Source organism: Dermacentor variabilis, chromosome 1 (genome assembly GCF_050947875.1).
Source record: "Dermacentor variabilis isolate Ectoservices chromosome 1, ASM5094787v1, whole genome shotgun sequence".
Lineage (NCBI taxonomy): Eukaryota > Metazoa > Arthropoda > Arachnida > Ixodida > Ixodidae > Dermacentor > Dermacentor variabilis.
This window is the reverse complement of record NC_134568.1, coordinates 28,736,966-29,023,959: the sequence shown is the minus strand read 5'-3', so window position 1 is coordinate 29,023,959 and position 286,994 is coordinate 28,736,966. Positions and strand designations below refer to the sequence as shown.

General features: G+C 47.2%; 3 protein-coding genes, 68 non-coding genes and 1 pseudogene across 71 annotated transcripts in view; 30 read left to right on the top strand and 42 right to left on the bottom strand.

Annotated features, from left to right (window-relative positions):
- The window catches only part of LOC142570598 (uncharacterized), a 5,590-nt gene extending 2,843 nt beyond the window's left edge, over nt 1–2,747 (top strand). The window contains exon 3 of the mRNA XM_075678985.1: nt 2,460–2,747. Coding sequence (XP_075535100.1) covers nt 2,460–2,747 — 288 coding nt within the window. The remainder of the gene's footprint in view (nt 1–2,459) is intronic.
- Nucleotides 2,748–84,179: 81,432 nt separating this feature from the next.
- Nucleotides 84,180–268,900, top strand: LOC142576106 (peroxiredoxin-6-like). Its single transcript, XM_075686059.1, has 6 exons — nt 84,180–84,307; nt 161,222–161,378; nt 257,485–257,628; nt 263,153–263,226; nt 265,512–265,584; nt 268,472–268,900. Exons 1-6 carry the CDS (start codon nt 84,222–84,224, stop codon nt 268,604–268,606), a joined length of 669 nt encoding a protein of 222 aa, XP_075542174.1. The 5' UTR covers nt 84,180–84,221; the 3' UTR covers nt 268,607–268,900.
- Nucleotides 97,774–97,844, bottom strand: TRNAG-CCC (transfer RNA glycine (anticodon CCC)). The gene has a single exon. It is a non-coding gene; the product is annotated as a tRNA-Gly (tRNA).
- Nucleotides 103,033–103,103, bottom strand: TRNAG-CCC (transfer RNA glycine (anticodon CCC)). The gene has a single exon. It is a non-coding gene; the product is annotated as a tRNA-Gly (tRNA).
- Nucleotides 103,407–103,477, bottom strand: TRNAG-CCC (transfer RNA glycine (anticodon CCC)). Its single transcript has one exon. It is a non-coding gene; the product is annotated as a tRNA-Gly (tRNA).
- On the bottom strand, nt 104,150–104,220 carry TRNAG-CCC (transfer RNA glycine (anticodon CCC)). The gene has a single exon. It is a non-coding gene; the product is annotated as a tRNA-Gly (tRNA).
- TRNAG-CCC (transfer RNA glycine (anticodon CCC)) lies at nt 105,264–105,334 on the bottom strand. Its single transcript has one exon. It is a non-coding gene; the product is annotated as a tRNA-Gly (tRNA).
- TRNAG-CCC (transfer RNA glycine (anticodon CCC)) lies at nt 105,638–105,708 on the bottom strand. Its single transcript has one exon. It is a non-coding gene; the product is annotated as a tRNA-Gly (tRNA).
- Nucleotides 106,377–106,447, bottom strand: TRNAG-CCC (transfer RNA glycine (anticodon CCC)). The gene has a single exon. It is a non-coding gene; the product is annotated as a tRNA-Gly (tRNA).
- Nucleotides 106,752–106,822, bottom strand: TRNAG-CCC (transfer RNA glycine (anticodon CCC)). The gene has a single exon. It is a non-coding gene; the product is annotated as a tRNA-Gly (tRNA).
- On the bottom strand, nt 108,975–109,045 carry TRNAG-CCC (transfer RNA glycine (anticodon CCC)). Its single transcript has one exon. It is a non-coding gene; the product is annotated as a tRNA-Gly (tRNA).
- Nucleotides 110,096–110,166, bottom strand: TRNAG-CCC (transfer RNA glycine (anticodon CCC)). Its single transcript has one exon. It is a non-coding gene; the product is annotated as a tRNA-Gly (tRNA).
- Nucleotides 110,470–110,540, bottom strand: TRNAA-CGC (transfer RNA alanine (anticodon CGC)). The gene has a single exon. It is a non-coding gene; the product is annotated as a tRNA-Ala (tRNA).
- TRNAG-CCC (transfer RNA glycine (anticodon CCC)) lies at nt 111,591–111,661 on the bottom strand. The gene has a single exon. It is a non-coding gene; the product is annotated as a tRNA-Gly (tRNA).
- Nucleotides 112,711–112,781, bottom strand: TRNAG-CCC (transfer RNA glycine (anticodon CCC)). The gene has a single exon. It is a non-coding gene; the product is annotated as a tRNA-Gly (tRNA).
- Nucleotides 113,819–113,889, bottom strand: TRNAG-CCC (transfer RNA glycine (anticodon CCC)). Its single transcript has one exon. It is a non-coding gene; the product is annotated as a tRNA-Gly (tRNA).
- TRNAG-CCC (transfer RNA glycine (anticodon CCC)) lies at nt 114,195–114,265 on the bottom strand. The gene has a single exon. It is a non-coding gene; the product is annotated as a tRNA-Gly (tRNA).
- TRNAG-CCC (transfer RNA glycine (anticodon CCC)) lies at nt 114,566–114,636 on the bottom strand. Its single transcript has one exon. It is a non-coding gene; the product is annotated as a tRNA-Gly (tRNA).
- On the bottom strand, nt 115,304–115,374 carry TRNAG-CCC (transfer RNA glycine (anticodon CCC)). The gene has a single exon. It is a non-coding gene; the product is annotated as a tRNA-Gly (tRNA).
- Nucleotides 116,415–116,485, bottom strand: TRNAG-CCC (transfer RNA glycine (anticodon CCC)). Its single transcript has one exon. It is a non-coding gene; the product is annotated as a tRNA-Gly (tRNA).
- On the bottom strand, nt 118,272–118,342 carry TRNAG-CCC (transfer RNA glycine (anticodon CCC)). The gene has a single exon. It is a non-coding gene; the product is annotated as a tRNA-Gly (tRNA).
- On the bottom strand, nt 119,393–119,463 carry TRNAG-CCC (transfer RNA glycine (anticodon CCC)). Its single transcript has one exon. It is a non-coding gene; the product is annotated as a tRNA-Gly (tRNA).
- Nucleotides 119,767–119,837, bottom strand: TRNAA-CGC (transfer RNA alanine (anticodon CGC)). Its single transcript has one exon. It is a non-coding gene; the product is annotated as a tRNA-Ala (tRNA).
- Nucleotides 121,260–121,330, bottom strand: TRNAG-CCC (transfer RNA glycine (anticodon CCC)). The gene has a single exon. It is a non-coding gene; the product is annotated as a tRNA-Gly (tRNA).
- Nucleotides 122,013–122,086, bottom strand: TRNAG-CCC (transfer RNA glycine (anticodon CCC)). Its single transcript has one exon. It is a non-coding gene; the product is annotated as a tRNA-Gly (tRNA).
- On the bottom strand, nt 123,131–123,201 carry TRNAG-CCC (transfer RNA glycine (anticodon CCC)). Its single transcript has one exon. It is a non-coding gene; the product is annotated as a tRNA-Gly (tRNA).
- On the bottom strand, nt 124,982–125,052 carry TRNAG-CCC (transfer RNA glycine (anticodon CCC)). Its single transcript has one exon. It is a non-coding gene; the product is annotated as a tRNA-Gly (tRNA).
- Nucleotides 125,358–125,428, bottom strand: TRNAG-CCC (transfer RNA glycine (anticodon CCC)). Its single transcript has one exon. It is a non-coding gene; the product is annotated as a tRNA-Gly (tRNA).
- Nucleotides 125,729–125,799, bottom strand: TRNAG-CCC (transfer RNA glycine (anticodon CCC)). Its single transcript has one exon. It is a non-coding gene; the product is annotated as a tRNA-Gly (tRNA).
- Nucleotides 126,473–126,543, bottom strand: TRNAG-CCC (transfer RNA glycine (anticodon CCC)). The gene has a single exon. It is a non-coding gene; the product is annotated as a tRNA-Gly (tRNA).
- On the bottom strand, nt 126,842–126,912 carry TRNAG-CCC (transfer RNA glycine (anticodon CCC)). Its single transcript has one exon. It is a non-coding gene; the product is annotated as a tRNA-Gly (tRNA).
- On the bottom strand, nt 127,948–128,018 carry TRNAG-CCC (transfer RNA glycine (anticodon CCC)). The gene has a single exon. It is a non-coding gene; the product is annotated as a tRNA-Gly (tRNA).
- Nucleotides 128,316–128,386, bottom strand: TRNAG-CCC (transfer RNA glycine (anticodon CCC)). The gene has a single exon. It is a non-coding gene; the product is annotated as a tRNA-Gly (tRNA).
- TRNAG-CCC (transfer RNA glycine (anticodon CCC)) lies at nt 130,912–130,982 on the bottom strand. Its single transcript has one exon. It is a non-coding gene; the product is annotated as a tRNA-Gly (tRNA).
- TRNAG-CCC (transfer RNA glycine (anticodon CCC)) lies at nt 131,280–131,350 on the bottom strand. Its single transcript has one exon. It is a non-coding gene; the product is annotated as a tRNA-Gly (tRNA).
- TRNAG-CCC (transfer RNA glycine (anticodon CCC)) lies at nt 131,652–131,722 on the bottom strand. Its single transcript has one exon. It is a non-coding gene; the product is annotated as a tRNA-Gly (tRNA).
- On the bottom strand, nt 132,027–132,097 carry TRNAG-CCC (transfer RNA glycine (anticodon CCC)). The gene has a single exon. It is a non-coding gene; the product is annotated as a tRNA-Gly (tRNA).
- Nucleotides 134,996–135,066, bottom strand: TRNAG-CCC (transfer RNA glycine (anticodon CCC)). Its single transcript has one exon. It is a non-coding gene; the product is annotated as a tRNA-Gly (tRNA).
- TRNAG-CCC (transfer RNA glycine (anticodon CCC)) lies at nt 135,371–135,441 on the bottom strand. The gene has a single exon. It is a non-coding gene; the product is annotated as a tRNA-Gly (tRNA).
- Nucleotides 135,746–135,816, bottom strand: TRNAG-CCC (transfer RNA glycine (anticodon CCC)). The gene has a single exon. It is a non-coding gene; the product is annotated as a tRNA-Gly (tRNA).
- TRNAG-CCC (transfer RNA glycine (anticodon CCC)) lies at nt 138,376–138,446 on the bottom strand. The gene has a single exon. It is a non-coding gene; the product is annotated as a tRNA-Gly (tRNA).
- TRNAG-CCC (transfer RNA glycine (anticodon CCC)) lies at nt 139,119–139,189 on the bottom strand. Its single transcript has one exon. It is a non-coding gene; the product is annotated as a tRNA-Gly (tRNA).
- On the bottom strand, nt 139,491–139,561 carry TRNAY-GUA (transfer RNA tyrosine (anticodon GUA)). Its single transcript has one exon. It is a non-coding gene; the product is annotated as a tRNA-Tyr (tRNA).
- TRNAG-CCC (transfer RNA glycine (anticodon CCC)) lies at nt 139,857–139,927 on the bottom strand. Its single transcript has one exon. It is a non-coding gene; the product is annotated as a tRNA-Gly (tRNA).
- Nucleotides 184,004–184,076, top strand: TRNAK-UUU (transfer RNA lysine (anticodon UUU)). Its single transcript has one exon. It is a non-coding gene; the product is annotated as a tRNA-Lys (tRNA).
- TRNAK-UUU (transfer RNA lysine (anticodon UUU)) lies at nt 191,482–191,554 on the top strand. Its single transcript has one exon. It is a non-coding gene; the product is annotated as a tRNA-Lys (tRNA).
- TRNAK-UUU (transfer RNA lysine (anticodon UUU)) lies at nt 191,742–191,814 on the top strand. Its single transcript has one exon. It is a non-coding gene; the product is annotated as a tRNA-Lys (tRNA).
- LOC142573964 (uncharacterized) lies at nt 198,853–199,911 on the top strand (annotated as a pseudogene).
- On the top strand, nt 204,255–204,327 carry TRNAK-UUU (transfer RNA lysine (anticodon UUU)). Its single transcript has one exon. It is a non-coding gene; the product is annotated as a tRNA-Lys (tRNA).
- TRNAK-UUU (transfer RNA lysine (anticodon UUU)) lies at nt 204,518–204,590 on the top strand. The gene has a single exon. It is a non-coding gene; the product is annotated as a tRNA-Lys (tRNA).
- TRNAK-UUU (transfer RNA lysine (anticodon UUU)) lies at nt 209,744–209,815 on the top strand. The gene has a single exon. It is a non-coding gene; the product is annotated as a tRNA-Lys (tRNA).
- On the top strand, nt 210,004–210,076 carry TRNAK-UUU (transfer RNA lysine (anticodon UUU)). The gene has a single exon. It is a non-coding gene; the product is annotated as a tRNA-Lys (tRNA).
- Nucleotides 210,264–210,336, top strand: TRNAK-UUU (transfer RNA lysine (anticodon UUU)). The gene has a single exon. It is a non-coding gene; the product is annotated as a tRNA-Lys (tRNA).
- TRNAK-UUU (transfer RNA lysine (anticodon UUU)) lies at nt 210,525–210,597 on the top strand. Its single transcript has one exon. It is a non-coding gene; the product is annotated as a tRNA-Lys (tRNA).
- Nucleotides 210,785–210,857, top strand: TRNAK-UUU (transfer RNA lysine (anticodon UUU)). The gene has a single exon. It is a non-coding gene; the product is annotated as a tRNA-Lys (tRNA).
- On the top strand, nt 211,045–211,117 carry TRNAK-UUU (transfer RNA lysine (anticodon UUU)). The gene has a single exon. It is a non-coding gene; the product is annotated as a tRNA-Lys (tRNA).
- Nucleotides 211,301–211,372, top strand: TRNAK-UUU (transfer RNA lysine (anticodon UUU)). The gene has a single exon. It is a non-coding gene; the product is annotated as a tRNA-Lys (tRNA).
- TRNAK-UUU (transfer RNA lysine (anticodon UUU)) lies at nt 211,560–211,632 on the top strand. The gene has a single exon. It is a non-coding gene; the product is annotated as a tRNA-Lys (tRNA).
- On the top strand, nt 216,470–216,542 carry TRNAK-UUU (transfer RNA lysine (anticodon UUU)). The gene has a single exon. It is a non-coding gene; the product is annotated as a tRNA-Lys (tRNA).
- On the top strand, nt 216,730–216,802 carry TRNAK-UUU (transfer RNA lysine (anticodon UUU)). Its single transcript has one exon. It is a non-coding gene; the product is annotated as a tRNA-Lys (tRNA).
- TRNAK-UUU (transfer RNA lysine (anticodon UUU)) lies at nt 216,990–217,062 on the top strand. Its single transcript has one exon. It is a non-coding gene; the product is annotated as a tRNA-Lys (tRNA).
- LOC142573953 (uncharacterized) lies at nt 217,286–218,393 on the top strand. The gene has a single exon (XM_075683157.1). The coding sequence runs from the start codon at nt 217,299–217,301 to the stop codon at nt 218,391–218,393; it is 1,095 nt and encodes a 364-aa protein (XP_075539272.1). The 5' UTR covers nt 217,286–217,298.
- On the top strand, nt 222,363–222,435 carry TRNAK-UUU (transfer RNA lysine (anticodon UUU)). Its single transcript has one exon. It is a non-coding gene; the product is annotated as a tRNA-Lys (tRNA).
- On the top strand, nt 222,623–222,695 carry TRNAK-UUU (transfer RNA lysine (anticodon UUU)). The gene has a single exon. It is a non-coding gene; the product is annotated as a tRNA-Lys (tRNA).
- On the top strand, nt 222,883–222,956 carry TRNAK-UUU (transfer RNA lysine (anticodon UUU)). The gene has a single exon. It is a non-coding gene; the product is annotated as a tRNA-Lys (tRNA).
- On the top strand, nt 223,144–223,216 carry TRNAN-GUU (transfer RNA asparagine (anticodon GUU)). The gene has a single exon. It is a non-coding gene; the product is annotated as a tRNA-Asn (tRNA).
- On the top strand, nt 223,404–223,476 carry TRNAK-UUU (transfer RNA lysine (anticodon UUU)). The gene has a single exon. It is a non-coding gene; the product is annotated as a tRNA-Lys (tRNA).
- Nucleotides 223,677–223,749, top strand: TRNAK-UUU (transfer RNA lysine (anticodon UUU)). Its single transcript has one exon. It is a non-coding gene; the product is annotated as a tRNA-Lys (tRNA).
- TRNAK-UUU (transfer RNA lysine (anticodon UUU)) lies at nt 238,631–238,704 on the top strand. Its single transcript has one exon. It is a non-coding gene; the product is annotated as a tRNA-Lys (tRNA).
- On the top strand, nt 241,222–241,294 carry TRNAK-UUU (transfer RNA lysine (anticodon UUU)). The gene has a single exon. It is a non-coding gene; the product is annotated as a tRNA-Lys (tRNA).
- On the top strand, nt 251,524–251,596 carry TRNAK-UUU (transfer RNA lysine (anticodon UUU)). Its single transcript has one exon. It is a non-coding gene; the product is annotated as a tRNA-Lys (tRNA).
- Nucleotides 251,798–251,878, top strand: TRNAR-UCU (transfer RNA arginine (anticodon UCU)). Its single transcript has one exon. It is a non-coding gene; the product is annotated as a tRNA-Arg (tRNA).
- Nucleotides 268,901–286,994: the final 18,094 nt, after the last annotated feature.

Here is a 286,994-nt window from a genome sequence, read left to right as displayed (position 1 = left end):
CAAGACCGTAAAATGAATCACTTGTGTGATAAATGAATCACTATGTTGAGCCTTTTCGTTTAATCGTGTCATAGCGCTATCGGCAGCTCCCCTCTCTCTCCCCTGTCTCTCCCCAGCGTAAGATAGCAAACCGGATCGACCCATCTGGTTAACCTCCATGCATTTCCCCTTTCTTCTGTCTCTCTCTCTCTCTACGACGATTAGCAAAACGGTCAGGTTGCTGTTCTTGCTTTACTGTCTTGTGGGAGTGAGTGAGTGAGTGAAACAACTTTATATGGTCCACAATTGAGGCTAGCAATGTCAACGTCACCTGGCTAGGCCCACTCGGGGACCATCAGGTGAAACCTGACGGCCCTTTCGCGAACCCTATGGACTGCCAGGATTTGAGAGGTCTGGTCCTGGGCCCTAATGAGCTTCATCATTTCCTCTTGGGTTAAAGGGGGACCGGCAGAGGCGCAGCCCCACAGGACATCACCACACAGAGGGCAGTCCGGGCTTGGGAACAAAGTTCCGACACAAAACTGTTTCTTTGCGCATCTTATATATTTCGATGAGCAACTATCTACCAAATATTTAGTGAAGCAAAGCACAAGTGGTCCAACGCGACAAATAATTATTCATAGAATCGTTTGGTGTGAGTAGTCCTGTCTTTTTTCAAACGAGAGCCAAATGACGTAGCCAGCGTAGCGCCACACGAAGTCTACCTAAAGGCGACAGATGTCAACCAACAACAACAAAAAAATTCTCCCCCGAAACGTGCAACAAAGTCCTCCACCTGTGGCTTTACTGTCGATAAGGAACGGAAGAAAATGAAAAGGATATATATATATATATATATATATATATATATATATATATATATATATATATATATATATATATATATATATATATATATATGTCAACGTCAATAAACAGGCCAAACACTATATTCGAAAATGCAATGGTAATGGTTAACGTAATGGTCGGCAGTTCGTTCCAAGAAGCGCCGGGCTGCTGGTTCCACGCCGTGGTGCTCGCGGTCGAAGCCTGTGGTGAACCTGGGCCGCAAGTCGTTTTTTTTACGAGGAATCCGGCTTGGTGAACCTAGCTGTCCGGTCACTGTTTGATCGAGTCCCGAGATAAGCTCGCTCACCCAGATTTCCAAACGGGTTCTGCCCCTGGCTACGCGTCGGCGCTACCTCAGATGAGGAACCGGTCGAGCTGCTTGCGTAACAAAAGGTAGCCTTCCCTTATTTACTGTCGGAACGGCTGTCGGTGGCGGCAATGCCGAGGATGGCACACACTTTGTGGCACACTGGCGCTCAATTTTTTTGCCGTGTCGGCCCTCAGGAGGAGGACAGTGTGGAGACTGGCACAGATTTAATAATAGAACGCAGCTCGAATTCGAAGCTTCCGAGTCTTGACGTCTTTGCTTTGGGTCGTCACAAACATATCAGTGTGGACCAGCTTACTGCGAACATATAAGGCAACCAGGGTTGCAGAAAACAGGCCCAAACACTGACCAACTTTGGGGATCGTCATGGAAGAATACTTACTCCGGGTAGCTTTGGCGTTGCGCTGCTAAGTCTGAGGCTGCGGAATCGAATCCCGGCTGGGGTTGCCGCATCTAGATGAGAGCGAAATGCAAGAACGGCCTTGTACTGTGCACTGAAAGCGCATTAAAGAAAACCAGGTGGTCAAAATTCACCCGGAATTCGCCGCTACAGCGTGCCTCATAAACATGTCGTGGTTCTGGCAAGTAGAACTCAGAATTAGATTTTTTTTAATGCAGGGATACCTCATTTACAACAACTATAACACTACACAGTATCTTTGTGAGCTCTAAAACACTCTATTGAAAGCCTGGACAAACGCAACTTTGCGGGAATTGAGAGAGAGAGAATGAGATACATGTTTGTTGAGGTACTATACGAAACTGTAGCAATGTTCCCAGCACAGAGAGCAATAAAGTTGTCTTAGCCTGACTCTGCACTTGGGCTTACTTTCGATGGAAGTATGGAAGTTCTCATCTCGTTGCGAAAGAAAATCTCGCTGAAGCTCTTCTGTCTTCTGTACAGTACAATGTTTGACTGAGGTCGTCGAAGTTCCGTAAATACGGATGGTACTACATTAACTAGGCGACCTTTCTGTGAATTTTACTCCAATTAAATTTGTACCTTATCCAAACAAGATTAGATATAAATAAATGGAAATGCACTCAAACGGCTTAAACTGCAACAATGTTGTGCATAATCCGAGCACAGGCATGACTGTACATGGACGTTCTAAATCGGCTCCTGCATGAACAAAAACGGTTCGATTTCACTATGGTGCGCATCCTCAAAGTCTATTGAGATTCGACGAGGAGAAATATGGGTTGCCTGAACCGTGCCAGTGCTGCAGCCTACCATTTGAGAAACGCTCAAATGGTCGCCTGATAGACCACTCATTCAGCTCAATCATTTTTTTCAATGCAGAAACCGAAGACGGCATTTTTCAAGCAAATCCAGAGACAAGTGGAACTAGTGGCGGGAATCATTGTCCCCGCACCCCAACAGGATGCATTTTTCGACCGCGTCGAGCGCGGAAGTCACGTGGTCCTCCACGAGCAGAACTTCCAGGATGCTATCCTGGCCAGACGCTTCGCCGAGCGCGGTCGCTGCAGGTTCCGGCGAGCAGGCCAGAGCCTCAGGCTGCAGCCCTTGGCTATGATTTTGTGGAATGGCCTGAAACCGCAAGTGAAAAAGACCATAACAACTATGTGAGCCGCCATGATGGTGACATCCAATGCCATCGTAGATTTTCTCTCAGAACTATAGAGAAATTACTTCCCTGCGATCAAGGTCGTATTAAAGAGCATTAGAATTATCGCACTCAAAGAGCATCCGTACGCTTCATGGCCATTAGCGTGCCCAGAAATAATGTCCGCGAAGCTGCGGATGTGCAGAACACTTTTTCTTTATCGTACGCAGTGGTGACAGTAGTGTCCCTAGGCTTGAGTCGGCTATTTCTAAATATCCCTAATCTACATTTTCGGGATCGAAACGCATCTGTGAAAAGCTTTCTTCGCATCAATTGTTTTTTTTTCTTTTATTCGTTGTATTCGTTCCTGGGAGACCAAAAAATAATGTGACAGGAAAACAGCACATTCAACGTACCGCAAGTGCAAGGCTCACTGGCGCTATCTCTTGGGGCTCGTAAACAACCTTTGAATTTTTTTTAGACATTTCAAACAAACGCACGCATCGTGTAGAGAATGCCGTGAGCACCATGCCTGGCTAATGCGGCAACGTTACGCGTTGCGCGAACGCAATAATAATAATAATAATAATAATAATAATAATAATAATAATAATAATAATAATAATAATAATAATAATAATAATAATAATAATAATAATAACCCCGCGCTCCTCACGTGGTCTTTCGGGTGCCTCCTTCGCGCGTCGTCAGGTCAACAGGGCGCTACAAGGAGCAAAATGTGTCGATTGGTTGGTCGTCTAGGAAATACAGTACCAACATGACAAGAACAGACTGTGTGTTCCGAGAATAGAGGGGGGCTCGCCTATTGTGCGGCACTGAACCTTTCAGGAAGCATCTATTTAGACAGGTTCAGCGATTAAGCTCAGACAATGGAGGAGCCTTACTTCTGGCGCACGGACGCGAACCGTAGCTCTGGCTGCACTGCGTTGAGTTGGTGAGCGTACGTGGCAAAGAGGATAGAGCAGGAATCTGCAGGGTAGTGAGGGAGAGCGAGAAACAGGGGTGGCCGCATTCCCGTTCTTGAGATGCCTGTAATTTTACTCTTTCAGCACCATTTAAAAATATTTTTGCACCTTTATGTTCATAGTAGACTAATACACGTCAACCACTATGTAACTAATTTTTCAAGTTCAGGATGGTTTAGGGGCCCTTGAAGGCGACAAAAACATCTCGACTGCAGACCAGACGTACGTGCAAGTTGGTTTTCGTTTTTTCTCTCTGTTTCTTCGGGCTGCTGAACTTCCATACGCGTGCAAATGCTATCGGAATCACTCCTCAATATAGCTATCAGCACTAGATACCTTACTGCGAAGAAAAAGAAAGTAAGGAACGGGACAAACTATGTATCCGCTCTGCTACGCAAGCGGCACCTTTGCCACCTGCATAATCTTGGCTTACAGCGTTGCGTTGACATGGCTAGGCCTCTATTATTAAACAACTATCAAGCCAAGTATATGGCTTTAAGACGGGTTTACAGAGTTATCAAACATCATAAATAGAGTTTTAGTAAAGTGCACTTGCTGTTCCAAGTGAGTGGATAATTGAGTCTTGGAATGTTCTTTTAAAAATCTTAATGCTCTCCACTTGCAGCTAATACGGGAACCAAAATTCCACACTCTCGCTCCGTGTGCTGTGGTAACTACAATAATGAGCATATGCTGCATTCAAGAGTCGCAGACTTTCAGGCGGCATATGTGGTAGAAAACATCTACAGCTTCGTACTGACTGCTTGCGCATTACAATCGTTCTCACGTACATCATTCCCGTGCATGTAGCACTAACCATTGACTGCAAACGTAGATCTTAGACCTTCTGGGCTTCAGTGGCAACTTACCTCCACATTTCTTCGGTTTGACGTTGATCCGATGTAATCCTATATAGGTAACGAAAATAAGAAAAAAATTATAGCAATCGTGGTTGTTACTTTTGCAAGTAGTGTCACAGCGAACATAAAAACGAGAATCATGTAACTTTAGAGAAGTTTCCCTGAAGAGGGCGTAGCTGGGGCCAGTACTTTAGTGTTATCACAGCTAGTGCAATCAGCACGTACGCTCGTACTCTACAGCTTTACGAAAAAGAGAATTGCAGCATCCTTGTGAGTGAGTGCACTTTGCTTCGTCTTAAAGGAGTACTTACGATATTTTCGAATCATCTTTTCTTTTGCTTTAAATGTAGGTCCGATACTTTTGTACCCCGAGAAAAGATCTGTTTGGTGCTATGAGGTTTCTCACTATTTCTTCTAGGGTACAGAGGCCTAGGAGCTTCATTTAACGCAAAAGACATGTATAGTCGAACATATTATGCCACTATCCCTTTACCCATGAAGGGCACTTTGGACGCCCGACGCTGCACGCAAACCATTTTCTCCGAAATCAATGCGAATGGTTGCGGATAACGCAACATAGATCCGGAATTTAAAAATTGAAATTCCGACTTAATATTTGCCCAAAGTGAATTGTGATTGCAAGGCCTCGCTCCAACTGCCCCATGTTCAAGTTCCATGTTTCATGCCCCATGTTCCAGAGGCACAACTAGAAGGAAAAGAATAGGCAACAATAAAGATTGAGAAGTGAAAGGAGGGAGCATAGCGGAAGGTGGGGACGCACAAGACACCTATGTGATACTTAATTTCTCGGCCTACTTGTATACAAAACTGAGACGGCTTCTACCATGAGTAAATTAAGCACAGTATTATGAGTTCACGCTTGCGCTAATACCTGGCTGCAGAGTAAGTATTCGGATTGACAAAGGAGCCATGCTTGCGGGAAACTTCTGACGTTTGTCGCTCAAGAACTTACGCCGTGGCAGTTTGCTGTCAATTTCGCGATGTACTCTCACGTGTGGGTAAATGTATTTACACAAAGTGTTTTGCTCATAGTAAAAAGATTTTGTGAAAGTGGCCGCTCATCTCGTAGCAACAGTGCCAAACAATAAAACTATCATTCTTAACTTCTCGAATAAACTCTATCCTCACTACTTACTTTAGGACTCAATGAAGATAATTCGGCTATAGATGCGCTAGTTAACAAGTGGACCCAGCAGCAAGTGTCAAGTAATAGGAAGTTTTAGACGCTGCGTACGCAAAAGGGTTTTGTGCCCCCAAGGACTTATGCGTACACAAAGCGCCACGCACGGCTTGCGTTATTTGGTGCTCATCTGGTGTTCTTTTGTAAGCCCGGCGGTTCGCGTCCTCTTTTCCTTGAGTACGCAAAATCTAAAACTCCATAATGTTCTAGTCTGACTACGCGGAATTGTCTTCAGTGCCGATTGACAGAGGCTAGACTTATTCCGTGGAACTGACGCGGCTACTAAGGCCGGATCCAAAACGTCAGGTTTCAGTGTACGTGTCTGTCATACCTCTGGTCCCATAATTCTCTTTGTTCTCGTCTTTGACTACGGGATAGTTAACGTGTCCCCAAAACAGTGAAGCGCTTAGGCTGCTCTCAGCTGATATTCTTTCCCTTCTACCGCGCCACCTTGGCCTTTTCTTTTTTCATACATTATGTCAATAAACACTCTTCGAGTCTCATTCGATACATCAATAAATGACATCGAAGAATAGCATTTATCTAGTAAACTGCTTCCGTTTTTGCATAGCCTGTTGTGCTGCTGCAGCCCACATTGGCAGCAGGTTTCAGCCCAGGTTTGATACAGTCAATTTTTTTTCTCTTCCAGGATGAGGAGGGCTTCCGAGATGGCACTGCCCGAAAGACCGATGCAACGTTACACCTTCAATGCCTCTAACTGCTTCGCCGAAGATCCCGACGAAGCCGCTGCTTACCGCATTGAAGACCTTCAAGGAGCGTTCGTGTCACTAGCGCTTGGTCTATCACTTTCATTGGCCGTTTTCGTTACCGAGATGGCGGCGAAAAAAAGCTCTTCCTAGTGAGCGAGCTTGCAGAAAGGCTGATTGAGGCCGGCTTGAAGTTTCTGATGGCTTTCGAAGGTTCGTGTTTTCCCGTGTCACTGTCTCACCACATTAATAGAGACGACAAAAAGTGCTTAGTGCCGTCCTACGATTTCTATTCTCAAATCAATATAATGAACACTCTGAATGTGATCACTAGTTTAGTAATCTTTTCCTGCCCTTAAGTGCATACGTTCACTTGTTCACACTAAAAGTAATAGGGAGACCTGCTATCCCATTTAGGCGCGAATTATGGACGACTGTGTATCGTTGTGTCAAATTTACACTTGCTTCCAAGGTGCTCGAAAATCCACTGTTAGAAAAACAAGGTAGCAGGATGGTGTCTTGTGTATTTTTTGAGTAATAGTAATTAGAAACAAATTAATTATCTAATTATTGTGCAGCTAGTAACTCTCCTTTCTTGGAATAAAAAAAATCAATCACATATGCTTGAAATGCATGCACTGTTTCATTATTGACTGCATGTGTTAAGAACAAATAATTTTTTTAGAGCGCAGCTTTCAATAGCCCGTTCCATCGGCGAACGTCGGCGGTGTCGACGTAACCGAGCGAACGAGCGCCGAGAAGAATGAAAGCGAACGCGGAGCAGAGCGATAGATGAAAGAAAGGCGCTAGTGGAGAGAGGAGCAGGAAAGCGCAGGAAGAGGGTGCAGCGAAACCATAAAGCAGAAAGCGGAAGAAGAATGGAGGGGAGACGGGCTTCGCATGCACTGAGTTACCGATGGCCACGACATCTGCAGCCGCGTGGGCGATCTCATATGGGCTTTCGAGGGGGCCCAGGGTGCCGTGAGGCGGCGGGGGCTACGCTCTTCCGGGGCGTCTGCTGCTGAGGTCAGTGCGCGGTACCAAAGGGAATCACTGCTCCTGCAAGGGGCGATGGCTAGCGGCTGCGAGTGAGGCTCGATGTGACGCTCCCTTGGATGTTATCTCCGCTGGCACTGGTGGCAAGACTTCCCCGCGACGAGGGGCCGCTGTCGTCGTTGGTGGAACGAAATCGTGAGAAGAAAAGCGTAGTGCAGCACAATATGGGCTGTGCGGCGACGATGGCTACGTTTGGTGCCAGAGTAGCGCGCATCGTCTCTGTGGAAACAAAGCGCTGCATGAGCGGAGGTCTTTGTGTGGCGGCTACTGTGAATTGCACCCACGCGTCCCCACCGCGCTGTTTGTTTTGTAAGAAAAGTCCCCGTGTTGAAACCAGTCTTGGCTGAGGCTTCTCTTGCTCGCCCACTGTTTGTCAGTGCTATTTCTTAGTCCACAAACTTTAGTCTCAACTGTTTTTAACAGGTTCGAATCCTAAGATATAAATTGTTTGTATTTATTCGTGGCCGGGATACCAGTGCATATATATTACCATGGTCACCAGCAGGAACAAGGCCTTGAGAAAACATTCAACTTCTTCGCGCTTGTTTAACTACGTCCACATTTCTTTATCTTTTTAGCCGGCGCATATTGCATTTAGAACGCGACCATCAACGGTTTGGATACTGCTTTAGATATCTCTACTCCACGGCCCAGCACAAAAGCAACAGTTTCTTCAGGGCAGGATTGTACCTAGATTTGTTTATACATGTGTACACCAGAGCATCATTCGAGCAGCGCTAAAGGACACACTGCATCAGCTTATCGCGGCGATGAAATAATGCGTAGCGTCAAGCGCGTTGTCCCTAATCTTCAGTACTGCGGCTCAAGAATTGGCGTGCAAACGCTGCGCAATAAAAAGATATATATATATATATATATATATATATATATATATATATATATATATATATATATATATATATATATATATATATATATATATATATATATATATATATATACTGCCTGATTTAGCAGCTTGCTTGAGTAGGTACATCAGTTGTCGCTGAAGGAACCTGCATATGAAGCCGACCGACGGCAGGAGTCTGTCTGACATGCGTTTTTGACGAGTAACCAGCACAAATTTCACGCATGTAACACATATTGATTGGCCTATGCCAGTATTACCTTGCAGCTCGGCACGAATGAATATTATTGCCTGTGTATGCTTTTCTCTTAATGAACAGCGCAGAAAAAGACTGACACAATGTGGTGCGTGACTTGTTTAATTTGCTTGTGTGACAGTTGCCAACTTTTTGCCATTTTTGGGTGCGTGCTACCACTGGCAGTTGACTTTTGGCTTGCAAGTTCAAAACACATTTTTTTTCAACGTACATGTTACATGGATGCTCTTACCTGTCGCATTTTACCTTATTACGAAAGCTGCTATTGCAACGTATACAGGGAAGAAAGAGAATTGAATTCAGGGAGAAATTGGCGCATGCTTAAGTGCGCATTCCGTGTTGCTGGCGCTCGACGACCATCATGTGTGGTAGTAACGAGGGGGTAGCAAGTCTACACTAATGCCAAAGCAGTTCTAGGAATTTGATTTACTAATGTAGAGTGCATCCATGTGCGGCTTTTTTGAAGAAGGTAGAAGGGAGCGGGGAGGAGTAAGTGAACATGGGCGCTCTAGAAGTCTGTCCTGCTGTCATAGAAGGACGAGTTCCAGTGGCAGCAACGGCAGAGGCTTCGCTTAGAACAGCCTGGGGAACGCGAATACTGCGCGTTGACTCCCACAAGCATTCAGCCCCAAGTCCGCGCTACTCTTAGGTGCCCTCTACCTCGGCGCGTAGAACATCAGCACGATGCCTCAAGGTGAGATGCGCTTGAAACATCAGTACAGTAGTTAGATAAGTTGCACCGCCCAAGGTATGGTAGCACGATAAGTTTTGTAATAGACTCTAAGATCTGTCTTGCCAGGTACGAAACTGGGGTTTCTGATATTTGCATATATGTTTTATTAAGACAACACAAGATTTAAAAAATGTTGCCCAAGAGGCTGGATAAATGGCTCGGGTGTCGGACAAGGCAGGCACAGATGCCATATCCCATTATGACGCAGTTATGTACAAAACCTGACTTTAGTGAACTCTACCAAGCTCAACAAGCAGTGGAAATTTCACGCTTGTTTCGTAAAACACTTGTACTATCGGAGTCAAATGAAACGCGAACAGTAGAGCGCGTGGCCGAATCATAACTGAAGTTACAGTCCGCGCCGTCCAGTCATTACCGTTGTCAGGCGCGCACATGTGGTCTGACGTAAAGCCCCTTTATCCGTTAGTCTGACCGTACTTCGTGGTGATGCTTTCCGTATAATGAGATACTTTCTCTTCTTATTTGTGGTTCTGTTTGAAAGCGAGGAAATAAAAATTGAAGAAAACAGAAGCTTAAATATCGCAGTAGGACGAGCATCTCCTGCCCTTGCAGACGAACTGGATGTGAGAATCTATCTCGAAAGAACCGCACCTTGTGCATGTGCTCTTCCGGCTCTTGGATAACACGAGAATGGGGAGTTAAAGAGCGTAATTTTTTACGCGCGGCCGATAGCATCCCCTAACTTTGGGTCCCCTAGCTATTTCGGAAAACAACTTAATATTATGAAGAAAGTGGCCGGCAGACGCAAGCTTGGATATTCCTTTTTTTCAATTTATAAAGGTAACGTGTTGCTCGTTCTTATTGTGTGCAATAGATAGGCAGACAAGCGATAGGCGCCGTTCGAAATTCGCCGCACTTTCGCAGCCCACCTTTCGAAGCTTAGGTCCCATAGGTTCAAAAGCCAGCGGCGATTCGTCCTTTGCAGCTGTGTACGTTTCAGACGGCGCGGGTGTGAAATATACCAGCTGACTGTACAAACGCACGTACAGAGCGCGGGGAGTCGTGTAGCCGGGAGTACACGCAGCTAAGTGTTTAGTAAATGAACCGCATTCAAACGTCGGTGCGGGTTCTTCGAAGTAACGAGTACGAGTTACGAGGCTGCGGTTAAGCTGAACCTCATAAATTGTGTTTAATGTAGTTATACTTAATTATAGGAAAAACCTAACCGCATTTTAATATACGCTGCCTGCATGGTTGGTGAAACGACTGTGGTTAAGAGAGAGAAAGAGAGAGCAATGACAGGAAAGGCAGGGAGGTCAATGAGACGAGCATCCGGTTTTCTACACTACACTGGGGGCGGGGGAAAGGTGAATAGAAAGAGGAAAAAAGGGTTATGGTTTCAGTGTAACTATAGGCTGTAATTGAGCATAGGCTTAACTGTGCTTATACCACAGTCGTGTAACTATATAACACAGAACACGCTCAGACAAACGCTCACCATTTTAGACCTTTCCAATGAGATCTCCCTGGGTGTGGCCATAATGTCCCCTGGAATGTTATGAAGTCCTATGGCCCCCGCTCAAAAACACTGCCGAAGCGACAGCAAGGCGCTTTCTAATCATGTGCATCAACCCAGAGAAAAGGAGCTCTCGTCTCCCCGATGGAAATAAAATAGTAAAGCGGGAAACCGCGATTACTATATATAGCGAACACACGTGCAGCAATGATTGGCGATTAGGGCCGCGTAATGAAAGAAACGCTGGCACTGTTGATATGACGGATCCTCTCACTCAGAGAAAAAAAAAAAAACTGTGGGCGAAGGTGACGCATATTCGGTAGGTTACCGGTGGTGAATTGGACGGAGACAGCTGACGGCGCGCGACGAAATGTCATGTGGAGGCTATCCATCGCGGGCAAGACGAAATCACTATTTACGAGAATATGAATAATCATTTATGGCCCGAGTACTGTACATCTGCACATCCTTCATATTGAAACGCGGATGAACCCTTATTCTGAGCGTGGCGTGTTCGTCACGTCAGTCAATCAAGTATTGAGTGAGTGAATGCGTGTGCTGTGTGTGTGTGTGGGTGCGTGGGTGTGTGATATCTTTTTCCATCAATTATACTTAGAACTTAACACTACTGCGGACAATATGGACAAGCCCAGTTCTTTCCTGCAAGGAACTTGAACAGATCTACACTGTCGGATCGACTACATAGACCAGTTTAAGTAATGCAGTGTTTTTATACCGACGCGAGGATTAACACTACTATTCAAGACATCAAATGTCAAAGTCAAATGTCACGACGTCAACCGTCTGCAGAACGCACGGCTGTCCGCAGTGCACTTCAGTGTATTAACACAGAGAGTTCTGGTAAATGGACGTTTTTTTTTACCGACTGAAGACCGGCTTTACAGTTTATGCGGTCAGTCCTCCGACGCGTATCTCACGAACAGCTGACGTATGAAATCGTCAGACTTCACCACGACGTTAAACAAAAAGGCCACGAAGTTACTTTCTAGTGGGTATCTGGTCAGTGCGGGATCATTTCCACTGATTCCACAGACAGAGCTGCCCGAGTATCACCTCAAGAAGAACGCGGATTTTCCATTCCTTTTTGCAGTGCAGACAGTGCGAGGCAGCTGCGTCCCCTGGTACGCACGCTCCCGTTAGCAGAGTGGAACATCCCAAATAGAAGATGCACAAGATTGGACCCTTCGCTCCAGCTCCTACCTCCACCCGGACTTCATCGACGGGAGGCATCACCTCGGTACCAGTTGAAATTGATAGGGCCCTTTGCGAAGGCTTACACGACATTGATTTGAATGACCGACCATGTTGCATGCGTCTGCGGCCGCGAAGATAACATCGAGCATTCATTGTGCCAATGTCGTCGATTTCAATCACAGAGACAAACACTCTCTATTGCATTGATGATGGGCCGCTGTCCGTGCAAGCGCTAATCGATCGCCCTCTCCGTCATCCTTCGGCATGCAAGGCTGTGAAGGCACTTTGGGTTTCTTGAGGGCGACTGGCCCGTAGGAATGCCTTTGACTTAGTTGTGCGTGACCTCATCGCGTCATTCGTTCCTCGCTCTCTCATCTTTCTATTTCTTTTTCCCTTCCCCCAGTGCGCGGCAGCCAACCAACCGCATTTCTGTTTAACATTCGTGCCTTTCCCCTTTCTTTCCTCCTCCCCCTCCTAGTACCGCTCTGTTTTCCATGACGAATAAGCGCATTGTTTCGAACATTTTTTGATGAATTCTATATTCACGTGCGGTTGAACTGAATTGGGCGTTTTTCAGCAATAAAGTTATCAAGGTCTCCTATCAAGATCTCGCGGGTACATGTAAGATTGTGTTGCGAACTTTTATTATGAATAATAGGTTCTTTTTTTTCAGTTCAGCCGCGCTTTCTGCACTAGTTGCCTTGCGGTACCGTGTGAGGGCAGCGGAGTGCAGAACAAATTCAGAAAGTTCCAGTGCGGTGCCTGCAATAGCGCTGCACGTGTATTTCGAAAATGAATCGGAGAGTGCAAGCTTTGCTGTCTGCTCGGCGCATTGCACTCGCTTGGTGCATTGTGTCGCACCGTCCGATCTTGTAACGTGCCACAGCAAGCTGCGGGACGCGTCGTACAGTGTGGGATGTTGTCGCCACATCGTTCTATGGGCGCTTTTTGAGTTGGTGTGGCTCCTCGTGGTTCGAAAAATGTTTTGCTTTCAAGTATGCATTTGCTAAATGTTTGGTTCCTGTGTGGACGTGCGTCAGCAATCTGGCAGCAATTGTCATCAACATAGTGCGGGCCGGTCGTGAAACTTTTGGCCATATTTGCATGTAGTAAAAGGGAAGGCATTTTTAAAGCGAAGCTTTCTTTGTCTCACTGATTTGTCCGTGAGCGCAGAAAACGCACTGCAGGAAAGCCAACTTACACATCTGCGCAGAACTCTACAGTTTATATTCGCAGTACCGCGCCAGCGTCGACTGCCTGCCGGTCAGGGCCTGATGACGGCGCGAAGCGACGAGCTCAGCAAGAGTAGCGCGTGCGCACAAAGTTAACTGGAACCGCATGTTGCGTCTACTAGGCGTGACACCAACCCTGTCGCGATTAACCGGGCTTGTCTTAGCGTCTGGAAAAAAAATTAGAATCTCCTTTTTTAAAGAAAGATGGTTGAACGCCACGCTACCCAGATGAACTGTATATCTGCTTACTGTATTACGTGCGTCGCGCAATGCATTCCTGGCCGTCACCATGAGTAGGCCGCGGGGGCAGCGCACGGCAGAAGAGGCTGCCGTACGCGAACGTAAGCGCAATCGTGCCAGTAAGGCCGATCCCGTGTATCGGCGACGGCATGCAGAAGCCATGTGGGCGACACTTGTGCAGTCGAGATGCCTACTGGTCTTGTGATCGTCAGCGTGTACCTCAGACCAAACACATCTCGTTGTGACGCGGAAACGTTCCTGGCGGAAACAGTGAAGACCTTAAAGCCACATAGTGTGCCGATCCTCGTGTGCGGTGACTACAACATCGATGTGGGGAAAGAGCTCGGCAAATGGATCGAGAGTTTCATGCTAGATCGCTGAAACTGAAGACGCTACAGAAACCCACGACGCAACACCGTTCCTACATTGATCTCACGTTTGCAAGCAGGCAGTGTCATGTTACGATGGCAGAGCCTCCGACCGCCTACCACAGCGATCACAAGGCAATACTGTGCAAGTGTAGAGTCCTCCGTGAAAGTGTGAGTGTGTGCGTGTGATCAACGGCTACATCATCTAAAATAAAGGCTATGCAATTTAACTGAATGTATCTTCATTCAACTTGAACGTTAAAAAAATACAATCCTAAACAAGCAATCAAATCACATATGCATAGCATCGGGTCGCTCAGCATTTCTTGGGTTCGTTGCGTGGTCGTTGGCCTTGGACTTTGATCCAGTTTGCATTGGGGAAAAGCTTCGCGTTCAATCGTGTTTCTTTAAGAAAGGGGCGTTAATTTTCTTCTTTCGTTGTCGCAATAATCGCTATTACGACAGTAATACGTCGTGAGAAGGGAATGGTGGACATGAATGCTGTTTTTTTTTGTGAGTCAACGCGTTCCAAGAAAAACACATGTGATCGCAAGCAAAAAGCAACTTAACGCCTTACATAAATTGACTAACGTGGCCTCACAACCATTCAGGCATCAAACTTGAACCTAACACTCTTGTGCGAACTCTTGTAACCATAGCGGGATATATTTACGTCTGTGCGCCATTATTTAACTAGTGCTGCGCAATGTCGCCTACTACCGAGAGCTTGCACGATGCGCGCACTTCCAAACTAGCGAGGGCACGAGAACCGTGAACTGATGCAGAACTTGCCTTGCACGGAGCCAAATTGAAGAGCACGGTGAAGTTGGCGCGCGCTGCACTGCAAAACGGAGGAGAAAAGTGCTGCACTCCCTGAACTTAGCACAGAAAGTGCAGCCAAATCAGAGAGACCAAATACGTGACAGCGAATGTGCAAACTTATTCAACCATGTGTTTTCCATTTGCTTCTCAATCGCTGTCCACTAAGTCTGCCTGAAGTGTGTATTCTTAACTATTGGCCGATGTATCCTGTGCTGATCGACCCAGACGGTGTTGTTAAGGTTACCGAGAACCTCAAGTCATCTTCTACGCCTGATGTTGATTGCATCAACTCAAAATTTCTGAACATTACAAAATTATATTCTGCGTTGGTTTTAACCAAGATATTTCAACAATCCTTACTTAAGAATGACGCGTCGACTGACTGGAAAATATTGATCGTCACTCCTGTACTTAAGTCAGGTAATGAACACCAAACTACCGGCCCATATCTATCACAAGACTCCCATGCAAGGTTTATAGCCCATACTCTTTCGACACATCGTTAATCACATGGAAGCTAGATTTCTTCTTTTCACTTCTTCACCGCATGGGTTTTGGAAGTCATAGTCATGTAAAACACAGCTGCTTTCGTTCACTCACAACCTTCACACTATTCTTAATTGCTGTTGCGTACAGCTAATTGCATATGTTTAGTGTTCCAAGGTATGTGAGGTGAGAAGGTTTCTCATTGTCTTCATTTGCTAAAACTTCTCAGGATATGTCTACATGATAATATACTAAAATGGCTTGAACATTTTTTTGTCAACAGCTTGTTTCTGCTGATGAGATTAACTGCACCCTGCACTTTGTACTCTCTAGCGTTCCCCAAGGCACCGTTCTCGGGCCTCTACTTTTCTTTATCTTTACAAGCTATTTACCTAACTTCCCGCTTCATCTTCTATACATCTATTCCTTCGCAGCTGATTGCGTTCTCTTGCGAGAAATAAGAGGTGAGACTGACACAAGCATTATTCCTGCTGTTAACAACGCTATCTCCTCTTGGCGCGAAACCTCACAAATGACGCTAAACGCACTAAAAGCGTCAATTCGTGCGCGTGTATCGTACTACCCCTCAAATACCACTATGCCAATTAAAGGGCGCAATACTAGAGTCTTTCATGATATTAATATGTGGGCGTCCACATCACTGCTAATCTTGACATGGACCACCCATGTAGACTATATCATAAACAAAGCTAATCTCTGGCTAGGCTATCTAAAACATAACTTATGTTCAGCCCCTACCGACATTAAGGTTCTTTTTTACAGTACCGTTTTTCGTTCCCAACTTGAATGCGTGTCGTCAATCTGGGATTCGGTCTTGAAATTCTCATTGCCCAATTAGAAATACTCCAAAAAAAATCTGTCCGGCTTCTTTTCTCTGTCGACGTACAGCAAGCGCAACACGTATGAAATATCGCTTAGGCCTAAAAACACTCTCCCACGGCGGAAAGTTGCTCGACTATATTTGGTTTATAAAATGTTTGATCATAAAACATTACGCTATGATCTGGTCGTTCCGCCTTCATAGATATCCTAACGGCTTGATCATCGAAATAAAGTCCACAATATAACACGTAGAACCAAAAAATATTTTTTGATTCATTCATTGCGCGAGTATGCCTATTATTGAAACAGCCTTTCCTCTACCATTGCCACAATTGAGGACGTTTTGTTACACCATTCCACCATTCGTAGCATAATAGGCTAACGAACTTGCGTTATTTTGCGCTACTCCGTTCTTTTATTATTTAAATGCCACTGTTGCTGGTGTTGTAAGCTTTAAAATTAGCTACATTTTTAAGCCGCACCCCTTGAACTGTGATGTTTCACCTCAAGAGTAGAAATAAAGAAATCCATACATTAAAAAATTGTATTCTGTCTCCTACCATCTGCGCGGTATTCTGATGTTTGGCCTTTTAGTGCTCAAAAGTGCAGAAAGCAGCCTCTGCGCAAGTTACGACAGCGTGTTCAGCTGACATTCACCGCGCGACTTCTTTCCCTAGGCTCATGTAATGCTGCGTCATTTTTACAGCTATTTGAGAGTGGCTGTGGTGAGCAGAGGATGCACAAAGCTCGTTTTACTCTTTTCCCGCAACGACTTCGTTACACAGCTTCCCTCCAAAGCTATCACTGAAACATCGTTGTTGTAAGGTGAGTAATAATTACTAGTTTTACCAATACCGGTCGCAAGGCAGTGCAAAGCAACGCTGTGCACTTTAGCACAGAGCGTTGTGGCAATGCGGAGTCGGGAAATTGTCTGTAGGAAGGCAAGGTTTGGTACCTGCAAAACCTTTAAAGGCTCAGCACTCGGAAAGTTAAAGTTTAATTAATCTAATTAAAAGAAGTGCAAACGTCCTCAGGTTAGGTTAATCAAACCCCGGCCCTCAGTCTCCAGCAGCTGCGAAGCAACTGACCACGGCGGCGGTCAGACCTGCGACGCAGCAGAGGGTGCTAAGAATCACTGGCTCCGGACAGGCCGCCATTGGAATATGAACCTGGCAACGTTTAACGCTAGAACGTTATCTAGTGAGGCGAGTCTAGCAGTGCTATTGGAGGAATTAGAGGGAAGTAAATGGGATATAATAGGGCTGAGTGAAGTTAGGAGGCCGAAAGAAGCATATACAGTGCTAAAAAGCGGACACATACTGTGCTACCGGGGCTTAGCGGAGAGACGAGAACTAGGAGTCGGATTCCTGATTAATAAGGAAATAGCTGGTAACATACAGGAATTCTATAGCATTAACGAGAGGGTGGCAGGTCTTGTAGTGAAACTTAATAAGAGGTACAAATTGAAGGTAGTACAAGTATACGCCCCTACATCCAGTCATGATGACCAGGAAGTCGAAACCTTCTATGAAGACGTGGAATCGGCGGTGGGGAGAGTGAAAACTAAATACACTATACTAATGGGCGACTTTAATGCCAAGGTAGGCAAGAAGCAGGCTGGAGACAAGGCAGTGGGGGAATATGGCATAGGCACTAGGAATAGCAGGGAAGAGTTATTAGTAGAGTTTGCGGAAACGAATAATATGAGGATAATGAATACCTTCTTCCGCAAGCGGGATAGCCGAAAGTGGACGTGGAGGAGCCCGAACGGCGAGACTAGAAATGAAATAGACTTCATACTCTGCGCTAACCCTGGCATCATACAAGATGTGGACGTGCTCGGCAAGGTGCGCTGCAGTGACCACAGGATGGTAAGAACTCGAATTAGCCTAGACCTGAGGAGGGAACGGTAGAAACTGGTACATAAGAAGCCGATCAATGAGTTAGCGCTAAAAGGGAAAATAGAGGAATTCCAGATCAAGCTACAGAACAGGTATTCGGCTTTAACTCAGGAAGAGGACCTTAGTGTTGAAGCAATGAACGACAATCTTGTGGGCATCATTAAGGAGTGTGCAATGGAAGTCGGTGGTAACTCCGTTAGGCAGGATACCAGCAAACTATCGCAAGAGACGAAAGATCTGATCAAGAAACGCCAATGTATGAAAGCATCTAACCCTACAGCTAGAATAGAACTGGCAGAACTTTCGAAGTTAATCAACAAGCGTAAGACAGCTGACATAAGGAAGTATAATATGGATAGAATTGAACATGCTCTCAGGAGCGGAGGAAGCCTAAAAACAGTGAAGAAGAAACTAGGAATTGGCAAGAATCAGATGTATGCGTTAAGAGACAAAGCCGGCAATATCATTACTAATATGGATGAGATAGTTCAAGTGGCTGAGGAGTTCTATAGAGATTTATACAGTACCAGTGGCACCCACGACGATAATGGAAGAGAAAATAGTCTAGAGGAATTCGAAATCCCGAAGGTAACGCCGGAAGAAGTAAAGAAAGCCTTAGGAGATATGCAAAGGGGGAAGGCAGCTGGGGAGGATCAGGTAACAGCAGATTTGTTGAAGGATGGTGGACAGATTATTCTAGAGAAACTGGCCACCCTGTATACGCAATGCCTCATGACCTCGAGCGTACCGGAATCTTGGAAGAACGCTGACATAATCCTAATCCATAAGAAAGGGGACGCCAAAGACTTGAAAAATTATAGACCGATCAGCTTACTGTCCGTTGCCTACAAAGTATTTACTAAGGTAATTGCAAATAGAATCAGGAACACCTTAGACTTGTGTCAACCAAAGGACCAGGCAGGATTCCGTAAAGGCTACTCAACAATAGACCATATGCACACTATCAATCAAGTGATAGAGAAATGTGCAGAATATAACCAACCCTTATATATAGCTTTCATTGATTACAGTAATTGGCAGACAATGCTACCGCAGGCTAGTTCCTGAAGCATTGTCTTCTTCAGTCCCAAGGTCGTGCTCCTCAGCGTTGTGCAGAGCGGTGCAACGTATTTCCACCTGGCGTGGAAGCGCCATGCCACTGCTTTTTATGCGCAAACGGACTCGTAGCCTTTTAGGCGGCTGACAAGAATGACGCCATGGGACGTCTGGATCGAACGAGTAGTAGGTGCGACCGGAGAGATCTCGTAGGTTACGTCACTTACCTGACAAAGGACCCGGTAAGGCCGGAATAGCGGGACATTAGTTTTTCCGAGCGGCCGAAGCGGCGGGTGGGAGATCGCAGAAGGACAAGATCCCTGTAACATAATCGGCGTCCCGGTGACTAATGGCACAAATGCTTTTCTGCTTTTTCTAAAAAGCACAAAGGTGACGGTGAGCAACTTGGAATGTTTCTTGGGCTCGAGCAATTACATGGCGGGTATACTGAAACACGGGCTCTTGAGTGGTAGACAGTATTGTATAAAAGGCAATACTGGATCTCGGCAGTACAAGGAATAAAATGGCGAGTAACCTGTAGTGCCGTAGCGTGATGAATTGTACGCGAATGTTACCAAAGTGAGAGCAGTATCCGAATCATGATAGTCATCAGAAACACACACGGAGAGCTCGTCCGTTATTGTTCGAATAAGCCGCTCCGTAAGATCGTTCGTCTGAGGGTGGTATGCTGTACGAAGTTTGTGTTTTGTAGAACAGGAGCAGAGCACGCAGACCACAACTGTAGAGAGGAAGGAGCGACCCCTGTCGGTAAGAAGTTGACGAGGAGCGCCGTGGTGAACATGATGCTGTGCAACAGGAAGTAGGCCACGTCTGTTGGAAGGACGTTGGTGAATCCGAACCAAGTTGTATAATCAGTTGTGACGGCAATACATTTGGTGCATCAGTCACATGTGGGGAAAGGTGCCAAGAGGTCTACACCAACGCGATAGAAGGGTTCGGCAGGAATGCCAAGAGGTAGTAGTAAACCAGCAGTGAAAACAAATGGCTTCCTCTCTAGTTGACATAACTCACAAGAAGCGACGTAGCGGCGGACCGATCGGTACAGACCAGGCCGAAAGCATCGTTGCTGGACACGCTCGTACGTACTGATTCCCCGAGGTGACGAAAAGTTGGTAGATCGTACAGCTTGGACACAACAGTGGTGCGAAGATGCCTGGAAATGACCAGCACCATCTCATATCCACTAGAGTACATGCTGCGCCAATATAAAGTGCCGTCCTGGAATAGGAACATGACATGAGAAGGATCACATGATCTAGATGTAAGCTTGTACATGCATGATACTACGTATACCGGAGCTCAGCGCTGTTCGGTGGCGAGGTCAGCGAAGCACATAGCGAAAATACAGAAGCAGAAGGATAGGTCGCAGAAACATCAGGAGCATCGTCTAGGTGGTAGTACAAGCATGCAGTTGGCATGTTGATGTAAACTCGTACACGCAACTGTGTACGAGTATTCCTGTAGGCGCAGTGCCTAGTGACCTAGGCGACCGGTAAGGTTTTAAAGGACGAAAGCCATCAGAGCGCATGGTGGTCTGTGGTGAACATAAAGGGCCGGCCATATAGGTAAGGGCGAGATTTCGCCACTGCCAAGAGAAGTGCAAGGCACTCACGTTCGGTAATGAAATAATTACGCTCATATGGAGAAAGCAGACGGCTGGCGTAGGCAATGACGGGGTCGTGGTGTCATTGACGTTGGCAAAAATGGCACCGATTCCATGACCGCTGGCATGAGTGCGGACTTCTGTAGGAGTAGTCTGGTCGAAGTGCGCAAGAAGGAATGGAGATGTTAGGAGAGGGATAAACTTCGAGAAATCAGTTTCTTGTTCAGGTCTTCAAGAAAATGAAATGTCTGCCTTCACAAGAGCAGAGGGCGGGTGACCTCCGCAAAATTGTGCATGAGGCGGCGGAAGTACGAGCGCAGGCCCACGAAGCTCTGGACATAATTAGCACATGTTGGCACGGGAAGCTTCTGTACGGCGCGAAATTTGCCCGGGTCTGGGCGCACAACAGAAGAATCGACAAGATGATCGAGGAAAGTAATTTGGCGGCGTCCGAAGTGACATTTAGACGAATGAAGTTGAAAGCCAGCATTGCTAAAAGCATAAATAACGAGCGAGAGGCACTCCTGGTGCATGGCAAATGTAGTAGCAAAAACGACGGCGCTATCTAAGTAAAAAATACAGGTGGACTACTTGAGGTCATGAAGGAGTGTCTCCATCATGCGTTCACAAGTAAATGGAGAATTGCATAAGCCGAAGGGCATAAGTTTGAATTGCTATAAGCCATCGGGCGTTACAAAGGCGGTTATCTCGCGCTCCATGTCATCGACGGCAGTCTGCCAGCTACCGGAACCGTGGTCGATGGAAGAAAAGTACTTCGCACCGCGGAGGCAGTCGAGGGCGTCATCAAGGCGTGGTAGAGGATAAACATCTTCCTTGGTTATCTTGTTGAGGAGCCTATATTCCACGACGAAGCACCAGCTGGCGTCCTTTTTTTAACTAGAGCGACAGAGGACGCCCAAAGGCTAGATGATGGTTCAACGATTCCTCGAGAGAAAATCTCGACTTCCGCTTCAATTGTCGTTCGTGCAAGGACAGACGGTATGGTCGCCTGTGAATAGGGTGTGCGTCACCAGTGTAAATGTGGTGTGTCGTGAGAGAGGTCTGGCCTGAAGGGTGACGTAGGTCAAAAATGTCGCTCAACGCGTAGAGCAGTTGGCATAACTAGTTGGCGTGGTTAGGTGGCAGTTCGGGAGCAATTACGTTTGTGAGCTGAGGAAGGACAGCGGCAAAGCAGAGTCAACGGGAGACGACGTAATATAAGCAGCCAAGGCTGAAAACAGGCAAACTTTGGAGGAAGACAGTTTACCTAAGGCTATGACTTTTGTAGGAAGTGGTCACTGATTCCTAAGTTAACGAGATGAAGGCTGGTGGAGTTGGTGATACCGACGACCACGAGAGCCCACGAGAGGAGACACAGGACAGTCACCATCAGGCACAGGTGGAGCTTTATAAAGCAGGACGCTGTTCATGGCTTGCGGGGCGAGTCGAATGTACTCAGTGAAGCAGAGACTGCAGGGAGGAGGGGGAGGATGGAACTTAATTATTGCAGAAACCGTTGCGCGGATTATTCCTGCGTGGTTCTCTCTGACAATGCTCCAGTGGCTATCGCGGCTCGCCAGCCTGGTCGAGGGAACTTCCTCAAGAGGGTCAGGACAAAGTGTGAGGATTGGGAGGTCAATCCCACCGTTCGTAACCAGTTGTCAAGATTGGAGTCGGGCATGAATTAGGTGGTAGCTGGCCCATGCCATCGTCCAACGTTTCCACGCTGAGGACGTTGTTGAAGGGAAGGACTGCTTCTCATCGAGAGCGAGGAATATGGGTTTATTTACAGTATCTACATAAGGACGTTGCAGTTCATCAGTCCAGCATGACTGCGAGAGAAAGTACACTGAGCAGCTGCACAACAGCGGTTTATAAACACTCGGTCCTCCCTCGATCCCTAGGTGAGGGAAACGTTCGCCCAGTAGACGAGCCGCCTCTCTGCGGGAGGGCTTACACACACACACTTCCGCACAGGTTCACGGTCCCCACCGACGTCAGACGGTCTTCGCAGAACTCGGGGCTTACGTCAGGAAAGGCGCATCTTATTCCCCCAGCTGACGCCCGCAGTGCGGCCGCCGGTGCTCCATTGTCTTGCGTCTTGAAATGCGCGTGTGAAGGGGCCTCCGAAGACGTTCCCTCGGCAACTCCCCCGCTCGCGGCAGACCAGGTCGGCGGTGGCGTGTTCAGTCATAAAGACTGGTTCGTCGAACTCATCTCGGCAATCCTGCGACGCAGAGTGGCATTGTCCTGCGGACACAGTAGACTTAGTGACGCCATGTTGCTAGAGGGTTGCGGTGGCGTCCCAGGAAAAGTTAACGCCGCTGTCGCAACTGGCTGGCAAAATTTGCACCTCAGCGGGCCGTTCTTAACAAAAGTAAATCAAGTGGAACAAGTCCAGCAGAGCCGTAGATAAGGGCGGAGTCATCAAACGCTTTCTCGTAATCAATGAAACCTATATATAATGGTTGGTTATATTCCGCACATTTGTTTATCACCTAATTCATAGCGTGAATATGGTCTATTGTTGAGTATACAAAATCCTGCCTGGTCCTCTGGTTGACAGAAGTCTAAGGTGCTCCTGATTCTATTTGCGATTACCTTAGTAAATACTTTTAGGCAACGGACAGTAAGTTGATCGGTCTATAATTTTTCAAGAAGTTGGCGTCCTTTTTCTTATGGATTAAGATTAAGTTGACGTTCTTCCATGATTCCGGTACGCACGAGGTCATGAGGCATTGCGTATACAGGGTGGTCAGTTTTTCTAGAACAATCTGCCCACCATCCTTCAACAAATCTGCTGTTACCTGATCTTTCCCAGCTGCCTTTCTCCTTTGCACAGCTCCCAAGGCTTTCTTTACTTCTTCCGGCGTTGTTTGTGGGATGTCAAATTTCTCTAGACTATTCTCTCTTCCATTAGCGTCGTGGGTGCCACTGGTACGTTATAAATCTCTATAGAACTCCTCAGCCACTTGAACTATCTCATCCATACTAGTAATGATATTGCCGGCTTTGTCTATTAACGCATACATCTGATTCTTGCCTATTCCTAGTTTCTTTTTCACTGCTTTTAGGCTTCCTCCGTTCCTGAGAGCATGTTCAATTCTATCCATATTATACTTCCTTATGTCAGCTGTCTTACGCTTGTTGAATAAATAGGAAAGTACTGCCAGTTCTATTCTAGCTGTAGGTTTAGAGGCTTTCATACATTGGCGTTTCCTAATCAGATCTTTTGGCTCCTGCGATAGCTTAATGGTATCCTGTCTAACGAATTTACCACCGACTTCTATTGCACGCTCCTTAATGATGCCCATAAGATTGTAGTTGATTGCTTCAACACTAAGGTCGTCTTCCTGAGTCAAAGCCGAATACCTGTTCTGTAGCTTGATCTGGAATTCCTCTATGTTCCCCCTTACCGCTAGCTCATTGATCGGCTTCTTATGCACCAGTTTCTTCCGTTCCCTCCTCAAGTCTGGGCTAATTCGAGTTCTTGCCATGCTATAGTCCTTGCAGTGCACCTTGCCGAGCACGTTGCCGAGCACTTCAAATGATGCTTGCCATTATTGATTTTACAGCCCTTTAAAATGTGGCGGAGAGTTTAGATGTGAACGAAAAGAATGGGAACCGAGGGGCTCAATTTTGGTTAATCACAACCGTATGAAGGAAACAAATAATGAAGCCAAGGAAAGCATACGGGAAGTCATTTGCACTTTTTATTTTGAAGTGTAGAAAAGTAATGAATTAATGGGAAATGAAACTGGAAGAATAAAGGGGGGGGAACTTGCCGCCTGGGGGAGCCGAATACACATCCAGTTATGACGGTAGCGCGGCAGCCTCTAAGCCAATGGGAAATGGTGCAAAGAATAGAAGACAAAATGAACTCTTGTAACATACTGTCCGAGGCTATGCAACGATTCGTTGCTTGTTGAAGGCAAGGTCTTAGTTTACTTCAGATGGGTTTAGCGTATCTGGAATCTGGGTATTTTGTGACCACTTCTACAAAGAATAGGGCGTTTAGGTGACTTGTAGGTGTTGTACGAATATGTAAATTGTATTAAATGACACCTCGTCATGCGGAGAATACGTAGCCATAATCAGAAACTTAAGGTATAATAAAGAAAATGTGGCGGTTCGGCACGAACATAGATTGCATAGATTGCATAGCATATATTGCAATAGCAAACTATTAGACTGCTAGACGAAGTAAGGATAGCAGTTTTATCGGCTGCATAAACTTCTAAACATTCGCTAACTACTTAATGAGCATGGAGTCCTGTGCGCACAGGTAAATGCGAACACATCTCGCTTGATGACCGCGGTCACTCGGTAAATACACTCTCTGCTGCCTTGCGCGCGACGAAAGACGGCGCGCTTCCTTCCCGCCTTCCTCCCTTGCGCACGCGAGATTGAGCCAACGTCCTCGGCTCACCCTCGCACGTTTTCAATCGCACCCACAGCACACAACACCTGGCGGCGATGTTATCGCACTCGGACATTATACGGAACATCACGGTGACGGCGATGGTGGAAATGCACCTAGAGTGCCCTTATAATTGGTATCGCAATAAAATGCGTAACATTATTGTATGCTTAACAGCACGCGTATTCTGCCGTTCTGTTGCAACCCGATTCCTGCCTTTGAACGCGGCGCCAGGTGCCGCGATAGTTCCTGCTAAGATATGCTTTGCGGTAAGGGCTAGTCTAATGTACCACAATCGTTCACCAGAGGCCGTTTTTTTTAATAACACTTTTTTCCTTAGTTCTTGTTTACATTTGTTGCCACGCGTTGCAGCAAGTGACGCTACAGCAAAAACTTGCAGCATCATGCCAGGCAATGATGAAGATCAAAATGAAAAGACAATGAAAAAAAAAGTTTCTTAAGGCAATACGCCCTGAATTCTTGATTCTTCCGTTGCACACGAAGCAAAGGCGTGCGAAAGCGAATACGTAGAGGGACCGAGCGAGAAAAAAACGACCGACGGGAGACCCTATTCGTTGATTTTCGATTCTTCTTGTCCTTCATTGGCTCGCACGACTGCACGCCGCTGCGATTGAAAAATCAGCCACTCTTCGTGAGGATGACGAGAAAAATAGTAAAATCGAATTAGGAGAACTCTTGTGTACCTTCTCATTTCCCATCTTTTTCGTATATTACGGTTCGCACCTAATGGTCGATCTGGAAGATGGCGGCAGCGTGGCAGCGTCTAAGCCGATGATGAAGCCGGGTCGCAAAGAAAAGAAGACGAAATGAGTCCTTGAAAAATACGGCCCCAGGCTATGGAACGATTCCTTTTATTCATTTATCTGCGGCTCGCAGGCATGCTACCCGGTTATTGTCAACTTCGACCGCTGGGCGCGAGAGATACTACGAAACGAATAGATTCGAAGGAAGACAATCTCCATAGTCGTCACAGTATGAGCTTGTTAACTCGAAACCGGGCACGTTTGCAGGGCATACAAGCGCTGTGAAGAAAACACCGTTTTTTTTTTGCCATTGATGCCTCTGGTGTAGCCGCCCGGCATCATGCCGGCGGTCGTATCAGTAGCCGGCAGAGCGGAAAGAGATAATCGATTTGAACAGCAACGGTAGAACACACATGCATGTATGCACAGTAGGAGGCAAACACAGCTTTCAAACGAACAAGATGTAGCTGCAGACAGCGGTAGCGCAATTGCGGCTTGTCTGGATAAACAGGGTACTTTTGTCGGCGGTAGTGCTTTCGGTGTGCGAGAGGCAGGACTACAGCTGAACCTTTGGTATGGCTGAAGATTGATCTATTTATCTTCCAATCAATTATTAATCGTTTAAGCGCGAATAACTGTTTTGGTCGCTATTAGATGGTTTATGTTAGACGAGCATAATCACGACTCAAGTATCGGCACCGACGTCCCCACTTCGCTTGCTTAGGAGCGAAGAAAACATACGGGCTATTTTGTTTAGAGTCTAAAGATAGATTATAAAACGGCAATTAGCGTAAGGAAATAATACGGATTTTAAAGTGAGGCGGACATACGTTGCCGCTCATAGTTCAGAAGACTAATTAACAAGTTTTTAGGAAATAACTTTTCACTCGAACTTTGGCGGCAGTTGTTAGTTGTTAATGTGATATAACTGGCGGCCGTCAGATGTGATTGCGCTCTCAAACGATATTTGAAATCGCACCTAATTCAATTATTCATCATTGCATTTCGACGCTCAATCAATGCAATATGGAAACCGAGCGTGCCGGCACTGCAGAAAAGGCAGTCTCAGCAGTCTTATGTTATCTTCGACTGGTCGCCTGTATGCTCCGAAGCAGAGTCGGGTAGATCGGTCGTTTCCCGAGCTCAAAGGTAGGGGACAAGCGCGCAAGCCGAACGTGCGACTCGCTTTCGGAGGAAATTGCTGATGCGAAACCACGTGACTACTGCCAACGTCCGATGTTTCGCCTATCCAAAGCTCCCGGCGCTGCCGGAAAAACCGGCGGACGTGCCGGCGGGACGAACGTTCGTCGAGACGCCAGCATGCAGTGGCCTAGGTTGCCAAGGTTACGGTGGGCCCTCGCCAACAGCAGCGAAGTGGGGCTGCGATGACGTTTCAATCTCGATGACTGCTCCGACGACAGGGCTCGGAGCGCCTCAGAGCGCTCCAAGATAGAGGAGAGCAATCGAGAAGAACCAGCCGAACGCAGGGCGCGCACCCTCTTTCAACCAGCCGAAGACAACGCCGCTCGCGAGAGCGCTCCAGAGTGCTCAGAAACGACCAGCTGAAGATAGCATTAGTATTACGTCGGATGGAGACGTCTCGTGACGACGTTCATGGCGTAGTTAGAACGAAGGCGTATCGGGGTAAATACTGATACGGCGCGTCGCGACGGATGATTGCCAAGCGAAACTTGCCGTGCCAGTATCAGCCGCGAGTGGCCGTTAACGTTCAGTTTCGAACTTGACGCTTTTCGTCGCAGGGCGTTCCGAGAGTACGAGAGTTATGTATTCTGCATAATAATAAGGTTACAAGTGGGGAGGTCCTACAGTCAACAGACTGTACAGGGGACCTCCCGTTACAAATGAGTATAGGATATGTAAATACAAAGCAGCTACATACAAACACACAATACGCTGTATTAAGTTAGTCACTGGCTAACGCTGCGAAATAGTTAATGACGCAAAGCAATTATTATTTTAACGATAACGATGAAATTATTACCCTGAGTGCTAAAATTTACGAAGGTTTGATTTGAATGTAAAAATGAGAGAGTATCTTAATATGACACGGTAATGAGTTCCATAGTAGTGTGGCTGAAAAATTTGTGGTAAATTGACCATGATTAGTTCTAGGTTTTGGTAGTAAATAGTTGTTAGTAGAAGCGAAACGGGTAGACGTGGAATGTGAATACTGGCTGTTAGTAATTATAGGGAATGCATAGATTTATGAAGATGTATTCCAAGTGAGTATTTATTTAGTTTCTGTAACGATAACATACCGTTACAGCTGAGCAATGGAGATGCTTCCGATGTGTAGCTGCTACATTGTAATGATGCGAATTGCTTGATTTTGGGTATGCTGTAGTGGTGATAAATGTGTGGGATACGTGTTCCCCCAAGATGATATGCAATAATTATTATGCGAGTGAATAAAGGCGTAGTAGAGGGAGATGAGTGTCTTCACAATAAAGAATTTGCAAGCATTAAATAATATTCTAATCCCATATGCTGCCTTCTTTGTTAAGGATAGAACATCCTCATCAAATTATAGGCGTTTATCTAATATACAGTACACTATCAGTAGGATAAGGTGTGCTGGAAGCAAAGGTTAGCGATGGAAGCACTGATATATGCTTTTGTTTAGCTGAGAAAATGACGAAGTTAGATTTTGCAGCATTATAGTGTAGCCTGTTTAGTCGGCGCCAGGTTACCATATAAGCCGCGTCGTGGTTAAGCTTGCACAATAATGAATCAAGACTTTTGTCTGAGGGGAAGATAGTAGTGTCGTCAGGGTAAATGATACAGTCAGAGGATTTTAGGCACTGTGAGAGGTTGTTAATGTCTATCAAAAACAAGAGAGGTCCTAATATACATCCTTCTGGTACACCAATGTTAGTTGTTTTAGGGTGTGAGTAAGTGCTAGATATTGATACAGTATATTCTCCATCTCGCAAATAGTTACGCAATAATCGCAGTGCCGGGCCAGTTATACAAATAGACTCTAATTTAGCAAAAAGTATGTTATGAACAACTGAATCGAATGCTTTAGAAAGGTGAAAAAATAATGCGCCAGCAAAAATTCCAGTGTCAATTGCCTGGCGAATCTTGCTTGTTAGAAATATTAATGCCAAATCAGTTGAGTATCCTTCCATAAAGCCAAATTGGTTTGTTGATAGGATACAAATTTTGATAAATAACTTGATAAACGTATTACGATTAGTGTTTCGACAATTTTACTACAGAACGAAAGTATAGCTGTGGGACAGTAGTTAGATGTTAGACGCTTATCTCCCTTCTTGAAAACAGGAATTATTTTGGCCCTTTTCAAAGAACTTGGATAGATTCCTGTCTTAAAGATAAGGTTCACTATGTGACAGAATATTTCAGATATTAGGTACGCTATCACTCTTGTGAGAGATATGCTGAAGTTATCAATATTATCATAGCTATCATTATAGTTATCAGTTATCATATTGTAATCTGACATGGTAACTATTTGAATTCTGGGGTTTTACATGACAAAACCACGATATTATTATCAGGTGCACGCCGTTGTGAGAGGCTCCGGAATAATTTCGATCACCTGGGCTGCTTTAACGCGCCCCCTGTGCATGGTACACGGTCGTTATTGCATTTCGCGGCCATCGAAACGCGGCCGCTGCGGCAGGGATGGGACCCCGTGCTCTCGGGCGCAACGTCATGGCCATTACGTCACCACGGCGGGTATGATATTATAGCGGGGCTGCCTTTGCTTTACTCCTGGAACACTCGGTTTTCATACTGAGTGGGCTTAGCGTTGGAATTCGATCATGAATATATCAAATTAGGCGCGATTTTCAAGAATTGTTTTCTTGTGTGAGGCGCAATTAAACGACTGCCTCCAAATCTGCCGTATGTACAACTGCCTGCAAGGTTCTAATAAAGGGGCAGCTTCCGAATTTTCGTTAATCAGTCTTTTGAACCTTACCTCGTTCGGGACAAAGTATATCCGCCTCCCGTCTGAACTCCTAGCTCTACAAAAGCCTGATAAGAAAAAAAAATCAAAATAACGGTGGCCGAAAGAACAACTTGCCGTCGACGCCTTGCCGTGTGAGCTACGTCGGTGGCTCGCCTCCCATGCAGTTTCCGGGGTACTAGATCAGGTGCTAGGATTATTGGCTGGTGCCACTCATGGCCATCACGTGGCTACAGGGACAATGGCAAACACTCCCTGCGCACCGATGTAGTACACATACGAGAATACTCAAGAAAGTGGACGGGAGGACAGGCGCTGCCGTAAATGAATCCGTAGATCATCGCACACGTCGCTGAAGAAATGGCTTAGCTCTCTGCGGCGGCAAGTTGTCTTTTCGTCCACTATTTGTCCATTTACTTATTATTTCTACATTTCCATTGAAACCACAGTGATTTTCCTCTATGTTTTCCTTCGCTTCGTCGTCCATCGGTCTCGTACCGTAGTGATTAACAAGATATTCCAGCCGAAATCATCCGTCTGGCTGACTGTCGGACTGACATCTGACCGTCATCCAGAGTGATATCTGGATGACTGTCGACCTCAATGCGATCAGCACTGAAACAATTATGCAGAGACGCACCGTAAAATCGCCACCGAAACGTGTCATGTATGAGGCCGTGTACTGCAGCTGAGCTCTCTCGCACTTTTTCATCTGCATACGCTGCGACATGTAAGGGAACGGCTGCGAAGTCTGCGCGTAGCACATCCACAAGTATATTTTCGGAAAATATTGTCTTAATATATATATTTACGTTTTTATCGAGCCATGTAATATTCGTCTTTCTTGCGTTTCATTTTTTGAGCTATTTCGCTTTAGCCACTTCTTAAAGGTCAGGGCTTCTTCATCGGTATCCTTTCATCAGACCTGGCTTTCGCCAGCGAGACGAACGGTTCAATACACCTATAGCCGTTGTCATACCGGCACTTCCCATAGCAAACAAGCCCGAACTAGATGGAATTGTACTGCGATAGCAATTATATGGACAATCCAGGCGTATTTCTGCATGCTGTCGCTGTTTCCGTATAAAATCCAAGTGCGATAAAGTCGTCGCCACGCGTCGTGTGCTGTATGTGCGAGGGAAAGCGTGCGAGGGTGAGCCGGCGAACGCGGCTCAATTTCGCGTGTGCTAGCGAGGAAGGCGGGCCGGAAGCGCCCCCTATGTTGTCGCACGCGGTGCTCGAGGGTAATGCGAGGTAGGTGGGAGGGGGCGCTCTTCTCCGGCAGCTGCTGCGCACTTGGCGGCCGTGCGGGCACCGTATCTTGAAAGCGATCTGCGACGTGGCCAAGTGCGCGCCCGCGCGGGCCTAATCTTCGAAGCGATCTGCGATATTTGCAGAGTGTGCGTAGTGCCGGTAGCTTAGTGTGCGCTGCGCTTTCGACTTTCGTTGGCGTTCAAGCGAGAGATGCACGAAGGTGCATTCGATCGCTGCTGCTGCCGCGATTTCTCATTCCAGCATTTTGACAGCCAGTTTACGCGCTTATCGAGCTTGTTAACTTAGTTCAAACACTTTGGCGGGCTAGTTGATTTGAAATAATGATCGATTGCGTAAGCGCGACTGAACGAGGTCGTTGAAAGAAACATACACACAGACACAGCGCTGTCTCTCTGTGGCTTTCTTTCTTTCTACGTCCTCGTTCAATTGCACTTACATATTATATCATTGTTAATTTAGTTAGCGAACCTTTACAAGCTTGTACGTCTAATAAAACTACTATCCTTACGCCGTATAGCTATCTCCTACTTTGCTATCCAAATCGGTGCCTTTCAAGCGAAACTGCGACGTTTTTTTTAAAAACAATTTGAGATGATCGCTGATACGCGGTCTAACAATATCAATAGTTGGTTGAGGTCACTGAGCATCTAGGTGCCGACGACAACCTACGACCGTGACTGAAAAGTTGGATGGCGGTGGGCGGATCAAAATTGAGTAGATCCAGAAGTAGCTATACATTGATCTAAAGTGCCCGTGTAGGAGCATTCGATTTGGATCAAGGCCAATTGTAATCGAAATTAAATGTCCCTGCGACAAGGAAGCAGTTCCTCACAGTACGCTCCACAGTTCATTTCAACCTTCTAGAATGTGCTAACCTTCAGAAAAATTCAGTCAGAAAGTTTAACGCATGCATATGAGTTCAATTTCGGTCTTTTTGGGCTAATTACTCATTGTAACTGCTTCATACATAACTCTACGCTAACTTGGAGTATCTTTTTCACTCTGAGCTTCATTTTGGCCTCTTTTTCGTTGTCGTAGGTTCACCAGAAGGCCTCACATCTCCTTATTTTGACGAAAGTTGTCAAAAAGTGCCATCTAGATGTCCAGATCACACGAACCTCAAATCTATCTGAAGTCGCCAAAGAACACTTTGCCTTCAAAAACGAGACAACACTGCGCCTGTATGCAACAATTAGCTCAGAGCATGGAAGCTTAGATGGAAGGCACAAAAAGTAGACGGATGCATAAAGTATCTTCTGAGCAAATGTGCAGGCGGGTCGTTGATTTGGGCCACATCATCCCTTCAATGATTGTTGCATTCATATAGGAGGTTGTGGGCAAGTAATGCACCAGCTTGGCCAATCCTGCTCTGATGAGGGAGTGCGTTACCGCTTCTGGTCACCGGGATCAGGTCGCACACCAGGCAAGTTTATGCAATTTTATCAACAGACTGATTTTTCTTTATCCGGTGGAAAATTGCACGGCACTGGGATTTGAACCACGGTCCTCTTTGCACGCGAGGCGGAAGCTCTACCTCTACGCCATCGCTGCACACGCTGCTATCTGAACCAGGCAACGTTTAACGCTAGAACGTTATCTAGTGAGGCGAGTCTAACAGTGCTAGTGGAGGAACTATCGGGCATTAAATGGGATATTATAGGGCTCACTGAGGTTAGGAGGACAAATGAGGCATACACAGTGCTAAAACGTGGGCACGTCCTGTGCTACCGGGGCTTAGCGGAGAGAAGAGGACTAAGAGTCGGACTCCTGATTAATAAGGATATAGCTGGTAACATACAGGAATTCTATAGTATTAACAAGAGGGAGGCAGGTCTGGTTGTGAAACTTAATAAGAGGTACAAATTGAAGGTCGTACAGGCCTACGCCCCTACATCCACTCATGATGACCAGGAAGTCGGAAGCTTCTATGAAGACGTGGAATCGGCGATGGCTCAAGTCAAAACAAAATACATTATACTGATGGGCGACTACAATGCCAAGGTAGGCAAGAAGCAGGCTGGAGACAAGTCAGTGGGGGAATATGGCATAGGCTCTAGAATAGCAGGGGAGAGTTAATAGTAGAGTTTGCGGAACGGAATAATATGCGGATAATGAATATTGCTACGGGATAGTATTTCCAATGACGAAGAGCCGAGCAGTAAGAAGACGACGACGACGATTTGAAGCTAGCGCGGGCTGTTGCCTCTTGGCCAAGCGCAGCGTATTTTCTTGTAAATATAGTGGTACATAGCTTTTCGTCTGCGTCGTCCTCCGTAACATACCTGGTGGAGGTGGACGTTCCCTGAACCTCGTCACAGAGCTTCGCAGTGGACGGTACGTCGAGCCTTCCTTCATGGCTCCCGGCGACGACAACCAGACTCCGCCGGCCCCGACACCTGCTGCCACCTCGACGACCTACATCACTCTCCCCGCTCCCCGTGATCCTGGCGTATTCTTGGGCAAAGATGGGGAAGACGTTGATGACTGGATCAGTCTGTATGATCACGTCAGCCGCAATAACCGGTGGGACCCTACTATTATGCTCGCCAACGTAGTCTTTTACCTCGGTGGCACACCTAGAGTTTGGTATCGCACGCACGAAGAAGAGCTCACCAGTTGGGATTCACTTAAGACACAGCTTCGAGACTTGTTCGGCAACCCCTACGGTCACCAACTTGCCGCGCAGAAGGCGCTTTCCGGCCGTGTGCAGACGTCAACAGAGCCCTATGTCACGTTGATTCCGCCGCTGATTCTCCTGCACCGAACCGCTCCTATTCTCGTTCTCCATCGCCCCAGCGACGACAATCTCGCTCTCCCCAGCCCCATCGCTCCTATTCGCCGACTCCCTTCGGACGCCGCTCCCAGCCGGAAAACTAGACGATGCAGCGCCTCGAGGTGACGCTGCATTGCTCCCTACGCCGCCAAATCCTCTACTGACGTTGCCCACTCATCTGAAGCTTCTTTACGTGCAAGTCAACGGTGTTTCTGTGTCTGCACTCATAGACACTGGGGCGCATTTGTCCGTAATGAGCGCTGACCTTCGTAACCGGCTCAAGAAAATTATCACGTCCGCCACGACGCCTGTTGTCCGTGTCGCCGATGGCGGAACAGCCCCCGTAATTGGTATGTGTACCGCCCGCGTCTCCTTCGCCGATCGCTCAACAATCGTGCTATTCACAGTCATCGCTCACTGTCCCCACGACATCATCCTCGGCTTAGAAGTTCTCTCCGCACATTCTGCTCTCATCGATTGCTCCGCCAGTACTCTCCGCCTCGACCTGCCTGTTCTGGATCCCGCTGAACAACACGCTACTCGCCTCAGTTTCGTTGACTTCGTTCGCTTGCCACCTTCGGCACTGACTTACGTTGACTTCGTGTCATCCCCACCAGTCCCCGACGGTCACTACATCGCGGCTCCTATGCAAGACGTCCTCCTTACACACGGGATCACAGTACCTCATACTGTTTTATCTATTACGGCGAATTACGTCTGCCTGCCAGTGGTCAATTTTGGCTTGACGACACAAGTGCTGCCACGCGGGATGTCTCTGGCCCAACTTTGCTCAATCGAGGATCACTCTGTAGCATCAATTTCAGTTGACGACCATTCAGCCGATCTTCCTCTACCGTCGCAGTCGGCAACTTGTACCATCGCCAACTTACAGAAAATGATTGCACCCGACATGCCCTCCGAGCACGCTCGTGCGCTCTACCGCGTGCTGATTTCCTACCAAGATATTTTTGACTTGAACGATCGTCCTTTGGCCCAAACAACAGCTGTCAAACATCGCATTAATACCGGCGATGCCCCTCCTATTCATGGCCGCCCGTATCGAGCATCACCCGCTGAGCGTCAAGTTATTCACAGCGAAGTTCGCAAAATGCTTGCCAAGAACATTATTGAACCGTCATGTAGTCCATGGGCGTCACCTGTTGTGCTGGTAAAAAAGAAGGATGGGTCATGGCGCTTTTGCGTGGGTTATCGGCACCTTAACAAGGTTGCCAAAAAGCACGTGTATCCCCTACCTCGGATTGATGACGCCCTTGACTGCCTCCACGGTGCTCGCTATTTCTCCTCTATTGACCTTCGCTCCGGCTATTGGCAGATTGCCGTGGACGATCTCGACCGCGAGAAGACTGCCTTTGTAACACCTGACGGTCTTTATCATTTCAAAGTGATGCCGTTCGGTCAATGTAACGCTCCTGCCACTTTTGAACGCATGATGGACTCCCTTCTTCACGGTTTCAAATGGTCCACGTGCCTGTGCTACTTGGACGACGTTATAGTATTCTCCCCAACATTCGCTACGCACCTCGAGCGCCTCTCAGCAGTCCTGGACGTTTTTCGGCGAGCCGGTCTGCAACTCAACGCATCGAAGTGCCAATTCGGCCGTCGCCAGATTACCGTCCTTGGACATCTCGTTGACCCGAACGGAGTGCAACCGGACCCAGGCAAGATCCATGCTGTTAGGCACTTCCCTGTTCCAAAGTGTGTCAAGGACGTGCGCAGCTTCATCGGCCTTTGTTCGTACTTCCGCCGTTTCGTGAAAAATTTCGCGGCCATAGCACGACCACTAACCGAGCTTTTGAAGAAAGACGCCCCATTCAAGTGGGGCGATAACGAGGCCTCTGCATTCTCGCTTCTAATCGACCTTCTCACAACGCCTCCCGTTATGGCCCATTTCGATCCTTCTGCGCCTACCGAAGTCCGTACTGATGCCAGCGGTCGCGGAATTGGCGCAGTACTGGCACAACGTCAGCGGCCACGACCGTGTTATCGCTTACGCCAGCAGGCTCCTCACGCCCGCGGAGCGCAACTATTCCATCACTGAGCGTGAGTGTCTGGCCCTAGTTTGGGTGGTTGCGAAGTTCCGCCCATACTTATATGGCCGACCCTTTTCCGTTGTCACAGACCATCACGCGCTTTGCTGGTTATGCTCATTGAAAGACCCTACAGGAAGACTTGGTCGCTGGGCCTTACGCCTCCAAGAATATTCGTTCTCTGTCACCTACAAATCTCGCCGACTACACAAGGACGCTGACTGCCTGTCTCGCTACCCGGTAGACGAGCCTGACGACGCCGACAGTAGTACCGCCGACGGCATTTTCTCTGTGTCTGCCTTCGCTAACATCGCCGATGAGCAGTACCGAGACCTATCGCTGCGAGTACTCATCGAGCGTCTGCGCTCTACACCTACCGACGCATCCGTTCGCCGATAGGTCCTCCAGGGCGGCATTCTGTACCGAAGGAACTTCCTCCCTGATGGCCCTGATCTTCTTCGTGTCGTGCCAAAACATCTACGACAGACTGTGCTCTTTGAGATGCATGACGCACCCACTGCATCTTGGGGTAACCCGCACGTACGACCGCGTCCGCCGCCGCTTCTATTTGCCTGGTCTCGCTCGCTCCGCCCGACGCTATGTTGCTGCCTGTGATCCCTGCCAGCGTCGGAAAACACCTCAGGTGCTACCTTCCGGTTATTTACAGCCGATCACCGTCCCTGTGGAACCGTTCTTTTGTGTTGGATTAGACCTCCTCGGTCCCTTTCCCACGTCATCCTCTGGGAACAAATGGGTAGCCTTCGCAACTGATTGCGCCACCCGATACGCTATCACGCGAGCTCTCCCTACCAGTTGCGCAACTGACGTCGCGGACTTTCTCTTGCGGGACATTATCTTAGTCCATGGCGCCCCGCGACAGCTGCTTACTGACCGCGGTCGTAACTTCCTCTCGAAAGTTATCGCCGACATTGTGCGTTCCTGCTCTATTCAACACAAGCTGACTACCTCATACCATCCTCAAACCAATGGCCTGACAGAGCGGTTAAACCGTACTCTTACCGACATGCTGTCCAAGTACTACGTTTCGAAGGACCACCACGACTGGGACGTTGGCCTTCCTTACGTCACATTTGCTTATAATTCTTCCCGGCACGACACCGCCGGATTTTCTCCATTTCACCTGCTCTACGGTCGCGAACCGACCTTGCCCCTTGACACGGTACTTCCTCCTGCTGCGATCTCAACAACCGAGTATGCGCGCGACGCCATCGCCCTCGCCTACCATGCACGCCAGCTTGCCCGTGCTCGACTGACGGACTCGCAAACCACGCAGCAGCGTCAGTACAACGCCCGCCACCGTGACGTACAGTTTTCGCCTGGTGCACTCATGCTCCTGTGGTCACCCTCTCGTCACGTCGGACTTTCCGAAAAGCTCCTTTCGCGATACACAGGGCCCTACCGCGTGCTGCGCCAGGTGACGCCTGTGACTTACGAAATTGCTCCTGTGAGCTCAACCTCGTCATCTACTCTGGCATCTACTGATGTCGTGCACGTCAGTAGGCTCAAGACCTACTAGACTGCTTCAGACTCCGGCCTTGAGTCGCTCCGGGACGGCGCTCTTGCCGCCGGGGGTAGTGCTACGGGATAGCATTTCCAATGACGAAGAGCCGAGCACTAAGAAGACGACGACGACGATTTGAAGCTAGCGCGGGCTGTTGCCTCTTGGCCGAGCGCAGCGTATTTTCTTGTAAATATACTTGCACATAGCTTTTCGTCTGCGTCTTCCTCCGTAACAATATTTTCTTCCGCAAGCGGAATAGCCGAAAGTGGACGTGGAGGAGCCCGAATGGCGAGACTAGAAATGAAAGAGACTTCATACTCTGCGCTAACCCTGGCATCATACAAGATGTGGGCGTGCTCAGCAAGGTGTGCTGCAGTGACCATAGGATGGTAAGAACTCGATTTAGCATAGACTAGAGGAGGGAACGGAAGAAACTGGTACATAAAAAGCCGATCAATGAGTTAGCGGTAAGAGGAAAAATAGAGGAATTCCGGATCAAGCTACAGAAAAGGTATTCGGCTCTAACTCAGGAAGAAGACCTTATTGTAGAAGCAATGAACGACAATCTTATCGGAATCATTAAGGAGTGTGGAATAAAGTCGGTGGTAACTTCGCTAGACAGGATACCGGTAAGCTGTCGCAGGAGACGAAGGATCTGATTAAGAAACGCCAACGTATTAAAGCCTCAAACCCTACAACTAGAATAGAACTGGCAGAACATTCGAAGTTAATCAACAAGCGTAAGATAGCTGACATAAGGAAGTATAATATGGATAGAATGGAGCATTCTCTCACGACCGGAGGAAACCTAAAAGCAGTGAAGAAGTAACTAGGAGTAGGCAGGAATTAGATGTATGCGTTAAGAGACAATAGCGGCAATATCATTACTAATATGGATAAGATAAATCAAGTGGCTGTGGTGTTCTATAGAAGGAAGGAAAGAAGGAAGGAAAAAGGGGAGAAGGAAAGGCAGGGAGGTTAGTAAGTTTAGCTTAACCGGTTTGCTACCCTAAAACGGGAGCGGGATGGGGGGATGGATTTATACAGTACCAGTGGCACCCAGGACGATAATGGAAGAGGGAATAGTCTGGAGGAATTTGAAATCCCACAAGTAACGCCGGAAGAAGTAAAGAAAGCCTTGGGAGCTATGCAAAGGGGGAAGGCAGCTGGGGAGGATCGGGTAACAGCAGATTTGTGTAAGTATGGTAGGCATATTGTTCTAGAGAAACTGGCCACCCTGTATAAGGAATGCCTCATGACCCCCAGCGTACCGCAATCTTGGAACAACGCCAACATAATCTTAATCCATAAGAAAGGTGACGCTAAAGACTTGAAAAATTATAGACCGATCAGCTTACTGTCCGTTGCCTACAAAGTATTTACTAAGGTAATCGCAAATAGAATCAGGAACTCCTTAGACTTCTGTCAAGTAAAGGACCAGGCAGGATTCCGTAAAGGCTACTCAACAATAGACCATATTCACACTATCAATCAGGTGATAAAGAAATTTGCGGAATATAATCAACCCTTATATATAGCTTCCATTGATTAGTAGAAAACGTTTGATTCAGTCGAAAGCTCAGCAGTCATGCAGGCATTACGGAATCAGGGTGTAGACGAGCCGTATGTAAAAATACTGAAAGATATCTATAGCGGCTCCACAGCCACCGTAGTCCTCCATAAAGAAAGCAACAAAATCCCAATAAAGGGCGTCAGGCAGGGAGATACAATCTCTTCAATGCTATTCACAGCGTGTTGACAGGAGGTATTCAGAATCCTGGATTAAGAAGAATTGGGGATAAGAGTTGATGGAGCACACCTCAGTAAGCTGCGGTTCGCTGATGATTCTGCCTTGCTTAGTAACCAAGGGGATCAATTGCAAAGTATGCTCACTTACCTGGACATGCAAAGTAGGAGGGTGGGTCTAAAAATTAATCTGCAGAAAACTAAAGTAATGTTTAACAGTCTCGGAAGAGAATAGCAGTTTACGATAGGTAGCGGGACACTGGAAGTGGTAAGGGAATACATCTACTGATCCGGATTATGAGAGTGAAATAATCAGAACAATAAAAATGGGCTGGGGTACGTTTGGCAGGTATTTCTGAGATCATGAACAGCAGGTTGCCATTATCCCTGTAGAGAAAAGTGTATAACAGCTGTGTCTCTCCAGTACTCACCTACGGGGCCGAAACCTGGAGGCTTACGAAAATGGTTCTACTTAAGTTGAGGACGACGCAACGAGCTATGGAAAGCAGAATGATGGGTGTAATCTTAAGGGATAAGAAGAGAGCAGATTGGGTGGGGGAAAAACGCGAGTTAATCACATCTTAGTTGAAATCAAGAAAAAAGAAATGGCCATGGGCTGGGCATGTAATTAGGAGAGAAGATAACCGATGGTCATTAAGGGTTATACGGGCTGAATTCCAAGAGTAGGGAGGCGTAGCAGGGGGCGGCAGAAAGTTAGGTGTGCGGAAGAAGATTAAGAAGTTTGAAGGGACAACATGGCCACAGTTAGCACATGACCGTGTAGTTGGAGAAGTATGGGAGAGGCCTTTGCCCTGCAGTGGGCGTAGCCAGGCTGATGATGATGGTGGTCACTTGTGTAGTTTTCAACGGTTTCACGAAAGTCCACAAAGAACTGCTGCAGTCTAGATGCTGGATTCTGAAGGCGAAGAAGGCATCGAGGAGCCGTTAATCAAATACGTACGATATGCTTCACTTGTTCCTAACAGGCCAGACGAGAGTCATTTGGAACTAGTTTTAGAATTGAGTCCTACATGCACCATATTACCCAGTATGTTTCAGCTGCTGCATATGGGTTGCGAACCGTCTAAAAAAGTCGCTGTTTCGCCAGAAAGGCGAAACATCGATTGTGATAGCACATTAGTAGACAGCTATACCAAGTAAGGGTAGTAGTTTTATAGGCCGTATAAACTTGTAAACATTCGCTTACTAGCTAAATTGACAAGCATGGTGTCCCGCACGCATAAGCAAGCATGAACACATCTCACTCGATGACAGCGGAAACTCACTGTCAAAACGCTGTAGTGAGGAAGCGTGGCAGCAGCAGGGAGCGAATTGACCGTCTTGATGCCTCTCGCTTAAACGTCAACCAAGCGACGAAAGCACAGCGCGCACGAAACTATTAGCAGTCGGTGTGTACTATTTCCCTATCGAAGATCGCTTTCAAGATAGGGCTGGCGTGGCCGTGCGCATCTGCGCCATACGCAGCAGCCGCCGGAGTAGAGCGCACTCCTCTGCCTCCAGTACCCCCGGTGCCTTGTGCGCGACGAAAGACGGCGCGCTTCCTCCCGCCTTCCTCCGTCGCGCGCACGAGATTGAGCCGCCATCGTCGGCTCAGCCTCGCACGCTTTGACTCGTACATACGGCATACGGCGCGCGGCGACGATGTTATCGCCCTTGGATTTTATACAGGACATCATAGTGACGCCGACCGCGACGGCGATGGTAGAAATGCACCTGGAGTGTCCAAATAATTGCTATCGCAATAAAAACGTACTGGCAATCGAAGTTTGTTCATCTGGCTTATAGAACTCATGCCGACAATCTAAAAGAACTTTTTCTTTCTAAGCCAGAATAAGCCTTTGGAGACTATACAAGTGATGCTGTCTATAATCACGAAAATACGGTGCTTAAAAACAATAATAGCCCAAAATCTTCTGGGCATAGATAAACTTATGCCGCCTCCTGGAATTCTGCATGAAGAACACGTATTTTCCGTTTAACGAAGAATTTTACAAACAGCGGCTCGGAACAGAAATAATAGCTTCCGTATCCGTCACCTGTACCAACATCGCCCTAGAGGCACTTGAAAATTCTGCGATAACCTCGTAGAAGACAGCTCCAAAATTTTCTGCCCGATACACAGACGACTGTTCTTGAGTAATTCGTCGCCAAGGCGTAATGCCTTTCATTGAGCGCCTCAACTCTTTTATACCAAGTATTCAGCTCACCAAGGAAGAAGGAAACAATGGACAGATTGCCTTCCTTAACCTCCTCATAAGACGCTGGGCCAAGGGTATTACAACCAACGTGTATCGGCAGCCAACCCACACGGCGTTCGACTCTGCGCATCCTATAGGACAGATACGCTCCGTCGCCGCTACACTCTTCTATGGCGCATTGCGCATCTGCTCCGAGCCTGGACTGCGCAAGCAAGAGCTGGCCTTGGTAAGGAAGGACCTCTCTAATAGTGGCTACCCATCACAGCTGCTGAAGACTCAAGAATTGCGGTCTTCATTTGCTAATCATGCAAGAGGACAAGAAAAAGAGAAGCATAAACTGGCGGCTGTCCCCTACGCGCAAGGAATCAGTGAGGCACAGGCAAGAGTTTTTCGCACACACGGCGTAAAAATCGCACACGTGCCAGTAAACAAAATAAGACAGAAGCTCGCATGCGGGAAAGACCCTTGGGTAAAGTCAAGATTTCCAGGGGTAACCTACAAGATTCCGTACAGGCGTTGTGATGCATCCTGTATAGGCAAAACTAGGAATTTTAAAAGAAGGATTCAGCAGCACTAGAACCGTGTGAGGAAAGGCAACGCGATTGGGATGCTTCGAGCATAATCACCACAAAGAAGCACATACCTTCAAGGAAATGTTAGAATCGTTACATATTCAAACGACTAAAGATGCGATTAACCGGACACGGGGTAATCTCGGCGAGATGTTGATGCGCACTCAGCGCTGCTTAACGCATAAATAATTGATCACTTTTGCGCTCATCTTCATTGTGAACAAGGGACCCTAGCGGTCTCGAAACATCATTATATGTTTTATTTTCTTTTGAACCTTAGGCGAGTGTCGGTTTATTTGACAATATAAAATTGACTGTTCCAACAGAAGTGGTACCTGACACAAGATTTACTCTAATCACCAGAACGTTTAATGAATGTCTAAACAAGGACCACAATAGAGTTCCTTTTTTTCAATTTTACTATAGAGGGTGTTTCAGCCAACTTTATGCAGAGTTGAAAGATATGCCGATGCACTGTAAGACGACGCGACCAAATGTATGTTGCTCGCTTTTGTGTGTAAGGTGTCACGCTATTTTCCGTCTTTTGCTTAATTAGATAATTAGTCAAGATTAATTAACCAACTTTTGAAACTACGGAGCTAGGAAACAAAATTCAGTTAGAAAGTCGAAGAGCGGCTTGCAAAATGTCCGAATAAGCAGTTTCTGCTTTTGTATATCTGTGAAGTATTAATGTTTTTCGGCTTACCGCGAATACCCGCGAGATACAAAAAAAAAAAAAACACCACGTGACATCCCAAGCGTCAAACAAACTTAGCCTTTAATCGGGTGTGCTGCCCCTGCGTCTGCTTATCGCTATCATGAACGGCCGCGATGGAAGCGGATCGCTGGCGTATATCGCACAGCCAACGGCTTCGTCACTGCCCTGTCGCCTTTTAAGCGGCAGCACGCCCTGCTATACGCTATGTTCATTTCTACGCGGACAGGTTGGCAGCGCTGCAATCACAGCGCGCAAGCGGCTATGTCACATGGCATTTTTTTTTTGTGCTTCGCGAGAGTCCGCAGTAAGCTGAGAAATACTAATTAATAGATAGAAAGTTATAAACTGTCTAATGGGCCGTTTTGCTAAGCGCTCAACAACTTTCAAATTGGAATTTTTGCCTAACTTCGTTGCTCCAGAAGGGGGTTAATTAATCATGGCTGATTATTTAATTACGTAAATTACAAAAGCTAGCGTGACAGAGTACTTACAAAAGGGAGCAACATGCATTTAGTAGCGTCGTCTTAGAGTGCATTAGTGTATTTTTTAACTCTGGCTAAATTTAGCTGAAAAACCCTGTATAAGCCATGGCCTCACTCGGCATATTTCCAACTAAACGAAATTTGCAGTGAAATGCAGGATTCGTGGAGCTTGACTTAAGATCTTAAGTTAAGGATTAAGATGGCGCATGAAAACAAAGGAACAAATCTGATAACTAAGTTACAGGGTTTAACCTCCAGAAATTGCTCATTGGGTTCTCATTGGGGGCTCATTAGTACGCTGTATAAGCGGACTCAGGACTAATTTTGACGTTGCTAGGACATGTGAAACACTTCGGCACCTTCAGAATGCTCACAAGCATTGCAAGGCAAGCGCCGAGGTAATGCATTGCAAGCATTGAAAGCGCCGAGGTACAATTCGAAGTACAATCAGAAGTAGAAGGAAAGCAGGTATTTTATACAGGGATCGTTACTGATCACTGTGGACAAAGAAGCTTCCAAACATAACAGCCTTCGCGTCTGTTGTTCGTTATGCTCACTTGACTACAATGGCCAGTTGAACGTTTCATGAACGAACAATGTTCTTTGGATTCATCAGTGATAGAAACGTGACTTGATAATGTCTCTTGCTCGATATCTTGCGAAACGTGTCAGTGGAATGTACAAGGTTTCAATGAAGCACTAACGACACTGTTATCCGGATCTCCATTGCGCGTTTTACTAGCAGTATCTCCTTTTTTTCTATTCTGAGTGCTGAGTAGGGAACTCCGTGTTGCTAAACCAATATACGTGTCCAGCACAAAGATAAACATCTACTTTGCATGCGTTAGCCTCTTCGAAGATTTCGTATTATGCGAAAGTGCCTCGAAAAGACAATATATGGGCTGCATGATCCGATCTACGCGCTAATTAGTGTTCTTGCGAACATGGATTGCCATTTCTTTCATCAATTTGTAAATCTCAGAAGCAGCTTGCAGCTTAATGTCCTCGATGCGCAAGTATCTGAGCAGCTACGGTAAACAGTGAAAAAGCATTAAGTTCGGAAAATGTTTCACCCTTTACGGCATTTCTCCGAGCAGTCACAATTGCTAGTGAACGCGAACGAGTTTTCGCATTTACGAACGCGACTGCGCCCGGTCGCGTTTTTAGACGCTCCGACCGAGATGAAAGCAGATACCGCAACGGTGGGGCATTTGAATTCGCTCTCAGAGACGTCTGTCAGTGTGGAAAGGTTCATTACGGCATCCATACTGGAGCAAACAGTCTGCGCAGACCATTTGCAGACCAACAAACGTAGTCTTGCGGCCGATGGGAGATGCACAATGTTTGAGCACAGGGAAGCATCTGACGATGCATCAAACTGAGACTCCATTAACCCTCCCCCTTGTTTTCCTTACGATGACTGGGCTCTTTTACAACCTTGCACAGAGCATTTGCCATGCATCACTGCCTGAAGAAAACAGGCATATAAGTCTCACGGGACCGCATAGCAAGCTTACACCGTGCCGAGGAAAAAGCCGGCTTTGTGGTTGCCTCGCAATGTCTGAATCCATTTTCATGCCCAGTGTGCCAGGCGCATTCAATGCAAGTGAAGATACATTAAGATTCTCCGTGCCACATGTAAGTATTTTATAAGGTAGATTCCAAATACAAAGTTTACTACCACTTAAGTTTGATTAAGCAGCCTCCCGTTTGCGTGCTATTGAAAATTCTGGTTACTTCCCTTCCAAATAAGAGGACATCTAGATCCTCGTGACACAGAAAATGACGATGAATGCTCATGTGCCTTTGTATTAAAGGTTTCTATACTAAGCGTGGAAGACCTGTTGCTCCTAATGCGTTGCTTATTAATGTTGTTTTTCTTTCGTGTATCTAAGAAACTGCGCTAAACGCGGAAGCACTTTATGCAATATGGTGGCAGTGGTGGTGGTGTTACTGCAGGCGGGGTTAGCTTGGCATACGTAGCCGGCAATTGTTCCGCCTGAACCTTCTGCGAGTGTCACTATGTGAGCCACAAGGTGTGAAGAGTTCCGTGTCTCGCATGAAGGCAATCAGCAGTCGTTGCACTGTCTTCCTGAAAGCCCCAGCCCCTCCAGTGAAAACGACGTCTTGAAAGGTCCTGTGCGAAAGGCCATTCTTTTGCAGGCTGTCGACCATCGCTTTTCTTTTTGTGTAGAACTGCGGGCATAGCCAAATGAAATGTTCGATTTCGCCGATATCACCACAGAAGGCACAGAGTGGAGAAGCGCATCGTCAAGTCTTTAATAACCAAGGCGGGGTGTACGCTGAGTCAATTCGGATGTGGTAGAACAGTGTTGCTTCTTCTCGAGTAAGTACATGTGTCACACAGGCTTGGTGGAGAGTCCCGTGAATCGCCCTAAAGTTAATACGGGTGGCATAATTAGGGTTCTGAAAAATCTTTGACGCTCTTACTTTTGGGGCACATGTCAGTGCTAGGCGTGCGAGAGCGTCAGCCTTCTCATTTGATTCAATTCCTACGTGGGATGGGATCCACTGAAAGTTTACGTAAAATTTCTTCCTCATTAGATCTTTGATCAGTGCCAGAGATTCTCTTGTAAACGTCTCTCGTAATAGGCCACGGTGTAATCGTTGTAACGCTGACTTTGAGTCCGTCAGCAACACGTCGTCACGTGCGGAAAAAGCTCGGAATTTTCACAAGGCCGCGGTAATTGCGGCATTTTCTGTTGTTCTAGACATAACTGCGTGATCCTGGCCACCAGATCGTGACACATCAAAGAAGGGCATGCAGAATGCCGCTGCACAGCTATCTGTTTGTGCACACCCTGACCCGTCTGTTTACACTTCGGTGGCTTTGAAAAGCTGCGCTCAAATGGTCTAGCACGAGAAACTTTGCTTCGGCAGTTGAAATGGTTGCGTTTCGCCGGTAGGTGGGATACACTGAGGCTGCAGGCAACGTCCGAAAAAGACCATGGTGGGTCGAGGCGACGGCGTTTAGGCCATTCCACTCCTAAAAATTGATAGGTGTTCGGCACCGCATGGAAATGGGAGCGAGTTCTTGCTCTTAGCTCTGGAGAAGCGCCTCACGTGCGGGTGGCTCGATCAGCCTTAATAGCTACGTCAGCAAGGCCTGGGATGCCAAAAGGTGGAGTGGAAGGGACTCTGCTTGATTAGTAACCTTCTTGTTTGAAGCCACCCGAGGAACTCCCATCGCCAAACCAAGTCCTTTTCTATATTTGTAATTCCTTGAACGCACGAATTAACTCTGTGATTGCCGGGGAGGGGGGGTCTTATGGGTCTTCAGCCCCCCACCCCCCCTACCGTAAAATTTTTCGTGCTGTCCATGCACCGCAGACCAAAACAACCCCCGGCGCCGGAAATTATTCCGGATTTTGTCTAGAATATCTTTTTCGCGCTCGCAAAGAAATTTAAACGCGCATTGCTGGATTTCGCGACAACGCCCACGCACCGGGAGTCACATAACGCAAGGACACCCATCCGAACACAAAGTTTCCAGGGCGCTTTTATGGCGAGCGGGGTCGTCACGGTATCTCATGGAGGCCACGGAATCTACGGAGCGCATGGATTTAAATTCCGGAACTTTACGGGTATAAAGTTCTCATAAACGTCTGATTCGGAAGGTGCCTTGACATTTTCAATGTTATGCTTTCATTGTTTAGTTTCAATGTTTCAATGTTTAGCTTTCCAATGCCGGAACCTTGTGGGTTTAATATTATAAACATTTGACGCCAAAGGTGCATTTATTTTTCTAAAGTCGCGTACATCGGAACATACGAAACAAGCCAAATCAACACACTTTCGGACAAGTTGACTAAGCACGCAGCGCCGTTCGATGAGACGAAGCGTTGTGGTGGTTCAACTGTGCCATCATGTAACATAAAAAAAACACCAATATCTTTTTTCACTTATGACAAAGCATCCATGTCAAGACACTAAAGCCAGCAAAAGGTAACTACGTTATTAACGGTAACTACGGAGGTGTCGTGGTTGAGCCGACGATGGTGGCTCAGTCTTGTGCACGCAATGGAGAACAGCGGAAAGGAAGCGCACCGCCTTCCGTCGCGCGCGATACATCGGGGGGAGTGGAGGGAGGGACTGGGCGGGCCTTAGGAGTCGGTGATCTGTGAATCTGTGATTGCGCCACATGTTTATTTGCCTTGTTTGACGCATTATATACAATGACTTTTTTAGATACGTAGGTTTATTGCAGACTTATACGTATATTTAAATATCTTATTGCGAGGTGCAGTGAACTTTGTTTCCAGTAACATTTTTTTTTGCCTTTTATCAAGCTCTATTTTTGGATTTGTATATTCAATTGCATCTTCACATTTCTAATGTACGAGGGCGAGTCATATGAAAGTGAGCCAACCACCCCGCGCAATAATGGTTCGCTTCATTATCTGCGAGCCTTGCGCTTGGCACACAGGCATCTCTCATTTACAAAAGTGACACGCAGGTGTGAGGATAAATGTTCTTTCATGCTCTCATATACTGTGTTGAACATGGTTGCATGACATAATGGACGCTACAAAAGTTGAACAGCGTGGGGTCATCAGGTTTTTAAACGCTGAAGGTGTTTCTCAAAAAAGAAATTGGTGGCCGTATGGCTGCCGTGTACTTTGAACATTGCATATCATGGGCTACTGTGCAACTTTGGAGGAAACGGTTCAAAGAAGGACGTGATAGTTGCAAAGACGATTCAAGACAGGGCCAAAGCCACCGTGCAATCACCCCCAACGCAATCGCAGGGGTTTATGAGCTGATTAGACAAGAACGGAGAATAAGCATCGATGAACTGGCAGAGCGTGTGAACATCAGTCATGGTTCCATTCACACCATAATGCATGAACATTTTGTTTATGGGCTCGTGTATGCGCAATGGATGCCCAAGATTTTGAACCACCGTCAGAAGTTGGAGAGGTTCGGCACTGCGCTGACTCATCGGATCCGGTATCACAATTATGGAGACTTGGTTGGAATTGTGACCGGGGTCGGGTCATGGTGCTGATCCTACGAGCCTGAAACACGACAGTAAGGCTCACAGTGTAAACATTAAAATTCACCACCCCCAAAGAAAGCAAAAGCCATCATTTACACCGGAAAAAATGTTGTTGACTTTCTTTTTCGATTGCCAGGAGCCATCACTGATCGAATTTGCTAAACCTCAAGAGACTGTCAATCGTTTCCGAGATTGCGAAACGCCGGATCGGCTTCGTGTCGCAATCAAGAACAAACGACGCGGAAAATTGACAAATGCGGTCATCTTGCTCCACGACAATGCCCGTGCTCACGTCGCTTATGTGGTTAATACAAAACTCGCCAAGTGAAAGTGGGAAACACTGCAACATCCGCCATAAAGCCCTGACCTGTCCCCTTGCGACTTCCTCATTTTGGGGCAAGTGAAGAAACAACTCAAGGGAACCTGATTCGTGTCGGACGATGACGTGAAAGAGTCAGTTACAGACTTTTTGAAGGAACAACCCAAAGAGTTTCATGAGACGGGAATCACGCAACTCGTTAGCGAGTGGGGCAAGTGTGTAAATGGTCGTGGAGGCTTACTTTTCAATAACGTACCCCGTTTTCCACATATTGGCATTGTGTTGCGTTTCGCCTGCGACACGTGGTTTTGCCGGCGCGACTGCGGCGGGGCGGCAGACATTTTGGCCCGATCGTCGTCGCCGCAACGCTCATCGCCAGGTGTTTCCAGGCGCGACTGCGGCGATGCGACCGCAAAGGATCACCCTCTCCTTCCAGTCATTGTGCCCGAACCAGGCGATGCGAAAGCAGGGATCATCCTCTCATTACAGTCATTGTGCCCGACCGGCAGCGCTACGACAGTGTGCTACGACATTGTGCTACGACATTGTGCTACGACATTGTGCTACGGCAGCGCTACGACAGTGTGCGTCACCATTAGCCCATTGTACATTCACGTGCTCGTCTATTGAGGGGTTCCTTCTTGCCCTCAACTGCGAGAGTATAAAAACAGCTGCCCCCGGACGCCAAAAGGAGGGCTCCGATTTCTTCTGTTGAGTAAAGTGCTCTCCCGTCTCTCTACTTCGGTCAACCTGACCGCCAACTCTTTGCGATGTTAAAATAAACAAGTTGTTTTGTTGTTACCAGTCGACTCATGCTTTGCCGGGACCTTCGGATGCTTCCAGTTGTACCCCAGGCCGCCAGGCCAACGCTACCCTTGGGGCTTGCGACCCAGGTACAACCACGGGCGTCAGCGCCGAGTTCCCAACAACCGATGCCATCGGTGGGGATCCAAACATCTGGTGGCAGCGGTGGGATCGCCTCCGACTTCAAACAACTGTCTGCCAGCGGTGAGATCGCGACAACGGAGGCCAGCAGCGAAGAGATGCAGTTGACTGTATGCTGAGCAGCTCAACGACGATCCGGGAGCAGTGCAACGAGCCCTGTGTGACGACTGGTTGCCTGCAGCGGAACGACTGCGCGGAATTCCTGCCTGCGAGGTTTGGTGAGTGCGGGACTTTCTTCTTCTGAGCTTTGCCAGGCTTTTGTTAGTGTCAGAAACAGAGCTGGTAATTGTGGTTGTCGTTGCTGCCGGGTTAGTTTGCGGCAAGACAATAGTAAGCAGTAGAGAAAGCAGCATTCAGAGCAGCCATGGATTTGAAGTCGTTGCGCAAACCGAAATTGTTGGAGCTTGCAAGAGAGTTGGGTCTGGATGTCTCAGACAAACTAAGAAAACCTGAACTGCTAAAGGCTATTCTTGAGTTAGAGGCTGAGGATGACGAGCTGTCGGAATGCCTTGAGACCATTGAAGAGAGGGAGACTGCAAAAGAAAAAGAAGAGCGTGAACGTAAAGAACAGAAAGAGCGAGAGCAACAAGAGCGTGACCGTCAACTTGCTTTGGAAATGAAGCGTCTTGAGGTAGAGATGGAACGCGCTCGTAATGGAAGTCAGGCACACGGTGCAGGAGAACGCGTATTGTTCAAAATGACTGACCTGATGCGGCCGTTTAAGCTTGGAGAGGACATTGGTTTGTTCCTGGTTAACTTTGAGCGAACGTGCGAGAAGCAGGGGTTCTCTCGGGAAACGTGGCCACAGCGCTTGCTCACTTTGTTACCCGGCGAGGCGGCCGACGTAGTCGCTCGCTTGGATAGAGAGGAGGCAGAGGATTTCGACAAAGTAAAATCGAGTCTGCTAAAAAAGTACCGGCTGTCTGCGGAAGCGTTCCGTCGGAAGTTTCGGGAAAATGAGAAAGGCAAAAGTGAGTCATATACAGAGTTTGCGTATAGGCTTATGTCGAACATGCAGGAGTGGCTCAAAGAAGAGAAAGCGTTTGGTGACCACGATAAAGTTCTGCAGTGTTTCGGGCTAGAACAGTTTTATAGTCGGTTACCGGAGAACGTGCGATACTGGGTCTTGGATAGGCCAGACGTTTGTACGGTGGCTAAAGCCGCTGAGCTAGCCGAGGAGTTTGTGACGCGTCGGGCTCGCGGAGCTAAGGACGGTCAAAAGGGTGAATTTGGCTCGAAGTTTGAGAGGCCGAAGTTCACACCCATGAGAGCAAAGGGGAACACGCGTAGTGCGGATGCGAGTGGAAGCAGTGCGACCGAACCTAAGGAGACGGCGGCAGCCGAAGCCGAACGCAGAAAGCGGTTCGAGATGAGGCGAGCGGGCGTTTGTTATACGTGCCAGAAGCCGGGTCACTTTTCGGCGCAGTGTCCGGAAACAACACCAAAAGTTGTGTTTTTTTCAATAGGCAGCACTGACGAGAACATGAAGCTTCTCGAGCCTTACATGCGAGACCTCCTCGTGAACGGGAAAGAGTGCCGAGTGCTTCGCGATTCCGCAGCTACGATGGATGTAGTTCACCCGTCTTACGTAGAACCCCATATGTTCACGGGCGAGTGCGCATGGATCAAGCAAGCCGTGGAAGCTCATAGCGTGTGTCTGCCGGTAGCAAAAGTGCTTATTGAAGGACCTTTCGGAGCGCTTGAGACGGAGGCGGCAGTGTCATCTATGCTGCCACCCCAGTACCCGTACCTATTTTCAAACAGGTCCGATCACCTCCTGCGCGAGAAGGGGCTTTTGTTTGGTGAAGCTAGTGTTCAGGCCTTAACCAGATCGAAGGTTCGGGAGCTCGCTGCAAAGGCGGTAGTTGCGAGGCCGACGTTATCAAACAACGAAAAAGGGTCAGAGACGCAGCAAGCTGATATTCAGAGCACGCCCGAACTGAATAAACTTGAGTCTGTAACGTTAAAGGCGCCAGATACTGGAGAGGAAACGCCCGACACGGGAAAGTTAGAAGAGCTATCTACTGATTTGCTCATCGCGCCTACGTCAGACGGACTTGATAGGTTGCTAAAAGTCAGCCGGTCGGCTTTGATAGCCGAGCAAAAGAAGGATGGTAGCCTAGAAAACATACGCTGCAATGTCAAAGAAGGTATCGCCAGGAAAAATGCGCGTTTTGTGGAAAGAGGTGGAGTCCTGTACCGGAAGTATCTAGACCGCCGAGGAGTGGAGTTCGATCAGCTGATCGTGCCTCAATGCTATCGTCAGGATCTGTTGCGCTTGTCACACGGGGGTTCGTGGTCCGGACACCTAGGAGTTAAGAAAACTAAGGACCGTCTCTTGCAAGAGTACTATTGGCCAGGGTGTTTTCGGGACGCAGACCATTTCGTGAGGACATGTGACACTTGTCAGCGGGTGGGCAAACCAGGGGACAAATCGAGGGCGCCGTTGAAATTGGTACCTACCATTACGGAGCCTTTTAGACGGCTCGTTATTGATACAGTGGGACCTCTGCCGGTAACAGCCACGGGGTACAGACACATTTTGACTGTGATCTGCCCAGCGACAAAGTTCCCTGAAGCAGTGCCGCTTAAAGAACTCAGCTTAGTTGAGATAGTTAATGCACTACTGTCCATATTTGCGCGAGTTGGTTTCCCTGCGGAAATCCAATCAGATCAGGGCACAGTGTTTACTAGCGCTTTGACGACAACTTTTCTCGAAAGGTGTGGGGTAAAGCTGTTACACAGCTCAGTGTACCACCCACAGTCGAATTCCGTTGAGAAGCTCCACTCCGTCATGAAGCGCGTGTTGAGAGCGTTGTGTTTTGAACATCGAACTGACTGGGAGCTGTGTCTGCCTGGGGTGATGTTTGCTTTAAGGACCGCGCCGCATGCGGCTACGGGGTTTTCGCCAGCTGAACTGGTGTACGGTCGCTCGCTTCGGTCTCCGCTTCGCATGCTTCGAGAATCATGGGAAGGCAGGGGCGACGACCCAGTCGTGGTGGAGTACGTACTTAAGCTCCTCGAACGCTTAAGAAGGGCACAGGAGTTGTCAGGTGAAGCAATGACAAAGGCCCAGCAGAGGGCCAAGGTTTATTATGATCGGACAGCCAGGGCCCGTCGTTTTGAGGTGGGCGATGAGGTCATGATATTGCGCACATCGCTAAACAACAAACTAGACGTGCAGTGGGAGGGCCCAGCACGAATTGTTCAGAAACTGTCGGACGTTAACTACGTGGTAAGTCTGCCAGGAAAGCGGAAAGCACAGCAAGTTTACCACTGTAATCTGCTCAAACCTTATAGACAAAGGGAAGCAGTGGTGTGCATGATGGTAAACGTTCCTGAAGAGCTTCCGGTCGAGCTTCCGGGACTAGGCTCAGTGACGAACAGGGAAGACACTGGTCAAGTCATTAGTGACCTTATCAGTAAAGCACCGCTGTCGCCTGAGCAGAAAACCGAACTACACCAGCTATTACAAGAGTTTCAAGGTCTGTTCTCTGAGAGGCCTGGTAGGACTTCTGTACTTACTCATGATATAGAACTTACCTCCCCAGAGCCAGTACGATCCAAGGCGTATCGGGTGTCACCCCGCCAGAGCGATATTATGGAGGCTGAGGTAAAGAAAATGCTACAGCTCGGTGTTATTGAGGCAGGTGAGAGTGATTATACCTCCCCTTTGATTTTAGTTGAGGTACCGGGCAAGGAACCTCGTCCTTGCGTCGACTACCGCAGGCTTAATTCCATCACTAAGGATCAAATTTATCCGATCCCTAACATCGAGGAGCGCCTTGAGAAAGTTAGTAGCGCTCAGTTTATTTCCACCCTAGATCTTGTCAGGGGTTATTGGCAGGTTCCACTTACAGAAGAGGCTAGTAGGTATGCGGCGTTCATTTCACCAATGGGAACATTCCGTCCTAAAGTGTTGAGTTTTGGTTTGACGAACGCGCCATACTGTTTTTCAAGCCTCATGGATAAAGTGTTGCGGGGACAGCAAGAATTCGCTTTACCGTATCTAGACGACGTAGCGATATTCTCCGCATCCTGGTCTGAGCATATGACACACTTGCGGGCAGTGCTAACCCGCCTGCGCGAAGCGGGCTTGACAGTAAAGGCTCCTAAGTGCCAGTTAGCACAGGCCGAGGTTGTCTACCTCGGTCACGTGATTGGTCAGGGTCGTCGCCGCCCCTCTGAAATAAAAGTGGCCGCTGTGCGAGACTTTCCGCAACCGCGCACAAAGACCGATATTCGGTCGTTCTTGGGTGTCGCCGGCTACTATCAGAGGTACATCCCTAGGTACTCTGATATCGCGGCTCCCCTGACGGATGCTCTAAGAAAAACAGAGCCTCAAACAGTCGTCTGGGACGAGACAAAGGAAAGAGCTTTTAGCGCCCTAAAGAGTGCCCTAACAAGCCAGCCTGTGCTACGATCGCCAGACTATTCAAAAGGGTTCATTGTTCAGTGCGATGCTAGTGAGCGAGGCATGGGTGTTGTACTGTGCCAACGGGAAAAGGGAGAAGTAGAACACCCCGTCCTGTATGCTAGTCGTAAGCTGACCAGTCGTGAGCAGGCGTATAGCGCCACCGAGAAAGAGTGTGCATGTCTCGTGTGGGCCGTTCAGAAATTGTCATGCTATCTAGCCGGCTCGAGGTTTATCATTGAGACGGATCACTGCCCTCTCCAATGGCTGCAGACCATCTCTCCCAAAAATGGCCGCCTCCTGCGCTGGAGCCTCGCTTTACAACAATATTCCTTTGAGGTGCGTTACAAAAAGGGGAGTCTCAACGGTAACGCCTATGGCTTAAGTCGAAGCCCCTAACGTAGGAATCAGCCTCAAAATTGTTGGTTACTGATGTTTTTCTTCCTGAGGCAGGATTTGTTTTAACATATTGCTTTTGTTTAGTGTTTCAAAGTGATGATATGCTTTCTAGTGCAATTTTCCAATTTGTGGACGCGTTCTGAGTGATGCTAGACTACTGTAAGGAACTAGGCAGTGGTATAAAAAGGGGAAAGAGCCTGGCAGGGCTTAGGGAGGGTTGTGCCGTGCTTGCTGACTGAGCGGTTGAGTTTCAGCGTAGTTCTAACGCTTGCCGGGAACGAGAACAAAAATGTGAACTCTCCCGAAGTCACTTTGCAGTGTCCCGTGCGAACCTGAACAAGAGAACGAGGCCTTCTCTGTGCGCTGCGCTCAAGAAACGTCGAGGGACGCCCGACTTCGGTTATGAGCATCATCGAGCGACATCCCTCCGGACAGCGGATGCAGTCCCCTGTCCATCGGGATCTCCTTTCCCCGGCGGGGCGGTCTGTTGCGTTTCGCCTGCGACACGTGGTTTTGCCGGCGCGACTGCGGCGGGGCGGCAGACATTTTGGCCCGATCGTCGTCGCCGCAACGCTCATCGCCAGGTGTTTCCAGGCGCGACTGCGGCGATGCGACCGCAAAGGATCACCCTCTCCTTCCAGTCATTGTGCCCGAACCAGGCGATGCGAAAGCAGGGATCATCCTCTCATTACAGTCATTGTGCCCGACCGGCAGCGCTACGACAGTGTGCTACGACATTGTGCTACGACATTGTGCTACGACATTGTGCTACGGCAGCGCTACGACAGTGTGCGTCACCATTAGCCCATTGTACATTCACGTGCTCGTCTATTGAGGGGTTCCTTCTTGCCCTCAACTGCGAGAGTATAAAAACAGCTGCCCCCGGACGCCAAAAGGAGGGCTCCGATTTCTTCTGTTGAGTAAAGTGCTCTCCCGTCTCTCTACTTCGGTCAACCTGACCGCCAACTCTTTGCGATGTTAAAATAAACAAGTTGTTTTGTTGTTACCAGTCGACTCATGCTTTGCCGGGACCTTCGGATGCTTCCAGTTGTACCCCAGGCCGCCAGGCCAACGCTACCCTTGGGGCTTGCGACCCAGGTACAACCACGGGCGTCAGCGCCGAGTTCCCAACAACCGATGCCATCGGTGGGGATCCAAACATCTGGTGGCAGCGGTGGGATCGCCTCCGACTTCAAACAATTGTTTCACTTTCATTTGACTCGCCCTCGTATATATTGCAGAACTGCTGCTTTTTATATGTGCTCTATGTTGCGACTATAATTTCAGTGCAATTACTCACAATGCACGACCCTTGACAGCTGCTCCTGCGCAATACACTTGAACAAAGGACAGCGTCACTGAGATCTTTCCCTGGCCGTTGCATATGTAGAATAATGTAAACAGGGTTCTTGAATGACAAAGTTTCATTAACATATTTGTCCTGAAGTTTTTCATTTTATGGCCTTTACATTATTCATATCAGCGGCATACACTGCTTTGCTGGTCTAAAACTCATATAGTTCTAAATTTCGGGTGATATTGCGTTTAATTATTAAATCGACATAAAACACGGAAGCATTGATACCAGCTATTTCGGGCACAATTATTCGGACATACGAGTATACTCTTTTATGAAAAAATACATATTTTACTTGCCTTGACAGTGCGTAGCGTTCAAGAATTCGTTTGCAGTATCTATGGAAATGTCAATACAATTATTATTCATGTATTTGATCCCTTGACAAATTCTACAAGAATGGGCCGAGCTTCAACATGAGCTCCCCCCGAACGAAATTTCTGGCTACGCCACTGGTGATAGCGATATCAGTGGCAGCTATTAGAGGAAGCGGCTTGTTATCAGTGTGGTGTTCAGTTTAAGCATATCCGTAGGATTGTTTCCCCGACGTACACCTGCCATGTGACCAAGTGCGTTGACTCTTTCCACTGATGCAGCTACAACACTTTCAACTACGCGTCGCCATAGTAGCTTGCTGTCGATGGTAATGCCCAGGAGTCGAACACTAGTTGCAAGGCGAATTGGATGGCCTCTAATACTCAGCGTCAGACGTATTGACTTCCGCTTCACTCTAGGAAAAGGCCTGAAGGCAGATTTTTTCTTTGATAAAGATAGGCCAAGCATCGATAAGTGGCAATCGTTGACGGAGATTGCGGCCTGGGCTATCTGGGCCAAAGGTTTGTGTTGGTACCTCGAGGTCCAAATGCAGATGTCATCTGCGTTGGTGGACATTTTAACTGCCGTCCAACGTACCTTCAGTGCGTCTGGAAGGGTGGCCATGGCAACCTTAAAAACAAGGGAGATGGGACACTTCCTTGTGAGACGCCGATGGAAATGCGTCGCTTTTCACTCATTATATTTCCGAGCTTAACCTGAACATGTCGCTTTCTAAGAAATTCATGGACGAATCGAAGAGCACTTCCAAAGACACCCATGGCTTGGAGTCCGTTGATGATGCCACTATGAAGCACACAGTAGTATGCTTTGGCAACGTCCATAAAGATGTCGAAAGGCCGTCGACGCGATGGTGCTCGATGTACCTTAGTAAGTGCAAGACACTGTCCAAGGCACTCAACCGTGGGTACAATGCGGTGATACAGGATGACAGTATACTTCCGTGCTCAAGATACGAAGTTAGCTGCGCACATATTGCGCCTTTCCGTCAATTTTGGTTCGCGTGATGTCAGCGATACCGGCTGATGGGAGTCAAGTTTCGCAGGGTCCTTTTCAGATTTCAGCACTCGCCCCACTCATACTGTCTCGCACGCTTCCGGAATCTCGCCTGTGCTCCATACGCGATTAAATATGTCCAGAAGGGCTCGTGTTTGCTCGTTTGGCAGATTTGTCAGCATATGATTGCTGATCTAATCGGGACCCACTGCACAGCGTCTTCTTAATCTGCTAAGCGCCAAATCCAACTCACGAAAGGTGAATGGCGTATTAATCGCATGGAATAATTGAGATGACAGAAGGTTCGCCATTCCAGATGATCTGCCAGATTTTTATGCATCTGGAACATCTTCTGCAAGGATTGGTAAATCTTTTCCTTTCTTTAAAGCAAGTGCTTCGAATGGCTTGTGTGGGCGAATATTTCCGGATGGGCTATTGATTACTCCTCATATCCTTGTCGTGGGTGTAAACGCCGATAAGCTCTCACAAAAAACAGCTCCTTGAACACGCCTTAACCTTTTTGTGTGGCGACGGATGGCAGCGTTTACCCTATTGAATTCAGTACCGACGTCTCTCACATGGGCTCCCGCTTCTCGTGCTTCTGACCCCGGAACAAGGCCAGTGACGAACCAAAGTTTTGCCCCGGTGCGACCGGCAAGACGAGAGAAACCGGCGGACACTAGTCGCTTTCGGGTGAGTGCACCTTATCACAAGATATCAAGCGTTATTCCCGACGACCGCCCGCCCGGCCGGTTAAGCCTAACGCCAGAACCAGCTCCAGGCGCCGCGTGAGCACGAGCACACGAGCGCTCGCCCACGCCGCGACGAAGAGCCCCTACGATGAGCCGAGAGGCAGCTGCTGCAAGCGAAATGTCAAACCAGAAAGAAGATGAAGCAAATGCAATGCAAACAGACCGGACGGAAGAAAACACCGGGGAACGTACCTGGAACTATGACGCAGAAAGCGGCCGAACAATCGAAGCGGAAAGCGCCTGGATCACAAGAAACAAGAAAGCCAAGAAGAAGCACCGGCACGATACACCGTTCTTCACGCCCGATTGATGGGTCAGTCGACCGCGGCAGTCGTATTCTTCGACGGACCGCACGTTCCCTACTACATCATCTTCGAGAGCGTAGACTTCCGCTGCAGACCATATCGCAAGTCAGTGCAGTACTGCCGCACCTGTGGCAACATGGGACACCGCCAAGACGTCTGTCCGAAACAGATCCCAGATTTTTGCTACAAATGCGGCAAGACTGGACAACCACAAGACCATGACTGCACACCGACCTGCAAGCTCTGCGGAGAAGCGCACGAAACTGCAAGTACAGAGTGCAAGAAGAGACTGAAGCCAAGTCCTCCACCCTACAATATACGGCAACAGCGCCTTAACAGACTACAAGAAAGAGACAACCTTTGGAGCTCCAGCAGTGAAGAGTTCCTGGAGCTGGGCACCTCGGCCACCAGCTCGAGCAGTGTCAGTGCGAGCAGCTCCTCTAGACGCAGCAGCTCCAAGCCAATACTGCGAAGTGCTTCGCGCTCACGTTTCCGCTCTCGCTCCTGCTCAGTCAAGCGCGCGAGCTACGCCGACGCGGTAAGCGGCTCGAGCGACTCGGGTGGTACGAGCAGCTTGGATGCATCGGCCCAAGCCGCAGTCATACGGGTCCTAGAAAACAAAAAGCAGAACCAGCAGAGAAAACTGGAGAATCAGCGCAGCCAATTGCAAAGCCAACAAAACCTCATGGACAAGCTACTCCGCAGTCAAGAGAAACAGCAAGAGCTCACCGATAAACTGCTTCAAAAATGCAAAGAACAACAAGAACTCACAGACAAGCTGCATAAAAAATGCCAGGAGCTCGAAAACTTGAACAGAGCGTCGGGAACGACATTGACCAAGGCCGACGTTGAAGCCATAGTAGATGCAAGGTGCCTGATATTTCAAGAAGCCTTTATGAAGAACATTCACGCCACAATGGAAAAAGTTGTACAATCAGCAGTCTAAAAAACAGCCGCTACCTTCGAAAACAAGATCGCCACGTTAAACGCCAAAATACATGGGACTGCACCACAGCACAACAATTTTATTGCGCATGTAAAGAACAACTGCATCACCAAGGCACAGCTCGACAATTCGCGCCCCACGAGTCGGAAGAAGTACGGACGAACAGCCAAAGCGATTCTTGCTCGGTCTCGCCCACTCGCGATCGTCGACGCGAATTCGAATCCATCAACGATGGCGATCCCTAACCACAAGGCAAAGAACCAGCATTCTACTATACGCATACGGCAATGGAACTGTCGATCATACCACCCTCGACACGCCAATCTACAAGAATTAGTCAAGCTGAATCAACCCGACGTCATAGCACTACAAGAAACCAACACGCAGAACGTCCGACTGCAAGGATACGCCACATATGCGCAAACCCGACGAACTGCCATACTGGTGAAGAAAACTCTGACAGCCCAAAAACATGACATAGAGAACACCCAGATCGAACACACCTTAATCGAGGTTTTACCGAAACGAAAGACGCAGAAAAGCCTATTCGTGGCCAGCGTGTACAGCCCGCCTCGCGACCAGCTACCGGACTTAAGTTGCACAAAAGTTGTTAACATTACATACCGGACTATAGCACAAAAGTTCTTGACATTACATATGCGTTCATTTGAGATAATTCTCCATTGACATCATATGGGTAACACCTGATTACAGATTCATCCACACATTTCCATTATTTTTACATTATGGCAATGCTCTGTGATATTCCAAGTGTGATTGAGATTCAGATAACGAGGAAATAAAATTTAAGAGCAATACTGATGCAAGGTTATGTGGGTATATGAATTTTTTCAGATAAGGTTGTTGGTTTAGGAACCAAACTTGAAGGTGCTCTTCCTTACATGTCACATAGGCACATAAAACGCATCTTAACCACAACGTGTGAGAGAAGCATTCAGTTGCTGCAAACTTTTGCTCAGTAAAGTGACGTGTTTGTGGGACCAATGATGCCTACGGTCGAACGACTCGAAATAAGTGAAGTTACGGCGCCTTACGTCTACACTGAAATGTTCTTGCTCACGAGTAAGCAAGGAAAATACGTTGATCCCTTTGCATTTGCCATATCCTTTAGCGTCGAGGTGAGTGATTATATTCATTTTATAAGTTGAAATGTCGCGAGTAATTGGTGATCTCAAAGGCATACATTGTCAACAAATCAATGTGGAATATATATATGAATGAATATGAATGAATATATATATATATATATATATATATATATATATATATATATATATATATATATATATATATATATATATATATATATATATATATATATATATATATATATATATATATATATATAGCATGGTTCCTTTCAAGCCAAAGAAGATAAGCAATATAGGTGCACACTGTCAGCTCACACTCAGTGCACAAACCTAATGAATAGGGAAATGTAACTCAGGACCGTGAAGTATTTCTTACTACGAGATACGTTTTCTTTATATTTCGCAAACCTAATGCTATCTTGACGCGCTGACGAAGATGCTTAAGTCATCGTCGGAAGAAGACGATGTTCTGGTCTTCGCGCTGTCTACCAGCTTGTCAGCTACTCTAATTATTGTAAATATTCTGTAAATACACGTCTGACTGTTTTAACCCCGTAACATTTTTGGTGTAGGTTGCGGGATCATTATCAAGACGGATTTCCGCAGCGGGTGCTCCTTGGCTGCATCTACAATGCCAGCTCAAGGAGAGGATGCTTCTGGCCCGTCGGCACCCATGCCCACCGTCATTCTAGCACAACCCCGCCATCCAGGAACCTTTTCTGGCACCGACGACACTGATGTTGAAGACTGGCTTCAGCTGTATAAGCGGGTGAGCGCCAGCAAGCACTGTGACCGGACCATTATGCTCGCTAATCTGATATTTTACCTCGTGGGCACGGCACGCGTCTGGTTTCAGACCCACGAGGAGGAACCTACTAGCTGGGGCATTTGTAAGCAGAAACTCAAAGATTTGTTTGGCAAAGCCTATTGGACGTCAGCGCGCCGCCCAAAAAGACCTCGCTTCGCGTGTCCAGACGTGCACTGAATCCTATCTCACGTACATTCAGAACGTGCTCGCTCTGTGCCGCAAAGTGGATCCGAAGATGTCCGAACCTGATAAGGTAGGTTGCAAAGTTCATTAAGGGCATAGCAGATGATCTTTTCGTTTCCTTGCCTTCAAGAAGTCTTCCCCTGTGCAAGCCATCATTACCGAATGCCGGCGGTTTGAAGAAGCCAAGAGTCGCCGCATTGCCCAGCCATTTTCCTCTATATAGCTATATTCAGTGCGCTGGGTCGGCCCCATCGAAGCCCTCTCCACTTGACCGTGCTCCTCGCCTCCTGGTAGCCAATTACAAACGAAAAACCACTCAATGTAGGCAATATTGTTTTGAAAGCAAACAGAACTGACCTCCTATAAATTAAGATAGCGTTTGATTGAGCTGTTGAGGCAACGCTGCGGGTCAGCGCCCGAAGCTTGCGTTGGTGGTTACGCAAATTTGACGTCAGCAGATTGGAATAAAAAACATCTTGGAATAGTTTTACGTTATAGGGCCATAGTTCAAGTGCCTGAGGAGTTCTATAGATATTTGTACAGTACCAGTGGCACCCAGGACGATAATGGAAGAGAGAATAGTCTAGAGGAATTTGAAATCCCATAAGTAACGCCGAAAGAAGTAAAGAAAGCCTTGGCAGCTATGCAAAGGGGGACGGCAGCTGGGGAGGATCAGGTAACAGCAGATTTGTTAAAGGATGGTGAGCAGATTGTTCTAGAAAAACTGACCACCCTCTATACGCAATGCCTCATGATTTCGAGCGTACCGGAATCTTGGAAGAACGCTAACATAATCCTAATCCATAAGTAAGGGGACGCCAAAGACTTGAAAAATTATAGACCGATCAGCTCACTGTCCGTTGCCTAAAAAGCATTTACTAAGGTAATCGTAAATAGAATCAGGAACACCTTAGACTTCTGTCAACCAAAGGACAAGGCAAGAGTCCGTAAAGGCTACTCAACAATAGACCATATTCACGCTATCAATCAGGTGATAAAGATATGTGCGGAATATAACCAACCTTTATATATACCTTTCATTGATTACGAGAAAGCGTTTGATTCAGTCGAAACCTCAGCATTCATGGAGGCATTACGGAATCAGGGTGTAGGCGAGCCGTATGTAAAAATACTGGAAGATATCTATAGCGGCTCCACAGCCACCGTAGTCCTGCATAAAGAAAGCAACAGAATCCCAATAAAGAAAGGCGTCAGGTAGGGAGATACGATCTCTCCAATGCTATTCACAGCTAGTTTACAGGAGGTATTCATAGACCTGGATTGGGAAGAATTGGCGATAAAAGTTAATGGAGAATACCTTAGTAACTTGCGATTCGCTGATGATATTGCCTTGCTTAGTAACTCAGAGGGCCAATTGCAATGCATGCTCACTGACCTGGAGAGGCAAAGCAGAAGGGGGGGTCTAAAAATCATTCTGCAGAAAACTAAAGTAATGCTTAACAGTCTCGGAACAGAACAGCAGTTTATGATAGGTAGCGAAGCACTGGAAGTGGTAAGGGAATACATCTACTTAGGACAGGTAGTGACCGCAGATCAGGGTCATGAGACTGAAATAATCAGAAGAATAAGAATGGGCTGGGGCGCGTTTCGCAGGCATTCTCAGATCATGAACAGCAGGTTGCCATTATCCCTCAAGAGAAAAGTGTATAACAGCTGTGTCTTACCAGTACTCACGTACGAGGCCGAAACCTGGAGGCTTACGAAATGGGTTCTACTTAAATTGAGGACGACGCGATGAGCTATGGAAAGAAGAATGAGAGGTGTAACGTTAAGGGATAAGAAAAGAGCAGATTGGGTGACGGAACAAACGCGAGAAAATGACATCTTTGTTGAAATGAAGAAAAAGAAATGGGGGGGCATGGGCAGGACATGTAATGAGGAGGAAGATAACCTATGATCATTAAGGGTTACGGACTGGATTCCAAGGGAAGGAAAGCGTAGCAGGGGACGGCAGAAAGTTAGGTGGGTGAATGAGATTAAGAAGTTTGCAGGGACAACATGGCCACAATTAGTAGATGATCGGGGTAGTTGTAGAAGTATGGGGAGGGGTCTTTGTCCTGCAGTGGGCGTAACCAGGATGATGATGATGATGATGATGATGATGTTAGGGCCACAGCTTACTGATGCGAAAGCATTAAATGGCCCATTGAGCGAAAGAGCGGGCGTCTGCAGAAGCGAAACGGAACCTGAATTCTCATTGGCTGGGACGTCACATACGCGCGTCGACGGAGCAGAGCGGGCGAAAGGGGACACTTGCTGCCGCGCCAGGTAGTGCCTGAGTGGAGAGAGCATCGCTGCGACGCCACGTCACCTTCGCTCTCGGAGGCCTGTGTTATCCGTGCGTTCCTTGTCCGCGCAAGCTCTCGACTGCATTCTAGCTTCGCCTATGTAATTTCTATGAAGAAAATAATACATAAATAAACAGAAGAAATTTGAGAGGGAAAGGGTTGGCTGTAGTGAGATTCGAAGATACGACCCTACGCTCAGAAGTCGAGCGTCTTACTGAATGGACTAAAGAAGCGTCTCCTAGATAGCAAGCCTGTGCACTCTGCTTTATGACGACATGCCACAGGGCCCGAAATTTCCATTGCCAGGCCCGGCATTACGGAAGCGGTGACTACGGAATCACCGTGGCTTACTCAGGAGCATCCCCAATATATTCCATGTCAGTCGGGCAAGGTAAAACGTGTCACGGATCGGAGTCCACCGACCTTGTGCTATATAGGAGGGATCGGACAAGCATTCACTTGGCCGTGAGGAGTTCCTAACTCGAAGGGATGCTCAGAAGCGTTCAATTGGACAATGATGCTTTCGCATTCACAGGTCATAAGAAGTGCTTAGGTGTCTTCGGATATTTTGACTACAACAGAACTAAAACCAAAACCGAAACAAAACCGCTTTCATGTAACGGAAGAAAAAAAGAAAGGAATGTGTAACCGAGCTATCACGCTTTATAAAAAAGAAATCCAGTTAATTGGTTGATATTGTCACGAAGATAACTAAGACGAACTTGCCGAAACAGAACATCCTTCTTTAATGATGGCTGATGCCAAAAAGACCCGGCGCACAACTGCGCCTTTCGTCGTCCTTGTGTGATCGGTGCCTGTAGTGGGCAGCTGACTCCTGGCGATCGGGACTCTTAGTGAGCAGCTTACTTCGCGTCATTACTCCCCACGGGAAAAACGACCATCCCGGTCACCGGCCAGAAGGAGTAAAGGCGACAGAAGGCGCGGGAGAATGTTGATCAGAGGGACACTTCTTCGCTGGCGTAGTGCGATTTAATCCGTATTACTTGGACAATCTCGGCTCGTGGCCATCATCTGCTCGAGCTCATAGTATTCTGAGAGATGACCTCGTAGTTCACGTCGCTGAGTCACTTGACGATCTTGTACGTGCCAAAGAATCTGCGCAGTAATTCCGACAGCCCCTGATGATGGACGAGTGTCCACACCCAAACGTAGTCGCCGGGTTCGTACTGGATATTCCTTCGGCCACCGTATCCGCCGCAGCACTCTGCTGGAGGCGGATGTGGTTGCGAGTAAGCTGTCGAGCTTCTTCGGCCTTCTGGACGATGTCGTCAGCATTCTTGCTTCTTGTTGTATCATTTTCTACCGGGAGCATGGCGTTAAAGGTGTTGTCACACAGCGCCCAAAAACCAGTTCAAATGGTGCGAATCGGATTTTTTCTTGAACAGCCGTATTGCACGCAAATCTCACGTATGGTAGAATCTTATCCCATAACTTGTGCTCTACGTCAGCGTAAATCGAGATCATATCGGTGATAGTTCTATTGAGGCCCTCCGCAAGTCCATTATTTTGTGGGCGATAGGCCGCAGTTTTCTGATGATTGGTGTGGGTCAGCGTGAGGATCTACTGCATTAAGTGAGCAGTAAATGCCGTCCCTCGATCGGTTATTAAGACGGAAGGGGCCCCGGGACGTAGTACGATTTCATGGACAAACAACATGGCGACATCTGTAGTTGAGTTGTTGAGAGTTGTTCAGTTGAGTGGTTGTAGGCTACTGGTGGCATTAGCCTTGCAGTTGCAGCCGGCAATTGCTCCACCGTAGCGACACTTAAATAAATCACATAAATCAGTCACAGACCTCACAGTTACGAATAGTCACTCCTAAGATCACCATGTGGAGGCCAAATTTGTGTCCTGCAGGTAATTCAAAAGAAGGCGAGAAACCTCCTTCCTACACAACTGGTTTCCGCGCGGGAAAACAATGTCCTGAAGAGAACTGTGAGGAACTCCTGTGGAGGTTCCACGGGGTACAGCTTTTGTTTCCACGTAGCGCCTCAAGTAGTCCGTTCTGACGACTATCCATGTGTTGCCTGCGGACGTCGCAGCGAATGGACCGAGAAGGTCCATGCCCACCTGTTGAAACGTTGGCCATCAGGTTTCAAAGGTGGAACCTTGCGCCGCTGGCATTCACGACATCTTCTCACGTAACGCTGAACGGATGAGAACAGCTGTGGCCAGTAATAAGTTTGGCGTATGCGTGCTAACGTCCTGGCGAAGCCTAAGTGTCAGGCACACGGGCCTTTTTGACACACTTGCAACAGTTCTTCGCGCAGTGAAAGGGGACGACGAGAAAGAACGCCTCTTGGCTGTTTGGAAGTTCTTTTTGTAGAGAATGTTGTTGCCGAGGCAGTAAGAAGACAGTCCTCGCGACTTCGGTCGTGGCGGCTCCCTGGAAGCAATGTACTGTCTGCACGTTGGAGGTCAGCCATCTCGACAGTGTCTACTACACCAACAAACGGGAAGTCTTGCTCTAAGTCACTTGGCTTCAGAGGTATAGATGCACGTGAGAGGCAGTTGGCGTCGCGGTGCTTCTGTCTGGATCGATATACCACTGTGACGTCACGCTCCGACGTCACAGTGGTGAGCGAGGCAGCCTGAAGAGTCCCTAAGATTCGCGAGTTAGCATAGTGAGTGCGAAGAGGCACATGCTCGAAAAGGTCGGCCGTACAGGTTGGGGCGAAACTTACCGATGGCCCAAACGACGGCGAAACACTCTTGTTCAGTCGTGAAATAGTCGACCTCCGCCTTTGTTACGCAGCTGCTCCCTTAGGCTACTAATCGTTCGGCGCCGTCTTGCCACTGGACGAGTATGGCACCGAGCCCCACGTTGCTGGCGTCTGTGTGGATTTCTGTGTCAGCCTTGTCGTCGAGATGCGTGAATACTGGGCCTGTTTCCAGTCGCTCCAGCAATTCTGTAAAGACTGCCTGTTGCCCTTCCCTCCACTCGAAGGGTATAGCTTGGCGTGTTTATGTCTGAGGTTTTTTAGCGCACAAAAAGGGACGAAAGACAGTGGCAAGACGCGGACACAGCGCTAACTTCCAACAATTGTTTTATTCCACGAAGCGGTGCATATATATATACATATATATATATATATATATATATATATATATATATATATATATATATATATATATATATATATATAGGTAGCACACACCACCGTACGCATGCGCATATGTACTGAATTCTAATCAAATGAGACAGCAACGAGACATGTGTAATGGAAAGTTAAGATGATATCAAAGATGAAAGAACGACCATGCATAGCCAACGAATTTTTTGTAATTGCAAGATCAAAATGTCATCTCCATCAGTCCACCCTGTGTGTCACGGTTAAAAAGTCGAATTCTTTTTTTGAAAGATCGATTGAAGGCGCGCTAACACACGCGCTTCCCAAACTAGCGATCTTCGCCGCTTCAATAGTCATACCGTACAACGCGCAATCATACCGTACATCCACGATATCTCGCACAGACTGAAGAAGATTGGCAATAACGCAAATGTAAGCGTCATCTTCTCAGCTCCAATCAAGCTGTCCAAATTGTGCAAGGCCAGCTACTGTGGTTCTGAGAAGCCCAGTTGCCGGACAAATCACAAAGAATGCTACGTTCATTGTGAGAACAATATCGTGTATGAACTGCCCCTGTCGTGCGGCAAAAGCTACATCAGCCAAACGGGAAGGTGCGTCAATGACAGGTTGCGGGAACACGCAAATAATGTGCGAACTGGAGGATTGGGGCATCTGGCTTTTCATTGCAAAAAGCATGGGTGTAGTCCCATTTATAAACAGTGCACGGTGATAGGAAGAAGCCGAGCGCAAACAACACGTGAGATTATTGAAGCGGCGAAGATCGCTAGTTTGGGGAGCGCTTGTGTTGGCGCGCCTTCAATCGATCTTTGAAAAAAAGAATTCGATTTTTTAACCGTGACACAGAAGGTGGACTGATGGAGATGACATTTTAATTTTGCAATTACAAAAAATTTTTTGGCTATGCATGGTCGTTCTTTCATCTTTGATATTATCTTAACTTTCCATTACACATGTCTCGTTGCTGTCTCATTTGATTAGAAATCAGTACATATGCGTATGCGTACGGTGGTGTGTGTTACCTGTATATATATATATATATATATATATATATATATATATATATATATATATATATATATATATATATATATATATATATATATATATATATATATATATATGTACCGCTTCGTGGAATAACACAATTGTTGGAAGTTAGCGCTGTGTCCGCGTCTTGCCACTGTCTTTCGTCCCTTTTCGTGCGCTAAAAAACCTCAGTTATGGAATGCCAACACGCCCTAACCTACGCTCTTTCGTATTAATGTCGTTAATGGTTCGGCAATCCTTGAAAATCCTTCAAAGGAACGGCGGTAGTAAGCGGAGAGACCTAAGAAGCGTTGAACTGACATTTTTATCAGTTGGACGCGGGAACTCTGCGATGGCAGCTAGCTTCTCGGGGTCTGGTCGAGCACCGTGAGAGCTGACTATGTGTCCAAGACACTTGAGCTCCTGAAAGCCAAAATGACATTTCTAAGGCTTCATATAATTGCTTTGCTTATTGCGATCAGTACGTTTGAGTCGTTCTAGATGTTCATCAAACGTTCTTGAAAACACCACAACGTCGTCTAAGTAGACTAAACACGTCTGCCATTTCTGTCCAGAGAGAACAGTGTCCATCATCCACTGAAATGTGGCAGGTGCGCAACACAGGCCGAACGGGCTGCCGTCTAAATTAGACCCACGAAGACAATGCCGCTTCATGGTTATACAACCACGTCCTGGCAGAGTCGTGCTGCGCGAAGTACACGTTGCGCAGCTTGCGCTCTTCGTTCCATCCGCTGCATTCGGTGACTCGCTCGAAATGGTCTTCCGCGTCTTAGGAAGCATCTCCGTGGAATGCAATCGCCGTCTGTGGCTGGTTGACGATGAACTGCACCGGCACTACAGCCGCAGCAGTAGACTGTGGGCACAGGTTCATCGTCCGGATACGCTCGGGCAACAGACCGTGCTCAGGTTGGAGCCCATGCAGACGGCGGCTGGTACGTACGTGTACAGGGGTAACCTCTTCCGGACTACTCACTGGAGACGAGTCAGGAATGCGCTGCGTCTCCGGCAATGGTATCATGCACCAAGCACCTCCACCAGTAAAATGTCATGAAGGTAACTAAGATGAGCTCACCGAAACAGAACAGCCTTCCTTAATAATGGCCGACACGCAAAGAAAAAAGAAAAAAATACCCCCTTCCCCCTCCCCCCCCCCCTACAACTGCGCCCTTCGTCGTCATCTCTCAGGCGATCGGTGCTTGTAGTGGGCAGCTGACTTTTGGCGATCGGGACTCGCAGTGGGCAGCTTACTTCGCGTCAATATACAAAGGGGAAAACGAAAGCCAGGACATTGTCCGTCCAGACTGCGGGGTCTTTACTCAAACCTGGGGGCTGTCTAGCTCAATTGAGGACTGTTGGAAATGGTAACTTCGTACGTTTCTCTCGCTATCTATTCACGAAGGAATCTTTTGTACTGAGATTCAGTACGTATTGTACATCCTGAGATTCTGTAGGTATTGTACAAACTGGGGGCACGTTAAATGAGACGTTTTCTTTTCGTTTCCGTTTAATTTCGACCGAACCCTTCCTCAGCGGGGGTGGTCGAATAAGTGTGCTTGTATTTTTACATCGTGTTGTCAGTGCGACATGTTTATTTAGAGCTTTCTAGGTGCAAAACGTTTTACTGTGTTGTATTTAACCCATCGCAGTGGCTCAGGGGCCGTGGCATTCCCCTGCTGAGCCCAAGGTCGGAGGTATGGCTCCCCTTTTATTAGTCCGCAGAACTCCACGATGCATACGGCGTCACATCCCACAGTGCACTTTCGGCACGTAACACCCAACAATTTAATTAACGGTAGCTGTAATGGTAAGTGCATAGCGCTATGTTAAAGGCTGTCTATTTATTCGTTTACGCTCTGTAGGACAATTTCAAGATTGGTTGTGCGGGTGACGCAGTTACGCAGTGGTGTGAATACGGATCAGACAGACCAACAAGTCAAACATTTTATAGGTTAGAAATTAGGGGGCCGTGTTGTTTCACTATAGTTCAATACATATCAGCTGCTCGTGAACGGATTGCGAGGTACACAAGAAATATTCCCCCAATATCTTCCTTGTTTGGACTGATTTTCATTTCGCATTTTCATGCATGTAACATACGACACGACAACAAAAAAACACTACAATGCATAAACAGTCAAGCAAGTATGACTTTAAACATTTGGAATTGCATGAACCATACAAGCCTATGTATTATCATCCTTTGACGTTTCAGTGTCAGTCTATTCGGTTCATAAAGAGATCATACATGCGTACGTGAATATCAAGGAGGTCTCATAAATCATGGCCGAGAGGCGAATATAATAATACAGCTCGAATTATAGTGTATTACGACCCCTTTAGGTTACATTTGTCGAGGAATGTGATAAGGTTTAAAATGGTATACTGCAGCAAACTTTATATACGAGAATCATATACCTGTGCACGGAATACGCAATTATGGCGAAACTGTGCTGCTATGCCGTCGGGGTGTAGCCATTTAAACCTTGCAAGATCTTTTTACATGGCGGCTTCCCATACCACCATTGCACAGGCCGTGATCATATTAAAAAAGGTCGCTTCGCAAGGCGTATCTAATCGCTCAGTCAGCCTGTAACGAGAGCCAGGCGTAGCTCATCGACACCAAATTATGACCAGCAGAACTGCGCTGCCAGCTTGCCACGGCGTGACTCAGTGCCGCCGAGCCACGTCTCGCTTGGTCTACGAAGTGAATCAATGATTTGGTGTACTTCAAGTTAGAAAGAATGGGCTATACAAGCACAAGACTCGTTGTGCCCAAGCACATGCCTCGTCAGCGCCTATCGAAACATCACGCGCATGCCTTGTATTTGTCACTGATCTTGCTTTTCTTGTTCTATCCCTCAATCCGAACGATGCAAGTCAGGTGCAAAAACTGCGAGATTCGAACTCCTCGCTGCGCCATTTGTAATTGCTCTAATCCAAATGCAATATATAGAACAAGGAAACTCGGAACTTTCGGGCATTAGGAGATCATCAAGGAAGATTGCGGCTCCTCATCGTAGATGAAGTCACGGGTTATTAAGTCGGCTGGACCGGGGTTTTTCCTTGGGTGCGCAAATGGTCCGTAACGCGGCGTATTTGAATATAAATATTGAACATTGCTGCTGCGTTTGCTTCTCGATTTATTTGCGCCATGACCTGCCATGTAGTCTTTCTTAAAGCACTGACAAATGATTTTATTTATTTGAAACGGAAGACGCTAAGCGCTCGCCGACAGCTTGTGTCCGGAGGAAGAAATAGGAGTTATTTCTGTGGTTGTTAGCGCTTTTGAGATGCCGAAGTTATGTTCTTAATCGATATTATAGGAGCATTTTCCTTGAGCAGAGAGAATCGCAATCGCGAATAATAAATTTGGTGATTTGTGTTCTTCAAGCCCGCCGATTTCTTTGAAAGCAGCGGGCTATAGCGGTTTGTATAGCATTAATGTGATTAAGATTCTTTGGGAAATTCACCCAGTTTACGGCATGTTTGCCTGTATCCAACGTCTTTCAATCTAACTTGTGTCTGTGGGCAGTAAGTCCATGATCGAATGGGTAGAGCATATGACTGCTTCGCTGAGGGAACCGGAATCGAAATCAACCATGGAACCAGCTTGGGTCACGGCGTTATGTGGCACTGGGTATGCGCTGCCTCTTCAATGAATCTATCTTGTGCCTGCTCGAGTCAGTGGATGGGTTATGTGCCCCTGGGTTACGTGCCACTCTTCAATGCACCTCTTTCCCGCCAACTTTGTTTGTTCACTGAGCATACGCCACTAAGCATCCGCTCTTCAATGAGAAAAACAAATTGTTTAAAATTTCTCCGGTGCTGGGCGGAATCGAACGCGCATCACATATATATTCGTAGTATCTTGTGTCAGTATAAATGTATATATTCACGCACACGTCGACTTCGCGCTGGCACCTATGCATGGCGCAGCGTGTCCAGAGGGAAGCGCGAGATAGGAGGCCGGCTGCAGTACATGCGTCATGTACGACGCATTTCGGTGGTGGCAATACGGTAAGCCGCTTCGTTCCTCCAATGCTAACCTCGCTGCTGGCCAACCTCGCCAGCAGCCGTGAGGCCACAAAAGTGCTCGTTCACCGCATGCTTGAGCACGACATCTCGTTTGGGCTGATATCTGACCCGCATACGCGCGACCACAAAGTACCCAACGTGCCCCACGTGTTACACCCTTTTCACGCAAACGAGCAACCGTGTGTGGTCCTGCTGGCACGGGCTTCGTGCTTACAGATGTTTCTTCTTTACGTGTTGCAATTGGCGGTGGCGGTCCATTGCGCGGGTGCGGGCGTTCATTTTGTGATCGTTGAAGACTATGCCCCGCCCCATCATCCTCTCGGACCCATCCTCGACGAGCTGAACCAAGTGTTCACGCGTTTTCCATCTTTCAGTTTTGTCTCGGGCGGCGATTTAAACGCGAAGCACGCGCTATGGGGGCCCGTATATAGCGGGGGATGAGCGTGACGTGCAGCTCGTTCAATTTGCATGCAGCAATCAACTTCACATTCTCAATCTTCCCTACTCGCTCCCAACATTTGAGACGCCCTATGCTCGTTCTTGGATCGACGTGACCCTTGCGTCCGACTCCATCGTAGGCAGTGGATATCGATGGTCGGTTTCAGATGAGGACACCCTATGGGACAACCGATACATCGAGTTCACGCTGCGGGATGCCGCGAGCGCGTCCGAAAAGCGGCTCACAAATTACGCGCGGGCGCAGATCTTGGAGGCTTTCAGGCACGATCATTCGTTCGTTAACATACACGCGATGTGCTCGCACATCACGTCCCGCAACCTCTTCGGCCGGCCTTTCTAGTCGGCGTTTGCCAGGCTGCGCTCTCCTACCTGTCTTCCCACGCTAGAGACTTCGCATGGCGCCCTCACCACCTCGATTCAGGCTTCCGCTGCGCTCTTACTGCGCACGCACGTCGCGGTTGACGGTCCCGCAGCGGATAGTGAACTGCACAGTCACATTCGTGGGCGCTCGCGGGCTCTCCTTATCCGGAGATACCAGACGATCACCCATTCACACTTCTGGAGCTAGAACATTCGCTGCTTCTGGGAAATCTGCGTGCGGCTCCGGGAATGGACGGGCTAATGGGTATGCCTGTACAACACCTTTTTGATCTCCACTCTCATTCCTTTTTACACATATTCAACACCGCCCTTCGATTGCGACACTTCCCTTCTACCTGGAAGACGGGCCGCGTAATTTTTATCCTTAAACCTGGCCGTCCCCCTCACCTTCAATCAGCCTATTGTGCGCTGGTCATGAATTCACTCTTTGGTAAAATTCTCGAACTCCTGCTTAATTCTCGCCTTTATTATTTCCTCAACTGCCATCACCTCATCCATAACAACCAATTTGGCTTTAATCATGCCCGGAGTGCCCCTCTGGCCCTACACGCCCTCAAGCAACGGCTCAGTGCGTTTAAGGTCACCAAGGCGCCTGCGGTGTTAATCTCACTGGATTTCACTGGCGCTTTCGATAGTGACTGGCACGATGCCGTGTTGTTTTTTCTTCCTAAACACCGTTGCCCGGCGAACTTGTATCGGCTACCTCAGCCCTTTCTCACTGATCGTACGAATGTTCTTCGGACTAAGACTGGAGACATCTCGGCCCACCCTTTCATTGGCAGTCCGCAGGGATCGCCTCTTAGCCCCCTGCTATGAAACTTAGTCATTCACTCATTACTAAGTCTCCCACTGCCCGAGGGCGTACATATACAGGCCTATGCTGACGATACCATCGTATTACTTTCTGGTTCATCGCGGTTGCAATTGCCGGCTTTAGCGGAATCGGTCTTAACCTTGATTTGCGATTGGGCCAGGTAAAACAAGGTCAAAATCAGCAAATCAAAATCTTTCTTTGTCTTTTACAACAACGGGTATATTGGCACTTCTAAGCGCCGTCCATCTGTTCGACTGGATAGCGCTTTTCTAAAATTAGATTAATTACATGCCACATTAAACTCCTCGGCGTGGTCTTCGATGACAAACTAAACTTTCACGCCCACATTCACTATTTTAAGGCTAAAGCCGAGATATTGGTAACTCGATTGCTAAATTTCGTCAGCATGCATTTTACGCTGCGTCCAGTACATTTACGTAGTTTATATAGACAGGTTCTGCTGCCTGCGGTTGCATGCGCATCGCCGGTATGGTGACCGCCTTTCCCGACGACGCACCTTCAGACACGTGTCCAGTCGGTGCAACGGTCTTTGTTGGTGGCGTTGAGTGGAGCCTACCATACGACCAGAACTTCGGCACTACAGATATTGGCAAACTTTCCGCATCTCACTGCGGAGTTAGAACGCCTGAAAAGGGAGTTTTCGCTTTTCACACTCCGTCAGATCACCCACTACGGGTCTGACGCGTTCCATGCGAGCGACATCGACTGCCCGTTTAACCAATGGTCCCGTCACCCTCGCAAAATATGTCGCTACACCTTCACCCGCCTCCCTCCAGCAGATGCTGCTCGAATCGCCGCCCGCTCAGCTTTTCAGATCTACACTGACGGCGCGTTCACGAGTGTCTTTGCGGGGGCGGCTCTTGTTGTGTTCGACCCTCGCGGACTTGACGGCTGTACGCAAATTCAGGGTTGTCGACGCCACAAGCGCGTATAGCGTTGACGCTGTCGCCTCCGCCGTGGTGCTCGCGTACATAGCTTCGTTGCCTGTGGGAGCGCCCGTACACGTCGACACGGACTGCCTCTCTTTGCTTTCAGCGATCTCGCATCTTCGCGACACGGACTCCCGCGTGTGGAGGTGCAAACGGGCGCTCACCTTGCTCGCCGGCGAGGGTTGATGAATGTTCCTGCATCACATCCCTGGACACCGGGGCGTTGTGGGTAATGAGTTGGCCGACATCGCTGCGTCGTCGGCGGCTCGAACGGGCACGCTTCGAGCTACCACTGCATCCATCAAGACAGTGCGCGCGCGCTATTACCGCATCCAGCGAAACCAGCGAAGCAGTTATTGGCAGCGAGAGGGCTGCGACACATGCCTCTACCACTGGGTTGCCAGTGTACACGCTATCCCCGATTGGTTCGCTCCAAACAAACTTCTTGGTCACTTATTCACGGGACACGGCCATTTTGTATCACGCCTCCATAGATTCCACCTTCGTGCTTACAACCTGCGCACGTGCGGCGCAGTGTGCGACGGCGTGACGCACTATTTCACCTTGTGCCCTCACACGGCGCACGTGGCACGACAATTGTGCGACGAAGCCCAAGTTCAGTCTCTCTCTTCTGACAGTTACTCTGTTTTACTTCATTCTCAACGATCGCGAGCATTGCTCTTGCAGCTAGCTAGCGCGTCTCACCATCCTTTCCGTCTCTCCTTCCTCTCCCCTTCCCTAGTTCCCGACACCTCCTAACTTCACTCTATCATTCATTTATCTTATTCATTATTTTAACTCATGTTACTTTTGCATGTTTGCTCGTGTCAAATGCACTGTTTCAGCCTACAATTGGCGGGGCTTCCCGGTGTCAGCTGACTCTATAGAGTCAGCTGACACATGCAGCTATAGCTGCATGCTTCATCTTTCTTTCCTCATTTCCTTGCTTTTCTCTTCCCTGGTTATGTTTCGTGGCCATCCCTTGGTCTCAATGGACTCTCTGGCCGTTCCATATAATCTGTCTTTAGCCAAGCGGGCAACCCAAGGCATCGGCTCCACCTGCCTGGCCTGTTCTTCTGGGCTCTGCTGGCGTCAACTGCCTACCCCTGGCCTACCCTGAAGAGCGATCGGCGCCTGCGACCTGAGGCCTTCTTAGATGGCTACGCTGGCGACACTGGTCTACTCTTGGACATGCACAAACTTCGAAGAGCGCTTTGCGCCCTCGACTCGATTTGTTTTAATAAACTTCTCTCGTGCTGCGGATGGCGGCCGGAGCGGTGGCTGGGCGGTTTTGGGGGATTGTGGGGTTCTTAAATAGGAGCACGGCTTTCCACTATGTGAAACAATTCTGTTTCCCTACGCGAATACATTTTCTCCTGACCACCTGTGCAGGTTAGCCTCCGATTTTTTTCTTTTAATCATTGGCTTTTACGTAAATTTCGCTTCGGATAGCTCAGGCTTCCCCTATAGTTCATTCAGTTTTTATTGGTTTTTACGCCTGCTATATACCTTACTGGTGGTTCGGGCTTCCCCACTTTATTCTTTATTTGTTTTCCTACTTTTGGGGACACACAAAGCAATACTAAACGCATGAACGTCAATATTTATCGTCAGATGGGTTCTGTCGGAATTTCGTTTTGCTGGTATAGCCAAATCGTCCTTTTGGCACGTAAAACCCCAGAATCGAAATTCTGATATAGACGATGTCATACACGGAAAGGTTTATAGGTTCCGTCGGGGCGGAGGGGGGTGGGGATGCTCGGGCCCGACCAGCTTTCCAAACACCACATATATATATATATATATATATATATATATATATATATATATATATATATATATATATATATATATATATATATATATATATATATATATATATATGACGAAGGTAGGACCTGACGAAGGCCGGACTCCGGCCGGAACGTCAGAAATAAAGCATAGTTTAAAAGCATCGACCATCGCAAAGCAACTGTTATTAAAGGTTATATATATATATATATATATATATATATATATATATATATATATATATATATATATATATATATATATATATATATATATATATACAACCTTTAAAAACTGTTCCAGTTGAAGAAACTTCGTGTGACATGGAAGAATCGTTCACATATGAGTATATAGAAGACCTCATTTTACGAGACACTTCAGCAAAATGTGGCGCTCTCGGTGGTGTAAACTTCTTTCGCGAAATTGTTTTATACTTCACTATCACTAATACTGCTTCACCTCTTGGAGAAACTGCAGCATCTCTCGTTCTCTATATGTTTTTTTTTCTGTGAGTCCGAGCATAAGCGCTGCTGCGCATGACTGCTATTGATTCTGATTTCGAGTGAATCTGGCTTGGCCTCATTTCGGTTACTCAGTGAATTATACAGAGTGCCCCAACTATCATGCACCAAGAATTAAAATGAGCAATTGCGTTACTCGAAGAAAACCTAGTGCATATTGTTTCCAGTACAGTGGAGTAGCAGCCAACAATTTTTTCGTTATTGAGATTTAATAACGTAATTATAATTTATTATCTAACAAGAGAAGTGCTGTCGGAAGGATAAAACCCTCAATGAGGTATTTGTAGGCACGCCCATATGACATTTAACTGCGGTGTTTTCAGCGACGTAGTAATCGCGTACAATTTTTTGCGACTGCTAAAGAAACACCACGAGAAATTTAAAAATAGCACGGGACTGCGCTCCCACCCGCATCATAAAGCAGCGCCCTCGAATCAGCTGATTGAAAGCAACAGCTTTGCCTGTCGCAAACTCGAAGAGACAGCGTGTCACGTTGATAATAGTACGGAAGAAGCACCAACGACACGTTTCGCGGCTTCGCAGCTATTCCTTCCTCTCATTTCTACGTCACACGTACTATACGTCTCTCAAGGCCGGCTGATCACATGGATAACAAAAGCCCCTTCAAAACGCGGCCGAAGTGCCGCTCTGACCACGCACGAAACGCGAAAAGCAATGGAATGGGCACAGAAGCTTTCAAAATCCCGGCTCTGCTCGCACCGCATCGAAAGAGTGCGCGCGCAGCTATATTTCGCGCCAGAAACTTGCTTCGGACCAAAGCCAAATTAAAGTAACGATTTTATTTTTCATGAGAGTTTACACATGCTGCAGGAACATGTTCGTGACAAAAAAGTAAAAGCGAAATAAACAGACCGGGAAGCGACTCACGTGTAGAGAAAAGGCAAAAGCGATGCGTTCAAGGAAGCAAATTTCTAAATGAGCCGAATTGGCAATCAGGAAGTCCGCACAAAATATAAATAAATAAATAAATAAATAAATAAATAAATAAATTAAATAAATAAATAAATAAATAAATAAATAAATAAAGGAGTCCACGCAGAATTTTCTCTGTGATTTATCTGAATGAGCGTAAGCACTTCGTAGAACTGACGTGATGTTTCGTGGTAGTATGCTGCTGTAGAATTGCGAGAACGACAGTAAAATAATCGCGAAACAGCGAAGCGCGATTGCAACAACGAACTCTTAAGTGAGGCCTACACGAGACGACGTAGAGTAGAGACGAGTAGAACCAACGTTCAGTGGTGTTATAGACAGCCCGCAGCGGATGTGGACGTGGGATGAAATGACCAGGGAGATGTAGCAAGTGAAGGAAATCCACGCAACAATTATTAGGTGCACTGAACAACTATGAACTGCGATCAACTGTGCTCTGGCGGCGGCTACGTCTGGCGCGGCGGCGCGGCCGTTATTTTCAAAGCGATCTGCGAATGCGGCAGAGTGCGGCATGTGCTCAGAGCTCCGTAAGCGCTGTGTCCTCGCCGCTTCGTTGGCGTCGACGAGACAGGCGTAGCACGCAGGTGAATTCGCTCGCTGTTGTGGGCTCTATACTGAAAACGAGCATCTTGTGGGACGGACCGAGGGACGGTTCTTCCGTCGGGTAAGGACAGAAATGCTTATGCATTTAAAAGCATCAGATTTCAGTGTGCCCTTATTATCTATGAATTCGTCAGCGCCGTTTAACACCAGCTGCTGCGTAGAGGACGTGTTCGAATAGGTCTTCTTCTGCAGCTACGCACTGCTGAGTTCGCTTTGTCACATCTTCAGGGGCTTTCTTGGTGACCGACGCTGGAATTCTGCGGCGGACATCCGTTATCCTTGCCTTGAGCTCATATGACGTCCGTCTCAATCATATAAACCCGATATTTCGCATAACCCTAAAGAAATAAATCGAGTGGAGAGAGGTCAGGTGGCTTAGCCGGCCAATTCACAGGCTCGTGCCTTCCAACCTATTGTGCACGAAAAGTCGCATCCAACAAGTTTCGTGCTCAGCTGTTTCTTTGTGCTGGAGCCACGTCTTGCTGATACCACAGAAGTGGGAGACGTGAGAGCGCGACTTCACTGAGAAACTCATCCGCCACTCCTTCAAGGATTTCTTCCACTTAATACTGTTCACTCAGTGCGTAATCGAAGAAGATCGGACCGATTATAGCACCGGCATAAATTCCGAACCACACATCGAACGAACACTGGTACTGGTCAGTGTGGATTGGAGTCACTCCAATAGCGTGCATTATGTAAATTTACCTGATAGTTTTTGCGAAAATTGGCTTCGTCTGTGCACATGATGTTGCTCAAACAGTCCGGCGACTCATCGGCTTTTGTGAGGATCTAATTCGAGAAATCTAGAAGATTCTGCCGGTCCCTATCTTCCAAGCATCGGGGCAGGTTAAGGTGGTACAGGTGAAAGGCCGAGTCATTTACAATCCTTCATACTGATGCCTTGGAAAATGATACCTGAGCGGCCACGTACCGCAAGCTAGCATGAGGGTTTGAGGCTATAAATGCTAGAACATCCGCACTTAGGCTAGGACTCAACGATGTAGTCCTCCCCCGATGTTTCTGGAAGCTGCCGGTTTGGCTCAGGTTTTCATATTTTGTGATGATAGTCGATGCATTCGTTCCACCGCCACACTTCCATGACTAATTAATATATGCTATCTTCCTCTTGTTGCCATTTGCAGCTGCCAAGGCAGAACCATGTTTTCCTTTTGCTAATTAGGGAAAGATATGGCGACTGGGACGAAACAAAACTTACCTTCAAACCTTTGCACCAACTTTGTCAATTCGCTTTCGTGGTAATAGGTTTTGCGGCAAAAAGAAAAATATCTGTGCCCTTTATTTACGTTACAACAACAGCTCTCGCAGCTTGTCTCCAGCTAACACCAAACGCAACGTGTTACTCCAGCCGGGGCGCAGCGGATAAGGAACTAGCTCGATCATGATGTTTTTCTTTATTTCCTTTATTTCGTTTTGGCTAATTCAGAAGGAGCTTGTTCGAGGGCGCTGCTTTATGATGCGGGTGGGAGCGGAGTCACATGTATTTCTTTCATATTTCGCGGGGCTCATTTATCAATCGAAAAAAGTTAGTACGTGATTAGTACGTCGCTGCAAATACCGCAGTTGGAAGTCCCTTGGTTGTGCCCACAAATGCCTCGTGAACACTTTGATAATTAGGGTAGTACGTCTCTAGTTAGATAATTATTTACAATTACCTAATTAAATATCAGTAATAAAAAAATTACTAGCAGCTACTCCAGATACCGGGAACAATATGCACTAGGTTTTCTTCGAGTAACCCAATTGCTCTTTTTGGTTAAATCTGGGTGCATGATAGTTAATTGGGACACCCTGTGTATATTTATGACCTCAGAGGTCAAGTGACGATGTTTCCATCTCTAATAAATGTATTAAATTATTAGAAGAGTTCTTTTTTTCGTGAGTCGTTAGCATTGCTTACTGGGAAGAGAAGCAATACTGAGACACATATCAGTCGCGTGCATTTCACGCGCCGTCGATAGATGACTCTGCCGAAGGGGTCACTCAACTCTGCAGGTTTTTTTTAAAGAGTTATAGAAGCACGCAAGGCAATTTGAAACTAGGTGAACATACAGCATGATATTCATTCTTAGACATAGGCTGTCCATAGCTTTAGAAATAACTTTTAATTGGCTACCTCCTCCTCTTTCAAAAAATATAATAAACTTTGTCACGTGTGTAAACTCAAATATATTGCGTATGTGCATGCTGTATACAGTGGACATTTAAAGAAATGTTGAAGTGAGAAACTGCGGATGAGGCAGGCGCCGCTGGTGCTTCTAATGCGCTTTTACTCCTATTGTCAGGATTTGCAGGAATAAAGCAAAGTATGAATTAAAATCCGTGCACGCCTGCGCCAACAATGATGCAGTAAGCTATTAGCTCCAGTAAAATTTTAAGTAAAAGGTCAAGGAAACTCAAAAGAAACCTCAAATGATGTAGGTGAAAAAACTCTGGTAATGACTATTTGGGTGTGGGGGGGGGGGGGAGGGGAGTTCGACTTAGGCTTCGCGGGGGGGAGGGGGGAGCTCAGCCCCCTCCGGAAAACTCCGGAGGAGGCTCGGGCCCTGGAGTCACCTCCCCCCCCCCCCCATCCCCGCAGTCGGCACCTGTGGCCGATGCTGTTTTTTATTTGAGGAAGATTAATTGCTTTTGCGAACAAGTCCTGCTTGTTTAAGCAAAAAAAAAAGGAAGCAATAAAAAAGGAAAACAACTTATTTACTAGAATTTCATTAGGTTCAAAGCACGCTAGCAGCAATCATTTCACCGTGTTCAGTTAACGGTGAAAGGTACGGTGAAGTTCACGGTATGTACCTGTTGCCGAAAGGCAAGATTTTGCGCCAGTTAGCTCCGCGTTGAGATAAACAGGGAGGCGGATCCTTGCAGGTCATGCGAAATGCCTAGTTACCTGTTAGGGTAATAGGAACTGTGTCTAGGAAGGGAAAATTAGTCGATGAGCGTAATAACCTCCTAGGACAGGAACGTAGTAACCCCCTATACGATATACAGTGTGTCCCAGCTAGCTTTAGCCAGAGTTTAAAAATATGCGAATGTCACAGAGCTGGAGAGAACAAAGGTAATTTTTAGCCGTCGCTTGGAGATACAGAAATTATTTTTTTATTCCGCCTAAGTAGATTCTTAGTCTTAATTAATTAATCAACTTCTCAAATATTACAATTAGATGAAAATGTCAATGAGAAAATAGTAGAGCGACATGAAAAACTCCCGATACAGCTTCCTGGTGTTCAATACGTATTACATAAAAGTGCTTTTCCGAGCGTGAAAGAAGCCCGCAAATGCACGCAAAATTGACGCGCGAATGGCCGCTCGATGCATCTAGCGTGTATTCGGGGGCTACTTTCACGTTCGGAAAAACACTTTTATGCAGCGCGCATTGAGCAACAGAAAGCAGCATCGGGAGTTTTTCATCTCGCTCTACAATTTTCTTGTTGGCAATGTTAATCTAACTATAATATTTGCGAAGTTGATTAAATAATTAAGACTAATTATCGAAATCACCGAAATGAAAAAAAAAATAATTTGAGTAGATACAAGCGACGACAAACAACATTACCTTGGTTCTGTCCAGCAACGTAGCATTCGCATATTTTTAAACTCTGGCTAAAGTTAGCTGGGACACCCGGTACATATAGCACATTGCCTTCATTTTTTTTTTACAATTTACTCGTAAGCGATTACTGAAAATGTGCATTCTAGATATTTCGAATTATGTTTGGAATTCTTTGAGATCGCGGGAAAATCCAGGACGCAGCACCAACATGACAAGTGGTACACGCAGTTGTATCTTCATATCTGCGTTTAGGCAATGAAATGTATTTTTTACCATAGCAAACGCGAGGCCATGGTTGCTTTTTCTACGAACGGGAATATGCAACTTTTGGCATCAAACCATGTTACTTAAATTTTTAAAGAAATTCTTGTTCGTAAGACACCAGCAGAAAATTAAGACCAACTCGAGGAGCGATTATATCCCATAGCTGCATTCGAGTCTCAGGAAGATAAAGCGATGAGAGAGGAAATTTCTGGTTAGAAGGGGGGAGGTTGATTTGGCTCACGCAAGGCCGGATTGACTCGAAATCTTATTGTGATGCCTCTGTCCTGCACTGTAAGCGAATATTCCGGTGGGGACGACCTCTTCAGGAGCGAGTCGAGAACATATAGATATGAATATAATTGGGCCACTTTTGGTACTTTATGTTTATTTTGACTGATTTTTGACCAGCTTTTGTCTTCTTCATGGGTCACAGTTAAGGGACTCGGTGCGTCAAGATGCTGGTTTATACTCGGAGACACTGTCCACGTTTACATGGCTGCAACACAAACGCCGCGAAGCCTCCCGTCGCAGTGATCACGTGCAGTGCGTGCACCGATGTCTTGGCGAAGGTGCCGCCATACGGTGTTGCAGTTGGGAACGCGTCAGCTTCACCTAGGACAATAGGGGGCGTGGATGGTAAGAGCCACATAGTCACTGGAAACGTGACTTTCAATGAAAAGGGAAAAGCCAGATTGCTGCGGCTTGACGGCGCTTTCCTATCCTGTGGTATTACAATGTTCCCATTCAGTCTGGTAAAACAAAATGCCTGTTTTGTTCCCGTGGCAATTCTGAGAAATCCACTATAAGTTCCGTGCACATGAGATACGTTTTATAAGAACAAATAGTAGAAAATTCAAGTGCAGTTGTTTAGGCTACTAATTGTCTAAATATTTTCAATTGGTGATAAAATGTGGATTTATGATCATTTTGTCTGTTACTGTCATCCCACATTTCTTGCCAAATTTGAAGACTGAGCGTGTTGGTATAGCATATTATAGGTTGGATTGCAAAACTGGTGCCATCATAGCATTGCTGACAGCTTTCGGGAGCTAATACGCAGGCTCACGGCGGTGGGTTATCGTTTACGTGTATTAGTATCTGTGGCGCAATCATTGCTCATGGAAATCAGAACCAGGGCACCATTATCTGGCAGGGAGCCTTGCGGTCCAAGCACACGTGAAAAAATAGTGGTGATGCCGTACATTCATTCGATCGCCCACCGTGTAAAGAAAATTGGTAAAAGATGCAATGTAAAAGTGGTGTTTTCTACACCGGGAAAATTCCTGAGCATGTGTGCGAAAGTAAACCGAGGAGTGACATAGAAACGAGGCTGTGAAACAGAACACAGAAAGAAGTTCGTCGAATGCACTGAAGGAGTGGTATATTCTATTACACTTCAGTGCGGCAGAAAATAAATCACACATAGTGTACGATGTATGAACGAAAGATTAAAGGAGCATGAAAAGCAGTCGCCGGACACCTTGGGATACATTGTAGAGATTGTGGATGTGTGCCATTCTTTAAGAAATGCAAGATTATGAGCAAAGATGGCAGCCAAATAACGCGAGAGATAATCGAAGCCCCTGAGATTGCGCGTGTGAGAAGTATGTGCGTAAGCATGCCATCCGTCTGCCTTGGTGCAAAAGAAATAGATTTTCTCACGCACTAATATGAAATTTTGTATCCTCGTTCCTTTGTTGCGATGCCGAGTGCAGCAAAAATGATCACGTGACAAATCCGGCTTGGCATTGGTGGATTGCCCTGTTTGTAAAGTTTTTTTGTCGCTCTCCCCCTTTGAGTATCTTCCTGCATTTATTCCAATGACAAGGGAATAAAACGATAGTTGCAAGTAGTGCTCTGGGGTGTGTGTTTCTCTTCTGTGTGTTTCATCAAAATGTTGCGCAATCCAACCTCTAATAAAACCTACCATTCTAAAGCGGGCGTTGCTGACTTCCGTCACAAGTCAACCTACCCAACCAAAAACAAGATCAGTCATCTTTCTTTCCATGTGGGCCCAGCCCAGCCGTGAAACAATCACAACGACAACAGCAACACCAACATTAAAGTTAAGCTTTGGGAATATACAATGGGTTTTTAGGACGCTCTCGTGTTTTGTTTCAAAGTGACGTGGTAAACAGTCGGAAAGCCGCGATCGATCGGTCGAGTAAATGGCTGTTGGCGTTCAGGGGGCCATGACGACATTATGAGGTGGTATGCGATTGGTCAGTTCCTTCCAGCGACTAATCGAACATGGCTCAACAAAGGACAGCCTCCACTCTGCAAGTTTCGCTCTCAAGCGTGAAGTCCAGTTCACGGTGCGACCGTTTCTTGGCTGGCTTTGGGTTTCCCGCCCCTGCTTGGCTTCGACGAGATGGTGAACCTCGGGGACACGTTTCCAAACTTTACCGTCCAGACGACCATGGGCACTTTAGACCTTCATGAATTCTTTCAGAACAGGTGAGAATCCGGAAAAAAAGGTACGTGCGAGGAAGACGGAAGCCAATCACATCATTTTCTCTGTTCTCGTCACTTCCTTGAGGCTTTCAGCTCGCGAAACCTTTTCACTCCTGCGCTGTGAAAATATTTGGCCCCAACTTAATTGGGCTTGGCGTGTAAGAAGGAAAGAACAATCTGAACGCGGTAACAACGGCAGCAACCTCAAAATCTCAGACGTCCACTTGTTGCCTCTAACAATGAGATGTCTTTATGGTTTCGAGGGACAATTGGCCAGAGTAGCGAATGCCGTAATCGAAAGCATCGCTCGCCCATTGCTTAACGCAACCGGAATCACTCAATGACGGAGTGCAAATGAGTTGGCGGGTTCGGTTGCAGCTCGTTCCAGGAACTCAGAAAAATATGCGGTAGTATGCAGAAAATTCCTAAGACAAATTCCGCATCCACGTGGATCAAGTTGACCCACAATGAACGTTCCATCCAGTCCGCACTCACCTCTTTCACTACTCGGTGTGACGATTGAGTTCGTTTACTTCAAATAACTTTAATGGCAGTTTTCAATGCCCGATCTCGTTCACGGTCTCAATTGATGCACGCGTAAGAGGTAGTGGTCAACAGCACCATCAAACAGCGACGTGTCACAAGGGAAAGAGAACATCAAGCACCCAAAGCGCTGCACGCAAGCGTGCTTGACTTTCCCGTCGGCGCCATCTATGCAAACACAGGACAACGCGTGTAGGTGTGAATATATTGGAATGACAATAGATTGCGTACAGTAAAGTTTATAACTGGTTGCAGTGATGGTGGCGATAATCTTTTTTGAAGGTGGTCATTTAAGTGTGTGTCGGGGGGTATCGGCAACGAAGGGAATGATTAAAATAGATCGAAGTAATTTGAAAAATAAGTTCACATGGTAGAACTAAAGCAGAGAAGCATATATGTAATGTAGATGACCAGAGCATTAATGAGGGGGGGGGAGGTAAGAGAATCTAAAGAATGTCGGTAGTATGTACAAAATATGATGCTGATAAAAATGTGTTTATGAAAGGTTGTTTCTGTGGTCTATCAGGCGGACTAGAAAGGGAAGACGCGTACTCAGAGCCGTCGCGGGAGTTACGCGTCCCTGACGAAAGCCAAGAGCGAGTCCAGGATGACTTCGTCGGAGTTCGCCGATCCAGTCGACGACCTAATCCAATCCTCGTAGGACGATAGTTGCACCACTCTTAGGTGGCGGTCCCAGGGCTGAGCGTGGCGGTCCCAGGGCTGAGCGTGGCGGTCCCAGGGCTGAGCGTGGCGGTCCCAGGGCTGAGCGTGGCGTTTAGCGCCCCCAAAAGAGATGGGATGTGGTCGGTCGCACGGCTAGGCCACAGTCCGGTTGCTGTGCGGCCCTTAATTGGGGCACTTCCTAATTCATGGAGGCTCCTCAGGGGTTCAGTTCCTGCGACAGAAAGAAGTCAGGAGAGGAAGGTTCGCAACGTTATAAAGCGTTCATTTCCAGTTCTTGTTTATTCCATATTTTATTAAAGCTTCTGTAAAATAAATTCTTTGGTCTTTGCGTAGGTTTTAGCAACGCATCTTCTTTGACGAAGGTGGCGGGCGTGAAATGCAATTTATGATTGCGGCATCATCACTGCCAAAGACACGAAACTAGTCTAAGTATCCCGGGCTTGGTTCGGCTGCCGAAAGCAGAATGTCACTACACCAGAAGAACCTCGGAACATCGCTCATAATAATTAAAACGTCGATACTAAAGTAGAAAAAAAATGAACGGAGAAACATTGCGTCGCCCGGAAATCTAACCCGGGAGGTGAGAATGGGAATCTCACATAATACCACTGCACCAGTGGCGTTTTTTTTCTCCTTTATTGCTTGCTTGGCATACAACACAATCGTATACAGTGCATTGTCACATATAAAAGTGCTGTCACATGACCTTTAGTACGTAGGGTGTTAGAAACGCAATCGCTTCCTGGTAACAAACTCTTTCGCAAGGAGGTACCACTGAGGCTATTCACTTCTAACCTTGTACACTTCTCTTAAGAATTCTATACTCTAAATGAAATACTCTCGGGCTGATCGGGGATTCAAGTCCTCGTTGCGCACGGCCATCCGCGTCATACACACGCTGTAGAGTACTAGTGCCATGAACATAACGTAAACACACGCCCTAGGTTTTTGACAGGCAGAGAACGGATGCAGTACGGTGTAACGGGCAAGTATTTCCAACGGGGGCTGGTGGATCATGCCCGACGAGCAGCCACGCTAAGTGGTGGCCTGGAATAGGGGCGCCAACCATGTAGGCCGGAGATCGTCATCAACCAATAGAAGATGAAGACATCCCGCCTGACCGCTGAATTACTCTTTCTAAAGCAATAAAGTTTACTTCTTCTCCTCCTCCGCAAGGGCTTGTGGAGGACAAATAAAGGACGAAGAAAGAGCAATGAAAGGGCATCGCGCAAAAAGAAATAGAGGAAACATTGCGCCACCCGGTAATCAAACGCGGGACGCAAGAATGGGAGTCTTGAATGATACCACTACACCACCGGCGCCTTTTTTCTTCTTTATTGCCTTTTGCGAACACAAACAACATAATAAAATACAGGACATGTACATACTCTAAGAACATCAGTCACAACTAGCCCTGCGAATGTGGTTTGAAGAGGCTTCGCAAGAGCCAATTGGTCTAGTACAGGTAGCCACTTTGGGGGTTCACATTGTGCTCTGAACAAGTCTCGTGCGTATGTCATACAAAAAAAAAGCGTCTGGCTGAGTGAGCCTGTAATGAGCACACCTGGCAGCTATCCTCGTATTGAATATGTTATGCATGCAAAAAAAAAACAATAGCATATCACTCGGCACCTCCCCTGTATCTGCACGTGGAAGAAACTCGATTTCAAATGGGCTTATCGGTAATTCTTGAAGAGCTCTTTGCAGGGCGTCCCACAGGAATACTGCATCATTGCACTGAGAAAAGTATGCTCTAGTATTTCCGGTGGGTCACTAATTAAGCAATTTATTCACCAAAGTACAAGAAGACTTTTACTTTGTAAACACGGCTTTACAGGAAAAGTATCGGTATGTATCCGAAAAAAATTGAAACTCCATTCCACCCTGTGAAGGTAGTTAACGAGCGAAGCTGTGTTGGGCAGCACGGCGGTACGACTGTAGGTACAACAGAGTTACAGGAAAATGTTTTGCACCAGCACGCGCACACGTGCTACGAGAAGAATCGCGCCGCGTGCCGTTTCGGCGCCCCCTTTATGCCGAGTGAGGGCACCCTGGTGGTTGCAATTCCCACTTGCATGATACCACTACACTAACAGCGCATCCGTGCAAGGATAATAATAAGGATAGGATCGATAGTGAAGGAGAATGAAGAGCAAAATGATGCAATCGCGAAAAAAAGGGAAACAATGCGCCGCCCAGGAATCGAACCCGGGACGCAAGAATGTTGCATGATACCACTACACCAGCGGCGTTTTTTTACTTTATTGCCCGTATACATAACGCAGAAAACAGCATGAAAAGGGATTTCAAAACCTTCTGAAAGTGATCAAATCATCAAAGAGTGTTACCCCATCAGGTGGTTCTGGCTGGGCCCGGTAAAGCTCTCGCACATACGCTACATGTTCAATAAAATTTTCCCTTACAGGCCGAGCGTTAGTGTCGACATGTCTTACTGACATTCTAGTCTTTCATATACTATGGAGGCTGAGTACCATTATCAAGTCGTAGGGAATGTCGCCGTGATTCTCAACTGGTAAATATCGGATTCCACGTGGTGTAATACGCAAGTCCTTTTTGATAGTTCACTGAAGGATGTCCCAGTGAAATATGGGACCCCAGCATTCAATAAATACACGTTCTATTGTCCCTGGTTTTTGGATAGTATGCAGTTGACTGTCCAAGGTAAAATGAGTCCTTTATCTTGTAGCCACGTTTTTACAGGTAAAGTGTTTGTATGGAGCTTGACAAAAAAGGATTTTACATGCGGCCGTATCGGCATTCCTTTAACTCGTTTTAAGACGTCACGTCCACAGCCTCCACTGTATATGGTTCTGTACTTTGGCAGAGGTAATGTAACATCCAGTAAATCCCTGCGGAGCTTTTTTTAGCGTACTCAAGTATTCTAATGAAAATCGTATTACCTTAAGCATGCGAAAGGCAACAACAACCTCGCGCCAATAACCTTTTATACGATGCTTCGCAGTCTTATTTGTAGAAACGATGAATTCATCTAGTGCATTGGGTAAACAAACTTGCATAACTGTACGCAGAAATGGGTCACACTGATCTCTTAAAAATATAAAACGCGACACATTTTCTTTGATAAAGAGGTGCGACAGACCAAGCCCACCTTTTCTGACGGACAAAAACAGGTTAGTTCGACTAGTTCGCTCCCAACTTCCTCCCCAAATAAACACTGCAAAGACTATGAATTTTTGTAGGTTAGTACGCGACATGAACAATACTTGTATCACATACCATAACTTGGCAACTAAGAATAGATTACAAGTAGTTACACGGGCAAACATTGACAAATTTCGACCTTGCCATTCCTGTATCTTCTCTTTCACGCGTTCTGTTTCCTCGTTCCAATATAGTTCGGTGTCTTCACAACATTGTAATGGAACACCTAAGAACGTTGTTGGCATTGCTGTCCATTGGATGCCATCGAATAATTCAGGCTTTTCGCTCCACTCTCCATGCCAGAAACCTGCGTTCTTCTGCCAAGTAATCTTACAGCCAGATTCCTTGCAAAATTCACCAGTCAACCTAATCACCTCTTTGATGCTTTCTTCATCTTGGCAAAAGACAGCAATATCATCAGCGTATGCGAGTACCTTGACTTCTGTCGTTTCAGGCATAAAACCGCGTACACTTTGACTACTAATTAAACTCAAGCAGAAAGGTTCTAGGTAAATATCAAAAAGTAATAATGAAATTGCACATGCCTGCCTCACACTGGAGAGAAGTTGGATTGGTTCACTTCTTGTTTATAATGCTGAGTGTGCTGCACTCTGAGTAGGCCATTTTTACTCCTTATAATATCACTCCGCCGACATTAACATATTCTAATTTTGAAAATAGTACTTCATGTGACACCCCCCCCCCCCCCCCAATTGTCAGACGCTTTCTCCAAATATACTTGCAATACTGCAACCCGACATGAGACAGCATCACAACACTCAAGAACACAACGAGCTACATGTGTATTGGTGGAAATTGTTCTGCCTTTGATTCCACATGTTTTATGCGGTCCCACTAGTCGTGTTACAACACTTTGAAGTCGTCGTTGCTAACACTTTCGTGAATATTTTGTAATCACAGTTTGTGAGGCTTATTGGTCTATAAGATTTTACTGACAACACTTTAACCAGATCCTCGCACTTAGGGATTAGTACTATATGAGTGGTTCGGAACGATGGCGGCATTCGCTGTGTTGCATACATTTCCTTGAAGACATTATGCAATAATTCGCCGAGCTGAAATTTGAAAGCCTTGTAAAAGGGTGCACCTAAACCCTCAGGCCCGGAACTTTTCCGGCACCAAGTCCATCTATGCGGACTTCAATTTCTCGCAGTGTGATTGGAAATTCAAGGCTTTCTTTAATGTCATCTTCTAAACGTAGCATAAGATGAAGAAAATGCCGCTCAAACCATTCGATTATTTTTTTTTGTTCCCAGGCAGTTCACGATAATGATTTGCGAATGCTCGCTCTATCGTTGTGGGTTCGGACGTTTCCTAGTTTTGATATACTATTGCTTGTATTTCATTTTTTGTCGCGGATCTCTTTTAGTCACTTAGAGCCCGTTTAGTGGGCGTTTCCTCATTCCACAATCGTTCCGCTCGCGCTCGTACCATGGCTCCCTTGTATCGTTCTTGGTCGATAAGTTTGAGTTTACTTTTTGTTTCTTTTATCTGCTTCATGCAAGATCCAGCGTTCTCACACTCTGTTGACAAGAGAAATTCTAGTTCGCTAGTTAATTATTTTTCTTCTTGTTTTAGAGCGCAGCTCTTTGGCGTCCGTTCCTGGGTTTCGCGTCGTCGTCGGCGTCGTCGTCGGCGTCGGCCTCGTAACCAGCTCCGCCCCCCTTTCATCCCCCCAGCGCTAGCAGCGACCGACTGATACCGCTGGATGCCGCTGACGCCGCTAGAGAGTCAAGATAACGTGACTGCATAGAACACCGTCGCCGCCATGCAGAAAGAGGAGGAAAGGGTCCCCCCCCCCCCTGTTCTTGTGTGGCGGATAGCTGGGGTTGACTCACTATCGCCGTCAGCGGCATCAGTCAGTCGCTGCTATCTCTTCCCTCCTCCCTTTATCGTGTTGTCCGCTTGCTGCGCGCGCTTCTGCCCCCATCGTTTGCCGCTGGGTGTACACGCCGCCCCCCTCCGCTTCCGCTTACTGCTGGTTGCTCTCGACGGCGGCGATGAGCCTCCGCTTCGGCGGCGCGAACTGCAGGGTCTTCTCGGCGGCGGCGATGAGCTTCTGCTTCAGCCTCGCTTACTGCTGGTTGCTCTCGACGGCGGCGATGAGCCTCCGCTTCGGCGGCGCGAACGGCAGGGTCTTCTCGGCGGCGGCGCTTAGCCTCTGCTTCCCCCACGGCTGCGACAACCTCGCGAGGCACTTGTATAGATCTCGTCTTTGAGAATCAAGCATTGGTGTACCAAGTCGAACATATATCAGTCTATTTCTCCGACCACAAAGCTTCCTTCATGACTGTCAAGAACTGTTAGTGGAGTCTTTGTTTATACGTGTGAAAAATAAAAAAAAAAATATGTGATAGCGCATACATGTGTTGCTCGATTTCTTTGCCTCAATCTATCCAAAAGGTGAAACAGCTTATTTGCTGCGCTCAAATTTCGCATTAGGAAGTAACGTAATCGTCGGTAATTTTTTTCCTTGCGGCGCAGTGCAGTTGCCTTTTCTATCGCTTTTATCTTAACCTCAGTTTTGAGAGCTTCCCATGTTTCAATACTGTGATCAGTCTGCGCTGTCATAGAGGAGTTAATCCGTTTCACTTATATCTCTCAGAAAAACTTTGATCATTAAGCAGTTTAGTATTAAACTTCCAAAGATCCCAATTAAATTCCGATTCTTTTCGTTTTTGCCCTAAATCAAACGTCACTAGACTATGACCAGAAAAGGATACTTCTTTAATTTCGTAACTTTGACACAATGGCACGAGCTGCAATGCAATATAAGCTCGGTGTAATCGCGCATGACTTTCACCTTGATAGTGCGTATAAACGGAAGCTTTCCCCGTCGATAACAGAATACCGCCATCTTCCAATTCATAATCATTCACAAGTACATTTAAAAACTGCGTGCTTGTGTCCCTTCGTTTAATTTGTTGAGGTCGGTCTAGCGTTCTGCACAAACAATTAACCCCCCCCCCCATCAAAATTAGGAATTGCTCGCACTTCAGGTATTCTTCTAGCCGTTGAAAAAAAAAAAAACTCTACGTGCACATTCGTCATTTCGAGCATACACGCACAAAATGCGCTACTTAAAGCCGGCAAAAGAACAAGTATGACAAATAGGCCAGTTCCACATATAATAACTTGTTCCTCTACAATACAGCACTGTTACGAACTAAGCGTGCGCAGCTTCCAGAAGTGCCAACCGCATGACACTCGCAGACGTTATACAGTGCTCTAAATGGCTGCACCATGCGGTCCGTCCGTCTGTTCCTGGCCTTCCACCTTTGTCGCTTGCACGGCGACAATATCTAAATAATTTTCTTGAATAAGCCGGCTAAATTGGTACTGGCGTCTCCTGCTTGCCAAACCGCGAACGTTTAAAGTGCCAAGACGAAGGGGCTTCTTAAGGCTAAGTGACATGGTTATACCGAAACAGGTAGACCGCATTGAGTTAACCTCGATCATTTAGGTTGCCAGACGGCCGATTCTCTCCTGCGACGGGCAACATCGCGTCCAGCCAGCAGTTCTCGGGTCGATGCCACTGTGGCTCTGTTACTAGGTGACTTGACGCCATGGTAGGTGCTCGTTGATCGTAAGTTGTGGAATCGTTGCGCTGTGCGCTGACGCTCGTTGTTACGAGGGCTTATTTCCTTCAGTTTTTCTGGTCAGGAAGGAGGCTGGGTTTCGGTTTGAAGCTGGTTCGTCTGCCCACTTGAAGGCCGGCCTTCATGACTGTCTTGGTGGGCGGTTCTTCTCCGCTACTTGCACTGGTCTTGCCCATTTTATTGCCTGCATCGTCGCGCGGTCTCTTGGTCGAACCACCAGGCTCAAGTTCCATGGCCTGCGCGTCGGCTTCTGCTTCCGCACCCAGCACTGCTTCTACCAGTTTGACTTTGTCCCTCTCTTCTGTTTCCCCCGTCGCAGGTATTACGTTTATCTGGGGTGTAGGGTTATCACCAAAAACACCTTTCCACGCGTCGGTAGGGGAAACTTCTTGTTTTGCGCCCTTTGTGTTGGCCTGCTTTCGTCCCCCAGCGGCTTCTTCGGCGTCTGCTCCATCCATTATGAGCACTTCGTCCGCGTCCTTTCCTTTTCAGGTGATGCTTGCATATGTGGTCACGCAGTCCAGGTCGGTGTGGCCGAAGCGCCTACACTGGGAACAGCGAGGCACACGACAGTCACGTCGAATATGGCCGGTTGTGTTGCAACGGATGCATAATGGTGCTCGGTTCGGCACATCAACTAAGGCGAGTTCGCTTTCCACACGCAACTGGTGAGGTAGGTCGTCGATAGTGACGCCGGCTCCCGGGTCGTAGCATGTTGTAGATGCTCTTTCCGTGATACCAAATACGCGCCATTTTTCCTTCGTTACTTCCGTAACCTTTCCATACGGGCCAAGGCAGCACGCACTTTATCATCCCTGGCCCCGTAAAGAAGCCAGTGCAGCTTCATTCGTAAGCCTTGGTCGTTGGGGTTAACTGCCCAGTACGTCCTGCCCTGGCGCTCCACTTTATATGGCTCTGTATAACGGCACTGGGAAAACAATGTCGCACACATCGTTATACACTGTTTTCCTTTTCACTTCACAAAGGTTTCACAAAGGTTTCACTTCACAAATCATTTGAAAAACAAACTGAAAGGAAACGCACACTGTCGGCCACTTCCTTGAGATAACCACGAAGTTTTCCGGTCATGCTTGCCGTACTAACAACATTTGCCGGTAATGCGTCGCTCAACCTGATTTGACATACGGTGCGCAGAAAAGGATCGCGCACATCGCGAAAAAACAAAAAGCGGTTGACAAGCGGTGGAAGAAAAAGATGCATCAAGCCCACACCCCCATCCTTCACTCTCCTGAAAAAATTTGTTCGGCTACATCTATCTCATGCTGAACTCCGGATGAAGACCGCAAACACTCTGTGCAGCCTTTGCACATTCGCTCTAGAACAATGCAGCACTTGCATAACATAATATAGCTCCGCTATAAAGAACATATTACAGATTGTCGCTCTAGAAAAAAATAGACAGGCTATTGCTTCTCCATCTTTCCCCTTTTTCTTTCGTTTCGTTAGTTTGGTTCCTCCAGTACGCATCGCTGCTCTTGTACCTATCGAGGGGAACACCAAGATACCTCGTCGGAGTTTTCGCCCAGTTCACATTCGCGAAGTAGCCGGGTTTCGAAAACCACTCCCCATGCCACAGCCCTAGGGATTTGCTCCAATTTACTCTGCTACCCGTGACGTCACAGAAATGTTTAACTAGAGCTATTGTTTCGGTTACACTTGGTTTGTCTGTGCAACACACTGCAACGTCGTAAGCATACGCTAGCAGCTCTACTTCGGTGTCTGCTAATCAAAAACCACGTATATTGTTATTTGCAGTAATGGCCACACACATTGCTTCTATGTAGATAGCAAATAACAGAGGACTGAGGGGACAGCCTTGGCGCAGTGAACACATGATGTTAATGGGGGCCCCCATAGACTTATTAACAATTAACCTTGTAGTGCAGTTCTGGTACGCCAAGGCCACGCCCTCAGTGATGATGGCACCGATATTAACATGATTCAAGATGGTGAACAAAATAACGTGAGAGACACAATCGAACGCTTTCTCAAGATCAAGCTGAAGAACTACAACGCCGCCACCGGTGACGTCACAGCACTCGAGCACACACCGCATCTTATGGATGTTCGAAAAAATTGATCGCCCTTTGATTCCACAAGTTTGATGGTCTACGACGATTTCCTTTATGACGCCTTGAAATCTGGTCGCTAAAAATCTTCACAAATATCTTGTGATCAACGTTTGTTAGTGATATGGGCTTATAGGATGATACGAATCTCAGTTTCTCTATTTTATCGCTCTTAGGTATTAAAATGGTGTGCGCTTTCCCAAAAGAAGGTGGCGATGATTTCTGCTCGTATACTTCATTAAATACTTCTGCTAATAAAGGTGCCAGTTCTCTTTTAAAAGCCTTATCTAACGCAGCGCTGAGTCCATCTGGTCCTGGTCACTTGCCCAAGTTCAAATCGTCGATTGCCTTTTCGAATTCCTTCTCCATTATTCTCCACTTCTCCTAATCGCTCCTTAGCTTCATCACTCAAACGCGGCATGTGGTGCAGAAAATCTGCTTTGAAACCCTCTAAACTCGCTTCCCGAAATGAAAAGAGCGACTGGTAGTACCGGAAAAAAGCGTGTGCTAAGCTCTCGTTGTCATCAACAACAGCTCCATTCATTAAAATGTGATCGACGTGGTTTCGACGTCCGTGCGCCTTCTCTGAACCGAGCGCCCTTTTAGTGGGCGTCTCCCCTGCCGCTAGCGCATCTGTTCTTGCTCGCGCGATGGCACCTTGATAGCGCGCCTTGTCGAACTGTTGGAGTTTTTCCTTGACGTTCCGCACATCGTCTTTGCACAGACCAGGCTCTCTGCTCTCAAACATTATCAACTTCTGAAGTAGCGCTCGCAAACCCTTTTCTTTATTTTCCCTCTCAAATAGGAGGCAGCTTGACCTTTCTAATGCTTTCATTTTTACTTTTTCTTTAAAACATTCCCACTTTTCTGCTATTGTTTCAGCTCGATCTTCTTGTATTTCATTAACCGCATCCCTACTGCCTTTACAAAATATTCATCATTTAATAACAAAGCATTAATTTTCCACAGATGCCAATTAAAAGCATGTTCCTTTTTCCTTATACCTACGTTACACTTTACCAGGCAGTGATCCGAAAATGACACGGGTATAACGCAATAACCGTGGCATCTTGGAATCGTGTCCAACGAAATGTACGTGCGATCGAGTCGCGCGTGACTACTGCCTTGAAAACGCGTAAATGTTACTTGACGCCCCCCTTCCAGACACTCAAGAACATCATCGAGTTCATTTCCATTAATTAGATTTGACAACACTTCACTGCTTCTGTCAGGCACACGAGCATTATTGACTGTCTCTAGAGCTCATTACACAATTAAAGTCTCCTAACCGCATAACGCGCTTATCGCATCGAACATACTGCGAAAAGTTGGAAAAGAAAAGGGCACGCTCATCCACTGAATTCGGCGCATATATGCATATGACGTGGAACTCAACATCACACAAAACAATATCGCAAGCAACAATTCTTCCAGACCGACAAAAAAACATACTTTGAATCTGCAGTCCAGCCAGCTTCTTCACAAAAAGAACGCACCCTTGAGCCGTGCCTAACGCATGGCTAACCACCGCAAAATACCTAGTCGTGCAACGTCGCATCATGCTCCCGGTCTCCTCCTCTCCGTCAACCTTAGTTTGCTGGACGGCTAGTACGTCTATGTTGTGGTCAGTGACCAACCGTAGGACCTCACTTTGCCTACGACTAGCCGCCGACCCTCTCACGTTTAAGGTGACAATACTAAGGGCCGGTATTTGAGCCATCTTGATCTAAAGAAAAGTAGGCCGGAGCATGGAGGTTACCGCTCACGACTAGCCCTGGGCTAGCCGCCTCCGGGACCTCGCAGCTTGTTATTGTCGCTAGGCGTGGCCGCTTTGTCCACAAGCTTCCTTTCAGGCGGTATATTGGGCTTTGGGTTGTAGCCCATCCGCTTCCCTTGAGGCGCCTTTGTCGGTGCTCCCTCGCTGGTGCTGGTCGCCCCTTCGTCGCGGTCATTCGCCTGGTCGTGGGGGCGCTTGACGGAAGCAGCAAGAGCCGCAGTCCGGTCGCCGTCGGTGACGCCCTCGTCCTGCTGCATCGCCGCCGCGTCGCCAGGTGCATCTTCACTGATGCTCCCCGTCGCCTGCCCTTCGGTCGTAGCGGCCTGTTCTGCCCTACTCACCTTCTGAGTAGCCTCAGCCTCCTTGTCGTCTAGACAGCCTCCTCAGCCTCCTTGTCGCTATCGACACCATGTCTCCGGTTCCTTTAGCCGCGTCGTCCGCCTCGGCCACGTCCATGAGGTGCTCTGCCGCAACATCATTCGCTGGTGGGCCTGTCACAGCAGTATAGGACATCACGCATTCAGCGTCGACGTGGTCGAATCGTCTGCACCGGGAACAACGAGGGACTCTGCACTCATGGCGGACGTGTCCCGTGCCATGGCAGCGCAGGCACTGCATCGTTCGACAAGGAACAACGACCAAGGCTAACTCTCAACCGACGCGGGTCTGATGGGGGAGGCCCTCCACTTTCATGCTGCCCTTCAGCTTGAGAAGGATGGTCCTGGTGGTTGAGGTCTTAGTTCCCATGCCTTGAACGCGCCACCGCTCCCGGCTCAACTCCTCCACCTTACCAAAAGCCGCGAAAGCCGTCCGGACGTCCTCGTCGGGAAGGTCGTACAGCAGCCAGTGAAGCCTAAGCTTCACCTGTTGGTCCTGCGGGTCAACGATGAGGCATCGTCGTCCCTTCACTTGAAGTTCCTTCAGGGCAAGCAGCCTTTTCGTTGCAGTTGCATCGCAGAGGGTCACTGCCCAGACGTGGCTGATTTGGTACGCCCCTATGCATACCACATCAGGCAGCAGGCCCGTCAGCAGAAGGGCGTCCCTGAAATCTTCCAGCTTGTACGGCCTCGCACGTACATCACCGTGCAAGAAGACGGTGTTAATCACCAGTTGTCCATTAGGCACCTGCGGCAAAATAAAAGCGTATTCCTTATCATCGCTGCGCTTGTTTCCGCGGCTGAAAGTGGCCGCTATCGCTGCCTCGGAAGACGCCATGACCCTACGATCCGAACAGCTCGGCTGCCGGATGCAGAATGACACCAGCGGTGCATCTTATCCTTTTCTTTATTACATGGAAAACAAAACTGAAGGTATTTTATAAAGTGGACACAATCACACACTTAAAACTCAGACAAACACACACATGCATCCAACGAGTGCATCTAATCTGGCGGAGGTTCCTACGCAGCGTACACACTTCTTGCATAAGCAGCACTTTCGCGAAAGAAGGATTTTGTAGATCGCGGGCTTTCGGCAGCGGCGCCTCCGTGCATCGCTCATGATAAGGATAGCGTCGATAATAAAATAGAATGAAAAGCAAAAGAACGGAATCGCGAATAAAAAAGGAAACATTGCGCCGCCCGGGAATCTAACCCGGGACGCAAGAATGGGAATCTCGCATGATACCACTACACCAGCGGAGCATTCTTTTTATCTATTACCGATTTTAAATATAACATCGCACATATGAATTTCACACTCATGACGCAAATGCAAGCCTCTGGCAAAGGGAAAAAAGGCAAGAAACAAAACGCCGCAACAAAGCCGTCCTTCCGCATAGGACTGACATTGTCAAATTAAACTTCCTTCATGACTGTCAGATGTTCGAGCCTCGACAACGAATCCGGTACACAGTCTTGCATTTTCTGCAGTTCAACAAATAGGGACATACACTCTCTGAAATATATACGCGCTGGCCGAGCGTCGGCGTCGCACTGGTACCCGGCCATGCGAGCCCGCCATATAGAGTCGAGCGCATTCAACATAATAAAATCATACGGCACTTCGTCTTCACTTTTAATTGGCAGATACCTGATTCGTTGGGGGTCCACCGGTAACTCCTTTTTCAGCCTTCGCTTTAATACGTCCCATAAGAAAACCGCCACCCAGCACTGCAAGAAAACATTATCTATGGTCTCCGGCTTCTGGCAGATCAAGCAGTGTGATCCCCACGGCACAAGACAGCCTCGTTCGTCCACAAACGTCTTCACAGAGAGCGCTCCTGTGTGGAGCTTTAAAAAAGAAAGTTTTTAACCCCTGGTGGCACCTGCATGGGTTTCACCCGTTTAAGGACGTCTTGTCCTGGCTCTCCACTGTATATGGCTCTGTATAACGACACTGGGAACACAATGCCGCACACATCATTATCCAGTTTTTTTTTTCCTTTTCACTTGACACAAATAATCGTTTGAAAACGAACTGTCAGGAAACAACACTGTCGAACACTTCCTTAACATAAACCCGACGTTTTCCAGTCATGTTTCGAGTACAAACAACATGTGTCGGCAATGCATCGCTCAACCTGATCTGACATACGGTGCGCAGAAAAGGATCGCGCACATCGCGAAAAAACAAAAAGTGGTTGACAAGTTGTCGAACAAAAAGATGCGCCAAGCCCACACCCCCGTCCTTCACTCTCCTGAACAAATTTGTTCGGCTACATCTCTCCCATGCTGAACCCCAGATGCAGACAGCAAACACTCTGTGCAGCCTTTGCACATTTGCTCTAGAGCAATGCAGCACTTGCATAACATAATATAACTTCGCTATAAAAAACATATTACAAATTGTTGCCATTGAAAAAATGACTGCTTAGCGCTTGTCCATCTGTCCACTTTTTCTTTCGTTTCATTAATTTGGTTCCTCTAGTACTCATCGCTGCTCTTGTACCTATCGAGGGGAACACCAAGATACTTCGTCGGAGTTTTCACCCAGTTGACATTCGCGAAGTATTCGGGTGCCGAAAACCACTCCCCGTGCCACAGCCCGAGGGATTCGCCCCAATTTACTCTGCTGCCCGTGACGTCCCAGAAATGCTTTACTACAGCTATTGTTTCGGTTACACTTGGTTTGTCTGTGAAACACACTGCAACGTCGTCAGAATACGCTAGCAGCTTCACTTCGGATTCTGCTAGTCTAAAACCACGTATATGGTTATTTGCGGTAATGGCCCCACACATTGCTCCTATGTAGATAGCAAATAATAGAGGACTGAGGGGACAGCCTTGGTGCACTGACCGCATGATGTTAATGGGGGCCCCCATAGACTTATTAACAACCTTGTAGTGCAGTTCTGGTACCCCAAGGCCACGCCCTCAGTGATGATGGTACCGACATTAACATGATCCAGTATGGCGAACAAAATAACGTGAGCGACACAATCGAACGCTTTCTCAATATCAAGCTGAAGAACTGCAACGCCGCCAGCGGTAACGTCACAGCACTCGAGCACACACCGCATCTTATGGATGTTCGAAAAAATTGATCGCCCTTTGATTCCACAAGTTTGATGGTCTGCGACGATTTCCTTTATGACGCCTTGAAGTCTGGTCGCTAAAATCTTCATAAATATCTTGTAATCAATGTTTGTTAGTGATATGGGCCTATAGGATGATACGAATCTCAGCTTATCTAATTTATCGTTCTTCGGAATTAGAATGGTGTGTGCTTTCCCAAAAGAAGGTGGCAATGTTTTCTGCTCGTACGCTTTATTAAATACTTCTACTAATAAAGGGGCCAGTTCTCTTTTCAATGCCTTATACAACGAAGCGCTGAGTCCATCTGGTCCCGGTTACTTGCCGAAGTTCAAATCGTCGATTGCCTTTTCGACTTCCCTCTCCATTATTTTCCCTCCTAATCGCTCCTCAGCTTCATCCCTCAAACGTGGCATGCGATACAGGAAGTCTGCTTTGAAAGCCTCTAAATTCGCTTCCTGAAATGCAAAGAGCGATTGGTAGTACTGGAAGAAGGCGTGTGCTATGCTCTCGTTGTCGTCAACAACAGCTCCATTCATTTAAAGGTGATCGACATGGTTTCGTCGTCCGTGTGCCTTCTCGAAACCGAGCGCCCTCTTAGTGGGCGTCTCCCCTGCCGCTAGTGCATCTGCTCTTGCTCGCACGATGGCACCATGATAGCGCGCCTTGTCAAACTGTTCGAGTTTTTCCTTGACGCTCCGCACGTCGTCTTTGTACATACCAGGCTCTCTGCACTCAAGCGTTATCAGCTGCTGAAGTAATGTTCGCAAACCCTTTTCTTTATATTCCCTCTCAAATTTGAGACAGCTTGAGCTTTCTAAGGCTTTCATTTTAACTTTTTCTTTAAAACATTCCCACTTTTCTGCTATTGTTTCAGCAGCATCTTCGCGTATATCATTAACCGCATCCCGTACTGCCTTTACAAAACATTCATAATTTATAACAAGGCATTTATTTTCCACAGATGCCAACTAAATGCATGTTCCTTCTTCCTTATACCTATATTACATTTTACCAGGCAGTGATCCGAAAATGACACGGGCACAACGCAATAACCGTGGTAGCTTGGAATCGTGTCCAACGAAATGTACATGCGATCCAGTCGCGCATGACTACTGCCTTGAAAACGCGTAAACGTCACTTGACGCCCCCCTTCCAGACACTCAAATACATCATCGAGTTGATTTTCATTAATTAATTTTGACAAAACCTCACTACTTCTATCACGCACCCCGGTATTGTTGGCTCTTTCTATAGCACTCAACATACAATTGAAGTCCCCTAATAATACAACGCGCTTATTACAACAAACATACTGTGAGAGGTTCGAAAAAAAAAAGGACGCGCTCATCTACAGAATTCGGCGCATTTGCGCATATCACGCGAAACTCAAAGTCACAAATTGTAAACTCGCATAAAACAATTCTTCCTTACAGACAGGACCACACACTTTAATATGTAGTCCCGGCAGCTTCTTCACCAAAAGAATGCACCCCCGGATGTGCCTACCGCATGACTGACCACCACAAAATACCTAGTCGTGAATCGTCGCACCCTGCTCCCGGTCTCCTCCTCTCCGTCAACCTTGGTTTCCTGGACGGCCAGTACGTCTATGTCATGGGGAGTTACCAAGCGTAGGACCTGACATTGCCTATGACTAGCCGCCAACGCTCGGACGTTTATTGTGGCTATACTAAGAGACGGTGATTTCAGCCATCTTCATCTAACGAAAAAAGCAGGCCCGGAGCATGGTGCTTACCGTTGAAGACCAGCCCTCGGCTAGCCGGCTTCGGGGCCTTCCGGCTTCCCGGCATTGTTTGTCGTCGGCGCTTTGACCGCAGGCTTTCTTCCAGGCGGCACATTCGGCTTTGGTTTCAAGCCCATCCTCCTCCCAAGAGGCGTCTTTGTCGGTGGCCCCTCGCTGGCGCTGGTCGAACACTCGCCCCGGTCCTTGGTCTCGTCGTGGGGGCATTTAACCGGAGCACCAAGAGTTTCAGTCCGGTCGCCGTCTTTGAGGGCGTCGTCCTACTGCATTGCCGTCATACCGCTGTCGGGCGGGTCTTCACTAATGGTTCCCGTCGCGGGGCCCACATCAGTCGCGACCTGTGCCTTCCCACCCCGCTTCTTAGTACCTTGAGCAGCCATGCCTTCTGCGCCGACAGTCGACGTCTCACAGACTGTCGCTGTCGGTACCAGGTCTCCGATGCCTTTAGCGGCTTCCTCCGTCTCGACCACGTCTATGACGTGCTCTGCGGCCAAGTCATTCACTGCTGGGCCTGTCACGGCGGCGTAAGATTTGACGCAGTCGGCGTCAGCATGACCGAACCGTCTGCAGCGAGAACATCGCGGAACTTTACACTCACAGTGGACGCGCCCCGTGCCTTGGCAGCGCAGGCACTGCATGGGTCGACCAAGGGCGACCATCAAGGCCAGCTCTCCGCCTACGCGGACCTGATGAGGAAGGACTTCCACTTTGACGCCGCTTTTCAGCTTTAGAAGCACAGTCCTGGTAGTCGACGTCTTGTCGCCCATGCCATGGACGCGCCACCTTTCCCGGCTTACCTCCTCCACCTAGCCGAAAGCCATGAAAGTCGTCCGTATGTCCTCGTCTGCAACGCCATAGAGCAGCCAGTGAAGCCTTAGCTTCACCTGCTGGTCTTGCGGGTCCACGATGACTCACTGTCTTCCCTTCACTTGCAGTTCTTTAAGGGCCATGAGGCGTTTCGTCGCAGTGGCGTCAGACAGAGTCAACGCCCAGACGTGGTTTATCTGGTACGCCCCTAGGCATACCACGTCAGGCAGCAGCCCCGTCGGCAGTAGGACGTCACTAATTCTTCGACCTTGTAAGGCTTGGCGCACACATCACCGTGTAAAAACACGGCGTTAAATGAGATTTGTCCTTCCGGCAGCTGAGGCAAAATAAACGGATACTCCTTATCGTCGTCCGTGATCCTGTTTCCGCGACCAAAAGCGGCCGCTGTCGCTGCCCCGGAAGAGGCTATGACCCTACGATCCGAACAGCTCGGCTGCCGGTAGCAGAATGACACCAGCGGCGCATCTTTCCTTTTCTTTATTACATGGAAAACAAAACTGAAGGTATTTTATAAAGTGGACACAATCACACACTTAAAACTCAGACAAACACACACATGCATCCAACGAGTGCATCTAATCTGGCGGAGGTTCCTACGCAGTGTACACACTTCTTGCATAAGCAGCACTTTCGCGAAAGAAGGATTTTGTAGATCGCGGGCTTTCGGCAGCGGCGCCTCCGTGCATCGCTCATGATAAGGATAGCGTCGATAGTAAAGGAGAATGAAAACCAAAAGAATGAAATCGCGAATCAAAAAGGAAACATTGCGCCGCCCGGGAATCGAACCCGGGACGCAAGAATGGGAATCTTGCATAATACCACTCCACCAGCGGCGCATCTTTTCCTTTTTCTTATTACATGGAAAACAAAACGGAAGTTATATTACAAAGTGGGCACAATTACACACGGAAAACTCTGGCAAACACACACATTCATCCAACAAGTGCATCCAATCAGGCGGAGGTTCCTGCGCAGCGCACACACTTCTTGCATAAGCAGCACTTTCGCAAAAGAAGGATTTTGTAGATCGCGGGCTTTCAGCAGCGGCGCATCCGTGCTTCGCTCATGATAAGGATAGCGTCGATAGTAAAGGAGAAGGAAAAGCAAAAGAATGGAATCGCGAATGAAGACGGAAACATTGCGCCGCCCGGGAATCGAACCCGGGACGCAAGAATGGGAATCTTGCATGATACCACTACACCAGCGGCGCATCTTTTCCGTTTTCTTTACTACATGGAAAACAAAACTGAAGGTATATAACAAAGTGGACACAATTACACACGTAAAACTCAGGAAAACACACACACGCATCCAACGAGTACATCCAAGCTGGCGGAGGTTCCTGCGCAGCGTACAGACTTCTTACAAAAGCAGCACTTTTGCGAAAGAAGGATTTTGTAGATCGCGTGCTTTTGGCAGCGGCGCATCCGTGCTTCGCTCATGATACGGATAGCGTCGATAGTATAGGAGAATGAAAAGCAAAAGAATGGAATCCCGAATAAAAAAGGAAACATTGCGCCGCCCGGGAAGCGAACCTGGGACGCAAGAATGGGATTCTTGCATGATACCACAACACCAGCGGCGCATCTTTTACTTTTCTTTATTGCATGGAAAACAAAACGGAAGGTATATTACAAAGTGGACACAATTACACACTTAAAACTCAGGCAAACATGCATCCAACAAGCGCATCCAATATGGCGGACGTTCCTGCGCAGCGCACACACTTCTTGCATAAGCAGCACTTTCGCGAAAGAAGGATTTTGTAGATCGCAGGCTTTCGGCATCGGCGCATCCGTGCTTCGCTCATGATAAGGATAGCGTCGATAGTATAGGAGAATGAAAAGCAAAAGGATGGAATCCCGAATAAAAAAGGAAACATTGCGCCGCCCGCGAATCGAACCCGGGACGCAAGAATGGGAATCTTGCATGATACCACTACACCAGCGGCGCATCTTTTCCTTTTCTTTATTACATGGAAAACAAAACGGAAGGTATCTTACAAAGTGCACACAATTACACACTTAAAACTCAGGCAAACATGCATCCAACAAGCGCATCCAATATGGCGGAGGTTCCTGCGCAGCGCACACACTTCTTGCATAAGCAGCACTTTCCCGAAAGGACGATATTGAATATCGCGCGCTTTCGGCAGCGGTGCATCCGTGCTTCGCTCATGATACGGATAGCGTCGATAGTATAGGAGAATGAAAAGCAAAAGAATGGAATCCCGAATAAAAAAGGAAACATTGCGCCACCCGGGAACCCAACCCGGGACGCAAGAATGGGAATCTTGCATGATACCACAACACCAGCGGCGCATCTTTTCCTTTTCTTTATTGCATGGAAAACAAAACTGAAGGCATATTACAAAGTGGACACAATTACGCACGTAAAACTCAGGCAAACACACACATTAATCCAACAAGTGCATCCAATCAGGCGGAGGTTCCTGCGCAGCGGACACACTTCTTGCATAAGCAGCGCTTTCGCGAAAGACGGATTTTCTAGATCGCGGGCTTTCGGCAGCGGCGCATCCGTGCTTCGCTCATAAGGATAGCGTCGATAGTAAAGGAGAAGGAAAAGCAAAAGAAAGGAATCGCGAATGAAGACGGAAACATTGCGCCGCCCGGGAATCGAACCCGGGACGCAAGAATGGGAATATTGCGTGATTCCACTACACCGGCGGCGCATCTTTTTCCTTTTCTTTATTGCACGGAAAACAAAACTGAAGATATATTACAAAGCGGACAGAATTGCACACGTAAAACTCAGGCAAACACACACATGCATCCAACGAGTGCATCCAATGTGGCGGAGGTTCCTGCGCAGCGGACACACTTCTTGCATAAGCAGCGCTTTCGCGAAAGACGGATTTTCTAGATCGCGCGCTTTCGGCAGCGGCGACTCCGTGCTTCGCTCATGATAAGCATAGCGTCGATAGTATAGGAGAATGAAAAGCAAAATGATGGAATCCCGAATAAAAAAGGAAACATTGCGCCGCCCGGGAATCGAACCCGGGACGCAAGAATGGGAATCTTGCATGATACCACTACACCAGCGGCGCATCTTTCCCTTTTCCGTATTTCATGGAAAATAAAACGGAAGGTATATTACAAAGTGGACACAATTACACACGTAAAACTCAGGCAAACACACACACGCATCCAACGAGTGCATCCAAGCTGGCTGAGGTTCCTGCGCAGCGTACAGACTTCTTACATAAGCAGCACTTTCGCGAAAGAAGGATTTTCTAGATCGCGGGCTTTCGGCAGCGGCGCATCCGTGCTTCGCTCATGATAAGGATAGCGTCGATAGTATAGGAGAATGAAAAGCGAAAGGATGGAATCCCGAATAAAAAAGGAAACATTGCGCCGCCCGGGAATCGAACCCAGGACGCAAGAATGGGAATCTTGCATGATACCACTACACCAGCGGCGCATCTTTCCCTTTTCCGTATTTCATGGAAAATAAAACGGAAGGTATATTACAAAGTGGACACAATTACACACTTAAAACTCAGGCAAACATGCATCCAACAAGCGCATCCAATATGGCGGACGTTCCTGCGCAGCGCACACACTTCTTGCATAAGCAGCACTTTCGCGAAAGAAGGATTTTGTAGATCGCAGGCTTTCGGCGTCGGCGCATCCGTGCTTCGCTCATGATACGGATAGCGTCGATAGTATAGGAGAATGAAAAGCAAAAGAATGGAATCCCGAATAAAAAAGGAAACATTGCGCGCCCGGGAAGCGAAGCCGGGACTTAAGAATGGGAATCTTGCATGATACCACTACATCAGCGGCGCATCTTTTCCGTTTCCGTTACTACATGGAAAACAAAACTGAAGGTATATAACAAAGTGGACACAATTACACACGTCAAACTCAGGCAAACACACACACGCATCCAACGAGTGCATCCAAGCTGGCGGAGGTTCCTGCGCAGCGTACAGACTTCTTACATAAGCAGCACTTTCGCGAAAGAAGGATTTTGTAGATCGCGGGCTTTCGGCAGCGGCGCATCCGTGCTCCGCTCATAAGGACAGCGTCGATAGTAAAGGAGAAGGAAAAGCAAAGGAATGGAATCGCGAATGAAGACGGAAACATTGCGCCGCCCGGGAATCGAACCTGGGACGCAAGAATGGGAATCTTGCGTGATTCCACTACACCGGCGGCGCATCTTTTTCCTTTTCTTTATTGCACGGAAAACAAAACTAAAGATATATTACAAAGCGGACACAATTGCACACGTAAAACTCAGGCAAACACACACATGCATCCAACGAGTGCATCCAATGTGGCGGAGGTTCCTGCGCAGCGCACACACTTCTTGCATAAGCAGCGCTTTCGCGAAAGACGGATTTTCTAGATCGCGGGCTTTCGGCAGCGGCGCATCCGTGCTTCGCTCATGATAAGGATAGCGTCGATATTACAGGAGAATGAAAAGCGAAAGGATGGAATCCCGAATAAAAAAGGAAACATTGCGCCGCCCGGGAATCGAACCCGGGACGCAAGAATGGGAATCTTGCATGATACCACTACACCAGCGGCGCATCTTTTCCTTTTCTTTATTACATGGAAAAAAAACGGAAGGTATATTACAAAGTGGACACAATTACGCACGTGAAACTCAGGCAAACACACACATGCATCAAACAAGCGCACCCAATATGGCGGAGGTTCCTGCGCAGCGCACACACTTCTTGCTTAAGGAGCACTTTCGCGAAAGAAGGATTTTGTAGATCGCGGGCTTTCGGCAGCGGCGCATCCGTGCTTCGCTCATGATACGGATAGCGTCGAAAGTATAGGAGAATGAATAGCAAAAGGATGGAATCCCGAATAAAAAAGGAAACATTGCGCCGCCCGGGAAGCCAACCCGGGACGCAAGAATGGGAATCTTGCATGATACCACAACACCAGCGGCGCATCTTTTCCTTTTCTTTATTACATGGAAAACAAAACGGAAGGTATATTGCAAAGTGGGCAAAGTTACACACTTAAAACTCAGGCAAACATGCATCCAACAAGCGCATCCAATATGGCGGAGGTTCCTGCGCAGCGCACACACTTCTTGCATAAGCAGCACTTTCCCGAAAGGACGATATTGTAGATCGCGGGCTTTTGGCAGCGGTGCATCCGTGCTTCGCTCATGATACGGATAGCGTCGATAGTATAGGAGAATGAAAAGCAAAAGAATGGAATCCCGAATAAAAAAGGAAACATTGCGCCGCCCGGGAAGGGAAGCCGGGACGCAAGAATGGGAATCTTGCATGATACCACTACAATAGCGGCGCATCTTTTCCGTTTTCTTTACTACATGGAAAAGAAAACTGAAGGTATATAACAAAGTGGACACAATTACACACGTAAAACTCAGGCAAACACACACACGCATCCAACGAGTGCATCCAAGCTGGCGGAGGTTCCTGCGCAGCGTACAGACTTCTTACATAAGCAGCACTTTCGCGAAAGAAGGATTTTGTAGATCGCGGGCTTTTGGCAGCGGCGCATCCGTGCTTCGCTCATGAAACGGCTAGCGTCGATAGTACAGGAGAATGAAAAGCAAAAGTATGGAATCCCGAATAAAAAAGAAACGTTGCGCCACCCAGGAATCGAACACGGGACGCAAGAACGGGAATCTTGCATGATACCACAACACCAGCGGCGCATCTTTTCCTTTTCTTTATTACATGGAAAACAAAACGGAAGGTATATTAAAAACTGGACACAATTACACACATAAAACTCAGGCAAACATGCATCCAACAAGCGCATCCAATATGGCGGACGTTCGTGCGCAGCGCACACACTTCTTGCATAAGCAGCACTTCCGCGAAAGAAGGATTTTGTAGATCGCAGGCTTTCGGCAGCGGCGCATCCGTGCTTCGCTCATGATACGGATAGCGTCGATAGTATAGGAGAATGAAAAGCAAAAGAATGGAATCCCGAATAAAAAAGGAAACATTCCGCCTCCCGGGAAGCCAACCCGGGACGCAAGAATGGGAATCTTGCATGATACCACAACACCAGGGGCGCATCTTTTCCTTTTCTTTATTACATGGAAAACAAAACGGAAGGTATCTTACAAAGTGCACACAATTACACACGTCAAACTCAGGCAAACATGCATCCAACAAGCGCATCCAATATGGCGGAGGTTCCTGCGCAGCGCAAACACTTCTTGCATAAGCAGCACTTTCCCGAAAGGACGATATTGTAGATCGCGGGCTTTCGCCAGCGGTGCATCCGTGCTTCGCTCATGATACGGATAGCGTCGATAGTATAGGAGAATGAAAAGCAAAAGAATGGAATCCCGAATAAAAAAGCAAACATTGCGCCGCCCGGGAAGGGAAGCCGGGACGCAAGAATGCGAATCTTGCACGATACCACTGCACTAGCGGCGCATCTTTTCCGTTTTCTTTACTACCTGGAAAAGAAAACTGAAGGTATATAACAAAGTGGACACAATTACACACGTAAAACTCAGGCAAACACACACACACATCCAACGAGTGCATCCAAGCTGGCGGAGGTTCCTGCGCAGCGTACAGACTTCTTACATAAGCAGCACTTTCGCGAAAGAAGGATTTTGTAGATCGCGGGCTTTCGGCAGCGGCGCATCCGTGCTTCGGTCATAAGGATAGCGTCGATAGTAAAGGAGAAGGAAAAGCAAAAGAATGGAATCGCGAATCAAGACGGAAACATTGCGCCGCCCGGGAATCGAACCCGGGACGCAAGAATGGGAATCTTGCGTGATTCCACTACACCGGCGGCGCATCTTTTTCCTTTTCTTTATTGCACGGAAAACAAAACTGAAGATATATTACAAAGCGGACACAATTGCACACGTAAAACTCAGGCGAACACACACGTGCATCCAACGAGTGCATCCAATGTGGCGGAGGTTTCTGCGCAGCGCACACACTTCTTGCATAAGCAGCGCTTTCGCGAAAGACGGATTTTCTAGATCGCGGGCTTTCGGCAGCGGCGCATCCGTGCTTCGCTCATTATAAGGATAGCGTCGATAGTATAGGAGAATGAAAAGCAAAAGGATGGAATCCCGAATAAAAAAGGAAACATTGCGCCACCCGGGAAGCCAACCCGGGACGCAAGAATGGGAATCTTGCATGATACCACAACACCAGCGGCGCATCTTTTCCTTTTCTTTATTGCATGGAAAACAAAACTGAAGGTATATTACAAAGTGGACACAATTACGCACGTAAAACTCAGGCAAACACACACATTCATCCAACAAGTGCATCCAATCAGGCGGAGGTTCCTGCGCAGCGGACACACTTCTTGCATAAGCAGCGCTTTCGCGAAAGACGGATTTTCTAGATCGCGGGCTTTCGGCAGCGGCGCATCCGTGCTTCGCTCATAAGGATAGCGTCGATAGTAAAGGAGAAGGAAAAGCAAAAGAATGGAATCGCGAATGAAGACGGAATCATTGCGCCGCCCGGGAATCGAACCCGGGACGCAAGAATGGGAATATTGCGTGATTCCACTACACCGGCGGCGCATCTTTTTCCTTTTCTTTATTGCACGGAAAACAAAACTGAAGATATATTACAAAGCGGACAGAATTGCACACGTAAAACGCAGGCAAACACACACATGCATCCAATGAGTGCATCCAATGTGGCGGAGGTTCCTGCGCAGCGGACACACTTCTTGCATAAGCAGCGCTTTCGCGAAAGACGGATTTTCTAGATCGCGCGCTTTCGGCAGCGGCGACTCCGTGCTTCGCTCATGATAAGGATAGCGTCGATAGTATAGGAGAATGAAAAGCAAAAGGATGGAATCCCGAATAAAAAAGGAAACATTGCGCCGCCCGGGAATCGAACCCGGGACGCAAGAATGGGAATCGTGCATGATACCACTACATCAGCGGCGCATCTTCCCCTTTTCCGTATTTCATGGAAAATAAAACGGAAGGTATATAACAAAGTGGACACAATTACACACGTAAAACTCAGGCAAACACACACACGCATCCAACGAGTGCATCCAAGCTGGCTGAGGTTCCTGCACAGCGTACAGACTTCTTACATAAGCAGCACTTTCGCGAAAGAAGGATTTTGTAGATCGCAGGCTTTCGGCATCGGCGCATCCGTGCTCCGCTCATGATAAGGATAGCGTCGATAGTATAGGAGAATGAAAAGCAAAAGAATGGAATCCCGAATAAAAAAGGAAACATTGCGCCGCCCGGGAAGCGAAGCCGGGACGCAAGAATGCGAATCTTGCATGATACCACTACACCAGCGGCGCATCTTTTCCGTTTTCTTTACTACATGGAAAAGAAAACTGAAGGTATATAACAAAGTGGACACAATTACACACGTAAAACTCAAGTAAACACACACACGCATCCAACGAGTGCATCCAAGCTGGCGGAGGTTCCTGCGCAGCGTACAGACTTCTTACATAAGCAGCACTTTCGCGAAAGAAGGATTTTGTAGATCGCGGGCTTTCGGCAGCGGCGCATCCGTGCTTCGCTCATAAGGATAGCGTCGATAGTAAAGGAGAAGGAAAAGCAAAAGAATGGAATCGCGAATCAAGACGGAAACATTGCGCCGCCCGGGAATCGAAGCGGGGACGCAAGAATGGGAATCTTGCGTGATTCCACTACACCGGCGGCGCATCTTTTTCCTTTTCTTTATTGCACGGAAAACAAAACTGAAGATATATTACAAAGCGGACACAATTGCACACGTAAAACTCAGGCGAACACACACATGCATCCAACGAGTGCATCCAATGTGGCGGAGGTTTCTGCGCAGCGCACACACTTCTTGCATAAGCATCGCTTTCGCGAAAGATGGATTTTCTAGATCGCGCGCTTTCGGCAGCGGCGACTCCGTGCTTCGCTCATGATAAGGATAGCGTCGATAGTATAGGAGAATGAAAAGCAAAAGGATGGAATCCCGAATAAAAAAGGAAACATTGCGCCACCCGGGAACCCAACCCGGGACGCAAGAATGGGAATCTTGCATGATACCACAACACCAGCGGCGCATCTTTTCCTTTTCTTTATTGCATGGAAAACAAAACTGAAGGTATATAACAAAGTGGACACAATTACACACGTCAAACTCAGGCAAACACACACACGCATCCAACGAGTGCATCGAAGCTGGCGGAGGTTCCTGCGCAGCGTACAGACTTCTTACATAAGCAGCACTTTCGCGAAAGAAGGATTTTGTAGATCGCGGGCTTTCGGCAGCGGCGCATCCGTGCTTCGCTCATGATAAGGATAGCGTCGATATTACAGGAGAATGAAAAGCGAAAGGATGGAATCCCGAATAAAAAAGGAAACATTGCGCCGCCCGGGAATCGAACCCGGGACGCAAGAATGGGAATCTTGAATGATACCACTACACCAGCGACGCATCTTTTCCTTTTCTTTATTACATGGAAAACAAAACGGAAGGTATATTACAAAGTGGACACAATTACGCACGTGAAACTCAGGCAAACACACACATGCATCCAACAAGCGCACCCAATATGGCGGAGGTTCCTGCATGCGCAGCGCACATACTTCTTGCTTAAGGAGCACTTTCGCGAAAGAAGGATTTTGTAGATCGCGGGCTTTCGGCAGCGGCGCATCCGTGCTTCGCTCATGATACGGATAGCGTCGAAAGTATAGGAGAATGAATAGCAAAAGGATGGAATCCCGAATAAAAAAGGAAACATTGCGCCGCCCGGGAAGCCAACCCGGGACGCAAGAATGGGAATCTTGCATGATACCACAACACCAGCGGCGCATCTTTTCCTTTTCTTTATTACATGGAAAACAAAACGGAAGGTATATTGCAAAGTGCACACAATTACACACTTAAAACTCAGGCAAACATGCATCCAACAAGCGCATCCAATATGGCGGAGGTTCCTGCGCAGCGCACACACTTCTTGCATAAGCAGCACTTTCCCGAAAGGACGATATTGTAGATCGCGGGCTTTTGGCAGCGGTGCATCCGTGCTTCGCTCATGATACGGATAGCGTCGATAGTATAGGAGAATGAAAAGCAAAAGAATGGAATCCCGAATAAAAAGGAAACATTGCGCCGCCCGGGAAGGGAAGCCGGGACGCAAGAATGGGAATCTTGCATGATACCACTACAATAGCGGCGCATCTTTTCCGTTTTCTTTACTACATGGAAAAGAAAACTGAAGGTATATAACAAAGTGGACACAATTGCACACGTAAAACTCAGGCAAACACACACACGCATCCAACGAGTGCATCCAAGCTGGCGGAGGTTCCTGCGCAGCGTACAGACTTCTTACATAAGCAGCACTTTCGCGAAAGAAGGATTTTGTAGATCGCGGGCTTTTGGCAGCGGCGCATCCGTGCTTCGCTCATGAAACGGCTAGCGTCGATAGTACAGGAGAATGAAAAGCAAAAGTATGGAATCCCGAATAAAAAAGGAAACGTTGCGCCACCCAGGAATCGAACCCGGGACGCAAGAACGGGAATCTTGCATGATACCACAACACCAGCGGCGCATCTTTTCCTTTTCTTTATTACATGGAAAACAAAACGGAAGGTATATTAAATACTGGACACAATTACACACATAAAACTCAGGCAAACATGCATCCAACAAGCGCATCCAATATGGCGGACGTTCCTGCGCAGCGCACACACTTCTTGCATAAGCAGCACTTCCGCGAAAGAAGGATTTTGTAGATCGCAGGCTTTCGGCAGCGGCGCATCCGTGCTTCGCTCATGATACGGATAGCGTCGATAGTATAGGAGAATGAAAAGCAAAAGAATGGAATCCCGAATAAAAAAGGAAACATTCCGCCTCCCGGGAAGCCAACCCGGGACGCAAGAATGGGAATCTTGCATGATACCACAACACCAGGGGCGCATCTTTTCCTTTTCTTTATTACATGGAAAACAAAACGGAAGGTATCTTACAAAGTGCACACAATTACACACTTAAAACTCAGGCAAACATGCATCCAACAAGCGCATCCAATATGGCGGAGGTTCCTGCGCAGCGCACACACTTCTTGCATAAGCAGCACTTTCCCGAAAGGACGATATTGTAGATCGCGGGCTTTCGCCAGCGGTGCATCCGTGCTTCGCTCATGATACGGATAGCGTCGATAGTAGAGGAGAATGAAAAGCAAAAGAATGGAATCCCGAACAAAAAAGCAAACATTGCGCCGCCCGGGAAGGGAAGCCGGGACGCAAGAATGCGAATCTTGCACGATACCACTACACTAGCGGCGCATCTTTTCCGTTTTCTTTACTACCTGGAAAAGAAAACTGAAGGTATATAACAAAGTGGACACAATTACACACGTAAAACTCAGGCAAACACACACACACATCCAACGAGTGCATCCAAGCTGGCGGAGGTTCCTGCGCAGCGTACAGACTTCTTACATAAGCAGCACTTTCGCGAAATAAGGATTTTGTAGATCGCGGGCTTTCGGCAGCGGCGCATCCGTGCTTCGGTCATAAGGATAGCGTCGATAGTAAAGGAGAAGGAAAAGCAAAAGAATGGAATCGCGAATCAAGACGGAAACATTGCGCCGCCCGGGAATCGAACCCGGGACGCAAGAATGGGAATCTTGCGTGATTCCACTACACCGGCGGCGCATCTTTTTCCTTTTCTTTATTGCACGGAAAACAAAACTGAAGATATATTACAAAGCGGACACAATTGCACACGTAAAACTCAGGCGAACAAACACATGCATCCAACGAGTGCATCCAATGTGGCGGAGGTTTCTGCGCAGCGCACACACTTCTTGCATAAGCAGCGCTTTCGCGAAAGACGGATTTTCTAGATCGCGGGCTTTCGGCAGCGGCGCATCCGTGCTTCGCTCATTATAAGGATAGCGTCGATAGTATAGGAGAATGAAAAGCAAAAGGATGGAATCCCGAATAAAAAAAGGAAACATTGCGCCGCCCGGGAATCGAACCCGGGACGCAAGAATGGGAATCTTGCATGATACCACTACACCAGCGGCGCATCTTTTCCTTTTCCGTATTTCATGGAAAATAAAACGGAAGGTATATTACAAAGTGGACACAATTACACACTTAAAACTCAGGCAAACATGCATCCAACAAGCGCATCCAATATGGCAGACGTTCCTGCGCAGCGCACACACTTCATGCATAAGCAGCACTTTCGCGAAAGAAGGATTTTGTAGATCGCAGGTATTTCGGCATCGGCGCATCCGTGCTCCGCTCATGATAAGGATAGCGTCGATAGTATAGGAGAATGAAAAGCAAAAGAATGGAATCCCGCGGATAAAAAAGGAAACATTGCGCCGCCCGGGAAGCGAAGCCGGGACGCAAGAATGGGAATCTTGCATGATACCACTACACCAGCGGCGCATCTTTTCCGTTTTCTTTACTACATGGAAAAGAAAACTGAAGGTATATAACAAAATGGACACAATTACACACGTAAAACGCAGGCAAACACACACACACATCCAACGAGTGCATCCAAGCTGGCAGAGGTTCCTGCGCAGCGTACAGACTTCTTACATAAGCAGCACTTTCGCGAAAGAAGGATTTTGTAGATCGCGGGCTTTCGGCAGCGGCGCATCCGTGCTTCGCTCATAAGGATAGCGTCGATAGTAAAGGAGAAGGAAAAGCAAAAGAATGGAATCGCGAATGAAGACGGAAACATTGCGCCGCCCGGGAATGGAACCCGGGACGCAAGAATGGGAATCTTGCGTGATTCCACTACACCGGAGGCGCATCTTTTTCCTTTTCTTTATTGCACGGAAAACAAAACTGAAGGTATATAACAAAGTGGACACAATTACACACGTAAAACTCAGGCAAACACACACACGCATCCAACGAGTGCATCCAAGCTGGCGGAGGTTCCTGCGCAGCGTACAGACTTCTTACATAAGCAGCACTTTCGCGAAAGAAGGATTTTGTAGATCGCGGGCTTTCGGCAGCGGCGCATCCGTGCTTCGCTCATAAGGATAGCGTCGATAGTAAAGGAGAAGGAAAAGAATGGAATCGCGAATGAAGACGGAAACATTGCGCCGCCCGGGAATCGAACCCGGGACGCAAGAATGGGAATCTTGCATGATACCACAACACCAGCGGCGCATCTTTTCCTTTTCTTTATTACATGGAAAACAAAACGGAAGGTATATTGCAAAGTGCACACAATTACACACTTAAAACTCAGGCAAACATGCATCCAACAAGCGCATCCAATATGGCGGAGGTTCCTGCGCAGCGCACACACTTCTTGCATAAGCAGCACTTTCCCGAAAGGACGATATTGTAGATCGCGGGCTTTTGGCAGCGGTGCATCCGTGCTTCGCTCATGATACGGATAGCGTCGATAGTATAGGAGAATGAAAAGCAACAGAATGGAATCCCGAATAAAAAAGGAAACATTGCGCCGCCCGGGAAGGGAAGCCGGGACGCAAGAATGGGAATCTTGCATGATACCACTACAATAGCGGCGCATCTTTTCCGTTTTCTTTACTACATGGAAAAGAAAACTGAAGGTATATAACAAAGTGGACACAATTGCACACGTAAAACTCAGGCAAACACACACACGCATCCAACGAGTGCATCCAAGCTGGCGGAGGTTCCTGCGCAGCGTACAGACTTCTTACATAAGCAGCACTTTCGCGAAAGAAGGATTTTGTAGATCGCGGGCTTTTGGCAGCGGCGCATCCGTGCTTCGCTCATGAAACGGCTAGCGTCGATAGTACAGGAGAATGAAAAGCAAAAGTATGGAATCCCGAATAAAAAAGGAAACATTGCGCCGCCCGGGAAGCCCACCCGGGACGCAAGAATGGGAATCTTGCATGATACCACAACACCAGCGGCGCATCTTTTCCTTTTCTTTATTACATGGAAAACAAAACGGAAGGTATATTACAAAGTGCACACAATTACACGCTTAAAACTCAGGCAAACATGCATCCAACAAGCGCATCCAATATGGCGGAGGTTCCTGCGCAGCGCACACACTTCTTGCATAAGCAGCACTTTCCCGAAAGGACGATATTGTAGATCGCGGGCTTTCGGCAGCGGTGCATCCGTGCTTCGCTCATGATACGGATAGCGTCCATAGTATAGGAGAATGAAAAGCAAAAGAATGTAATCCCGAATAAAAAAGGAAACATTGCGCCGCCCGGGAAGCGAACCCGGGACGCAAGAATGGGAATCTTGCATGATACCACTACACCAGCGGCGCATCTTTTCCTTTTCTTTATTACATGGAAAACAAAACGGAAGGTATATTACAAAGTGGACACAATTACGCACGTAAAACTCAGGCAAACACACACATTCATCCAACAAGTGCATCCAATCAGGCGGACGTTCCTGCGCAGCGCACACACTTCTTGCATAAGCAGCACTTTCCCGAAAGGACGATATTGTAGATCGCGGGCTTTTGGCAGCGGTGCATCCGTGCTTCGCTCATGATACGGATAGCGTCGATAGTATAGGAGAATGAAAAGCAAAAGAATGGAATCCCGAATAAAAAAGGAAACATTGCGCCGCCCGGGAAGGGAAGCCGGGACGCAAGAATGGGAATCTTGCATGATACCACTACAATAGCGGCGCATCTTTTCCTTTTCTTTATTACATGGAAAACAAAACGGAAGGTATATTAAAAACTGGACACAATTACACACATAAAACTCAGGCAAACATGCATCCAACAAGCGCATCCAATATGGCGGACGTTCCTGCGCAGCGCACACACTTCTTGCATAAGCAGCACTTTCCCGAAAGGACGATATTGTAGATCGCGGGCTTTCGCCAGCGGTGCATCCGTGCTTCGCTCATGATACGGATAGCGTCGATAGTATAGGAGAATGAAAAGCAAAAGAATGGAATCCCGAATAAAAAAGGAAACATTGCGCCGCCCGGGAAGGGAAGCCGGGACGCAAGAATGGGAATCTTGCATGATACCACTACAATAGCGGCGCATCTTTTTTGTTTTCTTTACTACATGGAAAAGAAAACTGAAGGTATATAACAAAGTGGACACAATTACACACGTAAAACTCAGGCAAACACACACACGCATCCAACGAGTGCATCCAAGCTGGCGGAGGTTCCTGCGCAGCGTACAGACTTCTTACATAAGCAGCACTTTCGCGAAAGAAGGATTTTGTAGATCGCGGGCTTTTGGCAGCGGTGCATCCGTGCTTCGCTCATGATACGGATAGCGTCGATAGTATAGGAGAATGAAAAGCAAAAGAATGGAATCCCGAATAAAAAAGGAAACATTCCGCCTCCCGGGAAGCCAACCCGGGACGCAAGAATGGGAATCTTGCATGATACCACAACACCAGGGGCGCATCTTTTCCTTTTCTTTATTACATGGAAAACAAAACGGAAGGTATCTTACAAAGTGCACACAATTACACACTTAAAACTCAGGCAAATATGCATCCAACAAGCGCATCCAATATGGCGGAGGTTCCTGCGCAGCGCACACACTTCTTGCATAAGCAGCACTTTCCCGAAAGGACGATATTGTAGATCGCGGGCTTTCGCCAGCGGTGCATCCGTGCTTCGCTCATGATACGGATAGCGTCGATAGTATAGGAGAATGAAAAGCAAAAGAATGGAATCCCGAATAAAAAAGCAAACATTGCGCCGCCCGGGAAGGGAAGCCGGGACGCAAGAATGCGAATCTTGCACGATACCACTACACTAGCGGCGCATCTTTTCCGTTTTCTTTACTACCTGGAAAAGAAAACTGAAGGTATATAACAAAGTGGACACAATTACACACGTAAAACTCAGGCAAACACACACACACATCCAACGAGTGCATCCAAGCTGGCGGAGGTTCCTGCGCAGCGTACAGACTTCTTACATAAGCAGCACTTTCGCGAAAGAAGGATTTTGTAGATCGCGGGCTTTCGGCAGCGGCGCATCCGTGCTTCGGTCATAAGGATAGCGTCGATAGTAAAGGAGAAGGAAAAGCAAAAGAATGGAATCGCGAATCAAGACGGAAACATTGCGCCGCCCGGGAATCGAACCCGGGACGCAAGAATGGGAATCTTGCGTGATTCCACTACACCGGCGGCGCATCTTTTTCCTTTTCTTTATTGCACGGAAAACAAAACTGAAGATATATTACAAAGCGGACACAATTGCACACGTAAAACTCAGGCGAACACACACATGCATCCAACGAGTGCATCCAATGTGGCGGAGGTTTCTGCGCAGCGCACACACTTCTTGCATAAGCAGCGCTTTCGCGAAAGACGGATTTTCTAGATCGCGGGCTTTCGGCAGCGGCGCATCCGTGCTTCGCTCATTATAAGGATAGCGTCGATAATATAGGAGAATAAAAAGTAAAAGGATGGAATCCCGAATAAAAAAGGAAACATTGCGCCACCCGGGAAGCCAACCCGGGACGCAAGAATGGGAATCTTGCATGATACCACAACACCAGCGGCGCATCTTTTCCTTTTCTTTATTGCATGGAAAACAAAACTGAAGGTATATTACAAAGTGGACACAATTACGCACGTAAAACTCAGGCAAACACACACATTCATCCAACAAGTGCATCCAATCAGGCGGAGGTTCCTGCGCAGCGGACACACTTCTTGCATAAGCAGCGCTTTCGCGAAAGACGGATTTTCTAGATCGCGGGCTTTCGGCAGCGGCGCATCCGTGCTTCGCTCATAAGGATAGCGTCGATAGTAAAGGAGAAGGAAAAGCAAAAGAATGGAATCGCGAATGAAGACGGAATCATTGCGCCGCCCGGGAATCGAACCCGGGACGCAAGAATGGGAATATTGCGTGATTCCACTACACCGGCGGCGCATCTTTTTCCTTTTCTTTATTGCACGGAAAACAAAACTGAAGATATATTACAAAGCGGAAAGAATTGCACACGTAAAACTCAGGCAAACACACACATGCATCCAACGAGTGCATCCAATGTGGCGGAGGTTCCTGCGCAGCGGACACACTTCTTGCATAAGCAGCGCTTTCGCGAAAGACGGATTTTCTAGATCGCGCGCTTTCGGCAGCGGCGACTCCGTGCTTCGCTCATGATAAGGATAGCGTCGATAGTATAGGAGAATGAAAAGCAAAAGGATGGAATCCCGAATAAAAAAGGAAACATTGCGCCGCCCGGGAATCGAACCCGGGACGCAAGAATGGGAATCTTGCATGATACCACTACATCAGCAGCGCATCTTCCCCTTTTCCGTATTTCATGGAAAATAAAACGGAAGGTATATAACAAAGTGGACACAATAACACACGTAAAACTCAGGCAAACACACACACGCATCCAACGATAGCATCCAAGCTGGCTTAGGTTCCTGCACAGCGTACAGACTTCTTACATAAGCAGCACTTTCGCGAAAGAAGGATTTTGTAGATCGCAGGCTTTCGGCATCGGCGCATCCGTGCTCCGCTCATGATAAGGATAGCGTCGATAGTATAGGAGAATGAAAAGCAAAAGAATGGAATCCCGAATAAAAAAGGAAACATTGCGCCGCCCGGGAAGCGAAGCCGGGACGCAAGAATGCGAATCTTGCATGATACCACTACACCAGCGGCGCATCTTTTCCGTTTTCTTTACTACATGGAAAAGAAAACTGAAGGTATATAACAAAGTGGACACAATTACACACGTAAAACTCAGGTAAACACACACACGCATCCAACGAGTGCATCCAAGCTGGCGGAGGTTCCTGCGCAGCGTACAGACTTCTTACATAATCAGCACTTTCGCGAAAGAAGGATTTTGTAGATCGCGGGCTTTCGGCAGTTGCGCATCCGTGCTTCGCTCATAAGGATAGCGTCGATAGTAAAGGAGAAGGAAAAGCAAAAGAATGGAATCGCGAATCAAGACGGAAACATTGCGCCGCCCGGGAATCGAAGCGGGGACGCAAGAATGGGAATCTTGCGTGATTCCACTACACCGGCGGCGCATCTTTTTCCTTTTCTTTATTGCACGGAAAACAAAACTGAAGATATATTACAAAGCGGACACAATTGCACACGTAAAACTCAGGCGAACACACACATGCATCCAACGAGTGCATGCAATGTGGCGGAGGTTTCTGCGCAGCGCACACACTTCTTGCATAAGCATCGCTTTCGCGAAAGATGGATTTTCTAGATCGCGGGCTTTCGGCAGCGGCGCATCCGTGCTTCGCTCATGATACGGATAGCGTCGATAGTATAGGAGAATGAAAAGCAAAAGGATGGAATCCCGAATAAAAAAGGAAACATTGCGCCACCCGGGAACCCAACCCGGGACGCAAGAATGGGAACCTTGCATGATACCACAACACCAGCGGCGCATCTTTTCCTTTTCTTTATTGCATTGAAAACAAAACTGAAGGTATATTACAAAGTGGACACAATTACGCACGTAAAACTCAGGCAAACACACACATTAATCCAACAAGTGCATCCAATCAGGCGGAGGTTCCTGCGCAGCGGACACACTTCTTGCATAAGCAGCGCTTTCGCGAAAGACGGATTTTCTAGATCGCGGGCTTTCGGCAGCGGCGCATCCGTGCTTCGCTCATAAGGATAGCGTCGATAGTAAAGGAGAAGGAAAAGCAAAACAAAGGAATCGCGAATGAAGACGGAAACATTGCGCCGCCCGGGAATCGAACCCGGGACGCAAGAATGGGAATATTGCGTGATTCCACTACACCGGCGGCGCATCTTTTTCCTTTTCTTTATTGCACGGAAAACAAAACTGAAGATATATTACAAAGCGGACAGAATTGCACACGTAAAACTCAGGCAAACACACACATGCATCCAACGAGTGCATCCAATGTGGCGGAGGTTCCTGCGCAGCGGACACACTTCTTGCATAAGCAGCGCTTTCGCGAAAGACGGATTTTCTAGATCGCGCGCTTTCGGCAGCGGCGACTCCGTGCTTCGCTCATGATAAGGATAGCGTCGATAGTATAGGAGAATGAAAAGCAAAAGGATGGAATCCCGAATAAAAAAGGAAACATTGCGCCGCCCGGGAATCGAACCCGGGACGCAAGAATGGGAATCTTGCATGATACCACTACACCAGCGGCGCATCTTTCCCTTTTCCGTATTTCATGGAAAATAAAACGGAAGGTATATTACAAAGTGGACACAATTACACACGTAAAACTCAGGCAAACACACACACGCATCCAACGAGTGCATCCAAGCTGGCTGAGGTTCCTGCGCAGCGTACAGACTTCTTACATAAGCAGCACTTTCGCGAAAGAAGGATTTTGTAGATCGCGGGCTTTCGGCAGCGGCGCATCCGTGCTTCGCTCATAAGGATAGCGTCGATAGTAAAGGAGAAGGAAAAGCAAAAGAATGGAATCGCGAATGAAGACGGAAACATTGCGCCGCCCGGGAATCGAACGCGGGACGCAAGAATGGGAATCTTGCGTGATTCCACTACACCGGCGGCGCATCTTTTTCCTTTTCTTTATTGCACGGAAAACAAAACTGAAGATATATTACAAAGCGGACACAATTGCACACGGCACACGTAAAACTCAGGCAAACACACACATGCATCCAACGAGTGCATCCAATGTGGCGGAGGTTCCTGCGCAGCGCACACACTTCTTGCATAAGCAGCGCTTTCGCGAAAGACGGATTTTCTAGATCGCGGGCTTTCGGCAGCGGCGCATCCGTGCTTCGCTCATGATAAGGATAGCGTCGATAGTATAGGAGAATGAAAAGCGAAAGGATGGAATCCCGAATAAAAAAGGAAACATTGCGCCGCCCGGGAATCGAACCCTGCAGGACGCAAGAATGGGAATCTTGCATGATACCACTACACCAGCGGCGCATCTTTCCCTTTTCCGTATTTCATGGAAAATAAAACGGTAGGTATATTACAAAGTGGACACAATTACACACTTAAAACTCAGGCAAACATGCATCCAACAAGCGCATCCAATATGGCGGACGTTCCTGCGCAGCGCACACACTTCTTGCATAAGCAGCACTTTCGCGAAAGAAGGATTTTGTAGATCGCAGGCTTTCGGCGTCGGCGCATCGGTGCTTCGCTCATGATACGGATAGCGTCGATAGTATAGGAGAATGAAAAGCAAAAGAATGGAATCCCGAATAAAAAAGGAAACATTGCGCCGCCCGGGAAGCGAAGCCGGGACCTAAGAATGGGAATCTTGCATGATACCACTACATCAGCGGCGCATCTTTTCCGTTTCCTTTACTACATGGAAAACAAAACTGAAGGTATATAACAAAGTGGACACAATTACACACGTCAAACTCAGGCAAACACACACACGCATCCAACGAGTGCATCCAAGCTGGCGGAGGTTCCTGCGCAGCGTACAGACTTCTTACATAAGCAGCACTTTCGAGAAAGAAGGATTTTGTAGATCGCGGGCTTTCGGCAGCGGCGCATCCGTGCTCCGCTCATAAGGACAGCGTCGATAGTAAAGGAGAAGGAAAAGCAAAAGAATGGAATCGCGAATGAAGACGGAAACATTGCGCCGCCCGGGAATCAAACCTGGGAAGCAAGAATGGGAATCTTGCGTGATTCCACTACACCGGCGGCGCATCTTTTTCCTTTTCTTTATTGCACGGAAAACAAAACTAAAGATATATTACAAAGCGGACACAATTGCACACGTAAAACTCAGGCAAACACACACATGCATCCAACGAGTGCATCCAATGTGGCGGAGGTTCCTGCGCAGCGCACACACTTCTTGCATAAGCAGCGCTTTCGCGAAAGACGGATTTTCTAGATCGCGGGCTTTCGGCAGCGGCGCATCCGTGCTTCGCTCATGATAAGGATAGCGTCGATATTACAGGAGAATGAAAAGCGAAAGGATGGAATCCCGAATAAAAAAGGAAACATTGCGCCGCCCGGGAATCGAACCCGGGACGCAAGAATGGGAATCTTGCATGATACCACTACACCAGCGGCGGATCTTTTCCTTTTCTTTATTACATGGAAAACAAAACGGAAGGTATATTACAAAGTGGACACAATTACGCACGTGAAACTCAGGCAAACACACACATGCATCCAACAAGCGCACCCAATATGGCGGAGGTTCCTGCGCAGCGCACATACTTCTTGCTTAAGGAGCACTTTCGCGAAAAAAGGATTTTGTAGATCGCGGGCTTTCGGCAGCGGCGCATCCGTGCTTCGCTCATGATACGGATAGCGTCGAAAGTATAGGAGAATGAATAGCAAAAGGATGGAATCCCAAATAAAAAAGGAAACATTGCGCCGCCCGGGAAGCCAACGCGGGACGCAAGAATGGGAATCTTGCATGATACCACAACACCAGCGGCGCATCTTTTCCTTTTCTTTATTACATGGAAAACAAAACGGAAGGTATATTGCAAAGTGCACACAATTACACACTTAAAACTCAGGCAAACATGCATCCAACAAGCGCATCCAATATGGCGGAGGTTCCTGCGCAGCGCACACACTTCTTGCATAAGCAGCACTTTCCCGAAAGGACGATATTGTAGATCGCGGGCTTTTGGCAGCGGTGCATCCGTGCTTCGCTCATGATACGGATAGCGTCGATAGTATAGGAGAATGAAAAGCAAAAGAATGGAATCCCGAATAAAAAAGGAAACATTGCGCCGCCCGGGAAGGGAAGCCGGGACGCAAGAATGGGAATCTTGCATGATACCACTACAATAGCGGCGCATCTTTTCCGTTTTCTTTACTACCTGGAAAAGAAAACTGAAGGTATATTAAAAACTGGACACAATTACACACATAAAACTCAGGCAAACATGCATCCAACAAGCGCATCCAATATGGCGGACGTTCCTGCGCAGCGCACACACTTCTTGCATAAGCAGCACTTCCGCGAAAGAAGGATTTTGTAGATCGCAGGCTTTCGGCAGCGGCGCATCCGTGCTTCGCTCATGATACGGATAGCGTCGATAGTATAGGAGAATGAAAAGCAAAAGAATGGAATCCCGAATAAAAAAGGAAACATTCCGCCTCCCGGGAAGCCAACCCGGGACGCAAGAATGGGAATCTTGCATGATACCACAACACCAGGGGCGCATCTTTTCCTTTTCTTTATTACATGGAAAACAAAACGGAAGGTATCTTACAAAGTGCACACAATTACACACTTAAAACTCAGGCAAACATGCATCCAACAAGCGCATCCAATATGGCGGAGGTTCCTGCGCAGCGCACACACTTCTTGCATAAGCAGCACTTTCCCGAAAGGACGATATTGTAGATCGCGGGCTTTCGCCAGCGGTGCATCCGTGCTTGGCTCATGATACGGATAGCGTCGATAGTATAGGAGAATGAAAAGCAAAAGAATGGAATCCCGAATAAAAAAGCAAACATTGCTCCGCCCGGGAAGGGAAGCCGGGACGCAAGAATGCGAATCTTGCACGATACCACTACACTAGCGGCGCATCTTTTCCGTTTTCTTTACTACCTGGAAAAGAAAACTGAAGGTATATAACAAAGTGGACACAATTACACACGTAAAACTCAGGCAAACACACACACACATCCAACGAGTGCATCCAAGCTGGCGGAGGTTCCTGCGCAGCGTACAGACTGCTTACATAAGGAGCACTTTCGCGAAAGAAGGATTTTGTAGATCGCGGGCTTTCGGCAGCGGCGCATCCGTGCTTCGGTCATAAGGATAGCGTCGATAGTAAAGGAGAAGGAAAAGCAAAAGAATGGAATCGCGAATCAAGACGGAAACATTGCGCCGCCCGGGAATCGAACCCGGGACGCAAGAATGGGAATCTTGCGTGATTCCACTACACCGGCGGCGCATCTTTTTCCTTTTCTTTATTGCACGGAAAACAAAACTGAAGATATATTACAAAGCGGACACAATTGCACACGTAAAACTCAGGCGAACACACACATGCATCCAACGAGTGCATCCAATGTGGCGGAGGTTTCTGCGCAGCGCACACACTTCTTGCATAAGCAGCGCTTTCGCGAAAGACGGATTTTCTAGATCGCGGGCTTTCGGCAGCGGCGCATCCGTGCTTCGCTCATTATAAGGATAGCGTCGATAGTATAGGAGAATGAAAAGCAAAAGGATGGAATCCCGAATAAAAAAAGGAAACATTGCGCCGCCCGGGAATCGAACCCGGGACGCAAGAATGGGAATCTTGCATGATACCACTACACCAGCGGCGCATCTTTTCCTTTTCCGTATTTCATGGAAAATAAAACGGAAGGTATATTACAAAGTGGACACAATTACACACTTAAATCTCAGGCAAACATGCATCCAACAAGCGCATCCAATATGGCAGACGTTCCTGCGCAGCGCACACACTTCATGCATAAGCAGCACTTTCGCGAAAGAAGGATTTTGTAGATCGCAGGTATTTCGGCATCGGCGCATCCGTGCTCCGCTCATGATAAGGATAGCGTCGATAGTATAGGAGAATGAAAAGCAAAAGAATGGAATCCCGCGGATAAAAAAGGAAACATTGCGCCGCCCGGGAAGCGAAGCCGGGACGCAAGAATGGGAATCTTGCATGATACCACTACACCAGCGGCGCATCTTTTCCGTTTTCTTTACTACATGGAAAAGAAAACTGAAGGTATATAACAATATGGACACAATTACACACGTAAAACTCAGGCAAACACACACACACATCCAACGAGTGCATCCAAGCTGGCGGAGGTTCCTGCGCAGCGTACAGACTTCTTACATAAGCAGCACTTTCGCGAAAGAAGGATTTTGTAGATCGCGGGCTTTCGGCAGCGGCGCATCCGTGCTTCGCTCATAAGGATAGCGTCGATAGTAAAGGAGAAGGAAAAGCAAAAGAATGGAATCGCGAATGAAGACGGAAACATTGCGCCGCCCGGGAATGGAACCCGGGACGCAAGAATGGGAATCTTGCGTGATTCCACTACACCGGAGGCGCATCTTGTTCCTTTTCTTTATTGCACGGAAAACAAAACTGAAGGTATATAACAAAGTGGACACAATTACACACGTAAAACTTAGGCAAACACACACGCGCATCCAACGAGTGCATCCAAGCTGGCGGAGGTTCCTGCGCAGCGTACAGACTTCTTACATAAGCAGCACTTTCGCGAAAGAAGGATTTTGTAGATCGCGGACTTTCGGCAGCGGCGCATCCGTGCTTCGCTCATAAGGATAGCGTCGATAGTAAAGGAGAAGGAAAAGCAAAAGAATGGAATCGCGAATGAAGACGGAAACATTGCGCCGCCCGGGAATCGAACCCGGGACGCAAGAATGGGAATCTTGCATGATACCACAACACCAGCGGCGCATCTTTTCCGTTTTCTTTACTACATAGAAAACAAAACGGAAGGTATACTACAAAGTGGACACAATTACACACTTAACGCTCAGGCAAACATGCATCCAACAAGCGCATCCAATATTGCGGACGTTCCTGCACAGCGCACACACTTCTTGCATAAGCAGCACTTTCGCGAAAGAAGGATTTTGTAGATCGCAGGCTTTCGGCATAGGCGCATCCGTGCTTCGCTCATGATAAGGATAGCGTCGATAGTATAGGAGAATGAAAAGCAAAAGAATGGAATCCCGAATAAAAAAGGAAACATTGCGCCGCCCGGGAAGCGAACCCGGGACGCAAGAATGGGAATCTTGCATGATACCACTACACCAGCGGCGCATCTTTTCCTTTTCTTTATTACATGGAAAACAAAACGGAAAGTATATTACAAACTGGACACAATTACACACATAAAACTCAGGCAAACATGCATCCAACAAGCGCATCCAATATGGCGGACGTTCCTGCGCAGCGCACACACTTCTTGCATAAGCAGCACTTTCGCGAAAGAAGGATTTTGTAGATCGCAGGCTTTCGGCAGCGCCGCATCCGTGCTTCGCTCATGATACGGATAGCGTCGATAGTATAGGAGAATGAAAAGCAAAAGAATGGAATCCCGAATAAAAAAGGAAACATTCCGCCTCCCGGGAAGCCAACCCGGGACGCAAGAATGGGAATCTTGCATGATACCACAACACCAGCGGCGCATCTTTTCCTTTTCTTTATTGCATGGAAAAAAAACGGAAGGTATATTACAAAGTGGACACAATTACACACTTAAAACTCAGGCAAACATGCATCCAACAAGCGCATCCAATATGGCAGACGTTCCTGCGCAGCGCACACACTTCTTGCATAAGCAGCACTTTCGCGAAAGAAGGATTTTGTAGATCGCAGGCTTTCGGCATCGGCGCATCCGTGCTTCGCTCATGATAAGGATAGCGTCGATAGTATAGGAGAATGAAAAGCAAAAGAATGGAATCCCGAATAAAAAAGGAAACATTGCGCAGCCCGGGAAGCGAACCCGGGACGCAAGAATGGGAATCTTGAATGATACCACTACACCAGCGGCGCATCTTTTCCTTTTCTTTATTGCATGGAAAACAAAACTGAAGGTATATAACAAAGTAGACACAATTACACACGTAAAACTCAGGCAAACACACACACGCATCCAACGAGTGTATCCAAGCTGGCTGAGGTTCCTGCGCAGCGTACAGACTTCTTACATAAGCAGCACTTTCGCGAAAGATGGATTTTGTAGATCGCGGGCTTTCGGCAGCGGCGCATCTGTGCTTCGCTCATAAGGATAGCGTCGATAGTAAAGGAGAAGGAAAAGCAAAAGAATGGAATCGCGAATCAAGACGGAAACATTGCGCCGCCCGGGAATCGAACCCGGGACGCAAGAATGGGAATCTTGCATGATACCACTACACCAGCGGCGCATCTTTTCCTTTTATTTATTACATGGAAAACAAAACGGAAGGTATATTACAAAGTGGACACAATTACACACTTAAAACTCAGGCAAACATGCATCCAACAAGCGCATCCACTATTGCGGACGTTCCTGCGCAGCGCACACACTTCTTGCATAAGCAGCACTTTCGCGAAAGAAGGATTTTGTAGATCGCAGGCTTTCGGCAGTGGCGCATCCGTGCTTCGCTCATGATAAGGATAGCGTCGATAGTATAGGAGAATGAAAAGCAAAAGAATGTAATCCCGAATAAAAAAGGAAACATTGCGCCGCCCGGGAAGCGAACCCGGGACGCAAGAATGGGAATCTTGCATGATACCACTACACCAGCGGCGCATCTTTTCCTTTTCTTTATTACATGGAAAACAAAACGGAAGGTATATTACAAAGTGGACACAATTACGCACGTAAAACTCAGGCAAACACACACATTCATCCAACAAGTGCATCCAATCAGGCGGACGTTCCTGCGCAGCGCACACACTTCTTGCATAAGCAGCACTTTTGCGAAAGAAGGATTTTGTAGATCGCAGGCTTTCGGCATCGCCGCATCCGTGCTTCGCTCATGATAAGGATAGCGTCGATAGTATAGGAGAATGAAAAGCAAAAGAATGGAATCCCGAATAAAAAAGGAAACATTGCGCCACCCGGGAAGCGAACCCGGGACGCAAGAATGGGAATCTTGCACGATACCACTACACCGGCGGCGCATCTTTTCCGTTTTCTTTACTACATAGAAAACAAAACGGAAGGTACACTCTAAGAAAAAAAGGACTAAAAGAGGTAGGGAGGTTAGTCCTTTTGGGGACTAACTGATTTGCCACAACCATTAGTCGTTTTGGGGACGAACTGACATGGGATGAACTGTTACTCCCCATGCGCTTACTCCTTCAGGGACTAACAGTTGCCCCTGCCCGATGGTCCTCAAGGGAGTAACTGTAATTCGTTCCGATGCTCCGTAAAGGTGTAATTAATTAAAATAGGCATTTATACCCTAATAAAAAATTAATGAGCTGAAAAAACAAACCGTGTCCGACAGCAGGATTCGAACTCACGTCCTTTCGCCCACAGGTCAGGTACTCTAACCACTTCACCACGCCGCTTGCTTGGCAAGACGGGCTATTTCGACAAGGTTAAGCATGGGAACGCAAGTGCGGCAATATAAAAGTGACTGTATTTTGTGCAAGCTATACAGTCAGAGTCTAACGTTGAGTGTACTTGCAACCATAAGCGACTGCGAAAAGAAATCAGCCCGAGTATTTTTAGGGTGATTTAAACTGAGGCACTACGCCATGTATACGTGTAGCGATCTCAAACGGGGCACCGAAGACGACAGAGAAGGGCAATTTCTCTGTCGCTTAGCGTGTGCCGTTTGAGCTACACATCGCTTCAGTTCGCAACCTCCTTGGAACGGAAGGAACTTAGGTACTATAGACCAAGAAAATCTAGCCGTCTATCAGTGACTGGCGCGTTTAATGTGTATCGCTCACTTATGGGGTGCGCACGAAGGGCATGCCTCTTCACATTCCAGTTTTAAGTTTCACGTAATTTTCTCACGAAGAGGCAAGGTGCTGCTTTGCATGTAGTTCAATAGACAATGCACGAACTTCGAACCATTCACGATTTATAGACAATACCGTTTTCGCCTCATCGCTCCATGACACGGACGAAAACAGCGAAGTGCCTGGGGAGTAACTGTTGCCGTTCGTCCTCCCATTGCTCTCTTTCCGAGCAGGGACTAAACACTTACTCTCCGAAATTTGCACACGGCCCGCACATTCATGCAGTTAGTCCTTTGAGGGACGAAAGTGCCCTTTTCAGGACTAACGGCGCAGTTACTCCCGTTTTCTCCGGGATTTTTCTTAGAGTGTATATTACAAAGTGGACACAATTACACACTTAAAACTCAGGCAAACATGCATCCAACAAGCGCATCCAATATGGCGGAGGTTCCTGCGCAGCGCACACACGTCTTGCATAAGCAGCACTTTCGCGAAAGAAGGATTTTGTAGATCGCAGGCTTTCGGCAGCGGCGCCTCCGTGCTTCGCTCATGATAAGGATAGCGTCGATAGTATATGAGAATGAAAAGCAAAAGAATGGAATCCCGAATAAAAAAGGAAACATTGCGCCGCCCGGGAAGCGAACCCGGGACGCAAGAATGGCAATCTTGCATGATACCACTAGACCAGCGGCGCATCTTTTCCTTTTCTTTATTACATGGAAAACAAAACGGAAGGTATATTACAAAGTGGACACAATTACACACTTAAAACTCAGGCAAACATGCATCCAACAAGCGCATCCAATATGGCGGAGGTTCCTGCGCAGCGCTCACACTTCTTGCATAAGCAGCACTTTCGCGAAAGAAGGATTTTGTAGATCGCGGGCTTTCGACAGCGGCGCATCCGAGCTTCGCTCATGATAAGGATAGCGTCGATAGTAAAGGAGAACGAAAAGCAAAAGAATGGAATCGCGAATCAAGACGGAAACATTGCGCCGCCCGGGAATCGAATCCGGGAAGCAACAATGGGAATCTCGCATGCTACCACTACACCAGCGGCGCATCTTTTCCTTTTCTTTATTACATGGAAAACAAAACTGCAGGTATATTACAAAGTGGGCAAAGTTACACACTTAAAACTCAGGCAAACATGCATCCAACAAGCGCATGCAATATTGCGGACGTTCCTGCGCAGCGCACACACTTCTTGCATAAGCAGCACTTTCGCGAAAGAAGGATTTTGTAGATCGCAGGCTTTCGGCAGCGGCGCATCCGTGCTTCGCTCATGATAAGGATAGCGTCGATAGTATAGGAGAATGAAAAGCAAAAGAATGGAATCCCGAATAAAAAAGGAAACATTGCGCCGCCCGGGAAGCGAACCCGGGACGCAAGAATGGGAATCTTGCATGATACCACTACACCAGCGGCGCATCTTTTCCTTTTCTTTATTACATGGAAAACAAAACTGCAGGTATATTACAAAGTGGACACAATTACACACTTAAAACTCAGGCAAACATGCATCCAACAAGCGCATCCAATATGGCGGAGGTTCCTGCGCAGCGCACACACTTCTTGCATAAGCAGCACTTTCGCGAAAGAAGGATTTTGTAGATCGCGGGCTTTCGGCAGCGGTGCATCCGTGCTTCGCTCATGATACGGATAGCGTCGATAGTATAGGAGAATGAAAAGCAAAAGAATGGAATCCCGAATAAAAAACGAAACATTGCGCCGCCCGGGAATCGAACCCGGGACGCAAGAATGGGAATCTTGCATGATACCACTACACCAGCGGCGCATCTTTTTCGTTTTCTTTACTACATGGAAAACAAAACTGAAGGTATATAACAAAGTGGACGCAATTACACACGTAAAACTCAGCGAAACACACACACGCATCCAACGAGTGCATCCAATCTGGCGGAGGTTCCTGCGCAGCGCACACACTTCTTGCATAAGCAGCACTTTCACGAAAGAAGGATTTTATAGATCGCAGGCTTTCGGCAGCGGCGCATCCGTGCTTCGCTCATAAGGATAGCGTCGATAGTAAAGGAGAAGGAAAAGCAAAACAATGGAATCGCGAATAAAAAAGGATACATTGCGCCGCCCGGGAATCGAACCCGGGACGCAAGAATGGGAATCTTGCATGATACCACTACACCAGCGGCGCATCTTTTTCGTTTTCTTTACTACATGGAAAACAAAACTGAAGGTATATAACAAAGTGGACGCAATTACACACGTAAAACTCAGCGAAACACACACACGCATCCAACGAGTGCATCCAATCTGGCGGAGGTTCCTGCGCAGCGCACACACTTCTTGCATAAGCAGCGCTTTCGCGAAAGAAGGATTTTGTAGATCGCGGGCTTTCGGCAGCGGCGCATCCGTGCTTCGCTCATGATACGGATAGCGTCGATAGTATAGGAGAATGAAAAGCAAAAGAATGGAATCCCGAATAAAAAAGGAAACATTGCGCCGCCCGGGAATCGAATCCGGGACGCAAGAATGGGAATCTTGCATGATACCACTACACCAGCGGCGCATCTTTTTCGTTTTCTTTACTACATGGAAAACAAAACTGAAGGTATATAACAAAGTGGACGCGATTACACACGTAAAACTCAGCGAAACACACACACGCATCCAACGAGTGCATCCAATATGGCAGACGTTCCTGCGCAGCGCACACACTTCTTGCATAAGCAGCGCTTTCGCGAAAGAAGGATTTTGTAGATCGCGGGCTTTCGGCAGCGGCGCATCCGTGCTTCGCTCATGATACGGATAGCATCGATAGTATAGGAGAATGAAAAGCAAAAGAATGGAATCCCGAATATAAAAGGAAACATTGCGCCGCCCGGGAAGCCAACCCGGGACGCAAGAATGGGAATCTTGCATGATACCACAACACCAGCGGCGCATCTTTTCCTTTTGTTTATTGCATGGAAAACAAAACGGAAGATATATTACAAAGTGGACACAATTACACACTTAAAACTCAGGCAAACATGCATCCAACAAGCGCATCCAATATGGTCGACGTTCCTGAGCAGCGCACACACTTCTAGCATAAGCAGCACTTTCGCGAAAGAAGGATTTTGTAGATCGCAGGCTTTCGGCAGCGGGGCATCCGTGCTTCGCTCATGATACGGATAGCGTCGATAGTATAGGAGAATGAAAAGCAAAAGAATGGAATCCCGAATAAAAAAGGAAACATTGCGCCGCCCGGGAAGCGAACCCGGGACGCAAGAATGGGAATCTTGCATGATACCACAACAACAGCGGCGCATCTTTTCCTTTTCTTTATTGCATGGAAAACAAAACTGAAGGTATATTACAAAGTGGACACAATTACACACGTAAAGCTCAGGCAAACACACACATGCATCCAACGAGTGCATCCAATCTGGCGGAGGTTCTTGCGCAGCGCACACACTTCTTGCATAAGCAGCGCTTCCGCGAAAGAAGGATTTTCTAGATCGCGGGCTTTCGGCAGCGGTGCATCCGTGCTTCGCTCATGATACGGATAGCGTCGATAGTATAGGAGAATGAAAAGCAAAAGAATGGAATCCCGAATAAAAATGGAAACATTGCGCCGCCCGGGAAGCCAACCCGGGACGCAAGAATGGGAATCTTGCATGATACCACAACACCAGCGGCGCATCTTTTCCTTTTCTTTATTGCATGGAAAACAAAACGGAAGATATATTACAAAGTGGACACAATTACACACTTAAAACTCAGGCAAACATGCATCCAACAAGCGCATCCAATATGATCGACGTTCCTGCGCAGCGCACACACTTCTAGCATAAGCAGCACTTTCGCGAAAGAAGGATTTTGTAGATCGCAGGCTTTCGGCAGCGGTGCATCCGTGCTTCGCTCATGATACGGATAGCGTCGATAGTATAGGAGAATGAAAAGCAAAACAATGGAATCGCGAATAAAAAAGGATACATTGCGCCGCCCTGGAATCGAACCCGGGACGCAAGAATGGGAATCTTGCATGATACCACAACAACAGCTGCGCATCTTTTCCTTTTCTTTATTGCATGGAAAACAAAACTGAAGGTATATTACAAAGTGGACACAATTAGACACGTAAAACTCAGGCAAACAGACACATGCATCCAACGAGTGCATCCAATCTGGCGGAGGTTCCTGCGCAGCGCACACACTTCTTGCATAAGCAGCGCTTCCGCGAAAGAAGGATTTTCTAGATCGCGGGCTTTCGGCAGCGGTGCATCCGTGCTTCGCTCATGATACGGATAGCGTCGATAGTATAGGAGAATGAAAAGCAAAAGAATGGAATCCCGAATAAAAAAGGAAACATTGCGCCGCCCGGGAAGCCAACCCAGGACGCAAGAATGGGAATCTTGCATGATACCACAACACCAGCGGCGCATCTTTTCCTTTTCTTTATTGCATTGAAAACAAAACGGAAGATATATTACAAAGTGGACACAATTACACACTTAAAACTCAGGCAAACATGCATCCAACAAGCGCATCCAATATGGTCGACGTTCCTGCGCAGCGCACACACTTCTAGCATAAGCAGCACTTTCGCGAAAGAAGGATTTTGTAGATCGCAGGCTTTCGGCAGCGGTGCATCCGTGCTTCGCTCATGATACGGATAGCGTCGATAGTATAGGAGAATGAAAAGCAAAACAATGGAATCGCGAATAAAAAAGGATACATTGCGCCGCCCTGGAATCGAACCCGGGACGCAAGAATGGGAATCTTGCATGATACCACAACAACAGCGGCGCATCTTTTCCTTTTCTTTATTGCATGGAAAACAAAACGGAAGATATATTACAAAGTGGACACAATTACACACTTAAAACTCAGGCAAACATGCATCCAACAAGCGCATCCAATATGGTCGACGTTCCTGCGCAGCGCACACACTTCTAGCATAAGCAGCACTTTCGCGAAAGAAGGATTTTGTAGATCGCAGGATTTCGGCAGCGGTGCATCCGTGCTTCGCTCATGATACGGATAGCGTCGATAGTATAGGAGAATGAAAAGCAAAACAATGGAATCGCGAATAAAAAAGGATACATTGCGCCGCCCTGGAATCGAACCCGGGACGCAAGAATGGGAATCTTGCATGATACCACAACAACAGCGGCGCATCTTTTCCTTTTCTTTATTGCATGGAAAACAAAACTGAAGGTATATTACAAAGTGGACACAATTACACACGTAAAACTCAGGCAAACACACACATGCATCCAACGAGTGCATCCAATCTGGCGGAGGTTCCTGCGCAGCGCACACACTTCTAGCATAAGCAGCACTTTCGCGAAAGAAGGATTTTGTAGATCGCAGGCTTTCGGCAGCGGCGCATCCGTGCTTCGTTCATGATACGGATAGCGTCGATAGTATAGGAGAATGAAAAGCAAAACAATGGAATCGCGAATAAACAAGGATACATTGCGCCGCCCTGGAATCGAACCCGAGACGCAAGAATGGGAATCTTGCATGATACCACTACACCAGCGGCGCATCTTTTTCGTTTTCTTTACTACATGGAAAACAAAAGTGATCGTATATAACAAAGTGGACGCAATTACACACGTAAAACTCAGCGAAACACCCACACGCATCCAACGAGTGCATCCAATCTGGCGGAGGTTCCTGCGCAGCGCACACACTTCTAGCATAAGCAGCACTTTCGCGAAAGAAGGATTTTGTAGATCGCAGGCTTTCGGCAGCGGCGCATCCGTGCTTCGCTCATGATACGGATAGCGTCGATAGTATAGGAGAATGAAAAGCAAAACAATGGAATCGCGAATAAAAAAGGATACATTGCGCCGCCCGGGAATCGAACGCGGGACGCAAGAATGGGAATCTTTCATGATACCACTACACCAGCGGCGCATCTTTTTCGTTTTCTTTACTACATGGAAAACAAAACTGATCGTATATAACAAAGTGCACGCAATTACACACGTAAAACTCAGCGAAACACCCACACGCATCCAACGAGTGCATCCAATCTGGCGGAGGTTCCTGCGCAGCGCACACACTTCTAGCATAAGCAGCACTTTCGCGAAAGAAGGATTTTGTAGATCGGAGGCTTTCGGCAGCGGCGCATCCGCGCTTCGCTCATGATACGGATAGCGTTGATAGTATAGGAGAATGAAAAGCAAAACAATGGAATCGCGAATAAAAAAGGATACATTGCGCCGCCCGGGAATCGAACGCGGGACGCAAGAATGGGAATCTTTCATGATACCACTACACCAGCGGCGCATCTTTTTCGTTTTCTTTACTACATGGAAAACAAAACTGATCGTATATAACAAAGTGGACGCAATTACACACGTAAAACTCAGCGAAACACACACACGCATCCAACGAGTGCATCCAAGCTGGCGGAGGTTCCTGCGCAGCGTACAGACTTCTTACCTAAGCAGCACTTTCGCGAAAGAAGGATTTTGTAGATCGCGGGCTTTCGCTAGAATAGCAGCTTGGGCTTGTTGGTTTTCCATCCTGCTAGTAACAGCGCAAAATATAGACAAGGGACGAGAGAAGAAGACACCACAAGCGCTGACTTTCAACAACGTTTATTCTGAAAGAAACACGGCTTCTTATAAACATTGCCCTCACGTGTCGCAGTCACGTGATCTCACATCATGTGAATCAAGCACTTTTTTTTTTCTTTTCTTTTATACGCTCAAGATAGCGGTTGCACGTGCAAAAGCTCAAGTTCTTTTTTTGTCAGTAACAAGGACGGCGTGCTAACGCATTGGTCACGAAGTCTGGTAATCTCGGCCGCCTCAATTATCTCCCGGACCAGCTGGTCATTGTGCTTCTTCAGCACTTTACAGCGTCTAAATTCTGCGGCGCAATCTTTTGAGGGGCAATCCCTGATATGTATGCCTAGATTCCTGTTAGCCTGCTCGACGCTAAGTTTGTGTTCCTTCAGTCTCTCATTTGTGCATCTAGAAGTTTGCCCTACATACCTTTTTCCACATTTCAGAGGTATTGAATACACAACGGCTTCCGTGCACTCCACAAAACGATTCTGGTGATTAGTCGTGCACCCTTCCTGGTTTGTCGGCTCTTCAGCATTGACGCGTCGGCAGAGGCTTTTTAGTTTTTTCGGGGCAGTAAGCACTACATTGACACCAGCTTTGCGCCCAATCTTTTTCAGGCGGTGAGATACGTTGTGCACGTATGGCAGGGCCACGGTCCGTCGTTTTTCTTTTGGCTTCTCGCTACCTGGCTCGCCATGGGCACGCTTGAGTTTTAGGTTCTTGCTCATTTTTTCCGCAACGGACACAAGAAGGTGCGACGGGTAACCAGCCCTAGTAAGCCGGTCAACCTGCCGTCGAAAACTTTGTTCCATTGCGTGGATGCACGATTTTTTGAGCGCATTTGCTAGACAAAGGTTTGCAATTGCTCTCTTCACTATTTTTGAATGCGCTGATTCGAATGGCAGTGGCGCCTTGTCGCCTCTGGGTTCATAGGCCCAGCAGACCTTCCCTTTGGAGAGCTCGAGTCGGAGATCAAGGAATCTCAAAGACCCTTGCGTGGGGACCTCGTGGGTAACAGCAAGCGGCTGAAGCACATAACTAAAGCATGTTAGTGCCTCCGAAACTGCGTCATCTGAATTCGTGCCAGAGCCATCACATAGAACCAAGTAATCGTCAACATACCGAAAGACTCCCCGGACGTTTGTTCTGGTTAGAGCGTTCTGAAGTAATCTATCTTTGTGGGCAAGAAACAAATCGCTAAGTACTGGCGCAATACATGACCCTATACAGACGCCGCGTTTCTGGAGGTACACATTCCCTTCCCACGTAACATAAGTGGATTTCAAATATACAGAAAGGAGTTCCAGGAACCCACCAGTTGAAACCCCGGAGGCGTTCTGAAAAGCGACAGCACCGTGTGTATCTATACATTCTTCCACGCACTCCAAAATTTCATGTTGGGGGATCGAATAATATAAATCTTTAACATCTACAGAGCATGCTGCAAAGTCAGTGCTAGAATTGTCTTTTAAAAACCTTATTACAGCGTCTGAGGATTTCACCTGGAAAGGATCGTCAACAGTTAGTAGCTTTAGTTTTTCTTGCAAGAACAGGGCAATCGTTTTCTGCCAAGTGCCCTTCTCAGATACTATAACCCGCAGGGGCCACTCAGGTTTATGCGTTTTTACAGTGAAAAACATGTCAAGGGATGATTTTTTGCTAGTTTCGATGCTACGCACAAGGCGGTCGAGTTTGAGATTTCCGCATAGCTTCTTTTCAACGTTGTTGAAAGTCAGCGCTTGTGGTGTCTTCTTCTCTCGTCCCTTGTCTATATTTTGCGCTGTTACTAGCAGGGCGGGCTTTCGGCAGCGGCGCATCCGTGCTTCGCTCATGATACGGATAGCGTCGATAGTATAGGAGAATGAAAACCAAAAGAATGGAATCCCGAATAAAAAAGGAAACATTGCGCCGCCCGGGAAGCCAACCCGGGACGCAAGAATGGGAATCTTGCATGATACCACAACACCAGCGGCGCATCTTTTCCTTTTCTTTATTGCATGGAAAACAAAACGGAAGATATATTACAAAGTGGACACAATTACACACTTAAAACTCAGGCAAACATGCATCCAACAAGCGCATCCAATATGCTGGACGTTCCTGCGCAGCGCACACACTTCTAGCATAAGCAGCACTTTCGCGAAAGAAGGATTTTGTAGATCGCAGGCTTTTGGCAGCGGCGCATCCGTGCTTCGCTCATGATACGGATAGCGTCGATAGTATAGGAGAATGAAAAGCAAAACAATGGAATCGCGAATAAGAAAGGATACATTGCGCCGCCCTGGAATCGAACCCGGGACGCAAGAATGGGAATCTTGCATGATACCACTACACCAGCGGCGCATCTTTTTCGTTTTCTTTACTACATGGAAAACAAAACTGAAGGTATATAACAAAGTGGACACAATTACACACGTAAAACTCAGCGAAACACACACACGCATCCAACGAGTGCATCCAAGCTGGCGGAGGTTCCTGCGCAGTGTACATACTTCTTAGATAAGCAGCACTTTCGCGAAAGAAGGATTTTGTAGATCGCGGGCTTTCGGCAGCGGTGCATCCGTGCTTCGCTCATGATACGGATAGCGTCGATAGTATAGGAGAATGAAAACCAAAAGAATGGAATCCCGAATAAAAAAGGAAACATTGCGCCGCCCGGGAAGCCAACCCGGGACGCAAGAATGGGAACCTTGCATGATACCACAACACCAGCGGCGCATCTTTTCCTTTTCTTTATTGCATGGAAAACAAAACGGAAGATATATTACAAAGTGGACACAATTGCACACTTAAAACTCAGGCAAACATGCATCCAACAAGCGCATCCAATATGGTGGACGTTCCTGCGCAGCGCACGCACTTCTAGCATAAGCAGCACTTTCGCGAAAGAAGGATTTTGTAGATCGCAGGCTTTTGGCAGCGGCGCATCCGTGCTTCGCTCATGATACGGATAGCGTCGATAGTAAAGGAGAAGGAAAAGCAAAACAATGGAATCGCGAAAAAAAAAGGATACATTGCGCCGCCCGGGAATCGAACCCGGGACGCAAGAATGGGAATCTTGCATGATACCACTACACCAGCGGCGCATCTTTTTCGTTGTCTTTACTACATTGAAAACAAAACTGAAGGTATATAACAAAGTGGACACAATTACACACGTACAACTCAGGCAAACACACACACGCATCCAACGAGTGCATCCAAGCTGGCGGAGGTTCCTGCGCAGCGTACACACTTCTTACATAAGCAGCGCTTTCGCGAAAGAAGGATTTTGTAGATCGCGGGCTTTCGGCAGCGGCGCATCCGTGCTTCGCTCATAAGAATAGCGTCGATAGTAAAGGAGAAGGAAAAGCAAAAGAATGGAATCGGGAATCAAGACGGAAACATTGCGCCGCCCGGGAATCGAACCCGGGACGCAAGAATTACAATCTTGCATGATTCCACTACACCAGCGGCGCATCTTTTTCGTTGTCTTTACTACATGGAAAACAAAACTGAAGGTATATTACAAAGTGCACACAATTACTCACGTAAAACTCAGCCAAACACACACATGTATCCAACGAGTGCATCCAATCTGGCGGAGGTTCCTGCGCAGCGTACACACTTCTTCTATAAGCAGCACTTTCGCTAAAGAAGGATTTTCTAGATCGCGGGCTTTCGGCAGCGGCGCATCCGTGCTTCGCTCACAAGGATAGCGTCGATAGTGAAGGAAAAGCAAAAGAATGGAATCGCGAATCAAAACGGAAACATTGCGCCGCCCGGGAATCGAACCCGGGACTCAAGAATGGGAACCTTGCATGATACCACTACACCAGCGGCGCATCTGTTTCCTTTCCTTTATTGCATGGAAAACAAAACTGAAGGTATATTACAAAGTGGACACAATTACACACGTAAAACTCAGGCAAACACACACATGCATCCAACGAGTGCATCCAATCTGGCGGAGGTTCCTGCGCAGCGCACACGCTTCTTGCATAAGCAGCGCTTTCGCGGAAGAAGGATTTTCTAGATCGCGGGCTTTCGGCAGCGGCGCATCCGTGCTTCGCTCACGATAAGCATAGCGTCGATAGTATAGGAGAATGAAAAGCAGAAGAATGCCTGTTTATAACAAATACACGATTCACAGCAATTCTCCGCTTCGATTACGGAACAAAAAAAGACCATTCGATGTGCGGGTGTACCTTGTCGATTAATTTTGTTTTAAGGAAGCTTAATGTTTGCAAGCTGTTCAAATGTTGCTAACCACTCAGGTGGTTCGCTGAGCGGTTTATACACTTCGCGAATGTACATACATTTTCAACAAAATATTGTCCAGCCGGTTTTGCGTCAACATCCTCTTTTACGCACCGCCATTCGTGTTTTGCACACGCTGTGCATGCAGAGTAACATCACCATATCACATGGCACGCCTTCTATCTCTTCAAAGGGTAAAAACTGGATTCCAAAAGGTTTTAATGAAAATTCTTTCTTTAGAGCCCTTTTTAGAATGTCCCAAAGGTTGACTGAGTCCCTGCACTCCAGAAATATGCGCTCCATTGACTCCGGTTTCTGAGAGGTGTGGCAATTCACACTCCAGGGTACAAGGAGCCCCCTCTCCTGCAGCCACGGCTTGACAGGATGCGTGCCAGTGTGCAGCATGAAAAAAAGAACGTTTTTGTTGTTGCTCTTACGGGCATTTTTTTAACTCGCTTTAACACATTCTGCTCACGCCGCAGTGCATATTCTGCACGGTATGCTGGTACTGGACACATGAGATCAACTAAATATCGGTATAATCGCTTTCTTGTGACAGTATTTAGGTATTCCAAAGTGTGCTTTTACCAAAGGGAAAGAACTTATTACTTCAAACAAAAAACCTCGGACAACTACTTGAGGTATGCCATATGACGTCACTACATGTTCTGGCAGTGCGTCAGCTAATCGCGTCTGGATAACGTACCGCAAAAAACAGTCGCTTTCGTCTCGCAAGAACATGAAACGCGACACTACTTGTTTCAAAAATAAATGCGACAAACCCAACCCTCCTTTCTGCACAGCATGAAACAGATTCAGACGACTCATGCGCTCCCATCCCGACCCCGACACGAACATAGCAAAAACCCTGTGCAACTTCTGTACACACACTCGGGATATACACAAAACTTGCAGCATATGAAACACTTTGGCGAAAAGAAACAAATTGCACACCATGGCTCTCGCGAATATTGATTCTTGCCTCCCCACTTCGTTGTTTGTGCTTTTGCCCGCTCAGTTTGTTCGGTCCATTGCGTCGTGGCGTCACGATAGTATTCGAAAGGAACACCAAGGTAACTAGTTGGCGTATCTCTGAACGGTATTGTTTCGAACATTGCCGGCCGGCTGCCCCATTCACCGTAACAGTAGCCTAAGCTTTTTTGCCAGCTTATGGCACTCCCAGTTAGACTGCAAAACTTTCTTGCATCCTTGACTGCCTCCCGAATGCTCTCTTGGTCAATGCGAACAAGTGCGATGTCATCTGCGTAAGCTAGTATTTTTACTTCCCGAGTTAAAAGACGGAGGCCGCGAATGTTTTCGTTTTTATCGTACCTTCAAACAGAAAGGTTCAAGAAAAAGCGCAAAAAGTAGGGCGACAAAGGGCACCCCTGCCGCACACTGGATAATACTGGTATATTTTCACCGAGTCTTTTGTTGATTATAAGGTGAGTAGAACAGTTTTCATAAGCCATGGCAACTCCGTCCTGGATCACTATGCCTACGTTAATGTGTTTTAGCAGGGCAAGAAGTATGCTGTGAGCAACCCTGTCAAAAGCTTTTTCTAGGTATAACTGAACCATTGCTACACATTCGAGGTTTGTGTCACAGCATTCCAATATACTTCTAGCGACGTGAATATTCGAAAATATTGTTCTCTTTCTTAAACCGCATTTTTGGTGGGGGCCTACTATGTACTTAATAACTGACTGCAGCCTTTTTCCTAGCACCTTCACGTAGATTTTATAATCCACATTCGTAAGACTTATGGGCCTGTATCCAGTGACAGATTTCAGCTTTACCGTATCGCTGGTTTTCGGTATAAGCACAACATGACTTTTCCTGAATGATGGTGGCAAGTGCTTAGTTTCATGAGCTTCTGATATTACACCGTGCAGTATCTCGGTTATTTCTGCCTTGAAAGATTTATAGAAAGCTGCACCTAGGCCGTCTGGTCCAGGCGCCTTTCCTTTACCCAAGTCTTCTATGGCTTCTGTAATTTGCTTCGCAGAGATTGGTCTCTCGAGTCCCTCTTTTATTTCGTCTTCTAATTTTCGCAGAACCGTTAGAAAGGTGTTTACAAACTCTTCTGTTAGGGGCACCGGCCTACCGAGCAACGCTCGGTAGTGTTCAACGAAAGCTTTTTCAATTACTTCTGGGTCTTTTGACGTTGTGTTGTTAAAACAAATTTCTTTAATTATGTTTTGGGAGGCATAACCCTTTTCGTCCATGAGCGCGCGCTTAGTTGGCGCCTCTCCCAGCCACAGCCTCTTGGATCGTGCTCTTATCGCAGCTCCTTGATAAACTTCAGCATCCACCCTTTCAAGTTCGCGTTTAATTTCTCTAATCTGTTTAGAAAACCGTCCCGGTAATGTGCACTCCGCGTTTAGAAAATAATCGAGCATGCTTTGCAGTTCTTTCTCTCTTTGTTTAGCTTTACGACGTATCACACAAGCCCTCTCGATCGCATACATTTCCACTTCAATTTAAGCTGCTCCCACAGCTCAGCCCAGTCTGTTGTAGCATCTATTTGCATTACGTCAATTTTTCCTTTTACAGTTTTTACACACCATTTATCACTTAAGATCGTGTCTTTCATTTTCCACAGTTCCCAGTTAAAGTTAGACCCTCTATGTTTCATGCCCAATGTACACGTTACTAGGCTGTGGTCACTGAAGCTCACGTGCTTAACTGCGTAGCTATGACCGTTGGCGCGAGGTTTGCTGATACGTACAAACGATCTAGTCGAGCGTGACTCTGCCCTTGAAAATGAGTAAAAACAACACTGTTGCCGCTTAATATGCTTCCAACGTCTACTAAATCATAGTCTGCTACGATTGCGCAGAGTTGATGCGCACTTTTATCACGCATTATTGTACTGGGCACCCTATCTTCGGACATGCAAACATAATTGAAGTCTCCAAGAAGAACAACATTTCTCTCACACGCCAGGTGTGACTCAACATAGTTAAAAAAATTTTCCTATCACCAATTTTGTTTGAAGCGTACACACAGATAATTCGCCAGTCAACATCATTCAAAGAGAAATCACATAGGACCAATCGCCCATCTTGGGCCGACATTACACTTCGCGCAACAATACCTATTGAGTTACGCAAATATAGAAGACAGCCACAGGCCTTACCTACTCCATGACAAACACAAATGTTGTAACGCGATTTAAAAACCTGAACCATTTTGTCCGTTTGCTCTTCGCTTTCAATTTTAGTTTCTTGAACAGCAAGAATGTCTAAGTCGTTTTCCAGAATCAGGCGACTTAATTGTGCTTGTCGCCGTCTTGCCGTTAACCCGCGTACGTTAAGCGTGCCAATACGTATTGCTATTCCATGATTATTTGCCATTGAAAGAAAAGAGCAAGCGCAAACTACAATACATTTCTGAAATCAAGTCCGTTAAACTTTACAAAAAAAAAATTCTGCACTATCATAAGCTCCACCTCATACGGCGAAGCCATGACGTTTCCCACTGCGCTACTCATCATTCACTTGAAAGGTTCCGCTGCACCTAGTCCCTGCTAAGCCTTCTACCGAACAGCACCCCGCTACCGCGGGGGAACTGTCGGCGTTCTCCGCTTATCTGGTGGGACAGTCGGCGTCTGTCGCCCTTCTGGTGGGACGGTCGGAAGAATGCAATCGCAAAAAACAGGAAACATTGCGCCGCCCGGGTATCGAACCCGGGACGCAAGAATGGGAATCTTGCATGATACTACACCAGCGGCGTATTTTTTTTCTTTATTGCCTGCTCGGCCTATAACACAATTGTATAGAGTGCAATGTCACATATAAAAGTGCTGTCACTTCACTTTCAGCACGTGAGGCGTTAAAAACGCAGTCCCTTCATCATAGGTATTTCCCCTAAAAAGTGGTACCACTCAGGCTTTTCAGTTTGAACTTTGTACACTTCTCTCAAGTATTCTACACTCTCAATGAAATACTCTCGTTCCGGTCGCGAATTCAAGTCCTCGTTGCGCACGGCCATCCGCGTCCTCCACACGCTCTAGAGTACTAGTGCCATGAACATGTCGTAGGGCACACCCCCTACGTTCTTCACAGGCAAAAAACGGATGGCATACGGTGTAATGGGCAAGTCTTTCTTCAATGTCCTCTGAAGGACGTCCCAGAGAAAGACTGCATCACTACAATCCAGAAGTATGTGTTCAACTGTCTACGGCTTTTTGCAGATGATGCAGTGTACAGACCAGGCAACAAAAATGCCCTTTTCTCGCAGCCAATGTTTTGTAGGGAGTGTGCCACCGTGTAGCTTGAAAAAGAACGTTTTGACTGATGGTCGTACAGGCATCTTTTTAACTCTAGCTAAAACATCGTCCCCTGGACCTCTTGGTTACAGTGATCCGTATACAGGCAATGGCAACATGGTTTCTTACGCGTCACTTCAGAGACATATTCCATCGTAAAGCGTACATTTAGGATTTCAAAAGCACCCATGATTTCACGCATATAACCCCTTGGCCTTCTTTGTTCGACATTGACAGTTGCAACAATAAATTCTGGCAAATAATTTGACAATCGCACATGTAACATTGTTCTCAAGAAGCAATCGCTTTGATCGCGTAAGAAAATAAACCTAGCCACGATCTGCCGCAAGAAAAGGTGGACTAGGCCAAGCCCCCCACTACGCACAGATCGAAACAAATTTGTGCGACTGGTTCTTTCCCACGTAGAATCCCAAACAAATACTTCCATCACTCTGTGTAGCTTTTGAACTGCATTACGTGTCATAGATAACACTTGAACATACCACACTCACGAAACAAGAAATATGTTGCACACAGTTGAGCGGGTAAACATTGAAAATTCTCGACCACTCCATTTTCGGGTCTTCTCGCGTAGTTGCTCCGTTTCATTCTTCCAATATTCTGTTGTGTCCCAGTAGTGTTGGAGCGGTACACCTAGATACTTATCAGGCATCACCGTCCATGTGACATTTTCGAACAATGAGGGCGTAATTCGTCAATTTCCATGCCAGATACTGAGGCATTTATTCCAGTTAATTCTACTACCGGTGCACTCACAGAATGCCTTGACATGATTTATTGCCACTCCGACACTTTCTTGATCATTACAGAACACCGCTATATCATCTGCATAACTAAGCACTTTGACTTCCATGGTCATCAAGCGGAAACCACGAATTCGTTCATTCTGAAGCACTTTTTGACAAAGAGGTTCTAAATAGAGAGTGAAAAGTAGTGCTGACGCAGGACGTCCTTGTTTTACGCTTGATAATAACTGAATGCTTTCGCTTTGCTGTTTGTTAACTACAATCCTCGTAGTGCATCCAGTGTACGCCATTCGTACCCCTCTCAAACTACAGATCCTAGTTTTACGTAGTCGAGAATGCACAAAAGGATCTCGTGACTCACGCGGTCAAAAGCCTTCTCGAGATCGATTCGTAGCATCGCTACCCTACTCTCAAAATCTTCACAACATTCTAAAATATTTCTTGCAATGTGAATATTCGTCGTTATAGATCTGCCTTTGATGCCGCAGGTCTGATGGGGCCCTACGATTTCTTTAATAACAGTTTGAAGTCGCCTGGCCCAACACACTCATAAAAAGTTTATAATCAACATTGGCTAAGGTTATCGGCCGATATGATCCGATACACTGCTGTTTTGAGGGATCTTCTGTTTTGGGAATCAACACAATGTGTGATCTGCGGAAGGACGTTGGTAATGCTTTCTTTTCGTATGCCTCATGCTAAACATCACATAAGGCTTCTGCCACAGGGCTTTTAAATTTTTTATAGAATGCTGCGCCTAGGCCATCCGGACCAGGTGTCTTTCCAGAGGCCATATTATCAATCGATTTTTCAATTTCTTTCACGGTGATAGGTGCCTCTAAGCTTGCTTTTACATCGTCGTCGAGTTGCGGCATAAGTGACAGGAATTCATCCTTGAATGTGCTACTGTCCTGTTTCATGCTTCCTAATAATTCGCGATAATGTTCCACAAACGCTTGTCCAATTATTGCTTCATCGCTTGTGACAACGTTTTGATATTCAATCGCCTTGATTTCGTTTTTAGTCGCGTCGCTCCTCTCGTCTGCCAGCGCACGTTTCGTGGGCATCTCGCCACACCAAAGCCTCTCGGCGCGTGCGCGCACAACAGCTCCCTTATATCTCTCCACGTCTATAGTCTCCAACTTTCTTTTCACATCTTTAATTTCTTTACTGCGCATGCCCGGTTGCACGCTTTGTTGACAGAGTAAAAAACCTGACACTGCAACTGCTTTTCTTCCTTCGTTTCGCGGTGTTTTATACACGATGCTCTTTCAATCGCGTCCATTTTTACTTTTTCTTTAAAACACTCCCATGTATAAATTAAACTGCCCGTGTTACACTCGAATACTTCATCTAATTCAGTTTTATCGTTCTCTACAAACGTGTCATCATCGAGTAGCTTGTCGTTCAATTTCCATAGGTCTCAGCTAAACCTCTCTTTTTCTTTCTTATTGATGGTGAACATGACTAGGTTATGGTCGCTGAAAGAAACGTGCTTTACACTATAATCTCGGCTCAAGGGAAGTAATGCAGTAGACACGTAGGCTCTGTCAAGCCTCGCCTGATTGCTAAGCTGGTAATGTGTGAACGGCGTGCTCCGAGACAGCGCACATCCTACGTCATCCTACTCTCGCTCGCGAACCATTGCATTAAAAAACAAGGCACCATATTCACGCACCGGCGCTTTGCTTGCCCTACCTTCGGGAATGCAAACGCAATTGAAATCTCTGAGAAGAATAATTGTCTTATGACACGACAGGTGCACTTCAAGATTTTCGAAAAATAGTTTGCGCTCTTGCTGCCTATTTGGTGCATACACACAAACAATCCGCCAATTCGCGCCAGAAGAAGAAATATCCCACACAATTAATCGTCCCAAATCGTCAATATGTATAAACACTTTACTACAATACGAATGCTGTTCTTCATAAAAAGCAAGCAGTCACCAGATGTACCAAGAAAATGGCAGACACATACATTGTATCGGGAGCGGAAAGGCGAAAGCATGCGGTCTGTCTGCACTTGGGACTCGACTTTCGTTTCCTGCATGGCGGCAATATCAACGTCATTCTCACGCAACAAACGACGCAACTGATACTGTCGCCTCCTAGACACAAGTCCTCTAATGTTGATCGTTGCAACGCATAAGGCTGTTTCTAATTTAATGTACATGTTATCGCTATGAGTAGGCCTACCACACGGTTTTTACTTCAAGTGGATGCTGGCCAGAAAACAAGGAAATTGCGCGACTTACGGGCGTCTCGGCTTTTTTCATGTTTTTTACGTCACGGCTCCTATACAACACTTTCAAATTTGTCTCTTACATATTACTGTCTCTCCAACAATCACAACAGTCTCACCTTCCCAGGTGATGTAGACGGGAGAGGCGGCTTGACCTCTGAACGTGGGTCGACCAGGATTTTTGGCTGCGGTTTGAAAGATGGACGCCTAATCCCCGTTGTCTTTGTCGGTAGTTCTCCACCCTCGCCGCCATCGGGAGTACTTGTCTCGTCTCTACTTTCATCCCAAGGGCGCTTGCCGGCCAGGCCGCCGACTGCACTCTCGCTGCCGTCCATGTTGTCCTGTCCAGCTGTAAACTCTTGTTTCCTTGGCTGAAGTTTCACACGATTCTGGCCTCTCTGAGGTCGTTGCATTCCCAGGTTGTAGCTCCGACGGCTGCTCTGCGGGCTCTTGCCCCGTTGTCGCGTTCGGCCCTTTTACTTTGGCCGGGCCTGGCTTCGCCAGCACTCTGTCGCACCTTCTGTCGCCCGAACTTGCTGCGTCTTCAGCGTCCACCTCGTCCATGAGTAGCTCGCACGCGTCGCCACCATCCACGGGCCCGGTGACGCTGGCATAGGAAAGCGTGCCGTCGTGCTCCTCATGACCGAACCTACCGAAGCCACCACAACGCAGCACTCGGCAGTCACTACGAATGTGCCCTCTTCCTCTGCAGCGTAGACAAACGGGCGCTCTTCCCGGCACAACAACAAGGGCTTGCTCGCCGCTCACGTTCACTTGATGAGGCAGGTCGTCAATTTTAAGGCCCACCTTCAACTTCAGCGTTACAAGAGGGGTCGTTGAGCCCTTGTCGGCCACGCCATGTACCCACCATTGCTCCCTGCTGACTTCCGTCACTTGACCGTACGGCGCTAACGCACGTTTTACGTCTTCATCGAGTACATTATGGAGCAGCCAGTGTACCTTCATCCGCACATCTTGGTTTGCTGGGTCGATAATGAGGCAGCGAGAATTTTTTACCTTGAGGTCACCGACGCCAAGGATCCTTTTCACTGCATCCATATTCTTTAACGTCACTGCCCACACATGGCTCATACGATACGCCCCCAAGGCAACAACCACGGGGAGCAGTGTCAGACGAGCCAGTGTGTCGCGGAAGTCTTCCACTCGATATGGCCGGGAACGGACGTCAGCATGTAAAAAAACAGTATTCAAAACAACTCGTCCTGTAGGAAGGTTCAGCAATAAAACTTCATAATCATTCTCAACGTCAAAAGACCTGTTACCGCGGCAACAAAGGGCCGCTGTAGCCACCTCTGAAGGGCCTGCCATCCTGCGTCCGCTCAGCTCGGCTGCCGGAAGCAGAATCCACAGCGGCGTATCTTCCCCTTTTCTTTATTACATGAAAAACAAAACTGAAGGTATATTAAAAAGTGGTACAATTACACAATGAAAACTCAGGCAAACACACACATGCATCCAACAAGTGCACCCAGTCTTGCGGAGGTTCCTGCGCAGCATATAAACTTCTTACATAAGGAGCACTTTCGCGAAAGAAGGATTTTGTAGATCGGGGGCTTTTGGAATAGCGATCAGACAGTCTACATCTCCATAGGTTGTATAAACCAACTACTATGAACATGTCATAAGGAGGACCCGTAACCTTAAACGGCAGAAACCTAATTGAAACGGAGTGATGTCAATGTCCTTTCTAAATGTCCGTTGGAGAAGGTCCCCAGAAAAAATACAGGATCCCTACTGTCTTTGAAACAGTGATCTATGGTTTTGGCACGTGGACAGAGTCCACAGTTTGTTGACTCCGGCATAGAGCGACCCCTCGAATTCAACCAAGTTTTAAGAAAGAGTGTTTCCGAATGTAATTTAAAGAAAATTGTTTATACTCCAGGAGGTACACACATTTGTCTGACGCGCTTAAGTACATCCTGATAAGGTCGGCCTAAATAAGGTGCACGATACAGAGGATCTGGGACAGTAGAGTCCACCAGTGCCGCAGAAATTGCTTTTCGACTCGCAGTGAACATGTACTCCTCCCCCCCTCCTCCCAGGTTGAATCTAACTTTCAAAAAATTAAATGTGTCGACAACCTCCTTGAGAAAGCCCCAAGGAGCCTGTGGGACATCTTTGGCATTTGATGGCACTACTATGTTAGGAACATAATGAACTAAACGGAGCTGCAACATTTCACGCAAAAACGGATGGTCACTGTCTCGAAAAAAGAACAGGCGAGAAACAATTTGCCTGATGAAGACGTGGACTAGACCACCACGTTCCAGGGGGAGGAACAGATTTTGGGCCCGCAGAGATTCACCACTCGAACTCCAAATAAATATTGCAAATACGCGATGCAATGCCTGAAGGCGAAATCGTGAGCAGTGCAGTACTTACAGCACATACATAAGACGGGAAGCTGAGAACACGTTGCACACTTTAACACGAATGAACATTGACAAATCCCGCCCTCGCCATGAATTCGCTTTACGTTGAATTTAGCAAACTTCTCCAGAACAATGAGCGTTGCTATTTCGATACTGTGAAAGAGGCACACCTAAATAACGTAGACTTTTTTTTCCATTGAGTGCCTGCGTAATGTGATGGCATTGTGGCCCATAATCCAAAAAAAAAAACTGAACTTTTTTCAAAGTTAACGCTTGCACCAGAAGCCGCAGAAGATTCTTCTGTAATTGCAAGAGCAGTCTTTACACTCTTTTTATCGGTACAAAAAAGGCCACGTCGTTTGCATACGCAAAAACCCGAACCTCATTAGTCAGTAATTTAGACCCTCGGAAATTTCTTTCTTTAGGAATCCTCATACAAAGCGGCTCTAAATACAAGTAGAACAGAAGCGGGGACAAAGGGCAATCTTGTCGTACTGATGATACAAGCCTCCGATCGGAGAGAGAGCAATTCACTATCAGCCTCGTTGAGCCATTAGCATAACATATCCTGACACCTCTAACGAGCAGGGATCCGATATTTATATGCTCTAGTACAGTAAGCAGGAATGAGTTATTCACCCTGTCGAACGCCTTAGCCAGATCTTAGAACTGAGGTTAAACAGCGCAAAAAAGACGAGCACACAAGGAAACAAATACCACAGACAAGCGCTTGTCTGTGGTATTTGTTTCCTTGTGCACTCGTCTTTTTCGCGCTGTTTAACCTCAATTCTAAGTATGAACCAACTAGCCCTCATCAAGATCTTACTAAAGCCAGATCTAGCTGTACCATCGCCACCTGTTTAATCCCCTCAGCTACACAATCTAGCACCAATCTGGCAACATGAATGTTCGTCTGAATGGACCAGACACTGATGCCACAAGTTTGATGATCACCGACCACATATCTTTTTACAACTTGCAAACGGTTAGGTAATACCTTTGCAACAATTTTACAATCCACATTGCATAAGGAGATACGCCGATATCCGTCCACGTTTTGCAATTTAGTCTCATCATGGCTTTTGGCTATAAGGACTGTGTGCCCTTCGAACATTGTAGTGGTTAGGTACCCTACTTTCAAGACCTCACCCGAAGTAATAGTGGCAATAAGACGGATCGAAAACACTGATAAAATTCGGCAGTAAGGTCACCCGGGCCGCGCGTCTTGCCCTTCGCTAACGAATCGATGCATGCAGCTACTTCATTATTATTAATGTTTTCATTTGTATAATCATAATAATCCTGATTTAACTGGGGCAGCAACGATACAATTTTTTTGGCAGCATCTCTATCCAATTGCTTATGGTCTCGAAATAGTTTTTGATAATGTTCGAAAAATGCTTTAGTTATTAGAATAGGCTCATTAACAATGATTCCACCCTACCCTATATCTAGTATTTGTTTAGACAGCCCGTGTCAGCGCTCATCAGCTAGGGCCCTACTGCAGGGCTGTTCTTCCAGGAAACACTGCTCTCTCGCACGCACTAGTGCACCTCTATATTTTTCTGGGCTCAAAATTTGTAACTGTGCCTTGATCTTATGAATATCCTCAATATAATGACCCGGTTGTAGACAATAAAGCTCATGCAATTCAGTCAGAAGTCTATAAAATGCTTTGTAATTACTCTTTTTTTCAAAGGCCAATATTGATGATTCTTCGATAGCTATCATTTGAGCTTCCTGTTTGAATAATTCCCACGCAGCAAAGCGTGGCAAGTCCTTGCGGCATGACACATGAGCTATAAGCTCAGTAACACGATTTAAGAAACACTCACGCGAAAGTAATTGGTTATTAAACTTCCACAGCTCCCAGCACACTCGCCGACTTTGGTATTGACGGCTGCCAAACGATGCTGAGACTATAGGCAATGGTCACTAAAAAATATAGGGTGCGCAGTGTAACCATAAATAAGAGGTAGCGCGCTAAGTGAAACGTAAATTCGATCAAGCCTTGCATGCGAGGTACCCTGGAAGTGCGTATATCGACATGCCGCCTTTTCATTTTCCCCAATGTCTACAAGCTGATAATCACATATCAGGCGTTGCAACGCATCGCTGCTTCGATCATGTCTCAGCTTCAGCGACGTACGATCTTGCGCGTTACATACACAATTAATGTCTCCAAAGAGGACCAATGCACGATCAGTACAGAAATGATGTTCTAGAGATAAGAAGAAACACTCGCGTTCACGTAACTTGTTCGGGGCATAAACACACACAAATCTAAAGCTCATACCACTGATATAATTATCGCAACTGATTAGGCGCCCTTCCCTATCGGTAAATAAATGTAGCAAATCACATGGTACATATTTTCTAACAAACAACATACAGCCTTCTGAAACGCCTACTGCATGGCTGACACAAACATTATGGTCAGATAGGAATGGAGCTAGAGCTACTTCTGTGTTTTTGTCGGATTCAATCTTTGCTTTTTTGGATAGCAGCAATACCTAATTTTCTATTGTGTAACAGATGAAGAAGCTGTATACTTGCCATCGCTTACTTCGTAAGCCACAGACACTTAATGTACCAAAAAGGAAGGGAAGAGCGCCCGCCATGATTACCTATGTAGATGCAGCGTTTAAACGCTGCTCAAGAGGTGCACCACTCCCTTCTTGATAAGGTTATGCACTGTAGACCTTTTGGTGCACATTTGCAGGAGTAGGTGTTCCCCGGAGCGGTTTTGTCAACTTTGACACTTTGGGAACGCGAGCCCCCTTTCCCCAAGGGGATGGATTGTCAGATGGCGCTGGACGCTGCTTAGCGACCTCGCACATCGATCCAGATTCCACTGACGGTGGGCGATGTCAGGATTGGGGGCTCAATCCCATCGCTCGTAACCCGTTGTCAAGATTGGAGTCCGGCATGAATTCGAAGGTAGCTGGCCCATGCCGTCGTCCAACTTATCCACGCTGAGGACGTTGATGAAGGGAAGGACTGCTTCTCATCGAGAACGAGGAATATGGGTTTATTTACAATATTTACATGCAGTTCGTCAGTCTAGCATGACTGCGAGAGAAAGTACGTCAGTCTAACACGACTGCTTGAGAAAGTGTCTCAGTCCAACATGACTGCTTAAGAAAAGTGTGTCGAGCATCCGCAGAACAGCGGCTTATAAGCACTCGGCCCCCCCTTGATTCCAAGGGGACAGAAACGTTCGTCTAGTCATCGTAAACATGCCGCCTCTCCCCGGGACGGCTCACACACACACACACACACACACACACACACACACACACACACACACACACACACACACACACACACACACACACACACACACACACACACACACACACACACACACAAACACCCACGCGCGCGCGCGCGCACACACAGGTACCCGGTCCGGAGCCGACTTCAGAAGGGCTTCGTAGAACTCGGAGCCGAGCCGGGTAGCGGGCCCGGGTAGCCATTGTCTTGCGTCTTGGTCGGCCCGTGGGAAGGAGCCTACGACGACGTTCCCACGGCAACTCCCCCACCCGTAGCAGATCAGGTCCGCATTGGGGAGTTCGGTAACAATAGTAGGCCCGCCGAACTCATTTCGTCACAACGGCGACGAGGCTAGAGCGTAACGGTGGCGGTTTCAGCACAAAGCCTGCTTCGTCAAATACATCCTAGCTCAAGCGACGGAGAGTGGAGGACGTGCGCATTGTTCCCGACACAAAGTCGACTTAGTCACGCCGTGACTAGAGGTTGGCGGCGGTGTTCTAAGATGAGGTTGCCACCGCTGGCGTAAATGGCTGGCAAACTTGCCCTGCAGCTGGCCGTTCTTAACAGCGCCTCCATGGCCCGGGAAATCTCGACTGTCTAGCGCAGATAACCGCTGGGCAGGAAGAGAACGGCTGGTGGCCAGGGGGTGATGTCTTGGCTCGCAGTAACCACTTGTGCAATGATGTCACCGCCCCAAAACATCCAACAAGGACAGGCAACTGCAAAATGAACCCCACAACACGGCTCTGCGCCGAGATGACGTACCATGGCTCTCACTTTAGACCCGCTAGGCTTCAAAAAAAAAAAAAAGAAACATAAGTGCAGAAACAAAAAAAATGCTGCATTTCGCTATGCCAATTTCTGAAGCAATTTCGTGCTGACAAATTCAGCAGTCATGGAGGGAGAGAGAGAGAGAGAATGAAGAGAAAGGCAGGCAGGTTAACCAGATATGAGTCTCCGGTTTGCTACCCTACACAGGGGATGGGGGCTAGGGGTTAGGAAGATGACAGAGAGGAAAACGCAAAAAAAGGAAAAAAAAAGAACAACACGCACATGGAGACACACACACAAAAGGCGTTCCAGTTAAAGTCGTTCACACCGACCGGTAGATCGCAAAAAGCGCAATCGCGCTTGCACGGCCTTCTTCTGTAACGGTAGGTCCTTTCGATGTTGTAGAATTCTTTTTTCGGATAGCGGTTGGTCGTCCAGTTGGTCAAGTTCGTGGCGAAGGCATGCCCTCTGTGGGCTGTACTGCGGGCAGGCGCACAAAATATGGCCAATTGATTCTTCATGGCCGCAGTGGTCACAGGTTGGGGTGTCGGCCATCCCTATGCGGAATGCATAGGCTTTGGTAAAGGCGACGCCCAACCAAAGTCGATATAAAAGGGTGGCGTCTCTATGGCGAAGCTGTGATGGCACTCGAAGACTTAGTGTGGGATCAAGTGAGTACAGTCGCGTATTTCTTAAATGTGGTTCGTTCCATTGCGAGGCGGTGCACTGCCGAGCAAGTAGGCGGAGCTTCCGTCATGGAGTCATGGAGGGAATCCTGCTAAATGAGAGGGGATCTTCTTGGCTTAATAAAATTAACACTAGTAACCCTAAAATTTAGGCGGGACCCTCAAACGCAGAATTCAAATTAGCCTGCTCAAACCATCCGCATTGCTATGCTATGTTGTTAGACTGAACAATAATGGCGATATTACGTTAGCATGAGAGATCTTGTGTTTTCTTTATTTCCTTTGCTTTATTATATAGGTCAAATTCATTGTATCTGTAATATCATGCTGAGGGTAGGCGCTTAGTCATTGCACAGCTGCACTTTCACTGCTTCACGAACCGGTGAATCGCGGACGAAAAAAAAAAATGGAGGACGCTTAAGCTTCGCCTTCAAGAGTGGAACGCGACAGCGTTCCCATCGACCCGCCAAGGGGTGTAAGACAAAGCGCTACGGCGCAGGGATCACTTACGAGGCGCCCCGCATCCGACTTTGCGCCCACCTATCACACGGAGAGCGTCGAGCAACGCAGCGTTCTGCGCGGCAACGAAACGTGCGCCTGAGCAAACGGAACGAACCAAAGAACTCGGTGTCTCGGAGGGGGAAACGATCTACGCCAGCCAAACGTCGTGATCGGCACGGGCAGAGAGATAGACAGATAGTAATCTAAAGAAAGGAACGGCGCTTGATTCTGCAACCCGCGTGGGAGCACGGCGAAGCGTCGCCAGGGGAGAGGGAGTCGGGGCCGCAGCGCGCCTGGCACCGGTCCGCGCACAGCACAGCCCCAATGCGCGCATGGCGCTGCCACCTGTCGGGGCAGCGCCGTACATTGAGAGGAGGGGTCTTCTGTGTTTGCCGCAAGATGGCTCTGCGTGTGCGGTAAGCGCAGAAGAAATGTAGCGGAAACGTACTTCGCTATTCGTGTAAATGCGACTTCTGCAAGTTACGTGCTCATAATTACCGATATACACCGCAGTATAACATTCTACGGCACGTTTTTAAGGCAACACCGCGTTCACTAAAAGCGCGTTTGTACCGATTTCAAGCATCGAATTCGTGGCTGAGTGGTAGCGTCTCCGTCTCACACTCCGGAGACCCTGGTTCGATTCCCACCCAGCCCATCTTGGAAGTTGCTTTTTATTTATGAAGTGCCTGCCATGATTTATCGCTCACGGCCAACGCCGCGGACGCCGACACCGACGCCGACGACACCGGCTTTTCTGCGACACGAGCTCCTTAACGCTATCGCGTTAAAAAGTCATCATCCTATGCCGGGTTTTGTTCCTTTTAATTCAGTGCGCTGCGGGCCAGCTGCTGCTAACATGCCATCTTCCTCTCCCATCAATTCAACCACCGACTGGCGCTAAGTGCCGATATAGGCAGTGGAGCCTGAAGAGAGGAAGGGCTGTATTGGACGGATCACGGATATGTCAGTAATCGCACCACCAAACATGTCGCAAACAACCATTACTGTAAATGCGTTCCATGAGTCGCTAAACAAATCCGCTGGGGAAGTAGCACGTATACAAATGAAAGTTACAAATTAATGTGTAGTGAAGGTTTCGTTAAGCCGGATATTATAGGACTAAGTGCAATGCGTACAACTGACGTTACTGTCATCCTGTACAGCGTGTAATATTACGCACTGTTTGTGTTTGTGCACCACACAGATCCCACTTTAATCTCGTGTAACGTTTATACTTATGAACTACACCGTTCACAAGTTATGCCGAAATGCAGACAGCAGTTGATGCGAATGCGCATTGTCAGACTTCGACGGAGTGATGTTAGGAGGACAAAGGCGATACTTGGTGCTTGTCGAGGGAGTAATGGTGAGGATAGGTGTACGCGGGGAGAAGTACCACGCGAACGACATCGGCAAAGCTTATTATTACTTGTCCGCTTCATTCTATCGTCTGTGGTCAACTGAAAGCTGGCGTAAGCGCATGCATGTGCTTTCGCGTTAACGTGCTATATCATGGTACCTACGGCGAGACGTGAAGCATGCGGCAAATGTATGAAAGAGCTACTGAGCGCTGTGAAGAGCGAAGTATGCTTGCGGCCATTTTTACCAACGAATGATGCAAACACGGTTAGTGAGTGCACTGCCAAATGCTATCATTTCTTGAAGTTACGTGGCTGGCGGTTGCAGTGATATATAAATATAATATCACCGCCCAAGCACTCCGTACAGATGGCTAACCAGCGAAGCTGAAACGTGCGGCCCCGGTGTCTATCACTGGGTTAATCCCAACGGTTCATTAAACAACGACTTCGTAGGCTGCCGGATCCTCGGTACGCAGTTTCTGGTTGCGCTCGGCTGCACGAGCCTGTTCTTGTCTCCGGGCTGCAGCATGGTCACGGCGTAGACATGCTCGTTCCCGGTTCTGCTCGCGGCGTAGCTGATTGAAACCTCCTTGCTCCTCAGGATTACGTATGACGCGTTTCCTACCCATTTCGAAGTCGGAGAGAAACTGCTGCGCACGCGCTCGGCTGAAACGGAGAGCAACGACGTCCTTACTGGCGCAGCCAGTCGCGTGCCTCTCTTTTTCTTTTTTCTTTTGCGCATGCGCACGGGGTTGCGCCGGAGGAGCTTTCGGCGTGCAGGCGACAGACGGACGGACGAATCGGCTAGCCATATCCAGCATCGCTGTAAAAAGTGGTAAAAGCCTCTACAGCGGCTATTGGCGGCGAGGAGTTACGGAGTCGCCATCTATCGGAAGCGCCTCGCTGGCGCAGTATGAGGGATCACGCGGCGCGCTCCTCATAGGTTTTGCTGTCAGCGCTCACTGAAAACACCACGCGCAAGCTCTCCCGGACATTTCCGTAAGTACTTTCGAAACGAGAGAAGTTTTTTACTGTCTAAATAATAGAGAGTTTTAGCTCAGCGGGTTTACGTTTCGCTCCGCTCGCGGTCTCCACCGTTGCGCCAGCGGAGCGGCTCGCGAAAAAAGAATTTTAGCCCGGCGGATCACTCACCCGCTCGAGCGGAGAGAGCGGGGCGCTCTGCTTCCCCACCTAGTGGTCCGAATAGGAGTTACTGAGAAATGAATTTGAATGACGCTTGCTTTTATAATGCAAGAAATGTTGAATAAAGATATATTACGTGTTCTCAGTACATTATTTGTTAATAATATACTGAGTACTAATGTACGGGTCAGCGCCGCAGTCGCCGTCATCGATGCAGAACTGCCGGCGTTCATGTTCGCGGCTGCCATCTTCCATTTCCCATACACGCCCGCGCGCGCTTACGCACGCTCGCGCGCTGCGTATACCCTCCGCTGGGGAGAGCTTTCCAGCGGGCGTAAACGCTGCTCCGTAAAACCGCTGGCCGCCTCAGCGTTGTGCGCATGCGCAGTCGTGTCTCCGCTCGCCCGCTCCGCTCCGCTGGCCGTAAACCCGCTGGGCTAAAACTCTCTAATAATCTTGGGCAAACTGAAAGCACACAATCGTTTACAGACGCTATCTCTTTACCGAATACGTGAACGCCACTGAGCGCGGTAGCCGCGATGGGGTCTCCCGAACCGGCTTCTTGCGTGAAGGCAGGTAAACACTGAGAGCAAACTATGTGAAATACGTTCTTACAGTGTTTGTATAACTAAATGGAGCGTAATAGAATGAAGCCGCAATGCAGCGATCGCGCAGATTCGCAGCGACCGACTGCGCGACTGCATGCTTGTCCGCGCACTGTTTCGCTTTCTCCGCGCGCGCGTTTTCGCACCGTGCCATGAGCTTTAGGCCGCAGAATATGAGCATTTGACAGTATACAAGGAACCATTATTGCGTGGGCGCTATCAGAGCTGTTCAAAAATAATTTCATTGTAGAGACTTCAACGCCTACGGGGACTGTGATGTGCCGTCGCGACGATTCAATCTTTTTTTCTTCTAAATTCTTTGACCTTTCAATATTATTTCTTGAGTTGCGTCGCACTGTATGTTTATCGGTGCTCTCAACGTGCAATTTCCCGCTGCTCCTTTTTTTTTAAAATCCAGTGCATTAATTCATAACACAAACATCACCATATGCCATGCTTTTTTTTAAATGTGCTTCTTACCGCTGCCTTTCCACTCCGCTGAACTTGCCAGTATCTATAGCATCGACAAATTCATAGATCACACCGTCATGACATTAGTCGGGCAGCGGGCTAGGGCGAGCGTCTCAGTGCGCGTTTTCAGAACATCGCAGACCGGGCGCCGTAGTAGAAATCTTCCTCGCGTCTGTGCTTGCTGCATACCCGAGTTGTAGCCGACGACTGTTTGCGGGTTTTATCTTTCGCAAGCCAAGCTTCACGCAGCGTCTTGTCCTGCGGACGTGTGAATAAGGCTGACACCGGCCTCCGTTACGTGCGTCCGGCCCTGCGGCACCGAGCAGTAGCCTATTATGTTGCGCGCCTTCAAAGGTAGCCACTACCTATTGTAGTGCTTTCAAGCGTTGTAAAGGAGACACTCGAAGCGGGAAAATTTCGTCACTAAATGAGGACCGCAGCGTACGAGGGGATTTTAACTCGCTTTCAGCTCGCTTCGGCGCTCCCGAAGCAGCCGACGCGGCCGCTATGTCCACGTGATCCCTCCTAGCACGTCACGCCGATGGTGGCGCCACATTTCCCACTGGTGGAGCTCGAGGCCAATAGCCGCTGTAAAGGGAAAACGATTGCGCACAGGCTTGGTTGATCTGACCTTATATATGCCGTCATACAGGACTACGCATGGGGATGGGCCTGGAAGAGATGTTTTACGTGGAGGTATAAGAACCTTTGGGCTATGCGGCGCTAAGTCCTTTTTTTTTTTTCAAATGCCACTCGGTTACACTGGCGGTCAGAACACGGATGAAGGAAAATGGTCTGTATGTACCTCGGGGAGTTAACTGCCACGCATGTGGCAGGCCGGAATCTAGGGAACACCTCTTCCTGTACTGGAGGGAGAGTATTTTTGGGACATCCTAGAAAGAACTATAAAGAAGGAATTGCCGATGGATGCATATGACATAAGGTTCTTTGCCAGTACCATGTGAAATAATGTACCGTTGATGCTGTCATGCTAACTGCTCGGTATAGCATTTAGAGGAAGCGCTTGGTTGTGACTAATGCAACGTGCTGACATTAGCCCAATTCGTCTGTATATCCAAGAACATAGCGCAATATCTTTTCGATTTTTCTAGACATCATTAACCTTTACTGGCATATCACAACCAATTGGAGCCCCTTTACACGCCTGAAAGTATTTGCAAGCTTCAGCGTCGACCAAGGATTGGCTAGCAGTTTCAAATATCTCGTAAATTTGTAAGTATTACTGTATTCTGTGTAAAAGCAGGCAAGAAAGATAGAATTGACTGTCGCCTAATGGTTAGAGAATCGGGAGTTTGTGCAGGAAGGCACAGGTCTGATCCGAGCGTTCAGGCACGTATTTGTGTGTGTGCGTGAGCGTGAGCGTGTGCGCGTGTGCGTGTGCGTGCGTGCGTGTGCGTGCGTGCATGTGTGCGTGCATGTGCGCGTGTGCGTGTGCGCGTGTGCGTACGTGTGCGTGTGTACGTGTGCGTGTGCGTGTGTGTCTGCGTGTGCGTGCGTGTGTGCGTGTGCGCGTGTGCGCGTGTGCGCGTGTGCGTGTGTGTGTGTGTGCGTGTGTGTGTGTGTGTGTGTGTGTGTGTGTGTGTGTGTGTGTGTGTGTGTGTGTGTGTGTGTGAGAGAGAGAGAGAGAGAGAGAGATAGCTACTCAGCAAGACAGCAGCAGTAGCTACCGCCTGGAAGTTCGCCTGGAAAATTTTCTCTTTAAAACGAGGTGTTGGTGACCAATCCCAGCAGTGGCCCGCACAGCGCGAGCGCAGACAGCATAACCTAGTGCTTGAAGATTGTGACAGTCGGAATCAAACAGCCAAGGAATACCTTGTCTGCTTCAATTACTTCAAGCGCATTTGCCATAGGCTTGGCTACCTGAAATAAATTCATTTCAATGTACAATTATTGGGAACCCAGGCAATGCACTTCTGCACCTGCAGGCGCTAAACTCCGGTGGATGTACCTTGAAAGCTACCTGCGGAATGTACCAAGTTCCACCAACGAGCATTTGAGTTATAGTTACATAATTGCTGCGTTCGAAAATATTTGTTAAATACTTTGTGAAGAACAAAAATACTTTCAAAAGTATTTATAATGGAGTATTCCGACTAGAGTGCAGTCTTTTCTAATGCCAATGCAACTGCAAGAAGAAAACAGCAATATACTGTAAGACTCGAGATACGGATGGCCATGGAGGTTGCAGCAAAGGCACTATAGATGCGCAAGCACAGTCTCTATGGCTGCCGACGATAGAAGTAACAAATATCTGTTCGTAACGGAGGAAGCATTGACCGTCAGCTGCGGATTAAAGAAGGTTTAGCTGCATGTATACTCTATACGAGTTCAATGTCTTTTCTTTTTCTTTTCCTTTTTTTTTTGCAGATGGGGCATCCTGTTTTCCCACCCATCGGACTTCACGCCGGTGTGCACTACCGAGCTGGGTGCAATGGCGAAGATCTACCCCGACTTCGAGAAGAACAACATCCGCGTCATCGCCCTATCCTGCAACTCGCTCGAGTCGCACAAGCTGTGGGTCAAGGTGAGCCACTTTAGCGCATCACTCCGCTCATCTTCTGAATCTATTTATGTGGCTGCATGATTGATTGATCGATTTATTTCGGAAACTACGAGGTACTTCTAGTAGCCGTGAGAGGCGAAAGGTTATTGCAGGATTAGCTCTGCTGAGTTTCGTTTTGTTATCCTGTAACGCTTGGTCAGAAGCGAGGTGACTGTCGTCTAGAAAGCTTAAAATTATACCGGGTGTTCCTTTTCTTTAAGCTATACAGAATTCTTAAAGGTTGACTGGGTAGACAGGATAAATATAATTCTTGAACCTGATTGCTCGAAGAGGCCCAGGTTACTTGCACAAAAAAATCGAATGCATATTCGACTAATTAACAAAACCTAACTAATTTTGTTTTGAACTACTTACTTTACGCCACATATTGCAATATACGAATTGTAGCCGGTGAGTTGACTAGGCTTAGCTACTTGGGTGTTTACGTCAGAAGAAATAGCTGGGCTGATCTTTTTTCTTTGTGTGTGTGTGTGTGTGTGTGTGTGTGTGTGTGTGTGTGTGTGTGTGTGTGTGTGTGTGTGTGTGTGTGTGTGTGTGTGTGTGTGTGTGTGTGTGTGTGTGTGTGTGTGCGCTCTCGGCGCTCTCGGTTTCGATGCCTGGATTGACGTTGCAATCATATTATGAATATCTCAAATTATATGCGGTAATCACGATTTAAAAAGAAAGAATTGCGGAAACGTTAAAATGTGACTGACTTCAAATCTACCAAATGAACAACTACCGCAAGGTTCTAATATAGATAATTAACGAATATTGCGATAACTAGTCTTCTGACGCATTATTAGCGCCAGATTATGCCCGCCTCACCTTACAACTCCTGCGCAAAAAGACCATGTTCGATACGCTCATAGACGTTTTATAAATATCTGTATAGTCTAAAAAATAACTTGTATATACTCAGCAGACGCCCACAACATTACTGTATTTGTCAGTTTGCGTTATGCAACAGCTTCCCACACATGAGCTTCCCACACGTATTTCCCGACTCATACACGTAAAGACATCAATTGACATTATCTTGTATTTTTTCTTTGTATATCAAAGGGCTACTACGTATCACACTTGATGTCAAAGTCACCACCAGTAACTTATCCCAAATCCCCTTCGAATGTGAAGGCCTCCTCGTCACTCGCGAGACAATAAGGGGAATCGGAGGTGAAAAGAGGAAGACGGAAACGAGGCACCGCGATTATAGCGCAAGACAGACATTTCTTCTCGCAGAATGCGCTCTCTATTCCCTGTCGCAAAACTTTACTAGCACAACAGTTTTCAATTTGTCATCACCTTCAAACTCGAATTGTGAAGCCGTCGAATCGTGTCGCTGACCAGGGATGTAATTTTTCTCCTCGTTCCTGCTTATGTTTTGCCACCAATCTGGCACTGAGTTTTTGTCGTCGTATAGCGAGAGTGCCAAACTAAGGGCAAATTTTCCCGCTATAAAAAAAAAAAGAAAGGCGAGTCCACCGTGGTTGACATCGAAGAAAGGCAAAGTCTCCTTGGGCACATTACTGTATCGTCTGGTTTGTTGTTTGGTGCAACGTTCTTAGACATACTTCAGTTTCGCAACTCCCTATGCGCTGTTTGGATCGCACCGCTGGTACGATCTGTTGGGAACTCGGCGCTGACGCCCGTGGTTGTACCTGGGTCGCAAGCCCCAAGGGTAGCGTTGGCCTGGCGGCCTGGGGTACAACTGGAAGCATCCGAAGGTCCCGGCAAAGCATGAGTCGACTGGTAACAACAAAACAACTTGTTTATTTTAACATCGCAAAGAGTTGGCGGTCAGGTTGACCGAAGTAGAGAGACGGGAGAGCACTTTACTCAACAGAAGAAATCGGAGCCCTCCTTTTGGCGTCCGGGGGCAGCTGTTTTTATACTCTCGCAGTTGAGGGCAAGAAGGAACCCCTCAAAAGACGAGCACGTGAATGTACAATGGGCTAATGGTGACGCACACTGTCGTAGCGCTGCCGTAGCACCATGTCGAGCACGATCTCGTAGCACCCTGTCGTAGCGCTGCCGGTCGGGCACAATGACTATAATGAGAGGATGATCCCTGCTTTCGCATCGCCTGGTTCGGGCACAATGACTGGAATGAGAGGGTGATCCTTTGCGGTCGCATCGCCGCAGTCGCGCCTGGAAACACCTGCCGATGAGCGTTGCGGCGACGACGATCGGGCCAAAATGTCTGCCGCCCCGCCGCAGTCGCGCCGGCAAAACCACGTGCGCAGGCGAAACGCAACAGACCGCCCCGCCGGGGGAAGGAGATCCCGATGGACAGGGGACTGCATCCGCTGTCCGGAGGGATGTCGCTCGATGATGCTCATAACCGAAGTCGGGCGTCCCTCGACGTTTCTTGAGCGCAGCGCACAGAGAAGGCCTCGTTCTCTCGTTCAGGTTCGCACGGGACACTGCAAAGTGACTTCGGGAGAGTTCACATTTTTGTTCTCGTTCCCGGCAAGCGTTAGAACTACGCTGAAACTCAACCGCTCAGTCAGCAAGCACGGCACAACCCTCACTAAGCCCTGCCAGGCTCTTTCCCCTTTTTATACCACTGCCTAGTTCCTTACAGTAGTCTAGCATCACTCAGAACGCGTCCACAAATTGAAAAATTGCACTAGAAAGCATATCATCACTTTGAAACACTAAACAAAAGCAATATGTTAAAAAAAATCCTGCCTCAGGAAGAAAAACATCAGTAACAAACAATTTTGAGGCTGATTCCTACGTTAGGGGCTTCGACTTAAGCCATCGGCGTTACCGTTGAGACTCCCCTTTTTGTAACGCACCTCAAAGGAATATTGTTGTAAAGCGAGGCTCCAGCGCAGGAGGCGGCCATTTTTGGGAGAGATGGTCTGCAGCCATTGGAGAGGGCAGTGATCCGTCTCAATGATAAACCTCGAGCCGGCTAGATAGCATGACAATTTCTGAACGGCCCACACGAGACACGCACACTCTTTCTCGGTGGCGCTATACGCCTGCTCACGACTGGACAGCTTACGACTAGCATACAGGACGGGGTGTTCTACTTCTCCATTTTCCCGTTGGCACAGTACAACGCCCATGCCTCGCTCACTAGCATCGCACTGAACAACGAACCCTTTTGTATAGTCTGGCGATCGTAGCACAGGCTGGTTTGTTAGGGCACTCTTTAGGGCGCTAAAAGCTCTTTCCTTTGTCTCGTCCCAGACGACTGTTTGAGGCTCTGTTTTTCTTAGAGCATCCGTCAGGGGAGCCGCGATATCAGAGTACCTAGGGATGTACCTCTGATAGTAGCCGGCGACACCCAAGAACGACCGAATATCGGTCTTGGTGCGCGGTTGCGGAAAGTCTCGCACAGCGGCCATTTTTATTTCAGAGGGGCGGCGACGACCCTGACCAATCACGTGACCGAGGTAGACAACCTCGGCCTGTGCTAACTGGCACTTAGGAGCCTTGACTGTCAAGCCCGCTTCGCGCAGGCGGGTTAGCACTGCCCGCAAGTGTGCCATATGCTCAGACCAGGATGCGGAGAATATCGCTACGTCGTCTAGATACGGTAAAGCGAATTCTTGCTGTCCCCGCAACACTTTATCCATGAGACTTGAAAAACAGTATGGCGCGTTCTTCAAACCAAAACTCAACACTTTAGGACGGAATGTTCCCATTGGTGAAATGAACGCCGCATACCTACTAGCCTCTTCTGTAAGTGGAACCTGCCAATAACCCCTGACAAGATCTAGGGTGGAAATAAACTGAGCGCTACTAACTTTCTCAAGGCGCTCCTCGATGTTAGGGATCGGATAAATTTGATCCTTAGTGATGGAATTAAGCCTGCGGTAGTCGACGCAAGGACGAGGTTCCTTGCCCGGTACCTCAACTAAAATCAAAGGGGAGGTATAATCACTCTCACCTGCCTCAATAACACCGAGCTGTAGCATTTTCTTTACCTCAGCCTCCATAATATCGCTCTGGCGGGGTGACACCCGATACGCCTTGGATCGTACTGGCTCTGTGGAGGTAAGTTCTATATCATGAGTAAGTACAGAAGTCCTACCAGGCCTCTCAGAGAACAGACCTTGAAACTCTTGTAATAGCTGGTGTAGTTCGGTTTTCTGCTCGGGCGACAGCGGTGCTTTACTGATAAGGTCACTAATGACTTGACCGGTGTCTTCCCTGTTCGTCACTGAGCCTAGTCCCGGAAGCTCGACCGGAAGCTCTTCAGGAACGTTTACCATCATGCACACCACTGCTTCCCTTTGTCTATAAGGTTTGAGCAGATTACAGTGGTAAACTTGCTGTGCTTTCCGCTTTCCTGGCAGACTTACCACGTAGTTAACGTCCGACAGTTTCTGAACAATTCGTGCTGGGCCCTCCCACTGCACGTCTAGTTTGTTGTTTAGCGATGTGCGCAATATCATGACCTCATCGCCAACCTCAAAACGACGGGCCCTGGCTGTCCGATCATAATAAACCTTGGCCCTCTGCTGGGCCTTTGTCATTGCTTCACCTGACAACTCCTGTGCCCTTCTTAAGCGTTCGAGGAGCTTAAGCACGTACTCCACCACGACTGGGTCGTCGCCCCTACCTTCCCACGATTCTCGAAGCATGCGAAGCGGAGATCGAAGCGAGCGACCGTACACCAGTTCAGCTGGCGAAAACCCCGTAGCCGCATGCGGCGCGGTCCTTAAAGCAAGCATCACCCCAGGCAGACACAGCTCCCAGTCAGTTCGATGTTCAAAACACAACGCTCTCAACACGCGCTTCATGACGGAGTGGAGCTTCTCAACGGAATTCGACTGTGGGTGGTACACTGAGCTGTGTAACAGCTTTACCCCACACCTTTCGAGAAAAGTTGTCGTCAAAGCGCTAGTAAACACTGTGCCCTGATCTGATTGGATTTCCGCAGGGAAACCAACTCGCGCAAATATGGACAGTAGTGCATTAACTATCTCAACTGAGCTGAGTTCTTTAAGCGGCACTGCTTCAGGGAACTTTGTCGCTGGGCAGATCACAGTCAAAATGTGTCTGTACCCCGTGGCTGTTACCGGCAGAGGTCCCACAGTATCAATAACGAGCCGTCTAAAAGGCTCCGTAATGATAGGTACCAATTTCAACGGCGCCCTCGATTTGTCCCCTGGTTTGCCCACCCGCTGACAAGTGTCACATGTCCTCACGAAATGGTCTGCGTCCCGAAAACACCCTGGCCAATAGTACTCTTGCAAGAGACGGTCCTTAGTTTTCTTAACTCCAAGGTGTCCGGACCACGAACCCCCGTGTGACAAGCGCAACAGATCCTGACGATAGCATTGAGGCACGATCAGCTGATCGAACTCCACTCCTCTGCGGTCTAGATACTTCCGGTACAGGACTCCACCTCTTTCCACAAAACGCGCAGTTTTCCTGGCGATACCTTCTTTGACATTGCAGCGCACGTTTTCCAGGCTGCCATCCTTTTTTTGCTCGGCTATCAAAGCCGTCCGGCTGACTTTTAGCAACCTATCAAGTCCGTCTGACGTAGGCGCGATGAGCAAATCAGTAGATAGCTCTTCTAACTTTCCCGCGTCGGGCGTTTCCTCTCCAGTATCTGGCGCCTTTAACGTTACAGACTCAAGTTTATTCAGTTCGGGCGTGCTCGGAATATCAGCTTGCTGCGCCTCTGACCCTTTTTCGTTGTTTGATAACGTCGGCCCCGCAACTACCGCCTTTGCAGCGAGCTCCCGAACCTTCGATCTGGTTAAGGCCTGAACACTAGCTTCACCAAACAAAAGCCCCTTCTCGCGCAGGAGGTGATCGGACCTGTTTGAAAATAGGTACGGGTACTGGGGGGGCAGCATAGATGACACTGCCGCCTCCGTCTCAAGCGCTCCGAAAGGTCCTTCAATAAGCACTTTTGCTACCGGCAGACACACGCTATGAGCTTCCACGGCTTGCTTGATCCATGCGCACTCGCCCGTGAACATATGGGGTTCTACGTAAGACGGGTGAACTACATCCATCGCAGCTGCGGAATCGCGAAGCACTCGGCACTCTTTCCCGTTCACGAGGAGGTCTCGCATGTAAGGCTCGAGAAGCTTCATGTTCTCGTCAGTGCTGCCTATTGAAAAAAACACAACTTTTGGTGTTGTTTCCGGACACTGCGCCGAAAAGTGACCCGGCTTCTGGCACGTATAACAAACGCCCGCTCGCCTCATCTCGAACCGCTTTCTGCGTTTGGCTGCCGCCGTCTCTTTACGTCTGGTCGGACTGCTTTCACTCGCATCCGCACTACGCGTGTCCCCCTTTAATCTCATGGGCGTGAATTTCGGCCTCTCAAACTTCGAGCCAAATTCACCCTTTTGACCGTCCTTAGCTCCGCGAGCCCGACGCGTCACAAACTCCTCGGCTAGCTCAGCGGCTTTAGCCACCGTACAAACGTCTGGCCTATCCAAGACCCAGTATCGCACGTTCTCCGGTAACCGACTATAAAACTGTTCTAGCCCGAAACACTGCAGAACTTTATCGTGGTCACCAAACGCTTTCTCTTCTTTGAGCCACTCCTGCATGTTCGACATAAGCCTATACGCAAACTCTGTATATGACTCACTTCTGCCTTTCTCATTTTCCCGAAACTTCCGACGGAACGCCTCCGCAGACAGCCGGTACTTTTTTAGCAGACTCGATTTTACTTTGTCGAAATCCTCTGCTTCCTCTCTATCCAAGCGAGCGACTACGTCGGCCGCCTCGCCGGGTAACAAAGTGAGCAAGCGCTGTGGCCACGTTTCCCGAGAGAACCCCTGCTTCTCGCACGTTCGCTCAAAGTTAACCAGGAACAAACCAATGTCCTCTCCAAGCTTAAACGGCCGCATCAGGTCAGTCATTTTGAACAATACTCGTTCTCCTGCACCGTGTGCCTGACTTCCATTACGAGCGCGTTCCATCTCTACCTCGAGACGCTTCATTTCCAAAGCGTGTTCGCGCTCTTCTTTTTTCTCTTGTTGCTCTCGCTCTTTCTGTTCTTTACGTTCACGCTCTTCTTTTTCTTTCTGTTCTTTAAGTTCACGCTCTTCTTTTTCTTTCTGTTCTTTAAGTTCGCGCTCCTGTCTCTCTTTTTGCTCTTTAAGTTCGCGCTCCTGTTTCTCTTCTTGCTCTTTAAGTTCGCGCTCCTGTCTTTTTGACCTCTCCTCAATAGTCTCAAGGCATTCCGACAGCTCGTCATCCTCAGCCTCTAACTCAAGAATAGCCTTTAGCAGTTCAGGTTTTCTTAGTTTGTCTGAGACATCCAGACCCAACTCTCTTGCAAGCTCCAACAATTTCGGTTTGCGCAACGACTTCAAATCCATGGCTGCTCTGAATGCTGCTTTCTCTACTGCTTACTATTGTCTTGCCGCAAACTAACCCGGCAGCAACGACAACCACAATTACCAGCTCTGTTTCTGACACTAACAAAAAGCCTGGCAAAGCTCAGAAGAAGAAAGTCCCGCACTCACCAAACCTCGCAGCCAAGAGTCCAGCGCAGTCGTTCCGCTGCAGGCAACCAGTCATCACACAGGGCTCGTTGCACTGCTCCCGGATCGTCGATGAGCTGCTCAGCATACAGTCAACTGCATCTCTTCGCTGCTGGCCTCCGTTGTCGCGATCTCACCGCTGGCAGACAGTTGTTTGGATCGGAGGCGATCTCACCGCTGCCAACCAGATGTTTGGATCGCACCGCTGGTACGATCTGTTGGGAACTCGGCGCTGACGCCCGTGGTTGTACCTGGGTCGCAAGCCCCAAGGGTAGCGTTGGCCTGGCGGCCTGGGGTACAACTGGAAGCATCCGAAGGTCCCGGCAAAGCATGAGTCGACTGGTAACAACAAAACAACTTGTTTATTTTAACATCGCAAAGAGTTGGCGGTCAGGTTGACCGAAGTAGAGAGACGGGAGAGCACTTTACTCAACAGAAGAAATCGGAGCCCTCCTTTTGGCGTCCGGGGGCAGCTGTTTTTATACTCTCGCAGTTGAGGGCAAGAAGGAACCCCTCAAAAGACGAGCACGTGAATGTACAATGGGCTAATGGTGACGCACACTGTCGTAGCGCTGCCGTAGCACCATGTCGAGCACGATCTCGTAGCACCCTGTCGTAGCGCTGCCGGTCGGGCACAATGACTATAATGAGAGGATGATCCCTGCTTTCGCATCGCCTGGTTCGGGCACAATGACTGGAATGAGAGGGTGATCCTTTGCGGTCGCATCGCCGCAGTCGCGCCTGGAAACACCTGCCGATGAGCGTTGCGGCGACGACGATCGGGCCAAAATGTCTGCCGCCCCGCCGCAGTCGCGCCGGCAAAACCACGTGTCGCAGGCGAAACGCAACAGCGCGCCCACTAGTCGGCGTGGCCGCAGCGGCTGTCACTAGAACTACCGTCGCTGCAGTCGCGTCTTTTGTCACGCGCCGCGCGTCCTCTGCTCCTGCTGTGATGCGTTGTTTGCACCAACTGTCCTGTACCGCTTGTTCTTCGGTAAATCTAGTTTAGCTACGCACTTTAAACTTTGTGACAAACCTGCCACACATAACTAACAGAGATGTCATGCACGGTGCTTTGTCTGCCGTTTGATTGCTGGGATGGATCGTACAAACCTCCACCCCCCTCCCCCCGCTCCTACCCTGTACGTGCACCGCTTGCTCGTCAGCGAACGTAGTGTAACTGCCCCTCAAAATTTTATGGCGAGGATGATGAAGAAGAAAGTGGCAGTTTCGCCCGAAAGGCGAAGCATCGCTTGCGATAGCAAATTAGCAGACCGCTATATGAATTAAGGATAGTAGTTTTACAGGCCGTATAAACTTGGAAACATTCGCTTACTAACTGTGTCAACAAGCATGGTGTCAGCGCGCAGAGGCAAACGTGAACAGATCACACTCGATGAGCGCGGACACTCGCCGCAAAGCACTGGACGCTGGCGTGAGCAAGCGTGCCAGCAGCAGCCAGCGATCGTGCGGTCTATCGCATCAACGCAAGCGTCAACACAAGGCGCACAAAGGTATGAGCCGTCTGCAGATCGCTTTCAAGATACAGCGCGCGCGACTCTTGCGCGTACATTGCGCACGGCCGCGCGCAATGTACGCGCGGCTGTGCAATGTTCGTATTTGTTGGCGGAGTCGAAGCCATCCCCCCTCCCTCCTGTGCTGCCACTCCGCTTTCCTCCATAATCGCGTACTAGATTGACCCATGATCGCCAGTTGCCCTTGCGCCCGGTCACGAAATGCGCAGTCGCTGCCAGAGCGCAAGACCGTTCCCACCTTCCTCCCTCTTTCCCACCCTCCCACAGCCTTTTGACCTACGGGAGACCGTGCATTTGCTCTCCGCTTCCTTCATTCGCGCGCGCCAGATTGAAGCGATACTGTCGGCTTCCCTCCGGCGCTTTCACTCGCAGATACAGCATACGACGCGCGGCGACGGTGTTATCGCTCTTGGACTTTATAGTGAAGATCACGGTGACGGCAGAAATGCGACTGGAGTGGCCATATAATTGTCATTGCAATAAAAAAAATTCATGAGCCTAAATGGGCAGTGGTTCTCCGCAGCCATCTTCTGGCTGACCAACTCTGGCTGTCCAGCAGGCCCACGATGCGGCGGAGAGGCTCGGTCTCCCTATTCCCACGTAGGAGCGACCCGCTTCGTGAAGACTCAGGATCTGCAGGACTTCAATAAAGTTTTGCCATACCATACCATACCATTCCGCTCTGTGAAGGTGAATGACCAGCGAAGCTGTTTAGCGCACGACACAGAGGTGACACAGACTATTGAACAAAAGTACGAACATATTTATTGTCCTGATCGGTCGTAATCGTGGCGATATAGGTACTCACACGCCTTCGGGTATCACCGCTGTTATTAAATGTGCCCGTCACGTAAGACAATGAATGGCATGATACCCCTTAAGCTATGGCTCATACCCCCGTAAGCGCGGCCTCCCCATTACGACGACAGAAGAGAAGTGAAATTCTACGCTGGAATGATGAGCGGCAACGGAGCCAGCTGTGCAAGGAGACTACGACGACGAACGCGTGAACATTGGCATGAGCGCGTTCGCGCGGTTGCGCCGCGGGGCGCCAACGAGCTAGCTGTGGACGACGACGCCCGAGCCATAGCTGATCATGATAGTATGTGTCTTAGGCGTGACAAGGGTTGCTCAAGGGCACGTTACAGGTCCTCGAGGCCACTGGAGTATGCGTCATTGAACTTGGACCCTTTCTGCACTAGCGCCACGATCGGCCCACATGATGGTAGTTTTTGCACACACACACACCACGAATCCGCAGGTCTTAGCCCTATACAGCTTCGCTGTAAAATATCTGTTGTTACCCTTGTGCCTGGGATCTTTTTGGGCCCCAGGTGTGACAAGGTTAGTTCAAAGGCGCGTTACGGGTCCCCGAGTCTACAGGGGTATGTGCCATTGAGCTTGGACCCTTTGTGCACTATCACCAGGACCGGCCCACATTATGATAGTTTTTCCATACAGACTCCATGAAACCCTGGATCTCAGGCCTATACAGCTTCGCTGTTAAATGTACCCACCGCGAAAAACGCGTGCAGCTGGTGCGTCGAAGCTGAAGCTGTACTGCGCAAATGAGCTGCCGTGCGTGTTTGATGCTGCTTTCCAACCAACTTTTCGAAATCAGAAGCACAACATTGCCCTACTCAGTGTCCTTTCTACAGCGAAGCTGTGTATGTGTAGGGTTCCGTGCATTTTTGTTCTCTGTGAACAAAAATTATCATCGTCAATGGCTCATACCCCCGTAAGCATTCATGCTCCTGTAAGCAAGCAAAAATGCAATGGCTCATAGCCCCGTAAGGCAGAGGCTACAAGCACTCAGCAAAGTGAAGCGAACAGGGCTTAAATTCTTTCTAATTACGCATGCAACATACGTAACAACATGTCGAAAACTCATCATCAATGACTCATATTCCCTGAGCAATGATTCATACTCCCGTAAGGAAGGAAAAAAATGCAATGACTCATAGTCCCGTAAGGTTCATGGCTACTGACTTTGCGTGAATTATCTGTGATGACACTACCCCTGTTATCGTTGTCGGTGATTTCAATGTGGATTTGTCGGTACCGAAAAGGGAACCGCTTACGTGTACCGTGTTGCAGGCATATCCCTCGCGATGCCACACTGATCCGGCTCAACCGACGACCCAGCGGTGTAAGTGCATCGATTTGACATTATCAAAGGATGTGATCGCAGTTGCGAGTGAAATAGTGACCACCGCCCAAGACAAGAAATGAGTGTAGGCTTACGTATTTCTCGTCACGATGACCACCCATCAAGACTATAAATGAGTTCGTACCTTTGTTCAAAATTATGTGTCACCACCGTGCCGTGTCCTAAACAGTTTCGCTGGTCAGCCACCTTTATAGAGTGGAATGGCTCATGACTTTTTTTTTTCTGGCAGCTTATTCTTAACATGTGCAATAAAGACGACGAGCGCCTGTGCATAAGCAGCGTTATTAAGAGCGAATGGCGTATTACAATCACTCACGGATATAAAAAACACGTATACGTTCAATGTGATCGGCAGGAAGTGGCAAGAACCGATTCCAAGAATGAACATTCATAGGTGAGTGTTTAATTTTATTTTTCGACGAACAAAATCGGCAAAGAACATTGTGACGTCTTTTATTTTATTTTTATTTTATTTTCTTCATTTGATCTTATTCAAAGTAATTTTGTCTTTCTTCTGGCGGGTTGCGTGCACGTGCTCTGTAATGTAAACGATGATATTATAGATGTTTATTCGTGTCTTTTTTTAAGTGCATGACTACATAAAACTTGATTACGCATGTCAAGGTTTACAAATCATTGAATCCAGATCCAGGCGCTCACAGACAGTTTCGCTAGCCCGACTAAGTGTTCCAGAATAAATCGCCGGAAACAGGACTCACTCAAACGTGTAATGAATATATATGTATATATTGATACTGGAAGCATTCAATAACAGTGAATATCTCAGTATTGTTTTAAACGACTTCATATCTCTACGAAGAGGCTTGGGTGGGGGGTGGGGGTGACGGGGTCGAGAACCACGTGCATTTGAAGCCACAGGCATTTTTATTCCTCACATATTGCCCATAAAGCACATGTTTCTGATGCCGCTTGAGTGTTGTTTCGGAGGCTTGCTCGAACGAAGTTGCCTCTGCAGATGCAGATAACGTTCACACACTTCTGTAAGGATTTGGCACCACACTGTTTGTGGTGCACATGTGACCTTATGTGTCTCCGTTTAACTTTGGCTTGATGTTACATGCACATCCGTGCTTAAATTTCCAACTGTCTGCTTTTCTAAGGATGGTTTCATTTACAATTTAGAGGGTAGTACATGCTAGAAATAGCATTTTGTGCATTTTGTTGTAGCCTTCCATGCAGCAAGTTAGGTGTGATACTCTTCAAGGCCAACAGTTTCTATAACTCAAAAGGCGCCCTCCTACGAGTTGCCTCATATAAAACGATCCACATAGCGCTGCTGAGTACATCGTCCTGAATAAATTCAGGATTCCAGAGTACAGGCGGCAAAGTCATGGTTGGGAGTTTGTTGATAACAGTCAGTAGCGCATACTTCGAAGGCAATCACAATTGGTTTGAACCTGAAGCGCATCACTCAAAGATTCCGCCGAAGCGCCTGCCGACAATCGAGCTCCTTCTCTTGGTGAACTTCGCTTTTCTATCAAATTTCTTGGCTTCGTGATGTGCTCATGAAGGCCGGGATACATTAAGGGGAGGAATCGCACCGGGAACCAACGTGCACATTTCCCGCGAGGCATCAATATAACTTCGTTTTCAAGATTAACGTTTAAAAATATCGATCATTGTCCTGAACATGATGTTCCCACACTTGGGACTTATCTGTGATGCGCTATTCTTTTCGGCGTAGCATGTGTTTCTCAATATAAACCTCTCTGCCGTCACTATGCATTTGGCCGTTGGAGCAGCCGTGGGCCCAAAGCAGGACCGCATACGAAACTTCTTCCTGTTTGAGACGCTGGAAGACTTCTGCACACAACTTTCCACCGGGAAAATCCACCCCACATCACACAACAACATGTGGTTTTCATTTGGGCCCTATAGGTCTAATTATGCATTATTATTGCTGCCTACTAGTTCCATGCTAACTTGGTGCGCCTTTTATTGCGATGGCAGTTATATGGATACTCCAAGCAAATTTTCATCCTCAGGCTTCGTATAAATCCCAAGTACGATAAGATCATGCACACGTGCCGTATGCTGTAAGTGCGAAGGAAACCATGCGAGGGTGAGCCGAGACGGGTGGTGATTCGATGCGACGTGCGCGCAAGGGAGGATAGCGGAGAGTATGCGCGCCGTTTTCTCGCGCGCGCAAGGGCGGAAGTGGGGAGACAAGAAAAGAGGTTGAAAAGTGCATCAGTGAGCGACACATAATAAACCATTACAATCTAGTTGTGAGACTGGGCTAGTTATACCATAACGATGTACACAGCGTGGCCGACAGACAAACACGAGAAAGCAACGAGGAAGACAAGAAGCGCTTGTCCTCGTCGTTCCTTATTTCGCCTTTTTCTGTCGGCCGCGCTTTGCACATTGTTATCAAATCCAATGTTGCCAAACTTTTTTGAAACGTGTCGTAGAAGTGAGACGAAAAGTTGCTAAGATAACCGCTAAAACTGCCAAGTGGACTTTGAATAACGTAGGCGTTTTAGAACAGTATATTATAAGCTAAGGTGAAATAAATAATTTGCTTAGACTTTTCACATGTGTATAATGGGCATTTCAGGTGATTGATAAACAGCGATTTCACCAATAAAGCGTAGATGGCGGTTTATTTATTTATTTATTTATTTATTTATTTATTTATTTATTTATTTATTTATTTATTTATTTATTTATAGTACAATACTCACTGGGGATATCGGCAGGGTGGATTGTAAAAGAAAACTGATTACAATACCAGCAAAAATGCAACAAATAATTATGCAAACACGAATCACAGCATACGAAAGCAAAAACACGCACAACTTCACTACACTAGTTTCGAAAAAGAAAGTCAACACTTGGTTAAAGAACTTCATCATTAGTTGTACTTGTTCTATTCTTTACCAACTCTCCGAAAGATGGAGTACTTGAAGCAATTAACGCATGTTCGAAAGGGATTTACTGCTAATTTGTGCCTTTGTCTGGTAGCAGGTTACTTTTGATGTATCAGCGTCGTAGTACTAAGTAAATCGCTGGTAAATAAGTTAAGACGGGAACTACGAATCCTCTGGAACAAGGTAGGCAAATTAGGCCCCTGCCACGACACTCGCAAGAGATTTGGACAGGGTCGAAGAGGGGGCAATAGCCCTGGCCATCTCCACCGAAATTGCCGTGATATTGAGCGACTCGCAATCCGCGTGTCGTAATTTATAAAGCGCAAGCCGGTGAACCAGGCCAGAGAAGCAGCAAAGGCCAATGGCTACCTGGACTGCGGAGGCCCCCCGCCTTGCCTGAAGAAAAAAGCAATCTTTCTCACTGACTCAGATTATTGAACATTTATTTTCTCTCTCTCTCTCTCTCTATTTTGTCAATATCAGTTTTAGTAAGAGGGTCCCTGATTATACAAGCATTGTCTGCTAGTCGCAAGACAACAATTTCATAGGCTAGGAACCGAACAACATGTGTTGATAATTTTAAAGCTCTTCGGAGAAAGGACAGCTAGCTCCCGGTTCGGGTTAATTGTAACGAGGTCTATGTGCTTTGAGCAATGATGGGTGTTATGGATCCAATGTCCTAAAGATTTACAGTGCGTTGTTTCAGCGAAAAGCCGATTGTTTGCAGAGGGCCTATATTCCTTAGGTTACCGTTTCAGAGCAATGGTCATAAAAAAGCCTTTCAAAATTGATTCACATTTGGCAGAATTGACACCGTTCACTAGTCTTCTGGAAGTCCTGGTTCAGCTTGTGTTGGTTACAATCATTTTTGACCTCCGAGTGAATAACACAGTCACCGGCGTTCAATTTAATTTTAACTGAAATATCTGTTGCTATGTCATATGGCATATTAAAAATAGAAGCTGCGCATGCGCGGATCCCTGTGGAATGTTCGATTCAACTCAAAGTCGTTCTCAAGAGTGGTCTTTGCAAACAACGTATTTCGGCCTGTTTCTTCGGTAGGCCACTAGGCGCTCTCCGGTTTCATAGGTGCTCTCGCACCACCCACTGGTCCGCAAACCTAAGATAGCCCTAATTGCTGGCTGTTACGAAGGACAATGCTACAAGGAAATTCTTTGTGTACAAAAGAATGAGCCATGCGTAAATAAAATCGAAAATTTGATCAAAGCAATGGTTTTTGTGTGTGTGTGCTTCCTTCAATGCATAGCTCCACTTCCAAAGTAATCCCCTCAAACTTCATCCCCCCCCTCCGACCTTTTCCCCGTAGATAGGCCTACATATGAAGATGATAAACAAGTGGTGCTTTTTATTCTTTTTTTTTTGCGAGTAGGTGTCTGGCTCTACAACGTAAGAAAGAAAACTTTGGTGCCTTTTTTTATTACGCTAGATCCGTTGGCTTAACGCCTTCTTACAAAAAAATAAGAAAAAAGAAACCTTTAACAACAAACTAGTAGGCGAGGCCTTCAATCACGGAGGCACATATATCACGGAGGCCACAATGGCCACAATGGCGTCGTGTAGGCAGCCGCGCTGCCTACACGACGAGCCCTCGGAGCTGGTATCTGTCGCCACGGTCGCTCCACTGTTAAAACAAGATTCGATTTCTTGTAGAATGCTGCCGCACAGGATTTCTTGAACACGTGAAAAAAAGAAAGCGTATATTGGCCGCGCCAGCACGCTTGGTTTTGTGCGTGTATAAGACGCACCGGTGTAAAGACACATCGAAGAAAATTTTGTAAAGAATGCCGTGTATTATATCCCGAAAAATAAGGCATATTCGGTTTCTCAAGAAAAGCGTCGCCGTTGTTTCTAAAAAAAATTTTGGACTCTAAACCCATGCGCATGATTTCCCGAAGAGCAACTGCAGGGAGGACTAGCGGCCGTGGCCACTAAGAGAAACTGCGCACAACCCAAACCCGCCGTTTTGGACTTGTATGTGCTACACGTCGATAGTCAGCATTGTCAATATAAACAATATAGTGAGGCTGCACAGCAGGATGAATCGCGTGGGAATGCCATCCTGACAGCACTAACTTAGAACGACGGAAAGCTGAGCTAGTTGGTAAGGATTCATTATGCAAAATGGAAGTGAGGCGTGCAGACAGGACACAAGAGTAGAGAAGTGGACAACACGTGTTGTCCACTTCTCTACTCTTGTGTCCTGTCTGCACGCCTCACTTCTATTTTGCATAACGAACACCACTAACTAAATGACACTGGGCAAAATTGTGCTGGGTACGTAGTACGCCTGATAGATCAACAAAGATAAATATGGGTGCGTGTTTCTTTGGAACGCATATAAATAACCTGCGTTTCAAAATACCTTTAGCAAATGGGATGGGGCCATCCACATTGTTTTGAGAAAGAGAAGGCCTTGCGAATTCATACCCTTTAAAACGCAGAACAGCCCCGCTTCGATAAGGCACTGGAGCCACCACCTCATATGCATAAGAGCCTCAACAGAGTAAGAGAGAAAAGGTGGCGCTAAATGTTTCGACACATTTAGGTATAGGAACCCCCGCCTTCTCGTTTCTGTTTCTTCTATTCTGTATTTCGCGCCCTCGAAGCTCCCGCCACAGCAGCGCGAATGCAAGGACGCTGGAGGACGCGTCGCAGTCGAGGAATGCATGGTTCTGCGCGGCAGACAGCGGAGGTGGTGAGGAAGGGCCGCGATGGTCGCCTGCGCCCGTGAGTTGCGCAAGACGACGAGGGCGCATGAGTCACACGGCCTCGCGTATGCCGCAAGGACGCGTCGATTATGCTGGTAAGGGCCTTCTCGGAGCTTGGCCCGCTGGCACGTTCGCGCGGAATGCCGCCGTCACGCGCTTGAGGATCTCCCGCCGCGCCGGTATATGCTATACGTGTTTGGTTGTTTGCATGACAACGCCAACATCGTGGATTCAAGAACGATGACGCGATAATCGCGCTCTACGGTGCCCTCTAAACAAGAATAGCTGCGTTTTACAACTGTTAAAACAGGTGTGACATGTAGGTTATCGGAAAGATCGCGGGCGTACAGAGCAGCATTCAGCTCACTGCGTCTTTCTACGCCCGTGTTCAGTCCTACTATGCTCTAAGAAAAGGTTACCCGTGGTTACTCCGGGTTACCCGTCATCGCGGCCGCGGCGGCCGCATTTCGATGATGGCAAAATGCAACAACGCCCATGTCCCATGCATTAAAAGCATGTTAAAGATCCCCAGGTGGTCAAAATTAATCCGGAGTTCCCCACTACGGCGTGCCTCATAATCATATCGTGGTTTGGACGCGTAAAACCCCAGAATTCAATTCAAGAAAGGGTTGCCTGAGCCCTTTGATAGTTGTCTTGTCTATAGGTGTACTTACCGGGGGCAGGCAAGTGGGGCACTTGCCCCCCCCCCCCCAATTGCCGAAAGTGAGGAGGAAAATATGCCATTTTCCACCCGCTACTCGTCACACACGCACACACACACACACTTTCGAAAGCGGACGCTTTCGGCTGCACGCTGGGAAGTCCAACAAAACTACAGCTGCAGCTAAATTTTCTTTGTCGACAGAGTGGCCACGCAAGTGATGCTTTTCTTTACTACGTACCCCTTGCTTGGGCAGCGAGGATTGTCTTTTGTGCCTCCTCGGGTTGCGCTGTTGCGGACGAAGCGTGGGATTCGCCATACACGCTCGCGTTGCGGAGAAGGCCTGGCTCTGGGCTGTTCCCGCCCTAACATATGTTAGTTTGCGCTACTTGCAACATGCCCAGTTTTTTGGGGCCGCTATACCCGTATTTAGAAACCCACGCAGCTTGCTATATTTAACCTGTGGGCGATGGGGAGGTTCCGATAGAGTATTACAATCAGCCGCGCCCAACGTCTGGTGTGCCTTACGGTATGAAATAGTAGGATTATTAAATGCTGTAGCTATTTAATTTCCGTCCAGAGGTAGCCTACAGAACGTTTAAGTCTCAGAGTCCTATCACCATCAAAATTTTAATCAAACCTCTCACACGTATAACTGTCGAATTTCATTGTGCTATCAGTGCTTATCGTAGATATGTTCGTGAAAATGGCCTTGGGCGAACGTGCAGAGCCATTTCAGCACCAATAGAACACTGACTTGAATTTTTTCTAAATGTATGTGTCACTTCTGACTGTGTCGATCTCGTTTTCTGGCTGTTTCTAAATAGGAGCTACAATATTGTTTCCCGGCAGGAACGAAAACAGGAGATATTGCATATTTTGAAGAAATGAGGACCCCATTTTGGTGACGTGTATAGAAAATTTGAACTGTGTAGATTGCTTATGTTCTCTGAAAACAGTTTTCTGCCCACTCCGTTTATCTCAATTTTTATTACTTTATGCACGGCATTTCGTTGTTTTCCCTGGGTGTGCTCGGTGAAATATGCGAGACACGGTGGTTATATTTATTCAAAGTGCGAAGCAATGTTCTGAGTGCCGATCGATGTATGTTTATTCCGTGTAATTTCAATACAGCCTTTGTAGAAAATTACTAATGGAAGCATTCCAAGCTGTCATACTGCCGCTTATCCACGTGCTTCCCAGACTCCTAACAGCAGCACGAGAGGCGGACTTCGAATGCCATGAAAATAGGGAAAATTTTCACTTTCACTTACCTGATTTAAATGCAAGTCTCAACTAAACCATCGTTTTTCCATGTATTTTCATGCATCTTACGAGATTCGTAGTTTTTTTCTATGGCGTCGTCGGTGAACTAGACAAGGTATACTGTCTATAAGCGTATCTGGGGAAAATGAGGAGCATGCTATCGGTAATGTGTAGGCAATGTTCCAAATGGGCGGGTGAAATGCGCCTTTTCCAGAAGTATACGCATGCAAGTGGTCCGTAGCATTATTCATCTCTTTTACGAGCAGTGTAAAACTTAGGCGGCTGCGCTGGCGTAATAACTACAACTGCGGTGGAATTCTGCGAACATAGGGGCAACAATACTCCAAGTGTATGTGCTATGGCAAACGCGTATTGATCAAATACAGATATAAAAAATGCAAGCAAGTATTCAGTCCAGTTCAGTTCTTTATTACAGGCAACAAAGTCTCTGATATAAGGGCAAAAGGCAGATTCTTCGGGAGCATCGAATCGGGAGCACTGACTGGAAAGTATCACGCTGCTTTTATTAGCTAGGTCTGCCAATGTGCCAAAAGAACGCTGCGTGTCGGATATATTATACTTTGAAAGAATACGCAGCATTTCAGGTGCAATGTGTCACGAGGCTTTAACGTGTCTGGCTTATTTAGAAGCGTTACGAATAGTTACTGAACCCTCATTTTCTTGTTTTTTAAATGATTCATGCGTGTTATATTAGGTTCGCCTGGTGTCCTGACTGAACTAAAGAAGGCAGTTTATTCATGTTTGCTGACTCTAAGGACCAGGTAATGGGTGAAGTGTCAAAATAGATGGGTTAATGGCGCTTTCACAGTACATTACGTATGCAAGCCCTCTGGAGTGGTATGAGCGTGAGAGAGAGAGAGAGAGAGAGAGAGAGAGAGAGAGAGAGAGAGAGAGAGAGAGAGAGAACCTTTTAATGAAAGGCAGAGATTTCAGCCGGTGTACAGACATCACTGACATGCTACTCTGCGTGGGGAAGGGAATTGGGGAGAGAAAGTGAATAATAAAAAAAAGTGGGCACTGAGTTTTCTGATTCATGGGCAACGGCGTGCTATGGTAAAGTCTTTCAGTGTATGCACTGTCCCACAATGAGGCGACAGAATTCGCTGCGTCAAGGGTACATGAAGGTGACAGAGTAGAACTATAGTTCGTCGAGTTGACCAATGTTTTCTAAGTATGTGAATAAAAAGTTCGTCGCACGACTCTGTAGTATGACGCAGGCTAAAGAGCCTAAGACACAATCAAATGCCAAAGTGTCTGTGTAAGCGAATGCTTGCAATGTTCATAGAACGCACGCTCGTCGTCATACGCTTGACATTCAAACAGGATATGCTCCACGGTTTCAATTGAGCCACAGTTGTTGCTGTGTGGACTTGTCACTTGACCGAAGCGGTACCGTAAGCAGTTTCCATAGGCGGAGTTCAGGTGAAAACGATGATATAGATCTGATCTCCGCCTCAACCCAAATCTCAGATAGAGTTGTGCGTCTTCCAAGCACATCCTTAACGAATGTTACATAATACATTATGGGATTTTACGTGTCAAAACCACGATTTGATTATGAGGCACGCCGTAGTGGGGGATTCCGGAATAATTTGGAGCACTTGGGATTCTTTAATGTGCCCCTAACCCTAAGTACACGGGTGTCTTCGCATTTCACACCCATCGAAATACGGCTGCCGTGGCTGGAATTCGATCCCACGACCTAATAGTTTTGCTCACTGAGAATGAAAATATTGCGTTATTGAGCGCCATTGTTAAGCACATAAATTCATAGTCTAAACAATTATGCGGATCCCAGGCACTGTTCGAATCGATGTAAGCGAAGCTTCCTGTGTTGTTTGTTTTGATTGACGTTAATTAGGGGCAATGCTGATTGCGAATGTAGGATTTCTTCAGCGTATAGTGCAATACGAGAGTAGTGAACTGATGGCAAATGTTACCTTGCATGCACTACTGCTGTTTGTCTGCGTAGTACACAACATACGGCGGGGCGTGTTTGCTATGCGTTGTTGTGCGCCATTGTTTGTAACCTGCGAGAGGGTTGAGCATTGTTGAATGTTTGATGTTTAATGGCGCAAGGGCCAGGTATGGCCAAAGAGCGCCATGCTAGTGTTATTTTGTTCGCAGTGGACTGATGGGTTCTGTGAACTTAATGTGACGTGGCTGTAAAGGGGCCTAAGCGATTTGATGTAAATGCCATTAAATCTACATGTAATAAAATTATGGCAATGACTAATGACGTGTACTATGAGCATTAAAATACATTGCGAACGAACGATGCAATGTACAAAATATGTGAGATGCTCAAATTCGCTAGAGCACTACTGCCTCAACAAAGCCATTGAAACACAAGGGCCTAGAGGCATGTGCTACACAAAGAAGACTTTCATAGCGACATCCTCTGGAAAGAGGATGCGCTACGAATTTAATGGGCTTGTTACATGTAGCATAATATCACTGAAGAAATCGAGGACTGTTTTCGGCTTAAAAAGCGGTTCTTCACCAAGAAACATAGCCGGATGTAGAGGGAAGCAATAGCGGTATGCAAAATGAAAATGTTTCCAACTGTATCTTTCGGCTTCCCAACCCTCCAGGAAGACGTGCAGGACCGTCAGCCTGTCATCACATCTACCCCAGGTTGGAGGCTCGTTACCAGTCAAGAGAAAGTTATGAGTGCCAAATGTGTGTCCTATTCTTCGTCTAGTGAATAGGACATATGTTCGTCGTGTTTTCGTAGTTGGGTGCCAGAAACCTAACTTCGGCTTAATAACGTGAAGCTTATTACTCGTTTAAGCGTCCCACAAGCGTTGCCAGTGGCTTCGCAGTTTGTTTCATAGGAGAGGTTTCATGTCTGGGGCAGAGACAGCAGCAGAACGAATACCTTGCGATGCTATTGATCTTTCGATCTCGTGGGCAAGCACATTACCCTCGATTAGCCAGAAGCCTAGCATATTACTACATATCTACGTGACAAATAGATGTTGCATAAAAGTGAGTAAAGTTCATTGAAGACAGGATTGGTATGCTTTTGTAAACAAATGAGCGCTTTTACGAGACTCAACGAGTCTGTGAATATGACTGCTCTGTCAAGTTTTCATTTCTTTATATGATTTACCGCAGACAGTAGTGCATGGGCTTCTGCAGTGAAGATACTGTTCAACACGTCAGACTCAGAAAAAGATGGACCAACAGCAGCAACCCGTTTTCGTCTACCCACTTAGAAACTTTGTTCAAGTGCTGTCTCTCAGAGACTGTTAGATTGCAGGATTTGAAACCTACTTGTGTGTCTTCTACGTGGAAGAATAAAAAAAAATGCATAATGGTAATGCTTTGCGAAGCGTGTTCATTTTAACGACGAAAAGCGTGCAACTCAGCATGGCTCCCGGGGGTACCCATGTTTCCTGTATGAATGCACACGACAGTGTATTCCCTATTTTCACCCGAAATGTACTGTTGTGTAGGTATCTGTCTACAACGTTTACCACAGTACCGCGGATGCCCAGCGTCGACAGGTCGCGTAGGATTCTGTAGCGCCATGTTGTATCGTACGCTTTTTCCAGGTCGAGAAACACGGCTAAGAAGGATTGTTTGGGCACGAAGACGTCGCGAGTGTTTGCTTCGATGCGCGCTAGATGATCGGTTGCAGATCGTCCTACTCCAAAACCACACTGATATGGATCAAGAAATTTATTTAATTCACGGACGAAAGTTTGGAATCCTTCCGAGTTGGAGCGAGAGTAACTTTGTCTCGGCTTTTCACCTAACGGTTCAGGATAATGGTTTATCTTCTTTTTCTTTCCCAATAGAGCTTTTTCTATGCAGAGGAATGTTTCGGCAGCGTTCCTTGCAGGACCGAGCAGCTCAGTCGGTAGAGCGTTAGGCTTTTAACCTAAGGGTCCAGGGTTCGAGCCTCTGCTCGGGCGAAACCGTAGTTTTTTTCCCTTTTCTATGCGTCCAAAAGTTTTGAATCCTTCTGAGCTGGTGCGAGTAGCTCTTTCTTGTGGACTATTAGGCTTTTAACCTAATAGTTCTGCGTGATGGCTTAACTATTGTCTTTTCCAATAGCAGGTTTTCTATGCGGGCGAAAGTTTCGGCAGCGTTCCTTGCAGACCCGAGTAGCTCAGAGATTCGACTTCCGGCTACCGTTCGGTGCAGACGTAGAATGACTTGCTCCGGTGGGGCGGTGTTTGCGGCTCAGCCGAGCCGTCGAAACAGGATTATTGCCGATGAGGACAAGGAATATCAAGTTGTTTTGCCGTAATTGCCTACACGACTCTGCGTTTTTATACTGTTTTCCTTCACGGGGACGTGACCGCAAGGCCATTTCGCGTCGAAAATTTCCGAGACATGCTGGCTCGTCTGGGACTACTGCCCGAGGTTGTCACCTTGGGGGCGTTCCAGATGAACCACGTTTGGGCGGTTACGTTCAGGAACTCGGAGTCTACGAAAAAATGTTGGCGTGCGGCGAAGCTGAGGTGAAAGAAAAAAAGTACCTAGTGTTGGACCCGGCTAACCAGGAGACACGCGTGAAGGTTTTCTGGCTCCTCCACCATGTCCCAGACGAAGACATCCGCGCGGCACTCGCAGCGTATTGAAAAGTCACTGACGTGACCAGACAGCGCTGGTGTGTGTAAGGCATCACGGACAAAGGTTCGACAACACGCAACGTAACCTTGAAGCTGAAGGCGGGCGTGACCATTGAGGATCCGCCACATCAGTTTCGAGTAGCTGGTATGATGGCACATCTCGTGGCCCCTGGAAGGGCTCCCTTATGCTTGAGGTGCAACCGCACGGGGCATATCAGGCGAGAGTGTCGCGTGCCACGCTGTAGTATTTGCCGGCGCTTTGGCCACGACGACAGCCAGTGCGTGCGGACGTATGCGAACATCGCAGGCCCCACAAAATCTGATGACGTCTTACAAGAGCACGTCATGGATGCCGCTGGTGCCGAGGAAGCGGCCGGTGGGTCAGACGTTACGCAAGACTCAAAGACAAAAGTCCTCGCTGCTCCAGACGGATCCTGCAGCACTGTAAAACATGGAAAGGACGATAAAGTGCAAAGAGCAGAGGCGGCCGCGGAAACGTCTGCCAAGAACGCAGTGACTAAGGTTGCCACAAAGCACAGCAGTAAAGATAAAACGAAGACAGCAGCGGAGAAGGCAACCCATATGGACACTAGTGGCCTAAGCGGTACGGAAGCGAAGAGGTCTATTGAGGAAAGTAATGACGGCGAACAAGGGAAAATCAAAGCGGTTGAAAGCGAGCAGCCTTTGAAGACAACCAATGTCCGGCGAACGACTTTGAAGCCGGCGCCGCAAGTGCCGCCCGATAGGAAACCATCGGCGTCAGCGCCGACATAGCATGATAGTGTGTGTACCGACGATTTCCATTTTCCTTTTATTTTATATTTTTTAGGGAGGGTTGCTGGGGAACGGTGGGGTAGCGGGCGACTGCAACAAGACGCAAGTTTCGCGATGGAAATTCATGGGTGTGGCATCCAACAACGACAGCCCAGAGAATGGTTTTCGCTGCTCTATGCCGGCAAACGTGAGTGTGCAGCGAGTTGTGCGCAGTGAATTTAGGCGCTGACCGGTCCTTTCCTTCTTCATAACAAAATGAATTCCACCAATGTCGCGTTACGTACGTGTTGGAAGTATAAAAGTAAGGGGCCTTGTTTCTAAACGAAAACAGTACCAGCTAAATAGGATGTTCATGGAAACTGATCTTCACATTATCGCAGTGCAAGAAATTGAAATCGAAAGCGAAGGAGGAACGGAACGTATGGTAGCGGCTTTTCGGCCACACTATTATGTGTGTGTATCGCATTGTGTACGGAGGTCTGGTGGGTGCGCCCTTTTTGTTCGCAGTTCTCTGGACGTAGTTATTGAAAACGTGGTTTGTGATGTTAATGGCCGACAAATAGTCTGCGACTTTTTTATTGGAGCAGTGAAGTGGCGAGCGATATGTGTTTACGCACCGAACAAGGAATGTGAACGCAAGGTTTTCTTTCAATGCCTTAAAAGCCAATTTAATTGTCAAAATAACGTTTTATTGATGGGGGACTTCAACTGTGTGTGTTACGCTGAGGACAGAGTGCTAAGCCCGCCGTTTCACGACGCAAGCGCGCAATTTTTAGCCGAAATTGTTGGCGAAGTGAGTTTGGTAGATGTGGGCCATGTCATGGGAAATGGTACGAATCTAAGGTTCACGCTTTTTCAAGGAGTCAGCCATGCACGATTAGATCGAGTGTATATGTCTGCTCATTTGATTCCAATGTATACCAACTATGAGGTAAAATCTGTGTCATATAGTGACCACTGTTTAGTTATGTTTGCGTTGGGCCCTAGAAAACAAAAATTTATATGGGCGTTATGGAAATTAAATTCTAAACTACTAGATGATGATGTTTTGTTAAGAAAATTAAAGATCATATTCAGAACATATTAGAAAAGGACCATCAAAGTATTGCAGAAGCATGGGAGTGTTTCAACAAGGACACGAAGTTAATGGCAATGGAAATACCATGCACTATACGACAGGAGGAACAAAGAAAAGAAAAAGAGTTGCAGTGTCAACTTCTACTTAACAATGGAAGGTGCTTGCGAGGTAGCTTTGCGAAGGGAATAAAAGAAGTAAAAGCTCAGTTAAAAAGTGGTGATCAAGAGAAATAGCGAGGTGCGGTTATACGCGCGCGCGCAGGATGATTACGGTGCGGTGAAGTACCGACCAAAAGAGCTCTTTCGGACGAAAAGAGCTACGCTTCACGAAAGGAGATAAGAACCATCACATATCCAAACGAAATTGTGCGTGAGAACCAACACATTCAGCGGGCGGTTTATGAGTCTTACAGCTTACAGCGAGTTGTTAGGCAGTAAACGCGAACACTCGTAAGGTTTCGATAGTCAGTTTTTGAGGCTTCTTCCAAAGTTGGATGAGGACGCAAGGCTGAACCTTGAGCAGCCAATTACTGTCGCAGAAATAGAACGAGCAATAAATGAGTTAGCTGTAGGTAAAGCGCCAGGCCCTCACGGATTAGGCACTACTTTTTATAAGGCTTTTAAAAAGGAAATGGCAATAATTTTACATCAGTTAATTAACGTGGCATATGAGAAACAAGTTGTACCACCTTCGTTTCGTGAGAGCCATGTGGTGTTAATACCAAAGAGTCAAGACCCTCAAACTCTACTCTCGGTGCGGGAATATCGTCGCATTAGCCTTATAAATACGGACTACAAGATATACACGAAAGTTCTCGGGAGGCAACTACAGCCGGTCATACAGAAGTTAGTGGGACCACACAAGACGTGTGGAATAAAAGGACGGTCCATTATGACAAACATTCATGTGGCACGGACGGTCCTAGAGTGTTGTGATGCCTTTTCAGAGAAGGTGGCAATATTACAGTTGGACCTGGAAAAGGCATTCGATAGAATGGCGCATAAAATCCGCTTTTTAATACTTGAACATGTCAACGTTGGATGTATGTTATTAGAAGGTGCTAAAATGCGCTATGATCAAATAGTTTCTAAGATTATAAATAATTATACACTATCGGAAAATATACAACTCAAATCTTCTTTGAGACAAGATTGCTGTTTGTCACCTTTGTTTTTGCACTATATTTGGAGCCATTTTGTTTAAAGGTACTCTTATGTAGTGAAATCGTACGTTATCGTGTAGGCGCGAGTGAAATAAAGATGCTAGCATTGTAGATACTAGCATAAGTAGCAGTGTTATGCCGTGATAAAGAAAGCGTTATTGAAGCGGTTGATGCGGCCAAAAATTTTTGTAAAATGTCAGGAGGTGTCTTTAATTGGGGAAAATCAGCAGGAATATTGCATGGGCTTTGGGAACACTTTCCCAATGAAATGGAAAGTGTACAGTGGACGAATACCCCTATTAGGTACCTCGGTGTACCGCTACAGCATTTTCGGGACACAAAAGAGTACTGGGAAGTGCAATGCACAGAAGTGAAGGAAAAAACAAAACAATTTGGTGGGAGGGACCTTTCCATGTTCGCGAGAGCAAGCGTATGCAACCTCTTTCTCATTGCTAAGATTTGTTTCGTGCTACAGGCCATATGCGCATCAAGAAAGAGCATACAAAAACTGCACCGGGAATTTGCCCTCTTTATCTGGGGATCTGTGTGGGAACGTAGCAGCCGCACCAATTTGTTCACATCGGTTAAACGAGGTGGCCTGGGCCTAGCTCACTTGTTCTTGAAGCAAGTTGTCCCACGACTTATGTTCTTGCGCGATCAAGAAAATGTATTTTTATTAACTGTGTTTCAGGAGCGTCTGATTGACGCTTTACCAAATTATATTGTGTCAACACGACTAGCGAGAACAACTATGATCAAGGGCTTTCTGCGTGAAGTTGTATGGGCGTACCAATTCTTGTGCACGCGTTTTTCTTTAGAGTATTTAAGCAGTGTTAAGCGAAAGAAGCTCTACAAAGATGTTGTCGACAAATAGCTGCCTACACCAATGTATAGGACCAAGTTTTGTATAGAAAATGGTGGAAATGTGTTAAAAAGGGTAAAGCGGATGCCGGCGCGCTCGTCAGCCAAGTCTTTTTTCTTTCAACTTCACAGTGAAACGTTACCGGTTAAGCCATGGCTCCAACAAAAATGTTTGTTTGTAGCATGGTCAGTGAACTGTTTAATATGCAGAAAACTAGAAACAATAGGTTCCTGGACTGCCCAGACGCAGTATTCTAGTGGGACATTTTGCAACGAACTTTGAAAGAGGAGCTACTGGTGACGCCGTACGGAATCCGCTTTCTCCCTACATCAAATGATGATGGAGTCCCTCATGATATGTTCATGTTATTGTGTCTACACAGTCTATGGAAAACACGAATGGTGATACGTCATGAGCATATTAAGATTCAGTCGTCAAGGGAAAACTTTATTCAGGGCATGCTCCTCATGCGGGAAGTGTACAAGGCAAGAAACGAGGACAATGACTGGATTTCAGTATTAGATGAGCTGGCATCTATAAAATGCTTTTAAATACGTCGCGTCAGAGTGGCAGACGCTTTTAAATTTTTCTCGTAGTGTTTTGTTCATATTTGTATGTATTGCAAACCGGCAATAAAGGAAAAAAACCCATTAGGTCAGTCAGTATAGCGTTAGGCTTCCAGCCTAACGCTCCAGGGTTCGAGCCCCTGCTCGTGTGAGACTAACTTTTTATGCATACGAAACTTTTGAATCCTTGTGAGCTGGTGCGAGTAGCGCTTTATCGTGGACTTTTTTTCTTTACTACCAACATGGCAACATACGAAACAAGACATTTTAACAATACACAACAGTCACGACAAGAATCTCTGCCATTGGGTGGCAGTCACGGGGCTAAAAACGCTTGAAATTCGCAAGCTCGGTCATCACACTGAGCCATGTTGGTTTTTCTTTTTGCAAATTATACATTTCCTCAATATAACAAATGCTTTCAATAAAGTATTCTCTAACAGGCCGGTCGTTTATTTCGGCATGTATTACGGCTATTCTAGTTTTCCATAACTATGTAAGGATACCGGCATGAACATGCGATACGGTACCTTGTCTTCATTTAAAGTAGGCAAGAAACGAATCACATATGGTGTTATCGGCAAGTCCTTCTTTAGAGTTCTCTGTAAAATGCCCCAATGGAACGCAGCATCCCAGCAATCAAGAAATATGTGTTCAACTGTTCCGGGTTTCCGGCATAGAAACAGTTGACGCTCCGAGGCACAGAAAGTCCTTTTTCCTCTAGCTACCGCTTTCACAGGTAAAGTATTGGTGTGGAGCTGGAAAAATAAGGGCTTTACCGATGGGCGTACTGGCATTGGTTTTACTCATTTTAGAACGTCCTTTTCTGGTCCAATGCAGAACATCGAGCGATACAATGGTACCGGCAACATTGTATCAATCAGGTCCTTATATAAGCGCTTTCGTGGTACCCTACATAAGTATTCCACAGAAAAGCGAACCTTTGACAGCTGAAAACCCCAGACTACCTCTTTTAGGAACCCACGCACTCTGCTTTGACTGCACCGACGTGACGATACAATGAATTCAGGCATAGCTTCGCTCAGCCTTGTTTCAAACACAGTTAACAAAAATGGGTCATTTTGATCCCGTAAGTAAACAAACCTCGACACAATCTGCCTAATGAATAAATCTGCCACACCTAATCCTCCACTCTTAACAGAACGAAAGAGATTAGTGCGACTGGTGCGTTCCCAGCTTGAACCCCACACAAACACTGCGAATACTCTGTGTAAACGTTGTATGTTAGACCTTGACATGCACAACGCTTGAAGCACGTAAGAAATTTTGGCAACGGCAAACAGGTTGCACACCGCCGCACGAGCAAGCATTGAGAAATTGCGGCCTCCCCTTTTAAGTGTACACTCACGAACCCTTTCAGCTTCGGCATTCCACTAATCAACCGCGTCACGGTAGTGCTTAAGCGGCACCTCTATGTACTTTGCCTGCGTGATTGTTTAGTGAATATTTGCAAACGTACACGGATGGTCTTCCCAGTTGCCGATCAATACTCCTAGAGATTTATCAAATTTGATGGCACTGCCTGTAATTCTACAGTATGATAACGCTTCTGCGAACGCTATTTCGACGCTTTCTTTATCCCGACAAAACAACGCGATTTCTTCCGCGTATGCAAGCCCTTTCGCTTCCGCGGACTGCACTCTGGAACCAGATATTCTATTGTCATTCTTGATTTTCCTACAAAATGGCTCTAGGTATCCTGCGAATAAAAGAAGGGACAAACCACCCCCCTGGCACACAGATGACCGGACGCTAAAGCTTTTGGTAACCTCCTTGTTTATAATGAGGCTGGCGGTACAGTCTTCATAGCACATATTTACCCCATCTAAGATCAAATCCCTTGTATTTATATGTTCTAGAATACTGAAAAGAATTTTATGGGCCACACGCTCGACAGCCATCTGCATATATAACTGTAATATGGCATAGTGTTCACCTAGGTCATTACAGTATTATAAAATGCTACTGGCAATATGAATGTTTGTGTAGATAGACCTTCCTTTAATGCCGCATGTTTGATGCGACCCTACTATGCTGGTCACCAATCCCTGTAATCGCTTTCCGAGCACTCTTGTAAATATCTTATAGTCTACATTCATTAGTGATATCGGGCGGTAAGCGTCGACAGCTAACAATTTTTCTGGGTCCTCTGATCTCGGTATCAACACTACGTGCTATTAGGTTTTAACACTACAGTTCTGGTTGATGGCTTAGCTACTTTTTTATTTTCCGATAGTGCGTTTTCTCTGTAGGCGAATGTTTGGCAGACTTGCCTGCGGGCCCAAGTGCCTCAGTCGGTAGAGCGTTAGGCTTTTAACCTCGCGGTCCAGGGTTCGAGCCCCTGCTCGGGCGAGACCATAAGTTTTTCTCTTTCTTATGCGTACAAAAGTTTTGAATCATTCTGAGCTTGTGCGACTAGCTCTTTCTCGTGCACTATTAGGCTTTTAACGTAACAGTTCTGGTTGATGGCTTAGCTTCTTTTTCTTTTCTAATAGTGCGTTTTCTATGCAGGCGAAAGTTTGGGCGGTGCTCTTTGCAGGCCCGAGTAGCTCAGTGGGTAGAGCGTTAGGCTTTTAACCTAACGGTCCAGGGTTCGAGCCCCTGCTCGGGCGAGACTGTAACTCATTTCCTTTTTATGCGTACGAAAGTTTTGAATCATTCTGAGCTGGTGCGATTAGCTGTTTCTCGTGGACTATTAACCTTTTAACCTAACGGTCCTACATGATGGCTTAGCTTGTTTTTTTTTCCAATAGTGATTTTTTTTTGCAGGTGAAAGTTTGGGCAGCCTTTCTTGCAGGCCCGAGTGGCTCGGATTCTACTTCCGGCCACCGTTCGGTGCGGACGCAGAATGCCTTGCTCCGTTGGGGCGGTGTTTGCGGCTCAGATGAGCCGCGGTAACCGGAATGCTGCTATGGACTGCCAGGACTACCAAGTCATTTTGCCGCCTCTGCCTACAGGACCATGCGTGGCCAACACGCTCTTTCTTCATCACCATCATCATCAGCCTGGTTACGCACACTGCAGGGCAAAGGCCTCTCCCATACTTCTCCAACAACACCGGTCATGTACTAATTGTGGCCATTTCGTCCCTGCAAACTTCTTAATCACCTAACTTTCTGCCGCCCCCTGCTACGCTTCCCTTCCCTTGGAATTAAGTCCGTAACCCTTAACGACCATCGGTTATCTTCCCTCCTAATTACATGTCCTGCCCATGTTCCATTTATTTTTCTTGATTTCAGCTAAGATGTCCTTAACTCGCGTTTGTTCCCTCACCCAATCTGCTCTTTTCTTATCCCTTAACGTTACACCTATCATTCTTCTTTCCATAGCTCGTTGCGTCATCCTCAATTTGAGTAGAACCCTTTTCGTAAGCCATCAGGTTTCTGCCCCGTAGGTGAGTACTGGTAAGACACAGCTATTATACACTTTTCTCTTGAGGGATAATGGCAACCTGCTGTTCATGATCTGAGAATGCCTGCCAAACGCTCCCCAGCGCATTCTTATTCTTCTGATTATTTCCGTCTCATGATCTGGATCCACCATCACTACCTGCCCTAAGTAGATGTATTCCCTTATCACTTCCAGTGCCTCGCTACCTATTGTAAATTGCTGTTCTCTTCCGAGACTGTTAAACATTACCTTAGTTTTCTGCAGATTAATTTTTAGACCCACTCTTCTGCTTTGCCTCTCCAGGTCAGTGAGCATGCATTGCAATTGGTCCCCTGAGTTACTAAGCAAGGCAATATCATCAGCGAATCGCAAGTTACTAAGGTATTCTCCATAACCTTTTATCCCCAATTCTTCTCAAGCCAGGTCTTTGAATACCTCCTTTAAACACGCTGTGAATAGCATTGGAGAGATCGTATCTCCCTGCCTGACGCCTTTCTTTACTGGGATTTTGTTGCTTTCTTTATGGAGGACTACGGTGGCTGTGGAGCCGCTATAGATATCTTTCAGTATTTTTACATATCGCTCGTCTACACCCTGATTCCGTAATGCTTCCATGACTGCTGAGGTTTCGACTGAATCAAACGCTTTTTCGTAATCAATGAAAGCTATATATAAGGGTTGGTTACATTCCGCACACTTTTCTATCACCTGATTGATAGTGTGAATATGGTCTATTGTTGAGTAGCCTTTACGGAATCCTGTCTGGTCCTTTGGTTGAGAGAAGTCTAAGGTGTTCCTGATTCTATTTGCAATTACCTTAGTAAATACTTTGTAGGCAACGGACAGTAAACTGATCGGTCTATAATTTTTCAAGTCTTTGGGGTCCCCTTTCTTATGGATTAGGATTATCTTAGCGTTTTTCCAAGATTCCGGTACACTCGAAGTCATGAGGCACTGCGTACACAGGGTGGCCAGTTTCTCTAGAACAACCTTCCCAACATCCTTGAACAAATCGGCTGTTACCTGATCCTCCCCAGCTGCCTTCCCCCTTTGCATAGCTCCCAAGGCTTTCTTTACTTCTTCCGGCGTTACCTGTGGGATTTCGAATTCCTTTAGACTATTCTCTCTTACATTATCGTCGTGGGTGCCACTGGTACTGTATAAATCTCTATAGAACTCATCAGCCACTTGAACTATCTCATGCATATTAGTAATGACATTGCCGGCTTTGTCTCTTAACGCATACATCTGATTCTTGCCAATTCCTAGTTTCTTCTTCACTGCTTTTTGGCTTCCTCCGTTCCTGAGAGCATGTTCAATTCTATCCATATTATACTTCCTTATATCAGCTGTCTTACGCTTGTTGATTAACTTCGAAAGCTGTGCCAGTTCTATTCTAGCTGTAGGGTTAGAGCCTCTCTCTTCACGGAGACGTAAAGGCAAGGCCCTACCGAGTTGAAGATTTTCGAGGCACACTGGTTCGTCTGGAACTGCTTCGCGAGGTTGACCCCTTGGGGGCTTTCCAGATGAACCACGTGTGGTCTGTTACTTTCAGAAGCCCAGATGCAATGAAGAAAATGCTGACCCTCGCGGACATTAGGGTTAAGGAGCGTCGCTGCGTAGTGGTTAACCCAGCCAGCCAGGATGTGCGGCTGAAGCTCTACTGACCACTTCACAACGTGCAAGATGAAGATGCACGCGCCGCGCTCACGCCTTTTGGGAAGGCTACGGAGGTCTTCAAGGAACGCTGCCGCCTCCAAGGCATCACCGATAAAGGTTCGTCAACCCGCACCGTATCGATGAAGCTGAAATCCGGAGTTACCATAGACGACCTCCCACATCAACTGCGGGCCGCCGGCATCATGACACTGCTGGTTGCGCCTGGGCGTGCCCCACTCTGCTTGCAGTGTATCCGCACAGGTCATATCAGGCGAGAGTGTCGCGTACCGCACTGTGCTTTGTGTCGACGCTTCGGGCACGACGAAAGCTCGTGCGTGCGAACGTACGCCAATGTGGCGGGACCATCCAAAAGTGATGAAGTCATCCAGGAGCACACAATGGACGCATTCGATGCTGAAGAGACGGCTGGAAGGGGTGGCGTGGCGCAACGTCCTGATCCTAAGGAAAGCGCCCGTGAACCAGCTAAGAAAGCGGACACCAAAGAATTAGACAAGAAACCCACTCGAGCTGAAGAAAAAGAGCACCTCGCGAAAAAGAATGACAAAAACAAGACAATCAATGCGCCTGCGGAATCGCTGGGACACTCTCCGAGTCCCATGGACACGACGGAGCCGCTTAAAGGAGCGGACCCGGTAAAATGTCCGCTCGAAGCTACCGAGAAAAGGACGAAGGATCAAGTGGAGCAAGCCACGAAGAACCGCTTGCGAAAACACCGAGTGGCCGCAGGTCAAGCTTCAAGCCGACGCCTAATATCTCAGCGGACAGGAAAGGGCCAGCGTCGGGACCGACGTGAGCCCGCAGCAAGTGTTTGCAGTATGTGTGCGTACTGCGGTGGGGGAGGGTAGTTTGAGGGGACTGTAAAATTAGGACCAACCGAGGCAGACAAAGAAGTGTTGGATACGAGGAAGGAGGATGTAAAGACTGACGTCGCATTCGAACGGAGTGAGTGTGAGTAGTCTGTTTAAGAAGGACTTTAGTCTCACGTGCCTCCTCACATTACCATGAAAATACTTCTAGACACAGCCTTACGATTTGGTACAATTAACAATTAATGTTCGAGGCCTTGCAGGAAGGCGCAAACAATATCAGCTTTGTCGCCTGCTCATGAAAAAGAACCTTGACGTAATCGCTCTACAAGAAACATAAGTCGATAGCGATGATAATGATGTTGCATTCATTTCTACGTTTCTACGTGTGTGTTTCGCACGCACGCGGTACTTAAGGTGGTTGTGCGCTATTTCTGAGAAGCGCTTTAGACATCTCAGTAGAAACTGTGTACACAAACGATAGTGGTAGGCTTTTGTTTGCCATTAATGTTTTTGTGATTTGAAGTGGCGCGTTATTTGCTTGTATGCGCCTTACAAGGTGAACGACCGCAAGATTTTCTTTGAAAGTCTTGAAGCCCATTTGCACTGTGATCAAATTGTTGTGATGATGGGTGACTTCAATTGCGTCTGTAATGAAAAAGACAGGTTCGGAAGCCCACCTATTCATGATGCAAGTGTGCAGTCCTTGAACGTAGCGATAGAAAAATATAATTTAGAGGATGTTGGGGATGTGATGGCTAATACAGAGACGCCACCATTCACCCACTATCAGCGAAATAGTCATGCTAGATTGGATCGCGCCTACATTTCAGTGGATCTAATACCATTGTGTTATGTATATGAAGTGAACCATGTTTCCTTTACCGACCACAGCTTGGTCACCTTTGTAGTTGGTCCGAAAAAGCCGACCGCTTTTAACGGGGAGTTGTGGAAATTTAACGTTAAGCTCCTAGAAGTTGAATTATTTTTGATCGATGTTAATGATAGCCTTCACGGATGGTTCGAGACACAGCGCAAAAGTTATGCAGAAGCGTGGGAGCATTTCAAACAAGATGTTAAAATGTTGGCCGGTGCCTTGCGCCGAGAGGAAAAGAGAATTAGAAATGCGAAAGAGTTCAAATTTTTATTTAAGTCTAGAAAATGTCGGCCCCGGAAAGTATTCTAAGGAAATAAAAGCAATTAAATCGCAGTTACAACTAGTCGAAGCTGAAAGATACAAAGGGGTGGTCGTATACGAGCACGCGCCGAAAAGTTATGGTGCGGCGAACAGCCGACGAAGCGCTCACTCGGGGACGAACGAGCTTATGCCTCGCGGAACGAGATAACAACGGTAACATACGACAGCGCGGTTGTACGAGATAAAGAAACAATAAGGCAAGCTTTTTATGAGCATTACTGCGAACTGCTAGGGCAAGAACGCATTCGCGATGAAGGATTTGATATTGAATTCCTGCCGCTATTGCCAAGCCTTGAGAGTGAAGTAACGGAAAGGGTTGAAGAACCAATCACTTTACAAGAAATAAAATGGGCGATCGACGCACTAAGTTCCGGGAAAACGCCAGGGCCCGACGCTCTCAACGCCGCTTTCTATCAAGCTTTGAAGCAAGACATAGCCACTGCCCTACATCAACTAATTGCAGAGGCATATGAGAACGGCGTGCTACCCCCTTCTCTTCGTCAGAGTCACACAGTGCTGATACCAAAGTCTGAAGACCCTCATGTATTACTGTCGATAAGGGCGTACCACCCGATAAGTCTGACAAACACACATTATAAAATATACACAAAGGTTCTTGCACGGAGACTCCAAAATGTTATACAACAGTTAGTAGGGCCACACCAGCCATGTGGCATAAGAGGACGGTCTATTGTCACCAATATACATGTAGCGAGAACAACTTTGGAAAGTTTTGACATCTTGTCAGAAAAGGTAGCACTGTTTCAACTTGACCTTGAAAAAGCATTTGACAGAGTGTCACACGAAATCCTCTTTCTTGTTTTAAAACATGCCAAGATAGGTTCTGTTCTTTTGCAAGGTATCAAAATGTGTTATGCTAGCGAATCTACGAAGCAAATAGTTAATAAACAGCCAACGGCTATGATAGAAGTCAAGTCAGCACTCCGCCAAAGATGCGCCTTATCGTCTTTACTTTTTGCATTATATGTTGAACCTTTTTGTTTAAAAGGTATTAGTAGTAATAACATAAGGGGATTTGCAATGGTATCCAGTGAGGTTAAAATTTTGGCGTACGCGGACGATATCGCCGTATTCTGTCTAGACAAGCAAAGCAACTCTAATGCAGTAGAAGTGGCCAACAGATTCTGCAAGGTCACCGGAAGTGTGATAAACTGGAGCAAGTCATTGGGGCTCTGTCATGGTAATTGGAACGAGAAAACAGAAATTTTTGAAAATATGCAGTGGACCACGAACCCTGCGCGGTACCTTGGGGTATCTCTCCAACATTACCATGATACAAAAGACTATTGGCAAGAAGAATTAGAGCAAGTGAAAGTTAAAACAACAAAGGTTTGAGGTAGAAATTTATCAATTTTTGCGCGATCAGCCGTATGCAATCTTTTTCTGTTTGCAAAAATCTGGTACGTGCTCCAAGCACTGTGCGCGTCAAGAATGACCATCCAAAAGATACACAGAGCATGCGCTGTTTTTATATGGAGATCCACATGGGAGAGAACGAGCCGCACTAACTTTTTTCGGTCGGTGAAGTCGGGTGGCCTTGGTTTGGCCCACTTGTTTTTGAGGAAAGATGTCTCGAAATTTCTTTTCCTGCGAGATCAAAGCGATCCATTTTTGCTAACAGTGTGACAAGTACGCTAACAAAATGTGTTACCTCAGTTTATCGTATAATCAAGAACAGCAAATGGTGCAAGTCTCCGCGGCTTTTTGCGAGAGGTAGCTTGGTCCGTGCAATTCTTGCATGCTCGCTTTCCATTTGATTATCTTGCAATTGTTGGAACAAAAAATTGCATAAGGACCTAGTTGACGTTTGTCTGCCTATTCCTTTGTACCGATCTATGTATTTACCGAGCACAAGAGCAGACGTATTGAAGAGAGTGAGAAGGATGTCACTGCGATCAGGGGTTAAAACTTTTTTCTTCCAATTGCATACTGGAACTCTTCCCGTCAAACCTTGGCTACTGTGAGTGACGTGATGGTGCTTGGCCCAGTTGGTGTGAGCTGCTACAGATGGCGCAACGTGACCTGCGCAGCAAGTAGCCGCACCGACATTGTCACCTACCTTGTCCTGCTTCCGTTTCCGGGAGCCTCGCTTGTTTTTGCTGTTTGCCTGCGATGGGCGAGTCAGTCAAGCCATTGCTGCTGGAATGATCAGTCGGTGTGTTAAATGTAACCTTAACCCGCATTAAACTGTTACCCTACTATGCAAGTCTTCCTGCGTTCAGCCCAAGCCTTACATGTGGCGCAGTCGACCCCGAACCTCAGCCAAGCCATTCAGCCACGGCAGCGCAAGAACGACGGTCAGTACGCCTCTTCAGCCTCATTCGTCATTGTACTCGCGCCCTCACGCCGCCGAAGACTCACGCCTGAAGATACTTCTGCCATTTTACCGCTCGTCTGTGTTCACTCCGCATCCGAAGAAAAGCACGGCAGTCAGATGAAGAGTGCCGTGAATGCTCACAACTAGCCCGGAACTAACTTGAATCCCGCACATAACCTGTGAGTTAGCTCTCACTCGCCTAGTCTGCCGTGCGCTCAGCCTCGTTTTGCGGTGCATCATGCCAGGAATTATTTGGGAGGAGCTTGACTCAACGACCATGTCGCGGCTCGGAGTCGTCCTTATCCGCGATGAACTGGCCCGACGCGAGTTAAAGAGCACTGGCTCTAAGGAAGAGCTCATTCAGCGCCTCGAAGCCGACATTCACCAAAGTCGTGAGGCAACGCCACGGTCAAGCGTGGAGAGCGCGGGTACCACCGGCAACTCAGGTTTGACCCTTGATCCCGCGACGCTCGAAAGTCTGGCACTTCTGTTTCAACAGCTGCCACGCCCCTCGACTGCAGTTACCACACTGCCAGACCTGTCATCATCGATTGCTTATTTTGATCACTCTGAAGCACAAAATGTTAATGTTTGGCTCAATGACGTCCGCAGGGCACCGCAGCTTACTGCATGAGACGACGCCGCCACCCGTCTTATTGCCGCAAGTAAACTGAAAAGCACAGCTCGTAATTGGCACCTCGCTTTTGGAAATCACCATTCAACCTGGGAAACATGGAGCGCCGTCCTGAAGGAAACATTTTCATCGGAGCTGACCCTCATCGAATGGCAGGAACGCGTCATAAAGATCAGACAGGGCCCAGGCGAGAGCCTACAAAAGTACGCTTACGTAGAGCTGCGTGTGATTGAAAGCTGCCCCGTCACCCTTACCGACGCCCAGAAGATTGATTACCTACTACAAGGTCTTCAAGAACCACATGTCATTGCAGCTATCGCAGCTAATAGGCCGTTAACAGTGCGTAACTTCATGTCCACGAGCACAAGCCTAGACAAGTGCACTCAACGTGCCCACGACAGGGAAAGCGTAAAGCAACCGGTGCTTCCACAGAAGCCACCCCTCGTTCATCTCAAAGTGGAAATTCAGGACGTCAGCAGTATAACTTCCAACCACCAGCTCCGCCAACAGCTACAACAGCACAGCCAAGACAGCGCATTTCCGAGTTGCCCAAGGAACGACAGGAACGAAGATACGAAGCCATTTCTGCACAGTATGGGGCCCCAGCATTCCGGAGCGGCCAAGACATCACACAAGCAACGTGTTACAAGTGTAAATAATTAGGGCATTTGGCGTCGGCATGTCCCTCGCGCAGCAACAGGGCACCACCGTCAACGATCCCCGATGCCCAACAGCCACGGGCCTTTCACAGTATGCCTGACAAACTTGAAGGCTCCCAACATCAATTTTCATTTTTCATGGCAGCCATTGCAGGAGTCGGAGAACATGAAGCATATCCGGACTCTGGCTAGAACGTGAAATTGATTTCTAAAGCCATCCTACCTTCCGCAATGATCTTGCCATGGACTAATTTCCCTCTTGCCGTCGTTGGAGGTAGTACAGCTCTACCAGTGGGGTCCGCCCTCCTTAACATAACTATTGGCCCTATCACTGGTGTGGTTGAGGCAGCAGTTTTGGGGAACAACGTCCTACCCCTTATTCTGGGTGAAGACTGGTTTTTGGCAGCGCGAGCCCGCTTGACCTTCCAGCCACCAGAGCCCACTCAGCTACAACATCCAGCCACGGGTGTAACGCTTCTAGCGACTCAGCGTCTGGTCCCGCGAATGGCCAATGCCGTCATTTTAGCCCGCTCAAAACTTTTTGCGCCGGCAGAAGCAACATCCCAAGACTCTCTACAACGAGAACTCTTACCTTCGCCAAAAGAGCCTCCCTGTTAAGTTTTGGTGGCGAAGACAGTGCCGCTGGACAGCACCACTGCCGCACTAGAAGTCTGCACCACGGTGCCTGTAACCATCCACCCCGAACTTCCATCAGCCAGCCTAGGCAGCCAGCTCTCCCCTGAACAACAGTTTGTCATTGCTGACATACTGGCCAAGAACAATGCCGTCTTTTCTCGCCATGAAGATGACATTGGTCATTTTACCGACACTCAACATTGCATTGATTTGTTGCCCAATACTGTGCCGTACAGCCGCAGCCCTTACATATATACGCTAGAAGACACGCAATTCCTCGAAAGGCGAATTGAAAAGCTTCTTGCTCAAAATATCATCCTCCCTGCATCTGGCCCGTGGGCATTCCCAGTCGTTGTGGTGTCTCGCAGTGGAAAGAAACGCTTGTGTGTGAATTACATTCCACTGAATCAACGTACGATCAAGGTTGTGCACCCCCTACCACTGGTGGATGACATCATTCAGGACATCGCTGGCTGCGCCTACTTCGCCACAATGGACATTAAGTGCGGCTACTGGCAAGTCAGCCTGAGACCCCATGACTATGAGAAAACCGCATTCATCAGCCACCACGGAACTTACATGTGGACCCGAATGCCATTCGGATTAAAGAATGCGCCGTCCACATTTCAGCGAGCCATGCAACTGGTATTCCAAGACCTTCAGCCTCGCCTGGATAAATGCGGCATACGAGTATATCTCAATGACATCCTTGTCTATGCAAAGTCATTCGCCACATTCGCAGACTTGATGGAAGAGGCCCTCCAGTTGCTGCATACCAGTGGACTTAAGGCCTCACTTGAGAAATGTTCCTTCGGTCTCGCTTGCATCAAATTTCTTGTTCATCATTTCAAGCAAAGGTCATCGCCCGGATCCAGAAAGAGCAGCTGCCATGTACCGTATCGCAACTCCCCGAAACCAAAAGGAAGTCCTTTCCTGGATACAGGCAGCCAGCTTTTACCGTCGATTCATCAAGGGCTTCGCTAAAGTGGTAGCCCCTCTTGAAGCCCTTGTCAAGTCGTCCACATTTCTATGGTCCCCAGAATGCGAAAGTGCCTTCCGACTATTCGCTCAGCCCTTACCGAGCCACCACTGCTTCCTCATTTCAATCAATAAGCAGCAACAACAGTAACTACTGATGCTTCTCGTGAAGCCATAGGAGCAGTGTTGTCACAATTTCAGGATGGCAGAGAACGTGTTATTGCCTAAGCTAACCGATCCCTGACACTAGACGAACGCAAGCTTCACAGTAATGTGTGGGAAGGAATCGCAGTACATTGGGCAATAACAGTGAAATTTCGTCAGTATCTAATTGGAATCAAGTTCGTCCTAGTTACAGATAACTGGACTGTTGCTTGCTTGACCAAGTGTGTGAAACCATCGCGCAGATCTACGTCCATGCTCATGGACTTGGTTCAATTTGACTTCTGTGTCAGACATTTGCCTGGACGGCAGAATGTTGTAGCTGACCATTTGTCTCGACTTTCGTGTGCAGTCACACACTCCGCCCAAGCGCTGGCTACCGCTCGAGAAAAAGACCCTGAGTGCAGTGCAGTTCTTCAAAGCCTTGCTAATGGAGATGCCCTGGCCGAGTTCAACCTAATCGACAACATTCTATACCATCGGACATCTTCAGGAACCTATGCTGTTGTAGCGCCATCGTCATTGCGTCCCGCCATTCTCCAGGCACTACATGATGGTGCAAGTCACTTCGACGTTAAGAGGACTTTACACAAAGTGCAAGACCGCTACTGGTTGCCAGATATGGAAAAGGCAGTCAAGAGCTACGTGTCATCCTGCCAGTGCTGCCAGCAGTATAACCGTGCAACCTCTAGAAGTGTTGGTTTTCTTGGCGAAATGCCCACTTCAGATGTTCATTCTCAAGCATTGCTATCGACCACATAACTATGCCTCCCAGCAACTCATCTTGGTACATACTGAACGTGATTGATTTTGCGACTCGCTTTATTGCTCCAGGAGCCGTTCCGTCAACCTCGGCACGCGAAGTTATTCAGACTCTGCATAAAATATTTTATTGCTATGGTGCACCTGACCACTGCCTCTCAGACCGTGGGTCGGCCTTTGAGTCGACAGAGTTCAAGCGATTCATACATTTACATAACGTTGAGCTGCACTTTTCAACAGCCTACCGACCTGAAGGGAATGGCCTCGTTGAACGTAGCAATGGGACATTACTTACAGCATTACGCAAAATATGTGCTTTGGAACCTTTATCATGGCCTGCAAAGCTCCATGCAGCAGCCTTTGCGGTCAACACTTCGGTGAATTCTAGCACCAGCTTTTCGCCATTCCAATTACTCTTCAGCTACGTGCCTAAGGTTCCTCTCCAGCAACAACGGTCACTCCAACAAACTGGCCTTGTTGAGCGCGTCCTTGACGTAAGAGCGCAACGTTCAGAGGCATCTGCCAATTCAGAAGCAGCTCAAGCCTCCCGCAAACGCCACTATGATAGTACCCATCGCTCTCATAGCTTCACAGTAGGTGACCTAGTATGGATCAAACGTCAAGCGCAAGCGCCCCACGAGAAAATAGCACCACGCTTCAGAGGGCTCCACCGTCTCACTGAGCAGTTGACTGCATCCACATTCAAGGCTTTGCGTGTGTCAGGAATGACAGCTCTCCTGCTTAACCAGCCAAGAACTGTGCATGTTTCGCAAATTAAGTTGTATGTGCCTCTGTCATCTCCTGTGGCACACCTTTCGTCCAGCCTTGAAGGGGACACTTCCTCCACTACAGTCCATGATGATGAAACTGCCATCCACCAAACACAGCCTCAGCGCCAACCGCGTGTGCGCCACGTTCCCCGTCACTTGCGAGACTTCGTGCTTGAGTGACTATATGGACGCCAAGTTAGACCAAGGGACTTGGTCATCCGGACGGGAGTGGAATGTGAGTGACGTGATGGTGCTTGGCCCAGTTGGTGTGGGCTGCTACAGATGGTGCAACGTGACCTGCGCAGCAAGTAGCCGCACCGACATCGTAACCTACCTTGTCCTGCTTCCGTTTCCGGGAGCCTCGCTTGTTCTTGCTGTTTGCCCGCGATGGGCGAGTCAGTCAAGCCATTGCCGCTGGAGTGATCAGTCGGTGTGTTAAATGTAACTTTAACCCGCAAAAAACTGTTACTCTACTTGCCAGTTGTCCTGCGTTCAGCCCAAGCCTTACACTACAAGAAAAAGGCCTCTTTGTCGCATGGTCGATCAACTGCAGCAGGTGTCGGAAACCAGAGACAATTGAACACATATTTTTGGATTGCTCGGCCGCACTTTTCTTGTGGGACATTCTGCAACGTACACTGAAAAAGGAGTTACCTATCACACCGTACGGCATCTGTTTCCTTCCAATTACCAGTGAAGATGGTGTTTCTTATGACATGTTTATGGCGCTGATTCTACACAGTCTGTGGGAAACCCGCATGGATGTCAGGCATGAAAGATTGGTTATTCGCCCAGCTAGAGAGCATTTTACTGAAAGTATTTTGTTCTTGCGCGAGCCTTGCAATGCACGACTAAATAAGCCTGAATGGGCAACCTTGTTAGATGAACGCGACAGTCTAGAGCGTTATTAAAAATGTACGTCTGCCACTTGACGGTAGGTGGTTATATCACCAGACCACTGTACATACCATCCTTACGTCATCTTTATGACTGTTTCTGTGGTCAAAGAATGGCAACAAAGAAAAAAAACAAGAAAAAAGCCTGAGTGGCTCCGTCGGTAGAGCGTTACGCTTTTAACCTAACGGTCCAGGGTTCGAGCCCCTGCTCAGGCGAAACCGTAACGTTTTTTTTCCTTTTCTATGCGTACGAAAGATTGAATCCTTCTGAGCTGGTGCGAGAAGCTCTTTCTCGTGGTGTATTAGACTTTTAGCGTAACAGTTCTGGTTGATGGCTTATACTTCTTTTTCTTTTCCAATAGTGCGTTTTCTATGCAGGCAAAAGTTTGGGCAGCGTTCGTTGCAGGCCCGAGTAGCTCAGTCGGTAGAGCGTTAGGCTTTTAACCTAACGGTCCAGGGTTCGAGCCCCTGCTCGGGCGAAACCGTAACTTTTTTTCCTTTCTATGCGTACGAAAGTTTTGAGTCCTCCTGAGCTGGTGCGAGTAGATCTCTTTTGTGGACTGTTAGGCGTTTAATGCAACGGTTCTGGATGATGGCTTAACTTGTTTTTCTTTTCCAATATTGCGTTGTCTATGCAGGCGAAAGTTTGGGCAGCGTTCTTTGCAGGCCCGAGTAGCTCAGTGATTCGGCTTTCTGCCGCGCTAGCGAGCGGACGTGCCGATCATGAGCTCCGTAGGAGCGGCTTCAGCGGCCCAGCAGGGCCGCGGTACCAGGAGTTTTGCCTCAGAAGACCCGGAATACCAAGTTTTGCTGCCTCAATTGCCGACAGGTCGGATAGTTTTAAATACAGTTTTTCTGCATGCGGATGTGCGTGCCAGGCCGTATCGTGTGGAACATTTCCGAGATGCGTTGGCTAGCTTAGGCCTACTTGCTGATGTCATCGCCCTAGGGGCGTATCAGATGAGCCACGTTTGGGCGGTTACTTTCAAGAGCGACGAAGGCGTGAAAAAGCTCTCAAGCGCCAAGAACCTCAAGGTGAATGAACATCGGTGCATTGTCGTTGATCCTGCCAATCAGGCCGTGCGGCTGAAGTTGCATTGGATGCTCCATAACGTGTCGGACGAGGATATACGGACAGCCCTGTTACCGTTCGGAAAGGTCACGGACGTTTTCCATGAAAAGTGGCGTGTTCAAGGAGTTCAAGATAAAGCATCGTCGACACGGGCGGTGTCCCTGGTTCTGAAGACGGGTATGACCGTAGAAGACCTGCCCCATCAACTTCGTGTAGCTGGTGAGCAGACCCTAGTTGTGGTACCGGGCAGAGCACCCCTTTGCCTGAAGTGCCGAAACACCGGACATGTCCGACGTGACTGCCGCGTCCCGAAATGTGCAGTATGCCGTCGCTACGGCCACCAGGATACGGAATGTGTTAAGACTTACGCATCCGTCGCAGGACCTGCGCTTCGAGAGGACGTGGCTGACCTGTTAATGGATGAGGCTGACGTTGATGAGGCTTCCCGCGTGCTAGTACCACCGGCGGACATAGTTGCAACACCTTATGTGCCGGCTGCTAAAGCCACGAAGGTGGTAAATGTGCTGCCTACGAGCCCGAAAGATGCAGTGCAAAGGGCACGCGACGAAGGAGCCAAAGAAGAAACGGCCGCAAAATCCGCCACTGCCGAGGAGGCCGCCACGGAGCACGGACCGGCAACTCCCTTGATGGACGTCGAAGAATCGAGTGCAAGCAATGTGGCTATGAAAAGAGCGAGGGACTCGACCGGCAACCTGGACGGCAGCCTGGACGGCAACCTTGACAACGGGGCCAAAGACGAGCCGCCGCCAAAAGCGCAGGCGGGTCGTCGTGTGCCCGTGCGCCCGAAGCCAAACATCCCGCCGGACAGACGGCCGGCGGCAAAACCGCCTAAGTAGGACTCGGCGCCTACTGGGGCGCCCGGACTAACGTCGTGAAGAGATGGCGTCCTTTTTGGAATCGGGCTTCGCGTACGCTCTAAAGGTACGCGTGTGGATCGAGCGGTTTTCAGTGCAAAAGTTATGCATGCAAATTTTTCTACAGTGTGTCTGGATCGCTTGTTCTTCAGCGACACCGTGCGATCGGCTTGCTTTTGCAGATAAATGGCGGTGAAACTAGAGAGAGCACTGAGAGTTGCCACGTTAAATGTCCGTGGCCTTGGAGCGCGAAGGAGGCAGTATCAACTTAGCCGCTTGTGTATGGAGAAGGAACTCGATGTAGTTGCCTTACAAGAAACTAAGGTCGAAACCCAAGAGCAGACCGATCGCATGGTGACGCCTTTCACGGCGCATTACAATGTGTGCGTGTGCCATGCGAATGGCACATCAGGCGGATGTGCGTTGTTAATACGGAAGAGTGCTGGTATTATTGAAGAAAGTGTAACTGTTTCTGAAACTGGCCGCTTGCTTATTGTAGATTTTTCTTTTTCTCACGATTTGTGGCGGCTCGTATGCGTTTATGCGCCAAACAATGTGAATGATCGATTTTTGTTTTTTGAATGTATCGAGCAATATCTAAAATGTGATCGCTTTGTCATATTACTTGGTGATTTTAACTGTGTGTGTTCTCCGGAAGACCGACTAAAAAGGGAAAGGGTTCGCGATAAAAGTGCTCTCCTTTTGAGCAGACTAATTGAAGACCACAACTTAGAAGATGTGGGCCTAGTCCTCACTGATGGTATGATTCCGCAGTACACGCACATTCAGCGAAATAGCCGAGCAAGGCTGGACAGAGTGTATGTTTCTGACGACTTGATCACCCTTTGTAATAGTTATAACGTCGCACCGCAATCGTTCACGGACCATAGCCTGGTAAGCTTCTCGATTGGGGAAAAAGTTAAAAGAACACGATTCAACTGGAACATGTGGAAATTCAACGAAAAGCTGCTTGATGATGAACCATTTGTGCGCAGAGTTAAGGAAAAGATAACAGAGTTGATGACAAATGAGGGTGAATATTTTACTGCCACATGGGAGGAATTTAAGATTCAAGTTAAGTTCATTGCAATAGAAAGAGGAAGCAGCCTTCAGCACGATAAATTACAGAAACAAAGAGAGCTGCAAAGACAGCTAGAATATCTGTCAAGCGCACAAAATGCGGGTCACGATCTATTAGCTGAAAACGTAAAGAAAGTAAGACACGAGCTTGAAGTTATCGACGCCGAGCGATACAAAGCAGCAGTTATACGCGCTAGAAGCGAACGCATATGGATGGGTGAGATACCAAACAAACGGGCAATGAGCGATGAAAAGCGTCACGCGTCAAGAAATGAGATCCAACAGATACGTCTTCAAAACGAGGTGACGTCAGACGCTTCGTCGATTGAGAAAGCTTTTGTGGAACACTATCGCGAATTGTTCGGCAATGTGACTCCTTCTGGACTGGCCTTCGAGAGTGAATTCATGAGCGAGATGCCAAGGTTGGATGACGACGTTAGAGAAAGTCTTGAGAGACCAATAGCTGTGTCCGAGATTAAAAGGGCGATAGAAGAACTGCCATCAGGCAAATCGCCACGGCCGGACGGCCTAGGCGCCGCTTTTTACAAGGCATTCAGTCAGGAGTTTGCGTGTATAATGCACCGACTACTCTCAGAGGCGTATGAATTTAAAAAAGTACCACCCTCATTCCAGACTTCGCACATAGTATTAATTCCGAAAACCGATGAACGGGAAAAGCTCCTTTCAGTAAGTTCATACAGACCGATAAGTCTGACCAACACAGATTACAAAATATTTATGAAAGTACTGGCTCGACGATTTCAAAGCGTGATTCAGCAGCTTGTAGGGCCACACCAGACGTGTGGCATTAAAGGCCGCACCATTTTCACGAACACCCACATCGCAAGGAATGTGCTTGAATGTTGCGATGCCATTGGGGGTCGGGTGGCCATGTTGCAGCTAGACCTTGCGAAGGCGTTCGACCGGGTGTCACATGAGGTGCTTTTCGCTATACTGCAGTACTGTAATGTTGGGAGCGTCATTGTAGATGGCGTTAAAATGGCTTATGAAGACTGTTACATGCAGCTTATAGTTAATAAGTGTCTTAGTTCGCGGGTGCCACTCCGCTCGTCTGTACGGCAAGGCTGTCCCTTGTCTCCCTTGCTTTTTGCCCTGTACCTCGAACCCTTTTGTATGGCAGTCATACGGAATGAAAACATTCGTGGTTTTAGGCTGCACGCCGCAGAAGTTAAAATGCTAGCTTATGCAGATGACGTCGCCGTCTTTTGTGAAGACAGGGAAAGCGTGGTCGAGGCTGTCCGCCTTGCAAGATCCTTTTGTAGGTACACTGGTGCCCAGATAAACTTCGAAAAAAGTGTTGGGATATGGCATGGAAGCTGGGACGCGACACCCACAAAATTCGCCGGTATGCAGTGGACTACAGTGCCTCCACTGTATCTAGGAGTGCCCCTTGAGCACTATCGGGACTCGACACAGTTGTGGACCGGCCAAATAGAATCAATGAAAGAAAAGATAAAAGGATGGCAGGGCCGGGGATTGTCAGTGTTTGCACGTGCTTCAGCTTGCAATATATTTTTAATTGCCAAAGTTTGGTACATACTGCAAGTAATGTTCATGTCCCGTGTAAACGTTCAAAAAATGCATCGAGTGTTTGCTACCTTCATCTGGAACTCCACTTGGGAGCGATCCAGTCGAACAAATCTTTTTCGCACAGTTCGAAATGGGGGCCTTGGGCTCTCACACTTGTTCATTAGACAGATCGTATCGCGGTTCATCTTCCTGCGAGATGAAAGAAATGTTTTCCTCCGTACGGTCATTCAGGCGAAAATGGCAACAGAACTGCCTGAATTTGTTGTGTCCACATCTAGTGCTATCACTAGAGCGACTGGGTACTATCGTGAAGTCGTTGCATCTTTTAGAATACTCTGCGCACGTTTTTCGCTGGAGTACTTGTGCTCAGTGAGAAGAAAGAAACTGTACGCAGATTTAGTTGACAGTATGTTACCTATCCCACTGTATAGGAGTGTTTACTGTGGAGGCCCAGGAAAAGATGTGCTGAAACGAGTCAAAAGGATGCCTGTAAGACCTGCTGCGAAAACTTTCTTTTTCCACCTACACACGAACACCCTCCCCGTTAAAGTATGGCTAGAACAGAAAGGAATATTCGTACCCTGGACTACCGATTGCCGGCTGTGTAAAAAGCCTGAAACAATTGAACACGCCTTCATTGAGTGTTGGGACGCTGTCTTTCACTGGGACATCTTGCAGCGCACTCTTAAAAAAGAACTCCCCATAAACCCCTATGGAATTCGGTTCCTTCCAGTTGAAAGCGATGACGGGCCACCGTTCGACATGTTCATGTTGCTGGGTCTCCACAGTTTGTGGAAAACAAGAATGGCTGTACGTCATGCTGATGTGAATGTGTGCTCTGCGCGAGAGAACTTCATTGAAAGTATGTCACTATTACGAGAAGTGTATCGTGCACAAAGCGAAACCCCAGACTGGGTTAGCATCCTTGATGAGCTGGTGTGCCTCAAGAAATTTTAGCGACCATCCCACCTGATGTGATGTGGGTGCACTGTGTATATGGATTTGTTTTTTTTTTGTGTGTTAATGTCTAAGCAGGCAATAAAGAAAAAAAAAAGCCCGAGTAGCTCAGTCGGTAGAGCGTTGCGCTTTAACCTAACGGTCCAGGGTTCGAGCCCCTGCTCGGGCGAGACCGTAGCTTTTTTTCCTTTTCTATGCGTACGAAAGTTTTGAATCCTTCTGAGCTGGTGCGAGTAGATCTGTTTTGTGGACTGTTAGGCGTTTAATGCAACGGTTCTGGATGATGGCTTAACTTGTTTTTCTTTTCCAATATTGCGTTGTCTATGCAGGCGAAAGTTTGCGCAGCGTTCATTGCAGGCCCGATTAGCTTAGTCGGTAGAGCGTTAGGCTTTTAACCTAACGGTCCAGGGTTCGAGCCCCTGCTCGGGCGAAACCGTAACTTTTTTTCCTTTCTATGCGTACGAAAGTTTTGAGTCCTCCTGAGCTGGTGCGAGTAGATCTGTTTTGTGGACTGTTAGGCGTTTAATGCAACGTTTCTGGATGATGGCTTAACTTGTTTTTCTTTTCCAATATTGCGTTGTCTATGCAGGCGAAAGTTTGGGCAGCGTTCTTTGCAGGCCCGAGTAGCTCAGTCGGTAGAGCGTTACGCTTTTAATTTAACGGTCCAGGGTTCGAGCCCCTGCTCGGGCGAGACCGTAGCTTTTTTTCCTTTTCTATGCGTACGAAAGTTTTGAATCCTTCTGAGCTGGTGCGAGTAGCTCTTTCTCGTGGTGTATTAGGCTTTTAACGTAACAGTTCTGGTTGATGGCTTATACTTTTTTTCTTTTCGAATAGTGCGTTTTCTATGCAGGCAAAAGTTTGCGCAGCGTTCGTTGCAGGCCCGAGTAGCTCAGTCGGTAGAGCGTTAGGCTTTTAACCTAACGGTCCAGGGTTCGAGCCCCTGCTCGGGCGAAACCGTAACTTTTTTTCCTTTCTATGCGTACGAATGTTTTGAGTCCTCCTGAGCTGGTGCGAGTAGATCTGTTTTGTGGACTGTTAGGCGTTTAATGCAAAGGTTCTGGATGATGGCTTAACTTGTTTTTCTTTTCCAATATTGCGTTGTCTATGCAGGCGAAAGTTTGGGCAGCGTTCTTTGCAGGCCCGAGTAGCTCAGTCGGTAGAGCGTTACGCTTTTAACCTAACGGTCCAGGGTTCGAGCCCCTGCTCGGGCGAGACCGTAGCTTTTTTTCCTTTTCTATGCGTACGAAAGTTTTGAATCCTTCTGAGCTGGTGCGAGTAGCTCTTTCTCGTGGTGTATTAGGCTTTTAACGTAACAGTTCTGGTTGATGGCTTATACTTTTTTCTTTTCCAATAGTGCGTTTTCTATGCAGGCAAAAGTTTGCGCAGCGTTCGTTGCAGGCCCGAGTAGCTCAGTCGGTAGAGTGTTAGGCTTTTAACCTAACGGTCCAGGGTTCGAGCCCCTGCTCGGGCGAAAGCGTAACTTTTTTTCTTTCTATGCGTACGAAAGTTTTCACTCCTGAGCTGGTGCGAGTAGATCTGTTTTGTGGACTGTTAGGCGTTTAACGCAACGGTTCTGGATGATGCCTTAACTTGTTTTTCTTTTCCAATAGTGCGTTTTCTATGCAGGCGAAACTTTGGGCAGCGTTCTTTGCAGGCCCGAGTAGCTCAGTCGGTAGAGCGTTGCGCTTTAACCTAACGGTCCAGGGTTCGAGCCCCTGCTCGGGCGCGACCGTAGCTTTCTTTCCTTTTCTATGCGTACGAAAGTTTTGAATCCTTCTGAGCTGGTGCGAGTAGCTCTTTCTCGTGGTGTACTAGGCTTTTAACGTAACAGTTCTGGTTGATGGCTTATACTTTTTTCTTTTCCAATAGTGCGTTTTCTATGCAGGCAAAAGTTTGCGCAGCGTTCGCTGCAGGCCCGAGTAGCTCAGTCGGTAGAGTGTTAGGCTTTTAACCTAACGGTCCAGGGTTCGAGCCCCTGCTCGGGCGAAAGCGTAACTTTTTTTCTTTCTATGCGTACGAAAGTTTTCACTCCTGAGCTGGTGCGAGTAGATCTGTTTTGTGGACTGTTAGGCGTTTAACGCAACGGTTCTGGATGATGCCTTAACTTGTTTTTCTTTTCCAATAGTGCGTTTTCTATGCAGGCGAAACTTTGGGCAGCGTGCTTTGCAGGCCCGAGTAGCTCAGATTCCACTTCCGGCCACCGTAGTGTACGGTCGTGTAATGTCGAGCTCCCTTGGAGCGGCGAATGCGGCTCAGCAGGGCCGCGGTAACAGGACAGATGCACAGGATTCTACGGTCTATGACGTTATTTTGCCACAACTACCATCAGGTTCGTCTGTTTTGAATACTGTTTTTCTTCACGGCAGCGTTAAAGCCAGGCCGTATCGAGCTGGGGATTTCCGAGATACATTGGATCGTCTGGAACTGCTCCCCGAGGTAGTTGCCTTGGGGGCGTTTCAGATGAACCACGTGTGGGCGGTGACCTTCAAGAGTGCGGAAGGAATGAAGAAGTTTCTCGCCGTAACTGATGTGACTGTGAAGAATCACCGCTGCCTCGTGATAGATCCGAGTACCCATACTCTCCGGCTAAGGCTCTATTAGCTGCTTTACCACATACAAGATGAAGACGTGCGCGCTGCTCTTGCACCGTACGGCAAAGTGACGGATGTTTGCACTCAAGCCTCGGCGAGTAGCGACCAAGAAGACATGGACGTCGCGAACAGCTCGTCTGCGAAACGGCCACACACGCAAGTTTCTGAAGGTGACGAAGGGGGCAGTGGTAAGGTACAGGAGCCGCCCAGGAAAGAAAGTTCGTACCGCCGTCCTTCTTTCAAACCCAAGCCTCACATTCCGCCGGATTCCAGTCCGACAGTACCGAAGGCGCCCCCGTAATAACGAGGGCGTCACCCAGCAATGCCTGTATGCGAGGTGAGGGACGGGCTGCAAAGTACATTTGTATAGTTCGGCCGCTTTTGCCTAGGAAAGAATTGACCCGCCGTGGTTGCTCAGTGGCTATGGTGTTGGGCCGCTGAGCACGAGGTTGCGGGATCGAATCCCGGCCACGGCGGCCGCATTTCGATGGGGGCGAAATGCGAAAACACCCGTGTGCTTAGATTTAGGTGCACGGTAAAGAACCCCAGGTGGTCAAAATTTCCGGAGTCCTCCACTACGGCGTGCCTCATAATCAGAAAGTGGTTTTGGCACGTAAAACCCCAAATATTATATTATATTATTATTAGGAAAGAATTGTGCGCCTTCCGAGCAACTGCAGGATGTATGGGTTCGCTTGAATTAGTGTGCCGGTTTTTCTTCTTCTGAAAAAAAAAATGGCTTTAAAATCTGGAATAGCACTACGCATTGGTACGCTCAATGTCTGAGGCCTGGGCGCGAAAAGGCGACAGTACCAGGTCAGCCGGTTATTGCAAGAAAATGATTTAGACATAGTCGCTCTACAGGAAACAAAAATTGAAAGTGAAGAGTGAACCGACCGAATGGTTCAAACATTTAGAGCGCGGTACAGTGCATGCGTTTCCCATGCTGTCGGCAGTTCCGGTGGGTGTGTTTTGTTGTTGCGGAAATCTTTAGAAATTGTTCAGGAATCTGTATTTGTTTGTGATGAAGGTCGAATGATTGTGTGTGAGTTTTCGCTCTGGGATTCTGAGTGGCGGGTAATTTGCATATACGCCCCAAATAATGAAAGAGAACGCCGTGACTTTTTTGGAAAGCTTGATGTCTATTTGAAATCTCAGCGCTATATCATTTTGCTGGGAGACTTCAATTGTGTTTGTTTTTCTGACGACCGGAATAACACATTGCTTGTACGCGATCAAAGTGCAGGTTTATTGCTTGCAGCAACCCGAGAGCGTGAATTAGATGTTGGTGCGGTGTTTTGCAGTGGAAAGCAGACTTTGTTTACGCATTTCCAACGGGGCAGTCACGTTCGATTAGATCGAGCTTATATATCAGCGAGACTGGTTCGGTTGTGTAGAAGCTATGACGCGAGGCACGTATCCTTCAGCGACCATAGTCTGGTAATGTTCTCGCTCGGCAAGAGAAAAGAAAACCGGCCTTTTAATTGGTACTTATGGAAATTCAACGTCAAACTTCTGGACGACGCAACCTTTCACGCGTTTATAAAAGAACGTATACGAGAGATGCTTGCTTGTGAATCCGCGGGGTTTATAGCGATGTGGGAAGAGTTTAAACAAGAATTCAAAATAACAGCCATTGAAAGAGCCTGTGTGTTACGCTACAATGAAAAAAGAAAAGAAAATGAATTGCCAAATAAGCTTAATGTATTGTTGTCGATAAAATGCACTCAGCCAGGAGAGTTGTCAACAGAGATAAGGAATATAAAAATGAGCTTGAAATCATTGATGTCAAGAGATATGGGGGGTCAGTGATACGTGCGCGCTCAGAGCATTTGTGGCTCGGGGAAACGCCCACAAGACGCTCTTTGAGCGAAGAGAAAAGATACGCATCGCAAAATGAAATGATAAAATCGAATACGGCAACGTGCGTAGTAGCGATAGTAATACAATACAACGTGCCTTCTTCGAGCACTACAGATAGTTGTTAAGCTGCAAAGGAGCGGTAGAAACTGGCTTTGATAGCGAATACTTGACTTTAATGCCGAGGCTAGATGATGACGTCAAGACAGTCCTCGAGGAACCGATTACGTTGAATGAGATCGAAACGGCAATTGATGAACTCAAACCTGGAAAGGCGCCCGGACCTGATGGCCTAGGCGCAGCTTTCTACAAGGCATTTACGCATCAACTAGCAGCCATTTTACACCGTGTTCTAGCCGAGGCTTACGAAGTAAAATACATGCCGCCTTCTTTCCGAAAAATCATACCGTGCTGATCCCGAAATGCGATGACCCTCTAAAGCTGCTTTCAGTACGGTCGTATCGCCCCATAACTTTATCCAATGTAGATTATAAGACATTCATGAAGGTGTTAGCAAGAAGGTTGCAATCAGCGATGACATCAATAGTAGGCCCACACCAAACCTGTGGCATAAGAGGCCGGTCGATACTTAATAACATACATGTGGCAAGAAGTATTCTGGAGTGTTGCGATGCCTGGGAAGGAAGAGTTGCTATGATGCAACTCACATGGAGAAGGCCTTCGACCGTGTTGTGCACAGTGTGCTCTTTTCTATTCTAGAGCACGTAAATGTTGGAAACATTATATTAGGAGGCTTAAAACTGTCTTTCGAAGGGTGTAGCACGAACTTATTAGTGAATAAACAACTCTCTGTTAATATTAGCTTATGCAGAAGCATAAAACAAGGATGCCCGGCTTCGTCACTTCTCTTCGCAATTTACTTGGTGCCTTTTTGATTAAAAGTTATACACAATGAAAAAATACGCGGTTTTCGTTTAATAGGTAGTGAAGTCAAAATTCTCTCGTATGCGGATAATGTAGCCGTCTTTTGTGGGGATAAAGAAAGTGTCCGTGAAACTGTTAAACAAGCTCGAACGTATTGCAATATGTCTGGAAGCGCTGTTAACTGGGAGAAGTGCGCCGGTTTTTGGCATGACAGCTGGGATGAGAAGCTGAATGTCTTTGAAAATTTCCAATGGACAGTCTCTCCTACAAAATATCTAGGAGCACCTTTAAACTGGTATGATGAGCCTTCAGAATACTGGAAAGAAGAAGCTGAGAGAATGCGCCAGAAAACTACGAAATGGGGCGGAAAAAATTTATCGATATTTACCAGGTCAACTATTGGCAATACGTTCCTTGTTGCGCGAATTTGGTATGTGTTGTAGGTGCTCGCTATGTCACGAACTAGTGTGCAGAGATTTCATAGAATTCTTGCATCGTTTCTATGGAATTCAACATGGGAACGCACAAGTCGTCTTAACTTATTTCACTCACTGAAAGCAAGAGCGCTTGGCTTAGCTCATCTTTTTCTGAGGCAGATTGTCTCAAGGTTTATTTTCTTGCGGGACCAGCATGGGACCCCTTTTTGCGAGCAGTGCTTCAAGTGAGTCTGCAGAATGCTCTTCCTGAGTTTATTGTGTCATCGTGTGGCGTTACTGGAAGCGGCTTGTGCGTATATCTACGCGAAGTTGTAAGTGCTTTCAAGATCCTTCAAGTACGTTTCTCGATTGATTATCTCATTATAGTATCAAAGAAACAATTGTACAAAGATCTCCGTGATGGGATGCTTCCAGTTCCTTTATATCGAGCCATTTTTTCTGTCGGTCCGGGTATGGATGTTTTAAAGAGAGTTAAAAAAAATACCGGTTCGGTCGTCTGTGAAAACTTTTTTTTTTTCAACTCCATAGTGGCACGCTCCCAGTCAAACCCTGGCTGCAGGAAAAGGGCTTTTTTCTTCCCTGGTCAGTTGGCTGCATTTTATGCCGCAAGCCAGAAACAGTAACACATATATTCCTATACTGTTTAGATTCAATTTTTCATTGGTACGTCCTTCAGAGAACGCTGAAAAAAAGATTTGCCCCTCACACTATATGCAATTACTTTTCTTGCGGTTAACAATGACGGGGGTGTGCCCTATGACATGTTCATGGTATTAAGCATACATAGCATGTGGAAAACAAGAATGGCTGTTAGACATGCAGACCCTATTGTAAGATCGGTAAGAGAAAACTTCATTGAAAGCATTGCCTATATCCGAGATGTGTACCAATCCCAGGACGAACAGCCAACATGGTATCCTGTACTTAATGACCTAGTGTCATTAAAGCGTTTTTAGCAATGTCGCGTCAACAAGCTACTGGTTGGCGCTTTTAACATTTTTGTGTTGGTTTCTGTTTTGTTTTTTCACATTGGAAATTAATAAAAAAAATGCCCGAGAAGCTCAGTCGGTAGAGCGTTACGCTTTTAACCTAACGGTCCAGGGTTCGAGCCCCTGCTCGGGCGAGACCGTAGCTTTTTTTCCTTTTCTATGCGTACGAAAGTTTTGAATCCTTCTGAGCTGGTGCGAGTAGCTCTTTCTCGTGGTGTATTAGGCTTTTAACGTAACAATTCTGGTTGATGGCTTATACTTTTTTCTTTTCCAATAGTGCGTTTTCTATGCAGGCAAAAGTTTGCGCAGCGTTCGTTGCAGGCCCGAGTAGCTCAGTCGGTAGAGCGTTAGGCTTTTAACCTAACGGTCCAGGGTTCGAGCCCCTGCTCGGGCGAAACCGTAACTTTTTTTCCTTTCTATGCGTACGAAAGTTTTGAGTCCTCCTGAGCTGGTGCGAGTAGATCTGTTTTGTGGACTGTTAGGCGTTTAATGCAACGGTTCTGGATGATGGCTTAACTTGTTTTTCTTTTCCAATATTGCGTTGTCTATGCAGGCGAAAGTTTGGGCAGCGTTCTTTGCAGGCCCGAGTAGCTCAGTCGGTAGAGCGTTACGCTTTTAACCTAACGGTCCAGGGTTCGAGCCCCTGCTCGGGCGAGACCGTAGCTTTTTTCCCTTTTCTATGCGTACGAAAGTTTTGAATCCTTCTGAGCTGGTGCGAGTAGCTCTTTCTCGTGGTGTATTAGGCTTTTAACGTAACAGTTCTGGTTGATGGCTTATACTTTTTTCTTTTCCAATAGTGCGTTTTCTATGCAGGCAAAAGTTTGCGCAGCGTTCGTTGCAGGCCCGAGTAGCTCATTCCACTTCCGGCCACCACAGCGGACGGTCACGGAATGTTGTGCTCCGTAGGGGCGGTTCATGCGGCCCAGCCGGGCCGCGGTATCAGGCTTACGGAAACGTCTTCACAGGATTACCAGCTTGTTTTGCCGCATCTGCCATCAGGTATGACCGTGTGTAATACCGTGTTTTTGCACGGTGATTTGAAGGCCAGGCCCTATCGAGTCGAACATTTTCGTGATGCGCTTGACCGTCATAAGCTGTTGCCGGAGGTGGTGGCCCTCGGGGCCTACCAGATGAACCATGTCTGGGCTATAACATTCAAGGACGAAGTCGGAAAAAAGAAGCTGCTGTCAGCGAAGGCCTTTAGCGTCAAAGAACACCGCTGCGTCGCTATTGACCCTTGCAACCAGGATATTAGAATGAAGCTGTTCTGGCTCCTTCACACGACTCCCGACGAGGACGTCAGAGCAGCCTTGGCGCCGTTCGGAACGGTGACCGAAATTTCCAGGGAGCGGTGGCGAGTACCAGGGTGCGGCGACAAAGGTTCTCACACGCGTCTGGTATCGTTACGGCTGAAGGCTGGTATGACCATGGAAGACATCCCGCATCAGCTACGAGTATCAGAGGACCATGCGCTCGTGATCGTGCCAGGCAGAGCTCCGCTCTGCCTCCGATGCCGCGGCACCGGCCATATACGGCGCGAGTGCCGTGTGCCACGCTGTGGGCTCTGTCGTCGTTTCGGCCTCGACGAGACCCAGTGCGTGAGAAGCTACGCTAACGTGACCGGGTCTGGCCGGAGCGACGCGTTAGACGAGCACTTGATGGATCAAGCGGACGCGGAAGAGACTGCTGGAGCGGGCGGAGATCCACGAGGCACGGAAGAGAAGCCAGTGGTCATGGCAAGCGTCAAGTGCCAACCCAGAAAGGGCAATAGCGAGGCAGTGGCCAAGAACGAAGTGCAAGGTGAACCGTCTGCAGAAAATTCTACGGTGCGTGAAAGTGGGGGCGACGCGGAGGCTGCCGAGGGCGTTCTGCGACAGGGCAACTCTGGCGCTGCCTTCATCGAAGAATCCGGCGAGCAAATGGACCACGCCAGCGCCGTTCCCAAAGAGACCTCGCGAAATACCCGATCAAGATGGCAGGCTTGAGCAAGACGACGGTATCAGCTGCGAAGGGCCACCCACGAAGGCTTCCTCTTTCCGGCGGTCTACACTCAAGCCCAAGCCGAACGTTCCGCTCGAGAGGAGGCCGACGCGAGAATATCCACCTGAGGGGCGTCAGACGCCCACCAATCCGCCAGGTGGTCGGCAGACGCCGACCGTCCCACCAGACGGGCGACAGACGCCGGCTGTCCCACCAGATAAGCGGACAACGCCGACAGTTCCCCCGCGGTAGCGGGGTGCTGTTTGGTAGAAGGCTCAGTAAGGACTAGGTGCTGCGGAACCTTTAAGTGAATGATGAGTAGCGCATTTGGTAACGTCATGCCTTCGCCGTATGAGACGGAGCTTATGATGGTGCAGGATTCTGTTGTTGTAAGTTTGGCGGTCTTTGATTTCCGAAATGTATTGTAGTTTGCGCTTGCTCTTCTCTTTCAATGGCAAATAATCATGGAATAGCAATACGTATTGGCACGCTTAACGTACGAGGGTTAACGGCTAGACGGCGACAAGCACAATTAAGTCGCCTGATGCTGGAAAATGACATAGATATTCTTGCTGTTCAAGAAACTAAAATTGAAAGCGAAGAGCAAACGGACAAAATGGTTCAGGTTTTTAAATCGCGTTACAACACTTGTGTTTGTCATGGAGTAGGTAAGGCCGGTGGCTGTCTTTTATTTTTGCGTAATTCAATAGGTATTGTTGAGCAGAGTGTAATGTCTGCCCAAGATGGGCGATTGGTCCTATGTGATTTCTCTTTCAATAATGTTGATTGGCGAATTGTCTGTGTGTACGCTCCAAACAAAATTAGTGATAGGAAAATTTTTTTTAACTTTGTTGAGTCACACCTGACGTGTGAAAGAAATGTTGTTCTTCTTGGTGACTTCAATTGTGTTTGCATGTCCGAAGATAGGGTGCCCAGTAAAATAATACGGGATACAAGTGCGCATCAACTCTGCGCAATCGTGGCAGACTATGATTTAGTAGACGTTGGAAGCATATTAAGCGGTAACAGTGTTGTTTTTACTCATTTCCAAGGGCAGAGTCACGCTCGACTAGATCGTTTGTACGTATCAGCAAACCTTGCGCGAACGGTCACTAGCTACGCAGTAAAGCACGTGAGCTTCAGTGATCACAGCCTAGTAACGTGTACATTAGGCACGAAACATAGAGGGTCTCACTTTAACTGGGAACTGTGGAAAATGAACGAAACGATCTTAAGTGATGAATGGTTTGTCAAAAAGGTAAAAGGAAAAATTGACGTAATGCAAATAGATGCTACAACAAATTGGGCTGAGCTGTGGGAGCAGTTTAAAATTGAAGTGAAAATGAGTGCGATCGAGAGGGCTTGTGTGAAGCGTCATAAAGCTAAACAAAGAGGGAAAGAACTGCAAAGCATGCTCGATTATTTTCTAAACGCGGAGTGCACAATACCGGGATTGTTTTCCAAACAGATTAGAGAAATTAAACGCGAACTTGAAAGGGTGGACGCTCAAATTTACCAAGGAGCCGCGATAAGAGCACGATCCGAGAGGCTGTGGCTGGGAGAGGCGCCAACTAAGCGCACGCTCAGTGACGAAAAGGGTTACGCATCCAAAAACATAATTAAAGAAATTTGTTTTAACAACACAATGTCAAAAGACCCAGAAGTAATTGCAAAAGCTTTCGTTGAACACTACCGAGCGTTGCTCGGTAGGCAGGTGCCCGTAACAGAAGAGTTTGTAAACACCTTTCTAACGGTTCTGCGAAAATTAGAAGACGAAATAAAAGAGGGACTCGAGAGACCAATCTCTGCGAAGCAAATTACAGAAGCCATAGAAGACTTGGGTAAAGGAAAGGCGCCTGGACCAGACGGCCTAGGAGCAGCTTTCTATAAAACTTTCAAGGCAGAAATAAGCGAGATACTGCACAGTGTAATATCAGAAGCTCATGAAACTAAGCACTTGCCGCCATCATTCAGAAAAAGTCATGTTGTGCTTATACCGAAAACCACCGATACGGTAAAGCTGAAATCTGTCGCTGGATACAGGCCCATAAGTCTTACGAATTCGGATTATAAAATCTACATGAAGGTGCTCGGAAAAACGATGCAGTCAGTTATTAAATCCATAGTAGGCCCACACCAAACATGCGGTATCAGGAATAGAACAATATTGTCGAATATTCACATCGCTAGGAGTATATTGGAATGCTGTGATGCGAACCTCGAATGTGTAGCAATGGTTCAGTTAGACCTAGAAAAAGCTTTTGACAGGGTTGCTCACAGCATACTTCTTGCCCTGCTAAAACACATTAATGTAGGCGAAGTGATTCAGGACGGAGTAGCCATGGCTTATGAGAACTGTTCCGCTCACCTTATAATCAATAAAAGACTCAGCGAAAATATACCAGTATTATCCAGTGTGCGCCAGGGGTGCCCTTTGTCGCCCTTACTTTTTGCGATTTTTCTTGAACCTTTCTGTTTGAAGGTACGAGAAAACGAAAACATTCGCGGCTACCGTCTTTTAACTCAGGAAGTAAAAATACTAGCTTACGCAGATGACATCGCACTTTTTTGCATTGACCAAGAGAGCATTCGGGAGGCAGTCAAGGATGCAAGAAAGTTTTGCAGTCTAACGGGGAGTGCCATAAGCTGGCCAAAAAGCTTAGGCTTCTGGCACGGTGAATGGGACAGCCGGCCTGCAGTGTTAGAAACAGTAGCGTTCACAGATACGCCAACCAGTTATCTTGGTGTTCCTTTGGAATACTATCGCGATACCACGACGCAATGGACTGAACAAACTGAGCGGGCTAAAGCACGAACAACGAAGTGGGGAGGCAAGAATCTGTCAATATTCACGAGTGTCACTGTCTGCAATTTATTTCTTGTCGTTAAAGTGTTTTATATGTTGCAAGTTTTATGTATATCCCGAGTGTGTCTACAAAAGTTGCACAGGGTTTTTGCTATGTTCGTGTGGGGATCAGGATGGGAGCGCACGAGTCGTCTGAATCTGTTTCATGCTGCGCAGAAAGGAGGGCTGGGTTTGTCGCATTTATTTTTGAAACAAGTAGTGTCGCGTTTCATGTTCTTGGGCGACGAAAGCGATTGTTTTTTGCGGTGCGTTATCCAGACGCGATTAGGTGACGCACTGCCAGAATATGTTGTGACGTCGTATGGCATACGTCAAGTGGTTGTCCGAGGTTTTTGTTTGAAGTGATAAGCTCTTTCCGTTTTCTAAAAGTACACTTTTCTTTGGAATACCTGAACACTGTCGCAAGAAAGCGATTATACCGAGATTTAGTTAATATCATGTGTCCAGTACCAATATACCGTGCAGTATATGCACTGGGGCGTGAGCAGAATGTCTTAAAAAGAGTTAAGAAAATGCCTGTAAGAGCAACAACAAAAACATTTTTTTTCATGCTACACACTGGCACGCTTCCTGTCAAGCCATGGCTGCAGGAGAAGGGGATCTTTGTACCCTGGAGTGTGAATTGCCAAATATGTCAGAAACCGGAGACAATGGAGCACATATTTCTGGAGTGCAGGGACTCAGTCTTCCTTTGGGACATTCTGCAAAGGACACTAAAAAAAGAATTTCCTTTAACACCTTTTGGAATCCGTTTTTTACCGTTTGAAGAGACAGAAGGCGTGCCATGTGATATGGTGATGTTACTCTGCATGCACAGCGTATGGAAAACACGAATGGCGGTGCGTAATGAGGATGTTGACGCTAAACCAGCCAAAGAATATTTTGTTGAAAATGTATTGTACATTCGCGAAGCGTTTAAAGCGCTCAGCGAACCACCTGAGTGGTTAACAGCATTTGAAAAGCTTGGAAACATTCAGCCTTTTTAAACAAAAATTAATCGACAAGGTACACCCGCACATTGAACTGTCTTTTTTGTTTTGTAATCGCAGCGGAGAATAGCTGTGAATCGTGTATTCGTTATAAAACAGGCAATAAAGAAAAAAAAAAGGCCCGAGTAGCTCAGTCGGTAGAGCGTTAGGCTTTTAACCTAACGGTCCAGGGTTCGAGCCCCTGCTCGGGCAAAACCGTAACTTTTTTTCGTTTCTATGCGTACGAAAGTTTTGAGTCCTCCTGAGCTGGTGCAAGTAGATCTGTTTTGTGGACTGTTAGGCGTTTAATGCAACGGTTCCGGATGATGGCTTAACTTGTTTTTCTTTTCCAATATTGCGTTGTCTATGCAGGCGAAAGTTTGGGCAGCGTTCTTTGCAGGCCCGAGTAGCTCAGTCGGTAGAGCGTTAGGTTTTTAACCTAACGGTCCAGGGTTCGAGCCCCTGCTCTGGCGAAACCGTAACTTTTTTTCCTTTCTATGCGTACGAAAGTATTGAGTCCTCCTGAACTGGTGCGAGTAGATCTGTTTTGTGGACTGTTAGGCTTTTAATGCAACGGTTCTGGATGATGGCTTATTTTGTTTTTCTTTTCCAATATTGCGTTGTCTATGCAGGCGAAAGTTTGGGCAGCGTTCTTTGCAGGCCCGAGTAGCTCAGTCGGTAGAGCGTTAGGTTTTTAACCTAACGGTCCAGGGTTCGAGCCCCCTGCTCGGGCGAGACCGTAGCTTTTATTCCTTTTCTATGCGTACGAAAGTTTTGAATCCTTCTGAGCTGGTGCGAGTAGCTCTTTCTCGTGGTGTATTAGGCTTTTAACGTAACAGTTCTGGTTGATGGCTTATACTTTTTTCTTTTCCAATAGTGCGTTTTCTATGCAGGCAAAAGTTTGCGCAGCGTTCGTTGCAGGCCCGAGTAGCTCAGTCGGTAGAGCGTTACGCTGTTAACCTAACGGTCCAGGGTTCGAGCCCCTGCTCGGGCGAGACCGTAGATTTTTTCCTTTTCTATGCGTACGAAAGTTTCGAATCCTTCATAGCTGGTGCGAGTAGCTCTTTCTCGTGGTGTATTAGGCTTTTAACGTTACAGTTCTGGTTGATGGCTTATACTTTTTTTCTTTTCCAATAGTGCGTTTTCTATGCAGGCAAAAGTTTGCGCAGCGTTCGTTGCAGGCCCGAGTAGCTCAGTCGGTAGAGCGTTAGGCTTTTAACCTAACGGTCCAGGGTTCGAGCCCCTGCTCGTGCGAGACTGTGATTCTTTTCCTTTTTATGCGTATGAAAGTTTTGAATCCGTCTGAACTGGTGCGAGTAGCTCTTTCTCGTGGACTATTAAGCTTTTAACCTAATGGCTTGGCTTTTTTTAACCTAATGACTACATGATGGGTTGGCTTTTTTTTCAATTGTGCGTTATTTTGCATGCGAAAGTTTGGGTAGCGTTTCTTGCGCGCCCGAATGGCTTAGTCGGTAGAGCGTTAGGCTTTTAACCTAACGGTCCAGGATTCGAGCCCCTGCTCGGGTGAGGCCGTAGCTTTTCTTCCTTCTCTATGCGTATGAAAGTTTTGAATCCTTCTGAGCTGTTGCGAGTAGCTGTTTCTCGTGGTGTATTAGACTTTTAGCGTAACAGTTCTGGTTGATGGCTTATACTTCTTTTTCTTTTCCAATAGTGCGTTTTTCTATGCAGGCAAAAATTTGGGCTGCGCTCCTTGCAGACCCGAGTAGCTCACCATTCTGCTTCCGGCTCCCGAGCTAAACGGATCGCGGGATCATGGGCTCCAATGGAGCGGCATATGTGACTGTTAGCCGCGGCAACAGGCTTTCGACGGAGGAAGATAAGGATTTCCAGATTATTTTGACTCGGCTTCCTACAGGACGCATCGTGTTAAACACAGTTTTTTTGCACGGCGACACTCGTGTTCGCTCGTTTCGCGTAGAGGATTTTCGGGACGTGCTCCAAGCTCTTGGTAGGCTCTCTGGCGTCGTCGCCTTTGGAGCGTACCAAATCAACCATGTATGGGCGGTGAGGATGAAGACAGCCGAGGCGGCCCAAAAGCTGGCTGCACTGAAGGATCTTCAGGTCAAGGGGCGTGGCTGCCGGGTCATCGACCCTAAAGAAGAGCAAGTGAAGCTTCGTCTTCACTGGCTTCTTCGTGGTTTGGATGATGAAGATTTAAAGACTGCGCTGGCTTCCTTTGGCAAAGTGACGGAAGTAACCCGGGAGCGCTGGCGAGTGGATGGCGTTTCCGACAAGGGCTCGACGACCCGAGCTGTGCTGCTGCAGCTGAAGGCTGGACTGAAAGTCGACGACCTGCCCCACCAGATCCGCGTCGCCGGCGAGCTTGCGCTGGTCGTAGCCCCAGGTCGCCCCATGCAGTGCCTGCGCTGCCGGGGCTCTGGTCACGCTCGTCGAGAATGTAAGGTTCCACGTTGTTCCCGGTGCAGGCTTTTCTGACATAACGACGCGGACTGTGTACGTTCATACGCAGTAGCCGCGGGGTCGGCGGAGAGCGAGCCGTTGACATCAGACCACATGATGGACTTGACCGAAGCCGAGGAAGCGGCCAAGGGAGCTGGAAACGGCAATGCGGTGGCAGAACCGAGCGGGACGACGACGCCGACTAAAGGAGGACAGAATAATGTCCCTGCTCCCGAAGAGCCAGAAACCGCACTAATCAGCTTCAGGGCGGCCCAGAAAGAAAATGAGAGCCGCCAGCCGGCTACTGGTACTACGGAGGCAGCGGAAAACAACAACGCGACCCCTGCTAACGCCCGCGTCCAAAGCGTCTCGGCACCGGTGAAGAGGTCCCTGCAGCAGGAGGAAAAAGTCGACGGAAAGGCCAGCGGTGACTCCGAGTCACCGCCCGCTAAGACGCTTCCAGGAAGACGCTCCACCCTCAAGCCTAAGCCGAACCTGGACGCTGACCGTAGGCTCACCCAGAAGCCGACCAAAGACGAACTCGGACGACGGCCACCGGGTGGCCACGGAGGCGTCTAGCGGTCAGCTAGACTTTAAGGTGAGCACCATGCTCCGGGCCTTCTCCCCTCCGGTTTAAATCAGTAATGGCTACCGACCCGTCGCTTAGCCTCGGCACGCTAAACGTTCGAGGTCTGGCCGCCAAAAAGAAATAGAGTCAGGTTTACAGACTACTAGTGGACCACGACCTCGCCGTTTCAGCCATGCAAGAAACCAAGGTAGACGGCGAGGAGGAGACCGGGAGCATGGTGCAAATTTTCGCGTATAACTACTATACGGTAGTGAGCCGCGCTTAAGGGACTTCGACAGGGTGTGTGCTGTTCGTGAGGAAGCCCCCTGATCTTGTCATAGATGGTTACTTCTCGTGCACTTTTGGTCAACTTGACTTTTGTGACTTCAGCTATTGGAATGACCAATGGCGCGTGTTTTGCATTTATGCGCCTAATACTGTGCAAGAGAGGGCAAATTTCTTTTGGAGTTTAAAGCATCATTTCCATGTGCAAAAAATGATAGCCTGTGTAGGCCACTTCAACTGCGTATTGAACGCTGAGGATAGGTCTACGTGTCGCGTGGTTTGTGACAAAAGTAGTGCTATCCTGGCGCAGATTACACATGAATTCGAATTAGAAGATATCGCCGAGTGTTTTCGCGCTCACGGAGACGTAAGGTGCACTCACTTTCAGGGCACAAGTCACGCACGCTTAGACCGTATCTTTCTTTCATGTGATTTAGTTGAAAAATGCCAGTGCTATACAGTTACGGCCAAATCATATTCTGACCACTGCCTGGTAAAATGCACGGAAGAAAGAACGAAACAAGTTTGTCTGGGAACTATGGAAATTGAATGCAGAGCTGTTACGGGATGAAACTTTTAACGAAAAGGTAGTGGCTGCTCTGAATTCTTTTGGAACAGACAGTTCTATGAAATTTGGTGAGGAATGGGAGTTGCTGAAGCAAAGCATTAAATTGAAGGCAATCGAAAGAAGTAGCGTACTGCAATATGAAAAAAAGGCCAGATAAAAGGATTTAACAACATTCCTGGAAAAATTTGCGAAGCTTGAATGCATGCAACCTGGCGCCTATCAACAAGATATGCGCGCCGTTAAGAAGCTCGAGGTGTTCGACGAAGAGCGCTTCCGAGGTGCGCTAGTGCGCGCCAGAGCAGAAAGGCTATCATGCGGGGACACGCCAACGAAAAGAGCACTGGGGCTACAAAAAAGGGATTGGGGCGTAAGCAGATTGAGGCTATCGAATATGAAGGGGTGGTATTAACGGATAATAATAATATAGGGCGTGCTTATTTTGAGCATTACAAAAACTTTTTGCATTCAGGCCTGTCAACATGCACGATTTCAAGAATTTATTTTTGCAACGAATCTCACAGCTGTCGAGTGAGGTTAAAGAAACCTTAGAACGACCATTAACAGAACGTGAAGTGATGAAAGCCATCGAATACCTGAATCCTGGCAAGTCGCCAGGTCCAGACAGTCGTGCTGCTTGGTACAAATCCTTGAAAGGCCACCTAGCTCCTATCTTAACCGCCGTTTTCAATGAAGCATAGGAACTTAAAATACTTCCACCCTCCTTTGGCCAGTCCCATACAGTACTAATACCGAAAAGAGAAGAGACCGAAAAGCTCAAGCAACTTTCCTCCTATAGACCCATAGCGCTTACTAACTGCGACTACAAAATATTGATGAAGGTGTTGGCACGACGGGTCCAGTCAGTTATTCACGAAGTAGTCGGCCCACACCAGACGTGTGGTATTCGTGGAAGAACCATTTTCACTAACATCCATACAACGAAGTGTGTGCTGAAGTGTTGTGACGCCATGTGCGATGCAGTAGCCATCCTCCAGCTAGACTTGGAGAAGGCGTTTGATTGTTTTTCTCACGAAATATTGCTTACCATCTTTGAACACGTTAATTTTGGCCACATAATCACTGAGGGGGTGACCATGGCGTACTGGAGCTGCTATACCAGACTTATAATTAATCAGACGTTGGGGGCCCCCATTAAGGTGAAATGCTCCGTTCGTCAGGGTTGTCCACTCATTCCACTCCGGTTTTCGGTCTACTTAGAAACGCTATGTTAGGCCATCATCGAAAATGAATGTATGAAGGGGTTTTGTCTTCAGTCAGCAGAAGTGAAGCTACTGGCATACGCTGAAGATGTGGCTGTGTAATGTAAAGACAAAGAAAGTGTATTGAATACTGTTAATATCGTCAAAAAGTTTGGTAACGTCACTAACAGCTACGTTAACTGGCACAAATGTTTGGGGTTTTGGCATGGAAGATGGGCGTCTACACCAGACCACTTTTCTGACATAAACTGGGTCACGACGCCAGTTAAGTACCTTGGCGCACCCCTTGATGCCTACAAGGACAGTAGCGAATAGTGGAGGGAGCGAACAAAAGAAGTAAAAGAAATAGCCGAACGATGGAACGCCGGTCACTTGTCAATATTCGCAAGAGCTACAGCGTGCAACATGTTTATCGTGACAAAGATCTGGTACGTAATGCAGGTCCTACAGTGCTCACGGATTAATATGGAGAAGCTGCACCGCGTGTTCGCTGTATTCGTGTGGGCATCGAGCTGGGAGCGATGCAGCCGAGATAATCTCTTCTGGCGTGTGAAGGATGGCGGTCTTGGGGTTGGCTCACCTCTTCTTGCGTCAACTGGTGAACAGGTTCTTCTTTTTTCGAGACACAAACGACCCATTTCTGCGCACCGTGATCCAAATGAGGCTGTCAAGATCACTCCCCGAATTCGTTTTAGGTACCGAAATAATTTCAGGACCAGTCCGTGGTTTCTTTCGGGAAATAGTTCAGAGTGTTTCCTTCTTGCGTGTTCGCTTTTCAAATGCATATTTGTGGAGTGCAAAACGGAAAAAGCTCTATCATGATTTGTATAACAGTGTCTTGCTTGTACCCATGTACAGAGCCGTGTACAGTGGAGGCCCAGGCCTAGACGTACTGAAAAGAGTGAAGATGATGCCAGTTCAACCAGCCACGAAATCATTCTTTTTTTTTTAAATTACATACCGGCACTTTACCTGTCAAAACCTTCCTGGAACAACTTGGGTTCTACATGCCATGGGGAACACATTGCCTTATTTGTAAAAAACCGGAAACTATAGATCATGTCTTCATCCATTGTTGGGAAGGGGTCTTCATCTAGGACGTGTTGCAAAGAACCCTGAAAAAGGAGTTACCGATAGATTTCCACGGAATCAGGTTTCTACCAGTAAATGACGAGGAAGGTTTCCCGTACGACGTCATCATGCTTACGGGGCTCCACTGTTTATGGCGCGCAAGAATGGCGGGCTACCATTGTGATCAGAAGTCACTGATTTTTAGCGACCACATGCGTCGTCTTCTAAACCTACGTAAAGTTCGTTCTCGCGAAGATTTCGAAGGGCTTCAAAGGTTGCATGAAGAAGTGGAGACGCGCGTGAGATCCCTGCATAACCTTGGCGTCGAAGAAAAAGAATATGGAGTGTTTCTGAAAACTGCTATAACACAAAATCTTCCGCAAGAAATGGTACTCCGTTATACTTAGCGTATCATGTCTTCGACAAATACAGCCGTTGCTAGTGACAAGCTAAATGAAATGTCTCTTCTTCTAGACTTCTTGAGCCTTGAAGTAAGAAGCCGGGAACAGATTATAATGCTGACTTCTGACAAGAGAGAACAAGCCTCAACCGCAAAACGACAATCCAATGAGCATTTCCAAGGTTCTGCATCTATGTTAATCGTAAAACTGACTCCGGAGAGTTGTATATTATGCGGAGACAAAGATCACTCGGTGGATGTCTGCCCAACGGAACTAACATTAGACTAGAAAAAAGAGAAACTACGCAAATTAGGATGCTGTTTCCGCTGCGCTAGGCAATTTAACAAAGCTAAGGAAGGCCGAAGCTGAAAGAGACTAAGCTGTGCGCAATGCAAGGGACGACATTATGTGTGACCCAAAATGGAAGCAGAAGAATAGAGAAACGCAGACAACTGTTACTAGCTCGTCAACAGAGTCGCTAAAGTACACAGTTCTTCTGCAGACCGCCCAAGTTTAGGCTCTGGGCAATGGAAGCAAATGCTTTATAAGAATGTTGATTGATGGTGGCAGTCAGCGCAGCTTCATCACGGAAGAATTGTCTAGGAAGCTGAAAGCCACTGTGTTAGCTGAAGAGCAGCTCACCATTTCGGGATTTGGAAACGTTTCAGCACCGCGGAAATATTATCGGAGAGTACGAGTCATACTGCATAGCTAGTATGACTAAAACGCACTTGAAGTAGAGGCTATAGAAGTTCCCGAAATATGCAATGACTTCTCAGCATTGACAGAGACAAATGTACTTGCAAAGTTGAAAAGCAAGAACTTACGTTTGGCTGACGTCAACGCATTTGAGGTCTCGCCTGAGCCTGGAATAAGCGTCCTTATAGGTGCAGACTATTGCTGGCAGCTCGTCAGCAGAAGAATTCATCGACTGGACGACTCCTTGAACGCCATCGAGACTATTATAGGATGGACACTTCATGGAGATACCAGAAGTACACCTAAGTTCTACAAACCAGAAACCGTAAGGAACTTCACCATATGCCTAATGGAAGCCAATGTTTCCCAGCAATTGAAGTCTTTCTGGGAAGTAGAACATCTGGGACTGACTAACGAAAAGAGACTTCCGAAAGATGACGAACACGTCCTTAAGAACTTCGTGGAATTAACTATTAGAAACAATGGTCGCTATCAAGTTGAACTGCCGTGTCGCACCAATTGTTCCCAGCTTAAAAATAACAGGGACGTCGCATTAAAGAGACTGAAGTCCTTGCAGAGAACGCTACATCGAGAACCAGAGTTTCAGAAGGAATATGACACTGCTATTAGGAGCTACTATAACAAAGACTTCGCTGAGAAGGTCACAATGGATAGTACGAGTGAACATATCACGTACTGTATGCCACACCGAGTAGTAGTGCGACGCGACAGAACTACGACAAAAGTACGGGTGGTATTTGACGCCTCTTCTCATGCTTCGGACTCACTTTCACTCAACGACGTCTTGCGCACAGGGCCAAATTTGAACCCCAAAATCCTCGACTTACTGCTGAAGTTTCGCAGCTTCAAGATTAGAATTTCCGCCGACATCGAAAAAGCGTTTCTTCAAATATCGCCGGCTGAACAAGACCGAGACGCGTTTCGTTACTTCTGGTTTGAAGAAGGGTCTTCCAATATTGACGATTTGCGCCTGACAAGGGTTCCTTTTGGCGCCTGCAGCAGTCCCTTTCTCCTTGCTGCAACTCGGCGACACCACTTCCAAATGGCAGAAGACAAATACCCTTCTACTGCCAAACTATTGAAAGATAATTTCTACGTAGATGACTTCGTTATCGGGGCACAGAACAAAGAAGTGCAGCAAGTCGTTAACGATTGTTTCAGTATCTTGAAAGAGGCAGGAATGCATCTAACAAAGTGGACGACAAATGATGGGCACTTACGAAATATTTACAATAGTAGAGACCCAAAAGTACAGTTCGATATAGAAAAAGAAAGAAGATTCTTGGTCTCGTTTGCGATACCGACAAAGACATATTAAAGCCATCACTAACGAAGATGCTGGAATCATTGAACGAACAAAGGGTTACGAAGAGACAGATCTTAAACTTCGCCTCACTCATGTACCATCCCTTTGGATTCTTAGCGCCGTTCATGCTGGTAGCCAAGTTATTTATACAAATGCTGTGGTTAGAGAAATACACCTGGGATGCGCCACTTCCTGAATCTCTTCTTATAGAGTGGACAGCGTGGACTAAAGGCCTCAGGACTGTTAATAAACTAGAAGTTGAGAGACATTTTGGTCAAACTCTCCTGGATAAGAATGTGCAGGTTACAATGCACGCTTTTAGTGACGCTAGCCCAGTTGCGTACGGCGCCGTGCTTTACCTTCAGATACGAGACTTCAAGGGAGCCACAACATTTCAGCTACTACTAGCCAAGTCGAGAGTCGCACCTATACAAAAGATAACTGTACCACGATTAGAACTGATGGGAGCCCTCGTTGCAGCTCTACTAACTGCAACAGGGAAACGTGTCCTAAATCTAGAGGGCCGGGAAACAGTTATGTGGATAGATTCCATGATCGTAATTTATTGGCTACGCCGTTCAGCGAAACGCTGGGAACAGTTCGTACCAAACCGAGTTACAGAGATGCTCTCCCTAACTGATTTGAACATGTGGAGACATTGTCCGAGTGATCAAAATCCAGCTGATTTACTGTCAAGAGGATCCACTGTGGAGCAGCTCTTACAAAGTTCAATTTGGTGGAAAGGACCAAACTTTCGCTACACTGAGGCGACAATCGACGAGCCCTGCTACACCGAGGATACAACCGAAATAGAAGAAAATACCTCACCCGCCGTGGTTGCTCAGTGGCTATGGTGTTGGGCTGCTGAGCACGAGGTCGCGGGATCGAATCCCGGCCACGGCGGCCGCATTTCGATGGGGGCGAAATGTGAAAACACCCGTGTGCTTAGATTTAGGTGCACGTTAAAGAACCCCAGGTGGTCAAAATTTCCGGAGTCCTCCACTACGGCGTGCCTCATAATCAGAAAGTGGTTTTGGCACGTAAAACCCCAAATATTATTAAGAAAATACCTGTACAGCAGCAGCAATTCAGGATACAGTCGGTCTAGAAGAGGAAACTACGTGCTTGAAAGCAGCTGCTCGACCAGTGCTTACAATTGTAAACATCAACGACTACAGCTCTTATAACCGACTGATACGTATATTTGCGTGGCTTCAACGATATGCTAGAAATTGCAGGTACACAGACACCAGAAAGAAGGCACCTTTAGACGCAACTGAAGTACGAGAGGCTGAAATTTATTGGATACGTCGAACACAAGATAAAGTATTTGGACCCGATGTCAACAGAATGGACATTACACTCCAGCGGTTCAGACCATATCACGACGAATTAGGGCTTCTTCGCATGAGAGGTCGTCTTCAGTTCAGCAACCTCCGGGAAAGTTCCAAGCACCCCATTCTGCTTCCTGCGTCAGACACATTCACAAAGTTGTTGATCAAGAAGGAACACCAACGACTTTTGCACGCTGAACTCAGTTTTCTTTTGACTGAACTGAGAGAAAACTTTTCGATACTGAGGGCCAGGCAGGTTGTAAAGAAAGTCATTCACGAATGCACAGTCTGCCGGCGATATCCTTGTAAGCAATACTCAGAGTCCTTCGCGCCTCTGACAGATGAACGAGTTCAGCCCTCTCCACCTTTCGAAGTCAGTGGTATCGATTTCTACACAAAGATAACGGAGGGCCAACGAAGAAGTGTCATATACTCATCTTCACATGCGCAGTCGTCAGAGCGGTTCATCTGGAGTTTGTCACCAGTCATACTTATGACAAATTCCTGCGAGCATTTAAACGATTTGTGACACGACGAGGAATTTGTAAGATTCTATATTCCGACAACGCCAAGACATTTAGAAAGGGCTCAAGGTAGATCCAGCGACTTTATGAATTAATGAATCACAAAAAGTGCAATCGTATTTCGGATAGTCATAGGATTGTTCGGAAATTTATCACCGAACAAGCTCCCTGGTGAGGAGGATTTTAGGAACGACTCATTAGATCTGTGAAATCTACATTGAAGAAAACACTGGGAAACAATTTCTTTAACTATGAAGAATTTTCGACCACGCTCTATGTAGTTCAAGCGATGGTAAATTCACGACCGATTCAATTTGTGTATGCAGAAGCCTCTGAACCAATGCCGCTTACGCCAAGTGATTTCCGCATAGGCCAAAGATTGACTATGCTTCCTCCATACTTGTCGAGCACAGCAACAAAAAAGACACCGTCGTCACGCGAAGTACTTCAGCGAAGATGGGAACAGAGAGAACATGTGTTAAACAGCCTCTGGAACCGGTGGCGACGAGAGTACGTCCAAGAACTTCGTTCAGCTCACATTATTGAAACTATATATGCACTCAGAATCAGTGAAGCTTGGAGGCATAGTACTGATAAAAGAATTAAACTCGCCAAGACAATTGTGCAAGATTGGACAAGTGACAGAATTATTTCCGGGCAGCAACGGCAAAGTTCGCTCATGCAAAGTACGCACTTCTAGTGACAACACGTTGCGCAGACCGGTACAGATGCTGTACCACCTAGAATCTGCTGGACAAGCTCTGTCTAGAAAAGAAACAAGCATAGGCAAATTGTTCGGCCGGGAGCTGTTAAATATTATGCTCCGAAAAAGATGAGAAGCCGAAGTTAGAAACGAGCGTGGAGCCGAGCGCGCACCTGCATTTTTTTCAGTTGGTTTTACAAGCGTCGAATGAAGACGTTCTCCACTTCGGCTCCGCTTCCTGGTTTTCAACACGTGCGAAAGTTTTGAATCCTTCTCAGCTGGTGCGAGTAGCTCTTTCTCGTGGACTATTAGGCTTTTAACGTAACAGTTCTGCTTCATGGCTTAGCTATTTTTTTCTTTCCGAATAGTGCGTTTTGTATGCAGGCAAAAGTTTGGGCAGCGTTCCTTGCAGGCCCGACTGAGCTACTCGGGCCTGCAAGGAACGCAGGAGCTCAGTGGAGAAAGAAGACGGCGTTCCAAAATGTCGCTTTTTTCATGTTCTCCACTCCAAAGGATATATCTGCCCCTGGCCGAGGTGCTGCTCAGGCTTCAGCCAGCAGCAATGCCTACCGTGTTGTGCTACCTCGTCTTCCTACCGGCAAGCTGGTTGTGGACTCCGTTTTCCTGCAAGCTGCACCGTACAGAGCTCAAGAGTTAAGGGACGCCTTTCGGAACGTTATTGACCTGAAGGACATAAGTTCCATCGGTCAATTTCAGATGTCGCACGAGTGGATGGTGACGTGCAAATCAGCAATGAAAAAATCAAATCTAGTCGCGTGCGGAAAATTATCCGTAAAAGTTATAGGCTGCGTCGTCATTGATCCCGAGCCCACAAAAGGAAAAATGAATTTTTTATGGCTTCCTGAGCGTTTGGAAGACGACTACATTAGAGATGCTCTCCAGGCTTACGGGAAAGTGAAGTGAATATCAGGAGAAAGCTGGGGAATATCGGAAATGGAGCTGCGTGCCCTAAATCATGACGTGGCGTTAACTCTTGCCGATAGAGTCTGCGTGGGGGACGTTCCACGTCTGCTACCTGTTTGTGGAGTGCAGAGCCTTGTATTGATTCCAGGCCGGCCCCCGCTTTGTCTCCGCTGTAACAAGGTTGGGCACATTCGTAGAGATTGCAGAACCCCACGTTGGTGAAGCCTGCCGGCGCTTTTTCCACACAGCTGAATAATGTGTTGTAACAAGCGCCGATAAGTTACGACACAGAACAAGGCCTCCGGATGAAAGCTTGCAAGATCACATAATGGATATTACTGACGTTAATTTCTCTTCTTCAGCGTTCTCTTCTTCTACAGACGTTCCCTCTTCTGCGGAGACCACTTGTGCCAGTAAGGCCCATGTACATGTGAAAGACAATGGCATCGCAGAAATACCTGCGGAAAAGGAAAGTAGTAAAGAGAAAGAAGCGCCCCTTACCATGCAGCCAGATGCTGCCCAGCCAGCCAATGAGGCAGCCGCTGATGACTCATCTGCTACACCGAAGCATCTCAACACGCGCGCTATGCTGGCAGAGGACGGACGAAGTAGCGCGGATACGTCGCTTTCGAAGCGCCGTGCGACTAACAGATTGGAATCAAGCACGGACAGCGAGACGGCCAGTACCGCAAGAAAAGCACGTCGCCGCAAAACATCCACACACTAAGGAAAGTGCCGACGATCACGGCCCAGGAGGCCTGGTGAGGGTTCGAAGGGAGCCTCACCGTTACCCTCTAGGACCGACAACATAGAGAATTAAGTATAAATAGGGTGTAGTCACTATGGCCCTGTCCCAGCAACTTCTCTTCGCAACTTTGAACGTGCGAGGCCTTAGGTCTTTGCAGAAACAGGCGCAGATTCGCCGGCTTTTGTCTAGGAAGCACCTCGATTTCGTCGCCATGCAGGAGATGAAGATTGAGAGTGATGACGAGACAAAAAGGGCTTTGCGACCTTTTTCTATCTGCATATGATGTCTGCGTTTCACACGCTCTTGGTTTATCCACGGGCTGTTTCCTGTTTCTGAATAAGAGCCTACTTTGTTCAGCATTTAGTTACCATGTAGCCACTGAAGGTCGATATATAAGCTGTGATTTTGTGTTGCAGGGTGTGCCATGGCGAATAGTGAATGTCTATGCATTTAATGAAGCTGCAAAACGAATTCTCTTATTTGATGCTGTGCGTAGTCTAATGGACTGTGATCGTTGCATTGTGTTAATGGGAGATTTCAATTGTGTACGTGATCCGAGTGATCTGAGCGGCATTAACACTCAGCGGGACAGGAGTGGTGAAGTTTTGTCACACGTAATAGAATATGCAGGGCTCATTGATGGAGGAGCGTCGGGACAGGGATCTCGCTTTGTAGACAAATTCAAAGTCGCTCCTACGCCCGCCTTGATTGGATTTATAGTTCTTCATCACTCCTCTCCCGAGGACTGTCCTGTAATAGCATCCCAGTTTTATTCTGTGATCATTGTATGGTTATCGCAAAGATTGGTGAGAAATCTTTAACTAATTTCTGACCACAGTGGGCATTCTGGAAGCTTAACTCTGAGCTCCTAAATGATCAGGAACACATTTATCGCGGGCGCATAGCTCTAACAACTTCTTTCTCTACTGAACTGCTCCTATTTGCAGCTTGGGAACTCTTTAAACAAAAGGTTCGTACAGTGGATATAGAAATTGGATCGCTGAAAGCATTCTATAGAAAGAATGAAGAAAAAAATACTTTTTGAGACCCTATACAACCTTTATCAGATGGAATGCGAAATGCCAGGCACTTACATTGTTGACATAGAAAATCTTAAAAGTGAGTTACAAAAGTATGATGCACTGCGTTACAGAGGTGCAGGAGTTCGATATCGAAATAGGCGTGCTCTGCAGTCTGAGCAACCAACACGGCAAGCTTTACTTGACGAGCGACGTCACGCTATTTCCAAATTCCGGAAATATACTCCGAAGGCAGTCTTCTAACAAATACGGATGACAAAATTTTTAAGTTGGAAACTTACTACAGTGTGTTGTTTATTCCCCGGCCCGATGATCACGATGCAAAAGTCTTAGAGAGTTTTGTGTCTCCTGTAAAACCTTTACAGGATGATGACTGTGTATTGATCAGTGATGCCCTTACGATACAAGAAATTGAGCTAGCTATTGATGAGCTGCCTCTGTCGAAAACACCTAGCCCTGATGGACTTTCCTGTGAATTTTACAAAGCCTTAAAATCAATTATCAGTCCCGTATTATTGAACATTTTTATTACAAGTTTAGAGGTGCACGCCCTCCCGCAATAATTTTGCAAAACCCAGACAGTCTTAATTCCCAAAAGTTCAGATAATTAGAAACTGCGTTCTGTTGAAAGCTACCGACCAGTCACATTGTCAAACGTGGATTATCACATTTTTGCAAAAGTTTTATCGAATAGATTGCAATTTGCGATGTCAGTTTCTCATTGCTTCCCATCAGACGTGTGGAATCAGGGGCCGATCCATTCAAAGCAACATACATATCGCCCGTACACTTCTTTAATACTGTTACGGTTCCACTGAGCAGCCTGCAATGCTCCTGATAGACCTTGTTGAAGCTTTTGATCGTGTCAGTCACTCCTATTTATTTTCTGTTCTGGAGCATGCCAATGTTGGCTCCGTTGTGCTCAAAGTAGTTATGCTTTGCTATACCTGTTGTACTACTCGTTTAGTTATTAGTGGCTAACTCTCTGAACCCGTTTCCATTTGCTCTTCAGTAAAACAAAGATGCCCGATGTCCCCACTACTATTCGCCCTTTATCTGGAACCGCTATGCTTAAGCGTAATTCAGTGGAGTTACATCAATGGCTTCAATATACTGGGTAATGAAGCAAACGTCTTAGCTTATGCAGATGATTTAGCGATCTTCTGCACGCATAAATCGAATGTTGAAAAGGTAGTATCAACAATAGAGGAATTTGACAGCGTGTCAGGAGCACGAATGAACTCCTCAAAAAGTTTAGGCTTATGGTATGGCTCATGTTGCTATACACCAGAACAGTTTGCAGTCAAAGTATCCTGACGTGCCGCTAGACGCATATAAATTAAGCGCACACTATAGGAAAGAACGGATTTCGGCCCTGCAAAGTTACGCCTAGACATTCGTTCCACACCGACTTTCTATTTTTGGGAAAGCCGAAGCCTGCAATAAGTTCTTCGCAACAAAAATTTACTATGCATTGCAAGTTATTCATTGTACCAGGCTCTACATCCATCGCTTTCACAGAATCTTTGCAACCTTTGTGTGGTCTTCAACTTTTGTTCCCATGAGGCGAGACAATATTTTCAGGCCCGTTAGTGAAGGTGGGCTGGATTTAGTACAACTTTATGTGCGGCAAATCGTGTCTCATTTCTTCTTTTTTCGCGATACATCGCATCCTATAATTCGGTCAGTCATGCAAGCCGCACTTGTTAATGCGTTACCTGATTTAATTGTTTTTCCCATTTTTCTTCGCGTTTATATTTGGGGGGGGGGGGTGGCGGGTTCATGCAAGAAGTTTACTTGGCGGTTCGTTTCCTGACAGTTCGGTTTTCCACTGAATACTTGTACTCTGTGTCGCGTAAAACGTTATACAAAGATTTATTGTCCATGCTATTTTCGTCTCCATTTTATCGATCACTATACATTCAATGGCCAGGTCACGATGTACTAAAGCGAGTTCGTAAAATGTATACATCCCCTAGCTGAAAACATTATTTTATAAACTTCATAGTGAAACCATACCGGTAAAAACATGGCTACAGAAAAGGGTATCTTTGTCTCTTCTGTTAACTGTTGCCTTTGTGACATGCCAGAGACGATTGAACATTGTTAGCTGCACCGACGCCTTACTAATTTGGGATGTCTTCCAATAGACTTTAAAAGAAACTTTGAGATTAACTCATACTGTGCGATACCTGCTGCCGACCTCTGATAATAGGGCACCTTTCGATATGTTTTTTCTTATCGTAATGCACAGTTTGTGGAAAACGCGAATGATGGAACGAAACGCCTAAACGGTTGTACCTACAATTGTACATTTCGTCCAAAAGACACTACACCTAAAACAGGTTTATGATGGACTTGATACACAACTGGACTGGTGCCCCATCTTGTTGAGGTGCATATCCTTACCACCCTTCTAAAGTGAAACCAACATTTCTACCCACAGTATGAACGGTGCCTTTTCTCTGGGTGACTTTCATAGTGCTCTGGATTCTCTGACTATGCACAACTGGCGAATGTCGGGTTGTTGCTACTGTAATAAATACCATGAAAGAAAGAAACGGAACAGGAACGACCCCGAGTAGCTCAGTCGGTAGAGTGTTAGGCTTTTAACCTAACGGTCCAGGGTTCGAGCCCCTGCTCGAGTGAGACCGTAACGTTTTTCCTTTTTATGCGTACGAAAGTTCTGAATCCTTCTGAGCTGGTGCGAGTAGCTCTTTCTGGTAGGCTATTAGGTTTTTAACCTAATGGTCCTGCATGATGGCTTAGTTTTCTTTTCCAATAGTGCGTTTTCTATACAGGGGAAAGTTTGGGCAGCGTTCCTTGCAGGCCCGATTAGCTCAGTCAGTCATTCTGCTTCCGGCAGCCGAGCTGATCGGGTCCTGGAATCATGGCCTCAAATGGGGCGGTGACAGCGGTCACTTTCGGCTGCGGAAACAGGTTCAGCAACGATGAAGAAAGGGGCTACCAGTTTAGTTTGTCTCAACTGCCAAATGGATGAATTGTTAACAACATCGTCTTTCTACATGGTGATGTAAGAGCGAGACCGTACAAGGTCGAGTATTTTCTGGATGCGCATACGCCCACGAGCATGCTGCAGGAAGTTGTGTGCCTTGGGGCCTACCAGGTCAATCCCGTTTGGGCGGTGACCCTCAGTGACTCGACTGCAACAACTGGCCTTGAAGGAGCTTCAGATGAAAGGGCGGCGATTTGTCATCGTCGACCCACACGACCAGCGGGTGAAGCTCCAGCTTCACTGACTGCTGTACGGCGTTTCCGACGAGGACATCCGGACGGAGTTCGCCACCTTCGGCAAGGTCGAAGAGGTAAGCAGGGAGCGTTGGCGCGTCCAAGGCATGGGAGTCAAGACCTCGACGACCCGGACCATGCTACTGAAGCTGAAAAGCGGCATTAAAGTGGAAGACCTGCCTCATCAGGTCCGCGTCGGCGGAGAGTTGGCATTGGTGGTCGTACCTGGGTGGTCCATGCAGTGCCTGTGTCTGCGCTGTCAATGCACAGGACACGTCCGCCGTGATTGCAAAGTCCCCCGCTGTTCCAGGTGCAGACGCTGCCGTAACAGGACCAGCAGCGAGTGATTTTGCTGCAGAGCACGTCATGGATGCAATCCAGACCGAAGAAGCTGCTAAGGGAGCCGCAGTGAAAGTGCCTTCAGCGACGACAAATGTTATGGCGGTACCGGAGGTCGCTCAAGCGAAGGTGGTCGAAGCTGCTGAGCAGGTGACTGGGCCTGCATGGGTCGAGAGGGACGAAGACCCTGCGAAGGGAGGCGCTAGTGAAGGCGAACGCGATGAGGACGAGTCAGCGATGCAACAGGACGAGGTCGCGAACGACGGCGACCGGGCGGCTAGTCTCAGTGCCACCTGCAAGCGCCCCCATGACGAGGGCGGAGACAAGGACAGCGCGCCATCCAGCACAAGTGAAGGGCCGCCAGCGAAGACGCCCCTTGGGAGGCGGTCGGTCTTCAAGGCGAAGCCAAATTTTCTGCTCGAGAAAAAGCCTGGTGACAAAGCACAGCAGAAGAATAACGCCGGGAAGACGGCTGGTCCATGTTAACAGTTTCTATGTTAACAACATAGAACAACAACATTTAACAGCAACAAACCATGTTAACAGTTTCTATGCTTGATTTTTGTGTTTCTTCATCCATTGGCCCTCATTACAGAATTTCGAGGTTCTTGCGTGAAGTTGTAACGTCCTATCGTTTCCTTAGGGCGACACTTTCCCTTGAGTACCTCTCCAAAATAGAAAGAAAGCGTCTTATGAAGGATCTCATTGAAAGTGTGTTCCCTGTTCCATTGTATTGGTTAATGTTTCATGAAGGGCCTGCGCAAGACGTACATAAAGGGTTAAAAATATGTGGATACCGGCAAACGTTAAAACATTCTTCTTGAAGCTTCACACGGGAACCTTGCCTGTTAAAACGTGATTAGAGGTAAGAGGGATTTATGTGCCATGTGGAAGCAGATGCTTTCTGTGAAACAAAGCTGAAACGATCAAACATCTTTTCATTGATTGTAATAATGCCATATTTTTTGCAATATATTACAGAGAACGTTAAAGATAGACCTACCCCTCAATCTCCATGGCATTTGTTTTTTACCACCTGAACACGATTTTGAATAGGTGGATGTTATATTTTTACTTCGGGTACACGCAGTCTGGCGTAGTCTGTTGCCATATAGACATTGGGATGTCAAAGGTCGATCTGTGTATGAATATTTTGTGGAAATGTTTATGAAGGTACGTGACGTGTACAAGACGAATGACTGTGATGAAGCTGTGGTGTCATTGCTTGATACTTTGACACATATAAAACGAGTGTGATCTATGATCGCAAACTCTTTTGAGGCTTATAGCCAAGTTGGAAATAAAGAAACAGAGAAGAAGCCCGAGTGGCTCAGTCGGTAGAGCGTTAGGCTTTTAACCTAACGCTCCAGAAGTCGAGCCCGTGCTCAGGCGAGTCCGGAACTTGTTCCCTTTTCTATGCGTACAAAAGTTTCAAAGTCTTCTGAGCTGGCGCCAGTAGCTCTGTCTCGTGGACTGTTAGGCTTTTAACGTAACGGTTCTGGATGATCGCTTGGCTTATTTTCTTTTCCAATAGTGCGTTTTCTATGCAGGCGAAAGTTTGGGCTGCGTTCCTAGCAGGCCCGAGTAGCTCAGTCGGTAGAGCGGTAGGCTTTTAACCTAACGGTCCAGGGTTCGAGCCCCTGCTCGGGCGTGACCGTGACTTTCTCTCTTTATGCATGCAAAAGTTTTGAATCCTTCTGAGCTGGTGCGAGTAGCTCTGTCTCGTGCACTGTTAGGCTTTTAACGTAACGGTTCTGGATGATGGCTTGGCTCATTTTCTTTTCCAATAGTGCGTTTTCTATGTAGGCGATAGAGTGGGCAGCGTTCCTTGCTGGCCCGAGTAGCTCAGTCGAGATTCTGCTTCCAGCAGCCGAGCTGTACGGACGTGTGCATCATGGGCTCCGAAGGAGCGGCTCTTGCGGCCACTGGCCACGGTAACAGGCTAATCGACGATAACGATGAAGCAAGCTATCAGTTTATTTTGCCACCACTGCCCAAGGGATCTGTCGTGAAAAACACAGTGTTTTTGCATGGCGACGTGCCAGCAAGGCCCTATAGGATCGAATACTTCCGAGATGCGCTAATCCCGACAGGATTACTGCAGGAGGTCGTTGCCCTTGGAGCCTGCCAGCTCAAGCATTTATGGACAGTCTCCTTCTCGAGTGACGAGGCAATGAAAAGGATGCTGGTGTTTGAAGAGCTCAACGTGAAGGGGCGTCGCTGCGTAATCGTCGACCCTCAAGACCACCAGGTACGCCTCCGCCTTCATTGGCTGGTCTATTGTGTGGCGAACGAAGATATAAAGGCAGAGCTGGCGGCCGTTGGCAAAGTCGTTGAAGTGACGAGAGGACCATGGGGGGTCAGAGGCGTTGGCGACAAGGACTCAACATCTCGGACCCTTCTGTTAAGTTGAAGGGCGGGATGAAAGTCGATGACATCCCGCACCAAATCCGAGTTGCCGGTGAACTGGCCCTTGTTGAAGCGCCAGGACGGCCGATGCAGTGCCTACGATGCAAGGGTGTCGGACACGTCCATCGCAAGTGCAAGATGCCGCGTTGCGCTCGATGTCGCGCCTTTGGACACTCCGAAGATCAGTGCGTGCGCACGTACGCTGCAGCTGTGGGGCCACCAGCCAACGAGGTCGTCGCGCAGATGACGATGAATGCTGCTGACGCCTAGGACCCCGCCAAGGGGGCTGGTGACGAGGAGAGCGCCAACAATGCGGAGGGGACATCGAAGGCAACCAAAGATACGAAAGTTTTATTTGTAACCCCTGAAAAGAAAGTCGGGGCGACAACGGGTCCTGCAGAAGAGCGTGAGAAAGGCAAGGAAAACTGCCGTGTAGTTGATGAAGCCGTATGCGAAGCAGAACGGGGGGGATCCGCCCCAAGCATCGACCCTATGGGTACGAGCGGCAACGCTACCTTTAAGAGGCCGCTAGATGCTAGAAAACTACTAAGAACGTCACCGACGGGCCGCCTGCAAAGACAACTATGGCGAGAAGGAGCAGCTTCAAGCCCTCCCCAAACATTCCTCGAGATAGGAAGGCCGGCGACAAGCCACACTCGTCTGCGGACAACACCAGACCACCGGACGGTCCCGGAGGCGTCTAGCCGATGGCTAGACGTTGTGGTGAGCACCGTGCTCCCCCGGGCCTCACTCACATTCCCGTATTAGCAATTGAAACCAACCCTACGCTAAGCTTAGGTATGCTAAACGTGAGAGGTCTGGCAGCCAAGCGTAAACAAAGCCAAGTGTATCGGCTGATGGGGGACCAATACCTCGATGTTCTGGCCGTGCAGAAGACAAAGGTCGAAGGGGAGGAGGAGACCCGGGGCATGGTGCTAAGGTTTACGTCTTTGTATTACGCGGTAGTGAGTCATGCTAAAGGAGCGTCGGCGGGCGTTATTTTATTTATTAGGAAGCTGCCTGGGCTATCTATCGAAAATTATTATACGTGCCCTTCAAGCAGATTAGTATATGCTGACTTTACTGTTAGTGATGATTTGTGGCGTGCTTTGTGTGTATATGCACTCAATGTTTGTGAAGAGCGCACTATCTTTTTTGAATCCTTAAAGACGCACATTTGCCTGACTAGAAAAAGTATTATTCTGGGGGATATTCAATGTGTACTAATAGATCGAGATAGAACAGACAGGAGAACAAATGACAAAAGCTGTCATGTCCCTGCTTAGTTATTAGCCGAGTGCGACTTAGACGACGTGGCAGATGACTTGGTTGGAACGCGCGAGGTTCAATACACGCACTTCCAGGGCAATAGCCACGCTCGTCTAGACAGAATGTACGTGTCACTAGACGTAATACCCCTACGCCACAGCTACGGGATCGTGCCACTTTCATTCACCGATCACTGTTTGGTCAAGTCATCTGTTGGACGTAAAGGAAAACGCAACACATTCGCATGGGAAATGTGGAAAATTAAGTCCAAATTGATAAAGGATGAAGCTTTTCTAAGCAATGTACAGGATCATTTGAAGGAAGTAAAGAATCACAACGTGGCGCAAGTCACCGAAAGGTGGCAAAATTTTAAACAACGAATTAAACTGGCCGCAATCGATCGCTCCTGTAAAATAAAGTACGAAGACAGTGCTAAAGAGAAAGAACTAAGGACGGTGTTGGAAAAATTAACGACCTTAGAGTGCAGCCAACCGGGCGCATACAAAGACGATTTCCGTAACACAAAAGCGAAATTGGAGCTATGCGATGAAGAGCGATATCGGGGAGCGATTATATGCGCAAGGGCAGAGGCATTGACAGCAGATAAGGCGCCAACTAAACGCACGTTCGGTCTTGAGAAGAGGCATGCACGGCGTAATCAAATAGATGTACTTGACATAGATCATCACGAAATAACCGACTGTGAGGACATAGCACAAGCGTTTTTCCAGCACTTTCAACAACTTTTTGCATCGAGTACTGTTGACGTAGATGCCTTTAGAGAGACGTTTTTGGGACGCATGCCGCAACTCAGCGACGAGACGAAGAACGGGCGAGAGGCACCGATATCAGGACATGAAGTTGAAAAGGTAATAGATCACTTAAAAACAGGAAAATCGCGTGGTCCGGATGGCATTTGTGCCGCTTTTTATAAGCAGTTTAAATCAAGATTGTCACCTCTGCTCGCTGACTTCTTTAACGAAGCGTATGAAGTAAACGCATTGCCATATTCTTTCTGAGAAGCGCACACTGTGCTCATTCCTAAGACCGACGAGCCTGCTAAACTAAAACATGTAACGTCGTACAGACCAATATCACTTACCAACAATGATTGTAGAGTATTCATGAAGATAATTGCTGGCCGGTTACAATCAGTAATGGAAACCACAGTAGGTAGGCACCAAATATGCGGTATCAATGGGCGTGCCATTAGCCCAAACATACACGTATTGAGATCAATTCTGCACTGTTGTGATGCCTTAAGGTCGCGAGTTGCTATTCCCCAACTTGATTTGGAGAAAGCTTTTGACTCTGTTGCTCATGTTATTTTACATGTCATTCTAAAGCACATAAATGTCGGGTCCATAATTACTGACAGGGTAACCATGGCTTACCGGAACGGCACCTCTAAGCTTATAATTAACAATCACTGGGGGCCCCCATCAGCACTCAACGTTCCGCACGTCAGGTCTGCCCAGCCAGCCCACTTTTGTTCTGTATTTATCTAGAGATTTTGTTTGGCACTGATTGAAAACCAATGTATTCATGGGTTTACGATGCAAGCGTCAGAAGTCGAAGTCCTAGCCTATGCTGATGACGTAGCTGCGTGCTGCAAAGACAAGGAGAGCGTTTTGCAAACCATAGATGTTGTTAAAAACTTTGGTCAAATCACTGGAAGTAGAGTAGACTGGAGCAAATGCCTAGGTATTTGGCATGGGGAGTGGCCTAAGGCCCCGCAATATTTGCCAATGTCACGTGGTCAACAAGGCCAGCAAAATACTTGGGTGTACAACTTGAAGCTTATAAACAGAGCGACGAATGCTGGCAGTGCGAGCTCAAAAATGTAAAAGAAAAGGCCGATGCGTGAAAAGCCAAACGCCTTTCGGTATTTACCAGGGCTACTTTCTGCAACCTGTTTTTCGTAGCCAATCTATGGTGCGTTATGCAATTCATTTTCTGTAACACGGCCAATGTGGAGAAATTGTAAAATTTTTGTCGTGTTTGTATGGGGTTCCGGATGGGAGAGATGCAGCCGCAACACTTTGTTAAGAAGGGTGAAAGATGGAGGATTAGGGCTGGCCCACTTGTTTGTGAGGCAGTTAGTTGGACGATTCTTTTTCTTCAGAAACAATGATGATCAATTTCTTCAAACAGTCTGCAAGGTTAGGCTAGCACATTTGTTGCGCGAGTTTATTATTTGCTCTCAAAGTGTAACGGGAGCAGTGTTAGTTTTCTATAAGAAAATTCTGCTGAGTGTTCGTTTCCTTGCTGTACGGTTTTCCAAAGAATACTTGTTTACGGTCACAAGAAAAAGGCTGCGCAATGATCTATTCGACAGCATTTTTCCCCCACCTCTGTACCGAACTATATACAGTCGAGGCCCAGGCCAGAATGTTTTGAAACGCGTTAAAGAAATGCAGGTGCCGCCTGGTATGAAAACTTTATTTTTCAAACTACAGACAGGTACACTCTCAGTTGCAACGTTTTTAGAAGGAAGGGGCTTTTACATGCCGTAGGGCTCACATTGCTTTATATGCAAACAACTGAGACAATAGACCATGTTTTTTTACACTGCTGGGCGGAAGTTTTCTTCTGGGATGTTCTACAGCGAACAATAAAGAAAGAATTTTCTCTTGACCCACATGGCATGAGATATCTACCGATAGATGACGACGACGGAACAGCTTTCGATCAGATAATGTTAACTGGCCTCTACTGTATATCGCGAGCCCGCATGGCAGGCTTCTATTGCGATCCCGAGTAAGGTCAGCCCGTTTTTTTTTTCGAGAACAAATAACACGTTTGCTTGATCCATGTCCTCCGCCTTAGATGGGCAGGGTAGAACCCCTGGCTAATCTTAAAGAATTTTAAACAACGCCAGCTCACATGGAACAGGTGGCTTTTACTTAATAATGTTTCCTAACGGATCAGAAGTTCATCTGTTTGTGTATATATGTTCCTTATGTTGCCATTCTTATGTACTGCTGATTACCGGCAATAAATAAAGAAATGAAAAGAAGAGTAGCTCAGTCGGGATTCCTCTTCCGTCTGTCGAAGAGAGCGGACGTGGTTATCATGTGCTCCGATGTGGCGGTGTTTGCGGCAATGAATAGCCGTGGTAACAGGAAAGTGGTGCCTGCTGAACATGAGGATTACGAGGTCATCTTGCCTACATTGCCTACAGGTCGCACAGTTTTGAATACCATATTTTTTACATGCCGATATTCGGGCCAGGCCTTATCGAGTTGAAAACTTCAGGGATACGTTGGACCGTCTGGCATTGCTCCCTGAGGTGCTAGCCTTGGGGGCGTACCAGATGAGTCACGTATGGGCCGTCACCTTCAAGAATTCGGAAGGCGTGAAGAAGGCTCTGACCATCGGTGAAATGAAGGTGAAGGGTCGCCGCTGTGTTGTAGTTGACCCGGCGAACAAAGCCCTGCGCCTGAAGTTGCACTGGCTGCTTTTCAATGTTCCCGATGAAGATGTACGTGCTGCACTAGCCATGTTCGGGACGGTAACAGATGTCGTGAAAGAAAAGTGGCGTGTGAATGGCATCCACGAGAAAAGTACGACGACGCGGACGGTGAGCATTAAGCTCCATGCAGGCGTCAAGGTTGACGACCTCCCACATCAGCTTCGTGTTGGTGGGGAACTGGCGTTGCTAATTGCGCCAGGAAGAGCACCAGTGTGCTTGCGGTGTCACACCACGGGACATATCCGACGCGACTGTCGCGTTCCTCGATGTACTCGGTGCCGTCGTTTTGGGCATGACGAGAGTTCGTGTGTGAAGACATACGCAAGTGTAACAGGGCCAGTTGGAAAAACTGACGCAGCAGAGCTCGTCATGGACGAAGCCGACGCGGAAGAAGCTGCAGGAACGTCGAGTCAAGTGACTCAAAAGGAGATGCGACCAGCAGACATGCCCTCGTATCCGCAAGAAAATGAACAGCAAGGAGACCATAGCCTTGTAGAAAAGCCCGACGTGAGGGAAGTGCCTGAAAAGACAAGTGCGGGCGCAGAATGCGGTGAACCTTCAAAGGATCCAGCGAGCCAGCACACGGAAAGCATGGACGTCACGGTACAATCCACCGGAGGCGCAGTCGGCAAAGGAGGACGCGAAGCCACAACGGACGAGGCGGACAGACAAGACGTCGTTGGATCTGTGGAACCACCGACGAAAATGGTGGTGACTTGACGCGCGTCATTGAAGCCCAAGCCCAACGTTCCACCAGACAGAAAAGCGGTGTTGAAACCGTCAACGTAGCCGCGAGCTTTGATGTTCTGCGGTTCCTTAGGGACTACGTCGACGCACATCAACTATCGAATAAGGACAATGATTGGAGCCTTTTGCCGCGCAACCCAAGCCGAAGCTCGAGGATTGCAGCCATCGGGAATAGGTTTGCTTCTCGGAAATAAGCAGCGAGTTTTCTGGTGTGCCTGCGCTCAAGAGGTATGCACCATGGCGTATATGTAATTTTAATATATGGCGAGAAATCTCAGTACAGCACTAAAAATTGCGACTATCAATGTTCGAGGCTTGAATGCTAGAAAGAAACAATACCAGCTCAGTCGCCTTTTCTTGGAGAATGACTTGGACGTAGTAGCTGTACAAGAGACGAAAATAGATAGCGTGGAACAAACTGACCGCATGGTGCTGCCTTTCCGAGCAAGGTACGATGTTTGCGTTTCTCACGCTTTCGGCCCGTCAGGCGGATGTGCCATTTCCATTAGAAACAATTTAGGAATAGTCGTTGAGACCGTGCTTGTGTGCCAAAGTGGTAGATTTGTTATAGTGGATTTTCTTATGTGCGAGTCTTGCTGGCGAATAATCTGCCTATATGCGCCGAACGCCGAAAATGAACGAGACATGTTTTTGAACGGCTCGAGCAGTACCTGATATGTGAAAGACAAATAATTACGCTTGGAGATTTTAATTGTGTTTGTTTAGTAGCTGATCGAGTGAAAAATGTCCCACTAAAGGATAAGAGTGCCTCACGATTGATTGCAATGGTGCAAGGTCATAATCTAGAAGATATAGGAAATATATTATCTAATGGGACGCAGCCAGTCTTTACACACTACCAGCGTGCTAGCCACGCGAGACTGCATAGGGTATACGTGCAATTGCATTTAGCAGCGGCGTGCCATAGTTATGCCGTTAAACATGTGTCATTCAGCGGCCATTGTTTGGTGTCAGTCACAATTGAGACGCATAAAGAGGCCTCGCGCTTTAATTGGGAAATGTGGCTATTTAATGACAAGCTGCTGCATAATGAATCATTTGTAGAGTGCGTAAAGGAAAAGTTCGAACAGCTATTGGCGAGACATGATGACGTGATAGAACGGTGGAAGCTTTTTAAAGAAGAAATAAAGATTTGTGCAATAGAAAAAGCGACTGTAATGAAATACGAAGAAAGAAAAAAGCAGAAAGAAATACAATGACAATTGGATTTTATCTACACGATGGAAGCCGATAGGCCTGGTACATTCACAAAGCAGATCAATGAACTTAAAAGCCAACTGGAGCTTATCGACGAAGATAAGTACAGAGGAGCGGTTATCCGAGCAAGAGCCGAAAAGCTATGGCTCGGCGAAACGCCCACAAAGCGAGCCTTTGCAGATGAAAAGGCTTGCGCTAGGCAAAACGTAAAACGGACAATAAGTCATATGAATGAAGTCACTGACGAACAAGCAAAAATAGAGTGTTTTTCGAGCACTATAGCGAATTATTTCGAAGTAGTTGCGATGTCCCGGAAGAGTTCGAACGAGAGTTCCTTGCCAACATGACAAAACTAGATTATGTTGACCGCAAATGTCTGGAAGAACCGATCAGCCAGAAAGAAGTTGGAGAGGCCATTGACGATTTAGCTCGAGGGAAGTCTCCTGGACCTGATGGATTGGGAGCTGCCTTCTGTAAGGCCTTCAAAAAAATGTGAGCCTAATTTTGCACCAGGTAATTGCTGAAGCATATAAACGAAGATATGCACCCCCGTCCTTTGGCCGGTCGCATATAGTGCTAATTCTCAAAACGGAAGACTCGGGAAAATTGCTGTCAGTAGGGTCTTACCGCCCAATAGCATTGACTAACGTTGATTATAAAATATTTACTAAAATCTTGGCAAAGAGGTTACAGCGAGTTATAACACGAATTGTAGGAGCACATCAAACTTGCGGGATCAGCGGTTCGTGCAACATGAATATTCTGGAATGTTGCGATGCGTGGGGCGAGCATGTAGCAAGGCTGAAGCTTGACCTACAAAAAGCGTTTGATCGTGCATCCCACAATATCCTTTTCGCAGTTATTGATTATGTAAAAGTTGGTTTGGTGCTTTTAGATGGAGTTAGGATGTGTTATGCTAAGTCTACCGCTAACCTTATATTAAATAAGGAGGTAGGTGAGAGCTTTCACGTACGCTCAAGTGTGCGCCAGGGGTGCCCTTTAAGTCCTTTATTATTTGCGTTACACCTTGAGCCATTCTACAGAAAATTATAACAACAGTATTATAGGTTTTCATTTGCAGTCAGCGGAAGTAAAACTGCTAACATATGCGGATGATATTGCTTTGTTCTGTAGCGATAAGGAAAGTGTCGCGACCGCGGTGACGGACGTTTTATCGTTTTGTAAAATGACGGGTGGCGTCATAAACTTTGATAAGTGTCTGGGAATATGGCATGGAACATGGAAAAACACCCCACCTATTTTTGTGAATGTGAAGTGGACCTTTGCGCCGACAAAGTATCTTGGGGTGCCGCTTGAGCACTACAAGGAGACTGCGGGATTCTGGGAAGATGAAACAAAGAAAGTGCAAGAAAAAATAGTTAAATGGGGTGGCCGTAGTCTTTCAATGTTTGCCCGCGGGATGGTCTGTAACCTATTCACCGTTGCAAAAGTGTGTTATATATTGCAAGCATTGTCTATGACTAGATTGCACGTGCAGCGTTTGCATAGGGTACTGGCAGTGTACGTATGGGGGTCAAAGTGCGAGCGAACCAGTCGAACAAATTTATTTCGATCCGTCAAAACAGGAGGGCTTGGACTGGCACATCTGTTCTTGAAACAGATAGTCTTTCGTTTTCCGTTTCTTAGAGAACAAAAAGACCCTTTCCCCATTATAGTGATGCAACTGAGACTAGGTAGGCTCTTCCTGAATTCATTATATCTAGTTGTGTAGTAAACAGTGGCCCTATGAGCGGATTTCTGAAAGAAGTGACATGGGCATTTCGGTTTCTGAAGGTACGCTTTTCGATGGAATACCTCAGTCACGTTCCTAAAAAACGTCTGTATAAACATTTAATTGTTGTACGTAGTACTGCCAGTACCGCTGTACCGATCGATGTTCAGTTTAGGTACTGAAAGAAATTTGCTGAAAAGGGTAAAACGTATGCCTGTCAGGCCATCGACAAAGTCTTTCTTTTTTCAACTACATTCCGATACACTACCAGTAAAACCGTGGCTTAAGGAAAGAGGTATTTTTATTCCCTGGTCTCTAGACTGTTTACTATGCCATAAGCAAGAAACAATTGAACACATAGTCATAGACTGCTGGGACGCCTTGTTTCACTGGGACATCCTGCAGCGAACTATAGAGAAAGACTTGCCGATAACACGCTATGGCATCCTTTTCTCCCAACGGAAAACGAAGGAGGAGTGCCTTACGACATGTTTATGTTATTAGGGTTGCACAGCCTGTGGCGCACGCGCATGGCCGTTAGGCATGCGAATGTACATGCTCGAAGTACTCGTGAGTATTTTATTGAAAGTGTCTGTTACATAAAAGATGTCTACGATACACAAAATGAAAAACGAGAATGGATTAGATTATTAAACGAGCTTGCTATACTTGGGCGTTTTTAAAGCCACGTGCACACCAAAGACTGGTGGCACTTTTACCATTTGTAAAGTGTGTATATTTTGTATGTACCATGAAAACGGTAATAAAGAAAAAAAAGAGCACCTCAGTCGGTAGAGCGTTAGGATTTTGAACTAACTGTCCAGGTTTCGAGCCCCTGCTCGAGCAAGACCGTAACTTTTTTCCTTTTCTATGCGTACGAATGTTTTGAATCCTTCTGAGCTGGTGCGAGTAGCTCTTTCTCGTGGACTATTTAACCTAATGGTCCTACATGATGGCTTAGCTTCTTTTTCTTTTCCTCTAGTGCGTTTTTTTTTTTTGCAGGCGAAAGTTTGGGCAGCGTCTCTTGCAGGCCCGAGTAGCGCAGTTGGTAGAGCATTAGGCTTTTAACCTAACGGTCCAGGGTTCGAGCCCCTGCTCGGGTGAGACCGTAGCTTTTTTTCCTTTTCTATGCGTACGAAAGTTTTGAATCCTTCTCAGCTGGTGCGAGTAGCTCTTTCTCGTGGACTATTAAGCTTTTAACCTAAAGTTCCTACATGATGGCTTAACTTCTTTTTCTTTTCCACTAGTGCGTTCTTTTCTTTTTTTTTTTTTGCAGGCGAAAGTTTGGGCAGTGCCTCTTGCAGGGCCGAGTAGCTCAGTTGGTAGAGCGTTAGGCTTCTTTAACCTAATGGTCCAGGGTTCGAGCCCCTGCTCGGGTGAGACCACCGTGACTTTTTTTTCCTTTTCTGTGCGTACGAAAGTTTTGAATCGTTCTGAGCTGGTGCGGGTAGCTCTTTCTCGTGGTGTATTATGCTTTTAACGTAACAGTTCTGGTTGATGGCTTATACTTCTTTTTTTTCCAATAGTGCGTTTTCCATGCAGGCGAAAGTTTGTGCAGTGTTCCTTGCAGGCCCGAGTGGCTCAGTCGGTACAGCGGTATGCTTTTAACCTATCGGTCCAGGCTTCGTGCCCCTTCTCTGGCGAGACTAATTCTTTACAGCGAAGCTGAATACCGCTACCATCCAAGGAAATTTTGGTGTCGTTGACATGGTAAGCAAAAAAGACTCCCCACACTTGGGCCGATCCGGAAGATAGTGAAATACCGGACCGACCCGCAGCGGAGGTGAAGCAGGCGTTAAGCACTTCCCATCCGTGGTCCGATCAAGGAAACAGTGCAATGCCGGGCCGAACCGTGAACGGAGGTGACGCAGGCAATAAACACTCCCCATACGTGGGCTGGTCACGACGTTAGTGCAATACCGGCCCGACCCGCGGAGGAGGTGGAGCAGGCATTAAGGACTCCCCATACGTGTTCCAATCCCGAAGATAGTGCAATACCGGGCCGACTCCCGTCGGAGGTGCAGTTCGCCATCAAGGGGCCCACATACACAGCTTCACTGGTCATACATTTTCATAGAGTGGAAGGGAACTGCGCTTTTTTTCTTTTTTTTTTGCATTGATTTCGCTTTTAGAAACAGATTATGCTATAAATGGGCGATGTCATTCGCTGTTGTCTCATAGATTTAAATATGGTTTTAAATAAACTATATATCTCATTCATCCGTAAGAGTAGGTGTAAGCGGGGAAATGCTCGCTAGCTCGCTCGCTCACTCACACACACACACACACACACACACACACACACACACACACACACACACACACACACACACACACACACACACACACTCACACACACGCACGCACACACACGCCCGCACACGCGCGCGCGCACTTGCACAATCACGCGCACACGCTCACACAAACGCAAACACACTGAGATACGACAAATGCTCGCCCGCATTTGCATTTACACGCGGCCACACATGTATACACGCACAAAAATGTACCCACGCACGTACGCAGAACTGCACGTAGACACAAACACGCGTATGCTCGCACATGCATACCCGCACTCCTGCGCACGCATATTCAAATACTGAGACACAAACACGCGCGCACACGCAAATGCAAGTACACGGGCGCGCACGTTCAAGGTGTGCCACACCCGTAAACACTCCCTCTCCTACCCTGTTGCATCACAAAACCTGCGCGTGCAAACATACTGAATGACACTCGCTCTGCAATTACGCTCAGAACTAAAATTATGGGGTTTTACGTGCCAAAACCACTTTCTTATGAGGCACGCCGTAGTGGAGGACTCCGGAAATTTCGACCACCTGGGATTCTTTAACGTGCGCCTAAATCTAAGCATACGGGTATTTACGCATTTCGCCCCCACCGAAATGCGGCCACTGTGGCCGGGATTCGATCCCACGACCTCGTGCTCAGCAGCTAACACCATAGCCACTGAGCAACCACGGCGGGTCTCGTTGCGAACTACAGCTGTAATAAATTGCTTTAGGGTTTAAATTTCGTGCTTCTTCACATCAAGGTGCCCTCTGCGGAGAGGGTGCAAAACTATTTGCTCCTGTCGTGTCACATGACCGCCAATCCCCAACCAAAACACTGCTTTAACGCACCACCAATGTTCCGACTAAATGCCATAAATGCATACGTTGTTACAAAAGACTACCCTCCGCGCAGACAGTTGAAACATCTTGATACTCGGCTATTATGTAGAAATAAAAGTGTTTAAAATTTTACCCATTTAGTTACGCATGTGTATTGCCTTGAAGTTCCACAATCCCCAGAATTCCTGAGTATGTCCATGCTACAAGCCTCGATATTATTTTTTAACGTAACACAAAGACATGCGCATGCTTGTTGTTATGTTGTCCAAGGAATAAAATCTCATAATAAAAGCGAAGACTTAACAAATAAACAACCCATTGCTACGTTTTAGGAAGTAAAAATAGAAAATATGATATTTGCAGAGCCCTCCTGAAAAAACCAAAAATGAAACCAAACCTTGAGTTTTGTGTTTAGGGCATCTGGTGGGAGACTGTCGAACTCAGTCCTACGTGGCGTTAAAAAAGAAGGCATCACTGCCAGCATGGCGCGGAACTATACGTGCGAGCGTATAAACGACTCGGCCCCGGTTGCCATCATTTCTGCAAGTGATACGGTCAGGTTTTTATAGATACCACGTGAACTTGCACGACTGTGTTTCAAAAATCGATTTTAGGAACAGTGTTACGCCATGTGTAAAGAGTCGAGATAGGCATCAATCGAACGCTGAGTCTCCGGGCTATGTACGCTACATCATTTTTTACAATACACGCCGTAGTTTTATCGAAGATACCCTTTTTTTCTAAAAAAATGAGTAGAAATTTTCGTCATTTCCACAGGCTTCCATTGCTGAACCTTTGACTGCTCTGGGAACAAAATTTTTGCTTGCCAAAGAGGGATCACTGCATGTGGCTCGTGTGAATTGTCTTCCAGAACATGTCTGCTACCTGCCTTTTTCAATAATCGACCTGCAGCTTTTGTTATTCGCGAAAAACCTGCTCGTTGCATTGAAAACACGCTAGTTTCGTGCCGGCGCCACTTGGGGCGCTAGTTGGTATGCTGGTACGTAAGAGAAATTGTAGAACTCTTTCTACATTACCAAAGCCGGAGATAAATGCGTTAACACTGCGTCGCTCAGCCGAACAAAACATGAGATAAGTTTTTTACATAAGCACCTATACTTGTAGGTCTTACGCATGCGTTTCAACCTTTTGGTTATTGTTTTTTTTTTGACATGTTATAAAAACTGTGTGATCTTTCAATAAATTTTCCAGTTGGCAGTACAGCGCTCGTCCTGTTGTGTGTGTTTTCGATTGTTGTCTCCATCTTCTTCTCGCTGCTTCAAGTGTTACTCAAGATGAACCAACTGGCCCAAATCAAGTTGTATCTACTGAGACAAAGTATAGGACGCGTAGCACTGGCCTGCTGCCCTGTGTCCAACAAAAGCCGTTTGCAACAATAGCTGTACTTTGCGGTCGACGAGGCAACGGAAGTTTCCTAGTGGCGGCTGTAGAGATTTCTAGAATACTGCTAGCTCTCTACCTACCGCCAACGCTACAACACTTTGACAATGTGCCAACTAGCACGCAGACGTACAGCTGGCAGCTTAGAACGTCAGTCAGAATTCCGCATGTCGCCACTTCGCCAGATAGAGGAGAGCTTGGAAAGCTTAGTAAGACTCGGCGACTGCCGTGACCGATGGTGAAAGCTGAGCCCAAGTAAATGTTTAAATCAGAGCTCGAGAGAGAGAAGGCTATTGATACATACTATACTTGATAGACTATGACATGTAGATTAAGCTTCAGAACAGACACGTGACCAGGGAACGAGCGTTCGGAGGGAAAGGTGTTTAAGGCAGCGCGAGAGCGTCCCCGAAGCTAGACTCTAGTCATTGCCCACTCTCAGTTTGCCCCCCGCAATCAAGGTCTCAGCCGGCCACCAGAGCCTAGCAGTCCGAAACACTGACCCAGCCTTTCCGTTCCCTCACATATGTCATGGGCAATTGTATAAGCCAACTAGTTCATTCTTAATGCTTTTCGAATGTTTGTGCTTAGATGTCCCCCCGCCCTGTTTGTACCTAAACCAGTTGTAAATGGCGCAATGTTACCTATATGGAGCGTATTCTGTGTACGGCTTTCGCAACTGTCCTACATATTTCGATGAATAACAAAAAGAGGTTGCAGCATGTGTAAATATGATTGTAAGTTGTGATTGTCCGCATGTCACAGCAATAAATTTTCTTCTAAGCGTAATGAGCGGTGCACGGCTGCACAGTCTAGCATAATGGGAGCAATTTCTGAGGAGGCACTGGAACGAAAGCGAAATTGGGAGACGGGCTGTGGAGACGAGAAAGTTTTCTCAGAGGACAAAGCCACCCCGTACACGTGCAGTATTGGCAGTGAACTGCGCTTGGGAGGCTGTCGGGACGCGAGTTCCCACAGACGCCTTCGCTGGCAGCGTTCGCGCCTAGAAGGATACGACTCCGGCGTGGGATTCGGCGCGCATATGTCATCCTCGTGCCTTTCCACCGGCAATGTGCGGAGCGGGCTCCGATGTCTGGCATTGCACGGGCAGACCAGCGCAATGAAGGTGGCAGGCGCAAGAGACATTTCCCACGCGGTGTCATGTGCGCATTGCGCGGAAAACAGGGTCGTGTTTGTTTGTCTCGATGGGAAAAGGGGCGCAAGCACAGCGCCTTTAACCGCAGCGCGTGAACCTTCGCCTGCGTGAAGTAAGGGAATACTGCGTCGATCCTCGATAATGCAGTTCCCTGGCGCCGGTGAGCATCAACGTTCGGTCAGGCTTTGTTCCAGACACTCGTCTGTCATATAACCGTCTGTCTGCGCGCTATAGCTTGAGAGTGGTATGCCTGGCCTTCTGGTCTTCAAAGGAGTGACGTAAACCATAATCAGCAACAACAGTGTCGACAATGACAATCAAAAACCACTACTACTATTACTACAACAATTACAATTACAACGCCGACGACGTAAATCGTCATGCTGGAAGTAGGCGCGAACGACAATAAGCAAGAGTGGGCCACTCCTTGCGCTTGGTTGCTTGAAGTTGTGATGCGAGGTAGTGGCGTAAAGGGGAGGTTGTATGTGGTCGAAAGTCGAAACGAAAAGTCAAGCAATTTTGGGTGGGTCACACCACTGTTGCCTACACTGGTGAATGCGGGACGGCAAATGCGCCGTCTAATTTGTTTTCTAGTATTCTAGTTTCAACCCGCGGCGTGAATGTATATCGCCAGTGCGTATATATTACAGTATATATGTATACAGTACGCGTAATTGATAAAATAAAATAAAAGATGTTTTTCATAATTTTTAATGATCAGCAGGTTAGTGCAAACAGTGTTTCACAATTAGCGTTTTTGTGAGAGTGTTTTCTATATACCCAATCAAAGAGTCATTTTTCATTCGAATATATGGAAGCGATTGAGGTTCGCGACGAATGGAAAGGCGAATTGGTATGGTTACTGTAGTGACTGCTTTTTCTGCAAGACTTTGCGTGCTTCATCGCAACGCAGCAGCCAGACGGTGGCATTGGGCTACCTATGGAATTTCGACACCCATCACCGACAGCGCAACCTTAAAAAAAATCAGACAAAATCAACGTGGTGATTTCACAGAGGGTGCTTGGATAAAAATGTGAGAATTCTTTATTAGTATTTAATTGTGTGGCTTTACGTACCAAAACCACGATATGATTACGAGGCACGACGTACCGAGGAAACTCTGAATTCATTTTGACCAGCTGGGATTCTATAGCGGGCACCTAAATCTAAGCGCACGGGCATTGTTGCATTTCGAACTCGAACACCATAATCAACGACCAAGCAATCAGCCATCTACTCCTCCGTTTGTGCTTTAAATACAGCAAGCTCTCTGTTTGGCCCACGGTATTTACTGCGCAGGACATCATCGCGTTCAACGACCTGCGCATGAACGACCTGCCGTTTCCCATCATATCGGACGAAAACCGAGAGCTGGCCGTGCAGCTGGGAATGCTGGACCCCATCGACAAGGACAACGAGGGCATACCGCTCACCTGCCGGGCGGTGCGTATACACATACCTGCCTTAAACGAGTGAGCGCACACTTAAAAATGGCCTCACTGCGCTTCAAATAAGCTCGTATTTATGCCCGCGTCGATAAGCATGCAGTCGGCAGACAAATATTTTAGTTGCTGCGTGTTTTTCGGTCGAATAAGCAAACGAAAGTATGACGTCCACCGTTGCATAGTGCTACTTCTGTAGGCCAATGACGCGACAAATCCACAGACTTGAAAGACCGATCGTCGCAGCACTCTGTCTTCTTGTTTGCTCTACTCGTTTGTCACGTCTTTGCGCCAGAAGTAGCAATACATGTCCGACCTTCTTACCTAACAATATGCTCTAGCAGGCAGAAAATCGACGGAGGGCTTAACTTATAAAGGGCGACCCCCCCCCCCCCCCCCCCATGCCGACTGCTTTACTGTAATGTTTATGCCATACTCTGCAATACTATACGCTCCTGATGACCTGCAACACGTTTTGTGTGACTACTGCCGCTATGCATCAGAGAGAGAGTCTTCGAAGGCGCCACTGCACCTTCAACTGGTCTCGAGCTTGGAACTGAAGGCACATTCTGGGCCCCTGGCAAAGCACCACCCGTGCGTTACGCACCATGCTCTAAAGCGCTGCTGACGTTCACGCAGGCCACGACGCTTAAAGAAACTTTGTGTATATATATACATATATATATATATATATATATATATATATATATATATATATATATATATATATATATATATATATATATAGAGAGAGAGAGAGAGAGAGAGAGAGAGAGAGAGTCACGTGGTAGTGACGGTGAAGAAAGCAAAACGGGCAATAGCGAAACTAGCGTTTTATTGGGCGAACTTGTGCCCACAAAGCAAGTTACACTCAAAGGACAACAATAGCGGCGAACACGATCGGCGGTCGCTGAAATCTGATCAGTGGGTCAAGCCAACGCCACCTATAGATAGCACAAGGCCTGCTTACTCCGATCCATGACGTCACGCTACCTGGCCTAAAATTTCCATTGACAAGGCTGGCGTGATGAAAGCGGCAACGTCAAAATCACTGTTGCCTACTCGGGAGCATCCCCATGAGATTCTAGGCCAGTCGAGCCAGGTAACGTGACGTCATGGATCGGAGTGAAAAGGCCTTGTGCTATCTAGGTGGTGTTGGTCAAGCGCGTCGGCTTTTAAAAAACAATCGTCGAATGCTCCAGAGTAATCGCTGGGACCCACGTGTCTTCCACAAAGTTATACGCTATTCGCGTCGCGCATACATGCAATCAGATTACACAAGGTTCGGTGACAGACAGCGGATTGAACCATCGATAACATTCCAGATGCTTCTTATACAGGGAGGCGCGTCCCGCGCTGTGGCGCTGTGCGATAACATTTGTTAAGCGGTGAAACGTGGTCGCCCGTAAAAAATAAACAAGCACACGTGCCAATATATATATTGTGTGTGCTTGTTTATTTTTTACGGGCGACCACGTTTCACCGCTTAACAAATGTTGTGTGTGCTTGTTTATTTTTTACGGGCGACCACGTTTCACCGCTTAACAAATGTTATCGCACAGCGCCACAGCGCGGGACGCGCCTCCCTGTATAAGAAGCATCTGGAATGTTATCGATGGTTCAATCCGCTGTCTGTCACCGAACCTTGTGTAATCTGATTGCATATATATATATATATATATATATATATATATATATAGTGTGTGTGTGTGTGTGTGTGAGACTGTATGTGCTGTTAAGTGTTCACCACTGTATATATCCTAATCATCATCCAGCACCTAGAGTAGCATGTCAGGCGAAACGGTAGGCTAACATCCCCGGCCTCTCATTAAAGTTTGCTTCTCTGTCTCTCTACGCTGAGTAGCGAGCTGACCATGATTCGAGCTCACGTCTGCTGGTGACGCGTATTCTTTTCTTTTTTGTCTTCTTTCGTTTATGTTACAAATAATGCAGTTCATTTTCTTAGTCATCAAACGTTGTTTTCCAAGATCAGTATGTTCACTCCCCACTCCTAAGTTTATGGCGCTCGACGTGTTTTTCAACAGCTTTCCGCCTGTTTGTTCGTAAACACCGTGATGAAAATTAGTGGTTTTGAGATGGCCTGATTCATTCACCGATTGCTTATGCCAGATATTTCAGGGAAGATTTTAAGCGTTCCTTGAAAAGAGCACAGCTGTCATTAAGGTACGAGTCTCTGAGGACAAATCATTCACCGCGACGGACAACAAGATATATGTCGTTGTTACAAATATATAAAATAAATAATGAAAATCCACTAATTAACGTCCTAATCAAAATCATTAGAGGATCTGTTGTATTTGTTATATGCCATATGACTACGACCGCTTAGCAGCAATGTCTTAAATGTGAGCCTAAATACATCATGGCACCAGCTAAAATATTAAACAACAAATTTTAAATGGGCAAAAAATGCGGTTAAAAGAGAAAAGATAACTGAGAAGTGCAATAAGTTCCCCTGCGAATTTTGAGGACGCATTCCTCGACGCTGGTGCTATGCACACGATTTCACGCAAATCTGATTTGTAGCACCCTGTCCGTCTGCAGTTTTATAGCGAAACATACCCCCGCACCGCCTACCCCACAAATAAAACTAAATAATTAATGATTAAGCAGATAAATGCTAACTTTGAGTTACTATACCATCAATTGATAGCTATCATGGACACGCATGCGTCCGCCGCTCTCAGTGATACGTTGCCAGAAAAAAAATGCTTCTTGATCTTGTTATTTGTGTTCGAAATCAGTTTTATTGTGATGTCTCAACCACCCGTTATGTTTCCTGGATATATTCCAGAATTTACACGAGAGCCTGACAGTGTATTGAGTCCATTGGCTACAGATGTTGCGGTGTTTTCTTAAAGCACGCTCAGCTGCTTCACTGCACGGCATTTTCTTCGAGGTTCCGTGCAATTTTCTTAAAGAATAAAGAAATTATAGTATTTAACATCCAGAAACTACACAGTGTGCTATGAGGCACGCTGTAGTGAACGGCTCAGGATTAATTTTGTCCACCTGCGGTTGCTTGAACGCACACACAAAGCATGGTACACAAGAGTTTATGCATTCCACCTCCTTCGGCCGGGAACCGAATCAGCGACGTCGGGCTCATTATTATTGTTGTTATTCGAAGCGAAAACACACGCATCTAATGGACAGAAATGGAAATAGGGAAGGAACAGGCTGGCAACTGACACCGAGAAGTGAAATATAAAAAAAGAAATAGAAAGAGAGAAATAAAAAAAGGAAATAGAATAGAAGACTAGAAAAGAGACTGAGAAACAAAAAGTGAAAGACAGGAAGCAATTGAGGGAATTTAAGAGGAGAGAAACAGCAAGTTGCCAGGCCACAAAGGCTAAAGTGAAGCAACGACAAGTAATAATTCGCGCAATTTGGAACAGAACATGCATATGCATGAAGGTACAGAAAAGCCGTACTGATAATAAGATAATCTGAAAAAAATCAAAAACAAAATTAGCAAAAAGGTTTCGTTCCTCGCAAAGTGCCCCCAAATGGGAAGCCAAGCTAATTTCTTGTAGAAAAATCAACCAGTCGCGATGGAAGAGGTGGAGAAGGGGGGGGGGGGGGCATTCGTGGATTCATATTCAGCCAGCCTGGCCGCGTCGAGAAGCACAATCATTCAGATACAGGCGATGATCGAGGCTCGTACACTGCAGGCCAACTTGTAGCGACTTGTAGCCAACTTAGTAGCGACGTGCGCTGCGCAAGGAAAGTAGGACGCTCTTATATCAGGTGCTCAAGGAATCACAAGAAGCACACGATGAACGTTCCACACGTCCTTGGCGGTACAAACGTTCACACACCAGGACAGAGCCAAACCTTGAGTGATTGAGCTCTAGCTTCGCAAGGCAACCCTCGACCACGAACACGGGGAGGAAACGATCCACTTGCGACGCGCTGATCTGGGTGCTGCTTGAGGAGGTATCAGCGAATCAACAAGCGAGTGTCGTCAAGTCTACACAGAATTTCCGGCATCCCCTTTTGCTGAGAGAACAATTAGAAGCGAGCCGATCAATGTCTTCATTCCCGCAATACACACGTGCGAAGTTGTCCACTGGCCAACCCCATGAGACGTAATTCTGCTGGCGCACTCAGTGACGCTACGTTTGACTGGACGACCAGCATCAAATCTCTGCAGTCTGCTAAAGGCAGTGCGGGAGTCCACAGGAATGACTACCTACGATGTGCTGAACTCCTCTTGCGCATACTTCAGGGAAGCATGAATCGCTGCCAGCTCCCCAGTTGTTGATGATGCTGTATGCGGTATGCAAAACACCCGTCGTATGCCAGTCGGAGGGCAGAAGAAAGCTGGAGAAGCGCCTTCACTGTCGTTGTGTAGAGATCTGTCGGTAAATAGTACTTTAAGACAACCTCCAAATCTTTCGAATGGGTGTGACTGGGCTAATTGGAATAGCACCGGAACAGGCAACTCAGGCTTTTTGTGTATTTCAGAAATACAAATATCAACTGCGAATAGAAATTTGCTGAATTCTCCCGGAAGTGTAACTGAAGTAGCACCTTCAGCACTGCCAGCAATAATAATAATAATGATCAGAATAATAACATTATTAGTTATAATATTAATAGTAATCATATAATATAACATAATAGAATAATTAAAATAAATTATTGTTTGCTTCACGCTGAGTCGTACACGATGCAGGAGGCCAGCAGAAAAAGTTGTCAGAACAAAATCTGTAGGCCCCGGCATCGGCACTAGGTTTGGTTTTAACTAATGCCGCCATTTTCCCCATTAGAGTGGATGTAAGCTGCAAGCTACCCACCGTGGTCGCTTAGTGGTTTCGGTGTTCCGCTGCTAAGTACGACGACGCGGGATCAAATCCCGGCCACGGCGGCCGCATTTCGATGGGGGTGAAATGCACAAAAAAAACATCCTTGTATTTAGGCGCACGTTAAAGAAGCCCAGGTGGTCAAATTTATTCTGAAGTCCTCCCCACTACGGAGTGCCTCATAATCAGGCTGTGGTCTTGGCACGTAAAACCCGGTATTTTTTTTCTTTTTGGACGCTGCAAGCAGACCAGATAGCTATACATCACACCGAGCGTCTGTCCCGCGCATCTTATGGCCCAGTCCTTAAACGGTTGATTCAACTCCGCAGCGCAACACGATAGCCACGCACTGAGCCGCCGCGCTGCATCACATTGTTGTTATAGAAATGCAAACAGTTCGCAGACGCAGTAGCGTACACTTTTTCGAGGAATACTGACACTTCAGCAACCAAAAATATTAATCCACTGTATTTTGAGGACGTTTGGCCGCTTGGATGCCGTCGATGCAGGTTGCTGTTCTTCGAGTTTTGCCCACTCGTTGTAAATCACTGCGTGGGACCAGGCTCGCTGCGGAGTCATTGAGGCGAGAGTAATAGACTAACAGATTATTAAAAATATATGTTATAAATTATCCGTTGTTTCTCTTTACACCATTTATGACGTTTAGTGTTTGTTTTTTCACTTTTGACCCGAAAGGTATTCATTGTTGGACCTGACAAGAAGTTGAAACTCTCGATGCTGTACCCAGCCACCAGTGGAAGAAATTTTCCGTAAGTATATACGCCCGTGTTCCGCACCAAAACTTCTCTATTTCTACACAGAAGTTCGTATTAGATTATTGCACGCAGATTCGTGCAACTGAGTAAACATACGCATCAGGCGCCGAGATCGTTCAAGCTCGCGGAATTACTTATTTGGAAATTTATTAAAAATAAGTATTACCGATTTACATTCCCAAATACAGATAGACAAATACGGATGTGCATGGTTTTGTTTCTCCATTTTCCGTCATTTCTTCACAACTTTAGCGTTAAAAACTGGTTCTCTGTCTCTCTCTCTTTCTTTCAGTGTCTTTTTGCTAACGACATTAATTTAGCAGATTACGAAACTCATCAAAAATATGAACATCGTCGAATTGACTTGAAACGAGAAGCACCGCTTTTCTTTTCTAAAATATTGCTCTGAACTCGAATTATGCCAATAGTGATTGTAAGGCAGCAACTCAGGTAACCGCTTTCATTGCTCTACATTAAGTGGCCTAAGAGCTCTCCTGAATGAAAGACGTTTATGAGATCTGCTGGATTACACATTGGTGCACAATGGAACATTTAGAACGCGGCTCTTGAATAGCAAGGAACACAGGCCATTACGGTGCTTTGCTACATGAAATTTGAATAACACGTGAATACAAATCCAGGAAGAAATCGTTTTTTAAATAAGCAAAAGTTTTTTTTGTCTATATCTTTTAAATCCGCTCACATTCCATATTGTGACTTGGCTGAAAGAGCAATTTATCACTACATGTTTTTAAGTATCCTGAAGATTAATCTTCTGCAATGCGTTTTTGTTTGCGCAAGGCTGTCATGTTCACTTCACCTTTCATGTAAGACCAAAGTCAACATCGACAGTTTTGGCGTGGGCTTACTAAAATATAATAAAAATAAATAAACAAAAATACCACAAGCACACTGTAAGGCTACGAGCAAACTGTAAGGGCTCTTCTTAATATCTGAAAAAGACTCTTAAAAGCTCAAATACGCAATTTCTTCGAAAGAAAAACGCATAAATGCAGTAAACGATACACAACAGGGAAACTTGAATCTAGTACCGTTCGTATTCAACATGAAAGTATTCTGAAACTGTTTTTCGTCCTAGAAAAAGAGAAAAGGTTGACACTGTATACTGCCCGTGGGTTATGTGCTGCATATCGCGGAGGATCAATTTCATCGAGACATTTGCGAAATGCAATTTGAGTTTTGTTATTTCCGAAAAATATATTTAAAAATAGGTTCTGCCGTGGAAACAGTGCTTGTTTGTAGCTCACAGTCTCTATATGGGCACTGGGTGTTAATGCCCTTAAATCACGGACATTTTGTTGTAGACAAAACTGAAAGCTGGGTAAGAATTCATTTCTCAAGGGAAGGCACGTGCGGACCGCGAAGGATGCCTGGGAGCACAACGAGGAAGCTTGTGGGTGTCACACCTGCAAATAATAAAACGTTTATTTTTAGGCGCAGCGTGGTCGTTGACCCACCTAGCTTTTTCATTTTATCTCTGTCTTGTATGAAAACGGAACACTCTACTCTTTAAAATGGAAATTTATGTCTTATATTTTTACAAAGTAAAGTTCCGTCCCTTTCAGTATCGACAAAATCGAAATGCAAAGAATGGTTCGCATTATGCTTTTTTTTTTCCAGTAGGCGAAAAAAAAAGTGGCAGTGATGTCCAAGTTCTTGCCTCACTTTTGTCCTACCTTTATTGTGAACACGCGTTGTAATTTTTCGCACAATACCTTAGCACTTCTATTTATAACAGAACCATATATTTATGTTCATAATTTAAAAAGGATGCTGTGGCTTGCACAAAAGTCAAACACTTTTGCACAGTTGCGTGCTTTTTGTTTGTTTGTCTTTCAATCGGCATTTTTAAAACATCGGTTTCATAGGTTTTGCGGCTTTTCCTAAGTAATTGGGGTAACATCTTTGATCGAGAAGCGAGAGGGACTATGAAAACAGGAAGGTGGGCCATTAACAGGAATAACATGTGGTTGACTACTCCACGGAGAAAGGTGGGACGTGGAAGCGAGGAATATTTCCTGAATGCATTCGCGCACAATGAAACTGTCATGCGGTGAAAGGTGGTCACGCGGGCCTTGACCACGGAAAAAAATAAAGGGTTGTGGCTCCTTCACAGCTTTATACACCGATGAATGGCTAGATGTGTGTTCGAGTACTTTGTAGGCAAGTCACCTTGACATGGGCTGATTCGGGGAGAAAACAGAAGAAAGAATAGGGCCAGTAAAAGTGCATGATTACGAATGACATTTCTTTCACAGAGAACTCTTTCGAGCTGTGGCATCCCTCAAGCTCACCGAAGAGAAGAAGGTGGCCACTCCCGCCAATTGGATGGTGAGGAATAATGAGAAATTTGAAGAGTGTGTTGTTTGGCGGATGTTTCAAAATCGTTTGCAAAGTTTAAAATCGCGCTAATGCAAATTTTAGTTCACGATGTTTGAAAGTACTTCGTTACAGTAATATGCTGCTAAAAAAAGGCAATTATAAATTCTTTGTCTCTGGCTAGTAGGATAACGTAAGCTCAGCATGACCAATTGAACATGAACAATTTGAACAAAGTCGCAAATAGTCGCGACAGTCAAAGCTCCCAGACGAAAAGCGAAGTGCTTTTGCTGCCATTTCATTTTCACGGAGTGGAATGGTTGTCATTTTTTTGCGTTGCGAGTCTGGCGTCGTTGCTCGTTCGGAGTTGCCCGGGCTCGCGATTGTCGTTTTCGCTCAGCATCGCGGGAACGTTCTTCGTCGGTGGTCGTTTCGCGCCAGAGCCGTTTACGTTCTCGTTGCTGTTCCCTCCGTCACTCTTCGTGCGCGCGTTTTTCTTCGGGTGTACGAACTATACGTGTCCGCCCCATTGATAATGCAGCTGTTTTTAGCGCCGATACCTATGCTGCTTATATACTGCGATAACCTGGACGTCACACCATTGTTCAAGGGAGCGTTCTGATCTGTTCCGCATTTTTTACATCTGCGCTGCCACACTGCACCCGTACGGGTTTGTTAGAAATCGCTAAGTCCGTTTCTGTTGCCGGACGCCGAAAAAACTACGGAAGGTTAGCCATATGCAGCTTTCGCTGTAAAAGTCAGGATGCCAGAAAAACCACACCAAACCGTACGTGAAATGTGCGACGGGCGTTATATACGATATACGGGATACCAGTGATATGTGCGAAGTCCCACGTGGGCCAAACAGGGAGATGTGTCAATGACCGCACGGGAGCATGAATTGTCTATAATGAACAAAGGTAATGCGCACTCTACGCGTTGAATGGTTTGCTTGGCAGGCAGCTGCCAGCCAAGCAAACCAACGCAAACTGCGTGAGATTAAAATAATTGGCAGAAGCGGGTGATACGTTAGCAAGAGAACTTTTCAAGACACATCACATAAAACAGAGAGGCACGAGTTGCGTTAGTGATACATCTGTTTTTCTGTTTGACAACGAGATGCAAATGTTAAAGCCATCCCTGTAATCGCTCTATACGACACTGATGTACGCATGCGCAAGTTGATTCTCCCCGATCTGCTGTAAGAATAAAAACAGTTAAAGTTCAGCGTTCGACCTATCTTGTCCTACATTTATTCCTAAGTCTTCATTGTCCTGTTAGCGTAACAATGAATTCATTTGCCTTGATGTCGATGCATAGTCAACATACAGTGCGGAAACCACGAGGACAACCACAGACCACAACGTGTTTCCGTGTCGCTTCCGTGTACGTGTTGTTTCTGTGTTTCCGTATACTTGTTGTTTCGGCACTTTGTGTTCATGGCGAACATTCCAAGTGAAGCCGAAAACACTCTCTCGCGTTTCGACTTTCGCACATACCACCTATTATCATTTTTTTGTTGAACAGACTTTCAAAGAAGACAGTTGTTTCTGATAACACTGTACCACCTTTTAGGTGGATTGCAGGAAAGGACATAAAGTGTTCGCATACAAACGACATCGTTGAGTTAATTAATTATCAGGGCTCCACCGAATAACTTTTTAATCATTTGCTTTAGTGTACATCTTGAAACTGCAGAAATGAAGTTTTGTAATAGTAAGGTAATGTCCATTTAGCCGGTATTCTGAGACTAGCGAAATAGTTCTCAAGATATGCTATGATAGACGGAAAATGAGTGTGTTGCCCATTTTAAATGCCACCAGACGACGCAGCATTCCAGGAATAAAAGCGAAGGCAGAGAACCGCCATGTGATGCTAAACCTATATGTATTTAGAAAAACAATAGACCTTTGTGAGAACGAACTAGATAAATTTACTCACACTCCACATATATGGAAGAGTTGCTGCTACCATGTGCCGTTGCAACCTCATCAAGGAAGTTCTTTTTGCAGTATCGTAACAGAGAGGTTGAAAACAATAACTTACTTTAAAAGGCGTTATGTCACTAGGATTATGTTCGGTCCGAGGAGCATAAGCCTTGTATCACCGCGCGACATCGTGTTCCGAACTTTCGTTCTATACTAGCAAGCGCGAAAACACGAAACGTGTGAACAAAGCAAAATCTATTTCACGTGCAGAATGCGTCCTGTAAACGCACTACAGCGAATCTGTCAATTTTAGGTTGCATACGCAGACCATGAAGGAGTATTGTGCTGTAAAATTTCAGTTCTGGCTTTATCTCAGCCAGACAGCTACGTTTCAGCGTCTAGCTTGCCAGCTTTTTTGCGCACGTTGTTCACTTCCTACATGATAAAATTTCCAGTCATGTGTGTTCCTCCAACTGTATATAAAGCTTCGTTGAAACTGCTGCATTTCTTTAACACACCGACCGTATTACAACGTAAGATTTTGCAATGAAGAATTTTCTTAAAGCGTCCAATCAACGAAGAGCACTTTCAAGGAGGGTTCACGAGTAGTAATTTACTCGTTTACGTCGAACAGGTGGCAGGTTCATTTAGGACATTGCTAGTCTGCACGCTTAAATATCTTCGTATGTGCACTTATTCTTGGTTCACTTAATAAGTGTAAGCTATTCGACAAAATTGCAACTTTATTTCCCGTAGCACTCCCGACTCTCCAACATTTTGTACAAGTTGGAATATTTAACGAATTCGTGTTCATTGTAGTGACAAGAGAGAGAGAGAAATAATTTCCCAATTTACACAGTGTCAGCGTATTATCGCACGAAGCAATTTGAATTCTGTAAAACTATGGCAAAATGCTGTAATTTTGTAATCATAAGCGCACTCTCCTCTTTTTTCGGTGACGAACTCCTCAGCCGGGTGAGGCGTGCATGGTGATTCCAAGCGTGAAGGACGAAGAGATCCCGCTGCTGTTCCCCAAGGGCGTCACGTCCTACAATGTGCCATCGGGCAGAAAGTACATCCGCGTCACACCCCAGCCTGACCCTTGATGCGGCCGTGGACCGGCTGCACTTCGGCTGCACCGCTAACTCCGTGTCCCTGCATTACTTGCGAGATTTCGGTGCACTCACGCACGCGTAGGAAACTTCACGCACACCACCTGCTATACGTCGGGTGCAAGCTACATGCACGTGCTTGCTTGAAAAGTATCGCGTCACCTATACGCAAGTTGGAAGAAAATTACGCCCCCGCGGCTCGCGAGAGGCAATGTCGCATGGAATATAGCACGAGAGATAAAAGAAATGATTCGCGGGTGCTTAGTCTCTGCCACGTAAACAGGCAGCCGAGAAATAGGGACGCATTGTACCAGCTTGTTTTGCCAAACTAAGTCCCCTCAATAAATCACAAACGCCAGATGTGTCCTGAAATTCACTGCAAAGCTACTGCATAAGGAACTGCTCTAGCATAGCATTGCTTTGATCTTCTCGCTACACTGAGAAGCAATCGATAGTACGTTACTTGGTCAGCTGCCGAAAGTACACGGAATTTGTTGATATGAGATGAGAAGCGCTCGCGCCCAATATATATATATATATATATATATATATATATATATATATATATATATATATATATATATATATATATATATATATATATATATATATTAGTGCTGCAGTACTGGTTGCATTTCTTCTTCGTTACAAAATAAACAAATGTATAGTAAATATCTACTCTGTCTTAACTCCTCTCACGTCAAGTGGACCTTTATCAAGTGGACCTTTGTCCCCGCCATGGGGGTCATTGCTAGGCTCCGGAAATCCAGTTTACCACGCCGTGCGGGTCATTGCCCCCTGCTCTGTGTTGGAAAGAAAACGGCTGCCAGACTGGGGAGCCACCATGCCACTTGGCAAACCTGCTTTTACTTTTGAATAAAGGCATTCGACTCTCCTTGTCAAGCCGTCAAAACATGTATTCCTTGCCTCCGCCAAACAGAGCTCACAAGAAATGGTGACCCAGAACATTTACTTTTCTTTATTTGAACACTAGCCATGGACGGCGCTGCTCCTACGACTGCTGACAGAGGCGACGGCACGATTACGTCTCCTGTCGTCGCCGCAGAGCTTCAGCTTCCCAGCTTCTAGCCCAAGAATCCCCGAGCTTGGTTTTTATAAGTAAAGGGCTGTTTTCAACTTCGGCGCATCACTTCTCAGACAGCAGAGTACTTGCACGTCGTCGCCGCGCTACCCTCCGACATCGCCAGCTGACGACGCTGACGACGGGTGGCAACACTGGTGACCAACTTCGGCGCAACCGTTAGCCTTCACAGTCTCGCAGCGCACCTAGAAACTCGCCGCGGCAGTTGTGCTGGTACCATCGTCGCTTTCACGAACAAGTCACTGCACACAGCCCTGTTTGTGGACAGAAAACCCACCGGCCAGTCGCTAACGGCGGCATGCGATATCGGCCCTCGCGCAACCTGCCTATTCTTCGTAGTTGACCGCATCACCGGTACCCTCCTCCTCGTCGACACCGGAGCCGAGCTGTCTGTCTTTCCCGCCACGGCATACCACGGTCGCTGATCGCCAACGCGGCCAAGTCCACACCCACGCTCCACGCAGTGAACAACACTGCCTTCGCGTCGTATGGGCTCCGGTAAATAACGCTAGACATTGGACACTGGCGCTTGCACAAGTGGGTATTTGCGATCGCCGCCGTCACCTTTGCATACTGGGAGCGGATTTCCACAGCTATTTCAACCTAGATGTGAGTGTTCACGATAGGCGCCTAAAGGATAACGTCACATCTCTCGATGTACTTGGCCTGCAGTCCAACATCACCTCATTGGGCATCCGAACGTTTCGGCCGCTGTAAACATACGGCAAATACTTGCTGAGTACCCTCAACTCACGAAGCCACAAAACGATGCGCTGCCCGCGACGCACAGGGTGATGCATCATATCGCCACCACCCGCCCACCTGTCGCCTCTCGGCTATACGGAGGCTCGCGGGATGGAGATTGGAAGTCGCCTGCCGTGAGTTCGAACACGTGCTTCAGCTCGGCGTTATTCGTCCTTCTTCCAGCAATTGGTCTTCACCTCTCCATCTACTTTTAAAGCAGGACAGTGACGACTGGCGGCCTTGTGATGATTACCGAGCTTTCCATGTCGTCACTACTCCGGATCAATATCCCCTTCCACACGTACATGACTTCGGCGTTCGTCTCACAGGAGCCAAAATACACAGCAAGATCGATTTGATGAGCATGCACCACACAATTCCTGTCCAACCTAGCGACACTCCGAAGACCGCAATTACTATACTCTATTTGGCCTACTTGAGTTTGCCCGTGTGGCTTACGGTTTGAAGTATGCGGCGCAAACTTTTCAAAGTTTCATGGACGAGGTTACGCGCGGACTCCCTTTCATTTTCGTCTACCTTGACGACATTCTCATTGCAAGTGGCGCAGACGAAGAGCAGAAAGAGCACCTTCGCCTTCTATTTGGGCGACTGGAGGAACACGGCGGTCTTATAGCTTCCAGAAATGCATTTTCTCAATTGAAGCCCTGGATTTTTTCGGCCATCGCATTTCACCCCAAGGCATCAAGTAATTGGAATCACGGGTGCAGGCTATCGAGGACTTCCCCTTTCAAACCTCCTTCAGAAATTTGTGCGAGTTTCTGGGGCTCATAATTTTTCACAGACGCTTCATACCATCCTATGCGCAAGTTATTCAGCCGTTTACCGACCTGCTGCGTCGCGACTACAAAAAAAAAAAAAAACGCCTACCTTTTACAGGTCATTGAAGCACGAACATTCTTTCCGGGAAGCCAAAATGTGGTTGGTCACTGCAGTGTTGTTGATTCATCCTTTGCCCAACGAGCCAACTCGCTTTATGATAGACGCGTCGACCACGGCAGTATGCGCAGTACTGCAGCAGCAGGATGGCACAGACTGGAGGCTGCTGGGCTTCTTCTCAAAGCGCCTCAAACCTACAGAAGCTCGCTACAGCACCTTCGGTAGGGAGATGTAGGCTATCTATTGCGCTGTCAAGCATTTCCGTTTTTTTCTTGAAGGCTGCAACTTTTACATTCTGACCGACCACAAGCCGTTAACCCTCGTTTTCAATAACAACAGCTCCTCAGGCTCAGAACGCGAGCTTCGGCAACTTTCCTTTATATCCGAATTTGCTACACACATCCGTCATATATCTGGGACAGAAAATTAGACAGCTGACGCACTATCGCGGATCGGCGCTGCGCATGCGGGCCCTGTGGATTTCCAAGCTCTTGCCTCCGCCCGGCAAAACGACACCAAGCTGCGCCGATTGTGGGAGAAAGGCTCGTCGCTTCCGCTCGCGGAAGTGCCGCTTCCCTGCGCAACATTGGTCACGTGCGACACATCGCAGGCAGCTGGTGCGATCGCCTAGCCCGTTCGTGCCCCCTCAGTTTCGGCGGCCAATATTCGTTTCATTGCGCGGGCTAAGCCATCCATCCTTCAGCAACATCCTTCACGACATCTTAAGCCATCCTTCAAGGACACAGAGCCTTTTCACAGACCTCTTCGTCTGGAGAGGGATTAACAACGATGTTCAAAGCTGGGCAAGAAACTGCCAAGCCTGTCAAGCCGTGAAAGTGATACCGCACACGCGTTCAGCGGTGCACCCGTTTCGACCACCAGAGCGCCGCTTCGATAACGTGTATTTAGAGTTGGTGGGGCCTCTTCCGTCCTGCCAAGTTTTCAGGTACCTCCTCACGTGTGTTCACCGGTACTCAAGGTGGCCTGAGGCGACGCCTCTACAAGACATCACGGCCGAAGCAGTGGCGGAAGCATTTGTTGCTTCGTGGGTGTAGCGGTAGGGTCGCCCTTCGCCCATAACTACTGACTGAGGGCGACAATTAGAACGCTCACTTTTTTTTGCCGTGGCGACAATGCCCGACACGCGCCTTTATAACACCACGGCTTTACATCCACAGAGCAACGTCATTGTCGAGCGTCTCCGCCAACAACTGAAGGCGTCATTGACCGCCACACTTGACAGACAGCACTGTGTGGAAAGGCTGCCCCTAGTACTACTGGGGCTGTGAACAACAATTAAGGATGACCTCGTAGTAAACGTAGCCGAGATGCTCTTTGGGTCAACAATCTGCCTTCAAGGCGAATTTTTCGGCACCCAGCAAGGCACTCCGCAAGCGGCAGCGCAGCACTGAGAGAGGCTATACATTCCTGGCTCGACCAACTTCGACCTGTGTGTGTGTGAAGTGATTTTTAAAGAGAAATGGAAGAGATAAGTGCAGTGCCGTAACTGTCTCTCACAGGAGGACACCTCGACAGCACTGCACGGGGAAAGGGGTGTGGGGAGAAAAAGATGGAGATAGTCGACCTACACCCCCCTCCCGTATCGCCCGCAGGCAGCCTGTGTTTAGTTTCCCGACAATGGACACAACCACGCACGTCTTTCTGCGGCGCGACTCTATCTAACCACCATTCATTCCATCCTGTGAAGGTCGCTTTCGCGTTGTTTAGCGTTCTGAGAAAACCTTGAAGATTGACGTTGGCGGCAAAGGAGAGAATGTGTTGCGCGGCCGCGTGAAACCAGACTACCTCGAACATTAACTCTTCATTCCTTCTAGCATTCACACCTAAGCATCCGGCATTCTATGTGGGGTGCCCTTGTAGCGATCATCCGCCACTTCGTTGTCCCCGCCATGGGGGTCATTGCCCCTTGCTCCGGAAATACAGTTTGCATCGCCGTGGGGGTCATTGCCCTCACGGCGAGGGCGGGGGTCATTGCTCTGTCTTGGTAGGAAAGCGGATGCCCCACAGGGGCGCCACCACTGCCAATCGGGAAACCTGGTTTTACTTTTGAATAAAGTCAGTCCATTCTCCGTTCTTAAGCTGTCAGAACGTGTATTCCTTGCCTCCACCAACCCGAGCTCCAAACAGTTCGCATATCAACTGAATACTCGCATGACCTAGCCTCACAAAGGTAAGTAGCGAATAGAAGAAGTCAAATACTCTGAGATATTGACACCCTATGTTGGAAATCTTCCAAGACCACCTGTTATCCTCAGCGCGGCGCATCAACTCCGGTGCGTTGGGGCTATGGTAAGACGCCTTCGTTTGTAGTAAAGCCGACACTCGATGTTGGCAAAGTCCGGAAAACATAATATATATGACATGCTCGGCGACGATAGGTGTGACCCTCCTTTATAGTTATGAAAAAAGAAAAGACTGCTAGTTGCCTCAGCTAAAATTCCACGTGGTTTTAAAGAAAACCCAACGCCATTAGCAAAAACGCGAGCTGTGTGCTGCTAACAGTTTATCGCGTTTTTCTTCACGTGTATTTTTTTCATTGGATCTTTGCATTTAATCATTTAATGAGAACTGTGCAAGCACTTGTAAGGGGCATTGATAGAAGCTTTATTATATATTTCTGACAAACAAACTCTTACGTATTTTTTTTTTTTTGTGGGCGTGTGGTTCCTGAAGTGAAAACAAGCACCAGTGGTTGTAAGCGCGCCACGTGTGCCCTTATCTATCGGGCTAAATGAAATACGCGTGAAAGCTATCTCGACAGCAAAAGAAATACTGGCACGAAAAAATAACAGACAAACCCAACATAGACGCAACAAAGAGAATGAGTGTCCAGGTGTCTTTCTTTCTTATACTTATTTGTTATATATATATATATATAAACAATCATGCCCGAGCCCTCAGCATGCAGGAGATTCAACAGGGCACGTGAAAAACAGTTCAGTCGGTGGTATTTAAGTGTTTCGTAGTACTTTAGGTGTGACTTCTTGGTCCTTATGCGACAGATTTGTCAGCTGACTAAGCAATTACAATAACTGAAGCGCAGCTGCGCACAATGAAGAAAATGTTAACCATAGGATACATAGCAGCCATACTGCACAGTTTGTTCCATCCCCGTTACTTTATTTAGCACGTGAGCTTCTAGTTATGATGTTGTGCGTCCTAACCCTTCCCTTCCCCCCCGCCACAAAAATAAAAGAAAACAAAAGAAGGAAAGAAAATAAGACAGCGAGGCACCCCTTAGGGAAGACGCAGCACATCTCGAACGATAAGCAAGCAGCAAACATAGCCTCAACAGATATACTCCAGCGAGCTGCGGTGGGGTGTGCTTTGGCGCTCCAGTGTTCCAGCGATCGCCAAGGCAGCCACACAGGAGCCGGGCCGAGAACAACGAACTATTCTGTAGCTGGTGGACGCACGACGATGTACAGTATCCCATAAACGCCATGCGTAGTGGAGCAAACAGTCATTCGCTTCCCTTTGTGAGGTGCCTTCACACTCCGAGGCACTGAACCCCACCAATAGACGGGACGGTCGCGTATCTGAAGTCCGTGTTGATCTCGCCTCCGTTCATGCCGCGGCATGCACGAAAGAACCCGGGTGGACAGCCATGGAGCCGGAACGAGGCACCCTTGTCTCGTGCTTTTGTCACTTTCGCGCTGTTTGTCTGACTATGAAGAAGCCACAAAAACCCGCTCCCAACTTTCTGTTCTTCGCGGGGAAAGAGCGCTAAAAGATAAGAAGACACGCTGCGGGGATATGTCATCCTCTTCCAGCCATGCGCTGAGCGCATTTTCTTAATATAGCTAAGGCCCGATTTGAGGACACATGTTCACTTAAACATCTCTGCTAACGATTGTTCTTTTCGCAAGGCGTTGTTTTTGAAGAGTGAAGTTGTCCTCCAACACCAGTGCTGGTTAGTCACTTGTTACTCCTTCTAACTTTTTTTGCGTTGTTTTACTTCTTACCCTTAATTGCAGGAATATAGCGGGCCGTGGTGTGTTAGCTGTTGTAGTGCCATTCATTTTTCGCTATAATGACTGGCTTTTCGCGGCTAGTAATATTTTCGGCAGTTGGGATGAGGGGCATTGACTACATCTTTTCACAATGGCGGTACTTTAGAGAAACCCACTTAAGCATGAACACTGTGTAAGATGTTCCGATTAGCCCAAGCACCACAAATAATACAAAGTACTCGGACGTGTGCTGTCCACCTGAAACACCTGGTTCCTTAATATTTCTCTAGGTGCTGTTCAGTCGTTTTGACAGCGTTGCTTTCCCGCCTAACGCATCATTTATTTTAGCTCTGCTAAAGCATTTATGAGCTCCTCACTGATGGAAATCACGTTGCAGGACGTAATCAAAATTAGCGTCGGACGTTAGTGCGCACTTACTCGAAATAATGTCAAAGTATGCTGACAGTAGCCACAATATATCGCCTAGGTTGGGGCGCAGACGCAGTGGTGTCACAATGCAGGCGCAGATTATACATAATCTTCAGTCATGGCATGGCCATTATAGAAGCTTACTGAACAACACGGGAGGACACACGATGGCCTCATAAGGTGCCACAACTTTTGCTATGACTGTTTGCACAGTGAATTTACACACCAGCCACAGTATTTCTTTCTTATCTTGTTTTTACGCCGCGAACCTGGTTCAGGTTTTACCTGAACTACGAAGCCTAGGAGGTATATAGCGCAGGGCTCCGAATGAACGGTGAGTTTTAAATTGGGAGATGGAAGAGGACTTCAGTTCCGCTTGCGTATGCAAGCATCTTTGGTCCCACCAAAACCGAAGCAGAGTTTAGGTTCTTGGTTACGCCAACCACCCATGTCCCCTAATCTAAACCTCAAATATCGGCTACCGACGTCTCATCACGCCGAAAGTCTTGCTTTCCCCTTCCGTGCAAATACGGCTACCTTGATTGTTAAGTGGCTCATCAGTACAAAGCCAAAGTATATGTGCAACACTGAAGCCACTAAGCCACCACAATAGTCCCCTGCATCGAGATTAAGCAGGTCCAATCACTGCAACCACAAATGAAACATAATGGTCCTTGCAACGAGGTGAGATGCCAATTACACTCGTAAGCAGTGGGGTTTGTCGCCGATTTCTGGGCGTCGCCACGGTGCACACTACGCGGATCACTGATTTTCAGGCGAATTTAGCAGCTTGCTTTTTGCCGCTATAGCCAGGAAGCAAACGTTGCGACGTCGCACCCATACAACGCTGTCCTATATCTAATAACTAGCGGCAAGTGTTACGGCAACAGGGAACGAGTACACAGCCGGTGCACGTATGGCGCGAGTCAACCTCAGAGTACGGAACATGGTTCTTAGGAACATTTTGTGACGCAATCGCAACTAAACCCCAGCCGTCTTTTTTTTTTTCATGTTCTCTACAGGACAACTAGGTACACAAAGTGAAGCGTAGGGAATGTAAAAACTTAGCGGCGATGCTTCGCCAATAGGGGTATAGGCGGTGTCCTAGTACTAGACAGAAGTGGGAGCAGCAGTAAGGAGGCAACGGGAAAGAAAAAAAATGGAGGACGCTTAAGCTTCGCCTTCGAGAGTCGAACGCGACAGCGTTAACGCACCCCGTTCGCACCGCCCACTTATTCGCTCGGCATGCTCTTGAGTCAAACAAAAACGAAACGTGCGCCTAAGCAAGCGGAACGAACCAAAGAACTCGGTGTCTCGGAGGGAGAAACGATCTGCGCGAGCCAAACGTCGTGATCGGTACGGACAGCCGGGCCGCGTCGCGCCATGAAGACGGACGCGATCATGGGGCTGACGCCTCGATGGGATCGTCCTCTATCTCGCTTGGGAGCACCACGCAGACTCATGACTCCTCGCCAGCAGCATGGCACACATCGCAAGGGACGCTTTCCCACCAGACGCGCTACGGCGCAGCGATCACGTCAGAGGCATCTCACATCGGACGCTGCACTTAGGAATCGCGCCGTGAGCGGAAAGAGGAGCCGCGTTACATAAACACGAGGGTTCGAGTGACGCACGCTGGAAGTTGGAAGGGGAGAGAGCGAGAAAACCTATTAAACACAAGTGTATTGGAGCATCATCGCACCGGTCCCCGCACGGTCCAAATGCGCTCAAACGAGACGAAGGGGAGAAGCGGGCGAGTGGCGCGCCATCTGTCGGGGCAGCGCCGTACATTGGGAGGAGGGGGTCTACTGTGTATGCCGCAAGATGGCTCTGCGTGTATGCCAAGCGCAGAAGAATTGTAGCGGAAACGCAGTTCGCTACTCGTTTAACTGCGACTTCTGTAATTTACATGCTCATAATTACCGATATACATCGCAGTATAACTTTCTACGGCACGTTTCTAAGGCAACACCGCATTCACTAGAGGCGCTTTTGTCCCGCTTTGAACCATCGAACTCATGGCTGAGAGGTAGCGTCTCCGTCTCACACTCCGGAAACCCTGGTTCGATTCCTTCCCAGCCCATCTTGCAAGTTGTTTTTATTTATGAATTAATTTCCAGGATTTTTCGCTCGCGACCAACGCCGCCGACACCGGCTTTTCTGCGACACGAGCTCCTTAACGCTGTCGCGTTAGAAGTGGCTGGGGTTCAACGTGCCTTGAACTTAGTCATACGAGCGAAACCTCTGTTAAGCATGGTTAGACACGGGGGTCTTCAATGCTTCTTCCTGGCTAGCTATATCGGCAGGGTGCTCAGACTCCGCCTGGTGCCTGCGGCGAAGAGTTGACGCGATCGCACTGGCGCGTGCTTCATCCAGGGCGAGACTGAGACCAAGCACCGGCGAAGCAAATCTGCAGTTATGCATCTCAAGCAGAAACTAAAAGATTCGAAACAATATTACTACAGTGTCACTCTTGCTAACTTCCTAAAAGATAACCCACAAAGATTCTGGAAACATCTGCGCAGTACCGAGCAGACAACAACCAAACTAACTGAAGAAGAAAAAAGTGCAACGGCAAACAAATATAACAATTTCTTCAAATCAGTCTTCACGGAAGACAATGGTACACTCCCCCCTCTTCCACCATCCTGTACGTCAGTGCTTGATCGGTTAATAATAACGGACGCCGGAATCCACAATCTTCTCCTCAACATTGACCCTAAGAAATCAATCGGGCCTGACGAAATTCCAAACGAATTCCTAAAAAAATATGCTGAGTGGTGCAGTAGGTATCTGGGACACATTTTTCGTAAATCACTAGCAACTTCTAATCTACCACATGACTGGAAAAAGGCTAAAATAATACCGATCCACAAGAAAGGAGACAAAAATAATGTTGCCAATTTCAGACCCATATCTCTCACCAGCACTTCATGCAAAATACTAGAACACATCATTCTAAAACACATGACAGTATTTCTAGAACGTGAAAACATCCTATCGCCTCACCAGCATGGTTTTCGATCTGGCTTATCAACCATCACTCAACTAACAGAGGTAGTTCATGACCTTGCTCTTAGTATTAATAATCGTTCTCAAATTGACCTGATTTTACTTGACTTATCTAAAGCTTTTGATTGCGTTAGTCACACTAAGCTAATTGCAAAAGTGGAGCATGCCATCGGGAAAGGAGAGGTTTCTGCTTGGATAACAGCTTTTCTAACACACCGCTCACAATTTGTTATGTTTGACCACATGCCATCTGATGTCGTTCCTGTCACATCTGGAGTACCACAAGGCTCGGTACTCGGGCCGCTGTTATTTCTGATCTTTATTAACGATATTACCAATAATATAGGATGCAAAATCAAACTCTTCGCGGATGACTGCGTAATATACAAAGAAATTAACAGCTATAACGACCATCTCGATCTTTCTGATTCCCTTAACACGCTGACCGAGTGGTGTTCCCAGTGGCAAATGTCTATTAACGTCAATAAATCAGTGGCAATGACAATAACAAGAAAAAAGCAACCCTCTCATTTCACCTATATCGTTAATGGCACGCCTCTTTCCATGGTTGAGCAACAGAAATATTTAGGGATAACGCTGACATCAAACCTCAATTGGGAAACACACATTACTAATATTACAACTACTGCACTACGAAAGCTATTTTATCTAAAAAGACGCCTAAAGATCGCTCCAACGAACATTAAGCTTCTGGCCTACAAAACATTTGTGAGACCTATTTTAGAATACGCTAACACAATTTGGTTTCCTTACACAGCAACTAACATAGCTAAACTTGAAGCTGTACAAAGAAAAGCCGCAAGGTTCATTCATAGCAAATATCGTTCTACTGACTCACCTTCACGTCTCTTAGCTTCCTCAGGCCTCAACACATTATCCACGAGAGCGAAACAAGCTCGACTAAAATTTCTGTTTCAAATGCTGCACCGTCACTATAAAATTGATATCACCCGGTACATTTCATATTCGCAATCTAGGATAACACGGCATCAACACGAACATACGCTAACCGAGTATTCCTTTTCTAATGACTCATTCAGGTACTCATTCTTTCCTCGAGTAATCAGAGAATGGAATGAACTTAACTCGTCATTAACAGCGACAAATTCTTTATCCCTGTTCGTTTCACAACTGGAGCTTATCACAAGAGATTATTAACGATTTCTCATCTAACAACTAACAGTGCTTAGAAAAAAAAAAAAATATGTATACACTTGTTTTTTTCCAAATACTTCACGTTTTTGCTTTGACTATATGCCCCGGTTGTTGTTCATTTTATTCTCCTCTTTTTAGTGTTCTGTTGTATAGCTTATCTACCTTATCCTTTGTATTTTTGTTGAATATTGTTACTTTTTCATTCTTTGTGTAACTCGCACATGTATTTATGTCGGGAAAAGAAATGTTCATGCCCGTCTGCTAGGCTCTCGGCTGAGAGCGGCAGTATTGTAAAATAAATAAAATAAATAAATAAGCAGCTCTTAAACCCTCGCCTAATCATGTGGCACACATCGGCAAGGCTCGAGCGCGATCAGTTGCGGTGCCTCTCCGCAGCGGATCACGTGACGTGATGTCCCACCTTCACACTTACGCACCGAAGGCTGAAGGCCAAACGCGCGCCAAGATTGACCTTGGGAGTTGTACCTCGAGGAGCAGAGCTTTCGCTCAAAAAGGAAGAAAATGCCAGCAGAGATGGACTGACGCCAGAATAAGGGACGTAAACAAGTACCAGGGGGTGCAAAGTGTGCCTCTCAATATGATTGACAGAACGGCAGTATGAAGTATGAAGATGGATGCTAAAAGCATAGCTGTAACTGTGTCGATATTTTCGTCTTCCCAGCGCATATATGACTAAGACCTACTGATAAAAGGTCTTAAAGACCGAGGTGGTTTAGAAACGATGCGTTCACGTCGCACTGCATCCAGGTGCAGACTCTGTTTCGTAACAATGAGTGCGCCTAAAATTTTGTAGACATGATAGCTGCACTGTCGTGCACGCGTTCCATTCATTAAACGTGAGTAGCTTAAAGAAGCTGTCTAAATTAGAGTAAACGTAACCTGGAGGATAACGGTGAAGCTACAGGTTAAGAATCAGCCTTCTCCACTGAGAAAGTAAGCCACAAGGCACAGTGATCACACTGTGGCTCATATAAGAATAAACTAAAAAAAAAAAAAAACACCCGTCATCAATATTATTATGGAAATTTTCTTTCTTTTTTTTTCTGCAAAGCTCGTTTAGTGAGCATCTAAATGGGTTGGACATGACGATAGCCGTTTCCGCCCCGTGAATTCGCTTATGGCCAAGCTGATAGACAAGCGCTCATGAAATTAGCCGGATACGGTTTCATGCAGGAGGAGGAGTTTGCCTGGATGGCTGCTTCGCGAGGAAAAATATTCTTGCGAGTTTGGAGACCGAAAAATGAACGAATAAACCAGACAACCAAACCTTTCGGAGAAAAAAAAAAGAATTAGCGATTTCCTCGCAACCAACGCATCCACTGCCGCATGAAAAGGTGTACACGTCACCGCGAGAACACCACATAAAACGCATAGAGTAAGTGCCGAAGGGGGTACGGCCTCTTTCTCATCCTCTTTCGTCCTTTTCCGGGGCTTCTGTGCTCTGAAAACTTCTTGAAAGCTGGTGCACTACACGTTCAGGGCGTCATCACGCATCCTCACCAGAAGATATAGGCAAGGGGAAGTGGTCCAATCGCCGACGCCGGCACTAAACTTCTCATCCCGTCATCTACTTTCACGGCACTAGCCCGGCTACACCGAAATCCACTCCACTTCTGCGTGCTTTGGGCCTCTTGTCACCCAATGAGATAAAACAAACCTCTACATGTAGGTAATGATATTCCTTTCGAAAGCAAGTAACCTCCTATAAACGAGGAGAGCGTTTCTTGGGCCTATTCAAACAACGCTGTGGTTTACCGCCCGATGCTCGCGTCGGCGATTACGTAAATTTGACGTCACGACATAGGCGCCGACTACGGAGCGGGCTCCGGCGCCCGTGGCCCCCCCCCCCCCCTACATAACGCGTCATTACCAGAGTTCTGTCACCCACATCACCTGAGGTTTCTTTTGAGTTGCCTCGACCCCTTCACCTAAAAATTTATTGTGCCTAATAGCTTACTGCTTCATTGTTCGCGCGGACGTGCGCAGCTTTCAATTCATACTTACGCATTATTTCTGCAAATCCTGACAATTGGATGACAAGCGCATTAGAAGTATCAGCGGCGGCTGCCTCATCTGTATTTTGCCACCTCAACATTGTTTTAAGTTTCCACTGTAAACACCATGCACATATACAATATATTTAAATATATGCACAGGATAACGCTTATTATATTTTTGAAAGAGAAAGAGTTGGCCCATTAAGAATTATATGTGAAGGTTTGTATAATCTATGCCTAGAGATGAATATGTTGCTCTATGGTCACCTCGCTTCAAATCGCTTTGCGTGCTTTTTTGACCCTGAAAAAGACCTGTAGACTTCAATGACCCCTTCGGCAGATTCTTTCATCAACGGCTTGTGAAATGAAAGTGTATGATATGGTGTCTTAGTACTGCTTCTCTTTTCAGTATGTAAGGCTAACGACTCATGAAAAAAAAACACTTGTAATAATTTACAACATTTATTAGGGATGGAAACATCGTCACTTGCATGCAGAAGTCACAACTTGGTACAGGGTGTCCCAACTAACCAATGCACCAAGATTTAAAAAAAAACAGCAATATGTTACTCGGAGAAAACCTAGTGCATATTGTTTCCAGTACAGTGGAGTAGCTGCAAGTAATTTTTTCGTTACTGAGATTTAATTAGGTAGCTGTAAATAATTATCTAACTCGAGACGTACTATCCTAATTATCAAAGAGTCAGTGATGCATTTGTAGGCACAACCAAGGGGCATCTAACTGTGGTGTTTTCAGTGACGTACAAATTGCGTACTAATTTTCTTGACTGATAATTAAACTCCGTGGAATATGGAAAATACCACGTCACTGCGCTCCTACCCGCATCATAAAGCAACGCCCTCGAACAGGCGTCCTCCGATTTATCCAGAACGAAATAAAGGAAATAAAGAAAAAACATATTGATTGAGCTAATTCCTTATCTTCCGCGCCCCGGCTGAAGTAGCACGTCGCCTTTGGTGCTAGTTGGAAACAAGCCGTGATAGCTGTTTTAGCGTAGATAAAGTGCACGGATGGTATTCTTTTTTCTTCCTCTTTTTTTCCACAAAACCTGTCACCACAAAAACGAATTGAAAACGTCAGTGCAAAGGTTTAAAAGTGCGTTTTATTTCGTCCCAGTCGCCATGTCTCTGTAATGAAGAGAAGGTAAACATGATCCTTGCCTTGGAAGCTGCAAATGTCAACAAGAGGAAGGCCGCAAATATATATCAGTTATGGAAGTGTGGTGGTAGACCAAACGCATCAACTATCATCAGAAATTATGAAAACCTTAGACAAACAGGCAGCTTCAAGAATAACGGCGGAGGACTCATTCGTTGAGTCTTAGCCTACGCACGAATGTTTATTTATTTATGGCCGCAAACCCTTATGCTAGCGTGCGGGGCCTGCCCGCCCAGGTGCCAATTTCCAAGTCATCAGTTTGGAGGATTCTAATTGACGGCCTTTCACCCGTGCCATCTTAATCAGCACCAATGCTTGGAATATCTTGGAGGACCTGCAGAATCGTCTAGATTTCTCGAATTTGGTCCTCACAAAAGGTGATGAGTTACCGGACTTTTTGAGCAGCATCATGTATGTGCACAGATGAAGCAGATTTTCACAGAAACGCGCAGGTAAGTTTGCATAATGCACACTATTGGAGTGACTCCAATCCACACTGGGTAAAGTGCACTCTGCACCAGTACCAGTGGTCGTTCAATATGTGGTGCAGAATCTACGCCGCTGCCATAATTGGTCCCATCTTATTCGATCACATACTGACTGGACAGCGTTACCTTGATGAAATCATTGAAGGAGTGGTAAATGAGTTTCTCAGCGAAGTCCCGCTGTCACGTCTTCCACTTCTGTGGTATCAGCAACGTTGGGCACCCGCACACAGCAACAGCCGAGCACGAAACTGACTGGATGCGACTTTTCATGCGCAACAGATTTGAAGGCACGGGCCAGTAAATTGGCCGGCTAGGTCACCTGACCTCTCTCTACTCGATGTCTTTCTTTAGGGATATGTGAAAGATCGTGCTTACATGGTCGAGACGGACGTCAGATTAGCTCAAGGCAAGGCAATTCCTGCGTCGGTCATCAAGAAAGCCACTGAAGATGTGGTAAAGCGAGCACAGTACTGCGTAGCTGCAGGAGTACTGCGTATATAGCTAGACGTCCTCTAGACAGCATATGGTTTTCGACGCCGCTTTCGAATTAATAGAAAATAAGGACACACTGAAATCTGGTGTTCTCTTTGTTTTTGTTTTGTTTTTTGTGCAGACGTCCCGATTGCCAGCTGGGCTGATTTAGAAGGGGTGGATTTACTTTTTTTAACGCATCGATTTTTGTCTTTTCTCTAAACGTGGGTGGCTTCCCGGTCTGTTAATTCGCTTTTATTTTTTAGCAGGAACCTGTTCTTGCAGCACGTATACACTCTCATTAAAAATAAGACCATCGCTTTAATTTGGCTTTGGTCCGAAGCAAGTTTCTGGCGCGAAATATAGCTGCGCGCACGCTCTCACGATGCGGTGGGAGCTAAGCCGGGGTTTTGAAACATTCCTTGCCTATTACATCTTTTTCGCATTTCGTGCGTGGTCAGAGCGGCACTTCGGCCGCGTTATCAAGGGGCTTTTGTTATTTGTGTTATCAATCGACCTTGAGAGAAGGATAATGAGTGTGATGTAGAAATGAGAGCAAGGAATAGCTGCGAAGCCGCAAAACCTGAATGTTGGTGCTCCCTCAGTACCATTATCAAGGTGATGCGCTCTCTTTTCGGGTTTGCGACAGGCAATGCAGTTGCTTTCAATCAGCTTATTTGAGGGCGCTGCTTTATGATGCGGGTGGGAGCGCACTCACGTGGTATTTTTCGTATTTGGTAAGGTCTCTTTGCCAGTCGGAAAATGCATTCTACGCAAGTAATACGTCGCTGAAAACACCACAGTTAGATGTCATTTGGGGTGCCTAAAAATGTTTCACTGACACTATTATAATAGGGACAGTAGTTCTCGAGTTAGATAATTAATCGCAATTAGCGAATTAAACCTCAGTAACGAAAGAATAACTGGCGGCTACTCCACTATACTGGAAACAATATGCACTAGGTTTCCTTGGAGTAACGCAACTGCTATTTTTTCAAGTCATGTTGCATGATAGTTGGGGCACCCTGTATAATTCACTCAGTAACTGAAATGAGGTCAAGGCGGATCCACTCGAAATCAGAATCAGCAGCAGTCATGCGCAGGAAAGCTTATATTCGTACACACAGAAAGAGAAAAAGAATAAAGACATAGAGAGGCTGCACTTTCGCCGGAAAGGCGCAGCAGTATTAGTGATAGCGAAGTATAGGACAATTACACGAAGGAAGATTACACCACCAAGAGATGCCAGACTCTTCGTAGTGCGAGGGGACTCAGGCTGTGAAATTGAACTGTCTCCTACTATGAGGTCTTGTAAATTTGTATATAAGGCCGTCACTTGATTGAACAATTCTTCGAGGTCAAACGAAGTTTCTTCAAGAACAAACATATATATATATATATATATATATATATATTATAAAGGTGTTTATTTGGCAGAGCTCGGGAGCAGCGCAACGTCGACGGGCAGGGCAGTCACAGCTTCCAAGCACGAGAGCCGTTGCTGAGCAGGAGCGCTCGACCCACTAGCGTTTAGAGCCAGTAGCGCTGAACCCACTAGCGTCTCTTCTACAATCTCTTCGCTACAACCACCCCCCGGGAGCGAGAAGGGAGCCGTCCGGCGACCTAAGAGCTCGTCACTATGAGCGGGTCGTAGTAAGGCTTTAAACGGTCGACATGGACAATGTCTCGTCCACGGCGGCGCATGTCTTCAGATGGCTCAACTGGTTCGATGACATAGTTTACAGGAGATGCGCGTTCGAGAACACGATAAGGGCCTTCATACTTAGGGACCAGTTTTGATGAGAGGCCAGGGGCAGTTGAAGGGACTGAGAGCCACACGAGCGCTCCCGGATCGAAGGTGACCGTGGCAGTGGCGTCACCGCGAGTGCTCCTCCGGCGCTCTTGATCATCGGAAGTAAAGGCCCGTGCGAGGTCGCGGCACTCTTCTGCATGTCGGACGGTGTCAGAAATAGGGACGTACTCGGATGCATCCGGCCGTTACGGAAGAATGGTGTCGATGGTGTGCGAAGGGTGTCGACCATACAGCAAGAAATAGGGGGAAAATCCAGTGGTGCTCTGCGTAGCGGTATTATACGCGTAGGTGACGAATGGCAGAATGGCGTCCCAGTTCGTGTGGTCGGAGGCAACGTACATTGAAAGCATGTCGCCGAGCGTACGGTTGAAGCGTTCTGTGAGGCCATTAGTTTGAGGGTGGTATGCCGTAGTCGTACGATGAACAACGTGGCACTCTTTGAGAATCGCTTCAACTACCTCCGACAGGAAGACGCGTCCGCGATCGCTGAGCAATTCTTGGGGTGGACCATGCCGCAGGATGAATCGGCGAAGCAGGAATGATGCAACATCGCGCGCTGTAGCTGCTGGGAGAGCGGCGGTTTCAGCGTATCGGGTAAGGTGATCTACTGCCACAATGGCCCAGCGGTTACCAGCCGACGTCAGGGGAAGTGGTCCATACAAATCGATGCCAACGCGCCCGAACGGTTGGGTAGGGCAGGGTAGAGGCTGCAGGCCAGCTGGCGAGAGGTGGGGTGGAGATTTTCGGCGCTGGCAGTCGGGGCATGAACGAACAAACTTTTGAATGTAGTTGTACATTCCTCGCCAGTAGTAGCGTCGTCGGAGGCGCTGGTAGGTTTTGAAAAGTCCCGAATGCGCACACTGTGGATCAGAGTGGAACGATGCGCAGACTTCAGAACGCAGGGTTCGAGGTACAACTAATAACCACTGGCGGCCGTCAGAGGTGTAATTGCGTCGATGAAGCAGGTCGTCGCGAATGGCGAAATGGCGAGTTTGACGGCGCAGTGCACGAGTGGTTGGCTGCGATGACGGATCAGCAAGGCAGTCTATGATGGAGGCAATCCAGGGGTCCTTGCGCT

Excerpts from the sequence above, each read along its gene's own strand:
- LOC142576106 (XM_075686059.1), top strand. The coding sequence starts at position 84,222 with ATGGTGAACCTCGGGGACACGTTTCCAAACTTTACCGTCCAGACGACC. Across the intron at positions 257,629-263,152 it reads TACCGCTCACCTGCCGGGCG|GTATTCATTGTTGGACCTGA; the intron begins GTGCGTATACAC and ends TTGACCCGAAAG. Across the intron at positions 265,585-268,471 it reads CCACTCCCGCCAATTGGATG|CCGGGTGAGGCGTGCATGGT; the intron begins GTGAGGAATAAT and ends CGAACTCCTCAG.
- LOC142573953 (XM_075683157.1), top strand. The coding sequence starts at position 217,299 with ATGTTGTGCTCCGTAGGGGCGGTTCATGCGGCCCAGCCGGGCCGCGGT.